At 38.2% G+C, this 257,473-nt stretch overlaps 3 protein-coding genes, 1 non-coding gene and 1 pseudogene across 12 annotated transcripts; 3 read left to right on the forward strand and 2 right to left on the reverse strand.

Annotated features, from left to right (window-relative positions):
- Nucleotides 1-16,342: 16,342 nt before the first annotated feature.
- On the reverse strand, nucleotides 16,343-67,712 carry EFCAB7 (EF-hand calcium binding domain 7). Of its 3 annotated transcripts, none has more exons than XM_032137252.2 (14): nucleotides 67,461-67,712; nucleotides 65,266-65,453; nucleotides 58,681-58,892; nucleotides 57,951-58,037; nucleotides 56,757-56,952; nucleotides 56,190-56,311; nucleotides 44,086-44,227; nucleotides 38,140-38,249; nucleotides 34,451-34,608; nucleotides 32,713-32,846; nucleotides 28,089-28,237; nucleotides 20,502-20,711; nucleotides 17,898-18,005; nucleotides 16,343-16,597 (listed from the first exon to the last, which is right to left on the reverse strand). In XM_032137252.2, the coding sequence occupies exons 1-14, from the start codon at nucleotides 67,496-67,498 to the stop codon at nucleotides 16,523-16,525; spliced, it is 1,929 nt and encodes a 642-aa protein (XP_031993143.1). In that variant the 5' UTR covers nucleotides 67,499-67,712; the 3' UTR covers nucleotides 16,343-16,522. The 3 variants fall into 3 exon arrangements, with proteins under 3 accessions (XP_031993143.1, XP_058286863.1, XP_031993144.1); XM_058430880.1 differs by having other exon boundaries at nucleotides 67,411-67,712; XM_032137253.2 differs by having other exon boundaries at nucleotides 67,396-67,712.
- Nucleotides 53,646-53,705, forward strand: LOC116458139 (U7 small nuclear RNA). Its single transcript, XR_004245211.1, has one exon. It is a non-coding gene; the product is annotated as a U7 small nuclear RNA (small nuclear RNA).
- A 90-nt stretch (nucleotides 67,713-67,802) lies between the features above and the next one.
- Nucleotides 67,803-170,020, forward strand: ITGB3BP (integrin subunit beta 3 binding protein). Of its 6 annotated transcripts, none has more exons than XM_058430886.1 (9): nucleotides 67,803-67,906; nucleotides 77,185-77,227; nucleotides 95,583-95,718; nucleotides 114,242-114,311; nucleotides 135,617-135,695; nucleotides 136,110-136,203; nucleotides 136,760-136,816; nucleotides 143,241-143,291; nucleotides 169,948-170,020. In XM_058430886.1, exons 1-8 carry the CDS (start codon nucleotides 67,806-67,808, stop codon nucleotides 143,288-143,290), a joined length of 630 nt encoding a protein of 209 aa, XP_058286869.1. In that variant the 5' UTR covers nucleotides 67,803-67,805; the 3' UTR covers nucleotide 143,291; nucleotides 169,948-170,020. The 6 variants fall into 6 exon arrangements, with proteins under 6 accessions (XP_058286869.1, XP_058286868.1, XP_058286867.1 ...); XM_058430885.1 differs by lacking the exon at nucleotides 169,948-170,020 and adding an exon at nucleotides 149,009-149,338; XM_058430884.1 differs by lacking the exons at nucleotides 143,241-143,291; nucleotides 169,948-170,020 and adding an exon at nucleotides 149,009-149,338.
- Nucleotides 151,608-224,040, reverse strand: ALG6 (ALG6 alpha-1,3-glucosyltransferase). Of its 2 annotated transcripts, none has more exons than XM_058430881.1 (15): nucleotides 223,961-224,040; nucleotides 220,265-220,553; nucleotides 193,615-193,699; nucleotides 187,696-187,785; nucleotides 185,480-185,568; nucleotides 183,621-183,703; nucleotides 182,897-182,961; nucleotides 178,381-178,566; nucleotides 177,651-177,786; nucleotides 175,570-175,655; nucleotides 173,725-173,809; nucleotides 170,385-170,455; nucleotides 161,238-161,306; nucleotides 160,913-161,111; nucleotides 151,608-153,262 (listed from the first exon to the last, which is right to left on the reverse strand). In XM_058430881.1, exons 2-15 carry the CDS (start codon nucleotides 220,344-220,346, stop codon nucleotides 153,065-153,067), a joined length of 1,524 nt encoding a protein of 507 aa, XP_058286864.1. In that variant the 5' UTR covers nucleotides 220,347-220,553; nucleotides 223,961-224,040; the 3' UTR covers nucleotides 151,608-153,064. The 2 variants fall into 2 exon arrangements, with proteins under 2 accessions (XP_058286864.1, XP_058286865.1); XM_058430882.1 differs by lacking the exon at nucleotides 223,961-224,040 and adding an exon at nucleotides 215,893-216,015 and having other exon boundaries at nucleotides 220,265-220,353.
- Nucleotides 224,041-230,582: 6,542 nt separating this feature from the next.
- Nucleotides 230,583-232,104, forward strand: LOC116457421 (dnaJ homolog subfamily C member 7-like; annotated as a pseudogene).
- Nucleotides 232,105-257,473: the final 25,369 nt, after the last annotated feature.

Here is a 257,473-nt window from a genome sequence, read left to right on the forward strand (position 1 = left end):
GTGGTGTCAAGTAATGGTGGAATAATCTTTATTGAGGAATATTGAGGATGTCTCCAGTTTAGGACTAGAATGTCCTAAACTAGTCTCTAACTAGAGACTAGTCTCTCAGTTAACAGAGCTCTAATAGAGTAAGTCAGTTGTAAATAATTTTCTATAAGAACGTACAGTTATTTGTAACTGGAAAATAACTGACGATTCCATATGAACCCAAATGAATGCTGAACAATATTGCAAATGTCATTTTAGTTCATTTATGAAGTCTAAATTATAGGTTCTTCTTGACTGCAGATTTAGTTTATCAAATCCTGATATATTTGTAATTTGCTGAAATGACTAGTTCCTACATATAGAAGCAATATGAAACCATTGTCCATTTCCATAAGTTATTCAGGTGTTTAAAACTTTTACTTGAATAAAAGTTAATAGATATCTGTACGCTGTGATTCTGAAATTAAGTTTGTTCCTGTGCCAAAATAATAATAGTTTCTGAATTCATGTTTCAGTGTCAAGTGGTTATTCATGAGGCTATATGTGAAAAGGATTGATATATGTGATAAATTGGACTTTTTCCTTAGAATTCATTTTTGGAATCTTCTATAAAGGATATCAGTCTGAATTAATTTATATGAATATTTGATATGCAAATATTAATATTTCAAATGGCAAAAGATAAGATTTTTAAAAATACAGATTGTGAAGGACATTTTTCAAGAGATAATGAATGTCTTCATTTTTCCATTTCATCAGTATTCTCGATTCCCTGTTAGATGCTGTGGTAGGCTAAATAATGGCTCCTAAAAGTTATACATGTCCTAATCCCCAGAACCTGTGAGTGTTACCTTATATGGCATAAATGAGTTTGCAGATACAATTAAGAATCTTGAGATGGAAAGATTATCCTGGATTATCCAAGAGGGCTCTAAATGTAATCACAAGTGTCCTTAGAAGACAGAGAAAGGGGGACATTTGACTGCAGAAGAGGAGAAGGCCAAGGAGGCAGATTGGAGTGATGTAGTCATGAGCCAAGGAATGCTGGCAGACACCAAAAGCTGGATGAGACAAAAAACGCAGTCTCCTTTAAAACTTTCCAAGGAAGCACCGCCCTGTCATCACCTTGATTTTGGCCCAGTTATACTAATGTTGAACTTCTGGCCTCCAGAACTATGAGAAAATAAATTTGTTTTTTTAAGCCACCAAGTTTGTGGTAATTTGTTACAGCACTTATAGAAAACTAATACAGATTGATATGGTTTGGCTGTGTCCCCACCCTAATCTCATCTTGTAGTTCCCATAATCCCCACGTGTCATGGGAGGGACCTAGAAGGAGGTAATTGAATCACAGGGGCAGTTAACCCCATACTGCTGTTCTTGTCATAGTGAGTGAGTTCTCACAAGACCTGATGGTTTTATAAGAGGCTTCCCCCTTTGCTGGGCACTCATTCTCTCCCCTGCCGCCCTGTGAAAAGGTGCCTTCTGCCATGACTGTAAGTTTCCTGAGGCCTCCCCAGCCATGCAGAACTGCGAGTCAATTAAACCTATTTTCTTTATGAATTGCCCAGTTTCAGGTATTTCTTCATAGCAGCGTGAGAACAGACTAATACACAGATGCTTTAATTTTATGGAGGTCTATGAGCCACGAAACTTATGGCTTGATCCTCTGGAGGCCTAAAACATGATTTCAGGTGACCAGCAAGAGAGAGAATAAAGGGGGGAAAAAAAAAAAAAGGCTATCCTAAGGCTCTACAATCAATAAACACCAGAGAAATGTATATCAAGTGAGCACAAGTGAAGGAAGGAATCAAGAAAATCATGGAGGTAAATATCTCCAAATTATTATCTTGCTTAAATTATCTGAAAAACTAAGGTCAAAAATGTTTTTTTCCTTGAATTGTCTAGGAAACATAGTTCTTTGTTTATTCACTATGTAGAATTGCTGCAGTGTACTGGGAGTGTTCTGTATGCCAGCTTGAGATTCTGAATGCAGTCTATCAGAACTAGTTTAGAATTGGCTGGTATTAGCAATTTTTCCTCATGACAGAACTGTTTCTCTTTTTCCCTTGATATCACTTCCCTGGATATGATTCTTAGGTTCTGTTATTTTTCTTAATTTTGAAGCCTTCTTTGAAATACTTTTATCCATTACCTTCACTTACTCTCCCTTTCATCCATCTGTTCCTTTTCAAACCACCTATCAAATTTTTACTAAGCACATAGTACAGGATAGTCAGTTAGGTCCCAGATTAGCCAACCAAAATAAGATCCCTGTACTCCAGAACATTAAAATAGGGAAATCTAGACATGTACACAAATTAATAAAATATACAAAGTATAAGCTACAAAAAGGTACTGATTTTTAAAGCTAACATTAAAAAGCAAGATCTGAAATCAATAATCTAAGCTTCTACCTTAAGAAACTAGGAAAAGAACAAGTAATCCCAGGGTAAGCAGAAAGAAGGAATGAATAAAGGTAAGAGCAGAAATCAACAAAATTAAAAACAAAGAGAAAATCAATAAAACTAAATAAAATCAATAAAACTTTTCTTTTAAAAGATCAGTAAAAATGACAAACCTCCAGCAAGACCAACAAAGAGAGAAGACACATTTTATTAATATCAGAAATGAAAAAGGGATATCACTACAGACTGCACTGACAATTTTAAAACATTCTATGCACATAAATGTGACAACTTAGATAAAATGGACCAAATCCTCAAAAGCTACAAACTACCAAAACTCAACCAAGAATAGGTAAGCTGAATATCCTGTAGCTGTTAAAGAAATTGAATTTGTATTTAAAAACCTCTTCCAAAATAAATCTCCATGCCTAGATGTTTCTAATGAGAAATTCAAGCGAATATTTAAAGAAATAACACGAATTTTACAGTCTTTTCCAGAAAACAAGAAAGCATTCCCAACTCATCTTATGAGGCCAGAATTACTCTGATACCCAAACAAGACAAAGACATTTCCAATTAAGAAAACTACAGACCAACATCCATTTTATGCAGTCACAAAAATGCTCAACAATGTACAGTTGACCCTGAAATAATATGGGGGTTACGAATGCCAACCACCCCCCCAAGTGGAAAATCTACCCATAACTTTTGACTCCTCCCAAACTTAACTACTAATAGCCTATGTTGACCAGAAGCCTTATGGAACATAATAAAGTTAGCTAGAGAAAGGAAAATGTTATTTGTTATCATAAGAGAACATATATTTACTGTTCATTAAGTGAAAGTGGATCATCATAAAAGTCTTCATCCTCATTATCTCCATGTTGAATAGGAGGTGGAAGAAGAGAAGTTGGTCTTGCTGTCTCAAGAGTAGCAGAAGCAGAAGAGGCAGGCACACTTGGTGTAACTTGGAAATACACTGCAATTTTTTTCTTTTTTCAAGACAAGATCTTGCTCCATCGCCCAGGCTGGATTGCAGTGGTGCAATCATAGCTCACTGCAGCCTCGAACTCCGGGGCATAAGTGATCCTCTGGCCTCAGCCTCATGAGTAGCCGGGACTACAGGTGTGTGCCATCATGCCCGGCTAATTTTATTTTTTGTAGAGACAATGCCTTACTATGTTGCCCAGGCTGATTTTGAACTCCTGTCCTCAAGCAGTCCTCCCAAAGTGCTGAGATATAGGCATGAGCCACCACATCCAGCTACACTGTAATTTTTGTCTGTCTTTTTTACTTTCTTATTTCTCTAAAAATATTTCTATACAGTACAATCCATCTTCCACTGTTTGCTCTAGTTTCCACGTTGCAAAAGAAGTCAAAAGTGATCTTGAATAATCAGAACCCTTATGCCAGACTGTCTCATGTCATTTTGTTTCCTGGCATTGCTTCTTCTATGTCTTCTTCCTCATCATTTGGCACTGGTTCAGAATCACTCAACTCTCTCCTGTTGTCTTAACTCCTCTGGTGTGGTGTCTTGAATTTCTCCAAGATCCATATCTTAAAACCTTTCACCTCCCACCTTTCTTTCTTTTTTTTTTTGCCATATCCACGTCTTTTATTTCTTTGATTAGGTCTGTCATAAATTCTGTGAAATGATGCACAACATCTGGACACAGTTTTCTCCATCAGAAATTTATTGTTTCAGGTTTGATGACTTTCATGGCTTTTTCTGTAGCATAATCAATGGTATTATCCTTATAGACTTCTATGATGTCCTTTTATTATTGTTGTTTTAATCTTTGTCTTTTATTTTTATATAGTTTTCTTTTCTAAAAGGCCATCTCAGCTTCAGATCATGGTTTCTCTCTGTTGGGGGTTCCCATCCATAGTGTTGACATTCCTTTCCACAGAGTATCTCCCATGTGAAATGAGCCTTAAATGCCCTCATGACCCCCAATCTATAGGTTGAATTAGGAACCTTGTTTTGGGGAGCAAGTAGGCCTCATTGAAACCTTCAGTGTTGAATCATGGGGTTCCGTGTGGCCAGGGGCATTGTGCCAGATCAAAAGAACTTTAAAAGGTGGTCACTTAGTGGCAAAGTACTTCCTGAGTTCAGCGACAAAGCATTGATGGAACCAATCTAGAAAAAGGGTTCTTGTTGTACAGACCTTCTTGTTGTACAACTAAAAGACTGGCAGCTGGTGTTTATCTTTTCCCTTCAAGGCTGGGGAGGGTAGGGCATTGTAGGGGGAGAGTTTAGCAGCTTTATAGATAAGGGCAATCTTGATCATAAACGTGACTGCATTCATAAAATGTAGAGTTTGTTATCCCTTCCTGCCTTAAATCCTGGTGCTTGCTTCCCTTACTTACTAATAAATGTCTTCTGTGGCGTGTTTTTTCAGAATAGAACACATTAGTCTGCATTAAAAACCTGTTCAGGCAGATATCATTCCTCCTCAATGATTTTCTTAATAGTATCTGAGAACTCATCTGATCCTTCTTTGTTGGCAGAAGCTGCTTCTCCTGTTATCTTGACACTTTTTAAGTCAAACCTCTTTCAAAACTTATCAAACCATCCTTTGCTGGCACTAAATTTTTGAGCTTTATATCCTTCAACTTCCTTTTGCATGGCTGGGTGCGGTGGCTCACGCCTGTAATCCCAGCACTTTGGGAGGCCGAGGTAGGTGGATTACCTGAGGTCAGAAGTTCGAGACCAGCCTGGCCAACATGGTGAAACCCCATCTCTACCAAGAATACAAAAATTAGCTGGGCATGGTGGCATACACCTGTAGTCCCAGCTACTTGGGAGGCTGAGGCAGGAGAATTGCTTGAACCCAGGAGGCAGAAGTTGCAGTCAGCTGAGATGACACCACTGCATTCCAGCCTGGGAGGCAGAGCGAGACTGCATCTCAAAAAAACCCAAAAAAATTCCTTTTGCTTTGTCATATAATGACTTCACTTTTTTTTTAATCCTGTTAATTTACAGGTATGACTTCCTTATAGCAATCCTGTACCCACATAAAAGCTGCATTTCCAATATGAGATGAAAAGGCATTTTGCAAAAAGGGCAAAGTTTTCATGCCTGCTGGCATAGCTGCAGCAACAGTGTCATGAATTTCCTTTTCTGTTTTTACAATGGTCCTTATGTTTTATTAATTTATGTTGAAATGGCAGGCAACCACATCTGCAAACCTCAATCCACAATGCATATCAAGCAATTCAACTTTTTCTTGTAATGTCATGACTTTGCTATGCTTCTTAGGAGCACTTTCTGGCATCACTAATGTCACTAGTGGCATTTTGAATGGGTCCCATAGTGTTAGACAAGGGTTACAATATTCCGTTAAATACAATGAAAAATACATAAGAACTATGAGATCATTTCCTTACTTTGATATGCAATTTACTGGAGAGACAAGCTGCTCTCACAGTTTAGCATCACAGCATGTGGCGTTTTCAGTGGATACTCACAACACTTGAGTTCACTGCAATAGCAGCAAGAGGTAGCTATGAAATTATTACAATAGTGCAATATGTACTAGAGTTAATTTTATAGTTATGATTTAATACTGCATCTTTACATTTGTTTACGTTTGTCTCAACTACGAATGGCACCACGTGTAGTCTGTGTTTATGTGCATAAGTTTTGATAAATTTTAACTTTTTATAATAGATTTTATGTATGTGTAGATTTTATGTAATAAATGATAAAACATGCCACTATCTACATATATTTTATGCATTCATGACATACCTAACTTTTTCTTGCTTTCTTGGTTATTTCTAGGCTATGCAGTGAGTTTTTTCAAAATGTCGCAAATCTCCAAAAAATTTTCCAATTTATTTATTGAAAAACTCCACATATAAGTGGACCCATGAAGTTCAAACCCAATGTTGTTCAAGGGTCAACTGTATTAGCAAATTGAAATCCAAAATATATAAAAAGAATAACATATCACAATTAAGTGGAATTTATCCTAGAAATGAAAGGCTGGTTCAAATTTGAAAATCAGTCAGTGTAAGGTACCATATTAACAGTCTAAAGAAGAAAAACCAACCATACAACCACATCAATTGAGGTAGAAAAAAATATTTCACAACATTGAGCATCCACCCTTTTTTTTCGTTTTCTTTTTTTTTTTAAGAGACGGGATTCTTGAATGCTCAGGCTCAAGTGATCCTCCTGCATGAGCCTCCTGAGTAGCTAGGACTACAGCCAGAAGCCACTGCTCCTGGCTCAGCATCCATTCTTAATAAAAACTCTCAGTGAACTAAAGAGAAGTAACTTCTATAACCTAATTAAGGGCATCTACAAAAACATCCATAGCTAACATAAAATAGTGGTAAAAGACTGAATGCTTTCCCCACTAAGATTGTGAGCAAGGAAAGGATATCCACTGTCATTGTTCTTATTTGATATCTTAACGGGAAGTCTTAGCCAATGCAGTAAGGCAAGAAAAAAGACATAAAAGGCATATGGATAGGAAAGAAAGAAATGAAACTGTCCCCATTTGCAGATTATACGCTTTTCTAAGTAGAAAATCCCAGGGAATATATAAAACACAACAACAACAAAAAAAACCTTCCTGGGACAAATAAATGAGTTTAACAAGGGTCTCAGGATATAAAGCCAACATATAAAAATCAATCATATTGTTACATATTAGCAATGCACAGCTGAAAACTGAAAAATACAAACAGCTCATAAAAATAAAATATTTAGGTATAAATCTAATAAAGGATATATAAGATCTGTATGCTGAAAACTACAAAATGCTGATCAAAGAAATAAAACCTACATAAGTGGAGATCAATACTATGTTCATGAATTGGAAGAGTCAACATAATAAACATGCCAGTTCCCCCCAAATGATCAATACAGTTGACACAATACCAGTTAAAATCCCAGCAGGATTTATTTTTTGTAGATATGAACAAGCTAGTTCTAAAATTTATATGAAAAGGGAAAGAAACTAAAATAGCTAAGATGATTCTGGAAAAGAACAATACCATTGGGGAAATCATCTTACCTGAATATAAGACTTACAATAGGCCAGGCGCAGTGGCTCATGCTTGTAATCCCAGCACTCTGGGAGGCCGAGGCAGGCGGATCACCAGGTCAGGAGATCGAGACCATGGTGAAACCCCGTCTCTACTAAAAATACAAAAAAAAATTAGCCGGGCGTGGTGGCGGGCGCCTGTAGTCCCAGCTACTCGGAGAGGCTGAGGCAGGAGAATGGCGTGAACCCGGGAGGCGGAGCTTGCAGTGAGCCGAGATTGCGCGACTGCACTCCAGCCTGGGTGACAGAGCGAGACTCCGTCTCAAAAAAAAAAAAAAAAAAAAAAAAAAAAAAAAAAAGACTTACAATGAAGCTACTGTAATCAGGACAATGTAGTATTAGTGAAGGGAAAGACACATCAATCCATGGAACAGAATAGAGTTCAGAAATAGACTCATGCAAAGATATGGTTCTATATGACCAGTGAATTTTTCAACAAAGGTACAAGAGCAATTTAATGGAGAAAGGATAATCTTTTCAACCGATGATATTGGAATAACTGACATCCATATGAAAAAAAATGGACCTCAACCTAAACCTCAGAACTCATATAAAAATTAACTCAAAAGGTATCATACATATAAATGTATGAAGTAAAACTATACAACTTTTAGAAGAAAGCAGAAGAAAAATCTTTGTGACCTGGGGTTAGACAACAACTTCTAACTTGACACCAAATGCATAATCCATTAAAGGAAAAACTGATTAATTGGACTTCATCAAAATGTAAAACTTTCACTCTCTATACGATCCAGTTAAGAGAACAAAAAGACTATCTACAGAAGAGAATACTTTCAGATAACATATCCAATAAAAGACATATCCAGAATTTATAAAGAATCAAATGGTAAGAAAACGAAACTCAAAACTCAACAGTAAGAAAACAAACAACCTAATTTCAAATGGGCAAAAGGCTTGAAGAAGCACCCCATCAAAAAGTATACTATGTATGCAGATGACAAAGAAGCCTATGAAAAGTTGTTCAACATCATTAGCCATTAGTGAAATACAAACTAAAATCACAATGAGATACCACTGCACATCTATTATAATGGCTAAAATAAAAAATGCAGACAATACCAAGTACTGATAAGGATGCAGAATAACTGGAATTCTCCTACATTGCTGCTGGAAGTGCAAAATGGTACAGCCAATCTGGAAAACACTTTGGCGGTTTCTTATAAAGTCAAAGATATGGCCGGGAGCGGTGGCTCACGCTTGTAATCCCAGCACTTTGGGAGGCCGAGGCGGGCGGATCACGAGGTCAGGAGATCGAGACCACGGTGAAACCCCGTCTCTACTAAAAATACAAAAAATTAGCCGGGCGTGGTGGCGGGCGCCTGTGGTCCCAGCTACTCGGAGAGGCTGAGGCAGAACAATGGCGTGAACCCGGGAGGCGGAGCTTGCAGTGAGCCGAGATTGCGCCACTGCACTCCAGCCTGGGCGACAGAGCAAGACTCCGTCAAAAAAAAAAAAAAAAAAAAGTCAAACATATATTTACCATATGATCCAGCAGTACTACCTGTGGGTATCTACTATAGAGGAATAAAAACTTATGTTCATGTAAAAATCTGTAGATGAACTTTATAGCAGTTCTATTAAGTTACCAAAAACTGGAAACCACCCAGCAGATGAATGTATAAATAAACTGTAATACAATCATATAATAAAATACTACTCAGCAATAAAGGGAACCAACGACTGATACATACAATTTGGATGATTGTCAAAGGCATTATGCTGAATAAAAGGATTCAGTCTCAAAAAGTTACATACTGCATGATTCCACTTACACAACATTCTCAAAAACCAAACTATAGTGATGAGAATAGAATAGTGGTTTCCAGGGGATAGGAGTATGCATAGGGGTAAGGTCATGGGGATGTGACTCTAACAAACAACGTGAGGGAGTTTTTTAGTGATGGGACTGCTCTGTATCCTGATTGTGGTGGTGGTTATATGAATCTATATATGTGTTACATTAATAGAACTGTGAAAGCTTCCCCGAACCCACCAAAAAAGGGTCAAATTTACTGTATGATATATATTTTTTTGATCTGAAATAAAAACCCCACAGGAAAAAAGTATTAGTTTTAAAATAGAAGTTCAAAAAGTAGAACAGTTTCTTCTGGGCTGAGAAAAAAATTAAAAGTTTCATGAAGGATGAGGCATTTAAAAAATGTATGTTAGAGGTACAGACTGTAATACTTGTTCACAATCTATCTTCTCTGATAGACTATGTATAATGAGGGCAGGAGCAGCGTCTGGCTTGTTCACCTCTATATAAGCAATAATTAAAGCAGTACTTTGCACACATTAGGGACTCAATTTATATATGATTGATCTATTGCTTATGAGGCCGGGCGCAGTGGCTCATGCCTATAATCCCAGCACTTTGGGAGGCCGAGGCGGGCAGATCACGAGGTCAGGAAATCGAGACCATCCTGGCTAACAACGTAAAACCCCGTCTCTACTAAAAATACAAAAGATTAGCCGGGCGTGGTGGCGGGCGCCTGTAGTCCCAGCTACTCGGGAGGCTGAGGCAGGAGAATGGTGTTAACCCGGGAGGCGGAGCTTGCAGTGAGCCGAGATTGCGCCACTGCACTCCAGCCTGGGTGACAGAGCGAGACTATGTCTCGAAAAAAAAAAAAAAATGTATGTTAGAGGTACAGCCTGTAATACTTGTTCACAATCTATCTTCTCTGATAGACTATGTATAATGAGGGCAGGAGCAATGTCTGGCTTGTTCACCTCTATATAAGCAATAATTAAAGCAAGACTTTGCACACATTAGGGACTCAATTTATATATGATTGATCTATTGCTTATGATATTAATAGGCAAAGATACAATAACATTCTAGGAAAAGTGAAAAACATTAGAAAATACCTTAAATTTCCATTTCCTCTCCTCTTTCTAAATCCCTCCTATCTCTTCAAGGTCACTTAAAGTTCAGTTCAGGTTCCCCTGATTCTTCCAGCCCACATTCATTTTTCCAACTTGTCCAAACTTGCTCTAACACTGTCAAACTTAATCTAACATTTTAGTGTAGTACCACTTAGTATTTTAAAGACTATGCCTCATTTCCTTTAATAGTTATTAAAATGTGTCCTCTTTTTATATTATTTAAATTTTAAAATACATTATATTACATGAGTAAAAACAAATCAAAGCACTACTTAGCTTCAAACTAAACTTCGTTCCTTCAGTCCTCCAACAGACTTTCATCTCCTTTCATCTACATCCCCTAAATTGGTCAAGCCTTCCCCTCCTCTTCTGTTTCCATATTCACATCATTAGTTTAATGCTTAATGATTGGCATTTATTAAGATTTATTATTCCCTAATAGGTTAACATGTAACTCATTTCCTTAGCTTTCTCGTCCTGAGGACAGAGATGATACCTACTACTTATTTATTATAACTAATTAATATGTAATAGATACACGCTAATTGGATGTCCCTGTGTACTATTCCCTAGCCTAGTCTACTCCTATTTTTACTTCTCTACCAAGAAAAAACTTTTTTTTCAAAAGCCAATTCTGGACACTTTTGTAATGGGTATTTAAAAAGGCAGAGAGGGCCGGGCGCGGTGGCTCACGCTTGTAATCCCAGCACTTTGGGAGGCCGAGGCGGGCGGATCACGAGGTCAGGAGATCGAGACCACAGTGAAACCCCGTCTCTACTAAAAATACAAAAAAAATTAGCCGGGCGTGGTGGCGGGCGCCTGTAGTCCCAGCTACTCGGAGAGGCTGAGGCAGGAGAATGGCGTGAACCCGGGAGGCGGAGCTTGCAGTGAGCCGAGATTGCGCCACTGCATTACAGCCTGGGCGACAGAGCGAGACTCCGTCTCAAAAAAAAAATAAAAAATAAATAAAAAATAAAAAATAAAATAAAATAAAAAGGCAGAGAGAAATTTACTTTTTAGTAATTCTGCATACTATATCAGAAATTGCCAGAAAGCTTACAATACTGGCATTCTGGAACCATTTCATTTTCATAACATGCTGACATTAGCCCGAATCAGATAACTGAACTTAAGCTGGCCTTGAATTTAACTTGCTTACTCTTGTATTCAATTGGAAAGGTAAGAATAGAATTAAGAATATGTATTAAATGTTGCATATTTATCAACTGTGTCTAAAAGAAGTTGAAAAATATTTAATTTTTGAGAAATGGAACCATACTCCAACTCCTTTATCATATGTAAGTCTTTTTTGTTAAATATTCATATATATTTTTAGAAATGTATTGGGTGAAAAAAAAAAGTACTCCTTTTTTTTTGAGTCTCACTCTGTCATCCAGGCTGGAGTCAGTGGCAGATCTCAGCTCACTGCAACCTCAGCCTCCTGGGTTCAAACGATTCTCCCGCCTTAGCCTCCCAAGTAGCTGGAACTACAGATACACACCACCACGCCTGATTGATTTTTGTATTTTTAGTAGAGACGGAGTTTCACCATATTGGCCAGGCTGGTTCGAACTCCTGATCTTGTGATCCGCCTGCCTCGGCCTCTCAAAATGCTGGGATTACAGGCATGAGCCACAGCACCCAGCCAACAGCACTTATTATTATTATTATTTATTTATTTATTTATTTATTTTGAGACAGAGTCTCTCTTTGTCACCCAGGCTGGAGTGCAGTGGGGCGATCTCAGCTCGCTGCAAACTCCGCCTCCCGGGTTCAAGTGATTCTCCTGCCTCAGCCTCCCAAGTAGCTGGGATTATTACAGGTGCCTGCCACCACGCCCAGCCAATTTTTTTTTTTTTTTAATTTTATTTTTAGTAGAGACGGGGTTTCACCAGGTTGGCCAGGCTGGTCTTGAACTCCTGACCTCAGATGATCCACATACCTCAGCCTCCCAAAGTGTTGGGATTACAGGCGTGAGCCACCACACCCGGTCAAGAGTATTTATTATTAAAGTACAAACTGACTTTGGTCAAATATCACAAATATAGACAGCTTGTGAATTACTCATAAGAATTGAGGGTATCTTATTCTCCATTTCTTTACACAGTGCTAGCCATGGGTAACAAGTACAGACACTTCAAAGCAACCAAAATTCTTTGCCCCCCTCAGACTTTGTTATTTTCTGTTTTTTGTTGTTGTTGTTTTTGAGACAGAGTCTCACTCATGTCGCCCAGGCTAGAATGCAATGACGCGATCTCGGCTCACTGCAACCTCTGCCTCCAGGGTTCAAGCAATTCTCCTGCCTCAGTCTCCCAAGTAGCTGGGATTACAGGTGTCCACCAGCACACCTAGCTAATTTTTATATTTTTAGTAGAGACAGAGTTTCACCATGTTGGCCAGGCTGGTCTCGAACTCCTGAGCTCAGGTGATCTGCCAGCCTTGGCCTCCCAAGTGCTGAGATGACAGGCGTGAGCCACCGTGTCAGGCCTACCCCTCAGACTTTCAATAATGATTCCTAGAGTTCCTGGCTCACACATTACCTCACCACATGAATCTCATCTATATCCTCTAAATCACGTCCACTATTTGCTTTATTTTTCCTCAAATCATTACACAGTTCTTTTTTCCCCCAGAAATTAAGCTAGGCTGAGCATCAAAGATAGGGTTTGTAAGACCATGTAAAGATAGCAGGGCTAACTTTGAATGCTCTTAAACTTGCAAACTCATGAAGACTCATTAGGAGAAGAAGACTTAGTATCCACATTATAAATTAGAATATGTTCTCTAATAAGAATGGGTGTTGGCTGGGGGCAGTGTCTCATGCCTGTAATCTCAGCACTTTGAGAGGCCGAGGCACCCGATCGCTTGACCCCAGGAGTTTTAGAGCACCCTGGGCAACATGGCAAAACCCCACCTCTACAAAAAAAAAAAAAATATGAAAACGAGCTGGGTATGGTAGCGCGGGCCTGTAGTACCAGCTACTCGGAAGGCTGAGGTGGAAGAATCACCTGAGCCCAGAAAAACAAGGCTGCAGTGAGCTGAGATAGCAGCACCACTGCAGTCCAGCCTGAGTGACAGAGCAAGACTCTGTCTCAAAAAAAATGGGTGTTACATGCCTGGATATGCATATAGCCATAGTGTCCAACACAGTTTGCCAAAAGTAGTCTTAGAAATCATAAAGGACCTAACACAGTGCAGAGAAATATAATACTATCCATCTCCCTAATAAATAATATGCTCACCCTCTGGTGGCCAAAATCGTAAATACACATCCATTTTCTTGGATTATATCCAAAATATTAGTGTAGTATATAATATATTAAGTTTCTGCTTCATATTTAACCTAAACCAAAAAGATTTTAAAAGGCCACTTTTTAAAAAAAAACTCTACCCCAATATCTAATATAAAATCAATAAAATTACTAAATATAGTAATTTAAGAATATGGCATGACATATATATATATATAAAACAGTACTTGATACTTAACCTTTAAATTTCTTTTAAAATATTAGAGCTATAAAACTTTAAAGTTGGAAGGAGTTACAGTGATCATGGAAGTCTATAATTTAAAACTGCATGTTAGATAATTAGTTTTTTAAATTTGCTAATGAAATAAAAACATCTGGGTAAACAGAATTGAATAGTAATGAGACTTAATTTTTATATTTCTAGTTTTAATTTATAAATATGCTAAAGAATTCAGAAATATTCATACATGTAAATTCATTTTAATTTTCCACTCATTTTATCCAACTATCCTTCCAAGAGAAAATATAGTATATACTTTCTGATCCGCTCCACTACCTCTCAGCAAGCCGAACTCACTGCCTTAACTCGAGCCCTCGCTCTTGCAAAAGGACTACGCGTCAATATTTCTACTGACTCTAAATATGCCTTCCATATCTTGCACCACCATGCTGTTATACGGGCAGAAAGAAATTTCCTCACTAAGCAAGGGTCCTCCATCATTAATGCCTCTTTAATAAAAACTCTTCTCAAAGCCGCTTTACTTCCAAAGGAAGCTGGAGTCATTCACTGCAAAGGCCATCAAAAGGCATCAGATCCCATTGCTCAAGACAACACTTATGCTGATAAGGCAGCTTAAAAAAGCAGCCATCAAAAGGCATCAGATCCCATCGCTCAGGACAATGCTTATGCTGATAAGATGGCTAAAAAAAGCAGCTAGCCCTGTTCCAATTTCTATCCCTCATGGCAGTTTTCTTCCTTCTCATCTGGCCACTCCCACCTACTCCCTCACTGAAACTTCCACCTATCTCTTCCCACACAAGGCAAATGGTTCTTGGACCAAAGAAAATATCTCCTTCCAGTCTCACAGCCCCATTCTATTCTGTCATCATTTCATAACCTCTTCCATGTAGGTTACAAGCCACTAGCCCACCTCTTAGAACCTCTCATTTCCTTTCCATCGTGGGAATCTATCCTCAAGGAAATCACTTCTCAGTGTTTCAGCTGCTATTCTACTACCTCTCAGGATTGTTCAGGCCCCCTCCCTTCCCTACACATCAAGCTCCAGGATTTGCCCCCGCCCAGGACTCACATGCCTCGAGTCAGGAAACTAAAATACCTCTTGGTAGACACTTTCACTGGATGGGTAGAGGCCTTTCCCACAGGGTCTGAGAAGGCCACCGCGGTCATTTCTTCCCTTCTGTCAGACATAATTCCTCGGTCTGGCCTTCCCACCTCTATACAATCTGATAACTGACCGGCCTTTATTAGTCAAATCACCCAAGCAGTTTCTCAGGCTCTTGGTATTCAGCGAACTGATGGTCTTTTAAAAACACACCTCACCAAGCTCAGCCAGCAACTTAAAAAGGACTGGACAATACTTTTACCACTTTCCCTTCTCAGAATTCAGGCCTGTCCTCGGAATGCTTCAGGGTACAGCCCATTTGAGCTCCTGTATGGACGCTCCTTTTTATTAGGCCCCAGTCTCATTCCAGACACCAAACCAACTTGGACTGTGCCCTAAAAAACTTGTCATCCCTACTATCTATCTTCTGTCTAGCCATACTCCTATTCACCGTTCTCAACCACTCATAAATGCCCTACTCTTGTTTACACTGCTGGTTTACACTGTTTCCCCAAGCCATCACAGCTGATATCTCCTGGTGCTATCCCCAAACGGCCTCTCTTAACTCCCTCTTAAAGTAAATAATCTTTGCTGGCAGGGCTATGCTGAACCTCCTTGGGCACTCTCTAATTGGATGTCCTGGATCCTCCCAATTCTTAGTCTTTTAATACCTGTTTTTCTCCTTCTCTTATTCCGTTTAGTTTTTCAATTCACACAAAACTGTTTCCAGGCCATCACCAATACTTCTATACGACAAATGTTTCTTCTAACAACCCCACAATATCACCCCTTACCACAAAATCTTCCGTCAGCTTAATCTCTCCCACTCTAGGTTCCCACGCCACCCCTAATCCCACTCGAAGCAGCCCTGAGAAACATCACCCGGCATTATCTCTCCATACCACCCCCAAAAATTTTCACCGCCTCAACACTTCAACACTATTTTGTTTTATTTTTCTTATTAATGTAAGAAGACAGGAATGTCAGGCCTCTGAGCCCAAGCTAAGCCATCATATCCCCTGTGACCTGCACGTACACATCTAGATGGCCAGTTCCTGCCTTAACTGATGACATTCCACCACAAAAGAAGTGAAAATGGCCTGTTCCTGCCTTAACTGATGACGTTACCTTGTGAAATTCCTTCTCCTGGCTCAAAAGCTCCCCTACTGAGCACCTTGTGACTCCCGCCCCTGCCCGCCAGAGAACAACCCCCTTTGACTGTAATTTTCCTTTACCTACCCAAATCCTATAAAATGGCCCCACCCTTATCTCCCTTTGCTGACTCTCTTTTCAGACTCAGCCCGCCTGCACCCATGTGAAATAAACAGCCTTATTGCTGAAAAAAAAAAAAAAAAAATTTCCTACTAAATAAGAACACCACACAATGAAAGCATTATTTATATTTTAATAATAAAGCATATAACATGGACATAAAATGAAACTGCATATAAATTGAATAGATTATTATTTAGGTACATCAGTTAAATCAAGTAGCATTTAGTTGTTTAATAAATAAGACTAAATCTGAAATAATTCTTAGTTTGGTAAGTTCTAAGTATAATTATTTAAGAAATAAGAGAATATATACAATAATATATCCATTCTTGTCGTTCATTCAGAGGCATTACATGTTGACAAACCTGCACATAAAAATAGAAAGCTTTTACTCTCTTTTTATATATGGTTACTTTTGGCTAATTTTGAAATAGGACAACATTTCTAGGCCTTGTATAAGAATATCCCTGTACAAATAAAATTCTACAATATTTGTCCTTAGCAGAGACTAGCAATCTATGATCTGAGGTCTAACAGGATAATCCAGTCTAAATTCTACCCTAACAGAGTAGCTGTCAGTTGGTGTGTGAGAATGTGGGTAAAGAAGAGTGGTGGAAAGAGGAGAAAATATCCTTTCCTTGCTAAACCTAGAGCATTTTCTAAAATCTTAATTGGAGAAACAGAAAAGATAATCTCTTTATCCTGTTCTGGAATGTTTTAGGATTTTATGGACAGTATGGAGAAAGAAAGGGTAAGAATAGGAAACTTTTTCCTTTCTCCCTTCACTTGCCCAGTAGGTAGCTCTATTGATGTGTCCCTGAATTTGAACCCCTGGCTAAATCAGAAACCCAGAGTTCTGCTAATACCAGAACTATAGCTGTTTCTAGCTCTTGACTTACTTGCTTATCTAAAACTCAGAGGCATTGTCCCTCTCAGGATACTTTAGAAAATCTTAATAATGCAGATAAAAGCATTTTGGGGTATCAAAATTATTGTTACTATTAATACTTTACATTTCTATATGATGTAAAAAGTACTTTCATGCACATCATTTTATTTTTATCTTTAACTTTATGAAGTACATAAAACTAGTGTTTTTTTTTTTTTTTTTTTTTTTTTTGAGATGGAGTCTCACTCTTGTCACTCAGGCTGGAGTGCAATGGTGTTATTTCAGCTCACTGCAACCTCTGCCTCCCAGGTTCAAGCGATTCTCCTGCCTCAGCCTCCCAAGTAGCTGGGATTACAGGCGTCTGCCACCACGCCAGGCTAATTTTTGTATTTTTGTAGAGATGGGGTTTCACCATGTTGGTTAGGCTGGTCTTGAACTCCTGATCTCAGGTGATCCACCCGCCTCGGCCTCCCAAAGTGCTGGGATTACAGGCGTGAGCCACTGTGCCCAGCCTAGTGATATTATCTTAATTTTACATTTAAAGAGACTGGAACATAGAAGTAAATGAACTTCCCATAGTCACTCAACCAAACAGTGACAGAACTGGATTAGAACCAAAGTCTCCTGTCTCTGAGTATAGAATGACACTGATACAAATATCATACTTAAAATAATTTTCCACTCCATTTTCTATCTACATGTTTACTCACAGCATTAATAGCAATTTTTTTTCAAAGACATAAAACGAAAGGCTTTAATTAGAAAAAATACATTACCATTGTAGATTTGGGTCCCACTTCTACTGCAAATATGTTGAGTCCTCTGTTGTTTACACAGTTTTTACTTAGCTCATTGTTGATGTGAATAATCACTTTCTCATCTGACTATAAAAAAAGATTTCATAAGCTGCTAGTCCTTTCTTTAATAATTAGACAAATATAAGCCTCAGAATAAACCCTGAAATTCTGTTTTAACATCATATAGTGCACTACAAATTCATACAAATTGGCTACTTCTTTCAACTTTGTTACTTTTTCTCATTCATTTTCTTTCCAATCTGTCACCATTTATATAAACTTTTTCTTTTAAATGTGACTTTAATTTACTTGCCTTTTAATCTTCATTCCCAGGGTATTATGGACACTAGGGTCACATTACTTCATCCTTGACTTATGATAACAATATTCTCTATTTCTTTTGTTGTTATCTCTAGTTTTTTCAAATTCCATTCATTTTAATACTACCTTCCAACTTATATGTCTAAAACATCTTTTTACTCCTTCATTGACAATATATAAATAAATATATTTATTATCAACTTTGTATCGGGCATTGTTTTAGGGTCTAGGTGCACTGAGATAAAAGATAGAATTACTGACTCCTAGCTCACACTCTAGGGGAGACAGACAAATAAAATGGCAATTACAAAACACTTTGCTGAGTCTTGTAACAGAGGTATTTAGAAGGATCTATAGAAACACAGAAGATGAACATTAGCTCGGACTGGGGTTTCAAGAAAGACGTTATGGAAGAAGTGACAACTGAGATAATAGACAATGGCCTCTAGGATGGATAGGGAGCAAGGGAAAGCCGAATGACACTGATAAATGGGAAAAATGCAGGAATAAAAATATTCCCCTACTAAGAATCTGTGATCATACCCTAATGACTACAAAGGGGGTAGTATAATGTTAGACTACCTGAATTTATTTCTCAACTCTTCTACTACTTAGCTGTGTAATCATGTGCAAGTTATTTAACTGCTCTGTGCTTCAGTTTCCTGTTTGTAAAATGAGAATAGCACTTACTTCATAGGGTTGTTGTGAGAAGTAAATGCTCTAATATATGTAAATGCCTAGCAAACAATAAGGTCTAAAATGTTCACATTATTATCACATTTTGGTGAAGAGAGTTGAATTTTCCTTGAGGAAAAAGGAGGCAGAGAATTGAGAACTAATAGGTGATAGCAGAACAGAGGGGTTGGGGTAAGGTAGTGACTCCCTTCACCTTTTTAACCCTAATAAAACATAGAGGGCAGAAAGGGAACTATGATGTATCTTAGGAATCACCCTCTGAGGCATGATTGGTCCATTTGAAAACTGCAGTCTACTAGGTGGGGACCCAAGCTTAGTTAATCAAGTCTAAACTCCTCTATCTCATTTTCAAGATAATATATATAATTTGGATCCATTCTGTATGTTATTTACCTCCTAATCCTCCTCCAAATAAAGCCGTCTATTTCTGCAAAGCAGATATTCTCACTCTTTCCTTTATACTTCATATATACCCTTCGCCTGATTTCTCCTTACACTGTTTCCCCTGCTTCTAAAGGCTGTCTGTCTGCATATCTAAATCCTAGTCATCCTTCAGTGCTCAAATCCCATATCACAGTTCCCTTCCCCCTCATAACAAATCCTTCCCCAACTTCTATGGTCCAAATTAACAACTACAAGAGAAACAGAATAAAACCCCTATCGCACACACAAACAGTACTACATTATGTAACGTTTAATTATTCTCTGATGTCTTTCAAGAGTATTAATTTTGTCTTTCCAATTATAGCCCAGAAACTCCTTGAACACAGAGATCAAGTTTTACACTTTTTGGTGGCTCCTATTGTGACTAAAATAGTTACATAATATATTCTCAGGTTGACTAAAAACGCTGCCAAATCTTAAGTATTTTAAGAAATTTATGGCAGGCATAAAAATATGTCTCACCTAGGACCTAAAAGAAATAAGTCAACAGTACTGAGCACCTAGCCATCTTATATAAAGTTTTATGAAAATTTATAATTTCTAGAGAACTGGATATTTCTGACTAAGAATTTATGCTCATATTCTCTTGACCTGTAATATCAATAGTATTAATAGCAGGGAAGAGAGCCAAAGGTAGAAATAATCAGCTTCATGAAAGCAGGTCTTGGGACAGTAGAATACATTTAGTTACATTAAATAATGATAATTTATAGGATCTCTGCAATGTTAGTGTAAAACGCTGGGTTGAAATTTTTTTCTTTGCTTATAATATTTCTTTAAAACATGATATCTATTATTAAAATAGCTATGTATACATAAAAACTTTTAGAAACAAACTAAATAAAATACTTTGTACCCAGATTGTGCTCTATTTTCATTGATATCCAAATGTTTAATTTTCCTAATACTTTAAGAGAAAAAATTGGAAATCTTTAAAAATCATATAAAAATTACCACTCCCAGTTTGAGTTAGAAACCTGAGCAGAAAAAATAGTTATGCATTATAAACATTATTAATGTGATAGGATACTTAATTACCACATACGAATAGAGTAAGGAATAAGATGAAATATATTAGTAAGCTTTGTAGCAAAATGAGGAAAACCACATCATAATTGATACCTTGTTTTCAATAACTGACGTTATCCAGGTGTCACAACTATAAGTATGCACGATTATATTTTCATAGCCGTCCATCACTTTGGCATCACCGTTGCTAAGAACAGATTTACAAATGGCCTTCTCAAGTTGTCCACTACATGCCTCCATATGGACAGCTTTAATTTTTGGCTTGCATTTTTCTGCATAGATATCAATGACAAATGGACATGCCTGATTGGAAAAAAAAATCTTGTTTTAGCCTTTTGATAGAATTTTAAATAAATTATTAATATGTTACCATATAAGAAGATATGCTATACCTTCTAGCTTGTCCTTCTAATATACTTTTAGAGGAAAATTTTAGTACTATGAATTGAGTAATAAGCAAGCATGAAATCCTGACTTTTTGGTGGCATATTAACTGATAATGTTCATAGAAAATAAAAGAAAATAATAACCTCTAGCAAATCATAATGTTTATAGAAAATAAAAGAAAATAATAACCTCTAGCAAATCAGTAATATACTACCTTCTTTAAGCCATAATACCATCTCTCCATTTGGTTCAATGCTAACAAATACCATGTTATTTAATTTTCTTTTCTAAGGTGAGGGTTACAGAAATAATTCATCAAAGGTTTCTAAAGAAATTATTACATTTACAATTGAAGCTTACTGCATGGGCACAGAGCACTGACTAAATGTTTAGTCTAAAAACACCTTTAAAATATGAGACTTAAAAATATTTTCTGCATTCGGAATGAAATTTTTCTAATATCTACCTTAGTCTTTTTACCACAGCCTACAATGTGGTAAAAAGCCAATGTGGTAAAGAGCCTTTGCCTCTCTATCCAACCTGGTCTCCTGTGTCTCTATGCAACAGCTATCCTGATGTTTCAGATCCTAGAGCAAATGAAGCCCTTCATACGTAGTGTTCTCTCCACTGGGAAGATTATCCTTATGTATTTTCACATAGGTACCTTGTCTTCCTGCTTCAGGTTAAAGCTTAAGTGCCGCCTCTGCAGAGGGATCTGCTCTGGCCCCCCCAATCTCCTCACTCCCCCACTGTTCTCTGTTCTCTACTTCAGCCTTTGAGTTGTTTCAAAACACCTTTGAAATAATTTTTTTTTTGGAGACGGAGTTTTCCTCTTGTCACCCAGGCTGGAGTGCGGTTGGGTGATAGCTCACTGCAACTTCTGCTTCCCGGGTTCAAGTGATTCTCCTGCCTCAGCCTCCCAAGTAGCTGCAATTACAGGTGCCTGCCACCACACCCAGCTAAGTTTTGTATTTTTAGTAGAGACAAGGTTTCACCATGTTGACCATGCTGGTCTCGAACTCCTGACCTCAGGTGATGTACCTGCCTTGGCCTCCCAAAGTGCTGGGATTACAGGCGTGAGCCACTGCACCTGGCCGATATAATTTTACTTTAATTAATTAATCATTCTCCTTCATGGAATATAAATTTCATAAGGGCAGGAACTTTGACTATTTTATTCATCTTTGTATCCTCAGTGCCTCTTTCCTGCAGTTATCACATAGTAGGTATTCAATAAATATTTGTTGAATAACTGAATAAATTCACAAATTGGTGGTCATCTTTTAAGGAAATAAAAGAAGTCTGAAGTTAATTTTAGTAGAACATAAACAGAAATTTTTGTTTTAAGAAATATTTTAATATAAATATAAAATAAAATAATTATAAAATATTTTTATAATAAAAATATTTTAATCACTTCAACCTTTGGCATAATAAATTTGCCTTTTTAAGAGAAATAGTAGAATGAAAAATCATTGGACTAAAAAATAGAAGACCTGGGTTTATTTTTCATACACATCACCTTTGTAAAAATTTTTAAGGATTATTTATAATAATTATGAGTATGACATTTTTAAAGTTTTAATTTATTTGCTCAGTACTGGTAAATTCTGGTAATATTCTGCCATTTTTTAAGTCATGGCTATCAGTTTTATTCAACCAAAGAGGATAAATATTTGAATATTCACTGAAAGTAAAACATCTTAAAATGTCCATGTTAAAACATATTCTCTAATTTTTTTTCTTTTTTTTACACTTTTAAGTTCAGGGGTACATGTGCAGATTTGTTACACAGGTAAATGTGTGTCATAGGGGTTTGTTGTACAGATTATTTCATCACCCAGGTATTAAGCCCACTACCCATTCGTTACTTTTCCTGATCCTCTCCCTCCTCGTACTCTTCACCCTCTGATAGGCCCCACTGTGTGTTGTTCCCCTTTATGTGTCCATGTGTTCTCATCATTTAGCTCCCACTTATAAATGAGAACATGTGGCATTTGATTTTCAGTTCCTGCATTAGTTTGCTAAGGATAATGGCTTCCAGCTCCATCCATGTCCCTGCAGAGGACATGACCTCGTTCTTTTTTATGGCTGCATAGTATCCCATGGTGTATTTTTTTTTTTTTTTTTTTTTTTTTGAGACGGAGTCTCGCTCTGTCGCCCAGGCTGGAGTGCAGTGGCGCGCTCTCGGCTCACTGCAAGCTCCGCCTCCCGGGTTCACGCCATTCTCCTGCCTCAGCCTCTCCGAGTAGCTGGGACTACAGGCGCCCGCCACTACGCCCGGCTAATTTTTTTTGTATTTTTAGTAGAGACGGGGTTTCACCATGGTCTCGATCTCCTGACCTCGTGATCCGCCCGCCTCGGCCTCCCAAAGTGCTGGGATTACAAGCGTGAGCCACCGCGCCCGGCCCCATGGTGTATATTTACCACATTTTCTTTATCCTGTTTTCCACTGATGGGCATTTAGGTTAATTCCATGTCTTTGCTATTGTGAATAGTGCTGCAATGAACACACATGCGTATGTGTCTTTATAAAACAATTTACATTCCTTTAGGTGTATATCCAGTAATAGGATTGCTGGGTTGAATGGTATTTGTCTTTACGTCTTTGAGGAATCACCACACTGTCTTCCACAATGGTTGAACTCATGTACACTCCCACCAACAGTGTATAAGCATTCCTTTTTCTCCACAATCTCACCAGCATCTTTTATTTTTTGACTTTTTAGTAATGGCCATTTGGACAGGTGTGAAATGTGGTTTTGATTTGCATTTCTCTAATGATCAGTGATGTCAAACTTTTTTTCATATGATTGTTGGCTGCAGGTGTAGCTTCTTTTGAAAAGTGTCTGTTCATTTGCCCATTTTTTAATGGAATTTTTTTCTTGTAAATTTAAGTTACTGATAGATAGTAGATATTAGACCTTTGTCAGATGCATAGTTTGCAACAATTTTCTCCCATTCTGTAGGTTGTCTGTTTACTCTGTTGATAGTTTCTTTTGCTGCACAGAAGCTCTTTAATTTAATTAGATCCCATTCGTCAATTTTTGCTTTTCTTGCAATTGCTTGTGGCATCTTCACCATGAAATCTTTCCCCATGCCTATATCTTGAATGGTATTGCCTAGGTTATCTCCTGGAGTTTTTACACTTTTGGGTTTTACATTTCAGTCTTTAATCTATCTTAATTTTTTTTTTTTTTTTTTTTTGGGACGGAGTCTCGCACTCTCACCCAGGCTGGAGTGCAGTGGTGCCATCTTGGCTCACTGCAAGCTCTGACTCCCGGGTTCACGCCATTCTCCTGCCTCAGCCTCCCGAGTAGCTGGGACTACAGGTGCCTGCCACCACGCCCAGCTAATTTTTTGTATTTTTAGTACAGACGGGGTTTCACCAGGATGAAGCCAGGATGTTAGCCAGGATGTCTCGATCTCCTGACTTTGTGATCCACCCGCCTCAGCCTCCCAAAGTGCTGGGATTACAGGCGTGAGCCACCACACCCAGCCCTAGTTAATTTTTGTATATGGTGTAAGGAAGGGGTCCAGTTTCAGTCTTCCGCATATGGCTAGCCAGTTATCCCAGCACCATTTATTGAATAGAGAATCCTTTTCCCAGTATTTGTTCTTGTCAGAGTTGTCAAAGATCAAACAGGTGTAGGTGTGCAGTCTTATTTCTGAGTGTTCTATTCTGTTCCATTGGTCTGTATGTTTGTTCTTGTACCAGTACCATGCTGTTTTGGTTACTGTAGTCCTGTAGTATAGTTTGAAATTAGGTAGCATGATGCCTCCAGCTTTGTTCTTTTTGCTTAGGATTGCCTTGGCTATTTGGGCTCTTTTTTTGGTTTCATATGAATTTTAAAATATTTTTTTCTAGTTCTGTAAAGAATACCAATGGTAGTTTAGTGGGAATATCATTGAATCTATAAATTGCTTTGGGCAGTATGACCATTTTAATGATATTGATTCTTCCTATCCATGAGCATCGAATGTTTTTCCATTTGTTTGTGTCATCTCTGATTTCTTTGAGCAGTAGTTTGTAGTTCTCCTTGTAGAGATTGCTGGCCTCCCTTGTTCATTGTACTCCTAGGTATTTTATTCTTTTTGTGGCAATTATGAATGGGAGTTCTTTTGTGAATTGGCTCTTGACTATTGTTGGTGTATAGGAATATTAGTGATTTTTGCACATTCTAAAATTTTTTTTTTTTTTTTTTTTTTGAGATGGAGTCTCGCTCTGTCGCCCAGGCTGGAGTGCAGTGGCGCAATCTTGGCTCACTGCAAGCTCCACCTCCCGGGTTCATGCCATTCTCCTGCCTCAGCCTCTCCGAGTAGCTGGGACTACAGGCGCCCGCCACCACGCCCGGCTAATTTTTTGTATTTTTAGTAGAGACGGGGTTTCACCATGGTCTCAATCTCCTGACCTCGTGATCCGCCCACCTCGGCCTCCCAAAGTGCTGGGATTACAAGCGTGAGCCACCGCGCCCGGCCCTAAAATTTTTTAATTAAAGTCTTATCACATCTAAAAGAGTTGCCCTATAGTTTTATTTTTTCTTTTCATGGGCTTGATCTTTTATTTACTTACTTTCTTTATCCTACCAACTTAATATAGGAAGCAAACAACAAGCAAGAAAACTATTAACTGTAAATTATTCATTGTAAAACTATTAACAATATATGTGATAAGGAAGATGGGGAAGACTGTAATAATAAAACCTAGATTATGGGATGCTACTTAAATTTAGCACAATATTTAGCTCTCAACTACCTGTTAACCCATACAAGAGGGAAATAAAAGTTATGTAGTGCTTAAACTCTAAAAAAGAAAGTAGGCCGGGTGCGGTGGCTCACGCCTGTAATCCCAGCACTTTGGGAGGCCGAGGCGGGTGGATCACGAGGTCAGGAGATCGAGACCATCCTGGCTAACACGGTGAAACCCCGTCTCTACTAAAAATACAAAAAAAAAAAAATTAGCCGGGCGAGGTGGCGGGCGCCTGTAGTCCCAGCTACTTGGGAGGCTGAGGCAGGAGAATGGCATGAACCCCAGGGGGCAGAGCCTGCAGTGAGCCGAGATCGCGCCACTGCACTCCAGCCTGGGCGACAGAGCAAGACTCCGTCTCAAAAAAAAAAAAAAAAAGAAAGTAAATTTTCCCAGTTCTGAATCTAGAAAGAAATTAATATCATGAAATGCTATTTTAAAAAGGAAAAAAGAAAAAAAGGGGGGGGCAAAACTAAACATGTAAGTTTTACTCCTCAAATTCAGTAAAAGAGCACTATTCAGTTACAGTGATATAGGGGCAATGCCCTTATAAAAAAGTTATATTGCTCTTTAACAGAGGATCTTCATAGGCTGATACAGGGAATGTGTAATCTGTAACTCTACAGCCTAAATTAGAGAATTTAATAAGGAAAAATAAAGAAATAAGTAATAAGAATTTAATAAGAAACAATAAAGCAATTTAGTAAGAAAAAAGGTTTTAAATCTGTTCAACTGATCAGGAACAGCTCCACTTCAATTAACACACTTATGTTAGGCAACCAGTGTCAGCTCCTCAGTTTTGAAAGTCAGGCAGAGATGGATTCACATCAGTAAATACACTGCTTAGTGCCAACCAATCAACAGTCTCATCCAAGTAACCATGCTTCCCCACATAGTATTAACTCATTTATGCCTCTAAAAGCCAGGCAATCCTTGAATTCCATACCTCCCCAAAACCCTATATAAATGAGCATTCTGCTCTTAGTGGAGAGACTGTGCCTGACCAGCATAGCTCTCCTTTATAGTAAGCAATCAATTCAGCTTTGTCTTTTTATTTCAGTTACTGAGTGGCAGCCTCATCATCTATTGATACTTTCCAATGTATACTGTATTTTTTTACCTTTTGAATTTAAATGATACAAATAACCTACTCAATAAATAAATGAAATTTAAATTAAATTAAATGTTAGCTCAGAAATCCTTCTTGCTTATAGTTTCAAAGGTAAATGACATCAGTAACTGCGGTAAATAAGTCTTAAATTGCTCTTAACTAATTTCCCTAATAAGCAACAACATGGGTAGCACAATCAATATTGTTCATAGATTAGATGCTGATTTTACACATGGTTAAAATGTGGGAGTCACTGACTGTTAGGCTCAAGTAGGATATAAATAGTTACCATAACTATTCACCTCCTATTTCTAAAAATGGGGAAAGAATAGAGAACCTCTCAGAAAACAGGTTAATGAAGGTTTTGAATGATGTCAAAACTAGGAATTAAACCAAAGTCTAAATGTATCTAAAACAAAATTTTTCAAAGTTAGTATTGCCCTCCTAAGTTGATTCAAGTATGGAAAAAGGACAAATACTATTTTTAATTTTAAGAGTATAAACAAATGTACTGTTATGTAACTTGTGGCCTGAAACTGAAACTCTTAAATTCTATATTTTAAATCTGACATAAAAATATAGAAATTAGCCTGGGTAAAACAGTGAGACCCCCATCTCTACAAAAAAAAAAAAAGTTAAAAAATTAGCTGGGCGTGGGGGCATGCATCTGTAGTCCTAGCTACTCAGGAGGCTGAGGCAGGAGGCTTACTTGAGCCCAGGAGGTTGAAGCTGCAGTGAGCTATGATTGTGCCACTGCACTCCAGCCAGGGTGACAGAGTAAGGCATTGTCTCAAATTTAAAAAAAAAACAAAAAAACAAAAAAAAAACCCATATATATATATAAAAAATTTAAGAAGGCCTAATTTTTAAATTTTTATTACCCCTATGGTTTATTACAAGCCCTGTTCAACTTCTATACCTATCATGTTAATGATAATAATGATGATGATAGCTGATACATACACAACGCTTTGTATGAGCAAGCCACTGTTCCAAGTGTTTTACAAGTATTAACCCCAAAAGTACCCTTTATAAAAAGATCAGAAATCCAAGTTCTAATGCAGACACATTCTCCTTATTCTAAGAGAGCCTTTAAACTGTTAAGACAAAGCGTTTCCCTATAGCAATGAGACTTTAGTAACTCAAACTGCCTTTTCCAATTTTAATTTTTTAATATCAAATTTTTTTCTTGCATATTATATGCTTAAACTCTTTTGTCTTTGAATTATTTTAATGTTGGCAGTAACTAAATTTCAGGTGAGAACAAGAACCTGTATAAACTAACAGAAACATGTTGTTGCACCCAGGATTCATTCATATACTAAAGTTCAAAGATTTGGGTGCCCAATTCGAAAGTTATGTCAGGAAAATGTTCATAAAGTAAAATATTATTATGTACACTAAACCCACTGGCAAAAGTTTAAGAATACTTTACCTCTGTCAACTCCAGAGCTTTATTGTAGCCCATAGAGTGTAGAGTTACCCAAAGGTCACAAGGATCTCCTTCTCGATCATTAGCTTCCATTAGATTCAAATCCATAAATCCTTGTCTTGTTAGTTCATTCCTCTTTGTATCAAAATTCTCTGTTTAAACAACCGAAAGTTTTTTCTTACATAATTTAAAAATTCATAACTTTAATAAAATGTCTATGATATATTATTATTCATAGATATTTATTTTAAAAGAGGCCTATGGATCTATGAGCAAGATAAAAGTCAAATAAAAATGGCTCAAAACATTATTGAGAGCTATTCTTCTAATTTCCCATAACTCAGCATAGATACGTCATAGTACATAATTTCATTTTTCAAAAAATCCTAAAGTTATAAATAGTGCAAATATATTCTAAAATTAGATGAAACTGTAATATTTCTGGGTAAATTCAAATCTGCCTGCTTATTTAGAGCATATGTTATATATTTCAAAGAATTAAAATGCTTCATATGTATTTGCCACTTAAAGCCAGCAGAAACTGATGAATTTGATAGACTTCCCAAACTACTAGAGTTTCAGAAAGAAAAATGGGAACAGTGTCATATTTAAGGAGATTTCTATATGCCTGATTCCTCTAATTTTAGCTAAACTGTCCCCAAGTCTTGAAAGACTGACAGATAATGGGGAGCACTTTGGAATCCATGAATCAACTACATTTTCCCAGGTAAGTCTATGCCCATTTTAACACTATTTATGAGCAAAACTAAATTTACCTAGAAGTATCTAGACATGCATAATTCCTGAATTTGTCTATAACATGGATAATAAGTAGTTATTTATTATGGATATTTTGTTAGCTATCCTACAACAGGGAAGATTTTATTTCCTAACTTCCATCTATAATATATCCAAGGGAAATGGGTACTCTTATTTGAGATAGCATCTCTTTTGTATGCATTATTGTGAGAAAAGCAGCAGAGACATAACTGTCTAAAACTGGTTGACTGATTAATAGCTTAAAACATTTAGAAGCCGGGCACGGTGACTCACGCCTGTAATCCCAGCACTTTGGGAGGCCAAGGCAGGTGGATAGCCTGAGCTCAGGAGTTCGAGACCAGCCTGGCCAACATGGCGAAACCCTGTCTCTACTAAAAATACAAAAAATAAAATTAGCCCGGCGTGCTGGCATGCACCTGCAGTCCCAGCCACTCAGGAGGCTGAGGCAGAGAATCGCTTGAACCCAGGAGGCAGAGGTTGCAGTGAGCCGAGATCGTGCCACTGTACTACAGCCTGGGTGACAGAGCAAGACTCTTCTCAAAAAAAAAAAAAGTTTAGAGTTCAAAATTACTCATAACTTTTTCAGGGGGAAAAAATAAATGCAGATTAAATTCAATCATGAAAAGAAATGGTAGCCACAAAAATCGAGGTTAGAGCTACTATGTAGAAAAGATGAAAAAATTATTTGATATATAATACAAATACATTAAAAAATCTATCTAGATACTGTACCATAGAGACTATCAAAAACTAATCTACTTTTTAAAACTTAAAATTCTCAATCCTCATTAATTTTTAAAAAATTTATTAACACTTGGGCCAGGCACGGTGGCTCACGCCTGTAATCCCAGCACTTTGGGAGGCTTAGGCGGGCAGATCGCGAGGTCAGGAGATCAAGACCATCCTGGCTAACATGGTGAAACCCTATTTCTACTAAAAATACAAAAAATTAGCCGGGCGTGGTGGCGGGCACCTGTAGTCCCAGCTACTTGGGAGGCTGAGGGAGGAGAATGGCGTGAACCCAGGGGGTGAAGCTTGCAGTGAGCAGAGATCGCACCACTGCACTCCAGCCTAGGCAACAGAGCAAGATTCCGACTCTCTCTCTCTATATATATATATAAACACTTGACTCCAAGACTTACTGTAAAGCTACAGTAATCAAGACAGTGCGGTAATGGTGAAAGAACAATGAATAGATCAATGGAACAGAATAGAGAGCCCAGAAATAGACCGACATAAATATATTCAACTGATATTTGACAAAGGAGCAAAGGCAATTAAATGGAGAAAGGATAGTCCTTTGTGAAGATATTGTAATGGTGGATACATGATGTTATATATTTGTCAAAACCCATAGAACTGTACAAGACAAGAGTGAACCCTCCAGGGGTTTGAGACCAGCCTGGGCAACATGGTGAAACCCATCTCAACAAAAAACATACAAAAATTAGCCGGGTGTGGTGGGGCACACCTGTAGTCCAAGCTACTCAGGAGGCTAAGGTGAGAGGGTCGCTTGAGCCTGGATGCAGGGGTTGCAGTGAGTTGAGATTGCACTACTGCACTCCGTCCTGGGCTAACAGTGACTCTATCTTAAACAAACAAACAAAAAGAGTGAACCTAATGTAAACTATGAACTTTAGTTAATGATTATGTATCAATATTCACTCATCAATTGTAACAAAAATACCATACAAATGCAAGATGTTAATAATAGGGAAAACTTGTGGGTGAGGAGGAATATATGGAAGATGTCTATTTTTTTTTTTTTTTTTTTTTGAGACAGAGTCTCACTCTGTCACCCAGGCTGGAGTACAGTGGCATGATTTTGTCTCATTGCAACCTCCACCTCCCAAGCTCAAGTGATTCTCCTGCCTCAGCCTCCCAAGTAGCTGGGATTATAGGTACCTGCCACTACACTTGGATAATTTTTTTATTTTTAGTACAAGTGGGGTTTCACCATGTTGGCCAAGCTGGTCTTGAATTACTGACCTCAAGTGATCCACCCACCTCAGCCTCCCAAAGTGCTGGGATTACAGGCCAATTTTTTTTTTTTTTTTTTTTTTTTTTTTGTTAAGAGACAATTTGCTCTGTTGTCCAGGCTGGTCTTGAAATCCTGGCTTCAAGTAATCCTACTGCCTTAGCCTTCCAGAGTGCTAGGATTATAGGCATGAGCCACAGCACCCAGCCTATGTTTTTCTGTAAACCTAAAATTGCTCTAAAAATAAAGTTTATTAGGAGGCAGTGCTTGCAGTGAGCCGAGATCGCGCCACTGCACTCCAGCCTGGGCAGCAGTGCGAGACTCAGTCTCAAAAAAAAATAAAAATAAACAAAATAAAGCTTATTAATAAACAAAATAAAAATAAAAGCATCTTTAAGTGTAAAAAAAGTTTATTAAAATAATCTTACAGATAAACAGTACATTTTCTTATTATTCAGGGGAAACATTAAAACCTTAAAAGCTCTCATTTCTTTGCAGTATTATTAATGTTGGTAAAGTAGACATTCCTCCAAATCATTTTTCAAGTCAATAAATCTTGGAGACTTTTTGATAGCATGGAGTTCAAAGTTCTGGAGCCTGACTATCTGTGAAACTTTCTTGCTGTGTAGCCTTGGTCAAGTTACTTAACTTCTAATTCTATTTCCTTATTTATAAAGTGAGAATAATAAAGTACTACTTCATAGAGTTGGTGCGTAGAAGTGCATAGATCAGCAGCTGGTACATGGTAGACGGTAAGCTATCAGAAAATGTTAACCGTCAACTCTGCCAATTTAATTAAAATTTTAAATTAGAATTTTACTTATCACAAACTTTACCACCAGAAAGCCACAAATTTCACTCTTATGGAATGTTCTCTATTGCCAATTAAAAGATTATATAATTAAAGTTACAAGATAATTACATCTTCCTATAGCTGATACTCTATTATGTATATTATGAATTTTATTAATCAAAGTTTAATATTATAAATCAATATACATGTATTGTTATTGATTATATTAACTTTCAGCTAAAATAGAAATACTGAAAGATTCCTTTATATAAATAATATACTTCTACCCTACTTGCTGTCTAGGTAAACAGACTCCCAACCTGCCTCACTTTGTCAAGCTTAGACCATTTTAAGACCCACACATTACTATCCCAGTGAAAGCATACGCGAGTTAATCTCTCTTGACTGCATTCTGGTCTCCTCATACCTCTTGTTCTGTGATCTATAGTTGACTATGGCTTTTTGGCTTTCCCTCTGACCTTGCAGTCTTTGGCTTAAATATGCAAGTACGTCTTTCCAGACTCCTTCTAAGTGATAACTGACTTTGCCTCATTCTCAGTGATTTTCTTTGTCCATCTTGGCATTTTTGGCTTCAATATTTCTGTAGACGGACTTTTTAAATTCAACTCAAATACGAAAAGCATTGAAGAATGTTTAACATGTATAATATAAACAACTTCCTGGAAACCTTAATTTGTGAGTAAAACTCTAGCTTCTTGGCTTTTTGCTGCCCTCTCCTGGTCACAGTTTGTGGCACTTGACCACTTCAGGCCCAGTGGTATCAAGCGCAAGGACAAGTTTTTTGTCTTCTAAACCCCAAACAGTAGAGACTCAAAACTGAAATTATGATTAAGTAATTCACACTTTCTTTTAACTTGAGTATTATATCAACTATCAGTTTAAGAAAAATAAATGTTTAAGTTTTTATGATCTACAAACAATGCCACTACTTTCAAACTGTCCTAAATGCTATAATAATATTTCATGGAGAAGTTTTACTACTTATTTCTTAGAGATTAAAAGGTGCTATATATATATATTTTTATACATCTGTTAAGAAAAAGAAAAGTGCTTACCTCTGCAGACAGCCCAAGCATCTTCATCACATTTCTCACCACTTGTTCTCAATTCAAAAAAATTATATTCTTCAAGGCTAAGAAGACCATTTCCATCTAAATCAATTACTTCAAATATATCTGATAAAGTAGACCTAAAATTATAAAAATAGCTAGTTATTTCTTGTCACTAAGGCAACTACACTGAAGAAGGGTTTTTTTTGTTTTTTTGTTTTTTTTTTTGAGACGGAATCTCACTCTGTCGCCCAGGCTGGAGTGCAGTGGCGTGATCTCGGCTCACTGCAAGCTCCACCTCCCAGGTTCACACCATTCTCCTGCCTCAGCCTCCTGAGTAGCTGGGACTACAGGCACCTGCCACCACACCTGGCTAATTTTTTTTTGTATTTTTAGTAGAGATGGGGTTTCTCTACTAAAAATTTTAGCTAGGATGGTCTTGATCTCCTGACCTCGTGATCTGCCCGCCTCGGCCTCCCAAAGTGCTGGGATTACAGGCGTCAGCCACCGTGCCCAGCTGAAGAAGGGTTCTATGAGGATAACATTCAAAAGGAAATAATATAGCGTTATACAATTTCTGTAAACTATAATGTATCCAAATACAGTTTTGGCTCAGTCCAGTATTACATGAGATAAAAAAGCTTCTAGAGCAACCACAGTATCTCAACACATAGTAAGAACTCAATGAACAGTAGTAGTTCCCTTCTTTTTTCCTTTCTCCAGTCTACTTTCTTCTTCCTCTCTACCTATAGGGAGAAACTGGTAGATGTTTAACTGAAGTTGACTTGCCAAATGTGTAGAACCCAGAAGTAAATGACAATCCTAGATCTGCAAATGGAAGAACATTTTCAGGTGCCTAGAGAATGAGTTGTTTTGTTTTGATATATATATTTATGGTGTACAATGTGATTTTTTGATATATGTATACATTGTGAAATGACTAAATCAAGCCAATTAACACAGCCATTATCTCACATATTTATCATCTTTTTTTCTAGTGGGAACATTTAATATCTATTCTCTTAGCAATTTTCAAGGATACAATATGTAACTATAATCACCATATTGTCAACAGATCTCCTGAATTTATTCCTCTTATCAAACTGAAATTTTGTATCCTTTCACCAACATATCCTCAACCCCCTCACTACTCCCAGCTGCTATAACCACTCTTCTACTCTCTGTTTCTATGGATTTGACTTTTTAATATCCCACATATAACGCTGGGTGTGGTGGCTCATACCTATAATCCCAGCACTTTGAAAGGTTGAGGCAGGATGCTCACTTGAGGCCAGGAGTTTGAGACCACCCTGGGCAACACAGCCAGACTCCCATCTCTTTAAAAAAAATTAGCCAGGCATGCTGGCAAGCACCTGTAATCCCAGCTACTGCTACTCAGGAGGTTGAGCTGGGAGGATCACCTGAGCCCAGGAGTCTGAGGCTTCAGTGAGCTATGATTGTGACAGTGTACTCCAGCCTGGGTAACAGAGCAAAACTCTGTCTCTATTAAAAAAAAAATAAAGTTCCCACATATAAGTGAGATCATGCAGTATTTATCTTTCTGTGCCTGGCTTATTTAACTTAGCACAACATCCTCCAAGTTCATACAGGTTGTTCACAAGAGTTGAATTGGTGAATTAGAATCTGAGGATGGGGGTGGGAGCTGGCCAAAGGGAGTAACACAGGCTATTAATATCTATCCAGTCTAGATGTTATAATTCTAACATTAATAAACGAAACTTACTTAAATTCCTTTGTAAGGAATAATTCCCCTGTTTCATCTCTATATACAAGTTGGGCTTCATCTGTTACCGGTTTTATTTTTTTCCTCAGCCTACAGCCAGTTGTGGAAGGAATTAACCAGTAAATTCCAGGTCCTAGTTCACCAGTCCATCCAAACACCTTTTCTCAAAACAATGAAACAAAACAATCATTATTCTTAATTTTTTCATCTTTTAATTTAAAGCTTTTAATATTTCTTCTGAAAGGGACACATTAGAAATGATTTTTAAATCAATATGTACAAATTCTATATAGTCCTATCAGTCTTTTTACAGGTTTCAAATTCTTTTTGTTAATGGTAATCCCATTATGAGACCATTAGATATAGCAGTTCTTTATATATTTTTGAAACAAATGCCTAAAACTGTAACAGGTAAGTTATATATCTTCTAAATCTTCCCCAATAATCTTCAAAAACATCTATGATGCAAATACCTTCAACAGGAAGCAAAGATAAATCATAGGGTAATTTTTTAATGCAAACACTGAGCTCCTTTTAAAAAAAGTAATAATATTCTAGATTATGGTTTCCTAATTTGATTCAAATATAAATATATGATATCTAAATCAGATTTCAATGACATAAAATAAAAATTAAATATATTTTGAAGTGGTTTAGTATTTGTACAAATTAACCACATTTGTAAGAGCTCAATTATGTGGATGAAAGCACTGGAATTTCACTTTTTTTAATGTAATATGGACTATAAAACAAGACACAGAATCCCAAATAAACCAGCTTTATATGAAATTCTGTTTCCTATCAAATGTTGGATATTTATCAGGGGTACCAGAACATTTGCATAGGAAAACATTTTATTCCCCAGTTCTATAAAAGAAAGCAGGCTGGGCACGGCGGTTCACGCCTGTAATCCCAGCACTTTGGGAGGCTGAAGTGGGTGGATCATTTGATGTCAGGAGTTTGAGACCAGCCTGGCCAACATGGTGAAACCCTACCTCTACTAAAATTACAAAAATTAGCCAGGCATGGTGGCGGGCGCCTATAATCCCAGCTACTTCGGAGGCTGAGGCAGGAGAATCACTTGAACCGGGAGGTGGAGGTTGCAGGGAGCCGAGATCGTGCCACTGTACTCTAGCCTGAGTGATAGAGCGAGACTCTGTCTCAAAAAAAAAAAAAAAAGAAAGAAAGAAAGCAAATGGTATCTCTCTATGTACCTCCTAAGAGCTTTTTGGAGCCCAAAGGTTTCCTATAAAAGCTAGCAGCTGTCTCTGTTAAATATATTAAATGTAAACAATTCTTAGTTGTGTGTAAAAGCTAAGTAAAAGTGCCCTTCAGCACAGACTAACCCAAGAGTATCCTTTCAGGTATTATGTCCAAAAATTCCTTTTAAAACCCAGGTATAAGGCCAGACACGGTGGCTCATACCTATCATCCCAGCACTTTGGGAAGCCAAGGTGGAAAGATTGCTTGAAGCTAGGAATTGGAGACCAGCCTGGACAACATAGTGAGATCCCATCTCTAAAAATAACAACAATAATAATAATGCATCTATAGTTCTAGCTACTTGAAATGCTAAGGCAGGAAGATCATTTTCACCCAGGAGTTCAAGGTTACAGGGAATTGTATCACTGCACTCCAGCCTGGGCTACGGAGTGAGACCCTATCTCTAAATAAATAAACAAACAAACAAACAAACAAACAAAAAACAACTTAGGTATATTTTACGTCATTCTGGAGACTCATATACAAAATAATGTTGCTCATCTAAGTTCTGGGATTAGTTCCATTTCTGCCCTGGCAACTCAGAGAAATCGTAATCTTCTTAAGGTCACCAGGTCCTATTTTGATACAAGAAGAAATCCAATATAACCGAAAGTCATTTTTAAGACTAAATGTTGGCCAGGTGTGGTGGCTCAAGCCTGTAATCCCAGCACTTTGGGAGGCCAAGGCAGGACGATCATGAGATCAAGAGATCGAGACCATCCTGGCCAACATGGTGAAACCCTGTCTTTACTAAAAACACAAAAATTAGCTGGGCATGGTGGCACACGCCTGTAGTCCCAGCTACTTGAGAGGCTGAGGCAGGAGAATCGCTTGAACGCGGGAGGCGGAGGTTGCAGTGAGCAAGATCGCACCACTGCCCTCCAGCCTGGTGACAGAGCGAGACTCCGTCTCAAAAAAAAAAATAATAAAACTAAGTGTTTATCAAATCTATCCTTTGAAAAGTATAACCTTTGAAATTGGCCAGATGTAGACTCAGGAGTGAAAAACCAGATCTTGCTGCTTCCTAATATATATTATCCCATGATCCTTCCTTATCTCCACACGTAACCTAGCACTGCCACTGTGGATGGCAAATGGAAAGTTTTTTCATGGGCTCAAAACTCATTTATAAGAAAATAATTGTGAAAGTATAATACAAATAAAAAATCCTTTGTAAATATAACATATTACAGATAAACAGAAGCCTATAAAGAGGTAAATAGAAACTCATGCAAACTCTATTATAATTTTGCTATATACTAATTTTTTTACACATGCAATCTCATAAGAATGTAATTTTACCTAAAACAAAGTGGAAACAGCTATTGTTTTAGACAATGCTTTATCTTGAACTTAACTTTGCAGTCAGTTCTGAAGAAGAGTTTAGTCAAAACATTAACTTCAGCCAATTTTATTTGTTTCTTGCCTATTCTTGTCTGTAAGGAAGCCTACAAAAAAGACTTTTATATAACATTCTATCAGGGAAATGTTTGTCTGTCATTGAGCCTATATAAAGATTAAATATGATATTGCAGTAAGCCCTTGAATAGTGTTATTTCTGTTGTTGTGTAGCAGATGTATTTTGTAGTCCTCATAAAATAAATAGCCACATTTATGTATCGGCCTCACATATTTGGCCTCTGAGTAAATATATAATTAGAAAAGATCAAAACAACCCCATGGGCAACATATAAAAGCATTTAAAAGCTTTTCTTCATATCAATCTATTTTTGAACCTTATAAAATAAGTCAAGCCTGAGGATAGTAATCTTAAGTTTTTCTGTTTTGCAGTAGTAACACAAGTAAGACAAACATCTACAGCAGCTTTTCCAAAGTCTTGAATTGCTTGCATTTAGGGAAAAAAATGTACTGGCATCAACCTTTTTTATTGAGTATATCAAACGTTCACACATGAGGCATCAGGGCGTTTAGAAAAGATGAAAGTAAGGTACAGTATTATACAACTTAAAAGGTATGAGCCAAGACTCAAGACTGCCAACCAATCCTCAATTCTTTAAACTTTTTTTTAGAGACAGGGTCTTCTTATGTTGCCCAGGCTGAAGCGCAGTGGCTATTCACAGGCACAATCATAGAATAATACAGCTTCGAACTCCTAGGCTCAAGTAATCCTCCTGCTTCAGTTTCCCAAGTGGCAGTGACTTCAGGTACATGCCACCATGCCCAGCTCCTATCCTTAATTCTTAAGAAATCGCAGCAAACAAGAAAAAATCCTTATAATTAAATTAAATATTTAATTTAATTTAATATGATTAAAAGTACATAATATCTATAGTGTTTAAGTGCTGTTTATACCTTAATTGGAAGGTATATGAAAGCTTAAAAAATAAAATATAGAAACATACTTTCCCCAAACTGCAGTTCATACTATATTTAAAAATTAAACATTAGAAAATAAATATGTATACTTCTCTATTTCGTAGTTCGGTAAAACACACAAGCTGTAGATTTGCTTGACTCTCATTTTCCTTGAGAATATACAAGGCAGTATCAACGGATAACCAAGGGGATGGTTTTCCTACAAAGAAAAAAAAAAAGCCCAAACACCTTAAAATAAGCAATCACTTATCTATTCTTTCCTACGTAAAAAATAAGTTACTAGTTTCTTCTTGGATATTTTCTTTAGAAATACATATTCCATTTTTTTTTTTCAAGATGGAGTCTCACTTGGTCACCCAGGCTGGAGTGCAGTGGTGCGATCTTGGCTCACTGCAACCTCCGCTTCCTGGGTTCAAGCAATTCTCCTGCTTCAGCCTCCTGAGTAGCTGGGACTACAGGCATGTGCCACCACATTCAGCTAATTTTTGTATTTTTAGTAGAGACAGGGTTTCACCATGTTGGCCAGGATCGTCTCGATCTCTTGACCTCGTGATCCACCTGCCTGAGCCTCCCAAAGTGCTGGGATTACAGGCGTGAGCCACTGCGCCCGGCCCATATTCCATTTTTATATGTAAACATGGTAGCATTTGCAATAAGGCACAAACCTAAATACAGCAACCTTGTGAGAAACATTTTCTATATACTCACTTTCTAAAAATCATAACTTTTCTTGAACTCATCAAAAGCTGAGGTTGCAGGGCAACCAATTACCCTGAAATCCAAGGAAAAACAGACATTTTCAGGAAAAAAAATAGGATTTAAGCATGGCTTACCTGTGGTGGAGCACACAAGGAAGAGATGTCAGACATCTATGTGCTGACAACCCCAGAATTTATATCTTTAGGATCTTTCCTCTGAATGTTAGACCCATATAACTGTGGATTTCACATTTCCACCTGGATTTCTATTTCCAAAACTGGATTTCCCTAGTCTCTTTAAAACACTGCCCATCTCAATTAATGGTAACTCATTCTTTCCAGTTGCTCAGGTCAAAAATCTTGGAATCTTCTTTAACTCTTTTCTTTTCTCACATACCAAGACCAATCCTTAGGAAATCCTATGGTTCTGCCTTCAAAATATACCCAGAATCTCTACTACCCCCTCTCCCACCAACATCCTGGTTCAAAGCATTACCAGTCCTCTTCCAGAATTCTACAATAATGTCCCAGCTGGATTCCTTGCTTTCTCCTGCGTATCCTTCCATCTACTTTGTTTTTTTTTTTTTTAATGTTTCAAATCTATTTTTAATGTTGCTTGTCAAACATTAACATTTTCACACTTCCAGAAATGACATTAATAAAAATATAAACAAATTGATATAAAAATCTGTGTAGAGTAACCTAGAATTTACAAACTCTTAATAAAAGGTATATTTAAGCTTTTTCAATTATGGGACAACAAATAATAGACTTCATTGCTTGATACTAAAATGGTATTTTTGACTAATCACAAGGAAACTTAAACTACTGTATACTTATAATCATAGGTATTCAGTCCAAAGAGGAAAAAAAGTTTTAGTGCTACTATGAGAACCTGTATCTCTGAAATGTTAGCTCCATAAGTGTAAGCACTCACAAAGATTATAAGATAATAAAATGTGGAAAAAGGCAAACTATGGGGCAATTTAAAGTTTCTACCACTTCCTAAAGATTTTCTTGAATAGAATCATTCATGCTAAGTGGATAAAAGTTACAAATTACAAAAAAAAGATACAGAATACATCCAATAACAAATTAATCAGACTGAGGAATATTTAGTGTAAAACTGGCTTAAAATTGTCAGCAGAATTTCTCAACATCTAACCCTATACCAAATAATACAAATAACAAGGAGATTCTCCAAGCAGTTGGCATTTCTTCAAAACACAAGGGTCCAATTATAAGAAAAACATCACATTATTCAAAGTCCTACAGAATTAGAGGGGGATGTGTACTACTCACGTTTTTGTATAAATTCCATGATTTATCAATAAATAAACCCAAAATATAAATTATAAACATTTAATTTCAGTATAATGTAGACAAAAACAGCAGCTAACTTGTCATCTTTCACAGTAATTTTAACGTAAAAGGTTTAAACATTTATTTTGCCAATATATTTTTCACTGCATATAGGCTTAAAAAAAAAAAAGACAATGGAAGTTGTAAGTAATCCCTTGACATGTGTAAAATAAAATTTTTAGTAGATGGGAATGTATTGATGATAGTCTCTTATTTCTTCTCCTAGATACGCAAGTGATATATCTAAATACTTACTAGAGCCAAATCTATCTCAAAAGTTTAGGTCTTTTTTTTCCTTTTTGATAGTATTGAATGAGAAATAACACTTTAAATAAAACTTTTTCCATGAGGAAGGTACAGTAATTATCCACCTCCTGGATACTCTCCTGTAGTCCTCTGAGTGAGCTCCAAACTCAATCCATACTCCAAGTAACAGACTTAAGATGTTCAATATTGGAACTCTTTGGCATCAATTAAAAAAGAAACCTTGGTAAAAGCAGAATTTACAAACATTTTGTTCCTTGCAGTAGACCTTTCAAAAGACATCTTCAGCAAATAGGTAAGAAAGGTAAGAATTGCTGAGCTAAGTAGAGGTCTCTTTTATTATGGTCTTCATTCTATCATTATCAAACCTTAATCTCATGTCATGTTCCAATGCATTATGTGAGTATTCAATCAAAGAAGTAAGGCTGTTCTCCAGAATTGGTTCTCCGCTACAGGTTAAAACCGACTGCGCCAGCCTTGGTGAAGCTCCACCGACTGCCCTTTGCTCCAGGTAATTTTTGGCGATTTTTAAAGTAATTTTTCCGGCGGAGTTATAGTGGCCTATACTCTCAGATAGGTTATCCTGTCTCTCCCGCTAGATTGATGAGATCAGGCATTACTCGAAAATGGCGCCAAAAGCGCTGAGGCTCCTCATTCAAAATCGTTAGAGCCAACCCCGCCTTCCATCTGCTTTCAATACAGTAACCTAACTGCTCTTGCTAAAATACAAGTCAGCTTATGTCCTGCCGTCTACTCAAAACCCTCTAATAGAGCAGAGACTTGGGAGAATATTGCTCCTTTCCTAACAATAAGAAAAAGTTAATGAACTACAAAATCACAACTTTTCTTGATCCCATCAGAGCTGGGGTTACAGGGCAACTATAAGCTTAAAATCCAAGGAAAGACAGATCTTTCCCAGGAGAGACGAGATGCAAGCACTGGCTTACCCGTGGTGGAGCAGAGAAGGAAGAGATGTCAGGTCCCATACAAGTGGAAGAAGAAGAAAGAGGGCAGAAGAAATATTTGAAGAAATAAGGCAGAGGATTTTCTAAAAATAATGAAAGGCAACAAGCCACATATCCAAGAAGCTCAGAGAACCCCAAGCAGGATTAACACCAAAAAAAAAAAAAAACCCAGGCAATAGCATCAACAACAAAAACAAAAACTACCTATACACACATTCAAACTGCTGAAAATGAAAGATTAAGATAAAATCTTGACCTTATATATGGGGAATAAAAGTCACAAAAAACGTGGGGGAAACCTCATTTCTCTGATCAAAAGTCCAAGCCCTAATCATGGCAAAAAGAAACCTCTTCCTGATTTTTTCCTTGTTTCTCTCTGGCTTCATCTACTACAACACTCTCCTCACTTACTCCATTTGAGACACTCTAGCCTCTGTTCTTCTAACACCAGCACACTCTCACAGAGCCTCTGCACAAGAGTATTCTCTCTACCTGGAATGCTCTGCCACCTCCTCCACTCTTCACCCATCCCTTCCAGCCCCATACACCCACAAGGCTTACTCTCTTGCCTTCTGTGGAAGACAGCAAAAATGGCTGTCCCCCTCAGTATCTACAGCCCTTTGCAATGTGACGTTGCAGCTTTTCCATCAAGAGATCAAGTCTATTTCCCCAGCCTATGAATGTGAACTTGCCTTGTGACTTTCTGTAAGCAACAGAATATAACAAAGTAACACTGTGCTGGTTCTGAGCCCAGACCTCAGGAGGTTCTATTGTGCTTCCGCTTTTGTTTTTTTTTTTTGTTTTCAGATCCCTGTTATACCAAGAGGACAGGTCAAGGCTAGTTTAGTGAAGGATTATTAAAGATCATATGAGGCTGAGTCAAGTTGTCCCAGCTGGGACTTCATACGTAAGAAAGAACCCAGCCAAGACTAGCAAAGCCAGCCACCAGCTAACCTGTAGCCAATCATAACTGTGTGAGCAAGCCCTTACAAAGAAAAAACAAGCCTGGCTCAGACTATGAACTAACAGATCTACTGATTCATGAGTGAAGAAATGTTTAATTGTTTTAAGCCACTGAGTTTTGGGGTATTTTTTTATGTAGCAGTTGGTAACTCACACATCTCTTTCAAAGTCTATTCATATGACACCTTCTTAATGAAGCATATACTAAGCACTCAATTTCAATGGCAACCCACATTCCCTCAGCATTCACTATCCCCCTTTCCCTCTGATTTTCCCATAACACTTATTACTTTCTACATACCACGTCATTTACTATTTATTATGTTTATTATGTATTGTTTCCCTCACTAAAATTTAAGTTGACGAGGGCAGGGATTTTTGTCTTTTTTGAACTCTAATGTATCCTAAACACCTAAATTGATGTCTGGTATATAAGGCCCTCGATAACTATTTGATAAATAAATGAATAAAGGAATCTTGTTAATAAGAATACAGAGAATTAACAACTACACTGAATTTTCAGGGCTATCTTGATTCCCCTCTCTGAAAAATAACTATTGTTATTGTCATTTAAAAGTATCATCTGCCAAACATTACACGTATCCCACAAGAGATGCAGTGAAAACTTTCAAAATCTCTACTTTAGGAAGGAAAAAGAATGGGTGGGTGGGAATCCTCTAGTAAGAAAATGCTTGTATGTAAACAGTATAAAAGAAAAATAAATATTGATTTAGAACAACCAACATTAAAAAAGGTTATCTAGGGAAATCACCCTTATAGATAGATATCTTTCATTGCTTAAAAATTATATAACCATTTTAGGCCGGGCGTGGTGGCTCACGCTTGTAATCCCAGCACTTTGGGAGGCCGAGGCGGGTGGATCACGAGGTCAGGAGATCGAGACCACGGTGAAACCCCGTCTCTACTAAAAATATAAAAAAATTAGCCGGGCGTGGTGGCGGGCGCCTGTAGTCCCAGCTACTCGGAGAGGCTGAGTCAGGAGAATGGCGTGAACCCGGGAGGCGGAGCTTGCAGTGAGCCGAGATTGCGCCACTGCACTCCAGCCTGGGCAACAGAGCAAGGCTCCGTCTCAAAAAAAAAAAAAAAAAAAAATTATATAACCATTTTAGACACTAGAAAAGTATTAATTTTTATCTAGAATATTACCATGAATACGAAGATTATTAATAAATATTGTCTAAGTCACAAAGGGTTTTGAAGGTATTAAAAAATACTTTCAGCTTCATATTGTTCCAAATTATGCCCTTGCAGTACTTCTGTTTGACATATTAATTTTAAAAATTGAGAAATGGAAAAAGCTAAGATTAATTAGCATACAAAAACTTAGTTCTGGCTGGGCACAGTGGCTCACACCTGTAATCCCAGCCCTTTGAGAGGCTGAAGCGGGCGGATCACCTGAGGTCAGGAGTTTGAGACCAGATTGGCCAACATGGTGAAACCCCGTCTCTACTAAAAATACAAAAATACACCTGTAGTCCAGTATCGGAGGTGAGGCAGAGAAGAATCTAAAAGGAGTTGCGGTGAGCCAAGATCGAACCATGATTCCATAAAACGTGCTTTAAACATATAAAGCAATCTACTTGCTTTTCATATGATTAACACAGTTCACGTATAGGCCAACATTTTCTTGAAATGTAACCATATGTTTCTTACTTAGGGAGATTATTTTCTTCCCTAACTAGGACTATGGAATACTTACATAAGTACTTTCAAAGAGGGTACAAATCGACATTTTAAAAATATACAAAAAACTTAAACTTGCCTTCAACTTGATTCAGGTTTAACGGCTTAATTGTTAGATAAACCATGGACCTCTGAGCTATTTGCATCCTGTACTGATGACTAATGATTTCACCATCTTCTTCTAAGAAGAAGCAACCTTTTGATTGCACGTGTTGCCAGTCCTGAAATGAAGGAAAAAAATTATTCCAAACAATATTTGTTAAATGTTTCCAGTATGCATAGTAATAAGGAGAAAATGCAGGGGGATATAAAAGAAATGTCAAATATAATCATTGCTCTCCAGGAACGTGCAACATAGTTAGGAGGTAAAAAACAGACATAACAAAATCCTATTATAGGCAGGGCACAGTGGCTCATGCCTGTAATCCCAGCACTTTGGGAGGCCAACGTGGGCAGATCACCTGACCAACATGGAGAAACCCTGTCTCTACTAAAAATACAAAATTAGCCGGGCATGGTGGCACATGCCTGTAATCCCAGCTACTCAGGAGGCTGAGGCAGGAGAATCACATGAACCTGGGAGGCAGAGGATGCAGTAAGCTGAGATCGCGCCATTGTACTCCAGCTTGGGCAACAAGAGCGAAACTCCGTCTCAAAAAAAACCAATTATAACTGGCAGTAATATATGGTTAACACAAAAAGATAATTACACATGCAAAAGAATTTACTATAATCTAAGTTACTAAAATAGTACCTAACACATTGGCTCAACAAATATTTACCGTCTAACTGATTGGGGTTGGGGGACTAATGTAAACTGAGTGTGCAACTGATGAACTATATCATGAAGAATAGATAGCATTTCAATAATCAAAAGTTAGGAAAAGATATAAGGTAAAGAAGAATTAAGAAAAATAAAGTTGGCCGGGCGCGGTGGCTCACATCTGTAATCCCAGCACTTTGGGAGGCTGAGGTGGGCGGATCATGAGGTCAGGAGTTTAACACCAGGCTGGCCAACGTGGTGAAACCCTGTCTCTACTAAAAACACAAAATTTAGCTGGGCATGATGATGGGTGCATGTAATTCCAGCTACTTGGGAGGCTGAGGCAGGAGAATCACTTGAACCAGGGAGGCGGAGGTTGCAGTGAGCCGAGATCGCACCATTGCACTCTAGCCTGGGCAACAGGGCAAGACTCCGCCACACCCACCCCCGCAAAAAAAAAAAAAGAAAAGAAAAATGAAGTATTGAAGAAAAGTAATAAATAAACATGTTGCTTTAATAGAATGAGATTAGTGCTAGGAGCACAGTAAGAAGGAAGAATTAAGGATTGCTAAAAGAAATATATTGAAAAAAATGACTTTAAATGTAATAGCAAAATAATTGTTTCAGTGTAGATAACTAGAAGCATGCTGAATAAAAGTTTCACAGCTGGCTGGGAGCGGTGGCTCACGCCTGTAATCCCAGCACTTTGGGAGGCCAAGGCGGGTGGATCACAAGGTCAGGAGTTCAAGACCAGCCTGGCCAACATGGTGAAACCCCATCTTTACTAAAAATACAAAAATTAGCCAGGCGTGGTGGCATGTTCCTGTAGTCCTAGCTAGTCAGGAGGCTGAGGAAGGAGAATTGCTTGAATCCGGGAGGCAGAGGTTGCAGTGAGCTGAGATCATGCCACTGCACTCCAGCCTGGGTGACAGAGTGCGACACCGTCTCAAAAAAAAAAAAAAAAAAAAGTTTCACAGCTACAGAACAATGCTGATGAATATAAAATATCACTTTTGAGAAAGACTTTTCTATATTGGCTTTACCATTTCTTGGTCTAGCCACATCCCTTCTTGTCTGAATATATGGGATCTCATAACTAGAAATGAGTAAAACTTGGCCAGCCACGGTGGCTCACACCTGTAACCCCAACACTTTGGAAGGCCGAGGCGGGTGGATCACTGGAGGTCAGAATTTCAAGACCAGACTGGCCAACATTGGCAAAACCCCATTTCTACTAAAAATACAACAATAGTCGGGCGTGGTGGCACACATCTGTAATCCCAGCTACACCAAAGGCTGAGGCAGGAGAATCGCTTGAACCCGGGAGATGGAGGTTGCAGTGAGCCGAGATCGTGCCATTACACCCCAGCCTGGGAAACAGTGAGACTCTGTCTCAAAAAAAAAAAAAAAAAAAGAAAAGAAAAGAAAAAAGAAAAGAATAAAACTTGAAAATGGCATCTTGGACACAAAGTAGAAGATTCTTTATTGAAGTTACGAGAAATTGTGTCATTACCATAGCTATGTGCAAAAACGCTTTTCACTTTATTATTAGTAGGCTTGCCTACCTGAAATGTAAGTAAGAATATTTAGATAATAAGTTTAAGGCTTTAATAATATTGATAACTACTGAAAAGGTGTATGCTAGCTCTATAACAATAACATCATAAAATGTTTTCTAATTCATTATAGAAAGATTTATTATGGCACTGCAAAGGCAAAAATAATTTACATTGAGATTGGTTTCATGCTCACATTTTTAAAAGAAGACTAAATTATCCTAACATATTTACATCTCATTTTTCTATTTAATGTCATAATTATTTTCATATTTTATTAAAAATCTCTATAATTCTAATGCCCTAGATTTTCATGTAATCCTTTCTAATACTGACCTTATGTAGAAACCTATTTTTTCCATTTTAATAAACACTGCTTTATGTTCTGCTTTTAAAATTTAATTTTATATCCAAAATATTTTGCTGTTGAAAACGAATAAAGCTAGAGGACTCATACTTTCTGATTTCAAAACTTACTACAAAGATACAGTAATCAAAATGGTGTGGTACTAGCATGAAAACAGACAAATAGAACAATAGAATAGGATGGATAGCCCAGAAATAAATCCTTGCCTATATGGTCAAATGATTTTCAACAAGGGTGCCAAGATCATTTAATGAGGGCAAGGACAGTCTTTTCAACAAATGAGGCTGGGAAAACAATCTCCATCTGCAAAAGAATAAATTTGGGCTCTTATCTTTTTTTTTTTTTTGAGACGGCGTCTCGCTCTGTCGCCCAGGCTGGAGTGCAGTGGCGCGATCTCGGCTCACTGCAGCCTCCGCCTCCCGGGTTCATGCCATTCTCCTGCCTCAGCCTCTCCGAGGGGCTGGGACTACAGGCGCCCGCCACCACGCCTGGCTAATTTTTTGTATTTTCAGTAGAGACGGAGTTTCACCGTGGCCTCGATCTCCTGACCTCGTGATCCGCCTGCCTCGGCCTCCCAAAGTGCTGGGATTACAAGCGTGAGCCACCACGCCCGGCTTTGGGCTCTTATCTTATGCAATACATAAAAATTAACACAAACTGAAGACCTAAATATGCTAAAATTATAAAACTCTAAGAAGAAAACATAGGGGAAAGCAGACGCTGGATCTGGCAATGGTTTCTCGGATATGACAAAAGCACAAGCAACAATCAAATAAACTGGAATTAATCAAAATTAAAAACTTTTGTCCATCAAAGGACACTACCAACAGAATGAAAAGGCAATTCATGAAATGGGAGAAATTATTTGCAAATCACATATACAAAAAGGGATTAATATTTAGAGCATATAAAGAACTCCTACAATTCAACAACAACAAATCACCAGATTTTTTAAATGGGCAAAGGAATCGTCAAATGATCATCTCTCTAAAGAAGATATATAGAAGGCCAATAAGCAAATGAAGAGATACTCAACATCACTAATCATTAAGGAAAGACAAATCATAACCTCAATGAGATACCACCTCACACCCATTAGGATACCTATTATCAAAAAAACAGAAAATGACAAGTGTTGGTGAGTATGTGGAGAAACTGGAACCCTTGTGCATTGTTGATAGGAACATAAAATGCATAAAATGGTGAAGTCATTGTGAATAACAGTATGGTAATTTCTCAAAAAAGCAAATCTAGAATTCTATATGATCTAGCAATTCCAGCTTCTGGGTATAGAACCAAAAGAATTAAAAGCAGAGACTCAAACAGGTATGTATGACAATGTTCATAGCTGCTCACAATAGCCAAAAAGTAGAAACAACCCAAATGTCAATTGACAGAAAAACAGATAAACAAAATGTGGTAAATACATACAAGGGAATATTATTTAGTCTTAAAAAGGAGTAAAATTCTGGCACATGCTATACATGAATGAGTCTTGAAGACATTATGCTAAGTGAAATCAGCCAGACACAAAAGGACAAATATTGTATGATTCCACTTATATGAGGTACCTACAGTGGTCAAATTCAGAGAGACAGAAAGTAGAATAGTGGTTGCCAGGGGCTGTGGGGAGGGGGAAATGGGGAGTCATTGTTTAATGAATAGAGTTCCAGATGAAAAAGTGCTGGAGATGTATGGTGGTGGTAGTGATGGTTGTACAACAGTGTGAATGTACTTAGTTGATACAGAACTGTATACTTAAATGAGTAAAATGGTACATTTTATGTTTTGTATATTTTATCACAGGACAAACCATTTTGCTATGCAATATTCACAATTTCAATTTAAATGGTTCTAGGATTAAAAATTGAGTTGGGGCTGGGCATGGTGGCTCATTCCTGGAATCCCAGCACTCTGGGAGGCCAAGGTGGGTGGATCACCTGAGGCCAGGAGTTCAAGATCAGCCTGGCCAACATGGTGAAACCCCATCTCTACTAAAAATACAAAAACTAGCCGGGTGTGGTGGTGGGCACCTGTAATCTCAGCCTCAGGAGGCTGAGGCAGGAGAATTGCTTGAAACCGGGAGGTGGAGGTTGCAGTGAGCTGAGATTGTGCCACTGCATTCCAGCCTGGGTAACACAGAAAAACTCCATTTAAAAAAAACAAAAACATTGAGTTGGTATACCATTATTTAGTTAACTATTTCTAAAATGTTAAGACATTTAGGTCATTTCTAATTTCTTATCACAACATTAATAGAATACTGTTTTGTCAAAATGTTTTTCTTCTGAGGAATCATTTCCTTGAGAAGAACTTCTAGGCAAAAATGTATGTATATTCTTAAGGCTATTGACATGTGTTCCCATACTGCTTTATAAAACAGTACTGCCAATTTTACAATATCACCAATGGTATATAATGTAATAATTTTACCATTATTTGGTTGGTATTGTTTTATTGTGAAAAAAATTGGGTGATGTGGGATGATTTCATAAGCAAGGTGTGGGTACATAAAGCATTCATTATGGTATTCCATATATTTGTATATGCCTCAAGTATTTGATAGTAAAAATGGTATTGTAGTAACTTCTGCATTAATTTGAATTTGATTATTAATACTAAGGCTGAACATTTCCCTCGTGTTTATTATTTTTTCTTTTGTATAAATTACCCATTCTCCTATTCTCATAACTCTATTGCAGACTTAGCATTTTTCTTACATATTTTAATAAATTATTTTGACTATTTTAGATATTAACCACTCTGTGAGTGTTAATGAATGTATTTTCTCTATTTCCTTTTATTTTCATTTTGGTTATTTCTCAATTTATACAAGTTTTCTATTTTTATCTTTATCTTTTCTTTGGAAATTTCTTCTTAAACTGCATTTTAAGATTCTATCTTTATAAACTGAACCATACTGAAGCTTTCAGTCAGTCATTAATCACCTGCACTGTCACACCTTTGGGGTATACAAGATATGTGTATTTTTAATTCTAAGAAATTAAGATGTGACCTTAACTTACTGAAATTTATCTTGTTAAGTATATTGCCCATGACAGAAACAAGTCATTATCTATGATATTTCAACAACATCCCTATGAGGCAGTATGGGGTAGATATGAATTAGTCATTTTAATAAACAGAAAAATTGAGGTAGCCAGAGGTTACATGGGTTCAGAGTTTTATAAGGAGTTTGTAGCAATATTAGGTCTAGAGTCCAAGACCTTTGGCCTCTACATTTAGACCATGTTTCTAAAAGAAAATGTACTCAGGGTATGAATTCAAATTTTTTATTATCTGTGATACAATGAGGTTCAAACTTGGGCTTGTAGCAGAAGCTGAAGTTCAACTATTTTTTTTTTTTTTTTTTGAGATGGAGTCTCGCTCTGTCACCCAGGCTGGAGTGCAGTGGCGCCATCTCGGCCCACTGCCACCTCCACCTCCCAGGTTTACGCAATTCTCCTGCCTCAGCCTCCCGAGTAGCTGGGATTACAGGAGCTTGCCACCATGCCCAGCTAATTTTTTGTATTTTTAGTAGAGACAGGGTTTCACTATGTTGGCCAGGCTGGTCTCAAACTCCTGACCTCAAGTGATCTGCCCACCTCGGCCTCCCAAAGTGTTGGGATTACAGGCGTGAGCCACTGCACCTGGCCCAAGTTCCACTATTAATGATGAATAATGATACACAGACTTTCATTTAGCTTCCCTGTAAATCTCTTGGATGGGCATATATATGGACTAACACCAGATGCTGGCATTATCTCAGACCCAATTGCCCTTAATATAATCAACACGACCTCAGATGGTGCTGACTGCTAAAGAATAGAAATGAAAGAAATGTTATACAGTATTTAGACAAGTTACACTTTGAGACAGTTTGAATTATGATTCTGACATTAAATGGAAAATATTTAAATGCTTTCAATCAGTTTTGATTGTAGCATCAGATGGAATTTCATCCAATGTATTTTATATATTTTATATTTACCTATTTGGAATGGTAAAGGATAATACTTTAGAATTACAGACGTGTAAAAGTAGAAGAAATCTAAAAAGCAATCTAGTCCAGACTTCTCTTCTGATTGACAAAAAGGTCTGAAAAATAAAGTGATATATGTGAAAAGCTATAGTTCTCAATTGACTGCAGAACTAGAACCAAAATCTAGGTCTCCTTTCTCTCCAGTGTGTAAGTTATATTCTAAGTTCTGTTCTATTTCACATTTAAATATCTGCAGTGTTTTTTAAGCCAGTTTTTAAAATAAACTTTATGAATATATCATTACAATAAAGTATGGTAAGGCATTATCATTCGGGATTCCATACATTTAAGTGTTAAGATAAACTTAATTATTTGGTTTTCTTACTTTAAAAATGTAGAATTTAGTAGCTGCAAAATTTCTTACATTTGTACTGTAATCATCAGCACAGCAGCCCTACCCCCAGCTTTAAAAAAATGGTTAAATTAAGCTTTAAAAGATAATGTACTTTGCCTGGTACATTGGTAGTAAAGATAATTTGTGCCATTTAGGAAACTCAAAGATGGAAGAATTTTTCGATGTGCTGATGCTACCTCTGGGGCACTGCCACAGATTAACAGGACATGCCTTTATAAAATTTAACTGGGGAGCAAGTTAAACATTTTTATTATAAGTCTTTCCTAAGTTCCATGTCTAGAAAATAACGCTATAATAGAAGAGAATTTGTGAGTTTCTTTGGAAAGACAGCCAAACTACATACTGTAACATTAAATATGGATTAATATAGCTGGAAAATGGTAGAACAACAGTTATTAAAGTAAGACAAATACCACATTATTTATATCAGCCAAACTTCAATGTAATAAATAGATCAATTTGAATTCTAAATAACTTCGCTAGGAGAACTTATAGCTCCTACTGTTCAAAAGGAAACATTCAACTTAAGATCTGCCAGAGTTATTAAACATACAATGCTTATTCAACTTAAAATTTCCTTTCAAGGCTGGGTGCGGTGGCTCACGCCTGTAATCCCAGCACTTTGGGAGGCCGAGGTGGGCAGATCACGAGGTCAGGAGTTAGAGACCGCCTGGCCAATATGGTGAAACCCTGTCTCTACTAAAACTACAAAAATTAGCCAGGCGTGGTGGTGCACGCCTGTAGTCCCAGCTACTCGGGAGGCTGAGGCAGGAGAATCACTCGAACCTGGGAGGCGGAGGTTGTAGTGAGCCAAGATGGTGCCACTGCATGCCAGCCTAGGCAATAGAGTGAGACTCCATCTCAAAAAAATATATATATATATCCTTTCAAACAGACTTTCAATCATACAAAGCTTTTTCTCTAGGACCTAGACTAAAATGTTATGAACTAAAAGAAAAAATTACTGACAAATTGGCTGGCTCATTCAAATAAATCAATTTGAAAGGATTACAGATTAAGCTGACAGTTTGAGTATTAGGAGAAAAATGAAAGAAGGTTGGGTTTTGAAAATAATTTTAGAATAACAGTAAGAAATTCCATGTATGATATAATTTTTTGACATTATAAAGCAGAAATAAAATAATAGCTTGTAATTCTTATATAGGGCATGAGGTGGTGCTGTATTCTACCAATTCAGGTAAATTCATATAAGTGCAAACTGAACTGTTATTTCCTTTATTTGTCATATACGAATTACACTTATTTTCATTCATAATATATAAGGAAATGCTGAAAAGTACAAAACCAAATACTAAAGCAAAAAATTCTAGTTATCAAAACAAATATATCAGTATAGTCACATTTTTCTTGGAACACTGTAGTGAATGAAAATGATTTGTTTTAACATACAAATTCTGTATTATTAAAATTTTCAGTGAGAAAGAATTATTAGGCAGTAGATCTGCCATAGATTTAGTCAGAGGAGGAACTCATCACTATCATTATCATCGCTATTGTTTTTTATAAAGATTTCCTATGTCATATACTTATTAGGAAGCTATTTGCTTTGCGGTATGATAAGACAGGTAGGTAACCAGTTGTTACACTTTTTGTTATTAAATAATTGTAAACTATACATACTTAAAACATAAAAGGTTAAATAGATAATTTATGAAGGGTAAAATTGATGTGGGCTGAAACCTAATTGACAGGTTGAATTGATCAACATTTTGAAAATGTGAGAAACTTATAAGAAAATTATTATCTGGAGCTTTCACAAAAATTAACAGATAATGAACCATTTGGAATTTCAAATGTTTATATTTGTATTGCCATATATAGACATACGTATAACATAAAAATGGTATACAACGTAGATGCTATATGTTTTGACATTTATAATATATAGGTTGTACAACATATGTGTGTGATGTGTGTGCATATGTTGGACTATATATATGTATAAAACATAAATGTAGGCATACTCTAAGAATCTGAATATAGGAAGTATTGCATCTCTGGAGTTTACAACTGATAGTCTGGGGCTTACTCTAATTCTAGACATGACTGGTCTTAGCAAGAAAGGTGAAGCTATTCCTCTCTGAAAGGAAAATTCCTGACATTCCTTGACCATCACAGAACCTAAGTAAATGGACAGAATTCAGGATTTTAAAAAGAATAATAATATAGTAACTAAGTATGGCCAATAGAAAGTAATATATGTATAGTACCTGTAAGGATCTTATTTTCCTTTTGTAATTCAAGTCCTTTACCAATTGTGTGGTTTTATGGTTTAAAACACAGCTTACCCTTACCTATCACAACAATTTTCTAATTTCTGAAAAGTCCCTCCTTCTCTGTCCCAATTCCACACTTTTCTGTTCCACATGAAGTTGAGATACCCAAACTTGTTTAAAATAAATTTAAAGTATCTGGAAAATTAATTTAACAATCCTTTCAGTAATTTATTCTGTACCTTCACAACCAAGTACTTTTCAGAATGGTTATAAAACCTCAGAAATATATGAAATTTATGAAACAAAAAAAGAAAACTTCAAGTATTACAGTTCTTTTAGAATTTGTCTAGCAGGTTCTCTGTTTTTCCAGAAAACCCCCCAAGAAGAAACAAGACTTAAAGAAAAATGTGGCCAGGAGTGGTGGCTCACATCTGTAATCCCAGCACTTTGGGGGGCCAAGGCAGGCAGATCACTTGAGGTCAGGAGCTTGAGACCAGCCTGGCCAACATGGTGAAACCTCATCTCTACAAAAAACACAAAAATTATCCAGGCATGGTGGCATGCACCTGTAATGTCAGCTACTTGGGTGGCTGAGGGAGGAGAATCACTTGAACCTGGAAGGTGGAGGTTGCAGTGAGCCAAGATCCCACCTGCATTCCAGCCTGGGTGACAGAGTGAAACTCTGTCTTAAAAAAAATGCACAAATAAATAAAGAAAATAAAATAAAAATGTAAACAAAGAACTGAATGCTGCTGAATAACAAAAGGGTCACTTACTTAAAAAAAAATAATTTCAGCTCATCTAAGAAATAGATAGCAAGCAATAGTAGGCACTATCAGGATCAGAAACAAGATATTAAAAGGTAAGATATACAGAGCTATCAATTATTTCCAAAAGACATTACATTTTATATGAAACTCACAGAATTAAAAAGTTGATAGTATGCCCTTTTGTTTTAATCGTTAAATTATCCTAGTACCTTTTACCTAATTCCCAATTATCATCCACACCATTCCCTGATCTTGACTTACATACAAAACTTAAGTAGTCTGTTTGTTAAATAATCTTTATGACTTACAGACTAATTTTGGCATTTTTCTATTACACCTGCCCCTACCTTATTACATTTAAGTACTATCCTAGGCCAAGTTATCATCACTTTATATTTGGAAAACTCTATCGGCCTCTTAGATGGTGTCTCTGAGGTCTCTATATATAATACAACAGTAGATTAACTTTTCTTAAACTATATTTTCATCATGTCATTCCCATACAAGCATCCAGTTATTTCTTAGTTCTATAATAATATTAATACTAGTATTTATTGTCCTTTGTATATAATAAATAGTATTAACATTATTAACACTATTCTTTATTAATGTCCTTGGCACTGTGCTAAATGCTTTACATATGTTTACATACGATTTAAATCTTTCCAAAGCACACTAAATATAATTATTCCCTATTTATGGGTAAGAAAACTGAAACTCTGAAGGGCTGCTGACAAATACACCCAAGGTCACATAGTTATTAAGTGATAACGCTAAGATTCAAGCCCAGGTAGATCTCTATCCAAAACTCTAGATCACTAATCTAATAACATCTAGAACACTGGCACAGAGTAGTCATTCAATAAATATTCGTTGAATAAATGAATGAATAAATACTATGCTACACTACCTTGGTATACTGTTAATAGTTAAATGAAAATTTATATTTTTAAATTCAAGCTCATATTTTACACTAAGCAAAATAACTGGCACACATTACATGCTTAGTGAATATTTGTTGAATTGAACTAAATTTTAAAAATTATATTGGTATGAGCCCAACTAATGACACAGAGACAAAGTCTTACTATAATTTAATATAATCCACATTAATATTTATTTATATCTCTCTTTACAGTGGCTAAAATTACATTTATTTGTGCTTTTGAATCAGGTAAACCATAATTATTGAACTAAGTTAATTTTATTAATAATTAATTTAGTTGCAAAATACAAAAAGGTTCCATTGGTGGAAAATAATATTGTTGAAACACTAAATATTGTGTATGAACATGTTGGACATGCACACCAAATTGCTTAAGGTGTATAGATTCCTAAACAGTCTGAACAAAATTCCTTGGAGATAATGTTTTAAAATTTTAATATAGAACAAATGTCACTGCCTAGCAATTTAAAGATATAAGGGACTTCAGAGTTCAATAACAAATACAGAGTTGTTATTTGAAACAAAAATGTGGCTCTTGAGAACAATCAGTTCAGTTTTCTAACAGCAGTTATAGTATGTGGTCATAACCATTTTTTCCCCTTTTACAGAGGTCTCTAGGTGCACATTTTTAATGTATCCTAGCAGTTTCCAGTTAATGTTTTATATTTCTGTAGCTATTATTTTCCGTTGAAAGAAAACTAGTAAAGGTTGAGTCTTGAAAGGGAAAACAAAGAAAGAAGATCAATATTAACACTCTACAAATATTGACTTAGAAAAGTGACTTTGTTGTCATTCTCTCATAGGAATTGAAATTGAATGAATGATTTATTTATAAGAAACACCTATGGTAAATATTTGTTAAACAAAACAAAAAATTTGCTTGCCAAAGTATATAACTTGATGATAATCTACTCATCAAGTTATAAAACTTGAGTGTTACCATTTTCAAACTGAAGACCTTATAAAAATATTCATCATTTTTAATTTAAAAGTATTACACTAGCTTACAGGTAGAAATTACACAGAAAAACCTCAAATTACTGCCATAAACTTTACTGGTTCCCTGTAGACACTGCACAGTTATTAATAAACTTAATGTCAAATTTTTTTCAGAAAAAGTCATCTCTGTTAACTTAAAATACTATACCTTTATTAAATTTGGCTCCGTTAACTTTGAGTTTCGGTTACCATTAGCCCCCATGGTAATTGTGAAAGAAACAGATGTTTTGAACTTCCTGGTTGCTGATAGTAAAGAACTCCTGGTGTCACCTGCAACAAGGAATGATTATTTGGTCTCACATTACGAAAAGTTGTCAATAGGAGTTTTTTCCAAACACAGTGCAGTATAAAAGATCTACTGTATTACTTTGACTCTCTTTGTTCTCCCTATTGAAATAAAGTCAGAAGTTTTATATTTATCAGGCTTTAATGGTCCCTAATTTATGGGCTTCTAATAAGAATTCTTATTTCAATATGTCACTTTTCAGTCTGAAATTTTAGTTTTAATAAAATATAATGAGCATAGCTAAGTCAAGTTCCATAATAAAATTTTACTTCAATAGATTTTTACAGCTAAGAGAGTCTAGAAATAGTAGCTAACAAAAGTTAGATTCTCATTTGTTTTATCACTGATAAGCTGAAATGGAAGGAAAAATTTATCTGAATATGACTCTTCATTTCTGATCAAGAAATTCTTAGTGTTAAAAGTAAATACCTTTATTTGAGAATGTTTCCTGATCAGTTTTTCTTATGATTTTAGGTGATGGTTTTGGTACTTGTGATGGGTCCCTTTCAGGGGACCCTTCGATGTGGTTTCCAAACTGGTGACGCATCAATTTACTGTCAACCTCTAGTTTTTCTAGTGTAGTCTTGAGACACTGCTCATTGGTTGTCATATATAATTTACAAAACTACAGGAAAAAAAAAAAGTCCAGTGGGTAAAACATTCAATCATACATTGGGGAAGAGGAGAAAGCAAATGCACATTAGCAGGCAAGGAATAGACTGATAGATGGAATATATTTCCTATTGATGGTTATGCATTTTATTTTTTTGAATCAGATTGACCAGCCTCAAGTGACCGAGTGAAATGTAGCCGTGATTCAATGAGGAGGTCATACTCTGAGTGAAAATAAAACGTTACACAAGGAGAGGTGATTTATTATTTTTTTTACAAGATGTGTAGACTTGCATTTGTTCACAATAATTTTTATGATTCTTCCACCCCAGAAAAGGTACATTTCTGAGTAGAGTCTCTAAGTTTATGTGTGTATCTGTGTGTGTGTGAGCACACATGTTTTTTAACTTGGTTATATTATTTTTAATGTGGTCATCAGATTGCAATTATGGGACTGGAAAAATTAAATTTCATGCACAATATTTAAGGATGTCATTGCCAATATTAAAAAGATGCATCCCTTTAAAAATAATTTGCTGACATGTTTATTAGTTGACATGTTAATTGATTTAATTGTTTCACAATGTATACATATATCAAAAATATTGCATGTACACTGTAAATATATACAATTTTTTTTTTTTTTTTTTTTTTTTTGAGACGGAGTCTCGCTCGGTCCCCCAGGCTGGAGTGCAGTGGCGCAATCTCGGCTCACTGCAAGCTCCGCCTCCCGGGTTCACGCCATTCTCCTGCCTCAGCCTCTCCGCCACCACGCCCGGCTAATTTTTTGTATTTTTAGTAGACACGGGGTTTCACCGTGGTCTCGATCTCCTGACCTCGTGATCCGCCCGCCTCGGCCTCCCAAAGTGCTGGGATTACAAGCGTGAGCCACCGCGCCCGGCCAAATATATACAATTTTTATTTGTCAATTATACCTTAATAAAGCTGGGGAAAAATAAAAACACTTTTCTGACACAGTATGTAAATTTACATCAATGTGAGCTTATGTACCTTGATGTAGTCAAATTTGCCATCAGCATTTACATCAGCCAAATTTATTACGGCATTTACTTCTTCTCGAGTCATCTTCTCACCTCTCTGAAAAAAAAAAAAAAAACAAGATTTATTTTAAAGCAACATGATTACTACTTTGTTATTCATGGGGATAGTGGAAGCACATTTTAATCTTTTCCACAAGTAAGTTTGAATGTATTACTTCATTATAAATCATGAGTATTATATATAAAGAAAGAATGAGGTGGCTATATAAATTTCACAATTTTATTAAATTTTGTGAAAGTATGCTGAATTTCAGTTTACTAAATAGTAACTACCAACTGAATAGTACAGAGTCAGTTATAATTGCTATTGAGTTTAGGGGAATGATATTTTCTAACATTGTACCAAAAAACAGAATGGATTCCTAATCCCATTTATACTTGGTTTTCCTTTTACTTATCACATATGGAACTATCACTAATTTTCAAAGAGTTCTGGACAGGAAAGAATTAAATAGGAGCACAAGGGGATGGTAACATAAGCTCAATTTTATACTTTATCTTTTATTTACAAAGAACATTTCATCCAGAAGGATTCCTAAGTACTTTATAAATAATATGTAAGTAATTCATTTCACCTCTCAATGAAATAGTTATTTTTAATGTGGACTTTGGTAGTCAAAGCTAGATTCCAAGCTGTTTTAGAGAATATGCATATTACAAAACAGTTTTACAGATCTTACCTTTGTTAGAAATTTATAAAGGTCAGTGTGTAAAATATAGCCATCATCATTTACATCTAATTGCTTAAATGATTTTAGTAGTTCTGCTTTTGAAGTAGGTTTTTCCTTCCTTAAAATTATACAAAAATCATCAAAATTCAGTTTGGCAGTTTGAGGAGTCCAATACTTATTAATGGTCTTTTGGGATGGATTTCTTCCTGCATGCTGAAGAGCTGCCCAACAAAACAAGTATTATTTGTGATTGTAACACCTGGAATTTGTTCTTAAGTGCATTTTTTTCTTCAAATCATTACATATTATGATACTTAAAAAACACTATACATATACCAGTACATTACTTTGGTGTTGATTTATCTAGTGATACCAAGATAGGCCAGACTTTGAAAAATAAAAATATTTATGCCACCACCTAAAGATTCTTTAATTATTAATGCCAGAATTAAATAGATTTTCCTTATTCTGACAGTTTGGTTCTCAACCTACATGGTTTAAATAACTAACAATATCTGATTACTTAAGAGCTTCTAAAAGCTCTTCTAAAAGCTTTTAAATGAAATACAAGATTAAAAACAACCATCCACTTAATTGTTTGGGGGAAAAAAGGATAACACAAAAAGTATAAATTAGTACTTTTTCTGGCTAAATAAATACCTTAATGACTATTCAGCCGTAAAGGAGGAAATCCTGTCATCTGCAACAACATGGATGAACCTGGAGGACAACATGTTAAGTGAAATAAGCCAGACGCTGAAGACAAATACAGCATATCTCACTTGTGTGGAATCTTAAAAAAAAGTTAGTATCATAGAAGTAGAGAACAGATCAGTGGTTACCAGAGACTGGGAAGGGGAACTGTAAGTACTACCTAAGTACTCTGGGGGTAGGGGAGGATGGGGAGAAGTTGGTCAATGGGTACAATGTTACAATCAGATAGTGGGAAATAGGTTCTGCTATTCTATGGCACAGTATGGTGACAATAGTTAGCATTAAGGTACTGTGTATTACAAAATAGCTAGAAGAGAGGCTTTTGAATGGTCTCACCACAAAGAAAAGATAAATGCACGCAGCGATGGATATACTAATTAACTTGATTTGATCATTATACAATATATAAATGTATTGAAATGTCAAATTGTACCCCATAAATACATACAATGTGTGAATTTAAAAAACAAGTATCTTAATGAAATGAGAAAATCATTCATTTAAGAATATCAATGTCAGCAAGGCATGATATCTAAAATGTTCATCTTTGCTAGGTACTAAGCTTTCAAAAACATTAATCATGTTCCAAATGTCAAATATATGCACATAAAGTATCCCTTTGCAGTTATGGTCCTGCTAAAAATCAAGAATGTCAATATACTGTGAGAGAAGATTATTATAGAGATGCTATGGTCAAACTACTCTTCATTTTTAACCATATCCTTCTATCTATGAAGAGCAAAGAAGTACATGTGAGAAAAGCTTTGTATATTTACGTATGTCATATCACACTAAAATAAAATGGTTAAAGCAACTGCAGATATTTTGAACAGTTGAATAGAAGTAACTTGGTAATTTGCAAATAAATCTCTGCATACTGAAATATAACATTTTCTAAAATGAACCAATGATAAATTTCCTAAGCACCACAGAAGGAATTAACAAATTTTAAAAGATACAACTGTCCTGAATTGTACTGCCAAATTCTATTACAAAATCTTATATTGTATAGTTCCAACTATCTTTATAGAAATTCACAAGATCTGTGCATCACCCATCAGCATCAAAAAATGATAATCTGGATATTGTACAATTTAATGTAATAAGGACCAGTAAGTATAAAACAATTTCACTGAAGAAATATCCTCATGGAAACAGAAACCAGATCAGGGTAATAAATATAGATATAAGTGAGTCAGTTATATTGAACATTATTGTGCACAAGTATAGTATAGGGTGATTTTTGTTCATCAATACAAACTTTTTAGTTCCAAAGAAATTTTATAATCTAGACTGGTGTGGTGGCTCACACCTGTAATTTGGGTTTACAATTACACTTTGGGTGGATGAGGTGGGCAGGTCACCTGAGGTCAGGAGTTCGAGACCAGCCTGGCCAACATGGTGAAACCCTGTCTCTACTAAAAATACAAAAATTAGCCAGGCCTGGTGTCATGCGCCTGTAATCCCAGCTACTCAGGAGGCTGAGGCAGGAGAATCGCTGGAACCTGGGAGGCAGAGATTGCAGTGAGCCGAGATTGAGCCACTGCGCTCCAGCCTGGGTGACAGAGCAAGACTGCATCTCAAAAAAAGAAATTTTATTTTATTATTATTATTATTTTGAGATGGAGTTTTGTTCTTGTTGCCCAGGCTAGAGTGCAATGCTGCAATCTCGGCTCACTGCAACCTCCGCCTCCCAGGTTCAAGCGATTCTCCTGCCTCAGCCTCCTGAGTAGCTGGGATTACAGGCATGCACCACCATGCCCAGCTAATTTTGTATTTTTAGTAGAGACGTGGTTTCTCCACGTTGGTCAGGCTGGTCTCAAACTCCCGACCTCAGGTGATCCGCATGTCTCAGCCTCCCAAAGTGCTGGGATTATAGGCATGAGCTACCACACCCGGCAAGAAATTTTATAATCTAAATAGGAAGTCTACATCTGAGTGTAAAATTGCTATCTATGGTCATAACTTATGGGTTATAATATATTAAAAATCCATAAATAAAATTATCTTCTCCTCTAGATTATGCCAGTGACTTTCAGAGCTAATAGAAGTTGCAGTTGTGGTAACCCCCATCTTCCATACACCTATAAAGGCTTTGTGGAAATTCGTTGCATTGGAGATAATATAAATGTTTTTATTCCCACGGTTTTATTTTGGATGTTGACAAAAGCCCTGATTACCATGCTGCCCTAGCAACAACAGGTAAGTATTTTGCCTAGTGTGTAAATAAACTATTCCTTAATTCAGCTGTTCACAGAATCAAAGAAATGGCATATGTGGGTAGGTAGCCAACTCCTTCCCTTTAAAAGCTGGAAATACAAGTAGATGTAAATGAAGTTGTAATTTTTTTTTGCCTCTAAAATATTTTTATTTTAAAAAGGCTTAGTGTGCAAAGATGTTTATCATATTGCGACACTACTGCTACTAATAATAAAGGAAATAATGTTCAAAGAATCAAGGAGTGGTTAACTGAATCACAGTACATATACAGAATGGATTTACACAACTACTAAATTATTTTTATGACAATGATTATATATATAAAATTTCCTGCAAAATTTCTTCCTTATTGTTAAGCCTAAAGTGCCTTTTTTCTAAGGTTCTTTTTTTAATCTTTAATTTTTGGAGGTACATAGTAGGTGTATAATATGAGATATTTTGATACAGGTATGCAATAATTACATCAGGGTAAATAGGGTATCCATTGCCTCAAGCATTTACCCTTTGTTTCAAACAATCCAATTATACTCTAATTATTTTAAAATGCACACTTAAATTATTTTTTTTTACTACTGACACCCTGTTTTGCTAGCTAATACTAGGTCTTATTCTTTCTATTTTTCTATTTTCTATTTTCTCCCCCCACCCTCACTACCCTTCTCAGCCTCTGGTAACCATCATTTTACTCTCTATCTCCATGAGTTCAATTGTTTTAATTTTTAGCTCCCACAGATAAGAAAGAACATGTGATGTTTGCCTTTCTGTGCCAGCCTTATTTCACTTAACATGATGACCTCCAGTTCTATCCATGTGGTTGCAAATGATAGGATCTCATTCTTTTTTATAGCTCAATGGTACTCCACTGTGTATATGTACCACTTTTTAAATTTTTATCCATTCATCTACTGATTAACTCTTACACTGCTTCCAAATTTGGGCTATTGTGAATAGTGCTGCAGTAAACATGAGAGTGTAGATATCTCTTCAATATGCTGATTTCCTTTTGGGTATATACCAAGTAGTAGGGTGCTAGATCCTACGGTAGCTGTATTTGTAGTTTTTTGAGAAGCCTCCAAACTGTTCTCCACAGTGGTTGTACTAATACACATTCCTACCAACAGTGTAAGAGGGTTCCCTTTTCTCAACATCCTTGCCAGCATTTGAAGTCCACATGAAAGAAAATTATATTTTCTGTTCAGTTTTGAGAAAAAAGGTGTGTAACTTTTTCTCACAAGTGGTAGCTTAGCATATGCTTGCTGCTATCTTTAGTAACAAAGAAAATACTGTTTTAAAAAATGTACTGGTAATTAGAAAAGAACAACTTTCTCAGAATAAAATTAATTATGCCAAAACATGTACTCAGTAAGCAGATGTCCCCATAGCTAAGAAATTGATACAATCTATTTCCTACTAACTTTAATCTCTAGGTTTAGAATTAGCTGAATCTAATTATTAAGTTTGATGATAGCAAAAATATCATGTAGCTGTAGATGTTTAAATTTTGACACCACGATATGGATCTTTTGCCAGGGTTTACTTTAAAGTTCTGACATGAGTCTATAATGCCTGTATTATTTATAAACTGACAAAAAAGGAACTTAAAGCTATAGTAATGCTACTGCTGTCTGACCTTAAAATGGAAATGCACATGTTATATGTATAAGTGGCAGGAGGACATAGATGAAAGACACAGCAATAAGAAGCAGCTCTGGTTCATGTTACTCCTTTTTAAAGAACAATTTATCTAAAATCAATTATTACAACGTTAACAGAGTATTCCACCCTAAAACCAAAAGTGTATACAACACTGAAGAGACAAAAACTGCATTGTTATCCTCCCAGATAATTTCATAAGATTGATAGTGCCTTAGTAATACATACACATTGATTCACAAACTAAATGCCATAGTAGTGGAAGGCATGTTAAACTTTTAAACTTAGCAGATTCCTTCTCTTAGTATATTTTCAAAACAATAACAAAAAAAACCCTCAGATATTTTAGAAATAATGGCAAATTGGAAGTAATTTTAATTTATTGGCCAGGCGTGGTGGCTCACGCCTATAATGCCAGCACTTTGGGAGGCTGAGGCAGGTGGATCACCTGAGGTTAGGAGCTCGAGACTAGCCTGGCCAACATGGCAAAACCCCATCTGTACTAAAAATACAAAAATTAGCCAGGCATGGTGGCGTGCACCTGTAATCCCAGCTACCCAGGAGGCTGAGGCAGGAGAATCACTGGAACCCAGGAGGCAGAGGCTGCAGTGAGTCGAGATCGCACCACTGCACTCCAGCCTGGAAGACAGAGCAAGACTCCATCTCAAAAAAAAAAAAAAAAATTTATTGGATGTCTGCCTAAATATTTAATGTATATGAATTAAACACAAATACTTAAAATTCAAAATAGAGCATTTTAGTCATTTTAAAATTACGTAAATCAAAATTAAACATGACTTTAAAAGTCAGTCACGTGCATTTGCATTTAAACTACTTTACAAATAATATATTTTATTTAGACATCAAATAAATTTTAATCTCGTCAATTCTTGTATTCCTCAAAATACATTTCCTCAAATAGATCTTATTGGATACAAACTCAAGACACTGCTGCAAAAATATGTCAGGGTTTTGGTTTAAGAAAATTCATTATAAAATTGGCAAAATAACTCAGTTTCTCTACCCATAAAGTTATTAGCCTTGATGAAACTGACATGAGTAGTCAGTGTTATCTAGTACTGTTGTTTACTACTCTCTCATGACTAAAGACCTCCAAATCACTTGATACTCCTGGAAAGGACTAAATTTGGTGGTTTTGGGGACCTTTGTAATGAGAGGAATTTTTAAATGTGATAAAGGACAGAAGCCATAAAAGACAAAACAAAAAATAAAAATAAGAAATAAAAAAACCCAAACTCAATTCTCTTTTAAAAGTTCACTTATCTCTCAGTACTTCACTTTTTCAGACATTCCACCCATTTTTTTATTTTTTTTATTTTTTATTTTTTTTTGAGACGGAGTCTCGCTCTGTCACCCAGGCTGGATTGCAGTGGCGCAATCTCGGCTCACTGCAAGCTCCGCCTCCCGGGTTCACGCCATTCTCCTGCCTCAGCCTCTCCGAGCAGCTGGGACTACAGGCACCCGCCACCACGCCCGGCTAATTTTTTGTATTTTTAGTAGAGATGGGGTTTCACGGTGGTCTCGATCTTCTGACCTCGTGATCCAACCGCCTCGGCCTCCCAAAGTGCTGGGATTACAAGCGTGAGCCACCGTGCCCAGCCCATTCCACCCATTTTTACATATCCTTTACACTTTCCTCAGTATGGGTCAAATTCAGACTAGCGACTTAAGAGGCCAAAAGTGTTTTAATTTTATTATGATAAATCTTAAAGCACCAAAATGAGAATTAAAAATATCTTAAGCAAGTAGTAATTGATAGAAGCTTTCAATTACCCATCTAGTTTGTATAAACATTGGAAGTTTTATTTTGTAGTTCCTAGAATATGTAACTATATAATATGACATAATAGCTTACTGTAGTTCCATTGCTCAAGCTTCACTAAGAAACTGGGATGATTCAACAAGGTAATTCTAATTTCAGTCTTTCGGACCTATTTATTAACTTTCAACAAAAAGGTGAAAGATTTAAAAATTTAAAAAATTTACCTAAGTAAAGTTGATCTTTAGAAATAATGTTTTCCAAGCTGCTTTTGAAGACAGTTAAGTAGGCAGCTCTACAATTCATATAAAATATTTCCTCTTCAGTTAGTGGAAATTTCTTTGTTCGAGGACTCTCTGAAGGTGTTGATTTCTGACTGGAGAAAGTTGCATCGCTTCGTGGACTGATCGCCATTCTATTGGAAAATAATTTAAAAATTTGTTTGTCAATGTGAATCACCAAAGTGCAAATGTCACCATGTCTTTCAAATACAGGGACGAGAATCAAGATTTTATACGCAGAAGAAAATTTATAACATATATGAAAAAATCAAGATATTAAAAGTCTTATATGTGGAAGAAAAATGAATATTATAGTTGTATACCGACGTATTATATATTAAACAAGAATAAGCCCTTGGCAGTTAATTTCTAAGTTTAGATATATACATATGTATATATATAATTGTTCAAGTATGTGATAATAGCCAAAAGAACAAAGATATATACAAAAGAAGAATCACTGAACAAAGGAAAAGCACACATCTATTCTCTCAAAATACGAAAGTCAGATAACAGTCTTCATCAGGTTTTTAAGAGGAGCAAATCAGTTAATACATGTGAAGCATATGCAATACTGCTTGACACGTAGTAAGTGCTAAATAAACTGCAGATAATGAGAAACTCCAGAATAATGAGAATCTGGATATGAGTGGTAGTTGACACCCATCTTCCACAGCAGGATCAACAAGATTATTTCATTAACATCTCAATAATGCAGCCCCACATTTCAAATAGCTATATTTTAAAAGTCTCATTTATAACATTATCATAGTTTTACTGTGTTCCTTTATTAATAACAATATTTGGGGTTTATATGGCACCTCTGTACATAAGAGCTTAAAGAACTGTCATACATCTTGTCTTATCTTATCCCTATTACAGTGGTCAGGTAATTTTTTGTCCGTTTTACAGATGAGGAAATTGAGGGGTAGCGATGTCACCCAGCTAGCAGTAGGTGGCAAAAAGCTGTAAATTTCACGAACAGTTTCTTTGTTAATGTGGATATAGGTTTACTGAACAATGGTTACTATGGGGTATTAGATTGTACTGGTGGTCTAACAGCTTCCAATATTACTTTACCCAGCTTTGATTTCTAAAAATACATTTCCAACCTAATAAATTGAATATTTCAAGTTCAATAATAAGATGACACAGGCAGGGTCCCCTTCAGGACTCATTGGATTCCTACTCAGGAGGCCTAAATCACTTGCACCTTTTCGAATTATATAGATCATTTACACTTGGGAAAGAAAGATAATAATTGCTTATCATGGATGAAGTACCCTATTTATAATACACAGGCCGCCTGCCTGACACTTTCATATTACACCAGATTTAGAAGGACCCCACAGGGATGTCGTGTCACAGTCTGGTTACTGCAAATTGGTATTACTATAATTAAGCATCAGAGTTCTAAACACATATGTGTGCATGCATCTCCTCACAAATGTGAAAGAAAACTGTTTCAAGAAGAAAGGGAGAATGAATTTCACTTTGCAATAAGCAATTTTAAAATGTAAGTATATTTTAGGATCGTCCTCAAATATTCTTTTCAAACAAGGCAACTCCCTCATAGGGAAATCCCAAGGCAGAAATGTGCCAGAATTTTATTCTTTTCCTTTCTGTGACGAGAAACCAAACTAAAGCTTAAATAAACATATAATTGCACCCACCCCGCAGGCTTGGAAACCTCCCTTATTTAAAACTCCGGCCCGAGACTGAGACAGGGGCCTAGAGAGTACATTGCAGCAAACGGCTCCATAAATAACCAGCCACACAATAGCAAGAAAAATAAACTGTTAACAAGTGCCTAAGGCTTCTACAGGGTCAAGTGAAAACAGAAAGCCATCCAGTCACCGTCCCTACACAGTGAAATACCGTCGCAGGTAATCTCGGGCACCATCTCTCTATTTTTGTATTCCTCTGGAAATAAAACCGCATTTACATGTACATTTTAGGTACATACATGGACCAAATGTTTATGACAGAGAAGTAGACAAAGCAGGGGAAGGAGAAGCAGCTGCATAGAGAGAGACAGAGGGGGCGAAGAGACAGAGACAGCGAGCTGTTTGCTACCTAATTCTAGCTCACAAACAAGGAAGCGCAGCCAATTCTCTTCGGCTATTCAGCGTTCCTCTCACCGCAGCTGGACAGATCTGGGCCTTTCTCTAATCACCATGGCAACTGCACCTCACCGCCACCGGAAATAAGATGCTGAGCCCTTCCCCCAAACGATCCGGCTAGAAATCTAGGAAGCGCTGATCCAGAGCGCACAGAGACAGCTGTGTTGCTCCTCTATCGCGGGGATGGTATGGCCAGAGTAGTGAGAGAAGGTGCTCTGTTACACCCAGCAGGAACTAGGTGCTGTCCTGGGCCTAGACTCCCCGCCCGCTCCTTTGCTCGCGCACACCCGGATCCTTCGTCGCCGGGAGGGTGTTTCCGCCCGGCTGCGGTGGGCGTGACGCAACGTCCAGCGCGCGCTTTTCATGCCTTGGCGTTTCCTTTGGCGGATTTTCTGTTTTCAGAAGTTGCTCGGTTCGTTTTATTCAGCGGCAGTGGTGCTTCCCCGAATCTCAAAATGCCGTAGGTATCTCTTCCCCTGCCTAATTTTTTTTTTTTGTAAAGACAGTGTCTCCCTGTGTTGCCCAGCCTGGTCTTGAAGTCCTGGGCTTAAGTGATCCTTCCACCTCAGCCTCCCAATGTGCTGGGACTATAGGAATTAGCCACTGTGTCAGACCTTTTTGACAACTGTCTTCCTAACATATGCACAGGAGATGTTATATTAGGCTTTTAGATAAATATGTTCTGGTAATAAATATACAACCTTAAAGTTGAGGTTAACATCTCACATATATAGCTAATATATATGTGAAACTAGCAATTACTTTGCTAATTTTCTAAGTTTTAGCAAAGTGATTTAAGACTAAATCAACAGTTAAGTGATGCATAAAACATAATGGCATGTTAGTAGAGAATCTCCATCATTGTTAGTAAATTAAGTTTTTTTTTAATGTGGTTACTGGTGAGGTCATAAATGAGTGGTGCAAATAGTTATCTTGGCAAGTTACATATGAAGGTGGATTCATTTTTAAGTGATATTGAAATGGTGACTATTTGGTATGTATTTGGAAGACTAAAAGTAATATAACTTATAGAAGGGTGTGATCTATCTTTTTTCTAATTTCTTAGAACCTTGAGCGGAAAAAACTTCAATACAACAATGAGTAGTTGTGAAAATATATATGGTCCAAATGAATCTAAAATAAGAAACAGCAAATGTTCAGTGACAATAGAGTGGATGGATGAATCTTAACATAATGAGTGAAAGAACCAATTTGTATGAGACTACGTTTGTTATCCTTATAAAACTTAAGAACAAGCAAAAATAAGCTACTTATGGCTATATATGTATATGATAAGATTATTGTTAAAAGGCAGAGAAATGATAAATACAGTTTAATAGATGCCTTTTGGGGGAAGCAAATAGATGCATGTATACCCAGTCATATTGGTAATGATCTAGTTCTTAAATTATGTGGTGAGTTTATGGGTGCTTATTTTCTAATGTTTTATAACTTGCACAGCTTACATTTATTCATTAGAATCCATTATTCATTAGTATTACATTTATTCATTTAGTATGTACTACTTAAAATGTTTTTTTAAAAGGATTTAGAGATTACTTATCTTAAGTCCTCCGTAAATGTAGCTTTCTGTGCCTTCTGTTTGATCCTTTGAAGGAAACAGATGAATTAGATAAACGCTGCTGTTGGTTTCATTAGGCTAATCATCTTCCCTTTCAATCTTGCTCCTCTGTGTACATTCTAAAATTAGTGGCACAGTCATTTATCTAGGTTGAAACCTTCACTTTTTAAAGATTTGAAGTGGAAAAATCATGGACTTCGGAGTAAGACAAACCAGGATTTGAATCTTGAGTCTGTTAACCAGCTGTGTGCTCCTTAGATTGTTACTCAGTGTCCTCATTGATAAAATAGTTGCTCAATAAGTATTTATTAATTGAATGATAAAGTTGCTACTTTGGAAAGATTTCATTTTATGTAGATAGATACGTGTCTTTTTAGTAGCTCTTGCTTTAAGTAACCAAATCCCATTCTAGACCTTTTTTCTTCTTCTACCTTTTCTTTATAAAGCTTCCTTTAAAAAGTACCATTTGCTTAGTCTTTCTAATTAGTGTACATCATCATGCTAATTCAGCCAAGGATACTCTCTACCAGAGTTAACTTTATTCTGTTCCAAGCTATGACTGAACTAAAATAATGATAGGAATGGCTTAAAATCCACTGGCTAACATAAAAATCTGTGACACTGGCTGGGCGCGGTGGCTCACGCTTGTAATCCCAGCACTTTGGGAGGCCGAGGCGGGCGGATCACGAGGTCAGGAGATCGAGACCACAGTGAAACCCCGTCCCTACTAAAAAATACAAAAAAATTAGCCGGGCGTGGTGGCGGGCGCCTGTAGTCCCAGCTACTCAGAGAGACTGAGGCAGGAGAATGGCGTGAACTCGGGAGGCGGAGCTTGCAGTGAGCCGAGATTGCGCCACTGCACTCCAGCCTGGGCGACAGAGCGAGACACCGTCTCAAAAAAAAAAAAAATCTGTGACACTGTAGTGATATAAATGAATAAAGGAAGGAGAACAGAAAGCCTTTTCTTGGAATATAATGCTAACTAATAAATATAAAAGGAATGATCATTAGTGGCTCTTTATAAGATTTCTTATTTACTACATTGGAGAAAACTGGAAGATAATATCTTTATGGTCAAAATTTATATCACTGATATTACAATACATCAAGATCAAGTGCAAGTTATGCTCTCACGAGGATGCAGCATCACTTCTGTGATATGTATGCCAAATATGCATAACCTAATCATGGGGAAATATCAGGCCCAAATTGAGGGACAGTCTACAAAAATAAAAATAAAAATGGCCTGCAGTCTTGAAAAATGTCCAGGTCAAGGAAAACAAAAGGTTGAGAAACTGTTCTAGAGGGAGACAGCCAAATGCAATGAGTGATCCAGGACTGGATCCTAGACTTGGGTGGAAATTTCTATAAAGGACATTACTGGGACAAGTGATAAAATTTGACTACAGACTGCTTATTATAATAATGTATTGATGATTTTTTATTTTGATAATTGTGTTAATGTAATTGTTCTTAGCAAAATATATGGAGATATTTATGAGTAAGGGTGTACTGTGTCTCCAAGTTCTCAATGGCTTAGAAAAATAAGCATATATAATAAACATATATATGTGTATCGACAGAATGATAAAGCACGTGAGACAAAATATAAGCAAGTGGTAAATCTGGGTAAATGATAACAAGAATTTTTATTCTTGGAGCTTTTTTAAAGTTTATAATTGTAGAAAAATTTAAAGTTACTCCAAAACATATTGAATTGTTTTAAAAAATTAATGGATGGTTTACACAGTAGATTAGGCACAGCTGAGTAAGGAATTAGAGAATTGAAAGATAAATCTGAAGAAATTGCCCAAAAGGCAGTTTAGAGAACAATGAAATGAAAGAGGAGTTTAGGGATGTGAAAGAAGAAGAAAGTCTAAAATTATTTCTTAATAGAGTCTCAGAAAGGTAGAATGAAGGAGAGGCAATAGTTGAAGAAATACGGCTTAGTTTTTGTTTCAGAACTGGTAAGACAAATCAACATAAAGGACTACCTTAGAGATAAGACTGTTCAGATGACATTGTTTGGGAACTTTTTTTTTTTTTTTAACAGGGTTTTGCTCTGTAGCCCAGGCTGGGAGTACAATGGTGTGATCGTGGCTCACTGCAGCCTTGACCTCCTGGAGTCAAGTGATCCCGCCTCATCCTCCCAAGTCGTGGGACCACAGGCATGCACCACCACCACACCTGTCTAATTTTTTTTTGTATTTTTTTGTGGAGTTGGGATCTCCCTGTGTTGGCCAAGCTGGTCTCGAACTCCTGGTCTCAAGGGATCCACCCACCTCAGCCTCCCAAAGTGTTGGGATTACAGGCGAAACTCACTGCGCCAGGCTCTGTATTTAAACTTAAGTATGGTTGATGGGAATATCTTTAAAAAAAAAAAAAAAGTCTTATCTAGGAATTTTAAACCAAAATTATTTTAGTCCACAAAATTGGAGCATCATAGAAAACTGAAGGAACTAAATATATTCTTGAATTTGAGATTGGTGTTTCATACTAAAAAATAAATGCAATTAATTAAACAGATTATTAGTTTATATAACACTTGTATGCCAATCACTTTATCAGGCTTTGGGGATTCAAATATTAATAGATACTGTGCTATCTAGGAGTTTTAACTTTAGTGGAAGATACAGTTCAAGCATTTTTAGAACTCGTAACCTACCAGTTAGCAGACACAGTGCTAATGATATAAATATTTTAGTCTGGCCAGGCACAGTGGCTCACGCCTGTAATCCCAGCACTTTGGGAGACCAAGGCGGGCGGATCACGAGGTCAGGAGATCGAGACCATCCTGGCTAACACGGTGAAACCCCATCTCTACTAAAAATACAAAAAATTAGCCGGGCGAGGTGGCGGTCGCCTGTAGTCCCAGCTACTCGGGAGGCTGAGGCAAGAGGGACCTGCACAACCAAGCGTCAGCACGATTCAGCCTGGACGGAACTCTGTCTCAAAAAAAAATAATATATTATATATATATATATATATATATTATATATATATATATATATATAATATATATATATTTTTAGTCTGATAGTTTCAACATAAGTTTAGTGAGAGGGTCATGCACAAGTGCTGTTGAGTAGAGTTGAAGCTTCCCTAGTGCAAACAGGACAGTGTCAGTAGAAACTTATTAGAGATAATTCTGTCGGAGTCTCAAAGGTATGGTAGGTTTCAGTGTTAGTTTTTTGTTATTATGTTTATGTTGTAAAATAAAATTCATACAGAAAAAGTCTGTTACCCATCTGCCATTTTTAATTCTGATACACCCGAGTGCTTTCAATAGAGACTCTTTCAAAGGACATACTTATGTCCTTCCTTTATATGTATGTATGTGGCAGTACTTAATAACAGTATGGTCAATATGAAAGCATCTAAATGAATGATTAATAACAGTATTAGTAGCTAATACTGTTATTAATTTGAACACAAAAAGCATAGGCTTGAATGAAAAGGAGAATGCAGAGAGGATAATAGATTCTTCTCCCATCTTTGCTCATTCCCATACATAGAATGGAAAATAAATCATTTCACATATCTCAGTTTACATTTAAGGAGTCACGTGGGATGTGAATTTGGCCATGGCCTTTCATCAAAGGATTTCTAAGAATCTCACAAGCATACTCAGTAATCCTCTAAACACTCCTGTGAAGTTGTAGCTGGCAATATTATCATCTCTATTATAGTGTGGAGTAAATGGAAGCACTGAAATACTCAGTGATATTTTTATCTTCCACTCAGAAATTTCTTACTACTTTACAGGCCTGTGTTATTATCAACTTTATGAAGCTTAGTGAGATTATGTGATTTGCCCAACCTTAGGGAAGAATTTGGCATAGCATGAAGGCTCCCTGAGTCTTAACTGCTTTACTAAGTTTATTCTTTACCCCCCATTCTTCCCCTCAGTCCTGTTATTCAAAATTGTATTTAAACTAATATTTTAAAAGTTCTATAAGAGAACCTCAAATCATAAAATTTTGTGATTTTCTTTAGGAATCAAATGATAGGGTTTTTTTTCCTAGAATAATTTATTTAATATTGTAACTGATGTTAGTCAATAGCATTGTATAATAAAACTCATCTACTTGTTCTGTTCTGATGAACCAGAGATCCTATTCAGGATACTACCATGTGTTAAGTAAGCTAAATAGAAAAGAGGAGGTCAGTCTTAGAAAATAATATAATTATACAAACATAGTTACTCTCTCTATAAAATTGCATGTCAAATGCTTTCTATCTTTTTAAAATTCTCAACAGCAGTAATTCTGGTAGCAACCAAAATTTTGATCCCAGTGAATCTAAACCTAGTATACCTAGAAATATAATATAACTTGTAAGTTACGGGCATAGGTGGAAATTTGGGTAAGTTGGAAGTTAGAAGTCACCCACAGAGATGTTACCTGTAAAAGGGAAGTAATTAGGACACAATAGGTAGATACCCTTTAAAAATTATCTGTTTTTAAATTGTGCTAAATTATAACAAAATTTACGGTTTTAATCATTTTTTAGGTGTCCAATTCAGTGACATTAAGAATGTTTACCTTGTTGTGCAACCATCACCACCATTCATTTCTAGAATTTTTTTCATCTTGTAAAACAAACTCTGTACCCATTAAACAGTAATTTCCCATTCCTCACTCCCTCTAGCCCCTGGCAACCACCATTCTATTTTTTGTCTCCATCAACTTGACTACTCTCCTATGAGTGGAATCATACAGTATTTGTCCTTTTGTGAATGGCTTATTTTACTTAGCATAATGTCTTCAAGGTTTATCCATGTTGTAGCACATGTCAAATTTCATTTCTTTTTTTTAAAGCTGAATAAGATTTTGTTTTATGTATATATCACATTTTGTTTATCGGTTCATCTGTCAGTGGGTATTTGGGTTGCTTTTCTTTTTTTTTTTTTTTTTTTGAGACAGAGTCTCGCTGTCACCCAGGCTGGAGTGCAGTGGCATGATCTCAGCTCACTGCAGGCTCCGCCCCCCCGGGGTTCACGCCATTCTCCTGCCTCAGCCTCCCGAGTAGCTGGGACTACAGGCGCCTGCCACCACGCCTGACTAATTTTTTGTATTTTTAGTAGAGACAGGGTTTCACTGTGTTAGCCAGGATGGTCTGGATCTCCTGACCTCGTGATCCACCCGCCTCGGCCTCCCAAAGTGCTGGGATTACAGGCGTGAGCCACCGCACCCGGCTGGGTTGCTTTTCTACCTTTTGGCTATTGTGAGCAATGCTGCTATGAACACTGGTGTACAAATATCTGTTTGTGTCCCAGCTTTCAATTATTTTGGGGAGCGGAATCGTGGAATCATATGGTAATTCTATTTTTAATTCTTTGAGGAACTGCCATACTGTTTTCCATAGCTGCTAAACCATTTTACATTCCCACCAGCAGTGCACAGGGATTCTAGTTTCTCTACATCCTCACCAACACTTGTTTTCTGTTTTTTTTTTTATTTTATTTTTTAATAGTAGCTATCCTAATAGGTTGTGAAGTAATATTTCATTGTGGTTCTGATTTGCATTTCCCTAATGATTAGAGATGTTGAGCATCTTTTCATGTGCTTATTGATCATTAGTATATTGCTTTGGAGAAATGTATATTCAAGTCCTTTGTCCAATTTTGTGTGCCCACTTTTTTAAACCAAGATAGTAGCCACAGGAGCTGCTTATAACTTTACAGAACTACCAGATAGATATCACTTTTGTTAGCTAATACTGGTAACAAAAGAGTAAATATTTTAGGAAAATATCTCATATATCTAATCAAATTTTACCTATTTTTCCTTCATATGTTTCATCTGTCTCTTCTATTCCTACTAACAGTAAAGTCATCAATTTAGTATATTCTCGTGATTGTGTTAGTTGTAAAAGAGTGGTTGGGCCCAGTTCTAATATAATGTTAAGAATAGATGGTCATAAACTCTGTAGTGGGTTTTCTCTTCTTTCCCCTTCTTTAATTCCCTTCCCCTCAGTTCAATAAAGATTTATTACTCACGGGGCCTGAGATCTCAGTTTCTCTCCCTCAAGATGTGTGACAGTAGGCAAGTTGCACAAACTGTTTTCCCTATTGGCTGAACTAAGTGATTTCTTAGATTTCTTCTAGTCTTGTCTATTACATCTTTTAAGGATTCTTTTAAGTATTATAACTTTTGGTTATTAGATGTCTGAATTATTTGAATACTACACTACCCTCAGTAAATAATATTTTTAGATTGTCACCAAACATAAAGTGGGAGATGACAGCCTATTTTAACTCAGCTTACTTTCTTGTTTACTATTTTTTACACATTTCCTTGGGTTTCTTAGATCAACCTCGGGCCTAATCTGTAAACTTTTTAAAAGCAAACATTTAGTTACTTTCTCTAAGAATTAACCATTGATAATAAAGCAATATTTTGAACAGTTAATAGCAGGATAGAATTTGTCTCCTTCTAAAAGATAGTATTGCATCTTAATAGCATTTAGAAACAAAGGATAAGAAATGCTGTACTATTTAATTTTAGTTTTTTAGTTTCTATTTTTTTTTTTTTGAGACAGTTTTGCTCTTGTTGCCCAGGCTGGAGTGCAATGGCACGATTTCCATTCACTGCAACCTCTGCCTCCCGGGTTCAAGTGATTCTCCTTCCTCAGTCTTGGGAGTAGTTGGGATTACAGGCACACACCACCACACTAGGCTAATATTTTGTATTTTTAGTACAGACAGGGTTTCACCATGTTAGGCTGGTCTCGAACTCCTGACGTCAGGTGATCCACCCACCTCAGCCTTCCAAAGTGCTGGGATTACAGGCGTGAGCCACCACGCCTGGCCTAATTTCTATTTTTGAAGTGTTATAAATACCAGAACATCTTACATACCCAAATAGGGCAATATGTATTCCAAAGCTAAATATAAATTTTAAAAAATTATCTGCATTTTAGTTTGTTTGTACCTGTTTTCTTCTTGCCTCATTGGGAAATCAGATTAAATTGATATTAAGTGGATTTCTAAAAGCATAAATAATTCTTTAAACCAGTTTAATCTCAAGAAATAATGTTGTGATAGGCTAATGTGGATATAGTAGCAAAATAATCTTTTAGATAGATTAAATTTTTATACTTAATATTTACTGTTCAATGATTTTCTTAGATTGACCATCTCTTCTATTTTTTCTTATTCCTGTCCTTTGTAAATCAATAGTTACTTACGAATACTCATTTTCTAAGATCAATACAAACTTTTGGGGGATTTCTGTAATATAATGTAGTACAATCTTTTTGCTTTATGCTCTAATTCTTTAATATTTTAATTCTATTTCTATTTCTCAGGAATCAAGAAGATACTTTTAACACTGCATTTGTCACTGAGAAAACTAGTTTTAATTTATATTGACCTTTTTCTCCTTTGAACATTTAGTCTGCATTCAATAAAATGTTGATGACTGCTCTTTAGAAGACAGCTGTATGAAATAAAGTATTATAAATATTCAGCTTCCCTTTCTAAGCATTGTCACCAACAGCTGGGCATCCAGTTTAGCAGAACAGATTTTGCACACAGGGAGCCTGGCATATTCCTGAATCAGTTTAGTGAAGGAAACAAAAAATAGTTTCTTATGGATTGGGGACTTACAAAGACATAGAGCATCTGTTCTTCAGTTAAGTCATAGTCTGGTTGCACTGAATCATGTTTAAAGCTGGAATAATGTGCAAAACTTTTTCACCATGCTCATACCTTTAACACCTAGTGCACTGTTTCTGTACTATACTTTCAACATCTCCACTGAAAGTGTATAAATAAATAAACAAAAATAAAATTTTGCTCTTATATACGATATTGTAATAGTGGTATTTTAAAGCAGACAAACATACTATTATAAGAGTTTTTATAATATGACTGATGTTTAAATTGTACGGTAGTCCTTGTATATGTAACTGCATATATTTTTTTAAAGAAACATTTAAATGTTTAATTATGATCCCATTTAGAGATACGCAATTAGAATCAAACCTGTCATCATAAATAATTGCTTTCTTCATATGGTATTCTGCTTTAATACATAATATAAAAATTGGTTGGTAGAACTAAGAATCTTTGTTTATATATCTTCCCCTTAATTATTGGGCTACTTTAAATAAAGCATGTCAAATCTAAAATTTCTTTAAATTTTTTGTTTGTAGTGTTAAAAGATCACTGAAATTGGATGATCTGTTAGAAGAAAATGTAAGTATTTGCTTAAAAGTTTGTCATTGCATAAGATTGTGTTTTCAGTTTTTAACTACTGATTTACCTCATTAAATATTAAAATAATCAAGACACAATGTGATGTAATTGTGATTGGTACACCACTTTCTGCATATAAGATATTTTAGTTTTTGTAAATCTAATATGTGGAAGTTTCTGGCCAGCTTGAAGTGTTCAGTTAAGAAGCAAATCAATTATTTAAAAACCTTAATGAAATAATTTAGTAGAAATTAATTCACTATTTGTGGAAAAAAATAGTCTGCCACTTAAATGTACAAGAAACAATATCGGACAATGGCAGTACTTTTAATCTGCATACTATCATCTGCTAAAATGAAATGGAAACGTTAGTAGCATTTTTATATCAAAAATGTAATTACCTTCCTCAGCTATACTGGCATGGATTAAACAGCATAATACTAACACTGTAATAAATTGCACCACGGTTATCACAATGAAAATTAAATTGTACTGTTGCCATTACTTTTTGTAAATTGAGTTGTAGCACATTCCCAGTGCCAGCATATCCTGACATATGTTAGTTTATTATCTTTTCATACCAACTATGGATCTAGATGGAAACACTAATACTGAGATACTTATGACCTCGGTAATCTTAAATGCAGGTAAATTGGTGAGAAAGTAAATTAAAACAAATAGCTAGTCAATAAGTAGGCTCCTCCGAATTCACATATGAATGCCATTTCAATAAATGGGTTTTATATGGAATTTTTCTTTGGAAGACTCACTGGTGTTTAACAAAACAGAAATTTACCATTTAGAAAACTTGCTACATGCTTTTTAAAAATTTTTAAACAAAGGTGGAAAAGTACTGCAATGACACTAAAAAAATCATTAACAGTATAATTAGCAATTTAGAATACCATTATCCAACTTGTTCTGTGCAGAATGCAGCTGTGACTGTAATTCTGCATCTGTTTCTTTGGTCAGAATGGTATTTTGGTAGATGAGTAGTCCAGCTTGAAATGAAATACTGTTCTTTCCTGCCCCAAAGCTGTTCTTTGGGAGATGGTAACATTGTTTAAATGGAAAAGAATGACCATTTCAGAACCCATTCTCTTCATGAAGTAAATTGTCATCATGGCAGGCTTTCTTTGTATTTTTTCTTCAGATGAAGATGTGTCAGGGTAGCCAGTGCCACAGCTGATATCCTGTATTAGAAAAATACGTTGTTATATTTGGCCCAGTTCTGTACCTTTCAACAGAACTTAAATTGATTTTAACTTGTACCAACTGATTTAGCAGTACCAGTTGATTTAGCCTGGTACTACATGACCACATCTGCCCAAAGGAGGTTCCTAGCATACTAGCTTGGGCCTTTCTATTTCCTCACCAGCTTCTGGTATTTTCAGCTTTGTCCTCTTGCCTTATCATTTGTTTGAAGCTCTATATTTACATCTTAGAGCTAACAGCGTTTGTTCTGTTCTGGTGTTAAGTCTGGGCTTCTCTCCATGGCTACATACACACTTCGTCTACTCTAGTAACAACTTAGCCCTGAAGCAACCTGGCTCCCAATTATATACTCACATGGCCCATGGCCCCATTGAGGCTGCCTTAGCCCATGCAAAAGGAAATTGGACATTCAAAATATATACCTACAATTTTAGGAGTACTTAATTGTTGTGAAGCTATAGTGGAACTAGTAGTAACTTTGTGGTCATTTTATGTTGCTGAAGGGGGAAGGCTCTGGTTTCTAAGGGAAAGTGATTGGCCCTTATATGCCAGTTGGTTGAAGTGGAGCCTGTTCATCCTAAGCAATGGCCATATCCAGAGATATTTGGAACTCCTAACTCCCAGTGTTCCTAATACAGCTACAGATCTTCATGGAGATTAATGCTTCATGATGTTTGGGCAAGGTTCAAATGCCATTTTCTTATGGCTCTTGATAACGGCTTACTGTGTGTGTCCTCACCCAAATCTCATCAAATTGTACTCCCGTAATTCCCACGTGTTGTGGGAGGGACCCAGTGGGAGATAATTTGGATCACAGGGGCGGTTTCCCCCATACTGTCCTCGTGGTAGTGAATAAGGCTCACTAGACCTGATGGTTTTATCAGGGGTTTCCACTTTTGCATCTTGCTCATTTTCTCTTGCCACTGCCATGTAAGAAGTGCCTTTTGGGCAGGGGTTGCAATCCTAGTCTCTGATAAAACAGACTTTAAACCAACAAAGATCAAAAGAGACAAAGAAGGCCATTACATAATGGTAAAGGGATCAATTCAACAAGAAGAGCTAACTATCCTAAATATATATGCACCTAATACAGGAGCACCCAGATTCATAAAGCAAGTCCTGAGTGACCTACAAAGACGCTTAGACTCCCACACAATAATAATGGGAGACTTTAACACCCCACTGTCAACATTAGACAGATCAACGAGACAGAAAGTTAACAAGGATATCCAGGAATTGAACTCAGTTCTGCACCAGGCGGACCTAATAGACATCTACAGAACTCTCCACCCCAAATCAACAGTGTACATTCTTCTCAGCACCACACCACACCTACTCCAAAATTGACCACATAGTTGGAAGTAAAGCACTCCTCAGCAAATGTAAAAGAACAGAAATTATAACAAACTGTCTCTCAGACCACAGTGCAATCAAACTAGAACTCAGGATTAAGAAACTCACTCAAAACCGCTCAACTATATGGAAACTGAACAACCTGCTCCTGAATGACTACTGGGTATGTAACGAAATGAAGGCAGAAATAAAGATGTTCTTTGAAACCAACGAGAACAAAGATACAACATACCAGAATCTCTGGGACACATTCAAAGCAGTGTGTAGAGGGAAATTTATAGCACTAAGTGCCCACAAGAGAAAGCAGGAAAGATCTAAAATTGACACCCTAACATCACAATTAAAAGAACTAGAAAAGCAAGAGCAAACACATTCAAAAGCTAGCAGAAGACAAGAAATAACTAAGATCAGAGCAGAACTGAAGGAAATAGAGACACAACCCTTCAAAAAATCAGTGAATCCAGGAGCTGGTTTTTTTAAAACATAACAAAATTGATAGACCGCTAGCAAGACTAATGAAGAAAAGAGAGAAGAATCAAATAGACGCAATAAAAAATGATAAAGGGGATATCACCACCGATCCCACAGAAATGCGAAAACTGGAAGGATTCCCTTTGAAAACTGGCACAAGACAAGGATGCCAGTTTTCAAAGGGACTCTCACCACTCGTATTCAACATACTGTTGGAAGTTGTGGCCAGGGCAATCAGGCAGGAGAAGGAAATAAAGGGTATTACATTAGGAAAGGAGGAAGTCAAATTGTCCCTGTTTGCAGATGACATGATTGTATATCTAGAAAACCCCATCGTCTCAGCCCAAAATCTCCTTAAGCTGATAGGCAACTTCAGCAAAGTCTCAGGATACAAAATCAATGTGCAAAAATTAGAAGCATTCTTACACACCAATAACAGACAAACAGAGAGCCAAATCATGAGTGAACTCCCATTCACAATTGCTTCAAAGAGAATAAAATACCTAGGAATCCAACTTACAAGGGACGTGAAGGACCTCTTCAAGGAGAACTACAAACCAATGCTCAATGAAATAAAAAAGGATACAAACAAATGGAAGAACATTCCATGCTCATGGGTTGGGAGAATCAATATCGTGAAAATGGCCATGCTGCCCAAGGAGATTTATAGATTCAATGCCATCCCCATCAAGCTACCAATGACTTTCTTCACAGAATTGGAAAATACTACTTTAAAGTTCATATGGAACCAAAAAAGAGCCCGCATCGCCAAGTCAATCCTAAGCCAAAAGAACAAAGCTGGAGACATCGCGCTACCTGACTTCAAACTATACTACAAGGCTACAGTAACCAAAACAGCATGGTACTGGTACCAAAAGAGAGATATAGACCAATGGAACAGAACAGAGCCCTCAGAAATAATGCCGCATATCTACAACTATCTGATCTTTGACAAACCTGACAAAAGCAAGAAATGAGGAAAGGATTCCCTATTTAATAAATGGTGCTGGGAAAACTGGCTAGCCATATGTAGAAAGCTGAAACTGGATCCCTTCCTTACACCTTATACAAAAATTAATTCAAGATGGATTAAAGACTTAAATGTAAGACCTAAAACCATAAAAACCCTAGAAGAAAACCTAGGCAATACCATTCAGGACATAGGCATGGGCAAGGACTTCATGTCTAAAACACCAAAAGCAATGGCAACAAAAGCCAAAATAGACAGATGGGATCTAATTAAACTAAAGAGTTTCTGCACAGCAAAAGAAACTATCATCAGAGTGAACAGGCAGCCTACAGACTGGGAGAAAATTTTTGCAATCTACTCATCTGACAAAGGGCTCATATCCGGAGTCTACAATGAACTCCAACAAATTTACAAGAAAAAAACAACCCCATCAAAAAGTGGGTGAAGGATATGAACAGACACTTCTCAAAAGAAGATATTTATGCAGCCAACAGACACATGAAAAAATGCTCATCATCACTGACCATCAGAGAAATGCAAATCAAAACCACAATGAGATACCATCTCACACCAGTTAGAATGGCCATCATTAAAAAGTCAGGAAACAACAGGTGCTGGAGAGGATGTGGAGAAATAGGAACACTTTTACACTGTTGGTGGGACGGTAAACTAGTTCAACCATTGTGGAAGTCAGTGTGGCAATTCCTCAGGGATCTAGAACTAGAAATACCATTTGACTCAGCCATCCCATTACTGGGTATATACCCAAAGGATTATAAATCATGCTGCTATAAAGACACACACACACATATATTTATTGTGGCACTATTCACAATAGCAAAGACTTGGAACCAAGCCAAATGTCCAACAATGATAGACTGGATTAAGAAAATGTGGCACATATACACCATGGAATACTATGCAGCCATAAAAAATGATGTGTTCATCTCCTTTGTAGGGACATGGATGAAGCTGGAAACCATCATTCTCAGTAAACTATCGCAAGGACAAAAAACCAAACACCGCATGTTCTCACTGGTAGGTGGGAATTGAACAATGAGAACACATGGACACAGGAAGGGGAACATCACACACCAGGGCCTGTTGTGGGGTGGGGGGAGGGGGGAGGGATAGCATTAGGAGATATACCTAATGTCAAATGATGAGTTAATGGGTGCAGCACACCAACATGGCACATGTATACATATGTAACTAACCTGCACGTTGTGCACATGTACCCTAAAACTTAAAATATTAAAAAAAAAGAAATGCCTTTTGCGTCCCGCCATGATTCTGAGGTCTTCCCAGCCATGTGGAACTGTAAGTGCAATTAAACCTCTTTTTCCTTCCAGTGTCGGGTATGTCTTTATCAGCAGCATGAAAACAGACTAATACACCTCTTCTAATGAGGGAAGCAGAGATATGGACCTTACCCTGTGTTCTTCCTATAATGTACGGAATGTATACTGCCAGTACCACAAGTTGCTGAACCTCACAAATTGTTGGGTGTTGTAAGGAGGTGAAGAAAGTTCCAATTTATAATCATCTACTGTATTTGGGCTGCTTGAGTTGTTGCTCTCCAAGCATTGTTCCTAGATGGATTTTCAGGAGTGAAGATGAATTATCTATTACAAACTGTTGCCGATGGCACTCCAGATGAATGTATATGGACAACTGGCTACCTGGCCCTATACCAAGCCAGCTTGACCCGGTCTTTTTCCGGCCACTTCAGAGAGAGAATAGAAGATGCTACAGTTGGGAAGAGAAGAGCATACTTCTTACCAAGGCCAGCTCAATAGGCTTCCTGCCAGAGGAGTAGTGGTGCAGGTTTTGTTGGGGAGGTTTGCTGATTTATATATAGATATCCAGTCAAGAGTACTCCATAACTTATTAGTAAGACACCTTTTTTTTTTTGTTTTGTTTTGTTTTCTCCCCGAGACAGGGTCTCACTCTGTTGCCCAGCTGGAGTACCTTGGTGTGATCACAGCTCACTGCAGCCTCAACCTTCTGGGCTCGAGCAATCGTCTCACCTCAGCCTCCTGGGTAGCTGAGACTACAGGCACGGGCCTCCATGCCCAGCTAACTTTTTGTATTTTTTTTTAGTTTCGCCGTGTTGTCCAGGCTAATCTCAAACTCCTGAGCTCAAGTAATCTGCCCATCTTGGCCTCCCAAAGTGCTAGGATTACAGGTGTGAGCCACCATGCATGGCAGTAAGACACGTCTAAGTCAGATTATTCCCATTGCCTAACTTAATCTCTCCAATCCTAGAACATTTCTCTCACCCCAAAAGGAAACCCCATACCTATTAGCAGTTAGTCTCAATTTCCTCTTCTCCCCTTCCCCCTGGAAACCACTAATCTACTTTATGTCTGTATAGATCTTCTTCTGAACATTTCATATAAATGGAGTCTCATAATTTTGTGTCTGGCTTCTTTCATTTAGCATAACATTTTCAAGATTCAATTTACCTATTTTTTTCTTTGATTGTCCTTTTGATGTCATATCCGAGAAATGTGTAATCCATGGAAACAGGTTTTTGACTACGTTTCCAAGAGTTTTATAGTATTAACTCATTCATTTAGGTCTTCCATTTTGAGTTAATTTTTGTACGTGATTCAAGGGTAGGGACTAGATTCATTATTTTGCATGTATATAACCAGTTACTGAAACAGATATCCACATGTAAAAAAATGAATCTGGTCCCTACCATTTGCTGAAATGACTATTTTTTCTTTTATTGAACAGCCTTGGCACCTTTGTTAAAAATCAAGTGATCATAAATGTATGGATTTATTTCAGAATTCCCAGATAAATTCCATTTGTCTTATCTATATATATGTGTTTATGCCACTACCTTGTGGTCTTCATTACTGTAAGTTTCTAAGATCAAAAAACGTTTTGATTATAAGTTTGAAATCAGGAAGTATGAGTCCTTTAACTTTGTTGTTCTTTTTCAAGATTGATTTGGCTATTCTGTATCCTTTGTAATTCCATATGAATTTTGGGGTCAGTTAGTCCACTTCTGGGAAAAAAAACATTGGAATTTTGATAAGGATTACATCAAATTTGCAGATTCAGTAGGGAAATTTGCAATCTTAACGATAATAGTAAGTCATCCAAACCATGAACATGGTATTTGTATTTATTTAGATCTCACTTAATGTCTTTCAATAATGTTTCATAGTTTTAGTATACAAGTCTTATAGTTTTCTGATTAAATTTATTCCTGAGTATTTTATTCTTTTTATGCTATTAATGGAATTGCTTTATAATTTCATTTTTAGATTAGTCACTGCTAATGTATAGAAATACAACTGATTTTTACATATGGATCATATATCCTGCTGCTTTGCTGAACCCATTTATTAGCATTAGTAATGTGGAGATTTCCTTTTTTCTTGTTTTGAGACGGAGCCTTGCTCTGTTGCCCAGGCTGGAGTGCAATGGCGCGATCCCAGCTCACTGCAACCTCTGCCTCCTGGGTTCAAGCAGTTCTCCTGCCTCAGCCTCCCAAGTACCTGGGACTACAGGTGCACACAACCACGCCCAGCTAAATTTTGTGTTTTTAGTAGAGACAGGGTTTCACCACATTGGCAATGTTGGCCTCAAACTCCTGACCTCAGGTGATGCGCCCGTCTCGGCCTCCCAAAGTGCTGGGATTACAGGCATGAGCCAAAGCCCCCCCTGCCCTACTTAGGGTATTCTGTATATAAGGTCAGGTCATCTGCAGGTAGGGATAGTTTTACTTCTTTTGCAATCTACGCCTTTTATTTCTTTTTCGTGCCCATTGCTTTGGCCAGAACCTCCTGAACAATATTAAGTAGAAGTGGCAAGAGCAGACATCCTTTTCTTGTACCCGATCTTAGAGGGAAAAAATCCAGCCTTTTGTCATTAAGTATGATGTTAGCTCTGAGTTTTTCATACGTGTCTTTTATCAGATTGAGAAAATTCTGTTCTATTCCTAGGCTGTTGAGTGTTTTTATCATGAAAGGATGTTAGATTTTTGTCAGTTACTTTTCCTGCATAATTTGAGATGATCATGTGTGCTTTTTTCTTTTATTCTCTTAATATAGTGTATTACATTGATTGATATTTGTATGGTGAACCAACCTTGCTTTCCTTGGATAAATTCTGCTTGGGTATGACATATAATTCTTTTATGCTGCTGATTTCAATTTGCCAGGATTTTTACATCTATATTTATAAGGGATTTGGGTCTGTAATGTTCTGGTATCAGGATAATACTGGCTTCAAAGAATTAGGAAGTGTTTCCTCATATTTTTGGAGAGTTTGAGAATACTTGGTGTCACTTCTTTAAACATTAGTAGAAAGGCTGGGTGCAGTGGCTCACACCTGTAATCCCAGCACTTTGGGAGGCCGAGGCAGGCGGATCAGCTGAGGCTGGGAGTTCGAGACCAGCCTGACCAACATGGAGAAACCCCCGTATCTACTAAAAAATACAAAATTAGCCGGGTGTAGTGGCACATGCGTGTAATCCCAGCTGAGGCAGGAGAATTGCTTGAACCCGGGAGACGGAGGTTGTGGTGAGCCAAGATCGCGCCATTGCACTCCAGCCTGGGCAAAAACAGTGAAACTCTATCTCAAGAAAAAAAAAAAAAACGCTAGTGGAATTCACCAGTGAAACTACCTGGTCCTGGGCTTTTCTTTGTTGTAAATTTTTTGAATATTAACTCTGTGTCTTTACATGCTGTTGATTTATTCAGATTTTCCAGTTCTCCATAATTCAATCCTGGTATGTTATGTGTTTCTGGAAATTTGCCTATTTCATCTAGATTATCTAATTTGTTAGCATGCAGTTGGTCATAGTAGTCCTTTATGATTTCTTTTATTTCTGCAAGGCCAGCAGTAACATCCCTTTTTCATTCCTGATTTTATAATTTGACTCCCCATCCCTTCCTTCCTTCCACCCTCCCTCCCTCCTTTTCTTCCTTCCTTCATCAGTCTAGCTAAAGATTTGCCAATTTTGTTGATCTTCTCAAAGTACTGACTTTTGGAATCACCATCACTGATCTCTATTGTTTTTTCTCCATTTCATTTGTTTTCTCTTTAATTGTCTTTTTTTTTCCCTTCTGCTTGCCTTGGGTTTAGTTTGCTTTTCTTTTTCTGGTGTCTTAAAGTGGAAGCTTAGGTTATTGATTTGAGAGCTCTCTCTTTTAACATAGTTATTTGCAGCTATAAATTTCCCTCGGAGTACCACTTTCACTACATCCCATTAAGTTTTTGTATGTTTTGTTGCATTTTGTTCTTAATGTGTTTTTTAAGTTTTAAAAAAATTCCTTCTTTGACCCATTGGTTATTTAGCAGTGTGTTGTTTGACTTACACATATTTGTGTATTTTCTAAGTTTTCTTCTGTTATTTTTATTGTCATTCCATGTGACCAGAGAACATTCTTTATGAGAACATTGTATTATTTTCATCATTTTAAATGTGTTGAGACCTGTTTTGTGGCCCAACATGTTGTTATCCTGCCAAATGTTTTATGTGCACTTCAGAAGAATGTGTATTCTGCTGTTGTTGGGGGAGGGTTCTATAGATGTCTGTTAAGTCTAGTTGGTATATAGTTTTGTTCAAATTTTGTTTCCTTGCTGATTTTCTGTCTAGGTTTTCTATTCATTATTGAATGCAGGGAATTGAAGTTTCCAACTATTATAGTTGAATTTTCAATCTCTCCCTTCCAATTCTGCCAGTTTTTGTTTTATGTATTTTAGGCCTCTCCTGTTAGATACGTTTATGTTTATAATTGTATATCTTTTTTTGTTTTCTGTTTTTTTCCCCAATACCAATAAGTATTTATTCATTGTATTTTCTTGGAAAAAAGAAAAAGGGGGGGAAAGGAAAAGCATATGTTACGATAGTGCAACAGAAAAGAAGTGCCCAGTACAGCAAATTGACACACCCCAGTGATAAAGTCATCAGAGTCCAAGGGAGCTCAGTCTCCTGCAGTTCTGGAAGATGGGGAAGGGATCAAGAAAAGAACAGACAGGTACACACTCAGCCTACCTTCTGTCCTTCTCTCTTCATGAATTCAGACTTTTGCAGAAAGCTTTAGTTTCTGTCAGTAAACATCGAGCTACATTTGTCCATCTCTTATTAATCAGTCTTGTGGCCACGTTGACATACATTTTTTGCACCTATATAAAAGCTCCTGAGTGACTTAGATACACTTATCTTCCTTTTCTTAGTCTCCCCCCGAGGATGAGACACATGTCACCCAATACATTCTGTTTGCCCTGTTTGAACAAAGGGATGTAAGTTTAGTGCTCTTATGGCAGGTAAATGAAACTCCCTTTCTCTTTAGCTACTATGACTCTACAATCACTACTGTAACAATGCAGGACAGTGGCTCCAGATACTATTAACAAAAGCCCTTGGTAATGGGTCTAGGTCTCTAAGTCCAGAATTTTCAAAAGTTAAGGATTTTTTGTTTATTTTATTTTTTTAGAGTAGGGATCTCATTCTGTCATCCAAACTGCTGTGCAGTGGTAAAATCATGTTTCACTGCAGCCTCGAACTCCTGGACTCAAGTGATCCTCCCAACTCAGCCTCCCGAGTAGCTAGGACTACAGGCACATGCCATCACACCTGGCTAGAAAAATTAAGAATTTTTGTCTTTGCTTCATACATTTATTCCTGGGCAACACAGATGGGTACAGGCGTTTCATTTAAAAAACCTATGCTTACCAGCTCATACTTTCATACACACACACACACACACACACACACACACACACACACACCCCTCAATGTGCATGGTAGATTTAGTTTAATCTCAGTGAAGGATAGATCTGGTGTGTGAAGCAAGTCTAGTACTCTAAGTTTAGAGACTTGGAATAGGAATCCTTTATTGCATATGTAGACAACTTCATCTAACCTTGTTCCTCTCTAGGCCTTTCACCTGGCCCAGACTCTAACCTCTCAGCACCACCTTCCTATTCATACTCATGTCCAATCTTCCAGTAAAATGAGATCAACTCATGGGACAAATCAACTAAAAACAAGTATCCCAAGAAACATTATCAAGCTGGAGGAGTTTTAAGAAGACATTGCAGTAGAAAAGCCAGCCCTTATTGACATAAATGAGATAGTCCAATAGGCTGTATACTCCAAGTAGTTGTTTTTTGTGGTGATAATTTAACAACAACAAAAAGTATTCCTGCTGTGCAGACCTGGAGCAGCTGTCAAATTATCCCTGAGGTTGCCTGTGTACCTCACAACAAAGTATAAAAATAAGGACCTTAGATTAAAATATATAAAAATATTTTTATTAAGAAAAAAAGTTAAAATGCACAAGATACATCATTTGCACACATCAAGTACAGTTGGCCTCCTGGAGAAAGTGAGAACCAAGGTGCAGTTGTTCAAATGAGCAAATAAAATTATAGCGCCAGGTGCAGTGGCTCACACCTGTAATCCCAGCACTTTGGGAGGCTGAGGCTGGCAGATTGCTTGAGCTCAGGAGTTTGAGATCAGCCTGGCAACATCACAAAACCCTGTCTCTACCAAAAGTACAAAAAATTAGCCAGGCATGGTGGTGCGCACCTGTTGTCCCAATTACTCAGGAGGCTGAGGTGGGAGGGTCACTTGATCCCAGGAGGCGGACGTTGCAGTGAGCCGTGACCGCACCACTGCACTCCAGCCTGGGTAACAGAGCCAGACTGTGTCTCAAAAAAAAATATATATATATATATATAATGGCCCAGAATGAGGTAGGAGTAAGCTTAGGAGTTGCACATCTGCAGCTGTTTCCTCAACCACCCCTTTTGCCTGTAATCATACCCGTTGCTTGGAATAGTTCCCGGCTCCCTGTCTCAAGAATGAGTTATGAGTAGACACATGGAAAAGCCCTGCCCTAATCTACCTGAGAGATTCCCTCCCACAGAATGTTGTGGCTTCTTGGTTGGGTCCATGAATCTGGTTTCATGTTGAATCTTTTCATTCTGGTATAGGAAATATTATTATATATCCTTGTTTAAAAGGAAAACGGGTTGCCTAGAGTGGAGCCTAAGATAAAGCATCCTGGTTCTAGGGAGATTTTCCACAAAAGCCATCACTTTTTTTGCTTGAATAGCATGGTTAGAATTCCTTTGCCTTCACCCCCATCCCCACCTCCCTCCACAAGGGAGGAGAGAGTGATTGCCATGGATCCTGGCCTGAGATACATGGCAGTGCCAGCTGCCCCCTACCTGCCACATCCTACTTGCTTTGCTCTTTGCTAGTTGAGTGAGGGAATATATTAGTTAAGTGAGGAAACTGAAATTCAGATGAGTGCTGTGTCCATGATAGCATAGCTGGGGAGCAGCAAAACCATTGTGTGAGCCCAGGCTTTCCAATGTTAAGTCCGCGGTTCCTTCCATATACCACAGCTATCTTTCCTTTAGTGTAATTGTTTAAAGACTTCATGATTCTTCATTCTCTTTGGAAAATCTTATTTCTAATGCTGTTTTTGGTTCATATTTTTATATTATCTTTAGCAGTTGACTAAATTTGTTAAACGTTTTAAAATACTGGGTCAATTCATTGGGGAAAAAGAAAGTCTTTAATAAATGGTAACCATATAGAAAAATATTAACTTCATATACAAAATTCATATGCACTTCATATCTCACTTTATTTACAAAATTTATTCCAAGAAGGATCATAGGCCTAAAGTAAAGCCAAACCATAAAGTCTCTAGAAGCCTGCATGGTGGCTTCTGGCTGTAATCCCAGCTTTGGGGGAGGCTGAGGTAGGAGAATTGCTTGAGGCTGGCAATTTGGGACAAGCCTGGGCAATGTTGTAAGACGCTGTCTCTAAAAAAATTTTGTTTGTTAAATAAGCTGGCATGGTAGTGCGCGCCTGTAGTCTCAGCTACTCAGGTGGGTAAAGTGGGAGGATCACTTGAGCCCGGGAGTTCAGGAGTGCAGTGAGCTGTGATAGTGCCACTGCACTTCAGTCTAGGCAACAGAGAAAGACTTTGTCCCTTAGAAAAAAAAAATTACAGTGTAAGAGAATGACAGTAATGATACTTTTATTATTAAAATTAATATCTTAATATCTTTAAATTGTGAAAAAATAATTACTACAAATAGAAAAACCAGTGCATCAATGTTTTTAGCCAGTATTTTATTTTTCTTGTCAGGGTGAAATTTGCATATTATTAATTTCAAAGATCTCGAGTGTATAATTCAATGAGTTTTAGCAAATGCATAATTCAGTACCATAGCTCTAATATACTGGTCATATTCTTTCCTTGCTATCCCTGTAAGATCACTAAGACAAGTTCAAAATGTTTGTGTTCTCCATAGCTACCATAAAAATAAAACCCCAACATTTTTAGAACCATTAAGGTTGATAATTGTGGTAGCTGATAAGAAAGTAGTTGGGGTTGGGTGTGGTATCTCACACCTATAATCCCAGCACTTTGGGAGGCCAAGGCGGGCAGATCACTTGAGGTCAGGAGTTGGAGACCAACCTGGTGGACATAGTGAAACCCTGTCTCTACTAAAAATACACAAATTAGCCGGACATGGTGGTTGGCTTCTGTAATCCCAGCTACTTCGCCTGAACCCGGGAGGCAGAGGTTGCAGTGAGCCAAGACTGTGCCACTACACTCCAGTCCGGAAGACCCAGCAAGACACTGTCTTAAAACAAAAAGAAGGTAGTTGGTTGGTATCTAGTACTCTTCTAGGAACCTTAGGCCCAAATTGTGAAACGTCTCTGAGGCAGCTAATGCTAGAGTTTTCTAATGTAAATTTCATAATTAGTACTAGTAATGAATATTAATTATATCTTAGGTGGGACACTCTAATAGCCTAAATAACCAGTATAAGTTTATGAAGAATTATCTCCTTCTAGCTGCCCTTTTGTTTCTAGTTGACCAGACACTACAGTATCTGTATTTTAAATATTTTAGCATAGGCTGACAGTTCAAAATAGTGATAAAATATCCTTTAAATCCCATATTTTATCCTGCAATAATTTTTAGTTAGTACTCTCTAGACTGTTTATAATAAGTTTTAAAAAAATCAGTAAAATGTAGGCACCTTTTTGGTAGTGTGCTAAACAAGGTGACAAAGCAAGCTACAATTTGTGAAAGATACTGAAGGAAGGAAAGGAAAATATCATGTCTATTTGAAATTATTGACAGAACATTGATTTTTTTTCAGGCAGAAAAATTGATTCCCAAATTTCAGTTTTGCTAATGTACAAGATTAGACCTCCTTATAAAAAGTATAGTAGCATTTGGGTGGGGCTGATTGCAGCATCTTAGAATGTGGCATTTCTTTTGTTTAGAAATGGTGTTAAATAACTCTAAGGAGTCAGGAGTTATTACAAGCAGGTTTGTTTGTTTGTGTGTTTGTTGAGATAGAATCTGTGTCACTCAGGCTAGAGTGCAGTGGCGTGATCTTGGCTCACTGCAACCTCTGCCTCCTGGGTCCAAGTGATTCTCATGCCTCAGCCTCCTGAGTAGCTGGAACTACATGCATGCCACCATGCCTGGCTAATTTTTGTATTTTTAGTAGAGACGGGGTTTCTCCATGTTGCTAGGCTGGTCTCCTACTCGGCCTCAGGTGATTTACCCGCCTTGGCCTCCCAAAGTGCTGGGATTACAGGCATGAGCTGCCAGCAGTTGTTGTAAATTATTATAGAAGTGGTTGTGACATCTATTTTCGTGTGTGTGTGTGTGTGTGTGTGTGTGTGTGTGTGTGTGTGTGTGGTGTGATCCACAGCTCACTACAGACTCAACTTCTGGGTTTAAGTGATCTTCCCACCTCAGCCTCCAGAGTAGCTGGGACCACAGGCATGCACCACTATGCCCAGCTAATTTTTTGGTACTTTTTGTGGAGATGGAGTTTTGTCATGTTGCCCAGGCTAGTTTCGAACTCCTGAGCTGAAGCAATCCTCCCGCCTTGGCTTCCCAAAGTGCTGGGATAACAGGCATGAAACGCCCTGCCCAGCTGACATCTCTCTCTTTTTGTTTTTTGTTTTGTTTTTTTCATTTTGTTACATCCCGAGTCCTTGCTTTTTTCTAGCCAAATCTAGCCCTCTTACTTTTCCTTCCTGTTTTTTGAAAGGCTCATAGGTAGCACTCGTCCTTGCTGAGTGGAAGGATTGCTGACTTCTCAGTTAGTAGCTCAGTCTTCTCTCAAATCCCAGTATTCTTAATTCTTCTTTTTGTGGGAGACTAATGAGTAGGCCAAGATCTTCAAAGTTTGGGACTTGGCAGAATGGAAATTCTCAGATGGATTCTAGGATTACTTTTTAAATTATTATTATTATTATTATACTTTAAGTTTTAGGGTCCGTGTGCACAATGTGCAGGTTTGTTACATATGTATCCATGTGCCATGTTGGTGTGCTGCACCCATTAACTCGTCATTTAGCATTAAATCTATCTCCTAATGCTGTCCCTCACCCCCCACCACACAACAGTCCCCAGAGTGTGATGTTCTCCTTCCTGTGTCCATGTGTTCTCATTGTTCACTTCCCACCTATGAGTGAGAACATGCGATGTTTAGTTTTTTGTCCTTGCGATAGTTTACTGAGAATGATGGTTTCCAGTTTCATCCATGTCCCTACAAAGGACATGAAATCATTATTTTTTATGGCTGCATAGTATTCCATGGTGTATATGTGCCACATTTTCTTAATCCAGTCTATCGTTGTTGGACATTTGGGTTGGTTCCAAGTCTTTGCTATTGTGAATAGTGCCACAATAAACATACGTGTGCATGTGTCTTTATAGCAGCATGATTTATAATCCTTTGAGTATATACTCAGTAATGGGATGGCTGGGTCAAATGGTATTTCTAGTTCTAGATTCCTGAGGAATCGCCACACTGACTTCCACAATGGTTGAACTAGTTTACAGTCCCACCAACAGTGTAAAAGTGTTCCTATTTCTCCACATCCTCTCCAGCACCTGTTGTTTCCTGACTTTTTAATGATGGCCATTCTAACTGGTGTGAGATGGTATCTCATTGTGGTTTTGATTTGCATTTCTCTGATGGTCAGTGATGATGAGCATGTTTTCATGTGTTTTTTGGCTGCATAAATGTCTTCTTTTGAGAAGTTTTAAACCTCTTCAGAGGTTAAAAGTTAGAGGAACTTGGTACAACCTTGAGGGAAAGAAAACTTAGGGAAGTAAGGTTATGCCTTTGTGTGTACCAGTAGGGCAGATAAACAAAAGTGCATATTTACTGAAGAATATTTAGTGGTATAGTAGGGAAAGGGTAGATTTTCAATTTTCCTTCTGTGTATAGTAGTTGTAGATAGACATTTTTCTTTTTAACCAACACAAATGACCAAAAAAAATAAAAAAAGAGAGAAGCCTCAGTATTTTTAAAGTGAGGCAAAAATACACACACACACACAGCACATACACACTCAGAGTTATTTTCTGAAAGCTGGAAAGTTGTTTCCGAGGAGAAATGTATGATCTACAGTTAAAATGTTTAGACATATGGCAATTGGATAAAATAATTTTTTGGTGAAAATAGGAAAACAGATCGACATAAATGTACATTAGGGTAGTGACTTTCATTTCTTGTACATACACAGTGAAGTAGTTCTGGGGAATAAATTCTTGGAAAAGTAGAGTAGGGATTGGATAAATGTCATAGTTTATGACTGAATACATACAAACAGGTGAAAAGTCAAGATGGAGAAGTAATAATAGCCACTTGATAAAGAGACTGAAAACCCTTTCACTGTACAAAAAAAAGATTGCTTTAGAGTTATAACTTGATATTATAGTTTGATTTTTTAAAAGATATTCATTGCATTTGTGGCCACTATGGATACATAAAATAAAAAATGCCGTTCGTTTCTCAATATAATTAAATATTGTTTCCTAATATTTAAAATCTTAACTGTAAAAAAAATTTTTTTTGAATGCTATAGATTCTGGAACTAATATTAAGATTACTAAAAAAGATAGCACAGCCACTATTTCTTCCACAGGTCTCTTAAAAATAAAGGATAGTTGACCAGGCAGAGTTAAGGAACTATTTCAAATCCTCTACCAAGCTATATCCAGTACGTTGGCAATGTATGAGCCATCAGACCTTTCCTATATCCCCCAGATCCATCCTATGCTGTCTGTTCCACCTCTTATTTCAGATTTCTCATGCCTTTTTCTGTGACAGACTACTGCAGCCAACTTTGAATTTTTCCTCTTCTCTGAATTTCGTAGCATACATACTAATTTAAAACCTCTTTGTATTGTTCTAACTTTTGGTAGATACTCCTTAAGGCCAGAGCAATTTGTTATATTTCTTTGTACACATTAGTACACATTTAGCAGTGCTGGTGGGTGATCAGAAAGCCTTATGGAAAGCATGTTATAAGGGAATTCGGGAAAGGGAACAATTAATAGTATGATAATGGATATTTGAAGGAAGGGGATCATGAATGAGGACCTAAACTAAAGAAAGTCTAGGTCTTGGGGAAGATAAAAAAGAGGATGTTCCAAGCTGAGATCACAAAATGGTCTGAGGCCCAAATGCACATAGCCTAGTGACTGAAGCTATAGGTAACAGTGAATAATTGGATGAATGAACCAGTGAACAAATTAGTATATTCTGAGTAGAGCAAGATGGCCAAATTTACTGGACTGTTCCTTGTAAGTCATTCATTCCTCACACATTTTTTAGTTCTCTAGGACATAAAGATGAAAAGATAATATTTATTTTCAGGAGCAAATTCTAATGGAACAGACAGAAAAATTAAAACTTATTAAAATATGTTACCTGAAATAAGAGGTATGCCCAACACCTATGGAAACACAAAAGAGGAAGCTGCTAAGAGGAAATTTGTAAGATAGGCCAAATCCTCAAAGGCCTTAAATGCCTGACTCAATTGTTTGGACATTATTTTGGTTATTATTGAAGCAAGATACTACATCAGACCACTTTGTGAAGCTGTAGGACAGCAGTGATCCTTCCTAAGGTTTCTGTGGGAGGTTTAGTAATAGGCACCTCTGAGAATTTTCCTGCCCTGGCCCCGTAATTATACTTCAAGTTCAGCTGAAAGCAAAAGTCAGGGTATGGTTGGGAAAGTTGGCCATCTCTAACCTGTTTGGAAATACCATCTCAGAAGGTAGTAACCCTTTAATGCTAAAATTTCGTAAATATCAAATTGAGATGTTCTAGTTATTATAGAGACCTGAAATATCTACCTTGAAAGAATAGTGTTTACTTTGAGAGTGATAATTGAGTATGTTTGTGATCTGAAAAGCAAGAGCAAGGAAATGAGTTTGAATTTTGCTGATTTTTTAATGGTATATAATTTCAAAGATCTATAACTAAACGTAACTATTTCTGTCCTTAATTATTTATTTCCAGTCATTTGATCCTTCAAAAATCACAAGGAAGAAAAGTGTTATAACTTATTCTCCAACAACTGGAACTTGTCAAATGAGTCTATTTGCTTCTCCCACAAGCTCTGAAGAACAAAAGCACAGAAATGGACTATCAAATGGTTAGTTGAACATTCTTTTCTACTTACTGTAAGGTTTTTCTAGTTATTGGCTAAATCAAAATTGTGATTTAGCCAGGCGCGGTGGCTCACGCTTGTAATCCCAGCACTTTGGGAGGCCGAGGCGGGTGGATCACGAGGTCAGGAGATCGAGACCACGGTGAAACCCCGTCTCTACTAAAAATACAAAAAAATTAGCCGGGCGTGGTGGCGGGCGCCTGTAGTCCCAGCTACTTGGAGAGGCTGAGGCAGGAGAATGGCATGAACCCGGGAGGCAGAGCTTGCAGTGAGCCGAGGTTGCGCCACTGCACTCCAGCCTGGGCAACAGAGCGAGACTCTGTCTCAAAAAAAAAAAAAAATTGTGATTTAATTATGTATGGATCTTGCTACAGCTGATTTTTGTCTTCTCTCAAATAATTCAATACCTTAATATAGGGATTACTTTGGACATAAATGTAAACTTTTGGCACTTATTTTAAAATGCAACTGCAGGCTTTGTTCCCTTACTATCCCATTCATTAAATAGAAATTATGGCCTTACTTGCCTTCAGCTACTATCAGTTATAATGGTTACAGATATGCACCTTAACAAGCTATCCATCATGTGCATAAATTAAAGTCAGCATAATTCAGGTGCTGCTGCACTACAACTTAAGAGTGATACTTCTAAATGTTATTTTTATCCATGTTTTCCATTTAGTTTTACCCACATGTAGTATATCTTTATATAGCTTATCTTTATTTCTTATGTTTCATTCCCTTCTTTTTCTTGACTATTTCAAATGTATTTACAAAAGGTTTGTAGAATTTTTCCATAGAGAAAAATCTAATTTTAATATGAAATTTTTTATTTTAAAATATTATTAGTTTAATTTTAATTTTGACCATACATATTTGTTGTCCTCTGGTAGTTCATTGCTAACATATTGATTTAAAAACACAAATCTCGATTTCGTGGGTTTTTTTTTTTTTTGAGAAAGGTTATGAAACAGTGACATGTAGTTTTATAATTAAAATTTTAAATAGGCTCAAATTTAATAGTGTATCCTTTAGCTATACTGTGATTAGCCTAATTCACATTATATTGTTTAACATTTAATGAGTGCTAAGCATATACTAGAAGCTACCCAGAAAAAAGAAGTCTCATTTACCTGATTTGTTATAATGTAACACATAATGAGATCTTAAAGTTTTGAATGTCTTTAATTTTACTTTAATCAAATGCTTTTTATCTTAAAGCTGTGACTATTAGGTTCTCTTTCCCTAAAATGTATGAAAATGTATACACTTTAAATTTCATAGTTCTATTTTTATATACATGATATATCTTTTTAATTAAAAATAAATGCCTTAGAGATTGTACATCCCTATACTGAAATGTGAATAGATTTTAAGTTGATATGTACTCAATTTCCATATTGAAATTAAGTATGGACTTAAGGGGACATTCCTTTTGCCCATAAAAAGATTGGTCACATGATTTCAGTTGACATTTAAGTAGATAATTATCACAGATTATAGTCCTAAGTAAGCTCTTTTTTAAAAAGTCGGATAGCAAGGGTTTCAGAAGTGCTGGCAATGTTCTATTTTTTGACCTACATAGTGGTTACACTGATTCACTCTAGTTATTCATCAGACTGTACATACATGTTTCATGTGTGCTGTAATATATGTGTCTCACATATAGAAGTCTCGAAACAGGAGAATTTTGTCCAGAATTCTGTATCAGATTATGTCATTTGTAATCATTACATTGCTTATCCTAATATGTCATCTTGTACATGTTTAAAAAATAAAAAAGCTTGATTTTTATGAAGTAACAAGTTCAAAATAAATGAGAAAATATGACTTATGAAGTCATTTAAATTCTAAATGAGGTCATAATCTCTTAACAACTCCCACTTTTAAAATATTATACAAAACATAATATAAAATTTAAATAACATTTTCAAGGACATTTTAGGTGCTACTCACTTCCCATCACACTTATGATAAGATCCAAAACCCTTATCATGACATGGAAGGCCATATATCCATCTAATACCCAAACACCTCATCTGCCTCATTTTCTACCCTTTTTTTACACTACTTTAGCCACTCTTACCTTCTTGCTATTTGTCAGTCATGCTGAGCCCCTCTTGCCACAGGGTCTTGCAGTTCTCTCCACCAGGAATAATCTTCCTCTAGATATTTATATGTACTTTCTATGTACATTTGAACCATGTACTATGCGAACAGAAGACTTAATATTATATTTAAATCGATTTGTAGTTATAAAAGGATGAAAAATTTGGTTCTATGTCTTCCTTCTACTTAGATTCTACATTGGCCAAACATGGGATTTGTTTCAACTCTTTAGTTTATACATTTAACAGATGCATTCATGCAGCACATAATAACGTTTCAGTCAGTGACAGACTATATACACATCAGGGGTCCCCCAGGATTATAATGGAGCTGAAAAATTCCTATTGCTTAGTTGCCCGGTAGCCGTCATAACATTGTGGCACAACACGTTACTCACATTTTTGTGGTGATGCCAGTGTAAACAAACCTAGCTCACTGCTAGTCATATAAAAGTGTAGCATGTACAATTATGTATAGTACATGATATAGTTGTGTACTACATAATGATGTTTTGTTCAACAAATGACCACATACGATGATGGTCCCGTAAGATTATAATACCGTATTTTACTGTGCTTTTTTATGTTTAGATATGTTTAGATAAACAAATACTTACAATATGTTACAGTTGCCTACAGTGTTCAGTACAGTAATATGCTGTACAGGTTTGTAGACTAGGAGCAATAGGCTATGCACTAGGTGTCTGGTAGGTTATACAATGGAGGTTTGTATAAGTACACCTACAATGTTTGCACAACAATAAGATCACCTCGTGATGCATTTCTCAGAATGTATGTCCATAGTTAAGTGACACATAACTCTCTATGTATGTGTGTATGTTATATATCATTTATGTATTTTTTAATTTGTATGTACATTATTTTGCTGCCCTCCTCCAACCCATAGCAAGTTTCTCCAGACTATTACAATTGACCCTTGAACAACATGGGTTTGAACTGCACAGGTCCACTTATATGAAGATTATTTTCAAATAAACATACTGGAAAACTTTTTGGAGTTTTGTGACAATTTGTAAAACCCTGCAGACAAACTTTATAGACTGTAAATATAAAAAAAAAGTTGGGTATGCCATGGATGCATAAAATATATGTAGCTACTAGTCTATCATTTACCATAAAGCATACATAAATTTGTTATAAAAAAATTTATCAAAACTAATGCATACAAACACTTAGACCCTACACAGTCCCATTTGCAGTTGAGAGAAATGTAAATGAATATAAAGATGCAGTACTAAATCATAACTGCATAAAAATAACTAGTACATACTGTACTACTGTAATAATTTCATAGCTACCTCCTGTTGCTGTTGTAGTGAGCTCAAGTGTTGCAAGTATCTGCTTGAAATACCATGTGATGCTGATAATCTCTGCACAAGCAATGTGTCTCTCAAGTAAATTGTGTATTGCAGTAAAAAGTGATCTCATGGCTCTCGTATGTTTTTCATCATGTTTAGGGCTATGCTGGAAACCTTGAATAACACCATGAAACCCACATAAAGTGCCACTAGTGTTGCTGGAAGTGCTCCCAATGAGCAGAGAAAAATCATGACATTACAAGAAAAAGATGAATTACTTGATATGTACCGTAGATTAAGGTCTGCAGCTGTAGTTCCTCACCATTTCTGACAGTTCATCTTGTAAACAGATGACAAACTTATGGTATTAATACTTTACAATACTGTAAATATTTTATCTTCCTTATGATTTTCTTAATAACTTTTTTCTCTAGCTTACTTTATTGTAAGAATACACAGTGTAATACATATAACACACAAAATATGTATTAATCGACTTTGTGGCATCTGGTCCACAGTACGCTATTGGTAGTTAAGTTTTTGGGGAGTCAAGAGATATACTTGGATTTTTGACTACATGGGGGGTTGGCACTCCTAACCTTCAAGTTGCTCAAGGGTCAGTTGTATGCATTTTAGAAAAGAAGAAAGAGTAAATTTTTCCCCTTTCCTCCCATGAACACTTCGGACTTGTTATTTAATAATGAAAGTAGAAGAATAAACAACAAATTTGCATAGTCAGAGAGTACTTGTTAACTGGACAATAGATCTGTAAAAATCACTCAGACTGTAACAATATAACAGTACAGAGAGATAAAAGGAGAGTGTGATAAAACAAAGTGAAATGATAGGCAGAATAAGACTCTCCAACATCTGCCAAACTGGAGTTCTACAAGGAGGAAATACAGAGAATGGGCCATAGGTATTATTCTAAGATATAAGGACTATCAGTTTTTCATAATTAAGGAAAGATAAGAATTTTCAAATTAGAGTATCATGCTAAGTCTGGGCAGGATAAAGTAAAACATCCACATCTAGTTATATCATGATAAAACTATGTAGAACATCAAAGACAAAATTTTAAGGGCAACCAGAGAAAAGATAGTACCTACAAGAGAGTAACAGACTGATAAACTTCTTATCTATATCAGTAGACTCCAGCAGAAAATGCAATAATAGTATCAATTAAGAATCACAGTTGAGGCCGGGCGCGGTGGCTCATGCTTGTAATCCCAGCACTTTGGGAGGCCGAGGCGGGCGGATCACGAGGTCAGGAGATCGAGACCACGGTGAAACCCCGTCTCTACTAAAAATACAAAAAAATTAGCCGGGCGTGGTGGCGGGCGCCTGTAGTCCCAGCTACTCGGAGAGGCTGAGGCAGGAGAATGGCGTGAACCTGGGAGGCGGAGCTTGCAGTGAGCCGAGATTGCGCCACTGCACTCCAGCCTGGGCGACAGAGCGAGACTCTGTCTCAAAAAAAAAAAAAAAAGAATCACAGTTGAGTTTTTATCCAGGAAGTGAGGATGAAATAAAGATACTTTCAGACAAAGTCTCAGAGAGTTTGTCACTCACAGATTCTCGTAAAATAACTACAAAATAAGTTACTTCTCTAAGAGGTAAAGTGAACCTCAGATAAAGGAGTGGAATTGCAAAAAGCAATGATGAAAAAGTGAATTAGCAAACATGTTAATCTAATTATAAGTTTTGCTGACTATAAAGCAAAAGTCAAACAATTGGAGGGCGGGTGATAAACAAATAATAGACCACACTAGCACGAAAGATAAAGAGGCAACAGGTAAGAGTTACGATGTTTTAGACAATGTTTTAAGGTCCTCGTATTTTCGGGCAGATGATGAGATATCTATCAGTTGACTTCTTCATTGTATTTTTTGTTTTCTTGCCTGGAAAATGGGGAAGATAGTAATTCCTACCTCAGAATTGTGAGGATTAAATGAATTAATACACAGAAAGCACTTTGAATGGTACTTGACATATATTAATAGTATATGTTTCATACATATTTTAGCCATTTTCATTAATAACTTTTTTTTTGTTTTTGAGACTGAGTCTCACTCTGTCGCCCAGGCTGGAGTGCAGTGGCGCAATCTCGGCTCACTGCAAGCTCCGCCTCCCGGGTTCACGCCATTCTCCTGCCTCAGCCTCTCCGAGTAGCTGGGACTACAGGCGCCCGCCACCACACCCGGCTAATTTTTTTGTATTTTTTAGTAGAGACAGGATTTCACCATGGTCTCGATCTCCTGACCTCGTGATCCCTGATCCCAAAGTGCTGGGATTACAAGTGTAAGCCACTGCGCCTGGCCTAATAACATTATTAATTAGACTTAAGAAAAGACATAAGACAATTAAATCTGAAGGAATAGAAAAAGAAAACAAAGCAAATGCTAGCTTTTTAAAAAAAGCTAGCAGTTGATACAAAAATAGAAAGGCTGAAATAGACTTTATGCCTAAAAGGCTTTATTGAAAAGAATGAGGCTCTTTACATAAGAGATAAAGATTCATCTCTACAAAAATAAAAGGATCCTGAGCCATATGTGCATCTACAAAACTCAAAACATCATGAAATATGACAGGATAACAAGGGAGAAACTGATAAATCCACAATCATTGTAGGAGATTTTAAACTACCTCTTTCAGAAACTGATGAAGCGGTTAAAAAGGAAGGATATAAACAAGTTGTACACCATTAGCAAGCTTATCTAATGAGCTGTGGTCAAAAAGATATAATACCCAACATATAATAAAGCACAAGTGGAACGTTCACAAAAATGTAACCAACATGGAGTTACAGGGGAAGTCTCACTGTACTAAAAATTACAGTCATACAGCTCACACTCTCTAAAATTTCATACAATTAGGAATCAATAATGAAAAGGCAGCCCTCCAAAAATTTTAACCTGTATATTTGGAAACCAAGAAACTTCTAAATAATTCATTGATCAGAAAAATTATAATGGAAAGTCTAAAATATTTAAAATTGAATGATAATGAAAACATGTCAGCACTTAGAGGAAAAATTTATACCTACATTATACTAAAGCAGTTATTGGTGGAAGCTTTATACAGTCGTCCCTTCCTGTCTGGGGAATTGGTTCCTGGATCCCACTCAGTTTCCAAGATCCACACACTCTCAAGTCTGTTGTGGAAAATAGTATAGTATTTGCATATAACCAGTACACCCTCCTATATACTTTAAATTATCTCATGATTACTTATATACCTAATACAATGTAAGTGCTATTGAAATAGTTGTTATACTGTATTGTTTCAGGAATTATGACAAAGAAAAGTCTGTATATGTTCAGTACAGACGCAACCATCCTTTTTTTAAACAAAGTATTTTTGATCCATGGTTGGTTGAATCCACAGATGTGGAATCTACTAATGCAGAGGGCCAACTGTACTTACAAATGCATGTACAGTCCTGTGTCACTTAACAATGGGGATACCTTCTGAGAAAGGCATTGTTCGGTGATTGTGATTTTGTCATTGTATGAACATCATAGATTGTACTTATACAAACCTAGATGGCATAGCCAACTACACATTTATGCTATATGGTATAGTCTTTTGTTCCTAGGCTGCAAACCTATACAGTGGACTACTGAATACCATAGGCAATCAAAACATAATGGCATTGGTGTATTTAAACATATCTGAGTAGAAAAGGTACAGTAGAAATATGATGTTTATAATCTTATGAGACCACTGTCATATATGTGGTTTGTCACTGACCAAAATGTTGTTATACTGCTCATGACTGTATTTAAAAAGGAAGAATGATTGAAAACCATTGAGCAAGCATTCAACTCAGAATGACTGAAAAGGAACAACATAATGAACCCCCCAAAGTAGAAAGGAAGTAATGATATGAAGATAAATTATAAATTGAAAACAGGGCAATAATAAAGGCAACAAATCAAAAGCTGGTTCTTAGAAAAGTCTAATGAAATGTTAGCCCTCTGGCAAGACTGATTTTTTTTCAAGTAGCAGAAGGAACAAACAACATGTAAAAGACCTAATAAACTACTATACTATCTTCTTAAACCTTTGATGAGGAATCTGAGGTGTGGGCCAAATGCTAAACATTTTTATTATTGTAAAAGAACTAGTCAAATATCTTACTCTGTAAAATATAGATCAGTAATATTAATCTCAATCTTTTCATGGAAAGACTTAAGCTTTTAAATACTTTTCAGCTTTTAAATATGACAAGTTTTAATATTTCTAATAATAACACTTAGATCAGTTATCAGACTGTCAAGTACCCAGTCAACACAAAGTAATCTGAATGAAAGATGTAAAAACCTGTATTTTTGTTACTGCTTCCCAAATATTACTGTTTTAGTAGATTAAAAAGTGATTTCAATTTTCTCAGCGATAACCTTCTATTCAATAATGTAAGTAATATTTTAAGAATATTATTACATTTCTGTCTGTGGGACTTAATAAAGGTATTTTCATTTTGAGTGAAAAAGAACCATTCAGCCGGGCGCAATGGCTCATGCCTGTAATCCCAGCACTTTGGAGGGCTGAGGCGGACAGATCACCTGAGGTTAGGAGTTTGAGATTAGCCTGGCCAACATGGCAAAACCCAGTCTCTACTAAAAATACAAAAATTAGCCAGGTGTGGTGGTGCACGCCTGTAGTCCCAGCTACTTGGAAGGCTGAGGCAAGAGAATCACTTGAACCCGGGAGGCGGAGGTTGCAGTGAGCAGAGATCACACCACTGCTCTCCAGGCTGGGCTGGCAAAGTGAGACTCTGTCTCAAAAAAAAAAACCATTAACATTGTTATTTTTTGTGAGTTGATCCTCTAAAGAGGTTATTTACCCTCCACTCTATTAATATTAATTTGGTTTATTAAAAGAATAGCAGGACTGTATCAGTATCTCATTCACCTCTTTGCCTACAGGTCTCAACTTGATCTACATGCAAGTAACCTTTTTAGAAAGAAGTTACTAACTTTTTTTTTTTTTTTTTTTTGAGACGGAGTCTCGCTCTGTCACCCAGGCTGGAGTGCAGTGGCGCAATCTCGGCTCACTGCAAGCTCCGCCTCCCGGGTTCACACCATTCTCCTGCCTCAGCCTCTCCAAGTAGCTGGGACTACAGGCGCCCGCCACCACGCCCGGCTAATTTTTTTGTATTTTTAGTAGAGACGGGGTTTCACCGTGGTCTCGATCTCCGGACCTTGTGATCCGCCCGCCTCAGCCTCCCAAAGTGCTGGGATTACAAGCGTGAGCCACCGCGCCCGGCCAGAAGTTACTAACTTTTGTTTGACCACCTTGAACAAATCACTTGAACCTCTGTGGATCAAGGTTTTCCTAACTCTTAACTTTTGGTTTGAGACCAAAATGATTGCCTATAATATTTATCAACTATAAAGTATGGGTACCTAGAAGCAGCATGATACCAGCCTAAACCTGTTTGGACTTTACACTTTACATTAATCTTTTTTTTTTTCTTTTTTTTTTTTGAGATGGAGTCACTCTGTCACCCAGGCTGGAGTGCAGTGGCGTGATCTTGGCTCACTGCATCCTCTGCCTCCCAGGTTCAAGCAATTCTCCTGTCTCAGCCTCCCAAGTAGCTGGGATTACAGGCACACGCCACCATGCCCGGGTAATTTTTTGTATTTTAGTAGAGACAGGGTTTCACCATGTTGACCAGGCTGGTCTTGAACTCCTGAGCTCAGGCAATCCACCCGCCTCAGCCTCCCAAAGTGCTAGGATTACAGGCATGAGCCACCGTGCCTAGCCTCCATTAATCTATTAATAAGCATCGCATCATGGTTAAGAGCACAGTCTTCAGCTAAATATCTGGGTTTCAATCCTCACTCACTAACTTTAGGGGCTGAGATAAGTTTGTGACCATTCTGTACTTCTATTTTCTCATCTGTAAAATGAGAACAAGAGTGACTATGTCAGAGTTGTGCAAGTTAATTAGATATCATATGTAACATATTTAAAGCAATGCCTGGCCCTAATTAATACCATGTGTTAGCTGTTGTCATCACTATTGATTGTGCTTCCAAGTATTAACAATTTGTTGAAAGCTATCTTCATTTGTTAGGGAAAGAGCTCCCTGGAGCCTTACCAGAAAGCTCAAATACAATTATGAATGTAGTTCAGATTCAGTGAAGGTACATTTATCACCAATGTTTTGTGAAACTGCACTTGAAGAGAGTCAAATACACAAGTGTTTGTTCACTTTTACATATAATCTCACAAGAAAAATACCATATAGACTCCACAGTCCTTTTGTATATGTTCATTGTGCTTACTTTTTTTAATAGAATGGAACGAAATAAAGGAAAGTAATTATTAAGTAACTGGAAAACTCATTTACTACATTTACTACTCAATATGTTGTATTACTCAACTGTCTAGTAACTGATCTAAGTCTTACTCTTAGAAATATTAAAATTCTTCATATTTAACAGCTGAGAATTATTTAAAATCCTAAGTCCTTCCATGAGAAGACTGAGGTTAATACTATTGATCCACATTTTTACAGGGTGAGATATTTGACTAGTTCTCTTATAATAAAAATATTTAGAAGGGAGGAGCCAAGATGGCCAAATAGAAACAGCTCCGGTCTACAGCTCCCAGCGTGAGCAATGCAGAAACGGGGTGATTTTTGCATTTCCAACTGAGGTACTGGGTTCATCTCACTGGGGAGTGCCAGACAGTAGGTGCAGGACAGTGGGTGCAGCACACCATGCTCAAGCCGAAGCAGGGTGAGGCATCGCCTCACCCGGGAAACGCAAGGGGTCAGGGAATTCCCTTTCCTAGTTGAAGAAAGCGGTGACAGACGGCACCTGGAAAATTGGGTCACTCCCACCCTAATACTACGGTTTTCCAACGGGCTTAAAAAGCGGCACACCAGGAGATTATATCCCGCACCTGGCTCGGAGGGTCCTACACCCACAGAGTCTCGCTCATTGCTAGCACAGCAGTCCGAGATCAAACTGCAAGGTGGCAGCGAGGCTGGGGGAGGGGCGCCCACCATTGCCGAGTTAGTTGTCTGATTAGGTAAACAAAGCGGCCGGGAAGCTCGAACTGGGTGGAACCCACCACAGCTCAAGGAGGCCTGCCTGCCTCTGTAGGCTCCACCTCTGGGGGCAGGGCACAGACAAACAAAAAGCAGTAACCTCTGCAGACTTAAATATCCCTCTCTGACAGCTTTGAAGAGAGTAGTGGTTCTCCCAGCATGCAGCTTGAGATCTGAGAATGGGCAGACTGCCTCCTCAAGTGTGTCCCTGACCCCCGAGTAGCCTAACTGGGAGGCACCCCCCAGTAGGGGCAGACTGACACCTCACATGGCCGGGTACTCCTCTGAGACAAAACTTCCAGAGGAACGATCAGGCAGCAGCATCTGCGGTTCACCAATATCCGCTGTTCTGCAGCCACTGCTGCTGATACGCAGGCAAACAGGGTCTGGAGTGGACCTCTAGCAAACCAACAGACCTGCAGCTGAGGGTCCTGTCTGGTAGAAGGAAAACTAACAAACAGAAAGGACATCCACACCAAAAACCCCTCTGTACGCCACCATCATCAGAGACCAAAGGTAGATAAAACCACAAAGATGGGAAAAAAACAGAGCAGAAAAACTGGAAACTCTAAAAATCAGAGTACCTCTCCTCCTCCGAAGGAACGCAGCTCCTCACCAGCAACGGAACAAAGCTGGACAGAGAATGACTTTGACGAGTTGAGAGAGGAAGACATCAGACGATCAAACTACTCCGAGCTACAGGAGGAAATTCGAACCAATGGCAAAGAAGTTAAAAGCTTTGAAAAAAAAATTAGACAAATGGATAACTAGAATAATCAACGCAGAGAAGTCCTTAAAGGACCTGATGGAGCTGAAAACCAAGGCACGAGAGCTACGTGACAAATGCAGAAGCCTCAGTAGCCGATGCGATCAACTGGAAGAAAGGGTATCAGTGATGGAAGACGAAATGAATGAAATGAAGCAAGAAGAGAAGTTTAGAGAAAAAAGAATAAAAAGAAACGAACAAAGCCTCCAAGAAATATGGGACTATGTGAAAAGACCAAATCTACGTCTGATTGGTGTACCTGAAGGTGACGGGGAGAATGGAACCAAGCAGGAAAACACTCTGCAGGATATTATCCAGGAAGACTTCCCCAATCTAGCAAGGTAGGCCAACATTCAAATTCAGGAAATACAGAGAACGCCACAAACATACTCCTCGAGAAGAGCAACACCAAGACACATAATTGTCAGATTCACCAAAGATGAAATGAAGGAAAAATTGTTAAGGGCAGCCAGAGAGAAAGGTCGGGTTACCCACAAAGGGAAGCCCATCAGACTAACAGCTGATTTCTCTGCAGAAACTCTACAAGCCAGAAGAGAGTGGGGACCAATATTCAACATTCTTAAAGAAAAGAATTTTCAACCCAGAATCTCATATCCAGCCAAACTAAGCTTCATAAGTGAAGGAGAAATAAAATACTTTACAGACAAGCAAATGCTGCGAGATTTTGTCACCACCAGCCCTAAAAGAGCTCCTGAAGGAAGCACTAAACATGGAAAGAACAACCAGTACCAGCCCCTGCAAAAACACACCAAATTGTAAAGACCATCAAGGCTAGGAAGAAACTGCATCAACTAACGAGCAAAATAACCAGCTAACATCATAATGACAGGATCAAATTCACACATAACAATATCAACCTTAAATGTAAATGGGCTAAATGCTCCAATTAAAAGACACAGACTGGCAAATTGGATAAAGAGTCAAGACCCATCAGTGTGCTGTATTCAGGAAACCCATCTCACGTGCAGAGACACACATAGGCTCAAAATAAAGGGATGGAGGAAGATCTCCCAAGCAAATGGAAAACAAAAAAAGGCAGGGGTTGCAATCCTAGTCTCTGCTAAAACAGACTTTAAACCAACAAAGATCAAAAGAGACAAAGAAGGCCATTACATAATGGTAAAGGGATCAATTCAACAAGAAGAGCTAACTATCCTAAATATATATGCACCCAATACAGGAGCACCCAGATTCATAAAGCAAGTCCTGAGTGACCTACAAAGAGACCTAGACTCCCACACAATAATAATGGGAGACTTTAACACCCCACTGTCAACATTAGACAGATCAACGAGACAGAAAGTTAACAAGGATACCCAGGAATTGAACTCAGCTCTGCACCAAGCGGACCTAATAGACATCTACAGAACTCTCCACCCCAAATCAACAGAATATACAGTATTTTCAGCACCGCACTACACCTACTCCAAAATTGACCACATAGTTGGAAGTAAAGCACTCCTCAGCACATGTAAAAGAACAGAAATTATAACAAACTGTCTCTCAGACCACAGTGCAATCAAACTAGAACTCAGGATTAAGAAACTCACCCAAAACCGCTCAACTACATGGAAACTGAACAACCTGCTCCTGAATGACTACTGGATAAATAATGAAATGAAGGCAGAAATAAAGATGTTCTTTGAAACCAGCGAGAACAAAGACACAACATACCAGAATCTCTGGGACACATTCAAAGCAGTGTGTAGAGGGAAATTTATAGCACTAAGTGCCCACAAGAGAAAGCAGGAAAGATCTAAAATTGACACCCTAACATCACAATTAAAAGAACTAGAAAAGCAAGAGCAAACACATTCAAAAGCTAGCAGAAGGCAAGAAATAACTAAGATCAGAGCAGAACTGAAGGAAACAGAGACACAAAAAACCCTTCAAAGAATTAATTAATCCAGGAGCTGTTTTTTTGAAAAGATCAACAAAACTGATAGACTGCTAGCAAGACTAATAAAGAAGAAAAGAGAGAAGAATCAAATAGATGCAATAAAAAATGATAAAGGGGATATCACCACTGATCCCACAGAAATACAATCTACTATCAGAGAATACTACAAACACCTCTATGCAAATAAACTAGAAAATCTAGAAGAAAATGGATAAATTCCTGGACACATACACCCTCCCAAGACTAAACCAGGAAGAAGTTGAATCTCTGAATAGACCAATAATGGGCTCTGAAATTGAGGTAATAATTAATAGCTTACCAACCAAAAAAAGTCCAGGACCAGAGGGATTCACAGCCAAATTCTATCAGAGGTACAAGGAGGAGCTGGTACCATTCCTTCTGAAACTATTCCAATGAATAGAAAAAGAGGGAATCCTCCCTAACTCATTTTATGAGGTCAGCATCATCCTGATACCAAAGCCTGGCAGAGACTCAACAAAAATAGAGAATTTTAGACCAATATCCCTGATGAACATCGATGCAAAAATCCTCAATAAAATACTGGCAAAACAAATCCAGCAGCACATCAAAAAGCTTATCCAACATGATCAAGTGGGCTTCATCCCTGGGATGCAAGGCTGGTTCAACATACGCAAATCAATAAATGTAATCCAACATATAAACAACCAAAGACAAAAACCACATGATTATCTCAATAGATGCAGAAAAGGCCTTTGACAAAATTCAACAACCCTTCATGCTAAAAACTCTCAATAAATTAGGTATTGATGGGACGTATCTCAAAACAATAAGAGCTATCTATGACAAACCCACAGCCAATATCATACTGAATGAGCAAAAACTGGAAGCATTCCCTTTGAAAACTGGCACAAGACAGGAATGCCCTCTCTCACCACTCATATTGAACATGCTGTTGGAAGTTGTGGCCGGGGCAATCAGGCAGGAGAAGGAAATAAAGGGTATTCAATTAGGAAAAGAGGAAGTCAAATTGTCCCTGTTTGCAGATGACATGATTGTATATCTAGAAAACCCCATTGTCTCAGCCCAAAGTCTCCTCAAGCTGATAAGCAACTTCAGCAAAGTCTCAAGATACAAAATCAATGTACAAAAATCACAAGCATTCTTATACACCAATAAGAGACAAACAGAGAGCCAAATCATGAGTGAACTCCCATTCACAATTGCTTCAAAGAGAATAAAATACCTAGGAATCCAACTTACGAGGGACGTGAAGGACCTCTTCAAGGAGAACTACAAACCAATGCTCAATGAAATAAAAGAGGATACAAACAAGTGGAAGAACATTCCATGCTCATGGGTAGGAAGAATCAATATCGTGAAAATGGCCATACTGCCCAAGGTAATTTATAGATTCAATGCCATCCCCATCAAGCTACCAATGACTTTCTTCACAGAATTGGAAAATACTACTTTAAAGTTCATATGGAACCAAAAAAGAGCCCGCATCGCCAAGTCAATCCTAAGCCAAAAGAACAAAGCTGGAGGCATCACACTACCTGACTTCAAACTATACTACAAGGCTACAGTAACCAAAACAGCATGGTACTGGTACCAAAAGAGAGATATAGACCAATGGAACAGAACAGAGCCCTCAGAAATAATGCCACATATCTACAACCATCTGATCTTTGACAAACCTGACAAAAACAAGAAATGGGGAAAGGATTCCCTATTTAATAAATGGTGCTGGGAAAACTGGCTAGCCATATGTAGAAAGCTGAAACTGGATCCCTTCCTTACACCTTATACAAAAGTTAATTCAAGATGGATTAAAGACTTAAATGTTAGACCTAAAACCATAAAAACCCTAGAAGAAAACCTAGGCAATACTATTCAGGACATAGGCATGGGCAAGGACTTCATGTCTAAAACACCAAAAGCAATGGCAACAAAAGCCAAAATTGACAAATGGGATTTAATTAAACTAAAGAGCTTCTGCACAGCAAAAGAAACTACCATCAGAGTGAACAGGCAACCTACAGAATGGGAGAAAGTTTTTGCAACCTACTCATCTGACAAAGGGCTAATATCCAGAATCTACAATGAACTCCAACAAATTTACAAGAAAAAAACAACCCCATCAAAAAGTGGGTGAAGGATATGAACAGACACTTCTCAAAAGAAGACATTTATGCAGCCAACAGACACATGAAAAAATGCTCATCATCACTGGCCATCAGAGAAATGCAAATCAAAACCACAATGAGATACCATCTCACACCAGTTAGAATGGCCATCATTAAGAAGTCAGGAAACAACAGGTGCTGGAGAGGATGTGGAGAAATAGGAACACTTTTACACTGTTGGTGGTACTGTAAACTAGTTCAACCATTGTGGAAGTCAGTGTGGCGATTCCTCAGGGATCTAGAACTAGAAATACCATTTGACCCAGCCATCCCATTACTGGGTATATACCCAAAGGATTATAAATCATGCTGCTATAAAGACACATGCACACGTATGTTTATTGTGGCACTATTCACAATAGCAAAGACTTGGAACCAAGCCAAATGTCCAACAATGATAGACTGGATTAAGAAAATGTGGCACATATACACCATGGAATACTATGCAGCCATAAAAAATGATGAGTTCATGTCCTTTGTAGGGACATGGATGAAGCTGGAAACCATCATTCTCAGCAAATATCACAAGGACAAAAACCAAACACCGCATGTTCTCACTCATAGGTGGGAACTGAACAATGAGAACACATGGACACAGGAAGGGGAACATCACACACTGGGGACTGTTGTGGGTGGGGGGAGGGGGGAGGGATAGCATTAAGAGATATACCTAATGCTAAATGACGAGCTAATGGGTGCAGCACACCAACATGGCACATGTATGCATATGTAACAAACCTGCACATTGTGCACATGTACCCTAAAACTTTAAGTATAATAATAATAAAATATATATCTATGTATTTAGAAAGGCATTGAATACCTAGTGAAAATTCAAATAACATTCTTTACCATTTCTTACCTCACATTTTTTGCTATTAGTGCTGATACATGAAAATGAATTACAAGTTAAAGGAGCAAAGTAATTTTAATACTTAATTTTGGAGCCTTACTTAATGCAAACAGCATAGTACAAAATTCAGGAAACTAGTATTGACCTTTAGGCAAAGATTTTCTGAAATAAGGTTTAAGGTACAATTTGGGTTTTCACTTGTGGTTTTCCACAAAACATTCATTTTCAGCTTTTTTTTAGAGACAATTTATTACTCCAAAACTCTCTAAAATCATAATAGATTGTTATTCTTTCCCCCTTACATTCTTTACTAAATTTTTAACGATATTAATTTTTTCTGTTTGGAACTTAAGGATAAAGACTTGTCAAATAAGGCATAGTTCATAAAGAAGAGAAATAACTAGTGCTTTAACAAAATTTCTGTAAGTTTTTTCTCCTTTTGCCATTAGAGACTATTTTGGGGTAACAATTCAATTGTGATAGGTTTTTTTGTTTTTGTTTTTGAGGAAGACATAGGTCCAAAGTAACAATGAGAGGAATTATTATTAATCAATTTGTGAACCAGTGGACTCAATGAAATTGAGTTTCTTTTGACTGTTTTTCATTAGTGGTAAACAGTTTGGGTTATTCATTCGTTTGCTTGTTCATTCATTCAATAAACATCAAAAGCCAGTATATTTAAGACACTGAAAATCTTAACTCTACTAATATGTGTCCTCAAATACTTGCTAATTATATATCAAATGTGTTTAAAGTACATAGTGTATATGGTAGTATAAAGTACTCTAGAACAAACAACTAAATAGCTCATAAAACAATTATCCACTTGACCATTGATAAGTACAAACATTATGTTCTACTAGAGCTATAAAATCAAACAAACTTACATTTCAACCCAGTGGGCATATGAAGGATTATGACTTAATTGCATCCTATGTCTTCACGTGTGCATCTGTCAATTTGTGAAACTTGTAAAAGTTTCGATAAGCCATGACCTTGGATAGCTACATGGCATTTTAAATGGAATGTAACCATTTATTTATTTTATTGTTATCTTAAATAAATAATGAGTGATATACTTAGATCTTCCCAAGGATTTACTAAACAAACACGCATTTAAAGATTCAGGTCCTCAAAAAATTTAAATAAAACTACCATATGACCCAGCAATCTCACTACAGAGTATATGTTCAAAGGATATTAAGTCAGTATGTCAAAGAAATGTCTGGACTCCCATGTTCATTGCACCGTTATTCACAATAGCTAAGATACTGAGTCAACCTAAGTGCCCATGAACAGATGAATGGATAAAGAAAATATGGTATATATACTCAATGGAATGTTCTTAACCTTTAAAAAGAGGGAAATCCTGCCACTTGGGACAACATGAATGAACCTGGAGGATATTATGTTAAGGGAAGTAAGCCAGGCACAGAAAGACAAATACCACATGATCTCACTTATAAGTGGGATCTAAAAAAGTCAAAATCAGAACAGAAAATAGAATGGTGATTATCAGGATCTGCTGGTCGGGAGGGCTGAGTGATTGGGAACATGTTGACCAAATGATAAAAAATTTCAGCTAGACAGGAGGAACAAGTTCAATTATCATATAATTGACTGTAATTAATAACAGCGTATTATATACTTGAAAATTGCTAAGAGAGTAGACTTTAGTGTTCATACCACAAAAAATGATAAGCATGTAAGGTAATAGATAGGTTAACTAGTTTGATTTAGCCATTTCACAATATATACATATTTCCGAACATGTTATACACTATAAATATTGTGTCAGTTTAAAAATAAAATTAAAAAGTACTTTTACCCCTAAAATCAAATTTATTTTACAATGATATTACGAGGAACTTAACTATTTTCTGAGTATTGGTATCACCAATCCCTTGTTGTTAACTTGAGAAAAAAAATAAAGGTGGAATAATGCAAACTGCTTTGGAAGCCTTTATATGATATCATTGATTAAAATATTGATGAAAGTATCCTTTATTCAATAAAGTTTACTAATGCATTTTAACCTAATTATAGAATCACATTGTATTTCTCTTTAATATACCAACCTTCGGTGGAAATTTTATTCAAAAGATTATTCTTCTTATATGGTATTGTGAATAAGAAATTAGGAAAATGGGAAATGAAAAAAAACAAAATAGGATACTTTTTCTTTTCCCACCTCCCTTCCATTTGTCCACCCTTTTACTTTCTATTTAAAATTTGACAATCTAAATTCTATTTAAAATTTGATGATTTCTCCTTTAACTTTATGTCCCTTTCTTTATTACACATATATAGAAAAGAGAAAAAAATTGAATCACCCCAGTTTAACTGAAAGCAAAGAATCTACAACAAAAGACAATGATGAGTAAGTTTGTTATTTTTGAAATTATGTATGTGTATCTTGCAGAAAGACGTTCATATTTGTTAAAGTGACCATTTAAAAGCATTTATTTGTAGAAATTAATAGTTTATACCTGACCTGAAATATTCTTTATTAAGTAAGTAGAATACCTTAGTTGTGATGTGGTTTGTGATATTCTATAATGGTTATATATGATGCCTTAATTTTAATACTCATTGAGCCCAGTTCTCCCAGCCTATGCATAATAGACCAGCTCAGGGTAAAACTGAGGAAGACACTTATTTCAGATTTACATGGATGGAGAAGTAATGCGTGGTTTGGGGACAAAGTGTCTTAACAAATAGCTGGTTCAGGATGAAGCTAGAAACAGTGAAGCCAGCAGAGTGAGAGATCTAGAGGAACCTGGAAGGCCTACAATGCCAGCAACCAGTCATTTTCATATTGTCCTGCTGGTGGTTCCTTTGGATGAAGGCATTATCTGCAGAAAGCTACTGTCTACATAGGAAAAGCCTGGGAAGAATACAGATGGCTGTCCATATCTGTGTATTACATACTTGTGGATTCAACCAATGACAGATTGAAAATATTTCGAGAAAAAAATGAATGGTTGCATCTGTACTGAACATATACAAACTTTTTTCTTGTCATTATTTCCTAAACCAATATAGTATAACAGCTATTTCTATAGCATTTACATTGTGTTAAGTATTATAAGTAATCTAGAGATGATTAAAATACATGGGAGGATATGCATAGGTTATATGCAAATACACCATTTTATATAGGAGACTTGAGCCTCCATGGATTTTGGTATCTGCAGGAGTCGTGGAACCAGTTCTCCACAGATACTGAGGGACAGCTCTATTTGTATCTTCTTCCTGGAAGGATTGAATTAAGCAGAACAGGGGTTAAATTTTCAAAGTAGTACATATGTTTAGCTCATTTACCATTTCAGGGTATCTTCTATGTACCACACCAGTGGACACCAAAGAGTAAAGATAAGGAAAATGAAGTTTCTCCCCATTGGGAACTTATGATCTTTTTTTTTTTTTCCCTGAAACAGTCTCACTCTGTTGCCCCCCCTGGAGCACAATGGTGTGATCACCATTCAGTGCAGCCTCAACCTCCTGGGTTCAAGCAATCCTCCCACCTCAGCCTCCTGCGTAGTTGAGACTACAGGTCCATGCCACCACGCCCTACTAATTTTTGTGTATTTTTGCAGAGACGGGGTTTCGCCATGTTACCCTGGCTAGTATCGAACCCCTGGGCTCAAGCGATCCACTCGCCCAGGCCTCCCAAAGTGCTGGGATTACAGGTGTGAGATACTGCATGCAGCCTGGGAGCTTATAATCTTACGCTGTAAGTTAATATACCTTCCTCAATTTAGAAATGGGTTATGTTTACAAATGTTTTTGGAGTCATTTACATGGAACTCAGAGTGCATTTTCCATGCAAATAGTGTTATAATCTGTGGCTACAGCCCCAAGTCAGGGCACAGATCTATTTATTTCATAATATAGCTGAACTATAGTTTTGGTAGTAGTCCAGATTAAAAGATGTGGAAACTGAGTGCCATTTAAAATACTTTAGGGACAAAGAGAAGAGTTTTTCAAAGAATTCTCATTGTTTGGCATCTCCTACATCTGTCCTCTATTTGCTTTTAGTAGCTGTTTTCCCTCGACATGCTGCTCCTCCAGCTCCAAATATTTGCGTGTTTCAGTCTTTTCTACCCCACAAATATTTTTGTTGTAAATTATTTCTTCCTACTCCTAATCAAAGCTCTTGTTTCCTCAGTGAACTGATCTCAACTAGATACTAACAGGAAAGCATTCTTTTTTGTTTAACTTATTTAATGTTTTTTAACATAGGAAATATATGTAACAGGAAAAAGTTCAAATTATACAAAAGGATATACCGTGAAAGCAAGTAGCAAGTAAAATTTATAAATCACAGATAATCTTGTATTTGAAAGCAGATGCCTGCTAAACCGAATTAATTTCTGATGCAGTTATATAAAATGTAAATAGCCAGCAAAGGAGGAAATGTTTTTGGACAAAAGTGATACCAGATAATCAAGCCTGTTGTTTTTCTCCCTGAATCAGCTCCACTTAAACTTAATAGTGTCTTTCCTTCTTTCTTCTTGTAAACTCATCAATTTATTTAGAGCTCAGACTTTTAAAACAATAGCTCCCATGGCAGTGGGCTTCAAGGAGCAAGGGAAGAGCAAGAACCATTGTTATGAGTCACATAGGAATTTGCCTATGTTTATTTAATTTATTAATTTCTCTCCATATTTGTTTCTAAAGATCTCTATTATTTAAGTATATCACTCCATGAATTGGTGTTATAATTAGTGAATTTAAGTATGAGCTGAGACATTTTACAACATATAAAAATAATGGGTCGGGCGCCCATTATTATCTACTAAAAAATACAAAAATTAGCTGGACGTGGTGGCGGGCGCCTGTGGTCCCAGCTACCCAGGAGGCTGAGGCAGGAGAATCACTTGAACCCGGGATGGGGAGGTTGCAGTGAGTTTATATCGTGCCACTGTACTACAGCCTGGGTGACAGAGCAAGACTCTGTCTCAAAAAAAAAAAAAAAAAAAAGTATTTCTGTCAGGAGACTGAGGAAAGAAGATTGCTTGAGACCAGGAGTTCAGGGCTGTAGTACACTATGATCCCTCCTGTAAATAGCCGCTGCACACCAGCCTGGGTAACACAGTGAGACCCTGTCTCTTAAAAAAAAAAAAAAAAAAAAGATGCATTTCTTTTTTTCTTTTTTCTTTCTTTCTTTCTTTCTTTCTTTCTTTTTTTTTTTTTTTTTTCTGAGACAGTGTCTTGCTGTGTCACCCAGGCTAAAGTGCAATGATGCAATCTCGGCTCACTGCAACCTCCGCCTCCTGGGCTCAAGCTGTTCTCCTGCCTCAGCATCCCTAGTAGCTGGGATTACAGGCGCCCGCTACCATGCATGGCTAATTTTTGTATTAGTAGAGACTGGGTTCTGCCTGCTTGGCCAGACTAGTCTCGAATTCCTGACCTCAGGTGATCTGCCCGCCTCAGCCTCCTGAAGTGCTGGGATTACAGGCGTGAGCCACCGCACCTGGCCAGGATGCATTTCTGATTGTTTTTTTTTTTTCATTCATTAAAATAACTCAGTTCTAGCTAATAAAGCCATTTTTATCTTTAGTAATAGATTCTTTATTCCATTTGTTTAGATTTCTTTTATTTTTTAAAACCACTGCGTAAAGACTTGGATTTTTTTTTTTTTTCTTAAGAAACAGAATCATGCTCTGTCACCCAGGCTGGAGTGCAGTGGCATAATCATAGCCTTAACCTCCTGGGCTCAAGTTATCCTCCCACCTCAGCCTCCTAAGTAGCTAGAAGTACAGGTATGTTACTACCCCTGGCTAATTCTTTTACTTTTTTGTAGAGATGTTTTCTTGCCATGTTGCCCAGGCTGAACTTGCACTCCTGGGCTAAAGCGATCCTCTTGCCTCAGCCTGAAGACTTGGGTTTTTAAAATCTCAAATTAAATGGAATATTGCCAGGCACGGTGGTTCACGCCTGTAATCCTAGCACTTTGGGAAGCTGAGGCAAGCAGTTTGCTTGAGCCCAGGAGTTTGAGACCGGCCTGAGCAACATGGCCAGACCCTGTCTCTACAAAAAATTTTTTTTTAATTAGCTGAGTGTGGTTGTGCACACTTGTGATCCCAGCTACTTGGGAGGCTGAGGTGGGAGGATCACTTGAGCCCAGGAGTTTGAGGCTGCAGTGAGCTGTGATAATGTCACTACCCTCCAGCCTAAGCGACCGGGTAAGACCTCATCTCAGTCAATCAGTGAATCAATCAATAAACAACATTGCACATTTGTGGATCAGTTTTAAATGATCATAACATTTTATGTTTTGTTTTGGCAATATTCTTTTTTTTTTCTTTGCAAAAATATCATACCTAGGAGAGATACCGGAGAGGAAGCAAGGCATCTGCTTCTAGAATAATTCCTGTAGCTTCAGTACCTTGATAGAGTCACTGTAGAGTCAGTGTTTGGTCCTACACTATACAAATTTAGAAACTCACCATGAGATGTTGAAGCATAAGGAATTAATGAATACTAATCAGCCTTAGGACAAACCGAAAAATAATGGAAATGACATTTTATTATGAGAACTTTATTGATATCAGTAGTCTTCTCAGGACAGTCTCTTCTGAAAGTCAGTCTGTTCAGATTTAAAAAAAAAAAAAAAGTTATTCACTTTGGGAGGCCGAGGCAGGTGGATGACGAGGTCTAGGAGTTCGAGACCAGCCTGGCCAATATGGTGACACCCCATCCCTACTAAAAATACAAAAATTAGCCAGGTGTGGTGGCTTGCACCTGTAGTCCCAGCTACTCAGGAGGCTGAGGCAGAAGACTCGCTTGAACCCAGGAGGCAGAGCTTGCAGTGAGCCGAGATGGTGCCACTGCACTCCAGCCTAGGTGACTGAGTGAGACTCCGTCTCAAAAAAAAAAAAATTATTTAAAGATATTCCACAATCTAAGAATTAGAATTAAGGGAGTAAGAAGTTTTAACAGATATCTTCATTTAGCTGAATTAATTGTATATATCCTTTTCTCCACAAAAGATAGTACTGTTATTTGTTATCAGTATGGGAAAAATTTTATCTGGACATTTACCCTTACACCATGCACAAAAATCAATTCCAGGTGGATTGGAAGTCTCAATATGAAAGGTAAAAGAATAAAACTTTTAGGGGCTGGGCACGATGGCTTATGCCTGTAATCCCAGCACTTTGGGAGGCTGAGGTGGGCAGATCACGAGGTCAGGAGATTGAGACCATCCTGGCTAACACAATGAAACCCTGTCTCTATTAAAAATACAAAAAAAAAAAAAAAGGGCATGGTGGGGGGCACCTGTAGTCCCAGCTACTTGGGAGGCTGAGGCAGAAGAATGGCGTGAACTTGCGGTGAGCCGAGATCACGCCACCACTGCACTCCAGCCTGGGCGACAGAGCGAGACTCTGTCTCAAAACAAACAAAAAAAAACTTTTAGAGGACTGGACCTTGGATTAGGCAAAATGCCAACTATAAAAGGAAAAAAATGGATAAATTAAACAGCTTTAAAAGTCCTTTTTATAAAAAGAAACTTTTTAGAGTGTGAAAGTACAGCCCAGTGTGTAAAGATTTGCAAGACAATCCAATAGAAAAATGGGCAAAAGACTTTAATTGGCACCTCATAAGAGCAGATTTTCATGTAAACCAGCAAACATATGAAAAGGTACTCAACTGGAAAGTGTCATCTGGGAAAATGCAAATTAAAACCTCCATGAAGCACCACTACATCCTCACTAGAATGCTGAAAATAGAAAAGAAGGAAAATACTGGGTAGATCTTCTGGAGTGAGGATGTGGAACAACTGGAACTCAAATAAACTGCTGGTGGGAGTATAAGTAGATGAAAACCACTTTGGGAAACTGTTTGGCAACATCTAAACCAGGATATATGCATACCTTGTGGCACAGAAATTCCACTTCAGGGTATATACCCAACAGAAGTGTATACATATATTTACCCAAAGACAAATACCATAATGATCATTGCAGCCTAATTCCTAGTTGCCTCAAGTTTGAAAATATCCAGATGTCCATCAACAGTCAAATGGATAAACAAATTATGGTATTTATCTAATGGACTACAGTGAAAATTATCTATAGCTAACAACAATGGCTGAATATCACAAACACAATGTTGAATGTGGAAAAAACTAGACACAAAATGTTTCATAGTGTATAATTCCATTTGTATGAAGTACAAAAATCACCAAAACTAATCAATACTGCTAAAAGTTTCTGGGATGTTGTCAGTGTTCTGTTTCGTGATCTGGGTGCTAACTGCAATTGAATGAGCTGTACACTTATGTGTACCCTTGTCTCTTCTTTTATTTCTATACTAATAGACTCCCAAACTCTCGTGTAAATGAAGTCTTGTGCCAAGACCAGCTCGGTCGGGGAGACCCTCGCCCAGCGGCGCTAGAGGAATTAAAGACACACACACAGAAATATAGAGGTGTGAAGTGGGAAATCAGGGGTCTCATAGCCTTCAGAGCTGAGATCCCCAAACAGAGATTTACCCACATATTTATTAACAGCAATCCAGTCATTAGCATTGTTTCTATAGATATTAAATTAACTAAAAGTATCCCTTATGGGATGGGCTGAATTAAAGGAATAGGTTGGGCTAGTTAACTGCAGCAGGAGCATGTCCTTAAGGCATAGATCGCTCATGCTATTGTTTGTGGCTTAAGAATGCCTTTAAGTGGTTTTCCACCCTGGGCGGGCCAGGTGTTCCTTGCCCTCGTTCCGGTAAACCCACAACCTTACAGCATGGGTGTTAATGGCCATCATGAACATGTCACAGTGCTGCAGAGATTTTGTTTATGGCCAGTTTTAGGGCCCGTTTTTGGCCAGATTTTGGGGGGCTTGTTCCCAACAGTCTTGAACAACACCAGCAATTTTTTCAGACATGTTATATGATTAAGTAGATTTTTAACTTTTGGACTGCATGGCCTTGTATGGGACATTTTCCAAACTGTATTCTATAGGACATTTGTATCTTTAGATATGCCCATAAGTGTTCATGGGGTTAAAACATAATTTTGGACCAGGCATGGTGGGTCATGCCTGTAATCCCAGCACTTTGGGAGGCCGAGGCAGGTGGATCACCTGAGGTTGGGAGTTTGAGACCAGCCTGACCAACATGGAGAAACCCCGTCTCTAGTAAAAATACAAAAATTAGCTGGGCGTGGTGGCACATGCCTGGAATCCCAGCTACTCGGGAGGCTGAGGCAGGAGAATTGCTTGAACCTGGGAGGCAGAGGTTGTGGTGAGCCGAGATCGTGCCATTGCACTCCAGCCTGGGCAATAAGAGCGAGACTCTGTCTCAAAAAAATAATAATAATAATAATAATTTATGGTCAAATAGATATGAGTAAAGGAGATATCTTCATCTTAAGGATTTACAAAGCATAGTAAGTAAACATGGGTAATAATAGCTAGTAATTATTGAATATTTGCCATGTCTTAGGCATATATTATCACATTTAATCCTCTTAACAACCCAGTGAGGTAGATAATGTTATTGCCCTAACAAAGGTGAAGAAACTGACATTTAGAGAGGTAAAATAACAGCTTAAGCTCACAAAGCTTTATGTCGGGCAGACTTTTTTTTTTTTTTTTTTTTGAGACAGAGTGTCACTCTGTCGCCAGGCTGGATTGCACTGGCACGATCTTTATTCACTGCAACCTCCGCCTCCCTGGTTCAAGCAATCCTCCTGCCTCAGGCTCCCGAGTAGCTGGGACTACAAGCATGCACCAGCACGCCCACCTTATTTATTTATTTATTTATTTATTTATTTATTTATTTATTTATTTTGAGACAGAGTTTTGCTGTTATCACCCAGGCTGAAATGCAATGGCACGATCTCTGCTCACTGCAACCACCACCTCCTGGGTTCAAGTAATTCTCCTGCCTCAGCCTCCTGAGTAGCTGAGATTACAGGCATGTGCCACCATGCCTGGCTAATTTTGTATTTTTAGTAGAGATGGGGTTTCTCCATGTTGGTCAGGCTGGTCTTGAACTCACTACCTCAGGTGATCCGCCTGTCTAGGCCTCCCAAAGTGCTGGGATTACAGGCATGAGCCACTGTGCCCAGCTGCAGACTTCTTTTAATTATTATACTAGAGTAACTGACATTATGGTGTACTATCTTATTTTGTCTGCCCAGCATCTCTTCCTGCTGGGATTAACATTCTTTAAATCACTTGTTACCCCATTCCAATAATGTGGCTCTTTATTTAAAGATTACCAAGTCTTATATGACCCTACCCTGGACAGTTGATTGGTCCAAGGGTAGGCACCTGACCTAAACACAGTCACTCAGTTATTTCACAGAATTTATAAAATTGGAAGTAGGAAAAGAGACTACTTCTCAGATGGAGATCTTCAAGCAAAGATGGTACTGGCAGCCATGTTTTTTTACCATGTATTAATAGATGAACTGGTTTGCAGTGAGAGAGAAAGAAGCCCATAGCCAGAGAGAAGAGAGGTATTAGGCAGGGTCCTGTTTGTCTTCTGGCTTCTTTCTGTTGCTCCTTAAGCCTTGCTCAATGTCAGCTTCCCTTTGATTATGAGAGATACTCTAGTATCCCTCCAATAAGTGCCCCCTTTTTATCTTAAAAGATAAATATGTTTACCTTCAGTCATTTACCAATAAAAGAAGTTTCATACAGTATGTAAGATTACTTCAGGGTTTCTCAGTCTCAGCACTGTTGCCATTTGGGTTGGGTAATTCTTTTTGGTAGAGGCTGTCCTATACATTATAGGTTGCTTAACAACATCCTTGGCCCCTACCCATTAGATAAGTTGTTAGAACACAGCGTGGTATTATGATGGCCAGTATGACCTATAGATATGTCTAATAGATTCTATAAAACTAGAATATACAGTGGCTCATTCCTATAATCTCAGCATTTTGGGAAGCCAAGGTAGGAGGATCGCTTGAGCCCAGGAGTTCAAGGCCAGCCTGAGCAACATAGCGAGACTTCATCTCTACATTCAATCAATCAATCAATCAATCAATAAGCAAGCAAGCAAGCTGGATGTGGTGGTGTGCCTGTAGTCCCACTACGCGAGAGGCTGAGATGGGAGGATCACTGGGGCCCAGGAGGTCAAGGCTGCAGTGAGTGGTGATCATGCCAATGCACTCTAGCCTGGGTGACACAGCGAGACTCTGTCTCAAAAAAAGAAAAAAAAAAGCCTAGAAAATAACTATAATTTAGAAAGCAAGATGCTTTTTAAATACATTCTTAGGCAGTTAGAACAAATAATCTATTTTCTGATATGAGAACACTAAATGTTAATGATTATAAACTACTACAAAACAAGTTTCTAAATAAATTTTATTTGCAAAAGCTAGTGAATAGTCAATATCCATCACTGGCCTGTAATCCCAGGACTTTAGGAGGCCAAGGAGGGAGGATCACTTGAGGCAAGGAGTTAGAGACCAGCCTGGGCGACAAAATGAGACCCCATCTCTACAAAAAATAAAAAAATTAGCCAAGCATGGTAGTGTGCACCTGTGGACCCAGCTACATAGGAGGCTGAGTTTGGAGAATCATTTGAGCCCAGGAGGTGGAGGCTGACCTCTGCAGGCCGAAAGAGCCATGGCCTTGGAAGGGCCATAAGTTCCACCACACTCTTGGTGATTCTCACCCTGTAGCTTGGAAAAGGTGCAATACTCTCCATTACCACTAATATAAATAATGTTTGTAAAATTCTTACCTAATAAAAAATTTAGGACAGGCATGTTTCTTTACAGGTACTGTAGCTTGTTTCATGAATGCTTTGTCAAATTATGAAAGTTAAAGTGCAATATTTGAAGACTATAAGTGGTGGTGTATCTTATTTCTAATAAGATAAAACTTTTTGCCTTTGTTTTATCAGGGAGTTATATGTCAGTGTTTGAAACATGCTGTGTGGTATAATAGGTTTAAAATAAATTCTTTAAAAGAGGAATACTGAAACTAGCCTTGTAGATATGTCTGGTGCACGTGATGAAACCTACAGCTTTATTGGGGTTGATGGCAATGCTCTGCTGGCTAACTTTCAAGTGACTGGGTTTTCTAAGTTTGGCAAGTACAAAATTCTAAAATTGGGTTTTCCTTTAGAAATGTGTAGGGTCAGGGGAGGAGGTCCTAACCGTATGTTGTGATCATATGTAGTTTAATCCAGTGTTCCACATGTGTGACTGCTGTTTCTGAGAGAAGTTTCCAAAATGTCACCATTTCTCGGAACTGAATAAACATATTGCCAAGAGGCTTTTCTTAGGAATGAAACGTATCTGAGTAAATGTAAACAAAATTGCCTCTGTCTTGACAGTACCAAAGTTCACATAAAAGGTGAAAGCTCCTGAATCAATGCCATGGCTCCATGGAAGGGGATGGATAGTAGATACATATTAAAATCTATCTGTAACACTAATTTGTTACCATTATGAATCCTTTCAGCTGCATTTTAGGAAAAAGTAGTCGGCTATTTAGAAGTGTGTACATCATTGTTAGTCATTCTTACAGATAAAAACATCTTGGGTCAGCCCACTCTGTCCACTCTTATAGGCTACAGAGAAAAGTCATAATTGGTGTCAATACAAGTTGATGGTTTCCAATCTTAAAAAAAAAATTTAATTAAAAAATAAATGTTAAATGCAGTAAAAATACAAATTTGAATAGAAACATGACTCAGATTATTTTTACAAATACATATTGTTTATTCAAACTAAAATCTTGAGACCCTTAAAAACACAAAATTTATGAAGTAGAGTTCATGGAGAAAAGATGCTTAAGAACTGTAAACAAAATTTCCGACTGGGGCTGGGCATGGTGGATCACACCTATAATCCCAGCACTTTGGGAGGTCAAGTCAAGCAGATCATTTGAGTTCAGGAGTTTAAGCCTGAGCAACATAGGGAGATCCCATCTCTACAAAATTTTTTTTTAAATTAGCAAGCCTGGGTGGTGCACGCTTGTAGTCCCAGCTACTGAGGAAGCTGAGATGGGAGGATCACTCCAGCGCAGCAGATTGCACTCTAGCCTGGGAGACAGAAAAATACCCTATCAAGAAAAAAAAAGAAAAAAATCCCATGGGTGAAATATCTATAAATACCTTTTGTAAGCTTTTAACAGTTTAGAGACATTTTTTAAACTTTAGATTCTTAAATAATTTTAAATTTACAGAAAATTTGCAAGAATATTAAAAAGAATTCCTGAATACTCCCCCAGAGTCGCAAATTGTTAACATTTTGTCACATGTACTTTTAGTCTCTCTGTCACACATGTGCACACACATACATAGGTACTCAGACTTTTCTGAATATTTGAGAAGTTGCAGACATCCTTTTTTACCGCTAAATCCTTCAGTATGTATTTCCTAAGAATAATATTATTTAACCATAGTAAAAATATTAAAATCAGGAAATTTAACATTGATATAATTACTGTTATCTAGTATATAGTCCAAATTCAAATTTTCCCAGTAATGTTCTTTATTGCAATTTTTCTCTTGATGCAGGATTCAATCCAAGATTACATATTACAAAATAGTTCTTAAAATTTCCTTCAATCTAGAACAATTTTTTTAAACTTTTATTGTCTTCTCTGACAGTGATATTTTTAAATAATGTAGACTATTTTTTGTACATCATTCCTCAGTTGCGTTTGCCTGCTATTTTGTCATTATTCATGTTATGTATTTTGGGGCAAAGATATAGAAGAATGTTGAATTACATCAAGAGATATTTTGTCCTATTATTGATGAATTTTAATCATTTGATTACAGTGATGTTCAGCAGGTTTATCTACTATAAAAGTAATCATTGTCCCTTTGTAATTAATAAATACTTTGTGGGAGGTACTTTGTCATGTTTCACCCAGTAGTTTTAACATACATTGATCATTCTTGCCTGAGTCAGTTATTACTGTAATGATTGCCATAGTCATAATTTTCTAACTCCATCATTTCTATATTTATTAGTTGACCTTCTGCTGGTTGGCCATTTAAAAATTCATCTGTTCATAGTGATACAAAGTTTTTCCTTGACTTCCCCTTTTCCATATTTCTATCCCATCTCAAATCTAAATCTCTGTCTCCTAAGAGCAGCAATAAATTTGCACATTTGCTTAATCCTACATCGTACACAAAATACTTGCAGAATTCCCATGCTCACAGCACTGCTAAAAACAAACCTGCAAAGCATTCAAGATTTGTTTGCAGTTTTTTGTCTTTAAAGATAATATAGTCAAATTACTGTTTTCAAAAATTATTTGGATTAGTTCGTCATTTGAAGAAGTATTCATTTGAAATAGGTTTTCTTGTTCGTGAATTTTACTTTCTTCTCATCCTTTTTGACTTTTTAAAGTGAGATAAGCCATTAATATGGTTCTAAAAGTCAAAACTGTTGCCAAAAAAGGATACTCAGAGTGGTATTAATCCCTCCCTCATTCCTTCTACCTATTTCTTGTGGGTAGCCAAATTCATTAGTTTCTTATTTACCTTTCCTATGTTTATTTCCATAAAATTAAGCACTTTCATATATTTTTTCTATACAGAAGGTGGCACACCATATGTACTCTTTTCACTTTGCCTTTTTTACTGATGAATACGTCCTGAAATCAATTCCTATTGATCAGTTTGGAGAATTTTAAATGTAAGAATCCTCTCAACAGGAAAATACAGTTCCATGTTCTAGGTTTAAAAATGTTTTTTTCTTCACAAAACAAGTAGTTAATGGCATGTCAATAAAGCCCATTTGTAAAAAAACACTTACGCATTAATATTTTATGTGAACTTCCATATCCTTTATGTTTTGCAAGGAATATATATAATTTACTGCGATTGGCTTTTCTTCCTCTTGGCAATTTGCTGCTGCTGTAGCTGGCATTGCTATGAAAATGCAGTAATGGTGACTGTCCTGTAAGTTTCATTTTCAGATAATTGTAGATTTACTTGCCATTGTGAGAAGTAAAACAGAGACATCATGTGTATTGTTTTCCTAGTTTCCCGACATAACATCTTACAAAACTGTAGTACAATATCACAACCAGGAAATTGACATTGACTCAATCCACTGATCTTACTCATATTTCCTGTTTTGCAATGAACTGATTTGTGTGTGTGTATTTAGTTCTGTACAATTTTATCACGTGTAGATTCTTGTATCTACCACTGTAGTCATGGTACAGAACAGTTCCATCACCACGAGGATCCCACCTGTTGTATAGGACTTTTTTTTTTTTTTTTGAGACAGAGTTTTGCTCTTGTTGCCCACGATGGAGTGCAATGGCATGATCTTGGCTCACTGCAACCTGCACCTCCTAGGTTCAAGTGATTCTCCTGCCTCCGCCTCCCAAATAGCTGGGATTATAGGTGTGCGCCACCACCATGTCTGGCTAGTTTTTGTATTTTTAGTAGAGACGGGATTTCACCATGTTGGCCAGGCTGGTCTTGAACTCCTGACCTCAGGTGATCCACCCACCTCGGCCTTCCAAAGTGCCGGGATTACAGGCATGTGCCACTGTGCCCAACCTAGGACTTATTTTTAGTCACTAGCTCATTCTCTCTTATAGGCAGAAGAGTAACTTTTTTAGATGTGTATTTTTTGTTATTTCTGTACTAACCCAAATAAAATCTTTTTAATAGTAGTGAGTTATGCCAGAACTGGTTTTTCAAAAATTTTTGTTGTTTTGTTTTGCATTATGTATACAATTTAATTGTGACAACCACTGGTCAGTATTCTAAGTTCCTCTTGACTGCTCAAATGATGGTCTCTAGGGATAAGTTAGTTGAAAATGTTTATCAGAATCTTAGGATGAAGATATAAGCCTGTATTCCGTATTAGGCCTATTCTGTAGGTGAGCAAAGGCTAAGAGGAAAGCCAGTCTTAAAAAGAGAATTTTCAACTGTTTAAAATTTTAGATATGGAAGACTGGAAGCTTTCCCCTAAAGATCAGAAGCAAAACAAGGACACCTGCTTTCACCACTGGTGTTCAACATTGTATTGGAAATTCTAGCCAGAGCAATTAGATAAGAAAAAGAAATAAAAGGCATTTAAATTGGAAGAGAAAAAGTAAAACAATCTTTATTTGAAGACAAGATGATTCTCTATAGAGAAAATCCCAAGAGTGCACAAGAAGCTACTAGAGCTAATAAATAGAGCCAAAAAAAGTTGCAGGGTATAAGATCAACACACAAAACTCAGTTTCCATATACCTGTAATGAATTTGAATAGGAAATTAAGGAAGCAATCCATTGCAGTAGCATCTGAAAGGATAAAATACACAGGAATAAATTTAACTAAAGAGGTAAAAAACTTGTACACTAGAAACTACAATTCATTTTTGAAAGAAATTAAAGAAGATCTAAATAAAAGGAAAGATATTCTGTATTCATGGGCAAGAAGATTTAATATTGTTAAGATGTTAATGCTACTACCCAAAGCAATCTACAGATTCACTGTAATTCCTATATTTCTTTTGCAGAATGATTAAACAGCATTTTTTGCAGAAATGGAAAAACCTGTCCTTAAATTCATATGAAACTACAGGAGACCCTAAATAGCCAAACAATCTTGAAAAAGGACAAAGTTGGAAGACTCATATTTCCTGATTTCAAAACATACTACAAAGCCACAGTAATCAAAACAGTATGGCACTGGCATAACAGTAGCCATAGAGACCAATGGAATAGAATTGGGGGTCCAAAACAAACGCATACGTCTATGGCCAGTTGATTTTTGACAAGGATGCCAAGTTTATTTAATGGAGAAAGAATAGTCTCTTCAATAAATGTTGCTGGGAAACAGGATTTCCTTATAAAAAAGAATGAAGTTGGATCCCTACCTCACAGCATATGTAAAAATTAAATCAAAATGGATCAGTGACCTAAATATAAGGGCTAAAACCATTTATAACTATCTTAGAGGAAAACATAATGATAAATCTTCATGACCTTGAATTTGTTGATAGATTCTTACATAACAACACCAAAAGCACAATGAACAAAAGAAAAAATAAATTTGACTTTATCAAAAGTAAAAGCTTTTGTGCTTCAAAGTACACCATCAAGAAAGTAAAAAGGCAAAGTACAGAATGGGAGATAATATTTTCAAATTATATATCTAATAAGGGTTTATTGCTTCTAATAAGGGTTTAATGTCCAGAGTAGATCAAGAACTTCCAAAACTCAACAAGAAAAAAGACAACCCAATTTTAAATATAGGCAAAGACTTGAGTAGATATTTCTTTTTTTTTTTGAGATGGAGTCTCGCTCTATCGCCCAGGCTGGAGTGCAGTGGCACGATCTTGGCTTACTCCAAGCTCCGCCTCCCAGGTTTACGCCATTCTCCTGCCTCAGCCTCCCAAATAGCTGGGACTACAGGCACCCGCCACCATGCCTGGCTAACTTTTTTTTTTTTTTTTTTTTTTGGTATTTTTAGTAGAGACGGGGTTTCACCATGTTAGCCAGGGTGATCTCGATCTCCTAACCTCGCGATCTGCCGGCCTCGGCCTCCCGAAGTGCTGGGATTACAGGCATGAGCCACCGTGCCTGGCCTTGAGTAGGTATTTCTTGAAAGAAGTTATACAAATTGCCAATAAACACATGAAAATATATTAAATATCATTAGTCATTAAAGGAATGCAAGTCAAAACCACAGCAAGACCTTACATCTTACACCTTACATCTACGAGGATGTCTATTTAAACAAACAATAAAAATGGAAAATAACAAATATTGGCAAGGATATAGAGAAATTAAAACCCTTGTACATTGTAGCTCCTGTGGAAAACAGTCTGGCACTTTTCTCAAAAAGTTAAACATATAATTACCATAAGACCAAGCAATTTCACTCCTAGGTATATGCCCAAAATAATTGAAAACAGTGACTCAGATATTTATATGCCAGTGTTTATTCCATCGTTATTCACAATAACCAAAAGACAGGAAACAACCCAAATGTTCATCAACAAATGAATAGATAAACAAAGTGTGGTATATACATGCAGTGGAATATTGTTTATTTATGAAAAGGAAGGAAGTTCTGATACATGCTACTACATTGAAGAATCTTGAAAGCATTATGCTAAGTGAAATAAGCCAGACACATAAGGACAAATACTGTAAGATTCCAGTTGTATGCAATATCTAGAATAGACTAATTCAAAGACACAGAAAGGAGATTAAGGGTTACTAGAGGCTGGAGGTGGGAAGCAAGAAGAGTTATTGCTTAATGGTTATACAGTTTCTGTTTGTAGTAATAGAAAAGTTTTGGAAATAGATAGTGGTGATGGTTGCACAGCATTGTGAGTGTAATTAATGTCACTGAATTGTACATTTAAAAATGTTTAAAATGACAAATCTTGTATATATTTTATCACAGTAAGAAATTTTTTAAAAAAATTTTAAGCTGAACAGAATGCAGAAAAGCTCCTTGAGACAGCCTGTAAAAATATAATGAAATAAATAGAGCTAAACACAGGGGGAAATTTTTTTTTTTTTTTTTACAAAGAATGTCAATTTTATTTATATTGACCAGATTTTTTTGTGGTCAGTCTTCAGGAAAAAATGCTTTTAATTAATTTTTATGTGCATAAGAATTGCCTAGAAATGCATATTTCTGACCTTCTCTGTTAGTAGTTCTTGGATGCAGCCCAGGAATTTGTATTTTTAACCATTTACCAAGGAATTCTGATGCCAGTTGTAACTGAATTACACTTTTGGAAATATTATATAATGGTTGAGAACATAGGTCAAACACACCTGGGTTCAAATCCTGACTGTGCCCCTTGTTATAAAACCCTGGATAATTAAATAATTTATTGGTACTTCAGTTTTCATAGCTGTAAAATGGAGACGGTATTTCCCACAGGTAGTTGTTTTGAAAATTAAGTAAGATATAGTTTGTAAAGTAGTAAGTATAGTGCCTTAAACTAAGAAAGCATTAAAAAAAGTTAACAATACATTTCATTGTTTTCATAATTCAACTGTCATCCAAAATTATCAGTTTAGGTCGAGGGAGATGGAGATTCAGTGACCTATTTACCTTTTTCTGCATGAATCATAGTATTGTAAAGATAAAGAAAACCTAGGGAATTCATCTCTGTTATGTACATTTTAATGCACAAGTCTCGAGACTTATAAAAGTACAATTTCTTAGAGGTAACAACTTTCAGATAATAGCTTTTAGTAATAGAATTAATTAGTAGTGTATTTGTGGCCTTTGAGAACACTGTATTAGAATACTAAGGCAGAAATCGAAATATAAGAGTTTAATTTTAATATGGAGGAAGTGGAGATTGGGTTAGGCTGTCATGTTGAGCAGAAATTTGTGAAAGAAGATTCATTAAATTAGGTAAATGGAGAGTTAAGCAACATTGGGTGCTCAGCAAAATCATACTTCTAATATTGACTGTCAATTCTACTGTGAGACTTTTTTTTTTCCATAGTACTCACAGCTTAGACTAGGAGCAAAGAAAACAAATAGGGACATCCAGGGTTACATGTGAGAAAGACATATGTGGTGGAAAGTTAGGGAACTGAATTAATTCACTTTGTCAGCAATATAACTGATGAATCATGGAGACTGTATAAGACAATATGAGAAGGAAGTAACAAAAAGAGAAAACTGCAGGATGGGCATACTTCACTTGAATCTAGGGATGGATGGTCACTGGACCAGGTCTTTTTTATTCTGTTCATTGATCCATCAAATAGTTACTGGGTACCTCCCATAACTGCAGGCACCTTATTAGTTAACACAGGTTGTAACAGTAAATAAGGTAGATACTGCCCTTGCCTTCATGGAGCTTACAATCTGGTAAGGAAGACCTATGTCAAACAATTCGAAGTTACAAAAAAGGAAGGAGATCAAAATTTTTTTCAGGCCATTATCATGGCTTTTACAGGTTTTCGCTCTTCTTCCACTATATCCGCAATGCCTACACAGTACAGTAGATACCATGGCTTGCATCCGAGGGAATCTATAAATCACTGGGTTCCTTTTTTATCTGCTCCACTCCTTTGCTTCTCATTCTTTCACATCTAGGATGGCACAGCAGGAGCTGAGTTAATACTTGCTAACACCTGCTTCAATAAATCTGAATTAGAAGCACCAATTTAATACAATTTCTCTTTGTTCTTTTAGTTCTCTCCTCAGAATACTTCTGAGGAACTTAATAGAGAAAAAGTAAATGATGAAACTACATTCGAAGCTAAGAATGGAAAATAATTGAAAGAATTGAAAGTGGCCAAGATAGGAAAAACCCAGAACTGGTACAGAATGATAGTTTTGAAAGTCAAGTTACACCTGACTTGAGACTGAAGAAGTTAATATAGAAGGAAGGAAAAGCAGAGTTAATGGATACATCCAATGCTTCTCATGGATTTTATTTGGCTGATGCACCTAATTTCAGTTGTTTTTCAGAATAAGGACTTTCTCTTTGAGGAATGTGAGAGAACTCTGAATTTCACAATGCAACTCTTCTAAGCAAATTGGAAAACTGCACTGAAAATCCTGAATTTTGACATGTAGCTCTCTCAAGAGAAAAACTACTAGATGCTTAAAAAAAAAAGTGCTGGCCGGGTGCGGTGGCTCACGCTTGTAATCCCAGCACTTTGGGAGGCCGAGGCGGGCAGATCACGAGGTCAGGAGATCGAGACCATGGTGAAACCTCGTCTCTACTAAAAAAATACAAAAAATTAGCCGGGCGTGGTGGCGGGCGCCTGTAGTCCCAGCTACTCGGAGAGGCTGAGGCAGGAGAATGGCGTGAACCCGGGAGGCGGAGCTTGCAGTGAGCCGAGATTACGCCACTGCACTCCAGCCTGGGCGACAGAGCGAGACTCCGTCTCAAAAAAAAAAAAAAATGCTGCTGGGTTTTTACTCTACGATGAAAAAGAAGGTTAATTCAAGGAGGACCAAGATTTCAGATTTCTCAGGTTGTGCTACAGTAGTCTTTGACCACAATGCAGATTTGATTAAATCTTGTAAGGATGCCATAAAACTGGCAACAGTCACTGGATACCTGGATGTAGTGGCCCACTGACATCCAGATGGCTCAAAGGGTCATTATAAGATAAAGGATTTGGTCCAATTTAGTCTAGTGAGAGGCAAATCTATTTGAGAAAGAAATAATATTCTGTAAAATACGAATGGCACCCAATGATGATACTTTTACTCACCAACTTGAAAGAGGCACAATAACTTTGAAATTTTGTACCATAATGAACTTGAGAAATATATTCTTCAGGCAGCTTGAAAGAAATGAAAGATCGTTGATTTTCAGGAATAAATAAATTAGTAAAGGAACATCAAGATGATATTAAGGGACTGTATGCAAACCATAATGCTATGTTAGGGCAACAAAGTGAAATTTGAACCATGCATTGAAAATACAGAAAAGGCTCTCAGTAGCAATACAAATCTACTTTTCAGCACAAGTAGGATGTTTATGAGAATTCCATTTTGTCTAGGATTTAACAGTTGTATAACACTTAAAACACCATTCATGGGAATGTGGTTGCCTTCAAGGTGGGAAAAAGAGGTGATTTCGTCTAGGGAGAAGAAGAGGAGGAGAGGAAAGGGAATCAAAATAATAATAAAAGCAATAGCATGTCTACTAGTCCTACTACTTGATCCTGCAATGGATACAAGTGTCCTTGAGAAAGCACCTTCAGCATATCAAAGATGTTTTGAAAACAACTTCCCCAGATAATTGATATTTAATCCATACAAGTCTCCAAGATTGTTAAGACAGTTTGTTTTAGCTTAGCCCCTCAATTACTATCTTAATTTAGGAGAGCTGCTAGTAGGTCCTTTGGAGATGCTACATTATACAACTTTTGGGGGCACCATTTACATCTAACTCTATGTGAACAGAGCCCCTTGGAGACATTGAAGATGGCAGCCCTGCAGGACCTAATCCTTCCCACACAATTCCCTATGGGTTAACAGGGAGTACCATCAGCTCGTTAACATATGGTAAGACAGTTTGAAAACGCTCTACTATTCCAGTTCTCCCAGGAAAGGGATGCAAGGTATAAGGCAACAAGCCCCTCAGATTCTTTCTCATAGCAAAGTAACTTATTTGCTTCCACTTTGTACTCCTAGGGCACTCAGTAGGCTTTGGCATCATATATGAGAAGCTAGAGGATCCAGCCTGGGAGGGAGTCCCTTAAGTCCTTGTTTCTTCAGGTCTTTGGATCTAATTTGAAGGAGCAGGAATTCCTTTATGATACCATCTCTCAAACTGAGGTTCTCCTGTTAAGCTATCAGGGCCTCAGACAGATAACTTCTAATTGAAAATACATAATAAAGGAAAACTTTTAAAGAAAAAAAAACACCCAAAATTCCACTGCCCTCATAATTTTTAGCTTTTTCATAATGCTATCAAGTCTGTTTCTTGTTCACATACTTAGATAAAATTTTACTTAGTTGAAACTTACTGTACATACACATTGTATATCAAAATTTTAACATATTTTTCTTATTTTTAATAACAAAAATGTCAATGACTAATACTGATGTAATCTTGAGAAAGCATTTAAATAGAATTTCTGGTTTCTCTCATAAAATCTATATGGATTTATGCTGTTTGAAACAGTACTCACAAGCCATACATGGCTAATGAGCACTTGAAATATGGCAAGTATGGAATGAGATGTGTTGTTAATATGTAAAGTATACCTGGATTTGAAAAAAAGTATAAAATATCTCAATAATTTTTATATTCACTATATGTTGAAATAATATTTTGAATATATTGATTTAAATACCTAAACGTTATGAAAATTATTAAAGAAAATTTACCTTTTTATTCCTTTTAGTGTGGCTACCAAAAATTTTAAATTACATACATGGCTTACATTATTTTTCTATCAGACTGTGTTGATATAGATTATCACAAACAGCTATGGGGTCTTAAAATTGGAAAATAAACTAAAATTTTAACAGTAAGGGAATGGTTAAACCATTTTTAGTATGTTTACTAAATAGAATATTGTGCAGCCTTTAATATGTGGCCCCCCAAAATGTATATAATGTTGTATTAAGTAAAGAAAGCACAGCCAGACACCATGGCTCACACCTGTAATCACAGTGATTTGGGAGGCCAAGGTAAGAGGATCTATTGAACCCAGGAGGTTGAGGCTGCAGTGAGCCATGATCACACCACTGCACTTCAGCCTGGGTAACAGAGGTAAACCCCATTTCTTTATAAAAAGGAAAAAAAAAGCATGATAACAAAGTTACACAATTTTTTGTTTTTAAACTAGGAGCATTTTTCCAAAAAGCTAACTGGAGATATGTTCAGAAGATTGAATTCCAAGTGATGTTTTCCTCTTTTCCTCTTCTTTATTTTCAAATTTAAAATAAAGTCATAAAACTTTTTTTATTTTCAAAAGAAGTTACTAGGTGATACTGATTCATAGACTCAGATCAAGGTAAATGAAGGAATGGTGGTGTATTAGTGTTCTCAATGTGGCATTGTGGAGAAAGGAACAGCCAACTATGTCTTCCATCCCACTGCTCAGTGGGTATCGGAAAGTAAAACTCCAAAAGAGGGGACAGTTGATAATATATATATTGTGTTTGTAAAGAATGAAAGAACCTAAGTCTAAGGTCCTTTAAAAAGAGTTAAAGCTCTGAAAATGACTTGCCATGTTTAAATGCTTCCCCTTGCTAAGTATTATCTTTTTCTTTATTACTAGATTCATGATGTTGCTATCAAAAGTTGAGAAATTGTCAGAAGAAATCATGGAGATCATGCAAAATTTAAGTAGTATACAGGTTTGCATTTTTTCATACTTCTACCCTGTTTGAAAACGATAAAAGGAAAGAAATGTCCCAGATTAGGGAATCCAATCCAGGAAAGAGTTTGCACAGAGTATGTTTAATTTACTTTTCATGGGAATTTTTTTTTATAAGAGAACACTATTTAACCATAATATTTTAGTAATATCTTGCTTTTCACATTTAAACATAAATTTGTAGATTATGTTTAGTCTTTTTAGTTAATTATAAATTATTTTTATTCAGACATTTTTGGGCTTGAAATAGTTGGCCTGCTAGAAACAGTTAAATATCCTAACATAAAGTTTAAGTTTTTCAAATGAAGGAAACAATATACTGTATTTTCACTAGGCATGTCAGTAATCTCATTTGTGTAGAGAACTTAACTCATTCAAGATGGATTTCTTGTAGGCTTTGGAGGGCAGTAGAGAGCTTGAAAATCTCATTGGAATCTCCTGTGCATCACATTTCTTAAAAAGAGAAATGCAGAAAACCAAAGAACTAAGTAAGAATTTATGAGTTTTCAATGACAGTAATTTTAAAGATAAGCCTATTAATTTGTCTCATTTACATTTGATAGACTTCTTTATATATACCATTACTGGACATGTGATAAAAATTAGGAGATACACCTAATGCTAAATGACGAGTTAATGGGTGCAGGAAATCAACATGGCACATGGATACATATGTAACAAACCTGCACATTGTGCACATGTACCCTAAAACCCTAAAGTATAATAAAAAAAAAAAATTAAAAAAAACAAAAAACAAAAAAACTATTACCTTATTTAAATAAGAAGCCACATGTCTTCTATCAGGATGTGTTATTTGGGGGATTTTTCTTGAATGTGAATGAAAAGAATGCACCTTGGAAACTGGTAGTAGGCATTTCAAATGTAATGCCCATTTTTATAATATATAATAAAGTATTATATTTTATACTTGATACTTATGTATTATTTTGAATTATTTTTTCTCATGAAGTTGCTTGTTACAAGTATTGAGAAATTATCCGTATTCTATGTTAATTCTTGACATGAGATTTTTACTTCCTTTAGTGACAAAAGTAAATGAACAAAAACTGTTTGAAAAGAGTACAGGACTTCCTCACAAAGGTAAGTAGTTGTGTTTTAGTTTATTACATAAAAAGATGCTTTCATCCCATTTTGCCAATTAAAACTAATCATCATGAATCCTTTTTAGTGGTTTTCTTTTTTCCTCAAAGATCCCTGTTCTGAAGTGTGTTCTTTTAAAAGACACGAATCTCATTTGAAAAGCTTTATATTGCATTTAGCAGAAGATGATATCTGATGAGATCAACTTCTCTGATGGTTGAACTTTTTAAATGTCTTTTGAAATGCAATCTTCAACATAAGATTTGAATTTTGTCTTTTTATTAAAATTTCTTTTTCAGAATACAGACAAATAGGAGCAACAATGCATTAATATACTGCAGTTTTTATTGTTGCACTAGAAGCATTAAAAGTTACTTTCTAACCAGTATTCTGGAAACTTTCAGATCATTGATATGCTTTGTTCTACTATGAACTCTCATGCCTCTGAGCATTTCACAGTATGGAAAACTAAACAGTTTTTAGGTTTCCATAGGAAGTACACATTCACACCTTCACACCTCAATAAGCAAAGTAATCATGAACTGTAAAATACCAAAACCTTTAGACTAATATAAAAGTGATTAATAGTACCTACATGAATGCCATTTAGCAATTACTGCAAGTGGAATTAGGCCTTAAAATGGGTGGCCATGTTTTTAGCCTACCACTTTTAAATACCAATGACTGCCATTTATTGAGTAACTATAATTACAAATATTCTCAATACTAGGATCAGCAAATCTTTACAGCAATGTGGAAAGATAGCTACACTGTATTATCATTGTCATTATAGACAAGGAATGAAGACACAAAAAATATTAAGTAACTTGCCCAAGACTTCTACTTAGGTAACAGAGCAAGGATTCCAACCAAAGACCAGTCTGGCCTCAAGAACTCTGGTCTTTCCATTATTCTGTGTTATCTCTTAAAACAAATGAAATCATCCAATCATCTTAGCTTTCAGATTCAAACATGGCACATAATTGAAACTGCTTCAGTCAATCTGGTATGTTAGCCTGGGTTTAGAACCTTTAATAAGCCAGTGATGGGTTGGCAATGGAAAGTGCTGGGATTGCCAGCCAGTCAGATCTAAAGGCCAGCTGGGTCATGGCAGGGCTGCAGCCATGGCAAGACTCCTCCAAAGCTCATGTAGGAAGAGAGCTGAATAGGCTTCCTGAGCTCTTCAGTTGAGCAACTAACGTCTACTGTGATGCCAAGAATTTAAGAACATGAAAGGTAGCTGTTTCTTGGAAATGGCTTGGGATCTCTTCTTTTAAAAAGAAAGAAAGAAAGAGAGAGAAAGAGAAAGAAAGGAAAGAAAAAGAAAGAAAAAAGAAAAAGAAAGAAAAGAAAAGAAAAAGAAAAAAGAAAAATTTAGAGGCAGGATTGTACCCTGTCACCCAGACTAAAGTGATGATTAGTGAAGTGGGATTACAGGCATGAGCCAACACCCCTGGCCTCTTGTCTCTTACTTTAGTTGTATAACTTGATTAGAATGTGTAACTGGGTTTCAGTGGTTTCAATCTCTCCTAATTTGACAAGTTTTAGAGGATCACAATAGGAAAGCAAAATGTTTATTATTTCCCAATTGGAAGAAAATTTGCTTCTATATCTTCTACACCAATAGTGTGATTTCCTTAAAAATCTGTAACTTCATAGAACTAACTAGAATTAGGCTTAACATAGTTGGCTTTTGTGAACAGCTTTGAGAAATAAGGAAGAGGAAAACTCTGGAATAAATAAGTGAACTGTCAATGCTAATAATTTAAAGAAAAATTTTTTTAATTTATATTTCATTAAAATATTTTTCCTTCCAGGGGAAACTTTTTTCATTTCCTTATGGCCATCTAAAATACATTAACTCATTGTGTGTTTATGCATGATCAGCCTTAAAACTGTTTTCTATTATTTTAGGCATTAAGGCTGACTTGCCCATTACCAGATTTTCCCAAAGGACTGAGTTCCTGCATAGAGAGACTGTATCACTAAACCATGTTTGTAAATTTCTAATAATCATTCATTTAAATGAAAACTCAGTTTAAAAATATATAATACATAGTATCTATATAAGTATGTTATATATTAATGTGTGTTCTATGTTGTCATCATCCAATTCTGTTTCTTGGCAAGAGCTACATTAGCTCTTTGTATTTCCTGAGGTATTAAAAACTTCATTAGCTTTTTAACTAATTTTGGGAAATTCATATTGCCTAAAAAATAGATTAAAGCTTATTTTTGTTGTAATTTGATTTTGAGCTATATAGTTTTCCTGAGTGCTTTTCCTACCTCTTTCTCTGGTTCCTAACATACATATTAGTTTGGGGGATTTTTTGTTTGTTTTGTTTTTTGGTTAATGATTATGTACACACAAACATGCACACACATGTAAATTTTTTTTACTAAGCTAGCAACTTTTACCCTTTTCTGCTCATACATTCATTTTAAGAGGATTTTGCTAATTCTTTTGACATCTCAAACTAGTTTGCTTTATATGTCCCTTATTTTGCAATCTGGCCTTGAAATTTCCACTTTCTTTTATTTATTTTTACTATGCTATTACACAGAATTGTTTAAATTTTAAAATGTTTTGGGAGTTTGTCATAATATTAGAAAATAAGTAAAATAAAAATCATCCCTATAATATGTATAGGATTTATTAAGGTAATTATGAAAATTAGAATAAGCCAATTACTTGTTTCACTATCAAAAGAATGTCCTTCAGATTCTTCTGGGTTTTTGGTGGGTTTTTTTGTTTGTTTGTTTGTTTGTTTGTTTTTTGGTCTTTCAGATTCTTACTAAATTTTTCTAGAATAGTTAAAATAGACAGTACCATGAGAATTTCAATATTTATGCTATCATTGCCTCTTCTAATTGGTCTTTTAGTTCTGGTAATATTTATTTTTTCATTTCAGTGGGAATTTCAGTTAACGTCAGTTACAGTCTTTATTACAGGAAGAGTATAATTGTAAAAATAACACTCTAGTGTTTTAAATATAGACATCTGACACACATTCTTAAGGCTTTATATAACTTATTCAAGAGAAATTTAAAACATACACAATAAAATTAAAAGGCACACTGAGATTTTCACAGTGTCATAAGAACTGGACCTGGTAAATCAGGGGATGCCTTGATGAGAGTATATGAATAAAAGAGGATCTCCTCTGCTAAACACAGATTTCTTAAACAAAGGAAGGCTTCTTTCTTTCTTCAGTTACTTAGGAAACAAGCCTAATTTTGCTTTCTTCAATAACACTGGCTTTATGACTATTAGGAAAATAATGAAATGAAAGGTTCTTTTTCTGTAAGATTTGGATGTGAATTTTCATAATTATTTTAAATTTGTTATGCTGAAGACTTAAGACATATGACCATGCAGTGGGCTGATACAGATGAAATGTCACATTATCATCACATGGTGAGGCATGAAATTTATTTACTTTACATAATCAACCTCTACTTAAAACAACTTGTTACAGATATTCCTTAGTCAATAGATGGCATTATTTAGTAGTTAATATTTTCAGTTTTTTCTGAAGATAATAAAAAATACCATCATTGTTGGTCTATGACTAGTACTTCCAATAAACAAAATGTTTTTGAAAAGAATGTAAGCAAATTGTAGAGCAGTTGCCAAGATATGAAATCTAGACACTTAGCTTCAGTCCAAAACATATTTTATCTGTTTTGAGAATAATTGTGTGGGTTGCAGTATGCATATTTTAAATGAAATAGAACCGTCTGAACTTTACATTGTTCAATGTTTCAGCTGTTTGTAATAGAAAATATTTCAGAATTTCCAACTTTGGTCTATTTTAAAAAGCATAAAGTACAATGTTCCTGTTTTCTTTAGTTAACTTTCTGTATTCTTACATAGTAAAATTCATCTTGGTTATAAGATTTTAGTTATCACATTCTTAGACAACAGGACAAATTTAAAACTCTTTCTGTTCTAACACTATAAAATAGTTTGATATTGCCTCTTCATTCTAACCACCCACTGAAGTATTTTTTAAACATAAAAATATGTTGTTCTTTCCCCCACTCAGGCTTGAAAAAGTATTCATCATACCAGCTGAATAATTTCACTCCCAGAAGACTACTACCCTTTTAGTTTTCTATTTTATCTTAACATTAAACAATATATTTTTTTCAAACAGATACTTCAATTTTAAAAGCACTGAGGTTTGAAGTTTAGACATGACGACTTTTAGGAGAAACAACAGAAATTCCCCCTATGCTTTAACATTCTGGGTTTATCTGGAGATAAAAAATGGAGCCATTAATTTTGATAGCACAAATATACATTAATGTACAACTATAGTCCTCAGCTCTTTATAATGATTCAGCTATCATGTAGCCATATGTGAGTCATAACCTTTCCTATTAATAATGTTAATGCTCTTGTTTTACATGATTCATCATTGTTTTGGGGTATGCATTTCAGCTGCTAAAAATGCTTACTTGAGATTTGTCTAGGATTTAAGTAAAAATAAACTGGTTTATTACTTTTCAAAGCCTTTTAAATTTCTTTCATGGTTTAAATTTTTTATACTTTAACAGAACTATGATAATTTTTGTTTCAAATAAAATTAGTAGAAAAAATTTTAAACTATAGATTTGGACTCACTTAATAGCAATTAGGTGTTTAAGAGGTGTAAATAACTTGCTATCCGACATTACAAATATCCAGGTGCTCTGTACGTGCTGATGACAACAAAATTGAAAAGAAAGACTGTAATAATTCTGACTGGTTTTCTCTGCAGAAGATATTGATTATTTGTGTGTGGTGAGAGATTTGGAAAATTCAATTAAAGGAGTTGTGCAAAGGTTTCATAAATTTTCCTTCTACAGCGTGTACACAGACATTGTTGTGTATTAAATCAATGCAGCACTTCACAATATATTTTCTTTGAAACATAAAAATAAATAACATTTAAACAGTTCTGCTTACTACAGAAACAAATTTTATTTTCTGTGAAGCATTTAGTCATGTGCTATCACTGACTCATACACATTTGCCAGCTGTAACAAATTTTATAGACATTTTCCCCAGAGACATATCTCACATACTATGAATTTTTAAATGAGCAAATGGTGAAGAAGGGATGTCAGCAATATAAAAATTGATCAGTTAAAAGATAAAAGCATAAGTAAAGAGATTTGTATGGTAGTCTTAATAGGTTTTATTAAATAAAAAATACTGTAAAAAGACAGTAATGAATAGACTGAAGACTATTCTTGAGGTGGAGAAAAATTATTCTGGCACATTTAGTAGAAATTGGTTTGTGTCACCTGACAGGTGAACTTTTTTTTCCCATTTTTAACTCTCAGAGTAGTCAAAAAAGCCCCACAAAAAAAGAGTTAGATAAATTATCTAAGTTGTTTACATATTTTAAACACAATAAAGCAAATGTTTATAGTATTATAACTAGTTATATAGTTAAAAGCAGGACTTGGTAATTATTAAATATTAGGTGATTTTTCCTCCAGCTCAGACCTCAGACAAGAGGAGGGTAGTCATTTTTATTCATACTATTCACACCAAGTGCTTCAGCCCTCTGGAACCTCTCTTTCAGGACCCCAGAACTCTTTGCTACCTTTCCCTCTACCTAGATTGCTTTTTTCTCTGTCTTGCAAACTCCTGCTCATCCTTTAAGGTCAGCCTCAGATGTCACAGCCTCTGTGAAGCTCTCCCCAGCTCTCCTAGGTAAAGCTGAATTGCTTCATCTTTGAGGCTCCCACAACACTTGTCTGAATATTTTAAATGTATCATGTTGTAGTGCATTGTAATTGCCTGGTTACAGGACTCTTTCTGGGCTCCTCTTTGGCAAACAAACAAAAAGTCTTATCTATGTACGATAGTTCCAGAACCTAGCACAGTGCTTGGATAGAGCCTGGAAGGAAGTTCCACATGCAGTGCAGCCAATGTGTGATGAATGAAAAGAACTTTTTTTAAAGAATTATCTAAGTATTTTCAAATACTTATAAATTGCTATTTTCTTACCTCATTAATGTTTATTGAGTGCCTACCATGCTCCAGGTATTATTCTAGCATTGGGGACACGCTGACAAACAAGGCAGACATAGTCCTGCCCTCAGGGGTATAGAATCTAGCACAAATGACAAGTCATTTTAGTAACCATAAAGCGTATACTAACAATGGTAATAAGCATGTATTGTAATAAATGTCTTGGAAGTTTTCGTAATAAATTTGAAAATGTATATTCTGAAATAGAATCAGGCTAACTATAGGATGTTGAAATGAGAATTTATAGTCTCATAGCTGCTCTTAGTGTAAAACAAGACTTTAGGTTGTTTTAATTTCATTTTGCTTCAACATTTATTCTGCGTCATATATTGTGGCAAGTTGCTTTGAATTGTTTTCTGAAAAAAAAAAAAACACCTTTCTTCTTTCATATAGAATCATGTCATCTTGACAGCTGTGAATTCCTTAAAGCCATTTTAAACTGAGGTACTGTTTCACCTTTCTAATTTAGTTTAACCTTGTGAAATTTCATTGTGTTTTGTTCAGGTGGAAACATTTTATCTGCATTATCAGATTTGGTATTGTCTTCCTATAAGAAAATAGGGATATGAGCTTTGGAGCTTTAGCTGAAATTATATTAATCTAGTCTTATAAACAACAGGAGGGCATCTGACATCAGTTAGAGGCTGAGTGGAAAAGAACTGTTGAGCTGACGACGCTAACTTTAAAAGTCAGAGGACACATTTTTAACTGAGTGTAAAAGGGTCCTTAATCAAGCATCTTTCACATAAATAGCTAAATAGACTAGCTAAGTAGATGCTGACAAGTGGATTATAGTTTCTGTAAGACACATCTGACTGAACAAGATATAACTAGTCTGTTAAATTTGGAAATGTGCTAAATTAAGTAAATAATTATATATTAGTTATACCTTGCCTTCAGAACAATTCCTATTGACTCAGCAATACAAGTAAAAATGATGTTTATAAATAGCTTATTGTAACAAATAAGCTAAAAGCAATATGAGTCATGATATATTAGTGTTTAACGTACCTAACTGAAGGTTCACATTAAGAACTGACATTGGCTGGGCATGGTGGCTCACACCGGTAATCCCAACACTTTGGGAGGCCGAGGTGGGTGGATCACTCGAGGTCAGGAGTTCGAGACCAGCCTGGCCAACATGGTGAAACCCCGTCTCTACTAAAAATACAAAAAATTAGCCGGGTGTGGTAGCTAGTGCCTGAATCCCAGCTACTCGGGAGGCTGAGGCAGGTGAATCGCCCAGGAGGCGGAGGTTGCAGTGAGCTGAGATCACGCCATTGCACTCCAGCCTGGGCGACTGAGTGAAACTCTTGTCTCAGGAAAAAACAACAACAAAAACTGGCATTAGGGGCTAGGCATGGTGATTCATGCCTGTAATCCCAGCACTGTGAGAAGCCAAGGTGAGAGGATCGCTTGAGCCCAGGACCAGCCTAGGCAACATAGTGAGAGACCTTGTCTCTACAAAAAAAAAATAGAAAAATTAGCTGGGTATGGTGGTGCATGTCTGTAGTCCCAGCTACTCAGGAGGCTGAGTTGGGAGGATCACTTGAGCCCACGTGGTAGAGGCTGTAGTGAGCCATGATCGCTGCACTCCAGCCTGGGTGACAGAGCGAGACCCTGTCTCCAAAAAAAAGGAAAAAAAATCAAAGCACAATTAAAGAATTATATTCTACCTCCAAGATACTTTGCTTTGGAAATGGTATCTCAAGTGATTAATACTAGCTTCCTGACAAGCTAGTCTTAATATTTGCAAAGCATCTTACATAGAAAATTGTGTCAGTTTTTTATGAAAACGTTTATTCTGTTGTATGCAGTAGACAATAGCCTATATTCTGTTGTTTGCAGTGAGTAATAGCTTATAATAATAGCTAGTATTTATTGAGTACTTTCTGGTTTTTTGTTTGTTTTTTGAAATGGAGTCTTGCTCTGTCACTCAGGCTGGAGTGCAGTGGCACGATCTCGGCTCACTGCAACCTCTACCTCCTGTATTCAAGTGATTCTTCTGCCCCAGCCTCCCGAGTAGCTGGGATTACAGTTGAGCGCCATGTCCGGCTAATTATTTGTATTTTTATTAGAGATAGGGTGTCACCATGTTGGCCAGGCTGGTCTTGAACTCCTAACCTCAAGTGATCCACCTGCCGCGGCCTCCCAAAGTGCTGCAATTACAGGCATGAGCCACCGTGCCCAGCCTTATTGAGTACTTTCTATGTGCCAGCAGTGTTATAAACACTTTATACACTGCTGGCACATACTTGATACGTATCCCATTTAATCTTCACAACTTATGACGTAGATACAGTTATTACTTTAATTTTATAGGTGAGGCAGTTGAGGCACAAATGAGGTTAAGTACCTTGTCACAGAATCACCTAAAACAGGGCCAGGATACTAAACTGAGTAGTCTGGTGCCGGTGCCTATGCTCTTGCCACTACCCAGTAGTAATCTGTGAATGTCAGGTTTCACTACTGGCCAAGGATTTTATATCCTGTTAAGTAAGGATAATATATAAATATTATCCTTATATATCCTATATGTAATAGGATATATATATATCTTATATATATCCATCCACATACACCTATATTCATTCATTGTAAGGTTACCATTTTATAAAATTTCTGACCCATGAAAATCCAACAGAGAACATATTAGATGGTGATCATAGATACATCTTCACAGTTACACATTTAGTAAATGAACGTGCAACATTTAGTGTTTGATAATCTCTGTAATAAACTTACAGGGAATTCAGAGTACTGAGAATAGCTTTGTGTTAATGGATTTTAGTAAAGATAACCACATTTTGGGGTGTTCTTTTGAGTCTTTGAGTAATACTTTCAAGAAACTGGAAAGAATTAAGGTTGAGCTACCAGTCAACCTCCCTTTCAGTGAGAAGCAAAAGAGCAATGACAGTGAAATTAAGTGACTTCACCTTTGAGGCATTTCCCTCAGTTCTGCCTTTCACCACATTTTCTTCTCACTTTGAGCATTTCCTTCATTATCTCCTTCATTCCCTGACTTTTCACTTTAGTGTATATGGTTTCCAAATTAGTCTCCTGGGCTATAAACCCACAATCTCAGCTGCCATACAATGTCTCCCAAGTATACCGATTTCATCATTTCCCCTCCAAAGATGTTTTTCTTCTACCTTTCTAGGGATTATATCATTCCATTGGTCAAATTCTCTTTTTGTCCCCACATCCAGACGCTTCCAGATTATATTACTTCTGAGAATGCTTAATTCTCCTTTCCACACCCACTAGACCAGTTTATTTCTTCATTACCTCTCTTCCAGACTATCATTGTCCCTATTGTAACCTACCTGTCTGCACTTTGGTCCCTTTCCCCTACAGCCTATCCTGCTACTGGACAAATGTATGCTTTAGAAGATATCACTCTACCATATGTACGATAAAATCCAAATTTAAACTGACATTCAGGAGTCTCCCTGATCTGCCCACAGCTTACCTTTCCAGTTTCTTCATTGTGCCTTATTCATTCCAGATTACTTGCCATTTCCCAGACACCTTCCCCAGAAAGTGCCTTTCTCATGTCCTTACCTTTGGTCTTGTCTGCTCAACCTAGCATGCCTTTTCCCTCATTATTGTCAAAATTTTACCTGTCTTTCAAAACCTGCTTAGAACTCATCTTCTGCATAAGCTTCCCCAAATCCCTCTCCCCCATATTCTCTCATTGCTCTTTTGTATATTTGTCATAGCTGCCTGACTGGTATGCATAAGGGAGAATGTGAATGAAACCCCTGATCTTGTCCTTATGCCCTAGAAACCTGAAAGTACTCGATATCACCATGGCCAACTTCCCTACCTGCACAACAGCTCCAGCCCTCTGTCACACTTAAGTGATTACTCCTCTTGACCTGTAATTGTTCAGTGGGGAGGACTATCCCATACAAATTCACTCCCAGAGCCTTTAAAAAGTGAAGCCTTGGCCGGGCACGGTGGCTCACGCATGTAATCCCAGCACTTTGGGAGGCCGAGGTGGGTGGATCATGAGGTCAGGAGATCGAGACTATCTTGGCTAACACGGTGAAACCCCGTCTCTACTAAAAATACAAAAAATTAGCCAGGTGCGGTGGCAGGTGCCTGTAATCCCAGCTACTCGGGAAGCTGAGGCAGGAGAATGGCGTGAACCCAGGAGGCAGAGCTTGCAGTGAGCCGAGGTAGCGCCACTGCACTCCAGCCTGGGCGACAGAGCGAGACTCCGTCTCAAAAGGAAAAAAAAAAAAAAGTGAAGTTGTGAAACAATGCTAGAATAAGAGAGAAAGTAAGGGTGACAGCAACCCACAGGCCACAGCCACAGTGCTAAGACCATCAAAAGATGGGAAGAGAAAAATATTTTGGCTAATGATAACAGGATATTGGGATACTTTAGTAACAATGTGGATGAATCACTTGGGTAACAAGGATGAGGCTTAGTATGAACAAAGCGCTGTGTATTATGACAGTTTGAAACCTAATAAGGACACAAAAACAATATAAGGCAAGTTATGATAAATGATACAAGTTCAGACTCTTCTAAGTTCTGGCCAATAACAAGTACAAACAAGGATTGTGCATCCAATGAGGATCAAAGTATCAACTTGATTGGTGGTGGAATTGATAACCCCCAACATGGCAGGCTCTCTGGTAGAAGCTTGGGGTAACTAAGATAGATTGCCTTAAAGCAGAAATGCAACCTCTTCTTTCTCACACTAAGTCTAAATCTTGAATTCTGTGCACTTTACTGAACCTAAAAGCTGGATCTTTTAGATAGACCCCCAAGTCCATGTGACTCTAATGTTGTGAAGACCACAACCTTTTACATGCTTGACTGCAGGTCAGCACAATAGAATGGGTTGGTCTCCCTACTATATGAAATTAGGAAGTGTTATAATAAAAAAGGTCCACTGGGATTGAGAGTAGACAGTGATAGGGAAACTACAAGGAGGGAAGAATTTGTGTAATGTTACTAGTAAAATTTAGACCAATGAATGTTCTGGGCTTTGGCCAATCAAATTTGTTACACTTCCATGGAGTACAGAGGAAGAGTTGACAGAAGTTTCTTCCCCTTCAGACTGAGAAGTATAAACATTCTCTACTGTAAGTACCAAATGAAGAATAAGCAGTGGTATGGGAATTCACAGCAGACAGATCACCTCGGGATGGGATTATCTGTTTGTTTGTTTTTGTTTTTTAAAGACAGGGTCTCGTTCTGTCGCCCTGGCTGGAGTGCAATGGTGCAATCACAGCTCACTGCATTCTTGACCTCCTGGGGTCAAGCAATCCTTCTGCCTTGGCCTAGGATTACAGGCATGAGCCACCACCCCCAGCCGTATTAGGTCATTTTAAAAGATCTTTTCCCACATGCCCTATGGTAATGTATGCCATTAGTTGCCAATGGCTGCTTCCTTCAAAGGCTTTCTCTCACAGAAGGGTTCTAAGGCTGAAGAGACATGAGCCTCTACCACCACTAGGAGTCCCCAGAGGGACATATTCTGAATAGGAATCTGTCATAGCCGGGGGCAGCTGTTGGAGGAAACACCTGCTGAAAGGCTCCTAAGGCTTATAGACAAAGGCATGTAAATAAGTTTTCTGTAGGCCCTGTTGGAGTTTTAAAATTCTCTGAGAAGTATCTCATGTAAGTATGGTCACATAAGGTAAAGAATACTGAGTGCTATGTCAGAGTAGTCATATTGACAGTTACTAGTGAAGATAATCAAAAAGCAAATGAGGCCGGGCACGGTGGCTCACGCCTGTAATCCCAGCACTCTGGGAAGCTGAGGTGGGCAGATCACGAGGTCAGGAGTTCGAGACCAGCCTGGCCAACATAGTGAAACCCCGTCTCTACTAAAAATACAAAAATTAGCTGGGTGTGGTGGCACACACCTGTAGTCCTAGCTACTCAGGAGACTGAGGCGGGAGAATCACTTGAACCCGGGAGGCGGAGGTTGCAGTCAGCCGAGACCACGCCACTCCACTCCGGCCTGGGTGAGAGTGAGACTCCGTCTCAAAAAAGCAAATGAGAGGTTGCCAGCAGCATCTGACTAAACTAGGTACCAAATTAGATTGTTATTGGGTGTTAAAATCACTTCTTAAGTCATGTATGAGGTGCATGTTAACTAATTCTTGATAATATAATTATCTTTTATATCCCACAGGCATTAAGAAGAAATGCACTCACCATGAGCACCAACTTCTGCATCTGCCTGATCATATTTAAAGGAACAGAGAAATATTTGTAATTAATCTGCCCAGTAAATACCGCTCGTAGCAGTCGGCAGGTGCGTGTCTAGATAAAATTTCTTGCAGCTAATTTAAACTTTCTACACACACCAGTAGATAATCTCAATGTAAATAATACATTTCTTCTTGGCTCTTTAATGTAAGCCAACACAGAGAGGAAGATCTTGACTTATATTCTGTACCACATACGCTTCTGTGGACTTTTAGCATTTGTGGGTAGACTTAATAAAGCATGTATAAAAGTGGCACCTTTGGTAGAACTATATATTTTCCTGAAATTCAGATTAAATGTAATGATGAGTGGAATTAAGTACCAGTTTTCCCGTTTAAAGCCCCAGCTGCTTATTAATTTATAGATTCTTTAAAAAAATTTTTTAAAGATCTAGTCTATTGTGTAGCCACTATCTCAGGAGTGAGTTTTTATTTTCCTATGCTTATAGAGAAAAAAGCATTTTCAAGGTTTTAAAATTTTATACCATTTATAAAATATTAGAATGTATTTTTTCAGTAAAATGTTTAAAATATGAAGTTTTTTTAACTAAATTACAAAGAGTATTGAATTTAAAGAAAAGACCTTTATTAAGGGGCAATATGTGATCCATTCCAAATTATTTTGAAATATTAAATTTCAGTTATTCTGTGGTGTTTTCTGTCATCATCATGTTTTTGTTGTCACTCCCAAAATAAAGGGGAGGAGGGAATCACAGAGTATGTTATCTTGATAGTGAAACCTATGCTTTTCTTGACCATTTCTGTAGGGAAAAACTGCTACTCCTTTGGTACTTGCCCTAAGTTTTAACAAAATTAGTGGAAAATATTACCATGTCATTTGAATATATCATGAAAAATAAAAACTACATGAAAATCTGAAACAAAATGTAACAAATTAAGGTTGAAAATTTTCCACTGCGTGCAATGGCACAAGCCTTTAATCCCAGCCACTACTCAGGAGGCTGAAACAGGAGGACTGCTTGAGCCCAGGGGTTTAAGACCAGACTGGGCAACACAGCAAGATACCTATCTCAGAAAAAAAAGAAAATAACTCACTTTCCACTTAGAGAAATTTTAGATTCACCTTTTTAAAATGAAAGGTTTTTAAAAACTGTTAATATAAATTATATAAATTACCTTCACTAATTATTGTCTTCATACTGTTTAAGAAATTTATTGATACAGTGCTTATAATAGGATGTTACCAAAAATATACTAAAAAAGGATTATTCTAGCATTGAAAACTAACCTTAGGTTACAAGCCAAAACATTTTATAAAGTAATCTATGTTAGGTAATACAGGGTTAAGAAGTAGATTGGTTTCATACATAATCCAAGTTATATAGGTATGTGCTTAATGCTGTTAAACCAGTTACTGTATGTTTGACCTCTTGATATACTCAGCTTTTGCCTTTTAGAACAGCTGGGTCTGCTGAGAATCATTTCCCAGTTCTTTTCACTGTAGATCAGATGACTCTTACTTTATCACCCTTGGAGGCCACATGAAGGACAAAGCAGAAAGATCCACACACACAACTAATATTTATATGAGGGGAGGGGGAGTTGCGGGGGATATACTTATCCTGATCTTCCAATGAACATAACAGAAGAGAGACCAATTGAGACTTGAAACCATTGTGTTACTTTAACCATTATTTAGTTATATCCTATCCATCTCTTTCTCTCTGTTGAACAGAGAGGCTCCTTTGGCTGCCTTGACTTTTGTAAATGTTTCACTCAATTTGTTGTGGTTTATCATTTGGACAGAATGCTACATCGGGGATTTTTCGCCCCCCCACCCCAAGTCCTCAAGGGAAAATGACTTCTGTATGCCTCATATATGATACATGAACATACACCCTATTCTCTTCATTTTAAGAAGCAAACCTAAGTTTATTGGCAGCTGAGAAAACTGCATTTCTCAGAAATGCCTCCTCCATCTAAAATGTACTTCAACATAACTTTGAAGGGCTTATTTTTTGACAGGTATATTAATGAAGAAAGTGAGAAATCTATCTTTAATATTTTTGCATAACCTAAATATATTTGTATGAAAACATCCCTATAGCCCTGAGTTTAGCTAAGAGAAATGCTTTGGAATTGCCTACTTCTGTGATAATTAATCACTGGGTATTCTTGATATTTTGCTTTTTTTGAGATGGTGTCTCACTGGTCTCAAGCGATCATCCTGTGTCAGCCTCTCAAATAGAGACCGCTGTGCCTGGCCTCTGTTTCTGGTATTTTGTTTTGGTATTTTGGAACCTAATCCCTCTAAGTTCAATGTAAACTCTTAAACTGGTTTTTAATAGATATGAGGGATACTTACAAGATAACTGCCACAAGTCTCTATAAAAACTATAGTGCAACTCAATATGATTAGATTAAATCATCTGAAGAATGATTTAAGAATTTACCTATATGGTACCTTACAGAATTTACCTAGATGATACCTTGAATCAGGTGCATTTCATTTTACTAATATATATACGTAATACATTTATTTCCAAATAATAAAATTATTCTACTCCAATTATTTATAACTTCCTCATCATTTATTGAAGTCAACATTCTATGTTAAACACAAGAGTACTATTACAAAAAATATTTTTTAAAATAAAGCTACACCAGCCAGCCAAGATGCTGACATTTGGGCACAGTGATTACAGATGGTGACCATGGGCAGCGATGTTCCTGCTGATTCGGCAGTGATTCAAGGCTGCTATTCTGTGCTGACCTGCCCTTTGAGTCTTTATGCACATTGCTTTGAGAAAGAAACCTTTCTAGATTTTTGCTTTGTCTAAACCCACTTCCTTTATCAGACTTAGAAACACATACCTTCTTATATCAGCCTGTGACTGTCCATGTCTAGAACCAGTTTTTTTGTGTGTGTATGTGGTTTGATTTGCACTATTTTAAAATATACCACCACTTAATATAGTTTAGTGGCTATCTTATGAAAGAAATATATTCCTGGAAAAATGGTGATGGGAAAATGATTATCTTTATTACAGAGGCTAAAGAAAAACATATCTTTATATGAGAAACTACAACATGGATATCATGCATTATTTTTACCAGTTGAATACTACAATAAATATGGGCTTCTGCTAATATAGGGTGATACAGTATTAATAGGATGAAGTTAACATGAATCAATGCTCTGGCAGTGGTAACCCTGAACCATGTTAATAATAATATATATATAATATAATGTTTAAACAGAATGATTCTGGAGGTTTAGAACCAGTGATTATGTGTAATTAAGAAGACTTCACTCAAACCACTTAAAGCTTACATTTAAATTCAGGAAAATTCATTTTTAATTGTATTAAAATATGCATTCTTGGAAATAAGATTATGGTTTATTTGCCTTGTTAAAACAATCAAATTTGCGTGTGTAATAAGGCATATTCAAACTTCAGGCAGTTTAAATTGCCTTCTCAGTAATTAAAAAGATTATCACAAAGTTAATTCCCTAAGATATGACTTCTAAACAGTGAAATACACGCTACTTGCATTCTAAAATGTAAGTTTGAATACCAAAATTAGTGATTTCCATTAAAAAGGGGCTCAGTTCTCCCATGAAGCTTACTATATGGTCTGATGAAGGAAGTAGGTTTAGACAAAGCAAATATCAAGAAATATTTCTCAGTTTTTTCAAGACATTTAAAAAGTGCATTTCCTGAGTAAACAATGGGATTAAGGACATGTTTCTCTTTTTTCCCCACTTGAATAGCTGTGAATAATAAAACCACAATATGTTTTGGCCAAGCAGTACTTAGACAAGCCTCCATTGGTCTTTGGTCTCCATATACATTTATTTTGTGTAGACAACAATGACTTTTCACCATTTCTTTTCCTGTGGTTCCATGGTTCTCAAAATGGTAATTTCATTTATACATAGCAGAAAGTTCACAAAACCTTTCAGCACTGTTCACATTTTCACATTTGTTTAGGAAACAATTTGTTTAGGAATACAGCTAGCTGATTTTCTTCTGATTTCTTCCACTTTTGGAATCCCACATGATTATAATGTTAAAGTATACCAAGAAGAACAGGAAGTTCAAGCAAGATACAAAACACACCAATACAGAAAACAAGTCCGGTAGTTTCTGAGGAGGATCCAGTGTGACAGTCATCAGCGTCAGAAGCACCATAGTGATGACTGAGATAAGAAACTGCAAGGAAAAAAAGGATTAGTGAGTAGTATAAAAGGTGAAATTTAAATGTACTGGAAACATTGACTTGTAGCTATTAAATGAGCAGAATTAAAGGTGAGGGTTGAGGGTCTAATTTATTCTGGTGTATCTCAACTTTGACTTCCTATTAGAATCATATGAGGGGTTTTTAAAATCTCAATGCCCACGTCACACCCCAGACCAATTAAATCAGGCCTCAGTATTTTTTAAAGCTCTCCAAGTGATTCCCATTTGTAGCCAAAACCTGAGGACCCGTCTTATACTTCCACCAAGGCACTGAAGAAAGGTATCTGGGACAATATTAATGCTAGTCAGGGTTAAATTTATAGCATCCCCTGGGGCCCAACAGGATATAAAATTCTAAGCTAATGGGTACAAATATATAGGTAGCTAGAAGAAATAAAACCTAGTGTTTGGCAGGTCAGTAGGCTGAATATAGTTAACATTAATGTACATTTCAAAATAGCTAGAAAATAATAAGTTGAATGTTCCTAGCATAAAGACATATTTTTAAGGTAATGAATAGCCCAGTTACCCTGATTTGATCTTCATGCATTACATGAATAAATGAATCAAATTATCACATGTGCCCCCAAAATATATACATCTATTCTGTATCAATTTTTTAAATTCTAAGCTAATCTTGAGAACCCATCTGTGAAAAAGTTTTCCATGGCAAATGGAAAATTACATTTCGTATTCACTAAATGCTTTCAATGAGTAAAGCACATGAGGGCACATGAAAGAAAATGTGGCCCTCTGGCTTCAAAGAGTTTTCCATCTACTTAGGAGAATGTTAAATAAAATCACAAAGTCACACTGGCTTAAATACCAAGGTGAGTAGTAAAAATAATTAGCACATTTGTGTAGTTGTGTGGTCATCAGTTAGTGTGGTCTCTAGACCAATGTGCTATACAATAGAACTTCCTGCAGTAATGAAAATGTTTTGTCAGCACTTCAGTATAGTAGCTGCTAACCACATGTAGCTATTGGGCATTTGAAATGTACTTACTGTGACTGAGGAACGGAATTTTTATTTAAATTTAATAAGTTTAAATTTCTATATATGTCTAGTGGGTACCGTACTGGACAGACTGTGAGCTCCTTTAAGACAAAGACCAGCAAGATCTTATTCATTTTATCCCTAGCACAGTACATAGGTATACAAAAGCAGTATAAATAAATGTAGAAAGCAAGCAGTGAGAAACAGTAGTGACTTCCATGAACTGGGTGGGACACAGAACCCTAAAGGATGCCTTAACTGCTGGCTACATTATGACAGTATTGGTAAGATCTAAACAGAGAGTAATGCAGTGATCATTCCAAATGGAAAAGCGAGGATAAGCGCCAAGAAAGCTTACAAGCAGATATAAACAAACAAAGGCTGCTAGTGTCATTACAAGGAAAAATTCCTGAGGCAACCTTAGTGGGAAGTGCAAACATCTGGAATGAAATCTTTAAAATAAAAGTTTCAAACTTAAGAAATATGGGACTGGTTGAAATGTCATAATACCACGATCTTGAGTCAGTGTTAAACAGAACAAAAACCCTCTCTTGCTCCAACTATTACCCCATTTGTCTGCTCCTATTTACACATTTCCCAAAACAGTTGCCTATAAACATGCTGTGTCCAGTCTTCATCCCATTCACTAGTGAACCCATACCAATTGGGCTTTCACTCCAATCACTATGAAACTGCTATAGTCAAATATCCATAATGACCTCCAGTGTACTAAATCCAGTGGTCAGTTCTTACTGCCTTACTTGATTCTCTCATGAGCATTTGAAATCACTCCACTCTCACTGAAACACTTCGTTCACTTGGCTTCCATGACATCATACTCTCCTGGTTCTCTCCTACCTCAACCAGTTAATTCTTAGACATCTTTGCTGGTTCCTCATGTCCCCTACCTCTGCATTCTGGGGCTTCGTACCTATTCCTCTTATTAATCTATACTCATACCCTTAGTGAGTCATCCAGTAGCATGACTTTAATTACCAACTATATGTAAAGACTCAACTTCGTCTCCAGCCTGGCCCTTTCCCCTAAACCAGGGTTGTCCAATCTTTTGGCTTCCCTGGGCCACACTGGAAAAAGAAGAATTGTCTTGGGCCACACATAAAATACACCAACACTAATGATAGCTGATGAGCCTTAAAAAATATTGCAAAAAAATTCCAGGTTTTAAGAAAGTTTACGAATTTGTATTGCACTGCATTCGAAGCCATCCTCAGTTGCAGATTGGACAAGCTTGAGCTAAACTCTGGACCCATATATCCAGGTACTCCTTAATATCTCTACTTGGATATCTAATAGGCATCTAAAACTAAACATGTAAAAAACTCTTGGTCTCCTCAGACTCCCGACTGCCCCCACCACACACAAATTTCCTTCAACATGCTTCCTCCAATTCGGTAAATGGCAACCCCACCCATTCAGTTATGTATGCCAAAAACCTTGGAGTCATCCTGAACACCTCTCTTTCACAACCCCAGCAATTCCTGTTGGCTCTACCTTCAAAATATATCAAAAATCTGACCATTTCTAACCACTTCCACTGCTACCCTGGTCCACAGCACCATCATCTCACGGATTCCATTATCCACAATCTGTTCTCCACATAGCATACCATAGGGACCTTTTAAAAATGTAAGTCAGATTCTAGTCCCATTATAGGAAACTACACTGTTACCTCTCTAATCTTAGGTCCTATTATTTATTTCCCCCACCCAGCTCCAATCACCATGACCTCCATGATGTTCACTGCATTTGCAGTTTTTCTCTTCTAGGATGTTCTGCCCTCAAATTATCTGCAGTTTACTTCCTTTGGTTCTTTGCTCAAGAAAGCCCTGCCACTTTAAAACTGCATTCATCCCTCCTGCATATCATATCCATTTCTCCCTTGCTTTGTTGTTCTCCATAGCACTTATCACCCTCTGACATGCTATATATTTTACATATGCTGGTGCTGGATTTCTCCACTAGAATGCAACCTCCATGGGAGCAGGGATTTCTGTTAGTTTTGGTCACTACTGTATCCTCAGCCTCCAGAACAATGCTTGCATATAGTAAGTGCTCAAAAACTATTAAAGAACAAATAAATCTGGGAGCCCATGGCGGTCCTCACCTTAAGATTACTGGTCCAGATAGTGAATATCACAACAGGGCTAGAGTTTGACATACACTCAGGACTCTGGGCCTATACTAACAAAAAATGAACTTTATATATACTTTCCATTTGAACCCCTGAGTAAAGTTAATCCTCTCCTTGTGTTTCCTGTTCACCTCTTAACTTCCTACCTCCCACACCCCTATCCTCCATGGTCATTACCTAAAGTGCAAAACCCTCAGGACACCCATTCAACTCTGCCCTGAGAATACCTGCCTTGTCTTCCTACAAGATCTAAATATAAAATATCTCCTTTGAAACCTTCCCCTACACTCCCCTAATAGAGTTAGTCATTCATTTCTCTTTGTTATCTGGGTACTTTGCGCAATCCTCTATGTAGTACTCAAAAATATAAAGTATAGCCTGTTGGGCCGGGCGCAGTAGCTCATGCCTGTAATCCCAGCACTTTGGGAGGCTGAGGTGGGTGGATCACGAGATCAGGAGTTCGAGACCAGCCTGGCCAATATGGTGAAACCCTGTCTCTACTAAAAATACAAAAATTGGCAGGGTGTGGTGGCACGTGCCTGTAGTCCCAGCTACTCGGGAGGCTGAGGCAGAAGAATTGCATAAACCCAGGAGGCAGAGGTTGCAGTGAGCCAAGATCATGCCATTGCACTCCAGCCTGGGCAACAAGAGTGAAACTGCGTCTCTAAAAAATAAAAAATAAAAATTAGGCAAGCATGATGGTGTATGCCTATAATCCTAGCTACTCAGGAGGCTGAGGAAGGAGGATCACTTGGGCCCAGGAGTTCCAGGTTGCAGTGAGTTATAAATGCACCACCACACTCCCGCCTAGGCAACAGAATGAGATCCTGTCTCAACAACAACTTCATAACATTTGTAGTAGTTGCCAAATATTCCATGGAGCTTATATACTTATTCATGTATCATTTTTCGACTACTGGACAATTGAGCTGCCTCCAATTTTTCATTATAATAATTAGATGAATATCCATTCATTCAACAAACAAAAATCAGAGCACCTATTCTTTGCCAGGCACTGATAGATGCTACAGATAAAATGGTATGTATAAAATGCAGAGTTCTTGACCTCAAATACATTGCAATCTAGCATTTTAGACAGCCTTGAATGTAATGTGATATGCCTTAAATATATGAACTTTATGAGTAGACAAAGACATCACATGAAAACTACATATTAGTGTCTCTTATGAATATAAATGCAAAAATCATCAACAGAATACTGGCAAACTGGAGCCAGTGGCAGATAAAAATGATTATACACCATGATCCAGTAGGATTTATCCTAGGAATTCAAGGTTAGTGTAACACACAAAAATCAGTCAATGAAATGTGTCATATAATAGAATAAAGGAAAAAAAAAAAACACATGACCAAAGATGCAGAAAAAGAATTAGACAGAATCCAGCATTTTTTCATGATAAAAACATGTAAACTAGGAATTGAAGAGAACTTCCTCAACCAGATAAAAGACATCTGTTTTAAAAAGCCCACAGTTAACATCTTAGTTAATGGTGACAGACCAGATGCTTTCCCTCTAATATCAAGTAAAAGAGAAGATGTCCACTCTTGTTACCTATATTCAACACTGTCTTATAGGTCCTAGGGTAATTAGGCAAGTAAGAGAAATAAAAGTCATCCACATCAGAAAGGAAGAAGTAAAACTCATGGTTTTCAGATTACATTATCTTGTATGTTGAAAACCGTAGGAAATCCATTGAAAACCTATGCCGAAGAATACAAGTTGAATATACAAAAATATATTTGTATATAGTAGCAATGAACATTATGAAAATGAAATTAAGAAAACAATTCCTTTACAATAGCATCATAAAGAATTATGCTTTAGGATCATTCGTTAAGAATAAATTTAACAAAAGAAGTTCAAAATTTATACACTGAAAACTACAAAACATTGTTGAAAGAAATTAAATATCTAAATAAATGGAAATACATCCTGTGTTTGTTCATTGGAAGACTAAATATTAAGATGGCAATATTCATGGTTAAACTCCATCTCTAAAAAAATTAGCCAGGTGTGGTGGCACATGCCCATAGTCCCAGCTATTAAGGAGGCTGAGGGGGAAAGATTGCTTGAGCCTGGGAGGCAGAGGTTGCAGTGAGCCAAGATCACACCATTGCACTCCAATCTGGGCAACAGAGTGAGACCTTGTCTCAAAAAAATAAAGTAATATTCCACAAACTGATATGCAGAATCAACTCAGTCCCTATCAAAATCTCAGCTGGGTTTTGGGAGAAAACTGATGAACTTCTAAAAATAATATGAAAATAAAGGGATGTAAAATAGATAAAACAATCTTGTAAAAGAACAAAATCAGTGGACTTGCATTTTCAATTTCAAAACTAACTACAAAGCTACAGTAAACAAGACAGTATGGCAGTGGCATAAGGATAGACATATAGATCAATGGAACAGAACTGAGAGTCCAGAAATAAACCCTTACATTTAAGAACAACTGATTTTCAACAAGAGTGCCAAGACAATTCAATGGAACTGAAATAACTGAATAAAGTCAGACTCCTACCTCACACCATATACAATATTAACTCAAAGTGACTCAAAGGCATAGATATAAAAACTATAAAACTCTTAGAAGAAAATACAGGGGTAAATATTTGTGACCATTGGTTATACAATGGTTTCTTAGATATGACACCAAAAGCACAACAAAAGAAAAAAATAGATACACAGGATGTTATCGAAATCAAAACTTTTGTGCTGCAAATGATACCATCAAGAAAGTGAAAAGGCAACACACAGAATGGGAGAGGATACTTGCAAGTTAAATATCTGGTAAGGAACTCATATCAAGAATATATATTAAAAAAACTCTTACAACTCAAAAAGACAACCCAGTTTAAAATGGGCAAAGGATTTGAATAGGCATTTCTCCAAAGAAGATATACAAATGGCCAATAAGCACATGAAAAGATGTTCAACATCATTAGTCATTAGGGAAATGCAAGTCAGCACTCCAATGAAATACCACCTCACACCCACTAGGATGGTTATAATTAAAAAGACAACAAATGCTGTGAAAGATGTGGAGAAATTAGAACCCTCACACATCGTTGATGAGAATGAAGAATTGTGCTGTACTTTGAAAAACAATTTGGCAGTTTCTGAAGATGTTAAACATAGAATTACCATATGATCTAGCAATTCTACTCCCAGGTATACACATAAGGGAAATGAAAACATATGTGCACTCAATACCTTGTAAACAAATGTTCACAACAGCACTATTATATTCATAACACTAAAAAAGTAGAAACAACTTCATGTCCATGAATTGATGAATGGATAAACAAAATGTATATCCATATAATGGAATATAATTTGGTAATAAAAAGGAATAAAGTACTGATATATGCTATAACATAAATGAACCTCAAAAATATGCTAAGTGGCTGGGTGCAGTGGCTCATGCCTGTAATCCCAGGACTTTGGGAGGCCAAGGCAGGCAGATCATGAGGTCAGGAGTTCAAGACCAGCCTGGCCAACATACTGAAATCCCATCTCTACTAAAAATACAAAAATTAGCCGGGCATGGTGGCACATGCCTGTAGTTCCAGCTACTAGGGAGGCTGAGGCAGGAGAATCGCTTGAACCCGGGAGGCAGAGGTTGCAGTGAGACAAGATCATGCCACTGCACTCCAGCCTGAGTGACAGAGCAAGACTCTGTCTCAAAAAAAAAAAAAAAAAATTACACACACACACACACACACACATGCTAAGTGAAAGAACTGGGTCATAAAGACCACAATTTTATTATCCCATGTTATGGATTGAATTAAAATTCATATGTTGAAGCCCTAACCCCCAATGTGACTGTATTTGGAGATATAGCCTTTTGGAAGGTAAGTATGATTAAAATTAGATAAGAATAGGGCCCTAATCCAATAGTACTGGTGTCCTTACAAGAAAAGGAAGAGACAACAGAGGTCTCTCTCCATGTATGACACATAAAGCAGAGACCTTCTACAAGCCAGGAAGAAAGGCCTCACCAGAAACAACCCTGATGGTAGAACCTTGATCTTGATCTTGAACTTTTAGTCTCTAGAACTGTAAGAAAATAAATTTCTGTTGTATTTTGTTATGGCAGCTATCACAGACTAATACATTCCATTTATATGCAATGTCCAAAGTAGGCAAATCTAAAGAGGCAGAAACTGGCTGTCCAAGGAAGGGAGTTAGGAGTGAGAATGGAATTGGGAATGAAGGCTAATGGGTACAGAATTTCTTCTGGGAGTGACAAAAATAATGTAAAATTAGATGATGGTGATAGTTGTACAAATCTGTGTACATACTTAAAACCACTAAGTTGTACACTTTAAATGAGTGGATTTATGTGAATTATATCTCAAAAAGCTATAAAAGAAAATCACTACTTCAATAATTTTTTAAAATAGTGACATGCTGAAAAATGTGCCATTTCTTAAAAATTGAACTTACCAAATATTGTATAATTCTGGAAAGAAATGTAAAACATGGAAGATATTTCCTCACAGAAATGGAAAAGGATTTCAACTGCAGTTCTTCTTCAGAAGTCTTTTCAAATATTGAAAAGAAAGTTACACAAGCTATAAAAAATGCCATTGTTGTCACAACAGAGGGCATTAGGAGTTCATCCTTCAATAGAAGAGGTAGCATACTGTAAAGGAAAATTTTTAAAAATCAAAAGAGAATTATCAATTCAAACCATAACCACTGTATAAAAAAGTTTTCAATTAGTTTACAAGAATTATACTGAAAATATATGGAAATTGGTATGACTTACCTGAATGTTGACACAAGTAAAAACCAGGTAGACATAAAAGGAATTTCACTTAAAACTAAGCAGACTGGTCTAAAATGGTAAAGAAAAAAATACTTTAGTATTACAGAATATAATTTCAACTCCTAATTGTAAAAAATATAAATACATTTCATCTGTCTGATTTTCAGGGGTAGCTTAAAAAAAGCCAGGAAGGTCTTTATATGGACTACTGATTCATTTTGTTAACAGTCCAGACTAAATTAGCCTAGACACAGGCACAGAGGTGTCAACTCCTCATAATAATTGGAAAACTGCTGCTTCCAGTATGCTGTTAATGGAATTTTTTTCTCTATCATACAAACAAGTAGCTTAAGAAAAGGATCAGATAAAGAAATCTGAGAAAGCTTTGTCATATATTTCATAGTACTTGGTAAATATGAATTCCTAGCATTGTTTTCAAACATCTCTTTTATGTTCTTTCATGTTACATATTACTCCGCTAAGTTAAAACTAAAGTTATGGCAGACAAGATCATCATGCCACTGGGGAGGACAAGAGAGACAAGAGGATAAAGGAAAACAAATTGATAATAATAAAATTAAAAGGAGGAAGAAATTAGTAGGAAGAGCTACATAAAAAGGGAAATAGTATAGGAACAGGAAGCACAATGCCAACAAATGGAACCACTGGCTTTATCAAAGAATTGTTTAGGGGCCAGGCACAGTGGCTCAGGCCTGTAATCCCAGTACTTTGGTAGGCCAAGGCTAGTAGATCACTTGAAGTCAAGAGTTCGAGACCAGCGTGGCCAACATGGTGAAACCCTATCTCTACTAAAAATACAAAAAAAAATTAGCTGGGCTTGGTGGTGCGTGCCTGTAATCCCAGCAACTTGGGAGGCTGAAGCAGGAGAACTGCTTGAATCCGGGAGGAGGAGGTTGCAGTGAGCTGAGATCATGCCACTGCACTCCAGCCTGGGCAACAGATCCAGATGACAGGGCGAGACTCCATCTCAAAAAAAAAAAAAAAAAAAAAAAAAAAGTTGTTTAGGGTCACAGCTCTAAGCCCTGTGACCTCCTTACCACAACTCCTGCTCCAGTACCTTCGGGATTCAGTTGTGGCAATGCTCAAAGAAGGAACATTGCTAGTTTGATGCCCTGAGTCCTGGTCCCCATGTTTGCCCTTTATTTACTGTGTGACCTTGAGCAAATGATTAATCTATTTTCTTAAGTGGAAATGGAAATAATAACACCTTGTATTCTTAAGTAGTTTAAAGAACTCTTTGCAGGTATCATCTAGTGTTTACTTTTTAAAAATACAATAAACTTTCCTAATGATGGTGGTTGTTGAATAATTGTTATCATTATTTTGAATCTCCTTATTTTAAGTGCTCTATAAAGATTTGGGCATTCTCCCGCTTTCCCAGAAGGATGACTTTTTCCTATGTCAACTAATATATGAGATTTAAACCCTGGGATTATCAACTGATTGAAAACTACTAAAAGAAATTACTAGGCCAAGCACAGTGGCTCACACCTGTAATCCCAGCACTTTGGGAGGCTGAGACAGGCGGATCACGAGGTCAGGAGTTCGAGACCCTCCTGGCCAACATGGTGAAACCCCATCTCTACTAAAAATACAAAAAAAAAAAAAATTAGCTGGACGTGGTGAGTGCCTGTAATCCCAGCTACTCAGGAGGCTGAGGCAGGAGAATCGCTTGAACCAGGGAGTCGGAGGTTGCAGTGAGCCGAGATCGTGCCACTGCACTCCAGCCTGGCGACAGAGCAAGACTCTATCTCAAAAAAAGAAATTACTAGAGGGCTTTCCATTTCACTGCTTGAGAATGGATGCATATTAATAGCAAGCTCATTGAAGGTGCTCAATAGTTTTCTCTTTCTGGTTTAATTATTTCCCATTTATGCATTCAATATTTATTTACCAAACACAAGCATTGATAAAAAATGTATTACAGCCAGCGCAGGGGCTCACAACTGTAATCCCGGCACTTTCAGAGGCCAAGGTGGGAGGATCACTTGAGCCCAGGAATTCAAGACCAGCCTAGAGAATATAGCAAGACACCACCTCTACAAAAAATTTAAAAATTAGCCTGGCATGGTGACGCACACCTGAGGTACTTGTTACTTGGGAGGCTGAAGTGGGAGGCTCACTTGAGCCCAGGAGTCCGAGGCTGCAGTGAGCTATGACCATGTCACTGTGCTCCAGCCTGGGTGACTGAGTGAGACCTTGTCTCTTAAAAAAAAACTTACTACATATAAGCACTGCTCTGAAAGGAATACAAAGATTATTATAACTCAGCTCCTAACCTCAAAGTACTTAAAATTCATCACCAAACAGTGAAATGCCCTACATCCTCAACCTTTTCTCTAAACCCCTCCCTTTACCACCTTGTTTGAAACAATGCCTGGCTCTCTCCTCTGAGGACAGTACTGCCCTCTGCCCTCTCAACTGTGCCTGTTTTTGTTGTTTCCACAGTCTTCAAGTGACTTGGCATGGAGGTGGGAAGTAACCTCCTTGATCTTCCTCGTTACTTTCCTACCAGTTCTCCCTCTCTCCACCCTAATAATCTCCAGCTTTGAAACTCTTGTCATCACACTTTATCCCCGATTATTCCCTATCTTGTAAATACTGACCAACCACAGGGCCGCTTCCTTCATTACCCAAAGATTTCAACTCCTTTCTCACTATCACTCTCTACAAACTGACTTAATTCTTGGCAATTTTAACATATACATAGATCGTCCCTCTCATTTGCTAGAACGCCTCTCTTCTAGTGATCTCATCTTTAATCCTGTCCCTTACGGTCATACTTTAGACTGCACCTCCTCCATGACTCTCACCACTAACTCCTGCCTTTTGGATATTCCAACTCCAATAATCTTTTGATCCTATTGAGATCTTCAATCCATTGTTCCTACCACCTTTTCACTTTCCCTCATCGCTTCGATGGCCTTTTCCCTTTTTACCTACCTTAAATTCTAAGGTCAATCATTATAATCACTCCCATACATTCACTTTTAAGCTCTCAAGCAAGGGGAGTTATCCTCACCAGACAAAACCATAAACCTGGAAATACCCAACTCTCCACCAGCGCTTACTCCAGCCATACTGAACAACTGCTCAAGAGAAAAGCAGCTACCCATACTAACTGGTCTCACTTTAAATACATGATCATGATGTTCAAGTGCCCTGCAATTACTATATATTTCCCTGATCTGTTTACACTCTGTCCCTCCTTAGAAAGTGTTTCACACTTCTCCCTCCTACTGCCAACAGCTTCAACCCACTCTTGGCTAATGACTTTCCCTCTCACTTCAATAAGAAAACTGAGGCAGTTAAAAGAGAACTTTCACAGATGTCCACCATCACATTTACTCCCTTCCCAGCATCTCTACCAATAGAGCCTATTCACCCCTTTTACCAAAGAGGAACTCCACACATCTGTCCAATGCCAATTCTTCCATTTGTGCTCTAGATCCTACCCCATCTCCCTTTCCCAATGACAGTGCTCCAGCAGCTCCTCCTCTCGAGATCCTGTACCATCAGCTTTCCTTCTCTGCTGATCATTCCCCTGCCTTTATTGTTCCTCTCTTAAACAAACAAACCTATCTTGACCCCATTTTCTCTACCAATTATTGCCCTATTTTTCCGCTTCCTTTTTCAACAAAACTCCTCTGAAGAACAGTCTACCTTCCTCACACCATATATAAAAACTCAACTGGGTGCAGTGGCTCACGCCTGTAATCCCAGCACTTTGGGAGGCCAAGGCAGGCAGATCACTTGAGGTCAGGAGTTCGAGAGCAGCCTGGCCAACGTAATTAAACCCCTGTCTCTACTAAAAATACAAAAATCATCCAGCTGTTGTGGTGGGCAACTATAGTCCCAGCTACTCGGGAGGCTGAGGCAGGAGAATCTCTTGAACCCAGTAGGTGGAGGTCGTAGTGAGCCGAGATTGCACCACTGTACTCTAACCTCGGTGACAGACCACGGCTCTATCTCAAAGAAAAAAAAAAAATTAACTCAAAATGGATCAAAGACATAAATATAAGAGCTAAATCCATAAAACTCTTAGAAGGAAAATGAGGGTAAATCTTTATTTCCTTGAGTTTGGCACTGGTTTCTTAGATATATACCAAAAGTGCAATCAAAAGACAAGATAGGCATATTAGACTTCATCTAAATTAAAAACTTTTGTGCATCAAAGAACACTATCAAGAGGGTAAAAAAGACAACACAAAGAATGGGAGAAAATATTTGCAAATCATATATCTGACAAAGGTTAGTACCCAGGATATATAAAGAACTCCTAAAACTCAAAAAATGACAACCCAACTAAAAATTGGGCAAAGGGGCTGAGCGCAGTGGTTCACACCTGTAATCCCAGCACTTTGGGAGGCCAAGGCGGGTGGATCACGAGGTCAGGAGTTCAAGACCAGCCTGGCCAACATAGTGAAACCCTACCTCTACTAAAAATGCAAAAATTAGCCTGGTGTGGTGGCACGCACCTGTAGTCCCAGCTACTCGGGAGGCTGAGGCAGGAGAATCACTTGAACCCGGGAGGCGGAGGTTGCAGTGAGCTGAGACCGCACCATTGCACTCCAGCCTGGGTGACAGAGTGAGACTCCGTCTCAGAAAAAAAAATTAGGCAAAGGATTTAAATAGGCTTGTCTCTGAAGAAGATAGACATATTGTGCCAACAAGCACATAAAGAGATGCTCAATATCATTAGTCGTTAGGGATATGCAAATCAGAATCACAATGAGATACCACTCATATCCACTAGCATGGCTATAATCAAAATGATGGAAAATAACAAGTGCTATCAAGGATATGGAGAAATTGAAGCCTTCATATATTATTAGTGGGAATGTTAAGTGGTGCAGCCACTGTGGAAAAGTTTGATGGTTCCTCAATAAGTTAAATACAGAATTGCCATGTGACTCAGCAATTCTACTCCTGAGTATAGACTCAAACAAAAACTTGCACATGAGTATTCACAGTGGCACTATTCACAACAGCCAAAAGGTGGAAACAACCCAATGTCCATCAACTGATGACTGATGAACAACATGTAGTGTATCGATGCAACGCAGTACTATTTAGGCATAAAAAAGAACACAGTTCTGATACAACATGGATGAACCTTGAAAATATTAAGAAGCTAGACACAAAAGACCACATATCATATGATTCCATTTATAGGAAATATCCAGAGTAGACAAATCCACAGAGATTTGCAGAAAGCAGATTGGTGGTTAGAGGGACTCGGGGGAAGGGAAAATGGAGAGGGACTGCTTTGGGTATGGGATTTCCTTTTGCGGTGATGAAGATGTTCTGGAAGTAGATAGTGGTGATGCTTCCACAACAGTGTGAATGTACTAATTGACAATGTAAAATTTATGCTATGTGTACTTTACCACAATTTTAAAAATATAATTTTAAATACTTCTTTTAAAAAATGAATTATCAGCCAGGCACAGTGGCTCATGTCTGTAATCCCAGCATTTTGGGAGGCCAAGGCAGGGGGATCAGTTGAGGTCAGGAATTCGAGACCAGCCTGGCCAACATGGTGAAACCCTTTCTCTCCCAAAAAATACAAAAATTAGCTGGGCGTGGTGGTGCACGTCTGTAGTCTCAGCTACTGGGGAGGCTGAGGTGGGAGAATCGCTTGAACCCAGGAGGCAGAGGCTGCAGTGAGCCAAGATCATGCCACTGTACTCTAGCATGGTGACAGAGTAAGACCCTGCCTGAAAAAAAAAAGAAAATGCATTATCCCTACTTGCCTTTAGTTCTCCTCTCATTTTTTCTATTTTTTTTCCTTTGTTTTTTGAGATGGAGTTTTGCTCTCCTTGCCCAGGCTGGAGTGCAATGGTGCAACCTTGGCTCACTGCAACCTCCGCCTCCTGGTTCAAGTGATACTCCTGCCTCAGCCTCCCGAGTAGCTGGGATTACAGGCATGCACCACCACACCCAGCTAATTTTGTATTTTTAGTAGAGACGGGGTTTCTCCATGTTGGTCAGGCTGGTCTCAAACTCCTGACCTCAGATGATCCACCCACCCGGGCCTCCCAAAGTGCTGGGATTACAGGCATGAGCCACCGCGCCCAGCCCATTTTTTTCTTAACCCTACCTAATAAGGCTTCTTCCTGCATTGCTCCACCAACACAGGCCCTACCAAAGTCACCAGTGACTTCCACATTGCTAAGGCAAATAATACATTCTCAGCCCTCATCTTATTTGACCTATTAGCAGCATCTGATGCAACTTACCACCTCATTTCCTTAAAACAAGTACTGGGATACATGTGCAGAACATGCAGGTTTGTTACATAGGTATACACATGCCATGGTGGTTTGCTGCACCCATCAACCCGTCATCTACATTACGTATTTCTTCCTAATGCTACCCCTCCCCTAGCCCCCCACCCCCAACAGACTGGTGTGTGATGTTCCCCTCCCTGTTTCCATGTGTTCTGATTGTTAAACTCCCACTTATGAGTGAGAACATGTGGTGTTTGGTTTTCTGTTGCTGTGTTAGTTTGCTGAGAATGATGGTTTCCAGCTTCATCCATGTCCCTGCAAAGGACATGAACTCATTCTTCTTTATGGCTACATAGTATTCCATGGTGTGTATGTGCCACATTTTCTTAATCCAGTCGATCATTGATGGGCATCTGGGTTTGTTCCAAGTCTTTGCTATTGTGCATAGTGCTGCAATAAACATACGTGTGCATGTGTCTTTATAGTAGAATGATTTCTAATCCTTTGGGTATATACCCAGTAATGGGATTGCTGGGTCAAATGATTTATAATCCTTTGGATATATACTCAGTAATGGGATTGCTAGGTCAAATGGTATTTTCTGGTTCTAGATCCTTGAGGAATCACCACACTGTCTTCCACAATGGTTGAACTAATTTACACTCCCACCAACAGTGTAAAAGCATTCCTATTTCTCCACATCCTCTCCAGTATCTGTTGTTTCCTGACTTTTTACTGATCGCTGAGGCAGGAGAATCGCTTGAACTAGGGAGGCGAAGGTTGTGGTGAGCCGAGATTGCGCCATTGCACTCCAGCTTGGGAAACAAAAGCAAAACTCCATCTCAAAAATAATAATAAAATAAAATAAAGGCCGGGCGCCGTGGCTCACGCCTGTAATCCCAGCACTTTGGGAGGCCGAGGCGGGTGGATCACGAGGTCAGGAGATCGAGACCACGGTGAAACCCCGTCTCTACTAAAAATACAAAAAAATTAGCCGGGTACGGTAGCGGGCGCCTGTAGTCCCAGCTACTAGGGAAGCTGAGGCAGGAGAATGGCGTGAACCCGGGAGGCGGAGCTTGCAGTGAGCCGAGATTGCGCCACTGCACTCCAGCCTGGGCGACAGAGCGAGACTCCGTCTCAAAATAATAATAACAATAATAATAATAAAATAAAATAAAATTGCAACCTCTACCTGCATCCCATCCTCCAGTACTCCCAATTACTCTTGTTCTGTTTCATTTCTCTGTCATGGTATTTATTACCTTCTAACACACTCACTTCTTTTTTTTTTTTTTAATAAGTGACTATCTTTAAGAATGATAGCTAAGAAGGCAGGGATTTTTGTCTAGAATATATCCCAAGTGCACAAAACAGTGCCTGATAAATAGAAGGCACTCAACAAATATTTATTGAATGAAATATTTGTTTAATGATATGATTAGCTGGGACCAGGTCAAAAGGAACTTTTACTTTTTTTTTTTTTGAGACGGAGTCTCACTCTGTTGCCCAGGCTGGAGTGCAGTGGTGCGATCTCAGCTCACTGCAACCTCCACCTCCTGGGTTCAAGCAATTCTCCTGCCTCAGCCTCCCAAGTAGCTGGGATTACAGGTGCCCACCACCATGCCCGGCTAATTTTTTTGTATTTTTAGTAGAGACAGGGTTTCACCGTGTTAGCCAGGATGGTCTTGATCTCCTGACCTCATGATCTGCCTGCCTCGGCCTCCCAAAGTGCTGGGATTACAGGCTTGAGCCACCAGGCCCAGCCCAAAAGGAACTTTTAATGCAAACTGTAAAACCATTTACCAAAAATAGATTGAAGCCATGCACTGTTACAAATAATCTAGATGCATTTGTAGAAAATGAACCCCTAGAAGTTCAGTGTCTGAGAACTAATCTGGTCAGATTACAGGTCCTGAATGAGCTGCCTTTCTATGAATATAAATTCTGGGGAAATATATTAATACATGTTTGAAAGTAATGCCTCTTCACAGTTTCATCCCCTGGTACCAGTGATTTGTGTAGGGTCAGCCTAGCCTCATATAATAGTGGTAAGCTCTAACTCAGGTTGGGCCTCAGAGGATGGCATTAAGCAGTCTTTCCAGCCTACAATGATATGAGACTGTTTTATTTAGAGCCAAGAAGCCTTCTACACAGGCCAGCCCAGCTCTACACTAAGGTTTTAGTCCAAAGCTCCAACTAATAAAAGCCATACTGCCTGCCATTTGTCATTGGTCATTCTATACATGTATCTTCCACAAGATCCTAGTGAACATAGGGTGAGGGGTAGAGCAGTAGTGGGTTGGGATTGACCTAGAGGAGGATTTCGGTATTCCAAAGGGTTCTATGCAAATACTATTTTAATATTAGGATATCATATTCCCAGCTGTCATCCACTGCTTTCTATGAACACCAGGAAAAGAATTTAATGCTTCTAAAACAAAGTTTTAGAAGCATAGGGTCTAAACTAAGCTTGTGGCAAAAAAGAGAAAGAAGGCAACATACAAAAGACCCCATGGAAGTAAATGGAAAGAAGAAGGCTACTGAATAGATGTGGAAATGAATGAAATGAAAAAGCAAAGATGACAAACAGGCTCCAATCTGATGAAAACCTCTTTGAAGGATATATTTTTTATTAGCATGTAGAAAATATAAGTGAAAGAACAGGAAGAAAGTACTATTATGTCAATAATATTCTACCAAAATTTTTCAGTTTAAAATACATTTTATAAAGAAAATCAAAATTTCTGGAAAAAAACACGACTATGAAATCGTTTTATGCAAAGATATAATATTTGTGTGGTTTTGTTTTGCATTCAAATGTGTATTTGTATGTAAATTATAAAGTTATATTATAAACACATAATAAACACATACTTCAAACGTTTCTACTTACAGTGATACCAAGAGAATGGATTTTTCATGTACTTGGAAAGAAAATAAAAAGAATGATAGTGCACAGCTAACCTTTAAGAAAAAAGGGGGGAAAATGAGATATAACAACTTGTGAAATAGCATATCAAGTTAATTATAGAATCTAAATAAAAATCATTTCAAATGAAAGTTGAAAGTTTATTAAAGCTCTATTTAGAAGTAAAATACAAACAACACTAGTAAGCATATTTTAATCAAAAAATTGACATATTTTTTCAAAAAAATGATTATAAAGCTTTATTTAACCATCTAAGTTCATTATAACTCAGTTATTAATAAACAGAACTAGTAAATACCTCAGACACAACAATCATACATTCATCCTCCCTTGGAATCTCGGACAACTTAAATTTAAAAGCATGGAAGACAAGAAGGTCAGAATCTAAAATTGGCAAAACAAATCTATTTTGGTGTTTTAAAACATGCACTTCAATAAAATATATTAATGTTTTATAAATTAATCACGTGCTAGAGTTTTAAATAAAAAATTATCTATTTTGAGAAGTTTATATTCTGCAAATTAGATATGGATAAATATCCAGTTCTCTCAAGCAAAAACCTTGAATCTTATCCATGCTACACATCTAACCTTCATCAGCAAATGCTATCTACAGCACCTCCTAAATACAAAATCCATCCACTTCTCTCCATTCCCCTCTGCTAAGGGTGGCAGAGGAGTGGTCTAAGCCACCCTCCACCTTTGTAGTAGTGCAATAATCTCCTAATTGGTAACACTCCTGCCTCTTGATAGTCCATTCTCCAAACAGCTACCATATCAGATCATGTAATTTTCCTGTTTAAAATCCTCCAATAGCTTCCTATTATACTTAGAAAAAAATCCCAATGCCTATAAGATCTGAACTCATCTCTTGTATCTCCCTCACTCATTTTACAGCAGCCACTTCATTCCTTTCCTTTTGCCAAATGTGTTCCTGCCTTAAGGAAAAATATGATTCTATCAAGTCAGGGCCCAGATCTTCTTGTGATTGGCTCCTTCTGGTTGGTCATTCACTTTTTGGCTCAAATGCCGCTTCTCTAGAAAGGTTTCCTTTACTCAATCTAAGTGTCCCCTAATCCCATTCCATCAGCTCTCTTTTCACATACCACTACTTTTTTTTTTTTTTTTGAGATGGAGTTTCACTCTTGTTGCCCAGGCTGGAGTACAGTGGCGCAATCTCTGCCCACCGCAACCTCCGCCTCCCAGGTTCAAGCGATTCTCCTGCCTCAGCCTCCCAGTAGCTAGGATTACAGGCATGCACCACCATGCCCGGCTAATTTTGTATTTTTAGTAGAGACAGGGTTTCTCCATGGTGGTCAGGCTGGTCTCGAACTCCTGACCTCAGGTGATCCACCCGCCTTGGCCTCCCAAAGTGCTGGGATTACAGGTGTGAGCCACCATGCCCGGCCAACACTACTTTCTTCATAGCACTCATTACTCCCAGATGCTTTCTTGTTAATGGATTTATTTTGTTTATTGTCCATCTCCTGCCACTAGCATGGAAGGCCCCAAGTAAGAGAGCAGGGATGTCATCTGTCATTCCTTTACATGCCAGTACCTAGAGGCGGACCTGGCATATGAGAGGGCACTAAATACCTGAAAAATTAAATATAAATCCTTTTGCTGTTATACATATACCAGTATTCATGCTATCAATTACCTCAATTATAGATTTATATTGAGATATAATTCAGGCAAACATGATTGAAAGGAAAATACTTTTAAAATAATTATAATAGGAAATGTTCTTAAAACTCTCAGAAGTATACAATAAGATTCAAAGCATGATTAACAAAAACAAAATAACAAAAATCTTACATTTAAAAAGTTTTAACACAATGGCTTCTTTTAAAACATACCAAACTGAAAAAAATCAGAAAATTAAGAAAAAGAAAATGTTTTTTCTGGCTTATAATCCTAAAAGTAATAATCTCTAACACTGCTAAAGTTACCCAAACTCTGAAATTCTATTCCATTATCTTTGAAATATACATTTATTTAGCATTCTATTTCCTAGAAAAACAACAATCTATCACAAGCTTGGAAGATATTTCAGGTTAAGCCTAGTGAAGACATCAGAGCATTACACCATATCCATTCTGTTCTAACTATCCAATAGAATATTAACAACAGATGACTTGGTATGCTCAGAGTTCATTCACAGAATCAAACAACACAAATCATCAATAAAAAGATAATTAAAAAAGAAAAGAGGAACATAAAGCTATCCTTTTTGCATTGTGGTAATGAGATGCACTTTTGAAGTATTTCACTGTTACGTTCTTTTCTGGCTTGTTTTTATCCAATGTACTTACATGGCAGTCCCAGACCTGGAACCCTAATTTCTAAATGTTGCCTCACATAAGTCCAGTAGGTCTTACTGTTTTCAGAAACTAAATGTTCTTGATAGTTTAAAAGGCATTTTTTAAATGTCATCTTATAGACCATGGCACACAGGAACACAATTTTAAATGCCACAGAAACACAACCAAGAAGACTTTGTAAAGCTACTCAGAAAAACCCTAAACTATAGAAAATGCACCTAGTCCATCTTCAAACTGACACAAGTCATCCTCCTAAAACAGAGATCTGCCCCCTCCCCTTCTCAAAAATATGTTTTAGTTTCTCTTGCACACAAATCAAACTCCAAACCTTTTCAACCAAGATATTCAAGGTCTTCGATAATTTGGTCAATTTTTACCCTTATCTTTCACTATATCCTCTCCTACTCTCAACACATACACACAAAACTCACACAAGTTATATTGTTTAATAGCTATTCCCAGAATATCCTGTGTCCTTTCCCACCTCTGGACCTTCAACTTCTTCCTCCTGTTTTGAACTTCTCTTCTGCTATATAACCTGCTGTTCTAATCTTGCCCCACTTTCAATTTTGGGCTCAAATCCCACTTGCCCTAAACAGCATTCTAAAATCTCCCCCTAAGATAATATCTCCCTTTCCCACACCATCATAGGACTTCATTTGTACCTGATAGAACTTAATACCATCTGTTTTATAGCATAACTATTTAAGCTACTTAAGTTCATTGCCACTGTTTTCTACTTTGTAGTCCCTCATTAACTAATATGAAACAAATTAAATAGTTGAATTAACTAAAAGAGTATTGATTGCTTAGCTTAGTGTCTAACACAGAAGCTAAGTATAGGAAACATCCAATAAATGTCTGCCAAATAAATGAATGTCTTGTTTCCCAACCCAGTAAATCCTGTGCAGACCATGAAAATAATTTTTAAAAGATCAGTTGTGGCAAGAATTCAGTATCTAAAGTAATGAAAAACTTACCAGTGTAAATTTGAATCCTTTGGCAGAGGGCTGAAGTATTAATTTTATGCATGCAGGAAGCAGGCTCAAAAACGTAAAACAAAAGCTAAAAAATTAATAAAAATCAAATATTTGTCTTCTTTGTAGAGGTATAAATCTAGCTTAAATAAGGAAATATTTTTTAAATATAAGGATCATATTATTTATCAACTTAAGTTGATTTCAAACTCTATATTTATTAAATTTAAAGATGAAATAACATTTAAACAAAATCTACACATTTATATATATATATACTTTTATACACGATTACATAATATAGTCCAAACATGATAAAACTAAATATTGCTTCTGTTATTTTAGTATTTAATATCATGTACAGAAAATATACAAAGATACATAGTTGAAGGTCAATTATCAAACACTCAAAATAAGAAAACATAATGAAGTATAAGAGAGAATGCTATATCTGTAACACAAACATTCATAAACTTTACTCACAAAAGAGTCTCTTTAGCCCTCATTTCACAAATGTTGATTATCTGATTTTCAAGCCCATGGTAAATCATAAAGAACAAGGTGCAAAGGGAGCAGGAAGATACTAGAGCTTCTCCTAATGATGGCTAATGGGTGGGAGGAAAAAGAACTAGAAAAAGCAGACAGACTCAACAAGCAAAGTGGCCTGGAACCATTTAGCACTACGGGAAATAGCCCCTGAAAGCCCTGAAAACAAGTATATAACCTAATACAATAACTGATTTTTTCCAGTTGTAGATTTTGACTTGTCAACTTGGCTAGGCTGAACTAAGGTCCCTAGAATTCTCTTCCTGTATGCCTTTGTTAGGGTGGGCTACAAGGGAAATTCTCATAAGATCTGGAAGACAGAGGCCACACCCATCTCATCTCCCAGTTATCTGAACACTAATCTGCTGTGAAAGAATTTTGCAGATGTAAAACCCCTACTCAGTTGATTTTAAATTAATCAAAAGGGAGCTTGTCCTGAGGCGCCTAACTTAATTAGATCAAAGCCCTTTAAAAGACGGCTGAGGCCTTCCCTAGCAGCATCTGGGTCTGAATTGCTCTTCCTTCCCCCTAGATATTCCCTCCTGACTGCATCTGGGTCTGAATTGCTCTTCCTTCCCCCTAGATATTCCCTCCTGACTGCCTGCCTTGTGACTTCTGTTTTGCTTAGCTAGGCCCTACAACTGTATAAGCCAATTCCTTGTCATGAATTCACACACACACAGTACACAGTGATCTCCTACTCCTACTTCTTGGATTGATCCTGACTGATACACACTGAATATCATGACTCTTCAACATAATATTAATCATATTTAATGTACTCTCTGTTCAAGGAGAGAAGAAGGTAACAATTCAGAAAAACCTTCACATAAAATAATTCAAGTGGAAGAGTTTTATTGTACAGAGCAATAGGTCCGTTATGTGGAAAATCCTCTAAAGAAAAACACCTCGGCTGGGTGCAGTGGCTCCTGCCTGTAATCCCAGCACTTTGGGAGGCCGAGGTGGGTGGATCACCTGAGGTCAGGAGTTCAAGACCGGCCTGGCCAAAACGGTGAAACCTCATCTTTACTAAAATACAAAAATTAGCTGGCTATGTGGCAGGAGCCTGTAATCCCAGCTACTCTGGAGGCTGGGGCAGGAGGATCACTTGAACCCAGGAGGCAGAGATTGCAGTGAGCCAAGCTCGAGCCACTGCACTCCAACCTGGGTAACAGAGCCAGACACCGTCTCAAAAAAAAAAAAGAAAAACACCTCATTCCCTAATGATGCCAAATAAATAATACCATAATGCTTTTAAAGAGTAACTTATAAAATACTACATACAAACTTTCTTTCTCTTACCTCATTATTAATTGGATGTGACGTGGCAAAATATCCTTAATCTTCAGAAAGACATTGAAGCTGCACCAAATATTGGCTACTTTATCCTTAAAAGAGATTTGTTAGCTTTACATTCTGGTATAATTGAAAGAAATATTAAAGCCCATGAAGTACAGCCCATAATCTCTAATAAATTTTTTGAGATGTGAAACTTTTAGTCACAATTATAACTAAACAGATTAAATCCTCCAGGAATAAACATATACGCACACACTGTCTCAAGCGTTTTTCATTTTTATGCAGGGCAGTTGATCAAAAGCATTGGCCCATGATAATCCAGACATTCCCAAATACTTAATAGTTTTCAAAGAGCAGTGCACTATCCCTGAATACTAAAGTCATTCATCTTTGGAAATTTTTCTAAGAAATGTTTTCTCTATAATTTATAGACTACCTATTACATTTGACCCATTTTTATCATACAACTGAATTTACTTAGAGTAACAGAGTAACCTGCTAGCTACTAGCAATGACAATAGCTAATTGCTAATAAATCAAAAAGTCTAAAGACATTAGCAGTTGTGCTAGGATCACTTTCAAAATTAAGTTTGTAACTACAGCTCTCCTGCTGGTGAAATCCATTCTCTACACAGCTGCTTGACTTACAGCTGTGCAGACTTAACATCAAAAAAGTAACTATCACTGACAACTATACCATCCCACTTTCCTCTGCTGGATCAAAGAAAATGCTCTTCAGATTTTGAAGGCAAGAAGTGAATGGAAGAGACTGGCAACATCATCAAACATGTCTGATACTCATTTTTGTAATTATCATGATAAATGCCATTTCTGAAATGGAAGGTAAGGCAAATAATTAGACAGCTTACACAGGGAGTTAAACTTTTCTTTTATGTGTTAGAGGTTATATAAAGAAGAGGTTAGGAAAACAATTTTCAAAGTTCAAATCACAGTTCTGCTAAATACTAGTTATAGGAATCTTTGACCTCAGTTTTCTAATCTGTAAAGTGGAGACAGTAGCTACCACAAAGCTACTGTAAAGATCAAATAAAATTACATGGAAGTGTCTGGCACCTGCTAAGTGGTGGTTATAACAATAGTGATTAGTATCATCACTACCATCATCCTGTTGACATACAGTCACACATTTCTGTTCCTTCACAACACCAAACTCCCATCTTAGTTGCTTTCAAAATGCTGGTTCCATCTTCCTATAAGTCTACTGAAAGATATTCTATAGAAATTTATATATTCAAAACTTAGGAAAATATGCTTTTAAAATTATTTTTAAAAGAAATGTTAGCAAATTATCTATAAATACATTGTTTCTGTCTAACTTTATTAAAAGGCCTTTTTGTTTCAGAAAAATGGTTTGTTTAATTTAATTACCAAATCTAAATGATCAAATTATTCACATAATAAAAGTTTAACAAGAGTGATTAAACTAGCATTAAATGAAATGAAAGATTCTCATTAAAAATTACTATGGATGAAGGTTATATATCTCATAAGAAATTATGAGATCTTCCTGAAGCAAACATGATTATTAGTTTCACAAATAATTTCCTAAGACTAAAAACAGAATATAAACCAAAAAATTACACAGCTGTTAAAATTGCAGCTGAAACTTCTCATGCTGTCTTTCATTACAAACCCTATTTCATTATAAAAACATATAATTGAATTATGGATCTGATGATGGCATAAATATTACCTATTGATGTAATGTACTAAAAAATGCCAGCTGAGCTAGGAGTTATATAATGGATTAAATAACTAGCAAGGTGCACACACCCTGTTGTCCCTGCTACTTGGGAGGCAAAGGCGGGAGAATCACTTGAGCCCAGGAGTTCAAGGCTGTAGTGTACCATGATTGCCCCTGCGAATAGCCACTGCCCTCCAGCCTAGGCAACAGCAAGATCCTGTCTCAATCAATCAATTAATCAATCAAGCAATAACTGGCAAGGAATGATTACAGGAGGAAAGTAGCTGAGGTTCCTATTCCTTGTATCTTCTACATGAAACCCCGAAAGGTCACAGGTAAGGTACAGTAACAGAAAGGAGAGTAAAGTTTTTTAACATGCCTCAAATAATCCACGATCAACCGGAAAGAGTCTTCTTAGAACCTGCAGGGTTTGTTCCCTTTCTGTAAAGAATGGCAGCCAGCAGAGAGCGAAGGAAGCCACAACAATACAAGCTAGCTTAACTAGCAACACAAACCTAAAACAAAAACAAAGGTAGGCAGTAAGATAGGGAAAGGTTAGTAATTCTGCAAAATCAACCTGAGTCTCACTGAACATAATACATGCAAATGTATAGTAATGCCAAATCTATGTTACCAATATAGGCTTAAGATGGGAGTCTGCTCAAATCAGAGGTAAAAAATTCACAACAGCTAAGATGTGCACTTCAACAAAGGGACTGGTATCACCATCCTAATTAACATTTATGTTAGATGCCATCCCTATAGGAATAAGGGAATGCATTCATGAAGAAAAATATCAAATGGGGACGTATTTCTAATAAGTATATAATGTAGTAAGCTCTAAAGTGATAAAATCCTACAGCAAAGTTCTAACTAGCCAATCCACACTACCAGTAAATATACATGAATTGAAATATTTCTCTAGTTAGGAAAATTTAAAATAAGATACAGAATATGACTTAATCTCTCTCTTCCCATATACCCTACAGCCAAAATATTTATAAGAAATCACCAAAAGGCAAAGTGAAAGATCACCTTACCCCAAGTAAGTATGCCAGAAAAATTATCTGAAGTAAATTTTTGGATTCTGGTGTTTAAAAGTCACTCACCCCTTTCCTTTGAGGCCTTTTTTAAAACACTTGCCAAGTAAAAAGCAAAAAAATGGCAAGGCGTGGTAAAGTTCCATCTGTTTATAATTCATAGCTAAGCAAAATGCCAGTGACCCTAGCAGGTCGCAGTCACAAGATACTCCAAGAACACCCCACAAAGCAAAGCCAAGACTCACAGAATTATATATGTTTCTGTGTCAAGGAAATTATCTCAATAATCTTTTAAAAAGATAGAGCTTTTAAAAAGCAAATCACATAAGAGATATGCTCTATGAAATGCAAGCTCATAGCATATCTCTTATGTGATTTTAAAATAACATATACAATGAAAGCTATTTCCCAATAGAAATTCAAAGTACTGAAGTGAAGAACAAACATGAAATTATGTATAATAGCATCAAATACATTAAATCTACTGCTAAACAGCAGCTGATTTGTTTTGGTTTAAAAGAGCTCTAAAGATTTAAAACATAGCTTTGTTTCTGTTAGATTACCTCATAATATTATTATAACATACCTAAATCTAGAGAATAAAACAATGTTCCAACAGCAAGTTAAAAAAAAAAATTTACTGAGATCACTACACTTCTTCTATTATATATATTAATAGTATAAAGTAATATATGTACTTAATTAGCAACTAACAACATTGTTAATTAAAACAATATCACAATTAGATTTTCAGTTCAAAATGGTGAGCTAGGCACTAATGTTTACCTCCTCTCCTTCCCGAGAGACTCTTAAAATAATAAGAAAAGGAATTTAAAAGTACAAATTCAGGCCAGGAGCGGTGGCTCATGCCTGTAAACCCAACACTTTGGAAGGCCAAGGCAGGAAGATTGCTTGAGCCAGGCATTTGAGACCAGCCTCAGCAACATGGCAAAACCCCATCTCTACAAAAAAATTTTTAAATTAGCCGAGTGTGGTGGTGCAAGCCTGAAGTCCTAGTTACTCGAGAAGCTGAGGCAGGAGGACTGCTTGAGCCCAGGAAGTTGAGGCTGCAGTGAGCTATGATCATGCCACTGCACTCCAGCTTGGGCAAGAGAGCAAGAAAACAAAAACAAACAAACAAAAAGTATAAATTCACAGCCATAAAGAGAATGGGAGGATCTGTCATAATAGATAAAGATTTCAACATATTTCTGGAAGACAGAAGTGATAACAAATAAAATAGGATGAAGGAAGCCACAGTTTATAGAGTATACGCAGAGGAAACTCAGGGTAGCAAGAAGCCAATCCACCCTGCAAGACCCTAGAGAACTTTGGAAACACCAAGTAGGTTACAATCTTTGAGTAGTATGTGCAGAAGAAAACAAGAGATTAACTGAAAATCCCTAGAGGTAGAAGTCAAATCTTACCCCACTCCCATGCAAAGATTATCTGGCAGCCAAACATTTACCCCAAGGCAACAAAAGAGGGCATATTTTTCTGAAGAAATAAACTAAACTACCCAGGGCAGCCAGTGTAGAGGTTAGCACTATAATGCAAACCCCTCCACATTCTGACATTTAAGCATCTCAATGCGTGGTGGCCAGCTTGCTCCCCACTTATCCTGTAGTGGACCAATGATATATAGAAGTCACATACAGGTGTTCTTGCCTTATTCTTAAATAAAAATAGATACACTAGGATAAAATAAACATCTATAGAAAACCTATGACAGAAAAAGAATCGAAATGAAAGGGAAACTAAATGACCGTGAAAGAATTAAAATCACTCAGGGAACAGTAGTGAACTTTACCAAAAAAAAAAAAAAAAGTAGTTAAATTCTAATTAGAAGTTAAAAACATACCTAACAAAACAAATGAAATTCGATAGAAGTGTTGGGGATAAACTCAAGATAATCCAACCCATAAAACAAAAGACAAAGAGATGCAAAAGATCTAACATCTGACTAATAGGCTCAAGAAAGAAAAAAGTGAGAAAATCATCAAAAAAAAAATAACAGAATTTAGCATAACAGAAGAACATGAGTCTTCAAAATGTATGGACCCATATACAGTTTGGATATCCAAAACAATTGTGAAAAACACCTATGTCTAAACAAATCACTGTAAAATTTCAGAACCATAAAAATAAATTATAAAAATGGTAATAATAGCAACAAATGTCTATATAATGCTTAGTATCTCCCAGGAAGTGTCTTAAGTGCTTTACAAATATTAATTCATTTAATTCTTAAACTAAGCTTACAAAGTCAGGGTTTCTATTATCCACATTTTGCAAATGAGAAAAGTATATAATGGTTAAAAAATGTGTCCTTACAGCTAGGCGCAGTGGCTCACACCTATTATCCCAGCACTTTGGGAGGCCAAGGTGGGTGGATCACTTGAGGTCAGGAGTTTGAGACCAGCCTGGCCAACATAGTGAAACCCCGTCTCTACTAAAAATACAAAAATTAAGCCGGGCGCGGTGGCTCACGCTTGTAATCCTAGCACTTTGGGAGGCCGAGGCGGGCGGATCACAAGGTCAGGAGATCGAGACCACGGTGAAACCCCGTCTCTACTAAAACTACAAAAAATTAGCCGGGCGTGGTGGCGGGCGCCTGTAGTGCCAGCTACCCGGAGAGGCTGAGGCAGGAGAATGGCGTGAACCCGGGAGGCGGAGCTTGCAGTGAGCCGAGATTGCGCCACTGCACTCCAGCCTGGGCGACAGAGCGAGACTCCGTCTCAAAAAAAAAAAAAAAAAAAATTAACAGGGTGTGGTGGCACACGCCTATAATCCCCAGTTACTTAGGAGGCTGAGGCAGGAGTATCGCTTGAACCCAGGAGGCGGAGGTTGCAGTGAGCCAAAATCACGCCATTGCATTCCAGCATGGGGGACAAGGGCGAAACTCCGAAACTCCATCTCAAAAGAAAAAAATGTATCCTTACAAGATAGCATATGCCTGAAAGCCTTCAGAGTTTAACTCAAATCACAGTGGACATACTACTACAAATTTTCCAGAATGGCTAATTTGAAAACCATTGGCAGTTGGTCAAGATGTAGAGCATCTGGAACTCTTACACCATTGTTATGAGAGTCTTCATTGGTACACACTGCTTTAAAACAATTTGGGATTATCTAAAAATGGACATGTGCATACCCTATAACTCCACAATTCCACTCATAAGAGGAATGTTTATATGTGTACAAGGAGATATTTATAAGATGTTCATGGCAGCATTATTCATCATGGCCCAAACCAGGAAACAACCCAAATTACTCTCTCAGTGATAGAATTACATGTATTCATGCAATGGAATATCGTAAAGCAATGAAAGTGAACACTGAATTCACTTTCATAGATTTTTAACGAACTGCAGCTACACACAACTACATGAATATATCTCATAAACAAAATGTTCAGCCCAAAACATCAAACACAAAAGAATGCTTACTGTGTTGTCCCTTTCATATAAAATTCAAAAAAGGGGAAAACTACAGCATTAGTAGTTAGTTCAGGGGTACCATTTGGAAAGGAGGAGGGAGAAGGATGGGGAGGTGTACAAGGGTAGTTTTTGGATACTAGTAATGTTCTATTTCTTGACATGAGTGGTAGTTTGCCAACTCACTGAGCTGCACATTTATATTTTGCATAGTTTTCTGTATGAGTGTCACATTTCAAAGTAAATATAGTTTTAAAACTCTGGTAAATAACTTTTTTTCCTTTTCTATCACTGTTCTTGACATTATCAGAGTATTTGATAGCCATGATCCCATAAACAATGTCAAAATTTTTAAAAAACTAAATTAGTAAAGTGGACAGAATATAAAATATATGATAAAAACAACTACAGACTTGAATATCTTTTATTTGTAAGTCCTTTGACAGATACACCTATTAGTGTTATTATAACTAAAACAAGACTGGCATCAAAAGGAAAAGCTGTTAATTAAATAATCATGTTGCTATGTAATGTTGTCTTTTTTTCCTTTAAGAGAGATAGAGACAGGTAATAACATTCAATATATTATAAGACAAATTAGACAGATATATACAGATCTTTATCAATTTATTCTCTAATCTAAGCTTTGTTTGAATGTTCCTTATTTTAGGCATCAAAAAAATACACATATAAAAGCCATATTTTGATTATCAGTTTTAGTTTCCTGAAGCTTCTAGCTACTACTATCTGATAGAAAAAAAATTTTAAAACTCATAAAACTGTAAGATCATTCTCCTTTTTTCATGTCAGATAACATTTACAAAGGACAGACGACGTGTTATACTTTAGAATTACTAGAGTATAACCATACTTGGCACTCTTTTTCCAACACCCCGGAAAGAGCTAATCATTTACCAACATTTTGTTCCCAAGCCAAACAATATGAAAAAGCAATTCTACTTTTAATAAATCTGTACTTTACCTTTCAAATAAAAGCTTAGTGAAGAGATTCTTTTATATTATTGTGAAATAGTTTATATAAGCAAGCACTCTATCAAATAAGACATTACTAGACGACAGCATTGTAAACACTGAGTCTAGATTTCATAATATGCAACTGACTTCATTTCTACGTTGGTAAAGGATACTGAAAATGTCCATAGTCTATAAGAATAAGGCCTGGATACAGCAAGATGCATAATGCATTAGCAATCTGTAAAGAAAAATATTGTGAGATAAGAAAGTAATCTGTTACACAAATCAAGCAGGGTAAAAGTGTGGTTTTTATCTAACACATTAGCAAATGTTCCCCTTTTCCAGAGGTGTTACATTTTCTTTTTATAAAATATTCAATTTTTATAAAACAACTCTTTAGACAATGAAGTTTTCATGGAGGTGACATTGGACACTTCCATAAAAAGGAAAAACAAAACCACTAAAAGGTTTTGTCAGAGGAAGTACTTTCAGATATACAAATTGGAGAAGTCAATCTAATGTTAACTTATCTAAAATGACCAAAAATAATATTTGATAACTATGAACTGAGAATATACAACTTTTCAAAATGCCTTTCAGTTTGGTCAATCTCACAAGCCAGCTCAAAATTCAGCTTTACCAGTGAAGTAACAAATACAGCATGGCATGTAGTTCAACAGTACATAACTTCCAAAATTCAGTGTATCTTAGTAGTACACTAAAATAATTAATCACTGTAAGATAAGTTGATGTTTTTGAAGTGAAAATCAATAGAAGATACAATATTCCTAATTACTCTCTTTCCAAAAGCATGGCTTCTCTAAGCTCTATACTTAATAGTTAGACTAATAAAGAACACATTTCAGAGACGAAATGTCAGGCTGCTTGAAAACCTACCTTTTTCTTAGTTGAGATTTCTTTTAAACAACAACAGTACAAAACCACTGCAGGTATGTAAATCAGCACATCAGCAATTAAAACTGAAAACACAAGTAAATAACTTTAAACATGAATCCATCAGGATTTACAGCTACCCATTAACTGCCTCCCTTCCTCCAATATAGATTGAGAATTCATTAACACAAGGTTCTTGCCCCACTATGGAAAAGTCCTTTACACAGTCAGCCCTTTTCAATCCCTTCACCTGTGACTAATTTCAATTGCTGTATTGCAAAGGAGTCTCTTAATTTTCTCTAACAAATTCGCACATTTAGTCAATCAGATGTATCTAACATTCTCTCTTTGCTCTAACTTGGACTTAAAAATTAAAAATATTCAAAGCAAGGAAATATTTTTTTCCTCAAGCTATATACTCTAAATTTTCTAGTATAAAGAATAACTGAAGTGTAGTGATGTGTAAGAAAATATTTTTAAAATGTTAGTCTTTATTGAAAAAATATAAACTTTTGCTAATTAATGCATATAAAGAGCTTGAGAAACCTAGGTGGGGAAAAAACTGAAAAAAAAAATACTAAAAAAAGAAAAGCAATTCATAATTTTGAACACGCAGTCCTTTAGAACAAAGAAAAATAAATACATAAGTTCTTCAAATGTATAACACAGCTGTCTAAAGAGCTTATTTTTTTCTTATATCTCACTAAGTATAGTGTCAAGAAAAAGGTGACAGTAAACTATCAATCTATCAACTGCAATCTATCAATATGTTCAGCTCCAGATGCCACATTAAAGATGACACTGACAAACTGGAACATACCCAAAGGGTGGTCAGACAGAGTCCTCAAAACCATAATCACATTCAACAAATTGCTCATCTAAGGAATAGCCGAAGTATATAGGAATCTCTAACTTAGAGAAGAGGTGACTTCAAATTCCTGTAGGATGTTAGGGATATAAGGGATCAGACTTGTTCTCTGTAACCCTAGAAAACATAATCTGTAATGACTGGTGGAAGTTCAATTTAGGAAGGTAATTTTTAATGACTGGAGCTCTCTGAAAACAGAATAGACTGTCTCTAAAGGTTGTGAGTTCCCTGCAAGTATGGATGTTGGTTCAGAAGCCAAATAATCACCTGGTGAGTATGTGGTTCAGAAAGGATTAAAGCATTGGAGAGGAAAGAGCATTGGTGTGGGAGAGGGAAAGACAGGCAAAACAGGTTATCTCTTGGGCCTAAGATTCCATGACTGGATGAAGTGTAAGGAGAACAAACTCTGACTACATTTAGACTAATTAAGGAAAAGGACTGGGCTAGCATTAAAGCATAAGTCATGTAAAGCTTTTAAAGAAATCTAAGCTTATTACTTTCAAGCTCCTACAACAGCACACACAGATGCTCAATAAACATTTGTTGAGTGGATTATTTAATTTAGAAACTGCACAACAATACAATGTATAAGATGACAAGTGCAAGGTTTGCTTTAAGAAAAAATGAAAGAGATTTAGAATTAGGATATTAAAGCAGCACCCTAAAAAACTAAAGATTCAATTTATAGCTATCTTGCTTCATTTAACTGTGCCTCAGTTTCCTCAGCTTAAAATAAGAATAATAGTATTTATCTCATTTAGGAGTTCAAAGAATTAAGTCAGATAAAAAATGTAAAGCCCCCAGAATTATTCCTTTCTACTCTTTCCTGTTTTAGCTTACATATACATTTGGTCTTGGATCATGTATACAAATATATGTGTATGTGTAATTGCACAATTTTAAAGTCAGTAAGAACAATAATAGTACCTTTACCAGTTTGTCCAAAATTTTTAAAAAATCAAATTTTACATTTCACTACCCATTGCTCTTTTACCTGTTGTACGCATGAAGAGCTTATGTGCCTGACTCTCATATCCACGTGACGTATGGAGAGCAATCCAGTCTGGATTTATAAACGTTGCCCTGCAAATCAAAGCATATATACAGATACTTCATTCCTCATCACTTTTAGCAATAAGGATATTGAAGGATGTATGAATTTATTAATATTTTGAGAATTGGCCATTTCTCTTATAAAGCAAGAGTCAATGCTTAAATTTTACTCTTTTTATTTAATCACGTGAAACTGACTTAAGCTATAAAACAGCATCTACATTGCTTATCTTCCAACAAAACTATGTAAGGTATAACTATAAGCCCTATCTTCACAGTTCTTCCAGTGTAAAAACAATCTGGCGTGTCACATTTCATTTACTAAACACATACTTTATAAAAAGCAATATGCTAGTGTTGACCAGAGGTCATCTTTACAATTTATAATATTTTAGTTATCATAACAATTGGCTATAATAAACAGCTATAATAATCATAAATCACTGCATAAAACTAAACACAATTGTTAAAGATAAATGAAATTTTCAACCGTATTACAATTACCCTGAATACTATAATGATGATGTTTGGGAGTTTATTTTCAATCCATGAAGCTTATTTTTGCAAATATGAAATACACTCATAATGACACTGCATTTAACGACATTTCAGTCAACAATGGACCCTATGTAGGACAATGATCTCATAAGATTATACTACCATATTTTTACTCTAGCTATGTGTTGATATGTTTAAATATACAAATACCATTGTGTTAACAACCGCCTACAGTATTCAGTACAGTGACATGCTGTACAGCTTTGTAGCCTAGGAACAACAGGCTATGCTATATAGCCTAGATATAGTAGGCTATACCATTTTGCCTACTAAAGTACCCTCTATGATGTTTGCACAATGATGAAATCACCTAACCATACATTTCTCAGAATGTATCCCCATCGTGAAGTGACACATGGCTGTAACGTTGAAATTAAACAAGGAAGATGAGTTCATGAGTTCATGTGAAGAGGTTCCTCAAATTTTTGCTGACACACTTCAAATCTAAGACAGAATACCACTACAGAGTAGAACTGGGTCTCTACCAAAACAGAAGTTCCTTATCTTCTATAACTATTCAATTTCTTTAAAAGGAGGAGGAATTCCCATTTTGATCTTCAATCACAAATGAAACACTACAATTATTCTAGTTTCTAACTTGACAGATTAGTCAGTAACCATTTGGATCTATATTTTTCATTTACTTTGAGCTGTTCCAGAAAAAATAGTTTCTTATATACAACACATATTAGATATATTTCTCAGTAGTCCACACATACGGATAACATCTGTACTTCAAAACAAAACCAGGTTTTTTGCATTTCTTGCTAGATGTCCTCCAAAAAAAGTATAGAAATGTTCAAACTTTGATAGTTCTTTCTTCTTCTTTTTTTTTTTTTTTTTTTTAGATGGAGTCTCACTCTGTTGCCCAGTATGGAATGCAGTGGCGTGATCTCCGCTCACTGCAACCTTCACCTCCTGGGTTCAAGCGATTCTCCTGCCTCAGCCTCCCTAGTAGCTGGGACTACAGGCATGTGCCACCACGTCTGACTAATTTTTGTATTTTTAGTAGAGACGGGGTTTCACCATGTTAGCCAGGATGGTCTAAATCTCCTGACCTCGTGATCTGCCTGCCTCGGCCTCCCACAGTGCTGGGATTACAGGCGTGAGCCACCACTCCCAGCCGATAGTTATTTCTTAAAACCCATTTGTAATACACAATACGATAGCAGTGGCTGGGTGCGGTGGCTCATGCCTGTAATCCCAGCACTTTGGGAGGCTGAGGTGGGCAGATCACTTAAGGTCAGGAGTTTGAGACCAGCCTGGCCAACATGGTGAAACCCTGTCTCTACTAAAAATACAAAAATTAGCCAGGCATGGTGGCGGGCACCTGTAGTCCCAGCTACTGACGAGGCTGAGGCAAGAGAATCGCTTGAGCCTGGAAGGTGGAGGGTGCAGTAAGCCAAGATTGTACCACTGCACTCCAGCCTGGGCGATGGAGCAAGACTTCATCTCAAAAAAAAAAAAAAAAAAAAAAAAAAATACAATAGCAGCTACAAGCAATCTCTCCTCTAGTCAAGAAAGCCCCATCACACTGCTTCTTACTAAATCTGCCAAGGGCATAAAAATTTAGAGTTACATTAAGAAAGAAAAACTTACACATATGCACACAGGAGACTATGATAAGCTGTAAGAGGTGGGTAATCCAATCCCCAATACTGTAAATTGTTATCACTGCTGTTAAAATACCTGAAAAAAAAAAAGAAGAAAGCACCATTCCGTTAATCAATCTTCAAGAAGTAGACTTCTGGCCAGGAGCGGTGGCTCACGCCTGTAATCCCAGCACTTTGGGAGGCCGAGGCGGGTGGATCACGAGGTCAGGAGATCGAGACCATCCTGGCTAACACCGTGAAACCCTGTCTCTACTAAAAATACAAACAATTAGCCGGGCGAGGTGGCGGGCGCCTGTAGTCCCAGCTACTCGGGAGGCTGAGGCAGGAGAATGGCGTGAACCCCAGAGGGCGGAGCCTGCAGTGAGCCGAGATCGCGCCACTCCACTCCAGCCTGGGCGACAGCGAGACTCTGGCTCAAAAAAAAAAAAAAAAAAAGAAGTAGACTTCTAATTTAACATTGCACCTCATTTATCTAAGCTTAATAATGTAATTTACTAATTATTAAGCTATTAATAATTAAGCCATGTCACTAGACACAAACCAGGACTCTCCTAGGCAAACTGGGATTTACTGTCATCCTATTATTAGTAGACTTCATCAACGACTAACACTCGTACAACAAAACATATGCAACAAAAAGAACAGGACTGTTTGCAACCAATTCAACCAACATGTAATGAGAGCCTCGTTACATGCAAGGCTCTCTGAATTTTAGGAAGAAAAGTAGGTCTAATGTCCACAAATTGATAGGCTCCTCTGGTTAGCCAAAATGTGAAGGAACTATACACTACTATCATGACTCAAGAAATAAAAATTAAGTTAACATAATTTCTTAATTATGTCCTTTACAACTAGGCAGCTTCTTCTTCTATTTGATTTATTTCCTCAATCATAAGAATACAACAGTGCAAGCCAAACTATATAACCCATAAATAACCATTGTTCATAAGCTTATTTCTTTTTGAGACAGAGTCTTGCTCTGGCACCCAGGCTGGAGTGCAGTGGCGCGATCTCGGCTCACTGCAACTTCCGCCTCCTGGGTTTTTTTTTTTTTTAAGTGATTCTCCTGCCTCAGCCTCCCGAGTAGCTTGGATTACAGGCGCCCACCACCAGGCCCGGCTAATTTTTGTATTTTTAATACAGACGGGGTTTCACCATGTTGGCCAGGCTGGTCTTGAACTCCTGACCTCAAGTGATCCACCCTCCTCAGCCTCCCAAAGTGCTGGGATTACAGGCGTGAGCCACCATGCCCGGCCTAACTTATTTCAAATGGGTCACAATTCCTCACTATCACAGTCTCTTACTTTTTGAATTAAAAATATTTCTTTAAATTAGCATTCAACATGATCCCATCAAATAACCTATTAATCATCTTCAGAAGGTCTATTCTTCTTAGTGTCAGTTACATAAAACATAGGTTTGTATGGAAGAGATGGGGATTAAAATTATCAAGGCATGCTAGACAGCCAAGACATCTGGGCATAGAGTACTACAGTATGGTACCAGCTGGTGGCCATTGTCCCTCCAGAAACATCCATGTGAACAATCTTGGGTTCCATGTCTGGCTGGGACTTGAAGCCAAGAAGCAGCAAATCTAAGAATCTCTGGGTTAGTTGGAGCCCCTTTTGGCAGCTTGAATCTGGGAAACTGCGCCAGGCAAATAATGGAGACCGAAGGACCCACTTTTTCAGACAGAGATACCTGAAGACAGGCACCAATTTTATCATTTCCAAATTCATGTTACTATATAGCATGAAGTTTTATTGTATCAGCCTCAGAGCTGTTGAAGCATTGAGTTAAACAAGTAAAGCTGTGAGGTCAGTGACTGACACAAAGTGCTCAACAGTAGTTCCAATTGGCTACTAGCCACAAAACAACTAAGATGGATACGGCAATGGAAAACCATCAAGTAATTCAAGAATCACATTTTGTCCAATACAACTTGATTTGGTTTTCAGCTTCTGAAAATAGACAAAACCTATTTTTTCATTTAGTTTAACCTTGAGATCCACTGGAGATGAGTAAAAGAGGCATTGACAGTAAGCTGCAGGCATGCAACGATATATACTAAAAATAAAGTCATTGGTTGGATTAGGAGGAAAAAAATATAGGGTTTATAACAGTGCTCCCCATTCTTATGGAAATTCATAAAGTAGAACAAAGAGGCATAAAAGAAGATAGCTTAAAAGTGTTTCAAGAAAGCATCAAAATATATCAGTAGGAACAAAGCAATTAGTTGATACTCCTGCTTTATATTATATATATGTATATATATATATACACACATACATATATATATATATATATATATATATATATATATATTTTTTTTTTTTTTTTTTTTTTTTTTTTGAGACAGAGTTTTGCTCTTGTTGCCCAGGCTGGAGTGCAATGGTGCGATCTTGGTTCACTGCAACCTCTGCCTCCCAGGTTCAAGCGATTCTCCTGCCTCAGCCTCGTGAGTAGCTGGGATTACAGGCATGCACCACCACGCCCAGCTAATTTCGTATTTTTAGTAGAGATGGGGTTTCTCCATGTTGGTGAGGCTGGTCTCGAACTCCTGACGTCGTGATCCGCCCACCTTGGTCTCCCAAAGTGCTGGGATTACAGGCATAAGCCACTGCGCCCGGCCTTACTTTAGACATATTAATACCCGAAAAGTTGTCTAAATACGATTTATACGTTGAAATGTATTTTCCCACTGAATTCCCATGTAATCTCAGTAGATGTTTAGTAAGTAAAAAAAAACTGGCTGCCACACAAATTATAAAATTACATTCAAGAGTGTTACCATTAACTTTGAGATGTAGTTTTCTCTAACAGACAACCCACAGAGTCATAATTGGTATTTTTGTTTAAAGAAAAAAATTTTTAGCTTGAAACAGTTTGAAAGTTACAGAAAAGTTGCAAGAATAGTTGAAATAACTTACATACATCAAAATGTAGAAAGTTTTATAAGACAACAGACACCATTTACAGAACAAGACAAGAACAAACAGAAAGAAGATGTTTATTTTATACACCCATACACACACGAGGAAAATGATTAAAGTGTACAATACTGCTATACTGTTGTGGTAGACAGACTTTAAGGTCACCACCAAGAACACCATCTCCTGGTGTTCAGACTCCTGCATGCATACAATCCTCTCCCCTTGAGTGTAGGCAAGTCCTGTGACTTGCATCTAACTAATACGGTAAATGTGATAGGAGATCACTCTTGTGCTTCTGTTTCATGTATATGTAAGATTCTGTCTTGCTAGCAGATATACTAGACAAACTGCCTCTCACTGACTTTAAAAAAGCAAGCTGGCATATTTTAGTGCATGGCCATGTTGGAGAAGCCACATAGCAACAAATGGCATGTGAGCTCTAGGAGCCAAGAGTGGCTCCCAACAAGAAACTGAAGCCCTCACTCTTGCAGATGCAAGGAGACTAGGTCTGCCAACAGCCTGAGGAAACTTGGAAATGCATCCTTCTCCATTTGAGCCTCTGATAAGTCTGCAGCCCAACTGACACCTGGATTATAGCCTTCTGAAACTCTGAGCAGAATACCTAGCTAAGCTGTGCCCAAACTCCTGATCTAAAGAAACTGTGATAATAAATGTGTGTTTAAGCAATTAGCATTTGAGGTCATTCATTACACAGCATAGAAAATTAGTATAAGTATTTAAAAATCATACAAATCATTATAAAAATGATTATCCATTACAAACATGGGGGAAAGAAATGAACAAGCAATTTTGAAAAGAAATCTAACTATCGGCCAGGCGTGGTGGCTCAAGCCTGTAATCCCAGCACTTTGGGAGGCTGAGGCAGGCGGATCACGAGGTCAGGAGATCGAGACCACAATGAAACCCCGTCTCTACTAAAAACACAAAAACAAATTAGCCGGGCATGGTGGTGGGCGCCTGTAGTCCCAGCTACTCAGGAGGCTGAGGCAGGAGAATGGCGTGAACCTGGGAGGCGGAGCTTGCAGTGAGCCAAGATCGCACCACTGCACTCCAGCCTGGGCAACAGAGCAAGACTCTGTCTCAAAAAAAAAAAAAAAAGAAATATAATTATCAATAAATACATTAGAAGATGCTTTTAAAAGTCTGGTATTATTAAATGTTGGTCAGGGTATGTAGAAAGAGATATCCTGGTGTTACTTTAGAGCTTCCACTTCCAGGAATCTACCTAGAAAAAATGTACACATAAGAATAGACTTTATTTAATCATTCTCCTACTAAGAGATATTTAAAGTGTTTTGGGTTCCTCTTCCATTTGAAACACTCCAAACTCTGACTAGGGAACAGGCAACCTATCAATAGAAAACTCAATATGAAGTTCTTGCATAAAATTCTCTGATAAAGGGCCTATATAAAAGTAGTAGCCAAAGCACTCAACAATATAATATGAACATTTTATATAGCCAGTCTCTAAGAGAATAACCTACCAGCCATCTAGTAAGTCAATAAGTAATGTCATCAACTGTTATCAGGATATGTTCAATAAAAATGACACAGGCATGAATTTCTATGATGCTATAACCACAGCTAACATTTATTGAGAGTTCATTACATGCCAGGGACTGGCCTAAGTGCTTTACATGTATCATTTTATTCAGTCCTCACAATAACCCAGTGAAATATGTAGTCTATTATTTTCATTCTACAAGTGATAAAACTGTGGTTGAGAAAGTTAAATAATTTGCCAAAGGTCACACAGCTAATAAATAGTAGAGCTGGGATCTGAACTCAGACAGTCTGACTCTAGCACCTATACTCTTTACCACTAAGCTACTGCTATTTTATACTTTAGGTAGACTTGTATATAAAATGAAGGTTAATCACCACTGCTCAATTATGATAGAGAGCAATAATAATTAACAAAAATTTCTATGAAGTTCTCTGTGTTTTCAGAAACAGAAGGTTTAATATATACTGTATCATAAAACCAATGAAGGGTAGAGCTGACCTCCTCCTTCATAATACAAAGAGAAAGCTATGGAAACGAGACCATATGAAAACGAACACCTAGGCCGCACATGGTGGCTCAAGCCTGTAATCCCAGCACTTTGGGAGGCCCAGGTGGGTGGATCACGAGGTTAGGAGTTCAAAACCAGCCTGGCCAAGATGGTGAAACCCTGTCTCTCCTAAAAACTACAAAAATTAGCCAGGCATGGTGGCAGGCGCCTGCAATCCCAGATACTTGGGAGGCTGAGGCAGGAGAATCGCTTGAACCCAGGCAGCAGAGGTTGCAGTGAGCTGAGATCGTGCCACTGCACTCCAGCCTGGGCAACAGAGTGAGACTCTGTCTCAAAATAAAAAGAGAAAATGAACACCTAAATACTCATTCCTTCCACAAATTTTTATTGAGGGTCTACGATGTGTCATGCCCTATACTAGATGCAGGGTATTCAAAGGTGAACCAAAAGGACACGTGAAATTTTCAGAGTTGAATACAAGTCCTATTATTGTAGGCATCTCCCTTTGGTCCCCTTTTCAGCTCTGCAAATTCAGCCATCAGCTACTGCCAAAGCTCTCTTCTATTTATATCTATAGTTACAATCATAGTGATCTTTAGCGAGAGAAACAGTGGATGAGGGAACAGGGAAGAAATGTTTTTAGCCTATGATGGTGCTTCCATAGTTTATGTCCAGAGGACATATAGACATTCAGAGTTTTATCATCAACGTTCTAGTTCAGCATCATGGCCCACCTAACTAAGTATAGGAATTAACTTTCAGGACTATCAAATTTCAAAGACAGGCCTACAAAATGCAAGGCAATATATATGTGGCACCAGTATGCAAGAGATGAGGATGTTCAAGATGAAGAAAATAGCGTGTTGTCCTTTTAATATTTTCAAACAATCTATATTAACTATGATAAACAAGAAAAACAAGTTAAAATTATCATACCATTGTTTGACCGGTAAATTAAAAGTAATTTCTTGCCAGTGTCTCTGAGCTTCATAATCACCAAACATAGGTGGTTTTCCAGCACCTAAGATCAAAGGTAAAAAGAGCAAAACAACAATGTACTTTAGCATATCAGTGATTTTTACTTCCTTATGAAAATTGTCTAAACTAGAGAGGCAGTGTAGGTTACAGAAAGAACACAGGAGTTACCGAGAAAGTCAGAGAGATAAAATCTGAATTCTAGCACTGCTGGCACACTGCTGGAGTGACACTGGGCAAATTACTTAATCTCCCTAAACTTCAGCACATTAAACACAGGATCAACACAACTTCCCTACTGCGGACTACTGGAATATGTAAGATAATGGATATAAAATACCCAGCATAGTGCCTGGCAAACAGTAAACATTCAATAAATAGACGCTATTGTTAACATTACAGTCATCCCTCAGTATCTGTGGGGGATTCATTCCAGGACCCCCCACTACCACAGAAACCAAACTTCATGGATGCTCATGCCTTATATAAAATGCCATAGTATTTGCATATAACCTCTGCTCATTCTCTTGTATACTTTAAATCATCTTTAGATTACTTATAATACCCAACAATGTAAAATGCTACATAAATAGTTGTTATACTGTATGGTTTAGGGGATAATGACAAGGGAAAAAAATCTGCATGTTCAGTACAGACACAATCATCCTTTTTTATTTCCTGAATATTTTCTTTTTTTTTTTTTTACCTAAACTCTTTTTTTTTTTTTTTTATTATACTTTAGGTTTTAGGGTACATGTGCACAATGTGCAGGTTTGTTACATATGTATCCATGTGCCATGTTGTTTTGCTGCACCCATTAACTCGTCATTTAGCATTAGGTATATCTCCTAATGCTGTCCCTCCCCCCTCCCCCCACCCCACAACAGTCCCCGGGGTGTGATGTTCAGAAATGATGCCGCATACCTACAACTATCGGATCTTTGACAAACCTGACAAAAACAAGAAATGGGGAAAGGATTCCCTATTTAATAAATGGTGCTGGGAAAACTGGCTAGCCATATGTAGAAAGCTGAAACTGGATCCCTTCCTTACACCTTATACAAAAATTAATTCAAGATGGATTAAAGACTTACATGTTAGACCTAAAACCATTAAAATCCTACAAGAAAACCTAGGCAATACCATTCAGGACATAGGCGTGGGCAAGGACTTCATGTCTAAAACACCAAAAGCAATGGCAATGAAAGCCAAAATTGACAAATGGGATCTAATTAAACTAAAGAGCTTCTGCACAGCAAAAGAAACTACCATCAGAGTGAACAGGCAACCTACAGAATGGGAGAAAATTTTTGCAACCTACTCATCTGACAAAGGGCTAATATCCAGACTCTACAATGAACTCAAACAAATTTACAAGAAAAAAACAAACAACCCCATCAAAAAGTGGGCAAAGGACATGAACAGACACTTCTCAAAAGAAGACATTTATGCAGCCAAAAAACACATGAAAAAATGCTCATCATCACTGGCCATCAGAGAAATGCAAATCAAAACCACAGTGAGATACCATCTCACACCAGTTAGAATGGCGATCATTAAAAAGTCAGGAAACAACAGGTGCTGGAGAGGATGTGGAGAAACAGGAACACTTTTACACTGTTGGTGGGACTGTAAACTATTTCCTGAATATTTTCAATCCATGGTTGGCTGAATCCACAGATATAGAACCCATAGATACAGAGGGCTGACTGTACTCAATAATAATTATGTCCAAGTTTATTTTTACTTCATAAGGCTGTCAACTATACTGCCCAATATGGATCATAAAATAGTAACATGAGTATCTGCATTTTATAAAGGACTTTTTTTTTTTTTTTTTTGAGACAGAGTCTTGCTCTGTCACCCAGGCTGGAGTGCAGTGGCACAGTCTCAGCTTACTGCAACCTCCACCTCTGGGGTTCAAGCGGTTCTCATGATTTAGCCTCTCGAGTAGCTGGGACTACAGGCGTGTGCCACCATTCCTGCCTAATTTTTGTATTTTTATTAGAGACGGGTTTCACCATGTTGGCCAGGCTGGTCTCAAACTCCTGGCATCAAGTGATCTGCCCGCCTCGACCTCCCAAAGTGCTGGGATTATAGGTATCAGCCACCACGCCCAGCCATTACAAAGGACTTTTACAAACTATACATAACTTAAGGTCAAGTATAGGGTCAAAAACAGACTATATGTTACAAAGACATAAATTAGATCAGGCTTTGCTGTCAAGTAAGTTGTATAAAAACTACTGCTTTATGGTTTGATTATTTTAATTTCAAAATTGCAAATAAGGGATAATGGATTTGTAATAACTAACACTTGATAGTGCTTACTATATGCCAAATACAACAAACCTATGAAATAGGTATTATCTGGCCAGGCGTGGTGGCTCACACCTGTAATCCCAGCACTTTGGGAGGCCGGGGTGAGCAGATCATGAGGTCAGGAGTTCGAGACCAGCCTGACCAACATGGTGAAACCCTGTCTCTACTAAAACTACAAAAATTAGCCGGGCATGGTGGCACGTGCCTGTAATCCCAGCTACTCAGGGAGGCTGAGGCAGGAGAATCGCTGGAACCCAGGAGGCGGAGGTTGCAGTGAGCCAAGTTCACACCACTGCACTCCAGCCTGTGTGACAGAGTGAGACTCCATCCAAAAAAAGAAATAGGTATTATCATTATACCCACTTTATAGCTGGGAAAACAAAGGCAATGGCCATTCACGTAATAAGCAGCAAAGTCTGGATTTGAATCCAGGTAGACTGGCTCCATAATCCATGCTCTTAGCTCCTATTCTGTAATGCCTCATAAGTTGGTTAAGTAGCTTTTATTCTTAAATCATTTAAAATGACATAAAGGTGGCTGGGCATGGTGGCTCACGCCTGTAATCCCAGCACTTTGGGAGGCCGAGGCAGGTGGATCACGAGGTCAAGAGATCGAGACCATCCTGGCCAACATGGTGAAACCCTGTCTCTACTAAAAATACAAAAAATTAGCCAGGGTGGTGGTGGGCATCTGTAGTCCCAGCTACTTGGGAGGCTGAGGCAGGAGAATCACTTGAACCCGAGAGGCAGAGGTTACAGCGAGCTGAGACTGCGCCACTGCACTCCAGCCTGGGTGACAGAGCTAGACCCCATCTCAAAAGAAAAGAAAGAAAAAAAAAAAGATGTAAAGGTATCTCCATTTAGTAAAGAGTAAACACTCACTCACTATTTAACTACCAGTTGATTACAAAATTGTGAGAAGGCCCAAAGAGGTACAGTATAATCGCAGCTTTTTAAACTGTCATGTAAGGCAAAAATCACAGAGTCAAATATACTAATTAACCCATTAGGAAGGTGTGCCATATTGAAGAATGACATATTATTGCTCACTGAAATCCAATCCAGATTTTCTCCAGTTTTAGAACATTACATGAAGTGTTTGTATTTAATTGTTGAATTATACCAATATTCTTTAAATGCTATAATCTCTAAGAAGATATTCCCACTAATGAGACAATCATGGGAAACGCAGATTAACTTTTCTATAGCATATATACATTGAGTGATTTACACAAGAAATTAACCATTGTATACACGCATGTGTGTGTGTCTCTGTCTCTCAGAAAGAAACATGTCTTATTAAGTTTTATATTCTCAGAATTAATAGCACCGAGTAGATTCTCAATGCCACCCTCATAGGTTATCAGTGAATGTTAATACAGCAAGGATGTTTAAGTTCAAAAGACTTGAGCTTGTGAGTCCCTGATTTTTCACTTACTGATCTGCAACTTAATTTGTGATGGCAGACCAATTAATTTTGCCGAGGCTGCTTTAACACAGTGCCATATATGAGTTCTCACCCAAAAACTTTTTTTTTTTATAAGACGGTTTCACCTGGTCTGGATCTCCTGACCTTGATCCGCCCCCCTCGGCCTCCCAAAGTGTGTTACAAGTGAGACCATTTTAAGTTACTATCTGGCACTTTGAAATTCAAAGTTTCTGTTCATGCTTCTTATTCCATATTCTATACATCTATTTCTATCAACTCATATCCAACCTTCAAGCATCATCTGAAATCCTAAATCTTCCATGAAGCCTTCCTTCATAAATTAAAAATACATTGATCAGTAACTACTTACTTCTCATAATACTTATACTTTCAGTTACCATATGTTTTATCATATGACTATACTATTTCTTAACTGCTAACCAGAAAAGAATTTTATATTCTATACGCAGAGAAACTGATTTTCCAGTGTCCAAAGGAAACACTGCTAGGCATATAGTACATTAAAAGCTTGCTTAATTAAACTGGAAAGGAAGAATAACCTACAATAATAAAAATTTTTTTAAGAAAAGAATTCCCAAAGAATTAATTGCATTTTTGCATGTGTATTCTTTGTCTGGGGGGCAGGGTGAGGGGCAGGGAGGGATATAAGTTTCTATTTTAATGAATACGACCATTGAATATGGTTTCTTTGGGGCTGGGAAGGAGTTGACTTTTCTTTTTATTTGTTTTGTTTTTGTTTTCAGTCCACTGGGATAATAAAAGTCAGAGAGAATCTTAAGTAATTTCCTGTACCTGAAGAAATCCAACTATCTAGATTTTCTGAAATTGCTCTAGACTTGTGGTCAATGCGGAAGAATTTATTACCATTCTCTAACAAATAGAAGAATGGATAATGACTCTCTTTAGGGCTGGGAAACAAGTTCCTATCCAGAGTCTGACCTACTTTAATAAATTCAGCTGACACTGGCTATGAAATTAGTACTTAAGTTTTTAAAACTGCTAAAGTGCCCTTAAAGCAACCCAGAAGGACAACCCAACTGTACCTATGGGAGCTTCACTTGGGAAGGGCAAAAAGGATTCCTTCTGCAGTGTTTCATTCTACAAATTCATTTACATAAGATTCAGAAGTACATAAAGAAAACACACTAATGTATATTTACTCAGCTTCAATTCTGTCTCATTCTCAGAAAAATGGACTTAAGCACTACTTAAATGTTCATTTTATTAATTGTTAAACTATTCATAATTATGTTTGAATTTTAAAAACAAGTAGTTTTGTTGTTAACAATACTTATTAACTGCCTTTAAATTAAAATTTTAAACATTTTAGAGAAAAGAATTTGGCTAAAATTTTCCATAATAAAATCTTCCTTTTGGCAGGGTGTGGTGGCTTATGTCTGTGATCACAGCACTTTGGGAGGCCAAGGCGGGCAGATCACCTGAGGTCAGGAGTTCAAGACCAGCCTGACCAACATGGTGAAACCCCATCTCTACTAAAAATACAAAAATTAGTTGGGTGTGGTGGCGCATGCCTGTAATCCCAGCTACTTGGGAGGCTGAGGCAGAAGAATCAACTGAACCTGGGAGGCGGAAGTTGCGGTGGGCCGAGATCACGCCATTGCACTCCAGCCTGGGTGACAGAGCAAGACTCTGTCTCAAAAAAAAAAAAAAAAAATCCTTTTATATGTTCCATGCAATGGGTAAGTAGAAAGAAACTAAGCAGTTAAACAGAACACAGTCATACTTTAGTAATGACTGATGTGCTACAAAAACTGATTCTCTATAACTTTCTCTTCAAACAGCCAATGCAGCTTTGGGGAAAAAAAGTTATTGAAATAAAATGACTTTGCCAGGCTCAAGTGTTGCCATTTGCCTTAAATGGCAACTTTGGATCAAGTATAGAGGAACTGTGAATCTCTACAAGAAACGGTAAACCATCAATACTAAAATCAAAATTTTTCTACTCCCCATGGATTGTTTAAAAGCAACAAACAGTATTTATTCAATATTTTTAGGTCTCTGAAAATTAATGTATATAAGCTTCTCTAAAAATGTAAGGGATAGACATTTCAGAAAAAATGAAATTACAATAATATACATAAGCCATTTTCCTAAATAATACATACATTTCCAAAGGAGGAATAATGCATTAATACTAAGCAAGCTATCCTGAGTTTCCACACTTGAATGTGATGGAGTTCTGAACATGCAACTCCAAAATCTGGCACCTTGGCATACTGAATATTTTAAGCTAAAGGAATTTGAGGAAGGGCAGGTGCAGGAAGAACTGACCATCCCCTGAAGCAGATCTTAAAATCCTCATGTGAGAGGTGCCCTCCCTATACCCAGAGAAAAGAAGCATCTTTATCTCCAAAGGTGAAAGGATACCCAGAGGAACCAAAATGAACAGGTTTTGCCAGGTTTCCCCAGTTTACTACTCTTGACTCATAGCCTATTGTCCTATCACATTTTCTACAACTCTCTACTCTTCATCAAAGTTAGTATAAAAACACTCAGGTTTAACTGTTTCTTCGGGTCTTCATTTCCTTCTGAAGGTTTCAAACTTATATTCAATAAATGTGTATGTTTTTGTCTTGTTAATCTGTCTTTTGTTACATGGGCACAGTAGAGAACCTAGAAGGACAGAAGGAAAATGTATTTTTCCTCTCCTGTAGGTGCTTCTTAATTATAATCTTAAAATAAGATAAACCAAAAGCAAACTAAAATAAGCATATTAAAAAACAAACTATGGCAGAGGAGGCAGAGCAGGATGGCCAAATAGAACCCTCCGGCGACTGTCCCCCTGGCAGGAACACCAAATTCAACAACTACCCCCACAAGAAAGTACCTTCATAAGAACCAAAAATCAGTTGAGCAATCACAGTACCTGGTTTTAACATCATATCAAGGAAAGAGGCACTGAAGAGGGTAAGAAAGATAGTATTGCATTGTCAACATCACTTCTCTCCCATTCCCCAGCAGCAGCTGCATGGTATGAAGAGGGAATCTGTGTGTTTGGGGAGGGAGAGTGCAGTGACTATGGGACTCTGCACTGGAACTCAGTCTTGCTTGTCACAGCAGAAAGCAACACAGGGCAGAATTCAGCTGGTATCTATGGAGGAAGCATTTAGGCTAGTCCTAGCCAGAAAGGAATGGTCCATCCCAGCAGTAAGAACCTGAGTTCCAGATAGGCACACCACTATAGGCTAAAGTACTCTGGGGTCTTAAACAAACTTGAAAGGCAGTTTAAACCACAAGGACTTCATAGGCAAGTCCTGGTGCTGTGTTGGACTCAGAGGCAGTGGACTGGGGGTGCACATGACCTAGGAAGACACCAGCTGGGGCAGCCAAGGGAGTGCTTGCATCACCCCTCCCTCAACCCCAGGCAGCATGGCTTGCAGCTCCAGGAGAGACTCCTTCCTTCTGCTTAAGGAAAGGAGACTGGAGAGTAAAAGAGGACTTTGTCTTGCAACTTAAATACCAGCTCTGCCACAGCAAAATAAGGTAACAGGCAGAGTCCTGAGGCCCACATTCCAGGCCCTAGCTTCAGGCCACAGTGGAGTAGAGCACCAGGCAGACTCCTGGAGTCCCGGATTCCAGGCCTGGCTCCCGATTAAGGTTCCTAACTCCAGGCCTTGGCTCCCAGACAGCATTTCTGACCCAACATAGGCTGTGGGTTGGAGAAGCTGCCACCCTAAGGAAAGGGCATAAGCCTGGCTGGATTCAATACCTGCTGATGAAGAACCATGGGCCTTGAGTGAACATCGGCAGGAATCAGGCAGTGACTGCCGCAGGCCTTGGGTAAGACCCAGTGCTGTGCTGGCTTCAGGTCTGATGTAGCACAGTCCCAATGTGATGGCCACACGGGTACTTTTGTCACCCCTCCTCCAGTTCCCATCAGCTCAACGTGGAGAGACAGACTCCATTTCTTTGGGGGAAAGTAAGGGAAAAGAACAAGAGTCTTTGTCTGGTAATCGAAAGAATTCTCTCAGATTTGTTACCCAAGACCATCAAAGTGGTACCTCTATGAGCCTGCAAGAGTCACAATGTTACTGGGCTTGGGTTGCGCCCCCTAATGCAAATATGGCTGCAGCGACCATGGATGACAACACTCAACTCCCTTTGAATACTTGGAAAGCCTTCCCAAGAAGGATGGGTATAAACAAGCCCAGACTGTGATGACTACAATAAATACCTAACTTTTCAATATCCAGATGAATATCCACAAGCATTAAGACCATCCAGAAAAACATGACCTCACCAAACTTAATAAGGCACCAGCAACCAATCTCAGAGTGATAGAGGTATGTGACCTTTCAAACAGAACATTCAAAATAACTGTTTTGAAGAAACTCAAAAAATTCAAGATATAACAGAGAAGGAATTTAGAATCCTATCCTTAACAGAGATGGAAATAATTTGTTAAAATCAAGCAGAAATTCTGGTGCTAAAAAATTCAACTGACATACTGCAGAATGCATCAGAGTCTCTCAACAGCAGAACTGATCAAGCAAAAGAAAGAATTAGTAAGCTCGAAGGCAGGCTATTTGAAAATATACAGTCAGTGGAAACTAAAGAAAAATAAGAATGACAAACGAAGCATGCCTAGAAGATCTATAAGATAGCCTCAAATGGACAAATCGAAGAGCTTTTGGTCTTAAAGAGGTAATAGAGAGAGAGAGAGATCAGTGTAGAAAGTCTGTTCAAAGGGATAATAACTGAGAACATTCCAAACCTAGAGAAAGATATCAATATTCAAGTACAAGAAGGTTATAGAACACCAAGCAGATTTAATGCAAATAAGACTACCTCAAGACTTTTTAACAGTCAAACTCCCAAAGGTTAAGGATAAAGAAAGAATCCTAAAATCAGCAAGAAAAAAGAAACAACATACAAAGGAGTTCCAATACATCTGGCAGCAGACTTCTCAGTAGAAAGCCACACAGGCCAGGAGAGAATGGCACAACATATTTAAAGTACTGAAGGAAAAAAAACTTTTATCCTAGAATAGTATATCCAGCAAAAATACCCATCACACATGAAGGAGATATAAAGATCTTCCCAGACGAAAAAGCTGAGGGATTTAATCAACACTAGACCTACCCTACAAGAAATGCTAAAGGGAGTTCTTCAACCAGAAAGAAAAGGGCATTAATGAGCAATAAGAAATCATCTGAAGGTGCAAAACTCACTGGTAAATAGTAAGTACACAGAGTATTTTAACACTGTCAGTAAGGTTTGTAAACTACTCATATCTTGAGTAGAAAGACTAAAAGATGAACCTATCAAAAATAATAACCATAACTTTTCAAGACACAGACAGTAGAATAAAATATAAATAGAAACAATAAAAAGTTAAAAAGCAGGGGAATAAAGTTAAAGTGTAGAGTTTTTGTTAATTTTCTCTTTGCTTATTTGTTAGTTTTTACAATCAGTATTAAGTAATCATTAGCTTAAAATAATGAGTTATAAGATGTTATTTGCCAGCCTGGGGAATATGGCCAAACCCCCATCTCTACAAAAATACAAAAAACTAGCTGGGCATGGTGGCATGTGCCTGTAATCTCAGCTACTTGGGAGGCTGAGGTGAAAGGATAACCTGAGTCTGGAAGGCGGAGGTTCCAATGAGCCAAGATCACCTCACTTAGGCCAGGCGCGGTGGCTCACGCCTGTAATCCCAGCACTTTGGGAAGCCAAGGCGGGCAGATCACTTGAGGTCAGGAGTTTGAGACCAGCCTGGCCAACATGGTGAAAACTCGTCTCTACTAAAAATACAAAAAAATTAGCCAGGCATGGTGGCGTGCACCTGTAATCACAGCTACTCCAGAGGCTGAGGCAGGAGAATCGCTTGAACAGTCTGCTGCCTACAAGAAACATACTTCATTTATAAAGACACATATAGACTGAAAATAAAAGGATGGAAAAAGATATTCCATGCAAATGGAAACCAAAAAGAGCAGGAGTAGCTATACTTACATCAGACAAAACAGATTTCAAGACAAAAGCTATAAAAAGAGACAAAGAAGCCGGGCGCGGTGGCTCACACCTCTAATCCCAGTACTTTGGCAGGCCAAGGCAGGCGGATCGCCTGAGGTCAGGAGTTCAAGACCAGCCTCGCCAACATGGCAAAACCTCGTCTTTTCTAAAAATACAAAAATTAGCTGGGCGTGGTGGCGCACACCTGTAGTCCTACTACTTGGGAGGCTGAGGTAGGAGACTCACTTGAACTCTGGAGGCAGGAGGTTGCAGTGAACCGAGATCACACCACGGCACTCCAGCCTGGGCAACAGAGTAAGACTCTGTCTCCAAACAAAACAACAAAAGAGAAAGACAAAGAAGGTCATTATATAATGACAAACGGATCAATTCAGCAAGAGACATAACAATGGTAAATATATATGCATCCTGCACTGGAGCACCTAGATACATAAAACAAATATTATTAGAGCTAAAGAGAGGGTCTCCAATAGGGTAATAGCTGGAGATGTCAACTTCAGCACTGGACAAATCATCCAGACAGAAAATCAACAAAGAAACATCAGACTTAATCTGCAGTGTAAACTAAATGGACCTATCAGATATTTATACAACATTTCATCCAATGGCTAGAGAATATACACATTCTTCTCCTTGGCACACAGACAGACCATATGATAGACCACAAACAAGTCTTAAAAAAATTCAAAACACTGATATCATATCAGGTATCCTTTCTAACCACAATGGAATAAAACTAGAAATCAATAACAAGAGGAATTTTGGAAAGAGTACAAACATATGGAAATTAATCAATATGATCCTGAATGACCAGTGTGCCAATGAAGAAATTAAGAAGAAAATTTAAAAATTTCTTGAAACAAATGAAAATGGAAACACAACATACCAAAACCTATGGGATACATGAAAGCAGTACTAAGAGGAAAGTTTATAGCAATAAGTGCCTATGTCAACAAAGTAGAAAAACTTCAAATAAACAACCTAATGATACATCTTAAAGAACTAGAAAAGCTCCAGCAAAATAAACAGAAAATTAGTAGAAGAAATAGTAAAGATCAGAGCAGAAATAAACGAAATTGAAAGATCAACGAAACAAAAGTTGGTTTTTGAAAAGATAAACAAAATTGAGACACTTTTAGCCAGACTAGGAAAAAAAGAAAGACTACAATAAATAAAATCAGAGATCAAAGAGGAGACATTACAACAGATACTGCAGAAATTCAAAGGATCACCAGAGACTACTATGAGCAATTATATGCCAAAAAACTGGAAAGCCTAGAAGAAACTGATAAATTCCTAGACACATACAACCTACCAAGACTGAACCAGGAAGAAATCCAAAACCTGAACAGATCAATAACAAGCAATGACATCAAAGCAGTAATTAAAAGTCTCCCAGCAAAGAAAAGCCTAGAACCTGATGGCTTCACTGCTGAATTTCACCAAACATTTAAAGAAAATTCCTAATATCAGTCCTATTCAAACTATTCCAAAAAATAGAGGAGGGAATACTTCCAAACTCATTCTACGAGCCCAGTATTCCTAATAACAAAACCAGAGAAAGACATATTAAAAAAAGAAAAAAAAACTACAAGCCAATATCCCTGATGAACATTGATGCAAAAATCCACAACAAAATACCAGCAAACTGTATTCAACAGTACATTAAAAAGATCATTCATCATTACCCCACAGATAAATCCCACGGATGCAAGAATGGTTCAACATATGCAAATCAATCAATGTGGTACATCAAATCAACACAATGAAGGACAAAAATCATATGACCATTTTGGTTGATGCTGAAAAAGTATCTGATACAATTCCACATCCCTTCCTGACACAAACCCGCAAAAAACTGAGTTTAGAAAAAAACATACCTCAACACAATAAAAGCCATATATAACAGACCCACAGCTAGTATCATACTGAATGGGGAAAAACTGAAAGCTTTTCCTCTAAGATCTGGAACAAGAGAAGAATGCCCACTTTCACAACTGTTATTCAACATAGTGCTGTTAGTCTTAGCTAGCGCAATCAGACAAGAGAAAGAAAGGTCACCCAAACTGGAAAGGAAGAAGTCAAATTATCCTTGTTTGCAGATGATATAATTTTATATTTGGAAAAACCTTAAAACACCATAAAAAAACTATTAGAACTGTAAAACAAACTCAGTAAAGTTGCAGCATAAAAAAATCAACATACAAAAATCAGTAGTACTTCTGTAGGCCAATGGTGAACAATTTGAAAAAGAAATTTTAAAAATCCCATTTACAATAGCCACAAATAAAATTAAATACCTAGGAATTAACTAAAGAATAAAAGATCAGGCCAAGCACAGTGGCTCAAGGCCAGGCGTGGTGGCTCATACCTGTAATCCCAGCACTTTGGGAGGCTGAGATGGGCAGATCATAAGGTCAGGAGTTCAAGACCAGCCTGGCCAACATGGTGAAACCCCGTTTCTACTAAAAAAAATAATAATAATACAAAAATTTTTCAGGCGTGGCGGCATGTGCCTATAATCCCAGCTACTCAGGAGACTGAGGCAGGAGAACTGCTTTAACCTGGGAGGTGGAGGTTGTTGTGAGCCAAGATCATGCCATTGCACTCCAGCCTGGGTGACAGAGCGAGACTCCGTCTCAAAAAAAAAAAAGTAAAAGATGTTAATAAAAAACTATAGAACACTGATGAAAGAAATTCCAAAAAATGGGAAAATATTCTATGTTCATGGATTGGAAGAATCAATATCATTAAATGTCCATTCTACCCAAAGCAATCTACAGATTCAATGCAATCTCCATCAAACTACCAATGACATTCCTCACAGAAATAGAAAAAATAATCCTAAAATTTATATGGAACCACGAAAGATCCCAAATAGTCAAAACTATCCTAAGCAAAAAGAACAAAACTGGAGGAATTACATTATACTGACTTCAATTTTACTACAGAGCTATAGTAACCAAAACAGCATGGTACTGGCATAAAAACAGATACCTAGGCCATGGAACAGAATAGAGAACCCAGAAACAAATACACACATCTACAGTGAACTCATTTTTGACAAAGGTGCCAAGAACATACACTGGGGAAAAGAGTCTCTTTGGGGGAAAATTGGATATCTATATGCAGAAAATGAAACTAAACGCCTATCTCTCATCATATACAAAAATCAAATCAAAATGGATTAAAGACTTAAATATACGACCTCACACTATGAAACTGCTACAAGAAAACATTGGGGAAACTCTCTAGGACATTGGTCTGGGCAAAAATTTCTGGAGTAATACTCTACAAGCACAAGCAACCAAAGCAAAAATGGGCAAATGGGATCCATCAAGTTTAAAAGCTTCTGCACAGCAAAGGAAACAATCAACAAAGACAGAACCCACAGAATGGGAGAAAATATGCACAAACTACCCATCTGACAAGGGATTAACAACCAGAATATATAAGGAATTCAAGCAACTCAATATGAAAAAAATCAAATAATCCAATTAAAAAATGGGCAAAAGATCTGAATACATATTTTTCAAAAGAAGACACAAATGTCAAACAGGAATACGAAAAAGTGCTCAACATCACTGATCAGCAGAGAAATGCAAATCAAAACTACAATGAGATATCATCTCACCCAGGTAAAATGGCTTTTATCCAAAAGACAGGCAATAAAGGAAATCCATATATTGAAAAGATAGCTCCACTCTTACATTTATTGCAGCACTGTTCACAATAGCCAAGATTCGCAAGCAACCTAAGTGTCCATCAGCAGACGAATGAATAAATAACATGTATATGCAATGGATTCAGCCATAAAAAAGAATGAGATCCTGTCACTTGCAACAACGTAGGTGGAACTGGAGGTCATGATGTTAAGTGAAACAAGCCAGGCACAGAAAGACAAACTTTCAATATTCTCACTCATTAGTGGGAGCTAAAAATTGAAACAATTGAACTCTTAGAGATGAAGAACAGAATATGGTTACCAGAGGCTGAGAAGAGTGGGTGGGGTGGGGAAGATTAATGGGTACAAAAATATAATTACACGGAATGAATAAGATCTAGTATTTGATAGTTCAACAGGGTGACTGCAGTCAACAATAATTTATTGTACCATTTTTAAATAACTAAAAGTATAAATGGAATGTTTATAATACAAAGAATAAATGCTTGAGGTAATGAATACTTCATTTACCCTAAGGTGATTATTACACATTATATGCTTGTGTCAAAACATTGCATGTTAGTCAGGTGCAGCGGTATGTGCCTATAGTCCTGGCTACCTATAAGGCTGAGGGAGGAGGATCGCTTGAGCCCAGGGGGTCAAGGCTGCAGTGAACCATGATGGCACCACTGTACTCCAGCCTGGGTGACGTAGTGAGACACTGTATCTAAAAAATAAAATAATGGCCAGGCATGGTAGCTAATGCCTGTAATCCTAGCACTTTGGGAGGCCAAGGTAGGCGGATCGCCAGGAGTTCAAGACCAGCCTGGCCAACATGGTGAAACCCCATCTCTACTAAAAATACAAGAAAAATTAGCTGGGCATGGTGGTGAGCACCTGTAATCCCAGCTACTCGGGAGGCTGAGGCAGGAGAATCACTTGAACCCGGAGACAGAGGCTGCAGTGAGCTAAAATTTCACAACTGCACTCCAGCCTGTGCTGGAGCACAGGGCAATGGAGCCAGACTCTGTCTCAAAAAAATAAAAATAGGCTGGGCATGGTGGCTCACGCCTGTAATCCCTGCACTTTGGGAGGCCAAGGCGGGTGGATCTGCTGAGGTCAGGAGTTTGAGACCAGCCTGGTCAACATGGTAAAACCCCGACTCTGCTAAAAATACAAAAACTTAGGCAGGATGCGGTGGCTCACACCTGCAATCCTAGCACTTTGGGAGGCCGAGACGGGCGGATCACGAGGTCAGGAGCTCGAGACCATCCTGGCTAACATGGTGAAACCCCGTCTCTAACAAAAATACAAAAAAATGAGCCAGGCATGGTGGCAGGCGCCTGTAGTCCCAGCTACTAGGGAGGCTGAGGCAGGAGAATGGCGTGAACCCAGGAGGCAGAGCTTCCAGTGAGCCAAGATCACGCCACTGCACTCCAGCCTGGGCGACAGAGCGAGACTCCACCTCAAAAAAAAAAAAAGAAATACAAAACTTAGCCAGGCATGGTGGCGCGCGCCTATAATCCTAGCTACTCAGGAGGCTGAGGCAGGAGAATCGCTTGAACTCGGGAGGCAGAGTTGCAATGAGCCGAGATCGTACCACTGCACTCCAGCCTGGGTGACAGAGTGAGACTCTTGTCTCAGAAAAATAATAAATAATAAATAATCAGCTGGGCGCTGAGGCGGGCAGATCACTTGAAGTCAGGAGTTCGAGACCAGTCTGGTCAACATGGTAAAACCCCATCTCTACTAAAAATACAAAAAATTAGCTGAGCGTGGTGGCGCATGCTTGTAGTCCCAGCTACCTGGGAGGCTGGACAGAATTGCTTGAACTGGGGAGGCAGAGGTTGCAGTAAGTCGAGATGGCACCACTGCACCCAGTGTCATCCAGTCTCGCTCTGGGTGACAGAGCGAGACTACATTTCAAAAAATAATAATAAAATAAAAATTTTAAATAATAAAAATATAAATAAAATAAAAATTTAAAAAAAAATTTCATGTGACCCATGAATATGTGCATCTACTATGTACACATAAAAATTAAAAATTTAATTTTTATGGGTACATAAAAAAATTAAAAGCAAAAAACTTTTAAAAAACAACAAAAAAAGAAATTATGAGCTGGGAGCAGTGGTACAAGCTGAGATATTTTACAATACATAAAAATGATGCATTTCTATTGGGAGGCTAGGTGGGAGGACCGCTTGAGGCCAGGAGCCCAAGGTTACAGTGCCTGATGATCACATCCTGTAAATAGTCACTCTACTGCAGCTTGGGCAACATAGTGAAAACTCACCTCTTAAAAACAAAACAATACAAATTAGGATACCAAAAATAGTATTTTAATCAACAGAAGGAAAAATATCTCAGCAGAATCACAGATGTTATTCATTAATTCTCCCAACCTCCGATGACACATAAGTCCCTCACACATGAATGCTAAAAATGTTATATTCTTTATGATGGAGTTGAGTTCTATAATGGAATCTCTCCCCTCCCCTCCCCTCCCTTCCTTCTTTTATTTTCTTTTAAACAGGGTCTTGTTCTGTCACCCAGGCTGGAGTCCAGTGGTGTGATCACGGCTCACTGTGGCCTTGACCTTCTGGGCTCAAGGGATCCCACCTCAGCCCCCACTATCGGTAGCTGGGACTACAGGCATGCGCCACCATGCCCACCTAATTTTTGGGCTTTGTTTTTGTTTTTTTTGAGACGGTCTCGCTCTGTCGCCCAGGCTGGAGTGCAGTGGCGAGATCTCAGCTCACCGCAAGCTCCGCCTCCCAGGTTCATGCCATTCTCCTGCCTCAGCCTCCCTAGTAGCTGGGACTACAGGCGCCCGCCACCACGCCCAGCTAATTTTTTGTATTTTTAGTAGAGACGGGTTTTCACCGTGTTAGCCAGGATGGTCTTGATCTCCTGGCCTCGTGATCCGCCTGCCTCGGCCTCCCAAAATGCTGGGATTACAGGCGTGAGCCACCGCGCCTAGCCAAGTTTTGTATTTTTTATAAAGACAAGGTTTCCCCATATTGCCCAGGTTGGACTCAAACTTTTGGGCTCAAGCGATCCACCTGCCTCGGCCTCTCAAAGTGCTGGGATTATAGGTGTGAGCCACTGTGCCCAGCCACCATTTTTCTTAATGTTTAGCATTTTTATTTTCCTTATCTGAAAAATGACAAAAATATATCATAGCCATCTACAAGAAGCCTTCAAATAATCTACTAATGTGCAATAACAATATTGTTCTTATATAGTAACCCAAAAGGAATCTGATTCTGTTGATTTTCCTAGGGACAATTTAAGAGCAGGGTTTAAAATAAGTAGCTGGAGTCCTGTTTTCTTTTCCAGATGAGAAAAGTAATTGAGTAAACTCAGTTCATGAAAGAAATGTCAGGTTAAGTAATATATGTAAGTCACAAGAATAGAGAAGTATTGGATGAATTGTCCCCTCCTGAATTCCCATTAAGCATTTGATTATATATACCAGCAATACTGAAATAGTATCATTTAAAAATTTGTAGTATTTTATCCTATACTCTGATTTTAGTTCTTTTCAACTTCACCTTAAAATAAACAAGAAAATAATATATGTGTCACAATTAGGAGACAAAAGAAAAACTGGAAAAAAAGACTGCAAACTAAATAATCACCATGAATTAGTACCAAATTCAGAAAAGGGGACGACTTTCCAATGGACCAATTATGGACTAAAAGTAATATTATAAGTTACATATTTTATATAACAACTTCTAATTGGACCTTTCCTCAGCCCTTCTTCCCCCACTTCAGCCACCAAACTACTTCCTTTCTTCCGTTCACAAACAAACTTCCTGAAAGCTGCTATGCCCATTTGGTAACTACCATTCAGTCCTCAGTTCATTACAGTCTGGCAACCAGGAGGTTCACATGGCCTCCTATAGATCCCTTGTCTATTTTAAATCTTCATCCTTTTTGACATGTCTATAGCTTGACACTGTTGGCCAGTCCTCATTTTGTAAAGTTCTCTGGTTTCTTGGCTTCTAGCAAAACAAACTCTCCAGATGCTAAGCCTACTACACAGTTTCTTCTCAGTCTCCTTTAATCATTCTCCCTTCTCTCTGGAGATGATTAGTGGTTAAATCTGTTTTCTTCTTGCACAAAAGTTGCTTTTGTTGAGGGGCAAAAGCAACTCCTAAACCTTCAACCATCATGTCTATTAACCCTCTGTAAACACTAGAATAACTTATGGAGCTTTTAAAAATATAGATGGCACTTTAGTTTCCAGCAATATGTCAGATAAAGGGTCCAAAAACATCTCCAGTAAAAATCCTAGTTAACATTGAATAAATAATGTATATAATATAACGTTTTACATATGATGTTTTCTATATAATGTATGATTTATATTTGTTTTTATATATTAATAATATAGTATTACATATCCTACTTTTATAAATATATAATTTTAATATATGGCTGAACTAGCAGTAACATGAAAGAATTCCTTAGAGGCCCCAGAAACAACAGTGAAGTGTAGATTCAGAGAAGTAAGCATTTGCCTTGAGGGTATCCGATGATCTCTGGTGGTCAATAGCCTGGCTACCAGGAGCCCTATACAATCAGTAAGGAGGCAAAGCCTGGGACCTGAATGGGTAGGAACTCAAGGTCAGAGAACCCTCTACTACAATTTAAAATTCAATGCCTTTAGGGAGATAGTGAAGATAGTACTCATCTCGGCCTTGGCTCCTGGTAGTACGAGAAAAAGGAAAAAGAGTCCTATGAAAATTCCTAACCATATGCCTGCATTTGCCCAGGTTGGGGCCTGAATTCACACCGAGTACATGACCCAAAGAAACTTTAAGTTGCTAATTTAGTTTGATTTTTGTTAATAGTGCCCCAGGTGCCTACCAAGAAGCAACATAAACCCTATGTGGAAAAATGCACAGGAAACTCAAGCCTCAAAGAATTCCCACAGATAGAAGTTCCAAATTACATAAACTCACAATTTTATTAAAAATCACTAAGCTCATGAAGAAACAAAATACCATGAGCTAGGGTCAGGAGAAACAAAAAACTATGAAATCAGAATGCAGATACAGGAATTTTTAGATAAGGAACATAAAATAAGCATGGTTCAACGGCTTAACAATACAAAAGAGACCTTGAAAGTATGCTGAAGGAAAAAGAGTATCAGAAATGATCAAGATCTAAAAAGGAACCAAAGAGAACTTCTGGAAATAAAAAATATAATAACTGAAACCTTAACATTCAATGGGGAGTTAAAAATAAAAACAAATTAAGCACAGCTAAAAAGTAATGAACAGGAAACCAAATTTGATGATTATAAAGGAAGCACTGAGAAGAAACTCCGAGATGGAAAATACAAGAGATTATGAAACACAGAAGACAGAATGAAAAGACCCAACATACATCTAACAAGAGTTGTACAAGAATAAAAATGAGGAAGATACAATATTCGAAGAGATAACTGAGAACTATAAAGTCAATGAGGGGAAGAGATTATTGTCTATTTTATTCTCTGTGGCATCACTAGCCCTTGGCACATAGTGAATGGCCTATACATATCTGTGGAATTCCTAACCAAAGATCCAACGTATATCTAATCAGAGTTCTAAAAGGAAGAAAAATAAGAAGACACAGTAGCTGAAAAGTTTCTAGAACAGACAGAAAATACCATTCCTTAGAGATAGAAATCACAGAAAATCCTAGGATGACAAACGTTTTAATATTCACTAAGATATATCGTAGTGAAACTGCAGCAAGAAAGGAAAGGCAAATTACCTACAAAAGAATAACAATTAAAACGACAGCTGATGTCCAAACATCAACACAAATTAAAAGACAATGATATTTTCAAAATACTAAGAGAAAATAACCATCAAAACAATTCCATACCCAGCAAAACTTTAAGACTGAGGGCCAAATAAAGGCATTTTCAGACAAAAACTGGGTTTGCCACCAATAGACTCCCACTAAAAAAACCTCCCAAAGGTGTACTTCAGGAAGAAAAAAAATGATCTCAAAGAAAGATACAATATGTAAGAAAGAAGGGTGAACAGAAAATGCTGAACACAAGGGTAAAACTAAATAAATATGCAGGGCACAGTGGCTCACACCTGTCATCCCAGCACTTCGGGAGGCCAAGGTGGGAGGATCCCCCTTGAGCCCAGGAGTTTGAGCCCAGCTTGGGCAACATAGCAGGACCTTATGTCTACTAAAAATAAAAAAACAGATATTTAGCTGGGTGTGGTGGCAAGCACCTGTAGTTCCAGCTACTGGGGAGGCTGGAGCAGGAGGATCCTCTGAGCCCAGGAAGTCAAGGCTGCAATGAACCATGGTCATGCCACTGTACTTGAGCTTGGGCAACAGAGTGAGATCCCATCTCTAAAAATAAATAAATAATAAATAACAAAACAATATTAACTGTACAAAACAAGTCATTAATGCCTAATTTATAGGATTAAAAATCATAGAAGAAACAAAATCCTAGACAGTAACATTTTAACTTGGGAAGTGAGGATCTGTAACGAGAATTAAAACATTCTAAAATCTTTGCATTGTTCAAGAGGATACATATTAAGTTTAGGCTTTGTTAAGTTAAATATGCAACTGGAAATTTCCAGATCTTTGCATTGTTCAAGAGGATATATTTTAAGTTTCGGCTTTGTTAAGTTAAATATGCAACTGGAAATTTCCAGATAAGTCCTGAAAGAAGAAAATAAAGTACAGCTTTCAAACCAACAGAGGGAAACAGCAATTGAGGAAGGAAATTGCTTAGACATATCTAAACATACGGTAAAGAATAAAAGGACAGAAAAAGATATAACAAGCAAAAATCAAACTAAAGAAAACTATTATGGCTATATTAATTTTAAAGGAAACAATCTTTAACAAAAAAGCATTACTGTAAACAAACAGGGAAGCAACAGTGATATGAAATTCAAGTCACACACACAAACATTTTACCTGTAATACCAGCACTTTGGGAGGCCGAGGCGGTGGATCACCTGAGGTCAAGAGTTCAAGACCAGCCTGGCCAACATGGTGAAACCCCGTCTCTACTAAAAATGCAAAGATTAGTTGGGTGTGGCAGCGCACGCCTGTAATCCCAGCTACTAGGGAGGCTGAGGCAGGAGAATCCCTTGAACCCGGGAGGCAGAGGTTGCAGTGAGCTGAGATTGTGCTGTCCAGCCTGGGCAACAGAGTGAGATTCCGTCTCAAAAAATAAAAGAAAAAAGAAAAACAATTCTAAATCACCTAGTAATATAGATACAAAATATACACACACAAGTTGACAAAACGACAAAGAGAAACTACAGCTTTCTTAATAACTGGTAGATCAACTGGTAAAATATCAGTAAGAATATAAAAAACAATTGTATCAAAACAATAATATTGGGTTGTTGAATATATGCAGAATACTAAACTAGAGATTACACATTCTTTTCAAGCACACACAGAACATTTACAAAAACTGATTATATACTAGGTCAAGTTTCAATGCTTTTCAAAGAATTAGTACTACACAGAAAGATTCTCTTTCTACCATCTACTTAATTTAAAATATCAAAAAGATAATTTTTAAAGATTAAATATTTAAAAAATTTTAAACATAGTTCTAAATAACTCATGGGTCAAAGTAGATGTCACATCAGAAATTAGAAAATGTTACTTGTGGGATGGTACTCTAAAGAAAATGTATAGCTTAAATGATAGTGTTACGGAGACTGAAACGTAAGAGCTAAAGCATCCAATTTAGTAAATTTAAAAAAGAACAACCCCAAGCATATCACTGAGAGAATGGGCAAAGCTCAAATTAGTTATTTGAAAAATACGGCCATGTACCACAATAATGACATCTCAGTCAACAACGAACTGTATAAACAATGATGGTCCCATAAGATACTCATACTGTATTTTAACTGCACCTTATCTATGTTTAGATATGTTTAAATACACAAATACTTACCATGTGCTACAACTACCTACAGTATTCAGGACAGTAACATGTTGTATAGGTTTGTAGCCTAGGAGCAATAGGCTATAATGTACAGCCTGGGTGTAGTAGGCTGTACCATCTGAGTTGGTGTTAAGTCACTCTATAATGGTTGAACAATGACTAAACTGCCTAATGACGCATTTCTCAGAATGAATCCCCATCATTAAACAATGCATGACTGTACTAAAAAAATTAATAAACCCCTAATAAGACTGATTTTTTAAAAAAATGAAACACCACTAACTATATAAGAAATAAAAAAGGAACTATAATCATTGATACAGCAGAAAATGTAAAAGGTAAGAAAACATTATGAATAATTTTATGCCAATACATTTTAAAACTTAGGTGAAATGGAAACATTTCTAGAAAAATATAAATTACAAAAATAACTCAAGAAAAAAGAGAGAGCCTAAATGGTCCTATAACCAATAAAGAAATTAAATCACTAAACATTTTCCCTATGAAGAAAATTCCAGGCCCAAATAGTTTTACTATCAAGTTCTACCAAGCATCTAAGGAACAAACAATTCCAAGCTTACATACTATTCCAGATTTTACAAAAAGGTAGAATACTCCCTACTTCATTTTATGAGGCCAGCTTAACCTTGATATCAAACCTGACAAAGGCACTTTAAGGAAGTAAAAGAAATGGGCCAGGCGTGGTGGCTCACGCCTGTAATCCCAGCACTTTGGGAGGCCAAGGAGGGCGGATCACCTGAGGTCAGGAGTTTGAGACCAGGCTGGCAAACATGGGGAAATCCTGTCTCTACTGAAAAAAAAAAAAAAAATTGCTGGGGGTGGTGGCACATGCCTGTAAATCCCAGCTACTCGGGAAGCTGGGGCAGGAGAATTGCTTGAACCCGGGAGGCGGAGATTGTAGTGAGCCGAGATTGCACCATTGCCCTCCAGCCTGGGCGACACAGCAAGACTCAGTCTAGGGAGGAAAAAAAAAAGAAACAAAGTATTTGCCTATACCACACTACTTTTTTTTTTTAACGGAGTCTCCCTCTGTCACCCAGGCTGAAGTGCAGTGGCACCATCTCTGGCTCACTGCAACCTCCACCTCTCGGGTTCAAGCAATCCTCCCACCTCAGAGGCCCGAGTAGCTAGGATTACAGGCATGCGCCACTATGCCTAATTTTTCTTTTTGTAAAGGGGGTTTCACCATGTTGGCTAGGCTGGTCTGGAACTCCTGACCTCAAGTGATCCCCCCGCCTCAGCCTCCCAAAGTGCTAGAATTACAAGCATGAGCCACCGTGCCTGGCCTACATTTTTATGTAGTATATATTTACATGTCCACCCTATCCACTAGACTGTTAACTTCTCTAGGGAAGATACCACTTATTATTCTTGGTCACCCTAAAGACCAGGCCTAAAGACTTAATCACCAGCAAGACCTATTTTTCCTGGATAGCAGACATTTTAGGGTTAAATGATCTGATGTGAGGATCAAATGAGATGAGTTATGAACTATAAATGTGCTGGTTATAGTCCTACACCATTAAAAAAGAAAACACAATTTATACATATTATCTTAATCCTCACAAGAATCTTTTTTTTTTTTTTTTTTTTTTTTTTTGGAGACAGAGTCTTGCTCTGTCACCCAGGGTGGGGTGCAGTGGCGTGATCTCAGCTCACTGCAACCTTTGCCTTCCAGGTTCAAGCAATTCTCGCGCCTCATCCTCCGGAGTAGCTGGGATTACAGGCACCCGCAACCACATCCGGCTAATTTTTGTATTTTTAGTAGAGACGGGGTTTTATTATGTTGGCCAGGCTGGTCTCGAACACCTGACCTCATGTGATTGGCCCACTTCGGCCTCCCAAAGTGCTGAGATTACAGGCGTGAGCCACCACCCGGCCAATAACCCTCTTAAAGTATGTATTAATACCCCACTTGATAGAAGAGGCTCAAGGAGATTAAATAACTTCCCCAAGATCAGGCAACTAACAGATGAAGGAGCTAAGATTTGAGCCCAAGTCAACTGCTACATTTAAGTGATTTTACTTCCACCATATTCCTCGAACTCATTCAGAAGCCACAGAGCAGAGTCATAAGAGCACTGATTGTGGAATTAAATACAACTATATTTGAATCCCAGTTGTCATTTATTGGTTGTCTCGTTTTCCATTTGTAACTCGAAGATATTACCTGTCTTCAGTGGTTGTGGTAAATACTAAAGAAAATACTCATACTCAAAATATAGTAGTTCTTACAAGTTCTTTCTATAAATCCTCTAAATTCATGCTGAATAAAGAGAAACTATATTAAGCCAGAGTATTTGAAAAAATCAGGCGCAGTGGCTCACACCTGTAATCCCAGTACTTTGGGAGGCTGAGGCAGGAGGATTGCTCGAGCCCAGGAGTTCAAGACCAGCCTAGGCAACACAGTGAGACCTCATCTTTACTAAAAATCGAAACAATTAGCCAGACAATTAGCCACATGCCTGTGGTCCCAAGAGGTCAAGGCTGCAGTGAGCCGAGATCATGCCACTGCACTCCAACCTGGGCAACAGGGGGAGACCCTGTCTCAAAAAAAAAAAGTAAATTAAATTAAAAAATAAAAATAGCCCAAAAAATTGTGTTGTTTTGGTTTTTTTGAGGCAGAGTCTTGCTCTGTCGCCCAGGCTGAAGTGTAGTAGGATGATCTCGGCTCACTGCAACCTCTGTCTCCTGGGCTTAAGCAACTCTTGTGCCTCAGCCTCCCCAGCAGCTGGGATTACAGGTGTGCGCCCGGCTAATTTTTGCATTTTTAATACAGAAGGGGTTTTGCCATGTTGCTCAGGCTGGTCTTGAACTCCTGAGCTCAGGCAATCCACGCACCTTAGCCTCCCCACAAAAAAAATGTTTTAAGAGAAAAGAGAAACTATAGTCTGATTAAAATATTGGCTGGACATGGTGGCTCACACCTGTAATCCCAGCACTTTGGGAGGCTGGGGCAGGCAGATCACTTGAGCTCAGGAGTTCAAGACCAGCCTGGGCAACATGGTGAGACCCTGTATCTACAAAAAATACAAAAATTAGCCAGGCGTCATGGTGCACACCTATAATTCCAGCTACTCGGGAGGCTGAGGCAGCAGAATCACTGTGCCCAGGAGGCAGAGGTTGCAATGAGCCAACGTCCTGCCATTGCACTTTAGCCTGGACGACCAGACTGAAACTCTGTCTCCAAAAAAAAAAGACTTACAAAACATATATGTGTGTGTGTGTGTGTGTGTGTGTGTGTGTATACATCTATATGTAAGAGCTACAGGCCAGGCATGGTGGCTCACACCTGTAATCCCAGGACTTTGGGAGGCCGAGGCAGGCAGATCACGAGGTCAGGAGTTCGAGACCAGCCTGACCAACATGGTGAAATCTCGTCTCTACTAAAAATACAAAAATTAGCTGGGCGTGATGGCGTGCACCTGTAATCCCAGCTACTTAGGAGGCTGAGGCAGGAGAATCACTTGAACCTGGGAGGCAGAGGTTACAGTGAGCCAAGATTGTGCCACTGTACTCCAGCCTGGGCGACAGAGCTTTTTTTTTCTCAAAAAAAAGCTATGATATACACAGACACATACATATTTACTCTCTACATACACATTTACTATACACACATATATATACAGATATTTATATATGTGTGTGTCCGTGAATATCCATATATGTGTGTGTATATATACATTAACTATATACAGACACACACATATATAGGTATGCATAAAATGCCTATATATGTGTCTGTGTATACACACATTTATATACACAGACACACATATAAATATATATAAATATCCATATATGTATCTGCGTATATCGTAAATGTGTAAGTAGAGAGTAAATGTGTGTCTGTGCATATATATGTCTGTGTATATCATAGCTCTTACAACTATTAATATTATTGTTTCATTTTTCTCTTTACCTATCTCTTTTTCCTGTGACCCTTTTTCACTAACATATTTTTCTACAACTAAATAATTTGCCCAGCTAATTGTATAACCTACTCTCTGGTCACTCTCTCCTCATCCTTTTTGTTCCTATATTTTATGCAACTCAAATACAATACTTATAATAACCATGCTCTATGACATCATGCCTGTTGCACGAGTTCCTGCACTCTATAATACCTTCTCCACTTCATTTGCCTAGAAAATTCTGACTCATCCTTCAAACCTTGAATGCAAACATCTTTCCTGAAGTTTTCTCTAATGCATCCTGATCATTAACCTCTCTATTAACTCTGTACCTCACACATACTTCTACATTATAATTATCACCCTCTGTTGTGACCATTTAACTATTAAAATGTGGGCCCTCTGGCTGGGTGCAGTGGCTCACGCCTGTAATTCCAGCACTTTGGGAGGCCGAGGCAAGTGGATCATGAGATCAGGAGTTCGACACCAGCCTGGCCAGCATGGTGAAACCCCGTCTCTACTAAAAATACAAAAATTAGCTGGGCATGGTCGCGTGCATCTGTAATCCCAGCTACTTGGGAGGCTGAGGTAGAAGAATTGCTTGAACCCAGGAGGCAGAGGTTACAGTGAGCTGAGATTGCGCCACTGCACTCCAGCCTGGGCGACAGAGCGAGGCTCTGTCTCAAAAAAATGAAATGAAATGAAATGAAATATGAAATGAAACGAAATGAAATAAAATATAAAATAAAATAAAATAAAATGTGGGCCCTCTGAGTACTGGATATTCACCTTGTATTTTTAGAACCTAGCACAGTGCCTGGAACATGAGACGTGCTACACAGGTACCTGCAGAGTTACATTTAAGCCAATCCAACACACCAGGACTATACTCCATCAATTCCCCCTCCCTCATTCCCAATCTTATTCTTGTTCACTGATCGCTTCCCTTTAATCTAGTAATATGCTTCTCTACCCTAAACAGACTCCACCCCTCCCTGGAAGTGCCAGCTCATTTTCCTCTTCAATGTTTAATACAGAATCATTTCTCAATTTGTCATCTTACCTGTTAGAACACATTTTTGCTTTCTCACATCACAAAGTGCATGCTTCTATTTAGCTGTTATCCATATTCTTTCTATTAGAATTGGACATTTAAATGTATCTTCTCGACCATATCAAAAATGCCTGAAATTCTTCTCTGTCCTGGTCAGAAAATGGTAAACTTTTCCCCAAACAAACACCTATTCAAAGGAAAATTTCCTTTTTTTAAAAACAGTAAAAATGTATTACCTGAATAAGAATTAAGAGACACTGTCCATCGTACTGTTAGTCCTATTAAAACCACTACTGTCATCAAGTACCATTTCTCCATAGTTCTTCAAATTTAGGGAGGGGAAGAAAACACAGCACCAGTGGCAGAGTACTTTTAAAACGTGGTCAATCACTTCTTTTCTTGTTCAGAGAAATGTTATCACTTCTTGAAATGTTATTGATTCTTCGCAATTAGGAGTTTGAGAGGATTTTAATGATGCTTGATTTCCAAATAGTCAAAAATTGATTATGTCTATGTAGAAGGATCCTAAGGGGAAAAAAGATATCAAGATTTAGCTGAGTACAGTACCTACAACAATCAACCCAGTAAACCAAGTAGAAGGATAGAGAATTTGAGGGGAGGGGTAGTGGGAAGGAATGTGAAGGAAAGGTGGTATTTTAAGTTCCTTATTCCCTAGTCCTTTAGTTGGGAATACACATCAAAAGGTGGATCTCTCTATTAAATGGGACTCAATACGTCTAAAGATATAATAAAGATTTACTCTCACAGGGGAATATTTTTGAGAAAAGAAAAACAACACATATGAAGATAATGATACAGTCAATTTTATTTAGAACACATTCACCTACATGTAAATATAAAACCACAATGGTAGACAAAGGGGTGATTTATCTTTGGTACAACGAGAAAGAGGAATTTTGTCTTTGTATTTAGTTTGGGAAAGCCTTCCAATAAACAATTTCTCTAGTTTGGTTTTTATTTTCTTCCAAAATATACTTGCATTAACCACACCAACTTTCCACCTTAGAGAAATGAGCCTTTTTAAGAATCATTAAGAATAACCTCAAATCGTGAGAAAAAAAATACAAAAGCAGTAAAACTCAATTAACCACTTACTTTTTTTTTTTTTTTTTTTTTTTTTTACAGTTTTCCATAGGTTGGGGTTTTAAAGTAAGAAGCAAATTGATGCCGGTCATGGTGGCTCACGCCTGGTGGCACTTTGGGAAGCCGAGGCAGATCATCTGAGGTCAGGAGTTCAAGACCAGCCTGACCAACATGGTGAAACCCCATCTCTACTAAAAATACAAAATTAGCCAGGTATGGTGGCACTTGCCTGTAATCCCAGCTATTTGGAAGGCCGAGGCAGGAGAATCGCTTCAACCCAGGAGGTAAACGTTGCAGTGAGCCAAGATCACGCCATTGCACTCCAGCCTGGGCAACAAGAGCGAAACTCCATCTCAAACAAAAAAAAAAATAAAAAGCAAACTGACAAAATTGACATTTTCCTCTTCTCTTTGAAAAATGTTGGACCATTTTAACCACAGGATACACTTTAAATATATTCAGAAAATATAATAAATCAACTAAAAAATTTAGGGCAAAATTGGTACATTCCACCTAACGATCTAAAATTATTTTATTTTATTTGGTTTTTTTTTTTCTTTCTTTTTGGGATGGAGTTTCGCTCTTGTTGCCCAGGCTGGAGTACAATGGCACAATCTCGGCTCACCGCAACCTCCGCCTCCTGGGTTCAAGCGATTCTCTTGCCTCAGCCTCCCAAGTAGCTGGGATTACAGGCGCCCGCCACCACGCCTGGCTAATTTTTGTATTGTTAGTAGAGATGGGGTTTCACCAGGTTGGCCAGGCTGATCTTGAACTCCTGACCTCAGGTGATCCACCCGCCTTGGTCTCCCAAAGTGCTGGGATTACAGGCGTGAGCCACCGCACTGGGCTCTAATTATTTTCTTATTTAAAATAAAAACATCACGGGATAACTCCAGAACTGATTGGAATAGCTAAGCTTTTGTCATTCATGCCAAATCTCAAATCATCCCCTCAGAAAGATCATCCCTGACTATCCTACTAAAGCTTCCTACTCTTACTGTTTGTAACATTACCTTCAATTTGCTTCCTAATTCTTTTCACTATCAGGAATTGTATTTTCACATGACATGGTGCAATCTTACACACATAATTTTCAGTATAAATGCTGGACACTAAAGAATACATATCATATGCTTCCATGAAAGGTTCATAAATAGGCAAAACTAATCTATGGTGTTAAAAATCAGGAAAGAGGTTACCGTTGGGGAGGAAAGAAGGGATGGTGGTTGGGAGGAGTACTCAGAGAGGTCTTCTGAAATGCTGTGAATCTTGCTTCTTGATTTGAGTAGTGGTTAGGAAATGTGTTGACTTTAGGATAAATTAACAAGTTACAACTTATAATTTGTGTACAGTATTTTTCTATATGGTATATTCCAATTTAAAAAGCATAAAAGGGGCTGGGCGCAATGGCTCACCCCTGTAATCCCAGCACTTTAGGAGGCCGAGGCAGGTGGATCACCTGAGGTCAGGAGTTCGAGACCAGCCTGGTCAACATGGTGAAACCCCATCTCTACTAAAAATACAAAAATTAGCCGGGCGTGGTGGTGCATTCCTGTAATCCCAGCCACTCGTGAGGCTGAGGCAGGAGAATCGCCCGAACCCGGGAGGCAGAGGTTGCAGTGAGCCGAGATCGTGCCACTGCACTCCAGCCTGGGCGACAGAGCAAGAGTCCGTCTCAATTAAAAAAAAAAGTGTAAAAGGAAATTAGTTGGATGTGTCGACTAGAGTAAAGGCTCCCGGTGAGCAGGGGTCCTCCTGTCTTAGTCGTTGCTCTCTGTTCCCCATTTGTAGAACAGTGTTAGCAGAAGGCAGGTACCCAAGAAGTATTTGCTGAATGGAGCTGTGTGCGTCTGTGTGTGCGAAGCTGGGAGGCACCTAATTTTACTGAGCCCTGTGTGGTTAAAGATATTATTCGAGGCTTTTAACCACTCTCTTCTGCTTAAACCAGAAAAAGGGTTATTTGCGACTTTTTCCACCTGTAAATCAGAAAACAGTAACTTTCTTTTTTTCTTTTTTGGGGGGGACGGAGTCTCGCTCTGTCGCCCAGGCTGGAGTGCAGTGACGTGATCTGGGCTCACTGCAGGCTCCGTCCCCCGGGGTTCACGCCATTCTCCTGCCTCAGCCTCCCGCGTAGCTGGGACTACAGGCGCCCGCCACCTCGCCCGGCTAATTTTTTGTATTTTTAGTAGAGACGGGGTTTCACCGTGTTAGCCAGGATGGTCTCGGTCTCCTGACCTCGTGATCCGCCCGCCTCGGCCTCCCAAAGTGCTGGGATTACAGGCGTGAGCCACCGCGCCCAGCCTTGAAAACAGTAACTTTCTAACCCATCCACCGGCCACGAAGTTGCTAGGCAGGCAGTAGATGCGTTTTTCGTCCTCCTTTGCCCCGACGGTGCATCTCGACAAACGCCAAGCCCGCCGTCCCCATGCGAGAGCTGACTTTGCTCCTTTTAGTCTGAAAGGTCCTTCTACCGCAGTGGACACAACACCGGGGAGCGTAGCTATCCCGGGCGTGCATATGGGGCGAAAGGGATCCCTTCTCACGTTTCTCCGCCCCTCCTCTTGAGGGCCAGGCCCTCAGAATCGCAAGGACAAGGGTGCCAGGACCGCCCCAGCCTGCAAGTGCCACCAGTATCACCGCGTCCCCTCACCCGACCCCCAAGCGACCCTGCAGGAAGGGCTGGGGAGGCCTCGCGTCGCGTCCCTGGGAGTGGAGCGGAGCTGGGAGCCGGGTCGCCAGCTCTGCGCCGCCTCGTGGCGCGGCGCGAGCCCCTGGCACCTCCCCACATTGGCCCGGGGTCCGGAACCCCCGGGATCCCATGCTCTTACCCCGCCGCCCGCCGGCCGCTGGCATTCGCGCCTGCAGCGGGTCCCAGGAAGGCGCCTGCGCGCTCGCCCCCGGCGGACTGCCCCTCCGGCCTTCCGCCTCCGAGTGCCCGCGCACCACCCGCGCGCCCGGTGCGGGAGCGAGCCCGTCGAGCGTGAGGGTAGGGGCGGGCAACCTGGCCTGGAGTGGAGGCGGCAGGCTTAGGAGGCGGGGCAAGAGCCGCTGGAACCCGAGAGGTCCCCAGCCCCGGGTTAGGCTAGGGGCAGGTGGAAAGCCCCTTGCTCTTCTTTCCTGGGATCGTGGCCAAGGCCAGAGCGGCTGCTTAGCCAACGGATTCCTGTCAGGGGCGGGCCCTGGCTTGCAGCCCTGAGCGGAGAGCCTTGGCCGGTCCTCACCACCGGGCAGTAGGGCTTCCTCTGGGCCTGTGCCCTCGAAGAACCAGAAAGCCAACCTGCTTCACTTTCTGCTAGCCACATGCCTGCGAAGAAGAAGACTGGGCAGCCCCCTAAAGTAAGAAACATTGAACATCCAACCATTTCCAGAGCCTGTGCGTTGTGCAAAAGGACAGCCCTGCCCTCGAGTAGCCACTACACGTGCCCCAGGGGGCAGCTTGAATCACCTGGTCCCAAACTTGCCAAAAATACCTATCTAGTAAGTTACACTTTTCCTTTTGCATTGATCCCTTCCTTTCCAGTTCCACTATTTCCATCTCAGTCTAGGCTCCTGTCCAATCATGCATGGACGGCTGTGATGATTTTTACTTGCCTGCCTTTGTTCAGAGAGTGCCCTCATTCCCCACTTCTGAATCTTGCCATTCTACATAAGCCAACCCCTATAATTTGTGTTAGCAAATATTTGGCTATGACTATGGCTTTCTACTGAGTCTGAATAACTTCTCTCTGGGCCTCAGTTTCTTCAACTGTGAAAGGAATCAGTAGGGCTAGGTGAACTTCCAGGTCTAAAATATGATTATATCTAAAAGACCATCAGTGCTGGGAATATGGAGAAATATGGCCAGGTCCCTGCCCTCAAGGCATTTAATTCTCATTGGAAAGACATTGTTATGCATAAAAGGATAAAAAGCTATAGAAGGGAACACATACTAAATGTTACATTACTTATATATGCACTAAGCACTGTAGGAGTTAGGAGAAGAGAGTTCACTGTAAACTGCAAACCATCAGGAAATGCTTTTCCTGGAGAAGTCAGCTGAGCTTTGAAGGAAAGCCTGGCTGGATAAGCCCAAAGAATGAGAGTAAGAATCTAGACAAAGGAAATGGTTCAAGCCAAATATTGTGGCAGCTGAAAAGTGTAAAACATTTCCTCTAGTTTAGGTGGTAGGTGATGAAGCTGGAAAGGACTAGTAATTGTAGAGAGCCTTGAATACCAGGCTGTGGTGTCTGGAATGTATCCAGTGATCAGTAAGGGGCTATTAAATGACTTTTAGCAGGGAGTCAAGTATACAATACAGTGTTAGAGAAAACTTAAAATGGTGAAAATGGATCAGATGAATCAGTGGGAGACTATGGCAGTCCACGCATGATTAGACAAGGGCTTGGACTGAGATGGCAGTAGTGGAACTGGAAAGGGAGAGATCAATGCAAGAAGAAACATGTACAGGTGTTTTTTTTTTTTTTTTTTTTTTTTTTGAGGTGCAGTTTTGCTCTTGTTCTCTTCTTGCCCAGGCTGGAGTGCAATGGCGCGATCTTGGCTCACTGCAACCTCCACCTCCTGGGTTCAAGCAATTCTCCTGCCTCAGCCTCCCGAGTAGCTGGGATTACAGGCATGCACCACCACACCTGGCTAATTTTGTATATTTAGTAGAGATAGGGTTTCTCTGTGTTGGTCAGGCTGGTCTCCAGCTCCTGACCTCAGGTGATCCACCCACCTCAGCCTCCTGAAGTGCTGGGATTACAGGTGTGAGCCACCGCACCTGGCCTCGTGTACAGGTCTTAATAGCATACTAGATATGTGCAAGTGAAACAAAGGAAAGGGAAGAATCAAGGATGGCTCCCAAGGTTTCAAATGTGAATTACAGTTCCCAAGAACTGATAGATCTTGGGAAGCCTGGAGAATAATCTGGCTTGGAGGGAAAGATGGTGCATTGTATTGAGTTCAAGGTAACATAAAGACAAGAAAGTTGTAATACTTGGGTGTCAGTTATGAGTCGGAGCCCAGGAAAGAAGTTGGGGTGAAGATAGAGAGATGAAAGTGTGTCATTTGCTGAACAATGATGGAGACAGTATAGACAGAAAATAAACAACCATACTTGAATAAATGCATTATCTCAGGCCAAAAGGAGAGAAGCACATTGGTGAAGGATGTTACGTGGTTACAAATGTAGGGAGAAATCCAATACATTGCAGGATCATAAATATTAAGCATCTTGTGAACAAGAACCATGTTTGGCAGACCAAAAATCATACTTTATTGAATCTAAAGTTCCACCACTTGTAAAAAGCACCATTATTTTATGTACCACTGAGGAAGAAAACAATGCTACCATTTAAGCTAGTAATTACTGTAAAACACATATAATTTCAGAAATATTAATATGTAAAAAGTATACATCTTAAAGTGATGGAAGTTGGTATCAATCTCTCCTTCCTGTTTCTCAACCCAACAGCTTCTGACCCAGTGTTTAACAAAAAGTTGATGCTGAAAATGTTCATGAATAAATAGTGGAAGAGACATCACAGTCACTAACTCATAGCTGAATTGTCTCACCACTGCCATCTATATACCTTCTCCTGCTCTTTACCTTCAATAGGTATCATCTTTCGCATCTGAATATCCAGTGCCTTTACCTAACAGATGCTCAGAAAATGCATTTTGAATGATAGCATTTACTATAAGCAAAAAGGATAAGCCATAGCAAAATTGTAGAGCAGATCAAGTTTAGAGGCAGTGTAGAAAGGTGATTAAGAACTAGTCTCTGACTCTGAAGACAAACAGGTTTAGATTTAAATCTTAGTTCTTCTACTTTCTAGCTGTGTGAACTTGGTAAAGTCTCCTAATGTCTCTGGCATAATTACCTACAAAAAAAAGAATTAATAATAACATCATCTTCTTTGAATTTTAATGAGAGTAAAATGAAATCATGCATATAAAACTTGAATATACTGCCTGGTATATAGTATGCAATCAATAAATAATAGCTATTTTCATTTGTCTTTAACAAATGGCTCACTTTTTCATAGCCTTTCTTTGAAGTGTCTTCTTTCCCCTACCATATAGCAGCCCATACATATATATATTTACATCCCCATCAGAAGCCTACTGTTCTTATCTGAAAATTTTCTCTGAAACCACGACCAGACACAGTGTCTCACAGCTGTAATCCCAGCACTTTGGGAGGCTGAGGCAGGCAAATCCTTTGAGCCCAGGAGTTGAAGACCAGACTGAGCAACATGGTGAAACCCTGTCTCTACAAAAAGTATATAAAAATTAGCCAGGTGTGGTGGTGTGCTTATATAGTCCCAGCTACTCAGGAGGTTGAGATGGGAGGATCACTTGAGCCCAGGGAAGTTAAGGCTGCAGTGAACCATGATTGCACCAGTGCACTCCAGCCTGAGTGACAGAGCACAGCCCTGTCTCCAAAAAATTTTTAAAAAAATTCTCTGAAATCAAATTACACTAATGCATAATACTTCTTAAAAGTTGTTGTTGGCCGGGCGCGATGGCTCACGCCTGTAATCCCAGCACTTTGGGAGGCCAAGGTGGGTGGATCACGAGGTCAGGAGATCGAGACCATCCCGGCTAACACAGTGAAACCTTGTCTCTACTAAAAATACAAAAAAAAATTAGCCGGGCGTGGTGGCGGGTCCCAGCTACTCGGGAGGCTGAGGCAGGAGAATGGCGTGAACCCAGGAGGCGGAGCTTGCAGTGAGCCGAGATCGCGCCACTGCACTCTAGCCTGGGCAACACAGCAAGGCTCCATCTCAAAAAAAAAAAAAAAAAAAAAAAAAAAGGTTGTTGTTGGCCGGGCGCGGTGGCTCACGCCTGCAATCCCAGCACTTTGGGAGGTCGAGGGGGGCGGATCACGAGGTCAGGAGACACGGTGAAACCCCATCTCTACTAAAAATACAAAAAAAATTAGCCGGGCGTGGTGGTGGGTGTGTGTAGTCCCAGCTACTCGGAGAGGCTGAGGCAGGAGAATGATGTGAACCCGGAAGGCGGAGCTTGCAGTGAGCCGAGATCGCACCACTGCACTCCAGCCTGGGCGACAGAGAGAGACTCCGTTGGAAAAAAAAAAAAAAAAAAAAAAAAGTTGTTGCATTTTAAAGGCAGATGGGAAAGAATATGAAATGAATACTATTAATCTCTAAAGTCAGTTTGACTAATAGGTGATGGCTTCAATTATATACTGCTGTGTAACAAATTACTCCAAAATTTAGTGGCTTATATAGCAATGATTTTATTTGCTCATGATTCTGTGGATCAAGAATCTAGGCAGTGTTCAGGTAGGTGGTTCATCTGTTCCACTGGGATTGTCTGAGGTCACTCACGAGGCTGCATTCAGCTGGGAGATCAGCTCAGGCTGAAACATCCGTGAATGGCTTCAGCCCTCTCTCCACAGGGCTTCTCTCTCCAGAAAGTTTCGCAAACTTTTTACATGGCAGCTCACTTCCCAGAGAGAGCATTCCAAGTGGCAAAGGCAAAAGTTGCAGATGTCTTACACCCCAGCCTTACAAGTCACACAGCAACCTAGCCATGATACAAGGAGAGTGGAAATAGATTCTGCCTCTCAACAGGAAGGTACGAAAGAATTTGTGGCCATCTGTAATCCACTACAGAAAAGTTGGGATGAAACTAGAAATGGGGCCGGGCACAATGGCTCACGCTTGTAATCCCAGCACTTTGGGAGGCCGAGGCGGGCGGATCACGAGGTCAGGAGATCGAGACCACGGTGAAACCCCGTCTCTACTAAAAACACACACACAAAAAATTAGCCGGGCGTAGTGGTGGCCGCCTGTAGTCCCAGCTACTTGGAGAGGCTGAGGCAGGAGAATGGCGTGAACCCGGGAGGCGGAGCTTGCAGTGAGCCGAGATCGTGCCACTGCACTCCAACCTGGGTGACAGAGTGAGACTCCGTCTCCAAAAAAAAAAAAAAAAAACTAGAAATGGGCAAGAGCCCAACTAACAATTTTATTTGTCACCAGCCAGAAAATTAGGGTTCAAATCCCCTACTTTCTTGTCTTTCTGCCATGTCTTTCGCAAAAGGGGCAACCTCTGGTGGCCATTTCATGTATATAGAGTAAAGATAATCTCATGGTACAAATTTCATGTAACTTGCTTTGGCCTGAATTGTAGCCCTCAAAATTCCTACGTTGAAGTCCTAATCCCCAGTGCCTTAGAATGTGACTATATTTGGAAATAGGGATTTTTAAAGAGGTAATTAAGATTAAGTGAGCGCATTAGGATGGGCCCTAGTCCAACATCCCTGGATCCTTGTAAGAATGGAAATTTGAACACAGATAATGCATGCACACAGAAGAAAGACCATGTGAAGACAGGAGAATAGGGCCATCTGCAAGACAAGGAGAGAGGCCTCAAAAGAAATCAACCCTGCAGACACTTTGATCTCTGCCTTCCAGCCTCCAGAACTCTGAGAAAATAAATTTCTGTTGTTTAAGCCACTCACCCTGTGCTATTTTGTTACAGCAACCTTAACAAACTATTATATACTTTATTGAAGGTACTGTCAATATTCAATCAGCTAGGCAAACTTCCTCACACAAATCATACTTTTATAATAGTTTCTAGCTCCTGTCCTAGATCACTTCCACTCAGTAAGAAAACCAGCCCTTTTCTATATAAGTTTCAGATCTTCTCTGATTTTAAGTGAAAGCCATTCACCTGATCATAACTATTCTTTGAATTAGAATTTATTTTCTTATCAGTACCTGTTCCTTAATTGACCCTTTTATGGGTCAAAATGACTCATTTTCCATTATTCTGTAACCTCCAAGTCTCATTATACTCTTGCCCCATGTAGGGCATAAGTTCACCTAAGTAGCAGAGTTTTAGAGTTAAACTTACATTGTCATGTTTCAGTATAGGCATTAGCCAAAGTCTTTCATATCTAGCTCACTTGATCTTCACAGTAACTCTGAGACAATGGTAGAACAGGTGTTATTATCCCCTTCTGACATATAAGAAAACTTGAGAGTGACATTTCCCCGAAGCATGTTCCACAGAACTCTCATTCAGTGAGATAATAACCATTGTCACACACAAAAAAGAAGGTTCTAGGCTCCCTAGTTGCAGACTGCTGTTCTGGTGTCTCTGATGCCCAAATGTTCTCTCTCTCTCTTTTTGTTTTTGTTTTGTTTTTTGTTCTTTACCTTGGGTGAAGATGATCCGTCATGTCCACCTCCTTTTCAAGCAATTTCCCGCCTCAGCCTCCAGTAATGGTTACAAGATGTTTACCAGCCGTAGAGACAGGGTTTCACCATGTTGGCCAGGTAGATCTCAAACTCCTGACCTCAGGTGATCTGCCCATCTCGGCCTCCCAAAGTGCTGGGATTACAGGCGTGAGCCATCACGCCAAGCCAACAAAATCTCTCTCTAAAGGCTACCATAGTAAGTAATGCTTCCTTTACTCAATCATTTATTCGTCAAATGTTTTCTGAGCATCTGCTCTGTCTGTGCCAGATGCAGAGCCATGTGCTAATAGAAACCAGACAAGTTAGACTCGTCAATCAGAACTTCACTTCTAGGGAAGCTAGAAGTCTAACCAACAATTGTACACCATGGGAAGCAGAGTCTTTCAAGGAACAAGGAAATGCGTATTATGCCAAGAAATATTACAATGACGATTGTAATTATTATACAAAAGCCATAGGCATATGTCCTAAAAATGCTAGCTACTACAGTAATCAAGCAGCCACACTGATTATGCTTGGAAGGTTCCAGGAAGCTCTTGGAGATGCACACCAGTCACTGAGATTGGATGGCAGTTTTGTTCAGGGACATCCAGGAGAGGGCAAGTGCCCCCCTCTCTCTAGAGAATGCCATGGCCACATGTCAGTTTCCAGAGAGCCCTAGAACTGGATCATAAGAATGCTCAGGAATAACAGGAGTTCAAGAATGCTAATTCAATCATGGAATATGAGAAGTTAGCAAAAATAGATTTTGAGAAGCATATTAGGAAGGTTGTTCTCTGCAAGGACTGTGCCCTAGCACTTGCCCCTGCCTGCCATTGCTTCAAAATCCTCAAAGCGGAATATTTAGTAATGCTGGGTCATTATCCAGAAGCACAATCTGTGGCCAGTGACATTTTACAAATGGAGTCCACCAATGCAGATCCTCTGTATGTATAAGGTCTTTGCCTTTATTAAGATTGTGTTGAGAAGGCAGTTCAGGTTTTTGTATAGGCTCTCAGGGTGGCTCCATGAGAGGGCCTGCGTTGCTTGCAGAAATCCCAAAGCACTCAAAGCAAAGAAAGAAGACAGAAATAAAGCATTTAAGGAAGGAAATTACAAGCTAGCATACGAACTGTACACATGAGCCCTGGGGATAAACCCCAACAGTATAAAAACAAATGCTAAACTCTGCTATAATCAGGTTATGGTTAATTCTAAGCTTAGGAAACTAGATAATGCAATACAAGACTGCACAAATACAGTGAAGCTCAATGACACCTATTTAAAAGCCTGCTTGAGAAGAGCTCAGTGTTACATGAACACCAAACAGTAAGAAGAAGCAGTGCACAATTATGAAAAAGTGTATCAGACAGAGAAAACAAAAGAACACAAACAGCTCCTAAAAAATGCACAGCTGAAACTGAAGAAGAGTAAGAAGAAAGATTACTACAAGATTCTGGAAGTGGACAGTAATGTCTCTGAGGACGAGACCAAGAAAGCTTATCACAAATGGGCCTTGATGCACCATCCAGATTGGCACAGTGGAGGCAGTGCTGAGGTTCAGAAGGAGGAGGGAAGTTCAAGGAAACTGGAGAGGCCTTTACCATCTTCTCTGATCCCAAGAAAGAGACTCGCTAGGACAGTGGACAGGACCTGGACAAGGAGGGCATGAATATGGGTGATTTTGATGCAAATAGTATCTTCAAGGCATTCTTCAGTGGTCTTGGGGCTTCAGCTTTGAAGCATCTCATCCAGGGAATTTTTTTCTGTTTGCCTAATGAAGGGCAATCACCCAGAACCCAGAAAATGCAGAGTCACTCAGTTTAATCTTGAATGTGGACACAGTTCACATCATGTCTCCGTGTACTTACAGCAGTTCTGTTTTCTCAGTTGGATATCCAGTGTCTGTGTGAATGGGGTGATGGATAATGAACCAGTGTCAAAGACTGCAGTTAGGGGAGGGAGGTAGGCAGATGGACAAGGAAGCAGCTTGTGAATTTTTATTTTACTCTTTAACTTTATTAAAACAGAAAAAAAAAAAGAAGAGAAAAAAAGGTGTGAGGACAGTCTCTTCATACAGACAAATAAATTTTATTTATTTATTTATTTTTTGAGACAGAGTTTCACTCTATCATCCAGGCTGGAGTGTAGTGGTGCAATCTCAGCTTACTGCAACCTCTGCCTCCTGGGTTCAAGCAATACTCTTGCCTTAGCCTCCTCAGTAGCTGGAATTACAGGCGCCCACCACCATACCTAGCTAATTTTTCTATTTTTAGTAGAGATGAGGTTTCACCATGTTGGCCAGGCTGGTCTCGAACTCCTGACCTCAGGTGATCCGCTTGCCTTGGCCTCCCAAAGTGCTGGGATTACAGGCGTGAGCCATCACACCCGGCCCAGACAAATAAATTTTAAAGCACTAGGTTACACAAATTTAAGGAAGAAAGTTTCCTTACTTCAGATCTTCTTGGTGCCTGTTTTTTAAGGCAGGGTCTCACTATGTTGCCAGGCTGCCCTCAAAATCCTGGCTTAAGGTAATCCTCCTGCCTCAGCCTCCCAAGAAGCTAGAAGTATAAGCACATGCCACTGCACCTGGCTTTCAAAGCCTTTTATATGTTATGTACATCATGATTCTCCAAGAGAATATAGGATTTTCAGACTCATGTGACTATAGACTCCTATCTTCACACCCACCCCACCTCCCACTTCTCACCCTGAAGAATGGTCCATGAAACACACTTTTGGAAATGCTGGTGTGAGACACTGCACAATTTCCCTAAGAGATACAGCAGATAAGTATCTGAACATAGATCTTAGTTAACTTTTATTCATTTTTAGGGCTATTTAAAGGAAGTCAGAATATGAAATTTGCTGATTAAATTAATGATAAAGCAAAATTAAAATGGAAAAAATAAATTTCTAAAATTCAAAAATAAAGTGAAACAAAAGAACTTAACTATATATCCAGCTGATGGCTCAGCTACACAAAGAGACTGTTCCAAGTGACTTTAAAACATATAATTTAGCCAGCATAATGGCCCAGCTGTAATCCCAGTTACTTGGGAGGCTGTGAGGCAGAAGGATCACTTCAGCCCTGGAGTTTGAGGCCAGCCCGGGCAACATAACGAGACTCCATTAAAAAAAAAGAAGAAACAGAAAAAGCACAGTAGGGCCTGGGTGCAGTGGTTCATGCCTGCTATCCCAGCACTTTGGGAGGCACAGGCACAAGGATCACTTGAGCCCAGCAGTTCAAGACCAGCCTAGACAACATAGGGAGACCCCATCTCTACAAAAAAATTTAAAAAATTATCTGGGGGTGGTGGCACACACCTGTGGTCCCAGCTACTTGGGAAGCTGAGGTGGGAGGATCACATGAAGCCCAGGAGGTTGAGGATGAGGTGAGCCATGATTGTGCAACTGCACTCCAGCCTAGACGACACAGTAAGATCCTGTCTCAAAGAAATGAAAAGGAAAAAACACAGTAATTTGATGGTTAATTCCTAGTGTGATATACCTTAAGGGAAAAAAATCTGTTAAAATAATTAAATAATTGTTAGTAATCATATTGTGGGTATTAGGGTAGGAATTGTTATTCTGAGACTACTATATGTGTAAAGTGGGATAAAGAAAATGAAGATATATATGCTATTCAAATTCTATCATGCCTGGTGTTTTGAGACCATGATTCTTGGCATGGGAAAAATGAGTTAAACATGAAAGATAAGGTTAAATATTTCTTTCTTTTTCTTTTTTTCTTTTTTGAGACAGAATCGCTCTGTCACCCAGGCTGGAGTGCAGTGGCGTGATCTCAGCTCACTGCAGCCTCTGCCTCCCAGGTTCAAAGCAATTCTCCTGCCTCAGCCTCCGGAGTAGCTGGGACTACAGTCGCACACCACTACCCCTGGCTAATTTTTTTGTATTTTCAGTAGAAACGGGGTTTCACCACGTTGGCCAGGCTGGTCTCAAACTCCTGACCTCAATTAATCTGCCCGCCTTGGCCTCCCAAAGTGCTGGGATTACAGGCTTGAGCCACTGCACCCGGCCTAGAAGTTAAATATTGATGTACATGCAGGATTTATTTTATTGAATTATTGGAAGGAAGAAAGGAAAAAAGAAGGAAGGGAGGGAGGGAATGAAGGAGGGAGAGAGGGAAGAAAGGAAATTAAAAGTAGGCCGGGCACAGTAGCTGACATCTGGAATCTCAGCCCTTTGGGAGGCCGAGGTGGGCGGGTCACTTGAGGCCAGGAGTTAAAGACCAGCCTGGCCAACATGGTAAAACCTCATCTCTATTAAAAATACAAAAAAATAGCCGGGTGTGGTGGCGTGCATCTATAATCCCAGCTACTCGGGAGGCTGAGGTATGAGAATCACTTGAACCTGGGAGGCAGAGATGTCAGCGAGCCAAGATCACCCCACCACTGCACTCCAGCCTCAGAGACAGAGCGGTTTTGTCTCAAGAAAAAAAACAATTCAGTTTTAAGTTGATTCCAATTTGATTCCTCCAAATATGAGGTTGGTTTCTGAAGTTCCAAAGGAGATTCCTTTCATCTATAAGTCTGTTCTGTGGTTTGAAATGAGGGTGATCGTGTGTGTGTGTGTGTGTGTGTGTGTGTGTGTGTGTGTGTGAAAGAAAGGGAGAGGGAAGGGGAGGGGAAGAGGTTTCAAAATAATGAGTTGGTTTATTAGCTTCCCCTTTGGTGACAATTTTTTAAAAAAGTATTATGAACTCATGGAGAATGTGACAGACAATTCACATTCGATGTGTTTCAATCCAGTGTAGTTACTGTGCTTACTGGTGCTCAGTGTGTCCCATGGCTAGTGGGAGTCTCTTTAAGTTGGCTCCTCAGTCCTTTTGACATGACATAGCAGTCTTTACTTGGATCATTGTTTCCTTGCTATCTGGTATAACAAGATGTTCCAGGTTTATTTTTGTATGTTTATTTTCCAAACCTGTAATTAGCTATTTCTTCAAGAACGCTGGTTCCTTTTAGCAGGAAATGGTATTTCAAGACCACAATCTATGTGCTGAGGATGCTCATTGCTATTCGGTTGCTTTTTGGTTTTAATCCTTTCTGTGGAAAGAGCTAAGAAATACGCCCTTCCTTCCTTCCTTCCTTCCTTCCTTCCTTCCTTCCTTCCTTCCTTCTTCCTTCCTTCCTTCCTTCCTTCCTTCCTTCCTTCCTTCCTTCCTTTCCTTCCTTCCTTCCTTTCCTTCGTTCCTTTTTTGAGACAGAGTCTGGCTCTGTTGCCCTGGCTGGAGTGCAGTGGTACGATCTCAGCTCACTGCAACCTCCACCTCCCAGGTTCAAGCAATTATCCTGCCTCAGCCTCCTGAGTAGCTGGGATTACAGGTGCCCACCACCACACCCAGTTTTTTTTTTATTTTTAGTAGAGACGAGGTTTCTCTATTGGCCAAGCTTGTCTCAAACTCCTGAGCTCAAGTGATTCACCCATCTCAGCCTCGCAAAGTCCTGGGATTACGGGCATGAGCCACCACACCAGGCCTAAAAATGAATTGTTTTCTACTGTGAATAGAGAGTGGTTTTGATTTCTATTGTTTAAATGATGCAAATCAAGTTAAATTTATAATTACTTGTGAACATACTCATTCATTCAACAAATATTTATTGACTAAATAGCCTGCCCTTAAGGAGCTTACACCAGTAATTTATACACAGTCCAGAAGAATATAATCATTGTTATTTTTACTGTCAATTTCAGATGCCAGCTGGAATTATTCTCATATATATACATACATACAGATGAGAATGGTTCAACCATATATATGTATATAATCATACATATAAGAATAATTTTGTTTCTATGGATCATAAAAAATATATGTTACATCTTTATGGATAAAAAGAGTTCTTTAATGTGACAATATAATGTATTCATTGGTTCATGGACCCCCAAACCTCCAAGGAGTGTCACAAATCTGCACTCTCTCAGCCCAGGATCTTGAATTTAAATTTAAATCTATGATATATGGTATAACTTAGCCCAATGTATTTTTGGACAATTATAAACATCCATAATTCCCAATAATGAAAAACACTGTTAGGTCAGTGCTTAAGTAGATTTGTAAAGCGAATGTGATAACACAAATGCTGCTTTATTACTTTATCTTCAGTGTCTTTCACAACTGAGTGGACTGTCACACTCTATTATGTGGCACACAGATCCATTGGCTTGCAGCTATCATGGTACTTGTCTAAAACGGTCTTTGAAAATGAAAATTTGGGCTAAACATAAAGGAAGCAACCTGCCAGTAAGAACTATGCAAACCAAAAATTCTTCCCGAGGGAAATGGTAAGAACTCCATTTTAAAATCATATAAATCAAGATAGTAGGAGGTTCCAACTTGTAAAATTTACAGTAAATATGTCAAGATTTAAAGTCAGATTTTGAAATAGATTTTTATTTATAGTAAAGGATCAAAGTCTATGCCAGTGAAACAGGGTAAAACACAAAATAAAGTATTTTCTTCTTACTTGAGTTTTTGCTTTTGTTCACCAAAGTTATAAAAGATTGCCAAACTAAAAATGAATGCTGAGGAGAGGGGCAGGACACAAAATATGTAGGATGTGATTTTTGTATCACCGTTTTGTTTGATAGTAGGTTTGGGGTTTGGTTTTAATGATAATGGAGACGGCAGATATTGTCAAGACAGCACTTTGCCTCTAGAAACATGGATTTAAAAATCTAAATGAGATACCACATGTGCCCAATAATAGTAGCTACTACATATCACTGGAATGACTCTCATAAAATGAAGGAAAGAACCTGGGTGCTTTGATGGTGTAAAGGAAAATAATCCTTCCTGGATATGTAGTGAAGACAGGTTTGTAAAAACTCTATGTATAAAAAGTTATTTTCTATAATTGATGGAGTTAGTTTTCTGGAATAATAGCTGAACTGAACAGAACTAAACTGTTATTGAATCTACAGTAGTCAGTTAAGCAAAAGAAATAACCTCTAAGTGCCCTTTCTCGTCCAGGATTTCTTTAGGATCCAGAGAAGACAGCTAAGAAGAGGAAAGCATCTTCTCCCTTCAACTATAGCATCCAAATCTACAACCCAGGAAAGTGTATGATGCCTGGACACAGTGGCTCACACCTGTAATCCCAATACTTTGCGAGGCTGAGGTGGGAGGATTGCTTGAGCCCAGGAGATGGAGACCAGCCTGGGCAGTATAATGAGATCTCGTCTCTATTAAATTAAAAACAAAAAAAATTTTAAAAATTTAAAAACAGAAAGTATACTATGAGAAGAAATTTAAAAATTAAAAAAAAATTTTCAAAGCCCCTAACCAAAGCTGTTGTGGAATATTGTTGTGGTGTTTACTTTTCAAACACTGGAGTGCTTGTTCTTTATAACTATTCTCGGGAAAGACGGAACTACTGCATTACCCTAGGTAAACATCTGGGCTGATTGGAAGGGCGGGGTCAGAAAGCACTAAATCCTATTCAAAGAAATGAGAGGGGCTGGAAAAGTGTGAACATTCTCCAAAATAGACCCCAGTGAAACATAATTACAATTCATCAGATTCTCTGCATTTTCTTCTCCAAAGAATTCTGCAGAACGTTGTGGTTTAAATGAAATGCATCAAAGCTGGTATCTAGTTACATTAAACACTAATTTGACTCCTTGGTTTGTTCTCTGCTGGAAGCTTTCTGGTTGTGTATACTTCACTTCCCAAATGAATTTTCCCCAGAGGCATCAGGAAGCAGAAAAACTTTCTCTGGAGGCTCCTTTTCTAATTTTTGCCTCTTAACCTTTTGTAAAATAGTTCCTTTAAGCTATTTCACAGTGTGAGATTTAATTACATTCTGGGTTGCTCTTTTCTGGTCCTTACTTGCTGCTACTGATTTGATCGAAACCCCCACATAGAGATTGTTATTGAGTCCTGAGATCTAAGACACCCAAATCAAATTTTGGAAAATCTTGTGTTCTTAATAAAGTTCTCTACTTTCTCAGCATGCTTTTCTTACATTGAATTAATAAAGTTTTGGTAGTTGTTTAAATAGATTAAATGTCACACTTTAAATAGAAAGAGAAGGCTCTACCTAACTGACCTATTTTTCATCTGTGATTTAGAAAAAGGCAAGATTAGCATGGATATTGCATTTTCAAGGACCTTACCACTATTAAATAGACTGTTAAGTGCATTTTATGGCTGAAGAGTCTGTTCCCAGTTCAGTCTACAAGACATGCTAAGTTCATCTCTACCTGCTACATTGAACATCCACTGACTAAAATACTTTGTGTGGATCTAATACCTATGCTCTGTATCTTTTAAGTACATAACTCTAAATATTTTAGGACTAGTAAAATGTAATTCAATAACAGTCCTGAGAATATGTATTGTCCCTCAAGAAAAATATAGTGTTCGTATTTATCCAATGATATACATCCTTTGCTCCATTAGCACCTGCATATCATAAGTGACCGGATGTTGAAACACAGGCACTCATAAAATAAGAGTCTTATTTAAATCAAGAAAGCAAGAATAGCTGATTAAAACTCCATCCTCACATTGACTCAACTTGTTCTCAGGGTTTCAAGGCTATGAGAGAAGTAGTTTATGGACCTATATTCCAAACTGAACAGAACAGGTATTTTACCATTCATTCTTACTGACATTCAGGCAAATTTTAGATTTTGTTTGTTTGTTTAAGAGGAACTTCTGCCTAGCCATTTTACCTTCTTTTGAGGTGGTTTTTGAACACAAAAGAAAGTGTCAGTGAATGAATGTGAGAAAAAAATGAATAAATGTATGTATATAAATTAAGAAATGATTTTCCTGTATATTCCTCTCTTTTATGAAAGTACATATCCTACTTTGTCAGCAAACCCAAAAAGAAGCAAGTCTCATTAAAAAAGAATTCTGTTCAAAGGACTCCTTGCCTGTTTTTGCCTACTTGGCATGCCAAAACTTTGATTTTAATTGTTTGGTAGGCTCCATCTAATCCAGATACTCATACATAGTAGTAATTAAATAGATCCTTCAATTCAGAATTTTATGAACCAAAAGATAGATCCTCTTGGATGGGTATGGGGAGACTACCTGTTCTGAGGGCTCCAACAGCCCAGACATGCATCCTAAGTATTTAAGCTGTATAAGTTCCCCAACTTTAACTTTCTGTGAGGAAATCCTACAGACCACACTAACTATAGAAAGTCTTGTCCAGGCGCGGTGGCTCACGCCTGTAATCTCAGCACTTTGGGAGGCCGAGGGGGGCGGATCACGAGGTCAGGAGATCAAGACCATCCTGGCTAACACGGTGAAACCCCGTCTCTACTAAAAATACAAAAAATTAGCCGGGTGTAGTGGCGGGCGCCTGTAGTCCCAGCTACTCAGGGAGGCTGAGGCAGGAGAATGGCGTGAACCCGGGAGGCTGAGCTTGCAGTGAGCCGAGATTGTGCCACTGCACTCCAGCCTGGGCGACAGAGCAGGACTCCATCTCAAAAAAAAAAAAAAAAAAAAAAAAGAAGAAAGTCTTTCCATTCCTCCTTTCTGCCACAAATAATGGTATAGCCTTTCCCACCCTGCCCAGTTGGCATTACTATAATCTTTCTTCTATACCCTCATTCCGCTTTGCTAATACCTCCCTTATGGCATCTAATTCATTCCTCTTTATGTTGTAATTAGGTCTATACATGTTTGCCTGCAACTAGACTTTAAGCTTCTTAAGAGGAGGGTTCATGTTTTCTTTCCTATGTTCTTTACAGTTTTCAGCACAGTATTTTGAATCAGTGGGTTCACAATAAACAGTTGTTGAATTACTTTAAGTTCATTAATTCAACAGTTAATAATCAAGATTATATTAATTAAAGACTAAGCAGAGCTGTTAGAGAATTCCTAAGTTCTCAGTGGGAGCAATAAGGATTACTTAAATATACTTGGCAGTATGTTTTGGATTTAAAAATATGCCAAAAGGAAAAATAACCTAGACTAATTTAAAGAATTTTGTAAAGCAATTTTGATCAATGTATTTATGATTCAGTAAATTATTCATTCCACAGATACACAAAGACTAGATTTCCTAAAAAAAAGAAAAACCAGCACTGAGATTAGATAAGATAGATTTCTGTTTTGCTTTTCTCAGAATTGCTTGGACTATTTCTTTAGTTTCTTTCATTTGTTTGTTTGAGATAGAATCTTTGAAGTTAGTTCTCACTCATAAGTGGGAGTTGAACAATGAGAATACATGGACACAGGGAGGGGAACATCACACACCTGTTGGGGGGTGGGGGGCAAGGGGAGGGATAACATTAGGAGAAATACATAATGTAGATGACAGGTTGACGGGTGCAGCAAACCACCATGGCACATGCATACCTATATAACAAACCTGCATGTTCTGCACATGTATCCCAGAACTTAAAGTATAATAGTAATAAAAAGAATCTTTGAAGTTAATAGAATCTTAATTTCTTAACTAGAAGAACAGTAGGACTACAAAATTGCTGTCAAGTTTTCTTAATCAAAGATCACTAATAAGCTTTGTTTGAAAAAGAAAACCCTACTGTGGAATTAAAAGTACGAGACTAGAAGTCAGAAGACCTGGTTTTCTTCCTGATGCTGCTACTGACTGTGTTACTTTCTCCAAAACACTTCAGCTTTCTGGCCCTCAGTTTCCTTACTTATAAACTTTGGAGGTTTCATAATAATCTCAAAGGTTCTACCCAATTCTTAAAATCCTGTGATCCTGTGAATGTATTACAAATAGCATTCATTGTGTGTGTGTGTGTGTGTGTGTGTGTGTGTGTGTATGTGTGTGTGTGTCAGCATCTCCCTCTGTCACCCTTGCTGGAGTACATACAGTAGCAGCCTCAATCATCCTGGGCTAAGTTGATCCTCCTATCTCAGCCTCTGGAGTAGCTGGGACAACAGGCACGCACCACCACGCCCAGCTAATTTTGTACTTTTTGTAGAGATGGGGTTTCACCATGTTGCCCAGGCTGGTCTTGAACTCTTGGGCTCAAGCGATCCACCTACCTTAGCCTCCAAAACTGCTGGGATGTAGGCATGAGCCACCATGCCCAGCTTTTTTTTTGTTGTTTAATTAAGTGGAATCTTTTATTGGAAAAAGCAACATATGCAAGTGGTGGATTAAAAGTGGCCACAAATTCTTTGCAGCTCCTGCCAGTAAGAAGTGCAGTCTATTTTGCCAATCCTTGAATCAGGGCTGGCCTTGTGACTTTCTTTGACTAATAGAATGTGGCAGAAGTGTTGTATGAGCTCCTCTGGAGTCTAGACCTCAGGAAACCTTGCAGTGTCTGCTCTTGCTCTCTTTGAACGCTGGCATCGTACAAAGAAGCCCAGGTTAACCTGTAGGAGACGGATGTCTCAGGTGACAGCCAGCAGCAACAGCTAGACATTTAAGTGAGGTCATCGTAAGCCATTCAGCTCGCATCTAGTTACCAGATGACTACAGCCACATGTGTGACTCCAGGCACGCACACGAGAAATGACCAGCTGAGTTCAGCTCTAATTTCTGACCCTTAGAATTGTAACCAAATACAATATTAGTTTAGCCAGTAAGTTTTGAGATGATTTGTTATAAAGCAATAAATAACTGGCACAATATATCTGGTTAAAAATTATTTTCAGGCTGGGCATGGTGGCTCAAGCCTGTAATCCCAGTACTTTGGGAGGCTGGGACAAGTGGATCACTTGAGGCCAGGATTTCAAGACTAGTCTGACCAACATGGCAAAACCCCACCTCTACTAAAAATACAAAAGTTAGCCAGCATGGTGGCATACACCTGTAGTCCCAGCTACTCAGGAGGCTGAAGCACGAGAATCCTTTGAGCCTGGGAGGCAGAGGTTGCAGTGAGCCAAGATCTCACCATTGCACTCCAGCATGGGAAACAGAGTGAGACTGTCTCACTGTCTCAAAAAGAACCAAAATTCAAAACAAGCAAAAATATGTCTTCCTTCCTCCCCCAAACCTTGGTCCTCACCTCCAGAGACAACAGCCCCCACGATGGAAGCTGTTCCATTTGAGTTCTATACACTGCTCTGCATCTTGCTAAAGTCCCTTAACATGGAACTTACTCCACATCAGTCATATAAACATAAATGCGCTCGGAGTATTCTGTTGTATGGATATAGCATAATTTATTTAACCAAGGCTTTCAAATGGGAATTTAGGTTGTTTCTGCTTTTTTAAAATTTCCAAACATTGATGCAGTGATCATCTTTGCACATATATATCTACGCATATATGTAAGTAAATCCATGGGAGGTGGGGGCGGGAATCAAGGATGGTGCTCCTCCACAAAGATCTCTAGAAACTCTGCTCCAACAAACAAACTTCTCTCCAACAACCAGAACTAACAGGGCAGTCTTATGGTCTGGCCAGTATCAATGAGGGTGATCCCTACCCAAGGCAACTTACATTTTTTGTTTAGCTTTTGTTTCCCTGCCAAAGTCACTCTTTGCTATCCCCAGTGCTGTGCATTCCTCCTGGTTCACCACAGCAAGATTCTGATATTTTGCCAAAAGCCGCAATTGTCAGATCCTTTGCCTGGATGTCTAGCCTATGCGAAAGAGTCTACCCAAGCTTTCTGACTATGATCACCAATCTTATCACTGCCTTTCACTGATGGGAGCTTGTCCCCTAACAAGAGAGCTACCAAACAGGTTAATGCTGATAAAAATAATGCCTCGCTTTCTCTGCATTGTATCCTTAATAGTAGACATGGTTTTACTTCTGTCTTCCCTCTCCACTCCAGTTCTGACCCTCTTTTGTGTTCTCTAGAGCGTTCCTCTGGTTATAATTTCTCAGCTTTCACTCCTTATCGTTTTGGAGCAGGCTTCACTCTCTCCACAAATGTCTAAAGGGAGGAATCAACTCAGAGAGAGCACGAGACCGTTTGACTCTAGTTGGAGGCGCACATCAGCCCTCCCTAACCAAAGTCTCTCTCAGGTGGTCTCCTTAGAGAAGGATATCCATTCTTACTTTCCAAAAATACCAAAACCCCCACTTATGAAAAGCCCAGTTTCTGAGGCACTCAATCACTCTGCCTTGGTGTGCCGAGGGCAAGTGACACTTAGCACATCGGACCGAGACTTTCCCACGGCCCTTCCTCCCAGATGAAGGGCACCTGCGGTCACATGCTCTGAGGTTCTACACCTCAGCACAACCTACTTATGCTTTCATTAATAAGGGACTGACCCATCTACAAAACAAATCAGACTGGAAAGTGAGACACTTTCCTACCCTCCCTTGCAGCTAGAGGTGGCCATTCTGTCCAAGTTCTTCTCAATGATTTGTAGGGAAAGTCAGCTGGCAGGATGCCTGTGAATGCTTTTGCTTCCCTGACAAAAGGAATGAATGTGGCATGGATCTGCCTTTTAAACGCCTAACCCTTCTTCCTGCATTGGCTATGAAAATAACACCTGGAGCTGTGACAGTTGTCTTGCAACCATCACTGAGAAATTTGTTTCCTATTGCCAAATTACCACAAACGTAATGGCTTAAAACACAAATATATTGTATTTTAATTCTGGAGGTCAGAACTTTTCCACCTTCTAAAAGCTGTCTGCATTCCTTGGCTCATGGCTCCTTCCTTCATCTTCAAAGCTAGCACCACAGTGTCTTCAAATCTTTCTCTAACCTCTGCTTCTTTTTTTTAAAAAAAATTAATTAATTAAATTTATTTATTTATTTTTGAGATGGAGTTTCACTCTTGTTGCCCAGGCTGGAGTACAATGGCACGATCTCGGCTCACAGCAACCTCTGCCTCCCAGGTTCAGAAAATTCTCTTGCCTCAGCCTCCCAAGTAGCTGGGATTACAGACGTGCACCACCACACACAGCTAATTTTTTTTTTTTTGAGACGGTGTCGCACTCTGTTGCCCAGGCTGGAGTGCAGTGGCGCCTCGGCTCACTGCAACCTCTGCCTCCCGGGTTCATGTGATTCTCCTGCCTCAGCCTCCTGAGTAGCTGGTATTACAGGTGCGCACCATCACACCTGGCTAATTTTTGTATTTTTTGTAGATACAGGGTTTCACCGTATTGGTCAGGATGGTCTTGAACTCCTGACCTCATGATCCACCCACCTCGGCCTCCCAAAATGCTGAGATTACAGGTGTGAGCCACTGCACCCGGCCTATTTATTTATTTTTAATTAGAGATGGGGTTTCACCATGTTGCCCGGGCTGGTCTCCAACTCCTGGGCACAAGCAATCCACCCATCTCAGCCTCTCCAAAGTACTAGGATTACAGACGTGAGCTACCAAGCTCCCATCCCTCAATATCCTCAACTCAATCAAATCTACAAAGTCCCTTCTGGCATGTAAGGTAATATATTAATAGATTCTGGGTATTAGAATGTAGGTATTTTGGGGGGTCATTATTCTATATACCACAAGTAATATGTATCATGCATAATAAGCATCCAAAAGCCAAAAATGGTGAAACAAAAAGTTAGGAAGAGCCCAGATTCTTTTTTCTTTTTTTGAGACAGGGTCTCACTCTGCCACCTAGGCTGGAATGCAGTGGCACAATCACGGCTAACTGCGGTCTCCCCTCCTAGGCTCAAATGATCCTCTTGTCTCAGCCTCCTGAGTAGCTGGCACCACAGGCACACACCACCCCACCAAGCTAATTTGTTTTGTTTGGCTTTTTGGGGGATAGAGATGGGTTTTCACTGTCTTGCCCAGGCTGGTCTTAAACTCTTGGACTCGAGCAATCTTCCCTCCTCAGCCTCCCAAAGTGCTGGAATTACAGGTGTGAGCCACTGCACCCAGCCCTCATATATGTACATATATATATATTTTTTAAGACAGAGTCTTACTCTATCACCCAGGCTGGAGTGCAGTGGCATGATCTCAGCTCATTGCAACCTCTGCCTCCCGAGTTCAAACAATGCTCCTGCCTCAGCCTCCCAAGTAGCTGGGATTACAGGCCTGTACCACCACACCCAGCTAATTTTTGTATTTTTAGTAGAGACAGGTTTCACCATGTTGGCCAGGCTGTCTCGAACTCCTGACCTCAGGTGATCCACCCGCCTTAGCCTCCCAAAGTGCTGGAATTACAGATGTGAGTCACCACCCCCAGCCCCCAGATTCTTAATGACATTGCAGAATCAAAGTACCAGCTCTGGATTGCCTACCTCTAAGTAATTAAATGTCTTCATTGCATAAGTCACTGGTAAACAGGTTTTCATTAACTTACACCTGAACACATTCTAACTGGTCATTGTTTTTATTGTGCAAGATTTCAAAGTGTCGGATTAAATGAGATCATGTTTGGGAAAATGTTGTGTATGCTTTTGTCATATTGAATTCCCTGAAAGCACCATACTATTTTGCTTTTCAGCCATTGTTTTATTGTTTTTCATCTCTGCATTGTTTTCCTTTCTCCCCTTTCTCGCACGCTGCCCCATTTCTGGCTAACTCGTATTAATCATTTCCATCTCTATGTAGATGTCTCTCCCTGCCTGCCCAGAAGCCTACCTACACTCACCAAAGTTCTGGCTATGTAGCCTGTGTTAGTGTTTCCATGGCAGCCTGACCCTCCTGATCACATCGTCTTTACCTATCTGTAAGCTCCTTGTGGACAGAGACTGTCTTATTTTTGGCTGAATTCAGATGCTAAAGGAAATCATTAGGAATCCATCTCCCTCCTTCCCTCAAGTCTGCTTTTCTTTTCTCTTGGCTTTACTCCTGGGAAGATTCCTCCCACATGGACAAGATGGTCACCAGGAGCTTCAGGCTTACCTTTTACCAACTTGGCAGTCTCGATAGAAAGACAATGTCCCTTTCACATTAGATCCAGAAAAACATTTGGCCTCTCATTGGCCTCAGCTGGGCCGGGTGTGGGCCACATATCACCTCCTAGAGTGGGTCTATGGAGTCAGCCCCCATAATCACAACAACTGAGAAGGAGAAAGGATAAGTTTTACAAAGGAAAATGGAGGCCTTATGACTAGAAAATGCACAAATAGATACTGGGCAGGCCAGGCTTGGTGCTCACACCTGGAAATCCCAGTGCTTTGGAAGGCCAAGGCAGGAGATCACTTGAGCCTAGGAGTTCGAGACCAGCCTGGGCAACATAGTGAGATCCTGTCTCTAAAAAAAAAAGGTTTTAAAAATTAGCTTGACATGGTGGTGCATGCCTCTAGTCCCAGCTACTTGGGAGGCTGAGGCTGGAGGATTGCTTGACCCTAAGAGTTTGAGGCTGCAATGAGCTGTGATTACCCTAGTGCACTGTAGACTGCGTAACAGATAGAGACTTTGTTTCAAAAAAATAGAATAAACTTACACTAGCTTTTGGGTAGGCAAAACAACTGATGACCACTAGAGAAGGAGATATATATAGAGACAACTTTTCTTGGGCACTTACTATGCTTCAGGCACCAGGCTAAGCCATTTTTATTCACTCTAAAAACAATTACTGAGAACCTACTACAGGCTAAGCATGAGAACAAGAAAGATATGGTCCCTGTTCCCACAGGACTCAAAATTTAAAGAGAATTTCTAATTATCCTTCAAAACCATATGAGATATGTGTTTTGTTTATCACTGCCTAATAGATTTTAAAAGCAAAATGACATGTAGCATAGAGTGCTTAAGTGATTGCTCAAAGGCACATACATGGTAGTGGGTAGCAGAGCTAGAACCCAACATTTATCTGAGAGGTTAGCCTCATTAAACACATACCCTGCAGGTATAGATGAGACAGGTGAGAGGGACAGCATTTTCCCATGACCTACAGGACCAAGGCTATCCAAGGGAGTGCTGAAGACCCAGACAGGGCACCCCAATCAAGTTAAAATGAGTATCATGGACAGGTGGAGAAATACATAGGTGAAAGAAGAAAGACAGACCCCTGTATTTTACAGCAGTAAAGGAGAATTGGAGACCAGTTATATATTTCATTTCTAGCACAAATGAGTCCTCAGCCTCCCTCTTTCCCTCTTTTCTCATCCCCTCTTCTTCCCCTTAATCATTAAATTACAGAACCCAAGAGCTAGAAGATGATTTAGGGAGCATATAGCCAAAACCTCTTGGTAACCCAAATGACAGCCAAGTTCTCCCTGCCTCTTAAGACCTGGTGGGATTGACTCAATCCTCCATTCCACCTCCTGTGGAAAAGCCAGTACCCTTCTCAACCTCTCTGGAAAGACCTAGGGGCTTTTCATGGCAGTTGCTTCTGGCTCCAACTACTTTGTCTTCTAAGTTCTTGGTCTTTAGTCTATATTGCTGCTCCTCTTTCATCTCAGCCTTGTCATCAGTTCAAACATGTAGCTCAACCCTTTTATACAAAGATCAATATATTAATCTCTTATGCCTCATTTTATACTGTGGAGAAAATTGAGGAGTGGAGAAGTTACAAGACATGCCCAAGATGACTCAGCTGGTGAGGGGCAGGGCTCGGCCAAGAAGTCAGGTCTTCTTTCCACTTCATCATACTTCCCAGTCATCAGGTACCTTTGTATAGCTCAGGGAGGGGAAGAAACTTGGCCATTCTTTGGCCAATAAATGCAACTCTAAGAGTTTTCCCCAGGTCTTTACTACTTATTAATTAATAATCTATTTTAGTCAGCTTTGGCTGCCATAACAAAATACCATAGACTGGATGGCTTAAACAACAGAAATTACTTTTCTCACTGTCCTGGAGGCCAAAAGCCCCAGATCAACATTCAGCAAGGTTGGGCCTCAGTGAGAGCTCTTCCTGGCTTGTAGAGGGCTGTCTTCTCATTGTGTCCTCACATGGCCTTTCCTTGCTGGATGCAGAGAGGGAGGGAGGGAGGGAGGGACGGGGAGAGGGGGAAAGGGGGGGGAGAGAGAGAGAGAGAGAGAGAGAGAATTTCCTCCTCTTCTTATAAGGCCACCAGTCTAATCATATTAAGACCTCACTCTTATGATCTTCAATCATCTCCTAAAGATGCAATCTTCAAATACAGTCACTTTGGGGGCTGGAACTGGGAAGAAACAATTCAGTCCGTAGGACAGTCCTATTAAAAGTTAGAGGGGGGTGGCGGGCGCCTGTAGTCCCAGCTACGCGGGAGGCTGAGGCAGGAGAATGGCGTGAACCCCGGGGGGCGGAGCCTGCAGTGAGCCGAGATAGCGCCACTGCACTCCAGCCTGGGTGAAAGAGCGACACTCCGTCTCAAAAAAAAAAAAAAAAAAAAAGTCAGAGGGGGAAAACAATGTGTCATGTCAGAAAATATTCTCACCCACCTTCTCGATTCTTAGTGAAGTTTTAATTAGGGAAATAAAGAACTGTGGATAAATTTTTAGGTTTCATTAGCAAGGCAAAAGAACTTGCAAATTGGCTGGGCACAGTGGCTCATGTCTGTAATCCCAGGACTTTGCGGGGCCGAGGTGGGCAGATCACTTGGGGTCAGGAGTTGGAGACCAGCCTGGCCAACATGGTGAAACCCTATCCCTACCAAAAATACAAAAATTAGCTGGGCGTGGTGGTGCATACCTGTAATCCCAGCTACTTGGGAGGCTGAGGCAGGACAATCCCTTGAACCAGGAGGTGGAGGTTGTAGTGAGCTGAGATCATGCCACTGCATTTTGGCCTGGGTGACAAAACGAGACTCCATCTCAGACAAAACAAAACTTGCAAATCACCTAACAATCCTTGAGTGCCTACTATGTGCCCGGCATCATTATAAGCACCTTACATATATTAACTAATTTCATCCTCACAACCATCTTATTATATAGATACTATTTTAGCTCCCATTTTGCAGATGAAGAAATGGAACTAGTCCAACATCACACAGCTAATAAGGGGCAAGGCTGGGATTCAAACCCAAGCAGTCTGGCTCCTGATCCTATGCTCTTAACTATAACTCCATGTTGCTTATATTTATTATAATCACTTCCGGTTTCCTGGGGCAAATAAACATGGTTATACAAAACAAATGGAAAGTGGTATGTATGAATTATCCTTTACATAGTTTACTCATATAAAGTGCTTAGAATAATAATTTTAAATTAAAAAGCAAAAAATAGGAACAAATAGCTTGGGCAGCATAGTGAGACCTCACCTCTATAAAAAATTTAACAATGAGCCAGGCGTGGTGGTGCACACCTGTAGACCTAGCTACTTAGGAGGCCAAGTGGGAGGATTGCTTGAGCCTGGGAGTTCGAGACCAGCCTTAGCAAAATAATGAGACCCTGTCTCTACAAAAAGTAAGATAAAAAATTAATTGGATGTGATGGCACATGCCTGTAGTCCCAGCTACTCAGGTGGCTGAAATGGGAGGATTGCTTGAGTCCTGGAGGTCGAGGCTGCAGTGAGCTGTGATTGCATCATTGCACTCCTGCCTAGGCAACAGAGCAAGACTCTGTCTCGAAAATAAAAAGGGAACTATTGAAAATTATAGTCAACTCAAGTGAGCAAGTGCAGCTCCTAAAAATTTTGGAAGTTCCAGCTATTTATGTCATATGTAGCAGGGACATTAACAGATTGCCAAGCCTTGCATTTATTAGTAGAATGCTGAATTCTTAATATAACATAACAATACTGCATTTATTTTACAAATATCAAGTATAATTGGAAACAGAAGAACCCTCCCAAGCAGGGTGACCAACTGTTTGCCTGGGACTTTCTTTCAGTCCAGAGAACTTCTGTCTCCTCTGGAACCAGAAATAACTCTATCAAACATGTTTTTCATTTGTTTTTGTTTGTTCTTGAGACAGTCTTGCTCTGTTGCCCAGGCTGGAGTCCAGTGGCATGATCTCGGTGCACTGCAACCTCTGCCTCCTGCGTTAAAGCAATTCTCCTGCCTCTACCTCCCAAGTAGCTGGGACTATAAGCACATGCCACCATGCCTGGCTAATTTTTTTGTATTTTTAGTAGAAAAGGAGTTTTGCCATGTTGGCCAGGCTGGTCTTGAACTCCTGACCTCAAGTGATCTGCCAGCCTCAGCCTCCCCAAGTGCTGGGATTTTAGTTGTTTTTATTTTTACTTTTTGGCCAGGTCTTTGGTTTTTAGTGCTCAAAAGCCAAAAATTTAACTTATTTTGTTTCTTATGGCCTCCGTTTCCTGAGGCAATGAATGACAAGTTCTAGTCTGAACTGGAGAGAGGGATGAGGTTAAAAAAGAAAAAAAGGCATTGCACATCAAGAGCTACCTCACCTTACTCTACCCCCAAGCCCCAGTCCAAATAGTCACAGGAAAGCACAATTCTCCTTCGCTGTCAAATCCAGAGGTACTTTTATCCCAACTGTGGAAATCAGCCTGGATTAGGGCAAGTTCCAGATACCGTCATCAACTTCTCCCCAGTTCTTTCTCTCTCTCCTCCCCAAGGCCAGGCATCGTTATATAATTTGATCAGGCGAAACTCTTCACCTGTTGTTCCAAATCAATTGCTAATGACATAAACTTTGACTCTGGGTACTCTGGTTTTTGATAGGCAAAGAGCCGTTTCTTTCAAAAAGCCTTCCTTTCCAAAGTATTCTCTTTGTCATGAACTTCAAAATGCCTGTTTTAAAACTAAAAAACTAGGCTTGGTGCAGTGGTACATATCTGTAATCCCAATGCTTTGGGAAGCTGAGGTGGGAGAATGGTTTGAGGCCAGGAGTTCAAGACCAGCCTGGGTAAGACCCTGTCTCTACAAAAGAATTTAAAAATTAGCTGGGCGTGGTGGTGCACATCTGTAGTCCTAGCCACTCAGGAGGCTGAGTCAGGAGGATTGCTTACACCCAGGAGTTTGAGGTTACAATGAGTGACAATTGTGCCACTGCAAACTAAGCAGAGACTTTTTCCTCTATGAATTTCTGCTAAAGCAAACAATAATAGCTTAATATTCGTTACATTTGATAATAATAGTACTACCTTATAAAGTTTTGGTGACAATCAAATGAGTTGATATGCATAAAGTGCCTAGTGCCACTTAGCATTCTACAAGTGTTTGTTCGCCAAGCACTGTTGCAAATGCCTTGCCTGTAACTACCTCACTTAGTCCCACAACTTCACAAGGTAGGAACTGTTATAATCCTCTCATTTCAGATGAGAACACTAAGTCACAGAAAGGTTGCTCAGGTCACAAAGCTAGTAGGTGGCAGGGCTAGATTTCAAGCCCAGGCAGTCAGGCTCCAGACTTTGTCTGCTCTGCCATATGGCTTCTGCCTTTGAAGAGGAAATCAAAGAGTCACAAGAAATTCCAAGAAAGGAATCAAATGTTAGCTTGCTTTCTTTCTTTCTTTCCTTCTTTCTTTCTCTCTTTCTTTCTTTTTTTTTTTTTTTTTTTTAGACGGAGGCTTGCTCTGTCACCCAGGCTGGAGTACCGTGGCGCAATCTCGGCTCAATGCAAGCTCTGCCTCCTGGTTCACGCCATTCTCCTGCCTCAGCCTCCCGAGTAGCTGGGACAGGCACCCACCACCACGCCCGGCTAATTTTTTTTTTGTATTTTTATAGAGATGGGGTTTCATCGTGTTAGCCAGGATGGTCTCGATCTTCTGACCTCATCATCCACCCGCCTTGGCCTCCCAAAGTGCTGGGATTACAGGTATGAGCCACCACGCCCGGCCTTTTTCTTTCTTTTATTTTGAGACAGGGTCTTGCTGTCACCCAGGCTGAAGTGCAGTGGTGTGATTACAGCTCACTGCAGCCTCAAACCCACAGGGCTCAAGCAATTCTCCCACCTCAGCCCCACCAAGTAGCTGGGACCACAGGTGCCTGTTACCACACCCAGCTAATTTCGTTTAATTTTTGTAGAGATAAGGTCTCTCTGTGTTGCCCAGACTGGACTCGAACTCCTGAGCTAAAGGGACCATCCTGCCTTGGCCTCCCAAAGTACTGGGATTATAGGCATGTGCCACTACACCCAGCAGAATGTTAGCATTTCAAAATTTTACTGCAACACTCTACTTTGAAATGCATCAGAAAAGTAAGATGGACTGACGGATGGATCAAATGATAAATGGATAGATCGGTTATGTAATAAGGCATATGTATTAGGCCAGGTGCAGTGGCTCATGCCTATAATCCCAGCACTTTGGGAGGCCGAGGTGGGCGGATCACTTGAGGTCAGGAGTTGGAGACCAGCCTGGCCAACAAGGTGAAACCCCATCTCTACTAAGAATACAAAAATTAGCTGACGGCCGGGTGCAGTGGCTCATTCCTGTAATCCCAGCACTTTGGGAGGCCGAGGTGGGCAGATCACGAGGTCAGGAGATCGAGACCATCCTGGCTAACATGGTGAAACCCCATCTCTAACAAAAATACAAAAACATGAGCCAGGCGTGGTGGCGGGCGCCTGTAGTCCCAGCTACTAGGGAGGCTGAGGCAGGAGAATGGCGTGAACCTGAGAGGCGGAGCTTGCAGTGAGCTGAGATCATGCCACTGCACTCCAAGCTGGGTGACAGAGCAAGACTCCGTCTCAAAAAAAAAAAAAAAAAAAAAAAATTAGTTGACATGGTGGCATGCACCTGTAATCCCAGCTACTTGAGAGGCTGAGGCAGGAGAATTGCTTGAACCTGGCAGGCAGAGGTTGCAGTCAGCTGAGATTGCGGGCACTGCACTCCAGCCTGGGCAACAGAGCAAGACTCTATCTCAAAAAATAAAAACTAAAAATAAATAAATAAATAAATAAAAGCATATGTATTAAAGTGTTCATGGCAGAATGGTAACTCTATAGGTATTTGTAACAAAATTCATGTTTTCTGTGTCTGAAATTTTTCATAATAAAATATTGAGCACCATTTCCCAAATATTACTGCAACATATTTGCACCCTACAAGCCACTCAGATAATTCTTTTTTCAAAAGTCTACCTTATCTAGCATCCTACTACATATGACAGCACAAATTTAACTGCTAAATTGTATAGGACAGACAAAATGCCATGCGACTCTGAAATAAGGGTGATCACTATGGACTAGCCTGATAAGTGCCCCCAAGGAATGTCACTGTCAGTCTCATTTTTGCAGATTTTGGCAAGTAGAGAAATGGGAGAAGAAAACTATATTTAACTATATAATTAAAGTATATTTAGCGCACAGAATGCCCCTATTCTAATAACCAGTGAGTTAACTTTTTTTTTTTTTTGAGACGGAATCTCGCTCTGTCGCCCAGACTGGAGTGCACTGGCGCGATCTTGGCTCACTGCAAACTCCGCCTCCCAAGTTCACGCCATTCTCCTGCCTCAGCTTCCTGAGTAGCTGGGACTACAGGCACCTGCCACCACACCCGGCTAATTTTTTGTATTTTTAGTAGAGATGGGGTTTCACTGTGTTAGCCAGGATAGTCTCCATCTCTTGACCTCGTGATCTGCCTGCCTCGGCTTCCCAAAGTGCTGGGATTACAAGCATGAGCCACCATGCCTGGCTTTTTTTTTTTTTTAAATGGAGTCTCGCTCTGTCGCCCAGGCTGGAGTGCAATGGTGTGATGTCAGCTCGCTGCAACCTCCACCTCCTGGGTTCAAGTGATTCTCTTGCCTCAGCCTCCTGAGTAGCTGGGATTACAGGAATGCACCATCACACCCGGCTAATTTTTGTATTTTTTAGTAGAGACAGGGTTTCACCATGTTGGTCAGGCTGGTCTCAAACTCCCGACCTCAGGTGATCTGCCAGCCTTGGCCTCCCTAAGTGCTGGGATTACAGGTATGAGCCACTGCACCCGGCCTTTTTTTTTTTTTTGAAATGCAGTCTGGCTTTGTTGCCCAGGCTGGAGTTCATTGGTGCGATCTTGGCTCACCATAACCTCTGCCTCCCAGGTTCAAGCGATTCTCCTGCCTCTGCCTCCTGAGTAGCTGGGACTACAGGCGTGCACCACCACACTGGCTAATTTTTATATTTTTTGTAGAGATGGAATCTCACCATGTTGCCCAGGCTGGTCTTGACCTCCTGGGCTCAAGTACTCCTCCCACCTCAACCTCCCAAAGTGCTGGGTTTACAGGCATGAGCCACTGCACTTGGCCTATTTATATTTTAAGGCTAGTCAAGTGAATCACTGGGAGTGAAGACAGAACAAATAAATCTATAACTGGGCCCAGTGTGGTGGCTCACACCTGTAATCCCAGCACTTTGGGAGGCCACGGCAGATGGATGGCTTTGAGCTCAGGAGTTTGAGATCAGCCTGGGCAACATGGAGCAACCTTGTCTCTACAAAAAAATACAAAAATTAGCCGGCTGTGGTGGCCTATGCCTGTAATCCTAGCTACTTGGGAGGCTGAGGCTGGAGAATCACTTGAAGCTAGGAGGCAGAGGTTGCAGTGAGCCAAGATCATGCCACTGCACTCCAGCCTGGGGGACAGAGTGAGACCCTGTCTCAAAAAAAAAAAAAAAAAAAGAAAAAGAAATCTATAACTTGTTGTGTCAATTAATGTTAAACACCACTGCACTGAGACCAGCCCTTTTATTTTATTTTTTTTGGTACAGAGTCTCACTCTTGTTGCCCAGGCTGGAGTGCAATGGCACGGTCTCGGCTCATTACAACATCCACTTTCCTGATTCAAGTGATTCTCCCACCTCAGCCTCTGGAGTATCCGGGATTACAGGCACCCGCCACCAAGCCCGGCTAGTTTTGTTTTTTGTATTTTTAGTAAAGACAGGGTTTCGTCATGTTGGCCAGGCTGGTCTCAAACACCTGACCTCAGGTGATCCACCCACCTTGCTCTCCCAAAGTTTTGGGATTACAGGCATGAGCCACCACGCCCGGCTTGACCAGCCATATTTCATTTTTATTATATTTAAGGTATACAACGTGATGTTTTGAAATACATCAAGCCTGTCCAACCTGTGGCCTGGGAGTCGCATGTGGCCCAGGACAGCTTTGAATATAGTCCAAGAGAAATTTTTAAACTTTCTTAAAACAGTATGAGTTTTTTTGTGTTTTTTTTGTTTGTTTGCTAGCTTAACAGCTATCATTAGTATTAGTGTATTTTATGTGTGGCCAAAGACAATTCTTTTTCTTCCAATGTGGCCCTGGGAAGCCAAAATATATGTATAGTGGTTACTATAGTCAAGCCAATATATAGTGATATATATAGTGGTTACTACAGTCAAGCAAATTATGGGCATTAATCCCATTTATGAGGGCTCTATCCTCATGACCTAATCACCTCCCAAAGGCCCCACCTCCTAATACTATCACTTCAGAATTAGGTTAGGATTTTTTTTTTCTTTTTTGAGACAGAGTCTTGCTCTGTCACCCAGGCTGGAGTGCAGTGGCACAATCTCCGCTCACTGCAAGCTCTGCCTCCCGGGTTCATGCCATTCTCCTGCCTCAGCCTCCCGAGTAGCTGGGACTGCAGGCGCCCACCACCACGCCAGGCTAATTTTTTGTATTTTTAGTAGAGATGGGGTTTCACTGTGTTAGCCAGGATGGTATTGATCTCCTGACCTTGTGATCTGCCCGCCTCGGCCTCCCAAAGTGCTGGGATTATAGGCGTGAGCCACTGCACTGGGCCCTAGGTTAGGATTTCAACATATGAATTTTGGAGAGATGTAAACATTCAGTCATTGCAGGAAGAAAGTTAGAAGCTGAGTACAGCTGTGTATGGTGGCTCACACCTGTAATCCCAGCACTTTGGGAGGCTGAGGTGGGTGGATTGCTTGAGTCCAGTTTGAGACCAGCCTGGGTAACGTGGTGAAACACTGTCTCTACCAAAAATACAAAAAATTAGCTGAGTGTGGTGGTGAAAGCCTGTGGTCCCAGCTACTCAGGAGGCTGAGGTGGGAGCATTGCTTGAGTCCAGGAGGCAGAGGTTGCAGTGAGCCAAAATTGCAACACTGCACTCCAGCTTGGGTGACAAAGCGAGACCCTGTCTCAAAAAAAAGAAGCTGAGTGCAAATTATTTGCAAATATTTAGATTATATCCTTGGGCTGTTAATATTGATATAATAATAAGAATAGCTAACAGTTTTTTTTAATGCTTATTATGTGCCCAGGACTGTTAGAAACATTCTATATGCTTTAAATTATTTAATCCTCTCACCAACTCAGCGAAGGTAAAATAGGGACTATTATTGTCCCTGTTGTAAAGATACGGTAATTAAGCTGGGCATGGTGGTTCATGCCTATAATTCTAGCACTTTGGGAGGCTGAGGAGGGAGGATTGCTTGAGCTCAGGAGTTTGAGACCAGCCTGGGCAACATAATGAGACCTCGTCTTATTAGCCAGGCATGGTGGTGTGTACCTGTGGTCCCAGCCACTTGGGAAGTTGAGATGGAAAGAACACTTGAGCCTGGCATGTTGAGGCTGCAGTGAGCCGTGATTGCACCACTGCACTCCAGCCTGGGTAAAAGAGTGAGACGTCTCAAGAAAAAAAAATTTTTTTTTAATTAAAGATAAGGTAACTAAGGCACAGGAGGTTAAGTAACTGGCACAATATAACACAGCTAATAAGTCATGGAGCCAGAATTTGAAATTGGCAATTTCATTTCCACACCAGTGCTCTTAACCACTCCCTTATACTGCCCCTTATCGGGCGTTTAAGTAGTTAATTCATAACCCTTCTCTTTCCCATCTAAATTTGGAACCAATTAAAAGTAGACACAGAAGTGAGAGATTGAAAATATTAGCTTTATTTCTGGTGAAAGTTGAATTAAAGACATACAATCAAGTGGACTTGCTAATAGTTGCTGAGCTAGTCAGATTTACCTACCCAGCCATAGGCAGCACTAAACAGGTGCATATCTCACCCAGAGATATAGAGCATATTTTGCTAAGTCACACCATGGTGGAGACTGAAAACCAGAATGTATCCTCTCTGCAAGTAGTCATGCCCAAAATGTACAAGAGTGGCTAATCCGCAAATGCCCAATTCCCTCTGCCAAACTCTTCAATCAGATAAGTCACTCTCCTGCCCTCAGTGGAGGGGGTGGGGGCAAAGGAAGAAGCTTACATCTTCCTCTAATAAAAATTCCTCACCATGCTAGGAAGAAACTATAGCAACTAACGAGCAAAATAACCAACTAACATCATAATGACAGGATCAGATTCACACATAACAATATTAACGTTAAATGTAAATGGGCTAAATGCTCCAATCAAAAGACACAGACTGGCAAACTGGATAAGGAGTCAGGACCCATCAGTATGCTGTATTCAGGAAACCCATCTCACGTGCAGAGACACACATAGACTCAAAATAAAGGGATGGAGGAAGATCTATCAAGCAAATGGAAAACAAAAAAAGGCAGGGGTTGCAATCCTAGTCTCTGA

This window comes from Hylobates moloch, unplaced genomic scaffold (genome assembly GCF_009828535.3).
Source record: "Hylobates moloch isolate HMO894 unplaced genomic scaffold, HMol_V3 SCAFFOLD_18, whole genome shotgun sequence".
Classification (NCBI taxonomy): domain Eukaryota; kingdom Metazoa; phylum Chordata; class Mammalia; order Primates; family Hylobatidae; genus Hylobates; species Hylobates moloch.

Coding starts and splice junctions, on each gene's coding strand:
- EFCAB7 (XM_032137252.2), bottom strand. CDS start 67,498: ATGGTGATTAGAGAAAGGCCCAGATCTGTCCAGCTGCG. Junction 44,228..56,189: donor CGGAGCCAAATTTAATAAAG/GTATAGTATTTT, acceptor CCTTCATTTCAG/GACTGGCAACACGTGCAATC. Junction 32,847..34,450: donor TTCCTTACAAAGGAATTTAA/GTAAGTTTCGTT, acceptor TTATAATTTTAG/GTCTACTTTATCAGATATAT.
- ITGB3BP (XM_058430883.1), top strand. CDS start 67,806: ATGCCTTGGCGTTTCCTTTGGCGGATTTTCTGTTTTCAGAAGTTGCTC. Junction 77,228..95,582: donor ATGATCTGTTAGAAGAAAAT/GTAAGTATTTGC, acceptor ATTTATTTCCAG/TCATTTGATCCTTCAAAAAT. Junction 95,719..114,241: donor CAGAAATGGACTATCAAATG/GTTAGTTGAACA, acceptor ACACATATATAG/AAAAGAGAAAAAAATTGAAT.
- ALG6 (XM_058430881.1), bottom strand. CDS start 220,346: ATGGAGAAATGGTACTTGATGACAGTAGTGGTTTTAATAGGACTAACA. Junction 183,704..185,479: donor GCTCTTCATGCGTACAACAG/GTAAAAGAGCAA, acceptor TTGTGTTTTCAG/TTTTAATTGCTGATGTGCTG. Junction 175,656..177,650: donor TTGATCGTGGATTATTTGAG/GCATGTTAAAAA, acceptor ATCTCTTTTAAG/GATAAAGTAGCCAATATTTG.